Consider the following 288,358-nt stretch of genomic DNA (forward strand, 5'->3'; position numbering starts at 1 on the left):
TGTCACAAATGGCAAGATTTCATTTATTTTTATCTCTGAGTAATATTCCGTTATATATACATGAACACACACACATCATATCTTTATTTATTCACCTATTGATGGACATCAGGTTGGCTCCATATCTTTGTAATTGTAAATAACCCTGAAACAAACATAAGGGTGCATATATTTTTGTATTAGACATATAGATCAATAAAATAGACACATAGATCAATAGAATAGAGAATTTTCATTTTCTTTGGGTAAATACCCAGTAGTGTGATTACTGGATCATATGGCAGTTCTATTTTAATTTTTTAAGTAATGCCCATACTGTTTTCCATAGTAACTGCACAAATTTACATCCCTACCAACAGTGCCCAAGGGTTCCTTTTTCACCACATCCTAACAGACGCTTGTTATTTCTTGTCCTTTTGATTTTGGCCATTCTGACAGGTTTGTGGTGATATCTCATTGTAATTTTGATTTGCATTTTCCTGATGATTAGTGATATTGGGTGTTTTTGTTTTGTTGCCTATCTGTATGTCCTCTTTGGAAAAAGTTTATTCAGGTCCTCTGCACATTTTTAATCAGATTATTATTATCATTGGGGGGTGTTAGGTTGTATAAGTTCTTTATATATTTTGGATATTAATCTTTTATTGCCTATATCATTTGCACATATATTCTTCCAATTAATAGGTTGCTTTTTTGTTTCATTGATGGTTTCCTTTGCTGTGCAAAAGCTTTTTTTTTTAAATTTTGATAGCATTCCAATAGTTTATTTTTTGTTGTTGTTTCCCTTGCCTTGAGGAGACAAATTTATAAACATGTTTCTAAGGCTAATGTCCAAGAGATTGTTGCCTGTTTTGTTTTGCTTTTTAAGAGTTTTGTGGTTGGAGGTTTCACATTTAGGTATCTCAATCCATTTTGAATTTTTGTATATGGCATAAAAATGTTACAGTTTCATTCTTTTGAATGTAGCTATCCCGTTTTTTCAACAGCATTTATTGAAAAGACTTTCTTTCCCTCATAGGATATTCTTGTCTCCTTTATCACAGATTAATTGACCATATAAGCATGGATTATTTCTGGGCTCTCTATACCATTTATCTCTGTGTCTATTTTATTTTTTAATTAATTTTTTTTTTTAATTTTTGTGTTTGTGCAGTACCAGTCTTTTTTTATTTCCACAGCTTTGTAGTATATCTTGAAGTCTGGAATTGTGATGCCTCCAATTTTGTTGTTTCTCAAGATTGTTCTGGCTATTTGAGGTCCTTTGTGATTTCATACAAATTTGAGGATTATTTGTTGTAGGTATGTGAAAAATGCAATTACTATTTTGATACTGTATTGAATCTGTATATTGCATTGAATCTGTAGATTGAATTGAATTTGCATTGAATCTGTAGATTGCTTAGTAATTCTTCCAATCTATGAGCATGGCAAATCTTTCCATTTATTGGTATCATCTCTTAATTTTTTAATGTTTATTTATTTTTTATTTTTTGAGAGAGTGAGAGAAAAAGAGAACACATGCAGTGAAATGGCAGAGAGAGAGAGACACAGAATTCAAAGCAGGCTCTAGGCTCTGAGCTGTCAGCACAGAGCCCAGTGCAGGGCTCAAACCCACAAACCACAAGATCATGGACTGAGCCAAAGTCAGACACTGAACAGACTGAGCCCCCCAGGTGCCTGAATTGTTGCTATCATCATCAATTTTTTCATCAATGTCTTAGAGTTTTTAAAATACAAGTTTTTCCTTCCTTGGTTAATTTTAGTCCTAGGCATTTTATTATTTTTGGTGCAATTGTAAATGGAATTGTTTTATTAATTTCTCTTCCTGCTGCTTTATTATTAGTATATAGAAACACAACAGATTTCTGTACATAAATCTTATGTCTTGCAACATCTTGCAATTTTCTGAATGTATTATCAGAAAACTCTTATAGTTTTATCATTGGAATCTTTAGGGTTTTCTATATACAGTAACATGTCATCTGCAAATAGTGACACTTTTATTCCTTCCTTAACAATCTGAATGCCTTTTATCTAATTGCTAATTTATTCTAATTCCAGTAATATGTTGAATGAAAGTGCTGAGAGTGGGCATCTTTGTCTTGTTCCTGACCTTAGGGAAGAGCTCTCTTTTTTTTTTCCAATTTGTTGGAATTCTTTGTCATGAACAAATGTTGTATTTTTCAAATGTTTTTTTTTTTTGCATCTCTTGATGATTTTTATTTTTCCTCATACTAAAGTTATGTATCACATTGATTTAAAATCATTTTTGATTGTACAAGAATAATGCCTTTTACTTTCATACTGCTTCTATATTTTCAAAGTTCTATAATATATGTCTTTTTCCAGAATTTCTAATATATATAAAAGACTATGACCTTTGTACATTTGTATATTTTAATATACCCATCATCAAAAGAAAGCAACAGATTTCTAAGCACTGAATATTGATTACCTTATTAATCTGATAATTTGCGTTTTAATACCTTGGCATATATATTTTAGAAAAGTGCACCTCCTTTGGATAATTTCTTAGAAATGGGAACAGGGGGATAAAATTCACCTTTTAGACTTAATATACATTTCCAAATATTTCTCTATAGATGTTGGAACAATTAGATTTACAAACATTGCATGGGAGTGTTTGTTTAACTAAAGTCGTGTTGGATCTCTATATTAACAACTGTTTACTCTTTACTAATCTGCTAAGTGTAAAAAGCATTTAAGTATAAGTTTAATTTGCATTTCTCTCATGATAAAAGAAGGTAAGTAACCTTTCATACATTTAACAATCACTGATATTTGCCCGTTTTTCTATTGTTTTTAAATTTGTTCTATTAATAGGTTAAAATAGTATTTGCTATATGAGTTGTAAATGTATCCCAGGTAGAATTTGGCTGTGTTAATTGTGATTCTTTTTTCTTATAATTTGTTTTGTAAGTTCTTAAATTTATAAAAAAACAAGTTTACAGTCATTTTACTTGCTTTCAAAATAAAAATAAAACCTCTCCATGACAATGTTATTATTTTAAAAATTATTCCATCTTTTTCTAGTACTTTAATGCCCTATTTTGTACAATTAAGTTCTTTATCTATTTCCTTTAAATACTAAATTTAAAATTAATGTTAAAAACTATTAGGTCTAATGCATAATAATTCTGTCATCTTTTCCCATGATATTTATAGAATTTCTTTGTTGATTATGGCTTTTTTATTTAACTATATGAACTTTATTTTTTTTTGAAAGAGAACTTTGTATTACCTTTATGTACAGAAAATGTGACAGCATACACTTGGCCCAGTTTGGTGGCCAGCTCTTTTAGCCCTTGTCTTTCCTAACTTGGCAATGCAAGCCACTGTCTTTGGACCCAGGATGCTGGCTCCCCAGTGACAGCAGATCTCATCATATTTGCCATTTAATTGGTCCTGAGAGCTTCTACCAGCTAGCCAGAGTCACTTTGTCTTCCGAGTTAAGTAGTGTAAAGGTGACTGTGGTGTAGGTCTTGTTGAGGACTAGGTGCCCCATCTTTCCTTGTCCTTGGTAATGCAGTAGGGAATCTCCATCTTACGACCTAGGGCAGACAGGAAGACAACCAGCTGAATGGAATCCACATTATGTGCAGTCCCTACCAGCTGAACCTCCTTGTTTTCCACCAAGGTGGTGACAGTATTAACTGCAGCTCAAAGGACAGGTGCCTTCTTGGTGGGGACATCCCTTTTGCAGGCAGCTTTCTTTTCAGCCCAGGTCCAACAGTCTCTGCTTCTCCTTTTGCTTTGTCTCTGGTCTGTATTTGTGGGCCAGCTTAAGCAGATGAGTAGCTGTTTGGTGGTCCAAGACCTGGGTGACCTGATTAATCACGGAAGACACTTACAAACACTTGAGACCTTTTTCGCTGCAGACGGATGTAGTGGGGCATTTGGCAAAGTGGGTGAGGTCCCTTTTAGGTTGAAGGTCCTCTACACTGCCAGAATTCTTGAACCTTTTCTCAAATAGGGGACTGACCACCTTCTTGGCCTCCTGTTTCTTGACAACAGCAGCGGCCGAGGCTACCCTCTTCCCTTTAATCTTCTTTCCTTTGGGCATCTTGGGTGGCTAGAGGAGAGAGAAAGCAGCCATATGAACTTCAGAATTAGCTTTTTCCCAGTTAAAAAAAAAAACATTTTATCATTTTCCTGTTATTGTAAATTGTCTGACTCTTTGTTATTTGTATATTGGAAGGGTATTCTCTTTACTAGATTACCTTTGTACCTGTTTACTTTATTGAAATCTGTTTTTATTTGAAATAATTTTTAGTTGAATCCTTTGGGTTGTGTGGATATAAAATAAAACTGAAAATAATTATAATTTCACAGATTTATATCCAGTGTTATGCCTTTTATTTTGTTCTCTTTTTAAATTGCATTAGTTTTCAGCCCCATAAAAATGTTAAGTAACAGTAGTGATAATAGACATCTTTTATCTTAAATGTGAATGTTTCCACTGTACTTCTGTGAGTGTCATCCTCATGCTAAGTTTTTAATATATTTCTTTACAAGTTCCTCCTTTGAAAAGTAAACTTTTCAAAAGATCTTTTTAATTTACTATTTATCTATTTGTCATTCTGGACTTCGAAAAAACTTTCAATCAAATCTACTTAGGGATCTTTATTGCAGTTCCATTAAATATGTTTATTTGTAATACCTTTCACTTTATGACAATAATACATTGAATTATAAAAATATAAAAACATAAAATATGATTATTTTACCATTTATTCAGGGATTACATCAAGCTACTCATTGAAACTGTGGTGTGTGTGTGTATAGATTGCTTTGTTTTTCATCTCTTCTTTTTCATAGTTGAGGTATCAGTTTGTATGAGACATTTTTCTTTTCATTTCCACTTCTGATTAGGTTAATATGTAGGACAAGTATAAACTTTGTCAACTTATCATGTTCTCAGGCATCTTACTGAATCATCTGTTAGTTCAAGCATCTTTTCATAGTTGCATGTAAACATTTTTATGTCTTCTTTCTCAGTATTGACACTTTTAGGCACTTACCGAAGTAATTGTAAATGATAAAGCATTGTTATTTTTTAAAATTTATTTAATGTTTTATTTATTTCTGAGAGACAGAGAGAGAGACAGCATGGGCAGGGGAGGGTCAGAGAGAGAAGGAGACACCGAATCTGAAACAGTCTCCAGGCTCTGAGCTGGCTGTCGGCACAGAGCCCAATGCAGGGCTCGAACCCTTGATCCCTGAGATCATGCCCTGAGCTGAAGTTGGACACTAAACCGACTGAGCCACCCAGGCGCCCCAAAGCATTGTTATTTTTGTAGTGATAACAGGCATCCTTAATTATGGATTTTAATAGAAGCAGATTTTGTCCATCACTGTGTGTTGGCTATTGTATTTTCTTTAAACATCTGTATTATGTTTAGAGAGTTTGCTTGTAGTCCTGTTTTGCTTCTTTTCTTTTTTTTCTTTCTGTTAAATAGCTGCTATGTTTGTGCAACGAATAAAACAAGTAACAATGTCTTGCCTTATGAACTTTATATTCCAAAAGCAGAGCATGCAGGTAATGACAATGATGGTGATGATGATACTAAAATAACAACCACAAAACAATTACAGCAGCAGCAGCAAGAAAACTAATTATGTAATGTACTATATATATAATATGCATGCATGTGAAATATGTAATAATTTTTGTTTGAAGATGTATTGTTGGATTAAGTAAGGCCTTCAATGAAAAAGTGATCTCTGTGCTAAGAACTTAGGGAAAAGAAAAAACGAGTAATGCAGCTATCAAGAACAGTCAATGCCAAAGAGTAAATCCTAAGGTTCTGAAACTAGAAGAAACTTGGCATATTTAAGGAATAGCATGGGAAAATAGTATGGCTAGAGAAGAGTAAATGAGAGTTGAAAAAAGAATGAAATCAGAAACATAGATTTGGGGGAAAGATTATGTACATCCTGAATGGAATGACATCAAGACAGGATGAATGAGAGGAGAGAAATTGTTGACAAAAATTCAAATCTCTATTTTGTGGATCTCTGCCATAATAGGGGAGTGAAAGAGAGAAAAAATGGTAGCTGGGAAAAAATGGAGTAAAGAGAAATTATTTTTTAAGGTGAGGAAATAGTGGTACATGTATATGTCATTGGGAAAGATCCTGTGAAGGCTGTGATTATTTAATAATAAAGGCAAGAGTTGGAAGTCGTGCTGGAGCAATGTCTATAAGCAGACCAGAAGTTTGGGGTTCTAGTGCACAATGGAAAAGTTGTACTCTACCAGTGATAGGTAGTTCAAGCACAATAATGCCAAGAAAAGGTTAACTATGTGAATACAGACAGGTAGGTGAGTAGATCTAGTGGTGGAAATTTACTTCTCATTGCATAGGAAGCTGAGACCGAGGATAGGAAGTGAAGGAATAGAGGCTTGAGACAGAAGAGTATCAAATAGAAATCTAAGATAGTATATCTCAAATTATCTGTGGTGAAGGACCAGATTCTTTTGTTTGTTTTGATTCCTGATGCCTGGTGGGATACATTTGAAATTGTAACAATTTTTTTTCAAAAAGTTAAAATATAAACAGACATAAAATATAAATTCAATTTTTTGAAACATATTTATCAGACATAAAATTACTATGTCAAATTGTAACTGAACCAGTGTAAGTTCACTTCTTGTGAAGTCAGACATTGCACTAAATTGAGTTATCACACAAAACTTTATTTGCAGCGAATAAGGAGATCACGGAAATGGTTTCCAAATCTGGCTCACTGAGCAAAGGAGCCCTTTTATTTAGGGGTAGGGTGAATATTTAGACAGTGAAGCCTTGCCATTGTACGAAGAGACAGGCATAAGCTCACATGTACCTAAAGGAAACATGTCTATATATATATGTATATGTGTATATGTATATATATGTGTATATATATGTATATGTGTGTGTATATATATGTATATATATGTATAGTATGTTATGTAAATGAAGCTGGTGCTACTCTTTGGGTAGAGATTTTAGTATTATAAGGCGGTACAGGTAGCCATTCCTGAGGTCACTCCATGGTCCATCTCCACAGGCTGCATTCATGGATTGACCTCAAACTGTTCTGGGTGATCTGGGAGGTCTGGGCAGGCTGGAGGTCTTGTCAGGGCAGTCACTATCACTGGAGGTTTGGTTTCACTTTCCATCTGCCTGAGTTAAGAGATAAATTACAGGGGCACCTGGGTGGCTCAGTCAGTTGAGTGTCCAACTTCGGCTCAGGTCATGATCTCACAGTTTGTGGGTTTGAGTCCCATGTCGGGCTCTGTGCTGACAGCTCAGAGCCGTCAGGACAGAGCCTGGAGCCTGTTTCGGATTCTGTATCTCCCTCCCACTCTGACCCTCCCCTGCTCACACTGTCTGTCTGTCTGTCTGTCTGTCTGTCTCTCTCAGAAATGAATAAAGCATTATTTAAAAAAAAAGAGAGAGAGAGATAAACTAGAGGGGTGCCTAGGTGGCTCAGTTGGTCAAGCAGCTGACTTCAGCTCAGGTCACATGATCTCACAGTTTGTGGGTTGGAGACCCACATTGGGCTCCATGCTGACAGCTCTGAGCCTACTTCAGATTCTTTGTGTCTCTCACTCTGCCCCTCCTCTGATCATGCTCTGTCTCTCAAAAATAAAATAAAATATTAAAACACGTTAAAAAAAGAGAGAGAGATAAACTAGGAAAACAGGCACAAAGGTCAGTGAGTACAAGCAGGTAAGCAGTAAATATCAGGTCTTGTGTCTAGCTGATGACAAAATTGCTACAAAATATCCCAAATGCTTTCTTTTAACTCCACTACATATCTTGCAGGTTGATAGCAAATATTTCACAGACTGTCTATAGGCCAGGGACTATATTTTGAATACCACTGATCCACAAGAGTAAAAGAGAATAAACTAGAGAAATACAGTGTAATTTCTTTGATTACTGAGATTATGATCATAATTGTAAAATAAGACTATTAGGAAGGAAAAAATATTTTCCTTCTACCCTTCCAGATTTTTGCCTGGGGCTCTGTGACAAAAGACAGATTAATAAGAGAAAAACAGAAGTTTATTAACATGTGGATCTTATATCAATATGAGAGAAACTCAGGGATGAGTGACTGAGGGTTGGCTAAAAGTTGAGTTTATACTTTCCCCAAAGAGGACATCCAGATGGCCAAACAGACACATGAAACGATGCTCAGCATCCCTCCTCATCAGGGAAATACAAATCAAAACCACACTGAGATACCTCCTCACGCCAGTCAGAGTGGCTAAAATGAACAAATCAGGAGACTCTAGATGCTGGTGAGGATGTGGAGAAATGGGCACCCTCCTACACTGTTGGTGGGAATGTCAACTGGTACAGCCCCTCTGGAAAACAGTGTGGAGGTTCCTCAGGAAACTAACAATAGAACTCCCCTAGGACCCAGCAATAGCACTGCTAGGAATTTACCCAAGGGATACAGAAATGCTGAGGCATAGGAGCACATGCACCCCAATGTTCATAGCAGCACTCTCCACAATAGCTAAAACATGGAAAGAGCCTAAGTGTCCATCAACAGATGAATGGATCAAGAAGATGTGGTTTATCTATACCATGGAATACTACATGGCAATGAGAAACAATGAAATCTGGCCATGTGTAGCAACATGGATGGACCTTGAGGGTGTTATGCTGAGCGAAATAAGTCAGGCAGAGAAGGACAAATATCATATGTTTGCACGTATAGGAGGATTAGGAGGAACTTGACGGAGGAACAAGGGGGAGAAGAAGGGCGGAAATGGTGGGGGAAAGGGAGAGAGGCAAACCATGAGAGACTCTTGAATGCTGACAAAAACTGAGGACTGATGGATGTGGGGGGCGGGGGGGATGGGCATGGAGGAGGACACTTGTGGGGATGAGCACTGGGTGTTATGTGGAAACTAATTTGACAATAAACTATTTGTAAAAAAAAAAAAGTTGAGTTTATAATATTTTAGCAATCAAACAATACATTTTTAGAAAAGAGATAAGACAAAAGGAAAAATGCTTTGAGTTTTCGAGGTAGCATGTTGTGGGAAGGCAAATAATGGAAACTAATGCAAGAAAAGGGCTAGTTAGTAAAGATTGTTGTGTAGAAACCTCTGGTGCTGTCTCTCAGGCTGATAAGGTCCTAAAGTCTCCTGTGATTAAATTTTGTGTGTCTTCCTTGAGAAGGGAAGACAGAGGAAGGAAGACACCTTTGTAAACCTATCTCCTGGTTTTGTTTAAATAGAAGGAAATCAGAGAACTTTCCTTGTATCTACTTCTTAATAGCCTTCAAGTCAAAATAATCCTTCTGCCAAAGTGGTATATTTTGGAGTGGCACATTTTGCTAGCTTATACTATTTAGTGTGATTTGGGAAGTTTTGGTTTTTGGTTTTTGGTTTTTTTCCGAACCATATACACTTGTGTGAGTACAGGTAGAGTTGCATAATTGAAGCACAAACAGACATATGGAAGTTGAGGGTGTATAAATGATTGGGCGTAGGATTTAAACTGGTTAGAAAAGGAAGTAAGGGCATAGGGGAAATAAAAGCAGAACAATTGAAAATGGATTAATGTGGGGCGCCTGGATGGCTCAGTAGGTTATGTGTTGGACTTTGGCTCAGGTCATAATCTAACAGTCCATGAGTTCGAGCCCCACTTCGGGCTTTGTGCTGACAGCTTGGAGCCTGGAGACTGCTTCAGATTCTGTCTCTTCTCTCTGCTCTTCCCCCACTCGCACTCTGTCGGTCTCTCTCTCTTTCTCTCTGTATCTCAAAAATAAGTAGACTTTAAGAAATTAAAAAGAAAATGGATTAATGATCTAATGGTTGAAAGCTTATGGAGGTGAGGTACTAAATTAACTAAGCTGAAGGAATGGAAGTCTGTGTCCATAAAATGGGATACTGGAAATTAAAATTTCAGAGATTACATATCTTGGTAATGACAGGTTTAGACTATAATCATGAGAATGGCTGATTGAGATATGGGGGAGAACATGATCATTAGAGGAGAAAAGGTCAAAGGTCCAAGAGACTAGTGTATTGGAAAAATTATCTTTATATGTATTGAAATCATTGGAGAACTGGTAAAGGAAAGAATAAGAAATTTCAAGGACATTTCTGACCTGAGTCAGGAAAGAACTGCAACAAAGATAATGGATAACGTCATCAGAGGACTGATCAAAGTGCACGTACCTTTTAGGGATGGAGAAGGGGAAATTATCTGGCATTTGCAGTAAGCTTCAAAATTGCCAGACTCAAATAGTAAGGGAGAGAAGAAGGATGTGGATAGAAAAAGCCTCTCAGTTGAAAAAGCTCAGGGGAGCCAGTGTCCTCAAGGGAGAATCAGGTTTCAGGAAGAATAAAAATACTGAAATAAATCTTAGGAGGTTAAAAATACATAGAAGGTTATTGATGATAAGCATTGCATTTTAAAGACTCAGTAGAGGGTTTTTTCTGGGTTCAAATCAGAGACAGAAAAATGGAATGGGCAGAATATTATAGGCTGAGAGCCTAGGTTTGTGAAATTTGAGTTTCTTGTAGATAGTTGACCTAAATAGTAATGAAGTGCCTAGTGAACAGGTCTATATATGCATCAGTATTAAACCAGCTCCACTTTTCTCTTTTTCCTCCACGTTTGTGGAATGAGGTTGTTTTATTCGGTGGGTATATCCTATCTGCTAGCTACAATATCAGTGCAGGACACAATATCCCTGGGTTGTTACACTGAAGTCAGTTTATAGTTAGAACTTATCAAGGAAGATAGTATGTCCCTCCATTGTGCAAGGAGAAATCAGTGGAGGAGTAAATAGATATATTAAAGGATCATTATGGCTCCAGACTAAACGAATATCCACAGGGGCGCTTGAGTGGCTCAATTGGTTAAGCATCTGACTCCAGCTCAGGTCATGATCTCACAGTCCATGGGTTTGAGTCCCGCATCAGGCTCTGTGCTGACAGCTCAGAGCCTGGAGCCTGCTTCGGATTCTGTGTCTTCCTCTCTCTCTGCCCCTCCCCTACTCACTTTCTGTCTCTGTCTCGCAAAATAAAATAAAGACATCATTAGAAAAATAAGTAAATGAATGAATATCCACAAAATAGAAGATAGCAAGAACAAAAGAATGACTAGCAATATAAGCCATGAACCTTGAAATACAGTTTCTTTCTTCCATGTTCTTTCCATCTTAGAATATTTCAACATTCTACAATAACCTGGCCAAGCAGAGGCTCACTTTTCTTTGTTAAAGGAAAATGCACTGTGTACATCACACTGCTGTAAGTGTGCCTATGTCTTACCCTTAATACATAACATTTTCAAGGAAGAGGAAGGAGTAAAATGAGCCATGGCTCTTTTAAGCTCTTGACAGGTGCTGCTAGCATCCTGCTAGTATGAAGGGGTCAACACAGCAAATTTGTTTATAACACAATTGTGCAGGTATTTTCACTCCTGTTCTTAACTTTAAGCTAATTATTTCCATTTTCTCCAAAGAAGATTGTTGTCCTGGGCATTCATTCATAAGTTTGTCATGCTCTCTCATTCTCTAGCTACTTTGATTTAAACTTTATTCCTTCACCACTATTTAATTCCTTGGAAAATAATTTTCCTTTTTTCTTTTCCATATCCTTAATTTTATTATTTTCTCAAGCACCTAGGTGGTGATTGTAACAAATATATTTTGATTTTCTGGCTCACTAGACTTACAGCCTAGAAAAGGGAATCTGAAAAATTAGTGATTCAGACAGATATTGGTGATTTTGTAATCTTACCATATATATGTATACAATCCATTACTCCCACCTTTCTGAAGATAGGTATAGCAATAAAAATAGAAACAACATGGCTCCTTTCCTTACATACTAAATTAGCAAAGCTAATTTTAAATGTCCTGTAAAATATGGAAAAGAATGGGTCAATATAAGGTTGAATGGGATCATTTTGTGCCTTTTCATTGGTTCTCTCAAGGTGTCTGTTCCTGCCTTTTTCATTTGCCCCTTCACCTCTCCAGTCATGTAACAGGGTTTCTTGACCCTAGTCTAAACAATACCAAAAAAAAAAAAAAAAAAAAAAAAAAAAAAAAAAAAAAAAAAAAANAAAAAAAAAAAAAAAAAAAAAAAAAAAAAAAAAAAAAAAAAAAAAAAAAAAAAAAGTTAGGGAGGCTAGGGACATTCTCTAACCTGAAAAGGGACAGAAATAGGGGAATGATATCACAAAGTAAGGTTTTCATGCAATGAAAAAGGATGATCTTGGAACTATAAAACTGGGTATAAAAATAAGATGAAGCTGGACTATGATAGAACAACTCCATGAAGAGAAACAGGGCTAGATACCTCAAAGGACTGAGAAATACTGTATTCTGTCTTTATTTGTTTGAGTTTCATAAAATCATTCTATTATACCTTTGGTGAGCAATACATCATTTTGGAATCTACAAATCACAAAATATACAAAGAAGCTGAGTGAGATAATGTGGTGCTTACTGGTTACCTGTTAGACTTTGTAGAATTGTACTGGAATTTCATATACCTGAAGGGAGAGAAGGAAGAGAAACTTCCAGCTATTATAATTTTCTCAGGTAAGGAGGGAGAAAGAAGGGAGGAGAGAAGAAATAAGCAAAAGAGACATTTGTAAACTCATATCAGTGACCTTAGGAATCAAACTTACATAAACAGTGAATACATATTCCTAAATTTGGTGAGATTAGCAAGCTGCGTTTTGTTTTATTGACCTTTCTAGGCTTTTTTTTTTTTGGTGACCACTTCTATTTATGCTTTCATTTCATATTTTAGGAAAATTTTGTTTTGTTTCTATACAGTCAGACTTAAAATGGATAAAGAAATAAATAAATGTGTTTCATTTTCTCTGTTTCTCTGTCCATCTGTCCCTGTGTTCCTTTGTCTTTCCCTCCCTCTCCACCTCTCTCTCATTCTCATTTTCTCTCCTCCAGTTATTTTCTATTGAAAAAAAAAAAAAAGATATACTTGCCTTTATTTTCTGGAAAGAGCTAATAATTTATTCTATTACTTTTAGAGTAATCCCAGGGCACCTTGGTGGCTCAGTCAGTTGAGCGTCTGTCTTCGGCTCAGGTCATGATCTCGTGATTCGTGGGTTCGAGCCCCGCATTGGGCTCTGTGCTGACAGCTAGCCCAGAACCTGGAGCCTGTCTTCAGATTCTGTGTCTCCATCTCTCTCTGACCCTCCCCTGCTCACACGGTCTCTATCTCTCTCTCAAAAATAAATAAAAAAATTTAAAAAAGAATAATCCCAACTGACATGCCACATCAAGCTTGCCAGATCTCTAGGAAATGTGTCTATCTCCTATTCAAAGTTTTTCTCTTCCATTATTTCCAATAGGAAAATGGAGGGACCCAGGGTAGGCTGCCCCTAAATATGCCATTTTGGCATGAAGACTATTTCCAGTTAAAATTAACAAAAATCCAGGAGATTCAGGACAGGCTCTTTGCCTTTCCCATAACTATGTAAATTTACCCTGGAAAGGAGAGCCTGACACAGGAAGAGAAATATTAACAGTAATTCCCTTTACTGAAGGAATTCATCTCTATAATAGAACAATCTTGTTTTTTCAAACATCTTTTTCCCTCTTCTTGCTAATAAACTTTCTCCCCTGCGTATCTTCAGGCCCTCACCCATTTCCTTAGCTCCTATAAGCTTCATGTTGCCTCATTGTCTTTGGAATTACATGTCTGTGTGAATTCCCCCAACCCCCCATCTCCCCACCTCCCTGTGCATACTACTATTAAATTTGATTTTCTCTTAATCTGTTTTCAGTCAATTTGATTCACAGTCCAGCTAGAGGGACCATGGGACAGAGAAAGGTCTTCTTCCTTGGCAAAAGCATTAAGAAGGGACTAGAGAAGAACAAACAGCAGTTTAAGTGAAGCTAGAGAATTGTGAGGAAAAGTATTTAAGGTGCCTCTCTCCAAAATATATAACAATTTGAAGTATGCGACTAAACTATTGGTTTGCTGTCACAGAGCATGAGTCTGGAGTTCTCTCTTGTCCAGCAAGAGAACAGATGTAGAATTGAATATTATACAGGATAAGGTCCAGAAAGAAACAAGAGCACCAAACAGGCATTTTGTCTCCATATTTATTGAGATTTCAAGATCTTACACACATGAGGAATGTGAAGAAAATAAGATCTTGCACATGTGGTGAACCTGAAGAAAACAATCAGATAGTAATTGTTAACTTGTGTGTAAGCAAGAGGTTGGGGGTTGGGGGTGGGGGTGGTAATTGGAGTTTCTGATCAAGGTATATTGCCCCCAGATGGAAAGTAATTTCCTGCAGGTGATATAAATAGTTACTCGTGATCCCATTGCAGTATCTCACACATAACATCAGGGGCTTTCACCCCATGGCCGCATCTTTCTGTCCTAAGTTTTTTTCTAACCCTTGTATGTAAGTAGAATCTATTTCCCTATAATTCTTCCTTTTTTTGTTTTTCTTCATCTTAAGTTTACATGTGAGAACTGTCACGACAAGCTTCTGATCCTTTTTTCATTTTTTTTTGTTTGTTCGCTTGTTTGTTTTGTTTTTCTCTTTGCTGTTGGGTAGTTTGGAGGGTGATTTTGTAAAAGTCATAAAAGAGGCACAGTAGAAATATCCCACTTCCCAGAGTTATCCAGAATTTGAGATGGGCATTAGCCAATAGAAGGTTAAAATCTTTCCAAAAGGACCAGGAGTCAGCCCATTCATGTCTTAGCTCTTTGGAGTATTGTAGTTGTTGGTATAATGTTACATCTACAATTTCTATCACAAATTGAGAATGGAGGATTTGACCATAAATTAAGTTCATGTGCAGTTTGATAGTGCGCTGAAGACTAATTTCAGCAATGGTAGCAGAGTGTCTTATGCTTACTGCAGCTAGGATCCCCGTGATTAAGAAGCCTATGATTTATCTTTGCCTGGTTAATGAATACCAGTGATGGAGATCCTGACCATCAGATGCAAATCAGGGCTATATGCAATACCATTGTGTTGTAAGAGTAATACCGGCCTGGTTAGACAGACATTTAAGGCTTCCCCATGTTATATCAGGGGCAAGGACTTGCATTTGGAGAGTGGCTTCAGAATGCATAGTCCATGAAGAGACTTATTCCATCTTGAAAATGGGAGTGGTGGTTGCTCATTCAGAGTCATTCTCTGGAAGTCCTGGTTGATTGGAAGATATTCTTGCGGTCTCCACCATGCCATGATACGGCTTCACCAATCGAGAGGGAATCCAAAGAGGTCCAGAATCTGAAAGAACACAGCATATGTTCGACCCCAGGTAAGAATTTTGAGCTAGTACCACAGGGTGAGAGGGTTTATCTCATTTAGAAGAAGGTAGCTCAGCTGTGATTAGTCCTTGATGGTCAAAATTTAAAAACTTAAGAGTGATCACAGTGCAATTGAGGAGACGTGGAGGTTTTAATATGGGTAATTCCCCCTTTTTTTTTGTTTTTTTTTTTAACATATTTTTAAGTTTATTATGTGCTTCGTTCTACAGTTGCTTGGCCTTGTGAATTATAAGGAAATTTAATTTTATCTGCCATTTCCTTCTGCCTTTGTTTCTCACATCATTCCCTCCTGAACAATTTTGACCCTTAAAATATTTAAGGTTGCTGAGGGTGGATAGTCTTCTCTTCTGTAACTTCTTCCTGCTGAATAAGGGTATAAAGACGTCCCTACTTATGGGTCAACATTGCTGAGTTGGGGTAGATCTAGGGGATTTACAAAAGGGAAAGACACTTCGGGGGGAAATGAAGCCTCCTTGAGTAGAAAGGATCCTCTGTCTACTGGAAGTTATAGCTGTGAAGAAATTTTCCAACAAGAGTCACAAAACTATGACAAAAAGACTCATGAATGAACATGATTAAAAGAACTAATGCAATTGACAAGGAAATTCAGTTTTTTCTGTGGCACATAACATTTCAATAATCATAATCTCAAGTGATGACCTTATACCAAAAATATTAAAACTAGAAATTGCATATAATCTCTAGAATAGTTATAGCATTTACTCAAATGTAACCAAAGATTATTTTTTTGACAGTGCTTCCAGAGGAACTTAACATACCAAAGAAGCCTTAGTGGTCAAAAAGACTTCAATTACAATTTAAATTTTGGGAAATTTGTTTTAAAAAAAACTCAGAAGTTATAAAGCACAAAGCATGATTACCATCAGACCCAAATATCCTTAGTTTCTCTGCAGTAAGAAGCCAAAAGCAGATAAGCCTTGTATTGTAATCAGTACTTAGCATCCCATCCTATTTAGAAAAGGCCTAGATGTCCTAGGGATTCAATCCCAATTTATCATACAAGCAATTTTTTTAGATTACTAAAGCCTTTGAAAGCTATTTTAATTACCCATGAAAACTATGATACAAAGTTAACCATTACTTTAAGTCAAAACATGAGCTTATTTGACCTTTGATAAACATCCATTTCAAACCAACAAACTTATCTTTGGGTCCACCTAATACAGTTTGCTCTCCATGGTTAATTTTTACTTGGAACACTGGTGCAGAAATCTGAAGTGGGTGGTCCTTACTCCTTGACTCCTCGGAGCCAATGTTTAAGGGTTGGGGAAAGGTTTCTATAGCTAATAATATGACTTACAGTTCTGAATGTTGGGTAGAGCCAAGTCCAGTATATGTTCCCAGTTTTTTCCAGTTTTCTAAAGACCAGAAACATTGTGAGTTCCCCCACCCCTACCCCTAGGACACCTATAAACACTGTAAGGGCATTCTTAATAAGTTGTTGTATCCGCATAAAGATGTCGTCAGAGGGAATCTTTTGTTCCTTTAGAAGATTAGAGTTTTCCCAGTGACAAAGAGGAGGAGCCAGCATTCTCTGGATTTGGGGTGCCAAAGGGGTGACTGACATTAAGGAGGCTTAGGTTCTTTCAAATAAAAATTTTGTTTACTTTGGGTGGATTTATATCTTCATAAACATGATCTGAACTCGGGGAGAATAGTCATATGAACAACAGACCATGTAATAATGACCTCAGGCAGAACATTGGTAACTTCCCTGTGGTGTGCCTTTAGTATTTTACATATTCATTCCCAAAAGTCTAGGTCGAAGGTTCCTTGCTCGGAAAGCCAAGGACAGTGTTGCTGGATAATAGTTAATAATTTAAGGAGTGTTATATGAATGTATTGTTTGTGTTCTAGGGATAGGGAATCTCCCATAGTGATTCTCTCAAATGTTCCATGGAGGCAAATCCTAACATAGTTTCGCTTTTCTCTTATCTCGTCAAGAGAGATTGTAATCCTCTGCACGTTTCTATTTTAGAGCTCTAGTCATTCTGCAGTTCTTGTGTTACATCGGCTTTTTGGCCATGTAGGCTTCTATCATGTTGAGGTCACATTTTGATTCAGCCTTATGAGTCTGGACTTCTCTTTTGCCCAGCAGGAAAGCAGATGCAGAATTCAATATGAAAGAGACTAATGTCCAGGAGGAGACAAGAGCTCTGAACAGGGGTTTTGTCCCTGTATTTATTGAATGCTCAATATATTACACGTGTGGTGAATGTAAAGGCGGCAAGATCTTACACATGTTAGGTTCTTTCTAATGTAAAGTGGTGAATGTGAAGAAAACAATCGTACAGTAATCATTAACTTGTGTGTAAACAAAGGATCTAGCAGCAAGTGGAGTTTGTGATTGTTGCGGACGAAATGACACAGAGGACAAGACACACACAAAAGACAGACACAGACACAACTCCGGCCGGAGGAACAATTCTACGCAAGCCCCTCTTGCGGTTTATTTTATACCCCGGTAACTGGATACAAACTGAAATCTACAAGATGCATTCCTTTACCAATTAAGGGCAAGTAGCCAAACACATTTCAAGGACAGGGGGGAGCAAAGGGAGGAAGCGACCACAACATGTTTACTAAGAGGCCTGCTCACAATTCCAGCCTTCTCCGTACTTCTAAGGAGGGCATGTTCCCTCGTTTGCAAGCAGACCATTCAACTTGGATATTGTGTGCAGGCCTCCTGGCAGAGCATCCTGTTTGCAGGCATGCCTTTCTCAGGCAGGGAGCCCCGTGTGCAGGCACATCCCCACGTCCCTAACCATGCTTTCCTGTGGTCACTGTCGGGCTCCCACAGTGATCTAGGTACATTGGCACCAGATGGAAAGTAATCTCCCGCAAGTGATATAACAAGTTATTTGTCATCCCATTAAACTATCTTTCTACCTAACCTTGGAGGCTTTCACCCTGTGGTGGCAGTTTTCCACCCTAAGCTTTTTTCTAAACCATTTATGTAAGTAGAGTCTATTTCCCCAAAGTCTGCAATTTGTTTTAATTGGCAAATGAATCCATTATTATTATTATTATTATTATTATTTTTTGGAACGAAGGAAGTTTTAAGGGTTAATTATAGTATTTGGGCAAAAATACACAAATTCAATACCTCACAAACAGAAAATTACTCAAAATTTGATCATTATATGTTATAATTGTATATATCAGGGAGCTTATGTAGACAGAGTAAGAGTTAAAAATTATTATAGAGCATAGTTTTTAAAAGTGTATGTGTGTGTATATATACACACCCTAAAATAAATATGTGAAAATAATATTTTCCTTGCTTGGCCACCAGATGGTGATTTAAAGTGTTAGTTTTGGGGTGTCTGGGTGGCACAGTTGGCTAAGCCTTTGACTCTTGATTTCAGCTCAGGTCATGATCTCACTATTCATGGGTTCGAATCCCACACTGGGTTCTGTGTTGTCAGCACAGTACCTGGGTCTCCCTCTCTCTCTTACCCTGCCTGCTCATACAATGCTCTCTATGTGTGTCTCTCAAAAATAAACAGACATTTAAGTAACAGTAAACCTTGGTTTGTGAGCATAATTCGTTCCAGAAATATGCTTGTAATCCAAAACACTTGTATATCAAAGCAAATCTCCCTGTAAGAAATAATGAAAACTCATATGATTTCTTCCACAATCCAAAAATATTCATATAAAACTGATTATAATACTGTAATATAATACAAAACAATAAGGAAAATATAAAAAAAAATAAACACTTACCTTTGAAAACCTTCATGGCTGGTGTGAGGGAGACAAAACAGAGGAGGATTATTGTGTTGGATGACTTTCACTATCACTAACGGAATCACTGCTATGTATTGGTTTAATGGATTTTTTTTTTTCTTTTTGTGCAACTTCAGTAAGGAACCAGAGCACCTGGGTGACTCAGTGGTTTAAATATCTAACTTCAGGCTGTGATCTCACAGTTCATGGGTTGGAGCCCTGTGTCAGGCTCTGCGCTGACAGCTCAGATTCTGGAGCCTGCTTTGGATTATGTGTCTCCCTCCCCCTCTGACCTTCCTCCACTCGTTCTCATTCTCGCTTGCTCTCTCTCTGCATCTCGCTCGCTCTCTCTGCATCTCGCTCGCTCTCTCTGCATCTCGCTCGCTCTCTCTGCATCTCGCTCGCTCTCTCACTATCTCGCTCGCTCTCTCACTATCTCGCTCGCTCTCTCACTATCTCGCTCGCTCTCTCACTATCTCGCTCGCTCTCTCACTATCTCGCTCTCTCTCTCACTATCTCGCTCTCTCTCTCACTATCTCGCTCTCTCTCGCTATCTCTCACAGTCACTGTCTCACTCACTCACTCCTCTCTCACTCTCACTCTCTCAAACATTATTTTTTTTTAAAGGAACCTATCCATTGACACTTGCTTTGGCCTCCTTTTGAGTATTTCACAGAAATGTGACATTGCTTTGACAATTACCTACAATTTCACACTGAGAAACAGAATAATCATTGGCTCAGTTGTGATCATGTGATATTCCATACTGCAAGGCATTGCTCATTTACCAAGTTAAAATGTATTAGAAATGTTTGCTCATCTTGCGGAGGACTCGTAGAGCAAGTTAATTGCAATCCAAGGTTTTACTGTATTTACTTTCTTTGACTGTATTCCTTTTTTTTAAATATTTTTTATTTATTTCTAGGAGAGAGAGAGAGAGAGCGTGAGCAGGGGAGGGTCAGAGAGAGAGGGAGATACAGACTCCGAAATAGGCTCCAGGCTCTGAGCTGGCAGTCAGCACAGAGCCCGACGCGGGGCACCAACCCACAAACCGCGAGATCATGACCTAAGCGAAAGTCGGACGCTTGACTGTATTCTTAATGATAAATCATCAAGTGATAATAATCCTTTCTAAGGCAGAGGTTTAGATCGGATGATGTTATGAGTCCTCAAATATGGTCTACCATGGTATCTCTGAAATTCCAATTTATAATAGGATTATAGATGCTGTTAAACAAGGCATAGTTTAACACTCAACATGGATGACTGCTTTTTAATCTGAAAATAAATCTGTAAAGTTTTACCCTTCATTCTACCATTTCACAGATGAAGAACTGAGGCTTACAGTGATTTAATACCTTGCCAATATCTCATAGCAGATAAACGCTTTTTTGGATTTGATTCTAAACCAACTCTGTCTTTTTCAAGGGCTTGTGTTCTCTAAAACATATGAATTGCTTAACTTAGAACTAACCCCTAAAAAGTCCCAATAAAGCAATTAACATTATGTTTTCCTTTTTGTCAAAAGCTATTAGGTCAAAATTCCAGTGTATAATTATGGTAGACTCTGTAATGTGAAATTAATTGAAGGGCATCTTAATTAATATCTGATGTTTTCTAACTATAACTACTTGTTCTGAAGCCCTGTCAGGATTCTCAAAGCTTAGCCTAGACTAATGAAGCAGAAGGAGTAAAGTAAAATAAAACAATTACTATCTGTCTGAAGAAGGAGTTGCCTTTCATATCAGGTCCAAGAGCAAAATGATGAGCCCACTTTGAATCATAAAATTACAAAACTTTAGAGTTAAAAGTAAAAATACCAGAAACTTTCTAGATACTATGACAATTTATGCTTGTTTTATCTCATTACCTAATTTATACCAGACAGCTATACAGTTTACAAAATATGTCACAAAAGATTTACCATTTGATAAAATCAAATCAAATACCGCCCTTTGTGTAGATTAAAAATGGTCAAATATGGTCAATTTTGTTTAAATATTATAGCCATCTTAGAGATGAGTGAACCTATCCTTAAAGAAAAGAAAGAAAAAGAAAAGAAAGAGATTTGTATAGCCATTAAATTCACTTTGAAGAAGAATAGACCAAAAGTCATATCTGCCAAGGCTTTTCCATTGATTAGATTTTCAGTAGACAAAAATGAAGCAAAATCTACTTCCTTCATTGAGGGTTTGATTACATTATAAGAAGCCAGAATTGGGTATAAGGTAAACTGCTTTAATCCATGTATTGATTTAAATTGCAGAATCTACTGTTCTTCAGTGGGTTAAATACTTGTTTTTCTAGAATGTCTATTACTTTATGGAGAGCTGTAATAAGTGAAAAGACTCAGTATTGCAGAATACTTCTAGGAAATTGAGAATTTCCTTCCTGTTTTTGTTGTTTTAAATAAGTAACCATTCCCCCTTACAAAATCATGAAAAGTAATTTTTGGTGATCATTTTCCGTAACACAAAGTTATGATTATTATGGATCTTCAACTTCTAGATATCCATTTGCTTTTTGAAAGTGATAAGTAAGACCTTCCTTGGTCCAGGACTATACTGTATTCATCTCAGTAAGCCCTGCTCTGTAAGCACAGTTCTTTACAGATAGTGGACACTTAATGGCTTTCTGGTATTAAATTGCTTAGAAGAAATAATGAAAGGTCTCTTGGGTTTAACATTGAAAGGTGTTCTTGGTCTTTAATATCTTAACAGGATATGCATAAATTACTTTCTGATTTATGGCTTTAGATTTCTCTAGGACAGTGTACTTTTCCTTTGCAATTAAAGTACTTTGATTCAGTAATCATAAGACTATGATGGAGTATATTCATGGATATGGCATACTTGACTCAGTTCTTTGGGAAGAGGATACACTAATCTAATTTCCCAAGTGTCAGTGTGAGCTACACTCTGCTCTCTCCCTTTATAAAGAGAGTATGTCTGCCATCTTATTTTTGATTGAAAACTCCTAGAATATCTAGTGTTTTCAAAGATTATGCCTAGCGACCTCTAAATAAAATGTATAGAAAGACTCTGTAGGGGGAGAGTCTGTGGTTTTGGAAAAGCCGTTGGGCCTACTTTTTTTTTTCTTTTTCAATGTAAAGAACCTGGTTTCTGTCTTAGAACAAATGAGTGAAAGAACTTTCAGATGATTTTAACAGTTCGCAAATGTGTTGCCTGGTTTTGACAAGGGCATCTGTAATATCTCAAAACTATGTTAAAGATGGAGCATTTAGCAACCCTGGAAGACAATGACTATAAAACACAAAATTAACTCATCAAGTTACTGTAATTTTCTTTCCCTTTGTCTCCAGCTGATTAGTGCAAATTAACTGCCTGAGTGGTTAGCATGCAATATGGAAATCTTTGATATCTGCTGAGAAGGCAGGCTTTTTTCCCCTGCCTTTAGATACATCTATGCAAAATTCCAGAATTCCCTATAGACATTGCTCTACTGTGATCGTTAATACTTTTTTGAACTTTAAGGGGATGTTTGTTTTGAAAATTTCTGATCTTAATTTATTAAAAATAGATTTATAATCTTTATAATTCCTATATAGGAATTCCAAAGGAAAAAAGAGAAGAAAAAAAACTGAGATACTTAGGTATCCCATCTTTTACATGGAGATAATAAATATCTCACTGGATTGTTGTGAGAATGAAAATTCAATGATGTATATTTTAGGAATTTAGAACATAGTCTGATCCACACTGTATAACATTTAGTGTGCATCTTAAAATTATTTTCATTAAGCATATAGAATTTGATCAATGAAATATGCTACTTATTTCAATCTCTTCACTCTCAGAAAAGGAGATATTTAGGTAATTTCTATTGATTACATTGCATGTAATCTGAGAGAAAGCTTAACAAACATGTGAATTGCTATACAAAAAATGAACTCTTGACTAGCTATTGAAAAAGAGTGACAAATTATGTTAAAAAGAGGTTAAAAAGGGCATCAGTCATGGAAAGGAAACAAGTCATGTACTTGGTGAGAAGTCAACTGATTTTGGGGGTCATGCATCTGGAAGAGATAATAGTTATTCAGTAGTGGTATATGATTATCAGAACTATCTAAAACTAAATCACCCCCTTTATCTATTGAATATTTGGAAACTATTTCAAGGAGAAAAATATTTAATATAAACTGTGCATTCAGTATATTCAAATTTTCAAATCCTTATTTTTTATTTCTGAACCATGAAAATATTCCCATTTATAGAACAGTTTCTCTACATAGTAATTAATGGATTCATTCAGCAGGAAAAATGTTTATCTTTATTTATTTTGAGAGAAAGCATTAGCAGGGAATGTGCAGAAAGAGAGGGAGAGAGAGAATCCTAAGCAGGTTACATGCTGTCAGTGCAGAGCCCAACGTAGGACTCAGACTCACAAACTGTAAGTTCATGACCTAAGCTAAAATCAAGAGTTGGCTGCTTAATTGCCTGAGCCACCCAGGCAACCTATTTAGTAGAAAGTTTTGATCAGGGGTCACCAGGTTCTAGACTTTTGTGTGAGGAGTTGAGCAGTGAACAAGGACAGTCTAGTTTCTGTATTCAGGGAACTTAATTCAGAGAGGAAGGCCTACAAAAGGATGAATTTTATGAACGATACATTCAAGAAAACTCTGCACTTATTTTTGTGATTCAAACCAGAACATTACTTTTACTTTAAAATGTAGTAACACCCAAGTTCTGATTTAGAAACAAACAACGTATCTCAAGAACATGTCCCTATGCCAGAAACTGACCCAGTGTTTCTCCTACTTCTTTGATGTGATGTAGGGAACTTGATTAAAAATGATACTATTGTGGTACTATTCAAGCTTGTTGGCTGAATCTCTTCAGAGATGGCCTAGGAATCCATATGTTGAACAAGAACCAAGGTATTTCTTTTTAAATTCATTAATTCAAGAAACACTAGTACATTTCAGAAACTAGTCGTTTGTTTGGCTCTTTAGCTTTTTGTCTCTTTCTTTGGAGTTACATAGAAAATTAATTCAATTTAATTAATCTTGAGAACCAACAGCTTGAATTTCTAAGATATCTACAGAAATCCATTACTTCCTGTCACTTGGAATAAGCCTATGTCATCCTTATTTAGAACCATAGTATGGCATGTTCTTCAATTTTATCTCTTTGAACTAATTTTTTCTCCTAATACTCTGATGTTTTAAATGTGTTCACATGTTCAATGCTTCTTAACCTTAAAGTTATGAATCACTATTATTGAAGAGAGAAAGCAGTGAGGTAGTCTAATATGTTAGTCTCGTGATAAAATCAAACCATGATATTTTTAAGTCTTTCAATTTTTGTGTTTTGTTTTGTTTTTCCTTTCTCATTCTCTTTCCTTTTCTTCACTTTCTATTAAATTGCTTGGACTTAAAACTACTTACCATCTGTCCGTTAGTATCTGATATGATTTGATTTAAAAATGTTTTTAAGGGATGCCTGGGTGGCTTAGTCGGGTAAGCGTCTGACTTTCGCTTAGGTCATGATCTCATGGTTTGTGGGTTCGAGCCCCGCGTCATGCTCTGTGCTGACTGCCAGCTCAGAGCCTGGAGCCTGTTTCAGACTCTATGACTCCCTCTCTTTCTGACCCTCCCCTGCTCGCTGTCTCTCTCTCTCTCTCTCCTAAAAATAAAACATTTTAAAAAATTTAAAAAAATGTTTTTAAAAGATCACATTATAAGTGCTTTAAAACGCACTCCACTAAAAGTAACACAAAACACAAAGAACTATCTCCAACAGTAGTAGCATTTAAATTCAAATGCATCTAAAAAATGTTTCTTTTGAGATAATAAAAAAAGTGAAATTACCAAATATGTAATTTTTATCCTACAGGGACCATATTATCTTTCTATTCATAAAATAGATGAAATTAGTTATATTGATTTGGAGATAGGAAGGGATAGCTGAAAAAAGTCAACAATAAATGAAAATGTACTTCAGTCATTTCTAGGTTGTCATATATATTTATAATTCAGAAAAAACATTAAATACAATTTTAATAAAATCTATTAAATATATGAAATTGAGAGATATAAACATGAATGGGCAGCTTAATGTCATGTACAAGCCAACAAGGTTATGTAAGTGATTTACAAATAGCAAAATGAGCTGCAATGTTGAAAATGGACCACCTCATAAAATATGCAATCAGAGGAAAATCAGGATGGGCAGTCAGTGTATGGAAAGAATGTGGAAATAGCAGAGTTCATATGTAGTATAAAATTGACATTCTTCATTGGACAAAGTGATGTTTGTCAAGGTGGGACATTAGAAAAGGCACTGAATTTATGATTAAAAATCATCACTGTCATGGTTCTAGTTCTGTCCCTCCCTCTGCTACCTTGAGAAAATCATATAAACATTCCAGGCCTCAATTTACTCTACTGTAAAGATGAAGATGATACTGGTTTATATGCTACTTTCTAGAGAGCCCTGGGACTTGTTAGAAGTTCTTCAGGATCTGTCAAGTATATGGTGGGCCTACAGAATTATTAATTAAAATTGGAGTCCTAGGGGGCGCCTGGGTGGCTTAGTCGGTTAAGCGTCCAACTTTCGCTTAGGTCATGATCTCGCGGTTCGTGGGTTCGAGCCCCGCGTCGGGCTCTGTGCTGACTGCCAGCTCAGAGCCTGGAGCCTGTTTCAGTCTGTGACTCCCTCTCTCTCTGACCCTCCCCTGCTCACGCTGTCTCTCTCTCTCTCCTAGAAATAAATTAAAAAAATTTAAAAAAAAAAAATTGGAGTCCTAGGTATATAATCTACAACTGGAAAAATATTTTTTAATATTTGTTTATTTTTGAGACCCAGAGACAGACAGCATGAGCAGGGGAAAGGCAGAGAGAGAAGGAGACAGAGAATCCCAAGCAGGCTCCATATCATCAGCACAGAGACTGATGTGGGCCTCAAAATCATGAACTTTAAGATCATGACCTAAGCCAAAATCAAGAGGCAGACTCTTAACCTACTGAGCCACTCTAACTGTAAATATCTTATCTAAAGTTTAAGCAAAAGATGAAAATTATACTCCAATGAGGAGCTTAAGAACAATTATCTAGATAATTCAATTTCTATATCAAATTTACCAAATTGCCTAGAAATGTTAACAGAAATGATTTTTTTAAAAAGAGGAAAAACACTTATTAGCGTCAATTCTTTGTGAAAATAAAGAACTCATTTTAATTCAATTTCCATAATTTAATGTGATAAATTTATATAATCTATATATAAATTTATGTAATATATTTTGAATGAAATATAAATCTGGTGTTTATATTTAAATCATATATAATGAAAATGATTTTTCTCTAAAATTGTTAGTTTTTAATACACTAATGATGGATCACTATAATAGGACAAAATTCTATAAATGTGACACAATTATTTTGCTTTGGAAATAAAGAAATGATCATATTTGCCATCAGAGTGTTAAAGTAAACATACTGTTATTTACAGAACTGGCTCTTAAACTTATGTTTCATAGGAAAAAAATAAAATTCTCCTTTATTTTCACTTAGAATAAAATTGAATGTTTGATGCCATGATCAGAATTATTAGTCTTAGTACCCAAGTACAGGAATACAAGCAAACCATGGAAAATATGTATAGATTCTACTTAATCATTTGCTTTTGGAATATTGTCTATGTTATTTCAGAATGTAGGGGAGTTATTGATCAATGTATTTAGTTAGGTTTTATTAAAGCCTCACAAAAATTCTCTGTTTGTCTGGCTCCCAAAGATCTTAACTAAAGTAATGTCCTCCCAAATGACCTATAGGCCTCCAGTTTTCTTCTTTCTGAACCCATTCCCAGTCTGTCGTTCATACTTTTGCTAGAGGTCATTTTAGAACCCATTAAAGGAGGTAAATCTCCTTATTAAAATCTTCAGTTGCCATTCCATTGCTTAGATAAAATAATAATGACTAATATGGTTATTTCCTGCTTTTCACAGGCTGCATTTAACCTTATTGCTTTGTGTGCTCCCTCAAAATTCATAGATTGAAGCTTAATCCCCACCGTGATGATATTTGGAGGGGAGACTTGGGAAGTAACTAGATTTAGATGAGCTCATAGGGGTGGAGTTCCCTGGTATCAGTGCCCTTATAAGGGTATAGACAGCCCAGAGCTTTTTTTATTTTTCTCCTTTGCCCACTATGTTGGGACACAGTGAAAAGATGGTCATCTATGAACCAGGAAGTGGGTTCTCATCAGACACTGAATGTGCTGACACCTTGATCTTAGGCTTTCCAGTCAAAGGTAAATATTTGGTGGGATAAATAAACGTTTGGTGTGTAACCCACATAGTCTATTTTTGTTATTACAGCCCAAACTGATGAAGACCTATGTTTTCTAGATTTTCTCCTGCCACTCATCTGTCAGAACTTTATTCCTACTATCTCTGGAACTGGATGTAGAATGAACCCTTCATGTACTCACATGTGGAACATCCATTAGCCTTCTGCCACACCCTCTATCTGCCTTTAAGCATTCTATTTATTATGCAAGTCCAACTACTGTATGTCCAACTAGTCTGTGGAACCGTTCTTCTTTGTATTCTTGGAGTAGAATATGCCTCTATTAACAGTATTTTTCATAGCTAAGCATTTCTATGTAATACCTTGAAACAATAGTCAAGAGATGATGAATAATTGAGGGCTGTTACCTATTTTTTTGTGGTTATCCCCAAAGTTCACCTCAGTCCTTAGCCCAATCATTCCCTTATTTGCTTCATCATATTAGTAGTTTATACTTGTATTTGTGCTTCTTTCTTTTCATAAACTAAACACATTGATGGTAGAAAGGTCAGTATAATACTCCCACTATGTTTATCTCACCACTCATCATTTATCTATTGCATCTATTAATTGAGGATGATAGGACTGAAAGTATAGGTTCATCTCCTGAGTTTCACAAATCTTTTCACCACACTTTAGGGTCCAACCTGTGACGCATGCTATCTATTTTGAGTATCTCTTGTTTCTTGGTTTTTGTTCTTCTGTTTCTCACCCAGTATCCTGTTAAAATGTATGTTAGATCATGGTACTTCTTTTCTGTGAACTTGCTAAGGCTTCACATATCCCTCAAAGCAAAAGCCAAAAGTCTTCTCAATAGCAAAAGTTCTTATATAATCCTACCTTTACCTCTCTGACCTGATGACCCATACATAGCTCTTACTTTCTTCATACCACTCCATAGCTCCCATAGCCATTTTGCTGCCCCTGAATATGAAGTGTACATATTTACTTAAGGGGGCTGAGGTAATATAGGGCCAGGATGCTTTTTCCTCAGATGTTACATGGGACTCTGCCCTACCTCTGAGTAGTAGTCATCTCTTAGTAAGGTCTTCATTGACTGCAATTCAAAAGTGAATCCCTTTCCTACCATTCTTCAATTCCTTTCCTTCTATACATATTTCTTCATTGCATTATCAGCACAAAAGATTCTAAATATCTTATTTATTTTATGATTCCATCCAATCCTCTAAAATTTAAGCACTAAAGGAATAGAGGTTTTTTTGCATGTTGTAATCAGAGTTGAATGTTTAGCTCCTAGGACAGTACCTGCTGCTATCAGTAGCTATTAAAAAAAAAATGTCTTTGGTGAAAAACCTGAATGTCTGATTTTAACATTATGGCAGGATTAATTGATAGACTACATTAATTCACTTGCTGAAAATAGATGTTCAAATAAATGTAAAAAAAAAAAAACAAAATGTTTTAGGTGTCAAGAGACAGAAGTACAGCATCATTAAGGAGATTGAAATAGTTGATATAATTGAATAGGCTATTTTTGTTGCAAATCCCTGACTTACATGCAAAGGCTACTCATATTTATAACCTTAATCATAAGGCATAAATATAGAAGTGCCTTGTAAAAGATAGCCTTTAGTGTATACAAAATGGCACCCTGCCTGGAATGAAAAAAAAATTAATTAAAATAAAAAGCAAAACAATTAGAATATAACATATTGTTAATGGAGCTATCAGTGGTTTCTTTATTAATGAAAGAAAAATTTCTAGCCCTTTGTATAACAGTCTGGTACTTGGAAATAGAGGTGTGAAGATGTGTAGCTTCTAGGTTGTGTTGCCTGCCTTTAAGAGGCATTGTCTAGTAGAAGACAAAGACTTAAAAACAGTAGCAATTAGGGGCGCCTTGGTGGCTTAGTCGGTTAAGCGTCGACTTTCGCTTGGGTCATGATCTCACGGTTCGTGGGTTCGAGCCCTGCGTCGGGCTCTGTGCTGACTGCCAGCTCAGAGCCTGGAGCCTGTTTCAGTCTGTGACTCCCTCTCTCTCTGACCCTCCTCTGCTCACACTCTCTCTCTCTCTCTCTCTCTCTCCTAGAAATAAATAAAAAATATTAAAAAAAAAAAAAAAACAGTAGCAATTAAATAAGAGTTTTAGGAGAGATGGGCCTAACAATGTCTTAGAAGTAAGTCCTACTTCCTAAAAGCAGTAATCTGATCTGAGTCTTGAATAATAAGTAGGGGCTGGAAAGGAAGACAAAGGAAGGGGAAATATTTTAGGAAAAAAAAAGAATATGAGTTATTATAGAAGACAGAACAGTAATTCAGAGAATTGAAGTAGATTGGTTTTACCACAATCTTGGATGTGGGCTAGTGATTAGGGTAAAAAAAATAATCTAGACAGATCTTTAGGAAGGTCATATTTCAACAAGGAATAAGTAGGCTTTTAGATAAATTGTAGTGGAGGGAAATGTTTCCCTTGACTTTTTTAGGGTTCCTGACTGGGTCTGAAAATTAAACTGATGAAGACAAATTAACAGGAAAGAAAACCCAAACAGATTTAATTTTATTTTAACATGTCCATGGGAGCCTTCAAAAGAAAATGAAGACTCAAATGACCTGAACAAAAGGCTTTTTATACCTTTTGCAGGAAGAATCAAATCATTTGTTGAGAAACTGACAAAACAGCAGTATTTAGGCTTGGGGCAATGAATGGTAAAGAAGAAACTATGAATATAATGGTTAGTTTAACAAGGTTTGCTTACAGATTTCTTAGCCCCAAATTACCCATCTGTGATAATTACAATATTGTCCTTCCTCCTGGTAAATGGATGGTACCTTTCTTGTGGGAGTTTTATGACCTGTTTCAAGAGAGAGAGGTGAAGGGGCTGTTAAATAACAAAAATTCAACTGAGAAAATTTGAAGATCTAGTTGCATTTATCCAGTGATTTATGAAGTAGTCACAATCTCCTCTAGCAGTTGAAGGAGCTCTAAAGAGCTACAGAAAGGACAAGGAAGTCATAGCACAAAAGGATTATTTGGGGCAAATTCATCTCCCTTTGATGGACAAAAATGTTTTTAATAGGTAGATTACCTTACCACTGCTGACCAGGAAATTCCAGGCCTAGTGGTTAAGGTTATGTTCCTTGAGGAAGATTGAAACTGTGGTTAGATTAGCTATTAAACTCTGGTTTGAGGATCTGGGATTAGCACACATGACTCCATTTGGGGCCTGTGTTTTGTTATTGTTATCAGAATGATCTTTCTGCTTCTACTGTTTTTTGTGTGTGCGTTTTTTTTAATGCCTTTAGCTTAAGATATTCAAGTATGCCAAGATGCCATATTTGACCCCCATTAATATCATTTATCTGAATTTTTTTCCTTTTCATCTTACATTTATCAAACTCTAAATCTGGTTTGGTCTTGGGTCACATCCTTACACACAGAAAACAGTTCTTATACATAGAAAATCTCTTAAAGATTATATGAGAAAAATGATAACTGGTTATCTCTAGGAAGGAAAACTAAAAGCTAAAAAATATCCATAGTCTTTGTTTGGAGAAAATGTGTCCTATGATGATTTAAGTATTTGAAAGAGAAGATTTCTTATAAGTACTTCTAATGCTAATAAATGAGTCATTATCTTCATTAGATTGTCAATTCTGAATCTTATCTTGTGAGGTCTGAGATTGACAGAGAAACCAGCCACCTGGGCAAGAGAGATTAAGTGACCAACCTACAACCTAAGGAATTTAGTAGCAACAGAGCCTAGATTGTGATCTGTTTTTGCTTTTTTTTTTTTTTTTTTTTTTTTTAATTTTAGTACATCTCTGTGATACATGAGTGCCAAGCCAATGTGTACTTAATCTTTATTCTACTCTTGGACTGTACAGTAAAAACAGTCTGGGATATGGAAAAACTAGGTAGAATCACAAGGCAAACATTTAAAAATTGGCTTCAATATGGGGCGCCTGGGTGGCTTAGTCGATTAAGCGTCCAACTTTAGCTTAGGTCATGATCTCACAGTTTGTGGGTTCGAGCCCCGCGTCGGGCTCTGTACTGACTGCCAGCTCAGAGCCTGGAGCCTGTTTCAGAGTCTGTGACTCCCTCTCTCTCTGACCCTCCCCTGCTCACACTGTCTCTCTCTCTCCTAGAAATAAATAAAACATTAAAAAATAATTAAAAATTGGCTTCAATAAATGTAATGTTCACAAGTCCATGTAATTTTGTGAGAAAAATATGAAGAATAAAGAATTTTGGTATTGGCCATGAATAGCATAATTTTTTTTTCAAAATCTGTGAAGGTCTATAAAATTTGCAGTTTTACTTTATTCGTTTTACTCTCCATTGTGTTTGTAATACAAGTTCGAGAAGTAATATGCAGTACTACAAATAAGTTAACGGAATAAAGCATAGTTGTAGGATACAACTTTATTTAAAAATAAAGCATTTCCTTGGCATTAATATGCTTGTCTTCTTGGAATGTGTGTGCACATGCACATGTACACACATATTCAGTTAACTTTGAGTATTCTTTGATAATTTAGTGCCTTTTTTCTTATTTAATTTTTCTTTAATGTTTCATGATAGCTCTATGGAACCATAATTAATAACCACTTTTTAAGATTTCAGGGAATAGTGTTGCTTTAAAATAGAAAGTATTTTCTGGGGCACCTGGGTGGCCCAATTGGTTAAGTATTTGACTTCAGTTCAGATTATGATCTAACTTCCTGAGTTCCAGCTCCCTCCCTCTCTGCCCCTCCCCTGCTTACACATTGTCTCTTTCTCTCTCTCAAAAATAAACATTAAATAATAGCATGTATTTTCTAAACTTATACTAGATGCATTTATATTACTATCTTTAGCATCTGAATATCACATTAGTGACTGCTATCAATTTATAGCATATGTGTGTGAGAAAAGAGGTATGACAACATAAATATCCTGGATACTTCTATTGGTGTATTCTAATAGCTTCTTACATATAAAATTAGTATAAATTTACATTAAAACATAAAATAATTTTGTCTGCCATGAATTCAAGTGTAAAACATTTATATTTTAAACATCATATTTCCTAGCATCCCAGCATCTATCCCCAGGGGTGAAGCATCAGTGTTGGTATTCCTTGGTAGGAAGGAACTTTTTCTAAAGCAGTACTTTAATAATAATAATAATATAATAATAATAATAAATTTAAAAATATTTAAAAAGGAAGAGAGGGAGAAAAGGTGAAAAGAAGATAACAAAGCTGAAACCTTGAAATGTACACTCTCTACAAAATGAAATGCTGAATAGTTGAGATTTGACCAGCCATTCAAACTAAGAAAAGGAGCTGAAAATATTCTTAAGAGGACCAAACTAATCAATTGTTATTCAAAAGACTCTTTATTCAGCATTGTTTTAGCCAAACACTTCATGAGAATTAAGTCACCTTCATTTTTGTCAATTGTGTGTTCACAAAGTTTATTAGTGGATCTTTGTTTGAGGAACATCCATGATTATTTTCCTGTCTTCTTCCTTCCCTCCTTCCCTCCCCCCCTTCCTTCCTCACCCCTCCCTCTCTCCCTCTCCCCTCCTTCCTTCCCTCCTTCTCTCTCTTTCTTTCTTTTCTTTCTTTCTCTTTAGTTCATTATTCTTTTTAAAAGAGATTTTTTTTCCTTGACACCAATTTCCTCTTTTCTCTTTCTAAAAAGACCAGTGATGTGTTTCCACTTAAATGTTGGTTTGAAAAAATTAGAAATTTAATGGTGTATGTCTGTCTTTTTTAAGAATAACACCAAGTAACAATATTATAGAGAAAATTTTGTCCACAGATTTAGTGATTTACATAGTACCAGTACCAATTCCTAAAGAATTATAGGGTCAATAAGTATGAACAAGTTTAAGGCTGTTTATGAATATTGTCATTTTACTTTTCCAAAAGCAATGTCAAAATGTATTTCTGTTACACACTTGATTTATCAATCCTCTTCTCTACAGTGATGCACTTTTTTTTTTTTAGATCTTTCTAAATCTGACAGGTTAAAATCTTAATATTATTTGATTTGGCTTTCTCTGAATAGTAACCAGAATTTTCATTTTTCAAATGCAGTTGTTTTCCATCATTCTTTCAGTTACATTCTGTAAAGTTTCAGTGAACTTTACATGAATGAATTAGTCAATATTAAACCATTGTTCCTAGGGAAAATACAAGGTTATGTTCTTCAGAGCCTCTGGTTACAACATTTTCATCAACCAATCAATATATAACCTTATATTATGTTTCTGTTTAAAGAGACCTTATTAAACATAAGTTGATTCATTACCATTGAACTCACAGCCAGTAGCACTATAATTCATGCCTAAACAAAGCTTATCAATGCTCTTTTTTTTTTCTTTCTTTTCATAAAGCACATCACAGCACTTTTGAGCTTAGAAATACTAGACAACACTTCAGCACTGTAGTTGGGGGCCATTTTAAAAATAAAAATCACAGGGGCACCTGGGTGGCTCAGTTGGTTAAGCGTCTGACTTCGGCTCAGGTCATGATCTCATGATTTGTGGGTTCGAGCCCCGTGTCAGGCTTTGTGTTGACAGCTAGCTCAGAGCCTGGAGCCTACTTCAGATTCTGTTTCTACACTCTCTCTCTGACCCTCCCCTGCTCACACTGTCTCCCTCTCTCTCTCTCAGAAATAAATAAAAAATTAAAAAATTAAATAAAAATCACAGAAGTTGCTGGTTGGCTCATTTGGTTAAGTGTCCAGTTTCAGCTCAGGTCATGATCTCACAATTTGCAAGTTTGAGCCACACATTGGGCTCTTTGCTGACAGCTTAGATCCTGGATCCTACTTGAAATTCTGTGTCTCCCTCTCTCTGCCCTGCCTGTTCATGTTCTATCTCTCTCTCAAAAATAAACACTAAAGAAATAAAAATCTCAGCAACAAAAGTAGAAAAATGAGGAAAAAAATGTACTAAAAGGCCATGAAAAGAGATGATTTGTATGCAGTATGAGAATGGAAAGAACAAAGTAGAGCCTTGCCTCTTTTGACCTCAGCTGAGAAAGCTTGTTTCAGGGAGCTCAAACTTTTTGCTTACAAAAAACACTGAGTATTGATTTTGTGTTAGAAATATATTTTAGCAAGTAGGCAAATTCACAAATATGCAATCTGCAAATAAAGAGCACTAATGACACTTGGTTTTTGCATTTCCTTTTCTATTTTCCTTTGTGTTTCTATTGCGGTTTTAGAGTTACTATTGTTGGGGTCCCTGACTGGCTCAGTTGGTAGAGCATTTGACTTTTGATCTTGGGGTCATGAATTTGAGCCCCACATTAGGGGTAGAGATTACACAAAATAAATTTTTAAACGTCAAATCTTAATTATACAAGAATTAACTCTGTTAATTGTCATTTTGTTGAATGTTTATTTGCCTTCTAAATTTTCATATTAAAAAATTTTACATGTTATATAAATTGCTTGGATTTTAGTTTCATTGTATTGTGGTCAGACAGTGAAATCCTTAATATAAGTGTCTTTTTGCTGTGACCTCTATTACCTAGTTATTAGGATGAAATTAACCTTGTTTCACTGGATGACTGTCCCTTCTCCTAACTATAATTATGTTTAGTGAAGTTGCTTATCTTTGACCTAACAAACTATTTGTTGTTATTATGAAAAATCTCTAAATGTGGCTATATATTTAATGAGTTGGCCCACTTGAAACTCCAGAGTACATATGAAAATTATTTTAAGCTGAAACCATCTAAGATTCAATAGATGAAGAAAGAAGCCTTCTCGGAACTTCACTTATCTAACTAAATCAGAAACTTCTGGGAAATGAGGCTGCCATAAATCCTCTCTTTGGGGTAGCTTCACTCCCAGTAAAGAGACCAAGAGTAAAACCATCATAAATAAATTCCCTCCCAGAAAAGACTACTGAACCTGCATAAACAAACACTATCTTAGATTTTCTCCTCTTTTTTTTTTTTCCTGCAAAAACAATTTGTCTTTCCTAAAACCCATTTGTTCTTACCATAAAGCCTTTTCTCCTCTCTCTCTCTTTTCCCTATTACATTAAGTATATAAGCTTCTAACTTTAGCTATTTAATAAGCCACTTCTTTTGTGAGCTTCCATATGCATATGAATAAAGTTTTACTTTCTTCTGTTAATCTGTCTTTTGTCAATTTAACTTCTGGTTCCCCAGGAAGAAACTTAAAAGGGGAAAGGATTTTTTTTTTCTCCCCAAAGTTTTATGAGAATTTTTTTTGTATTACTTATGACTTAATAAAATATTTTTGGAACATTCCATGGTGATTTGAAATAAATTACAAAGATTAAAAAAATAATTTATATCCTGTGGTTTCACATGTAGACATGTAGACACACCCAGACTAAATCCTCATGTCTTTACACTCTTGTATATTTGGTATATATACCAAACAGAGTTTTGTAATTTTACTGTACGTATCTACTATTTTATTTTATGTCTTTGCTATTTTACATGTGTTTGCCATTTTGTTCAGAAAGTTTCAAGAATGTTATATTTTCATGTAGGTAGTTTCCCCTGTTCTTCAATTCCTCTCTGGAACTTTCCTTTCCATATCATCACCGTAGCTCTTCTTTCATTTTGGGCTTCTCCGGGCTATTGAGATGTCCACTCAGGATACCTTTAATCATCCTACCCAAATAGACTTGAGCACTATGCAGTCAACTGTTGATGGAAGGCCGATAGGTGCTACCAAAGGCAATTGGATTGGTTTGCATTTTTAATGTGACTCTAAATGCTCCCTTTATAGACAACACAAGGACAGTCTTTGGTTAGCTTTCTTAGTTCCTTGCCTTGACTGCTTATTAGGGTTTCTTGAGATCAAGTCATCTTTTTGTTCCTTTTTGATACTTTGGCTCCCACTTAGGTCTGATGTTTTATTTTATCACTCTGATGTTTTTGCGGAAAGTTGTAATCCCTTTCTCTGCCCTGCTCACAACTGACGGTCATCACCTCCCAGAGGCAGGAGGGTGCTGGGTCTTCCATCTTTCTTTATAAAGTGTCAGTGCTTTGTTATGGCATGTTTGAGTTTTCCTTTTGAGTTATCTCCAGGAATTTTAATTTTTAATTCCCATTTGGAAGTCAAATAACTGGAGATGAGCCTTTTCTTACTTTAGCAATTTTGATAGAACAATCTGATTTTTCCTTGATTCCTTGGAGGTTCTTTGCAAGATTGCAAGATGGTATAGAAATGCAGAATGTAAGGAAAACGCTTAATATTACATGGTTTTATCTGTCTACATCCCTTTAAAGGAATCTACTGCACTCTTTTAAATTTATTTTTGACATGTAATTCTTCTTTACCCAAAAGTAACACAACTATAGCTAATTTCTTTATTTGGTAAACTTGTGTGTGTGTGTATGTATATTTTTTAAACCTCATTTGTCGTTATATATTGAGTTCATCTCTTATAAAATTCTGTGAGATTTTCATTTTTTTAGAAGCTATTTTTAATTAATGCTTTTACTTTTATCATTGTGTTATGACCAGATCGCCATCTCCCCAAAAGCCCAAGACCACCAAGGAGTCCGAGTCACGTATGCAAAAGCAAAGGGTGTTTATTCGGGCTTAAGCTCGGGCTCCCAGACCTCACCAACACAGTGGATCCGTGCTGAGAGCCCAGAACAAAGGCAGAGTAGGGTTTTTATGGAGTTTGTGATGGGGGAGTTACAGAAATTGTGGCATGGGAACAGTGATCCAATCATAATTATTCAACATCATTGACAGCAGGTTTAACCATACACATTGTCTAGAGTATTCGTTACTTTTGGCGGGATCCGATTACAACATTTAGAGTACCTTTAAATTCAACCAATCACAGAGCGAGCCTAGGGTCTTGTTCAGCGACTAACGGGTTAACTTTAACATTGGGTAACAGTGTCCTATCTATAGTTTCTATCTCCAGGCCTCGCCCTTAGTAATGTGGAGGGTGGTCGCTGGCCTTTCCTGATTGGGTGTTGCAAGGGTGGTTTCTCCTGCCTTGGGCAATGTGTAACTGCCTGATAGTTTCGGGGAAGCTGAAACTTAGGCCTTCTAGTTTAGAGGGGAAACTTAAAGCCTGTCATGGAGTCAGTTTGGTTTAGACCTTTAGACTTGAGTCCTTACAATTATTTATAGTTTTAGGATTTTTGTTTGCTTATTAAAATTTCTTTTGTGTTTTATCTGTTACTATGTGAACCCTGTTTTATTTAGTTTTTCAGTGTTTATAAAAGTATATTTTCTGTTTTTTCATTTGATAATTTAAATGTTTCAAATTATTAAATTTTAAATTTCTAATTATTAAAATAAAAATACAAAATTAACAATGTTTATATGCCAGATTTATTATTATTATTTAGATTCATCTCTCTTATTAACATTTTCCTACAGTTTCTATTTAAATTTTCCATTCCAGAATTCTTAATCTGATTCATCACTTGTTTAAGTGCTATATTTATCCAAAGATGTTTTTTAATAGTTGCATGTAGTGGTATGTTTTCAAAAAATTTTTTGTATCCAATAATGTGCTTCCGATACCTTCACATGTGAAGGACCTCTTGTCAGGATATAAAATTCTTGAGCCACAGATATCTATCTTCACACTTGGTAGTATTCTATTTAGTCATGAAAAAAGTCTGAGACTGAATCAAGGCTTATCACTTATAACATCTTAGCTGGATAATTCAAATATCATTGATATTAAATTTCTACCTTGTACTTCAGTCTGTAATTTACTTAATGACCTTTTGTACTTAATGGAGGTTCTTTCCCCTTCCTGCCTCCACCATATTTATAGTTTTGATATAAGTTCTTTTTTTTTCTTTTTAATGTTTATTTCTTTAGAGGGAGAGGCAGACAGTGTGACCGAGAGAGAGGAAGAGAGAGGGGCAGAGAGAGGGAGACACAGAATCTGAAACAGGCTGCAGGCTCTGAGCTATCCGCACAGAGTCCCACACGGGGCTCAAACAAAATAACTGTGAGATCATGACCTGGGCCAAAGTAGGACACTTAATGGACTGAACCATCCAGATGCCCCTGATATTAGCTCTAAAAGAGGCACATTTAGTGTCATGAATTTCATGGGAGAAAAATAAATTGTGATTCCATTTTCAGTGGTTACTTAAATATCAATGCTAGCTTGCTCAGGGATAGTCGGAAAATCCAGTACTTCCTGATAATATCTTAATTGATCATTTTTGTATTTAAGTAAAATAAAATGAACATTTGTCACTTTTCAAGCTGATATAATAAGTGCTTGGTAGCAGTATATTTTTCTTCCAACTGTGTTTTGAAAATGTGTCATTTTCCAAGTCGCGAAAGCAAACTTCACTCAGTTATGTAAGGAAAATAATAATATTTTATGATTCTAATGATAACAATTGTTTAATAGAATTAGGATCATTTAAGCAATCACAAGCATAAGCAAAGATCATACAATTTTTACCAATATCTTTATTTGGTAAAAATGCATCTTTTATGTAAAAAAGTCATGAAACTCTAATGTCCTCTGATCAAAAGAAACTTATATATTATCTTTCAAAGTTGTAAATTTTAATTGACTTTTAAAGATGGATAACAACATTTTCTATGCTTAAAAATCACTGTAGAAACATAACTACTGACTTATTTTCATTTCCATATTTTGAAGCATCACATGAAAAACTGTCAGTGATATATTATCTACTAAATTTTCCAAGCTACAAATAGAAACCTTTGCTATTTTCCCTATTCTTTCATTTTTGTTATGAATACCTTAAGGATAAATATCAAGAAATATAATTTTCTCAGATATCCTACCACAATGCTTGAATACAATTTTAGAAAATATTGGAATTAGTGAAAGCATCTATTGTCTAAGAATATAGTATTATAATATTAAAGGAAAATAGTGGTCTTACCTTGCAAAAATCACAATTCAAAAAATTCTAGGTTTTAAAAGTGACAGAATTACTTTTATAAATATTCTTCCTTCTGAGGTAAATGTATGAAGCTTTTATTCTTTTTAAATCTGCATTTCAATGTTTATGTGATAAAAAGGTTTTTTTTAAATATTATTTAAAAATATCTAGTCTTGGGGTGCCTGGGTGGCTCAGTTGGTTGAGATTTTGACTTCGACTCAGGTCATGACCTCAGGGTTCATGGATTGGATCCCAGCATCAGACTGTGCTGACAGCTCAGAGCCTGGAGCCTGCCTCAGAGAGAGAGAGAGAGAGAGAGAGAGAGAGAGACTCTTTCTCTGCTCCTTGCCTGCTTGTGCTCTGTTTCATTATGTCTCTCAAAGAAAAAAATAAATAAATGTTAAAAAAATGTTTTTAATATCTAGTCTTAAAAACCTAGGTATTTTTCTTAGCTCACTAGTCCTTGCAGGCACCTTGGAAATGCAAAACTAAAATGGATCCTTCTCTCTTACTGCTTTTCTTCTATTAACTAACATGTTTAGGATACAAGAAAAAGTCTCAAAAAAATATTTAACTTTCAGAAAATTTGTTTAGAAGATAATAAGGCCTTGAAATTTTGTCAGATTACAAATATGAGAATGAAACCGTTTTAAGTAAAGCAAGATGAAGGATCAAATCATGAGCTTTATTTAAGAAATAAAGTAGTGAAATACCAACTTATAGAAGCCAACTTAGTGTTCAAACAACTTTCAGTTTTGGACTTTTTTACTTTTTCAGTTTTTACTTTTGCTGCCCTCAGGGTCACCAGCTTTATTTTACAGGGAAGAGTGTGGTTCCTCTGGAGATCCTCTTGTGAGCTGTTACATTTCCTCATAGTTATGCATAGATGTCAGTGAAACAACCACTACAACGTGACTCAAAAAAAATGAATTTAAAAACCACTTTAATTCCAGTGCAAATTTTATGAAAGTCCTAAAGTTTAAAATGTGAGTATATTCCTAGAAAACCCATGTCATCACTTCATTTATCACCTAATAGGATTCTCTAAATGATCATTTTAAAGAACAAGGGCCCAGTGACTTTCTGTAAGTGCTTATTTCAACAAATTCAGTAAAAGTCACTTTACTATAGAAACCAGAGCAAAATATTTTAATTTTCTTCCTTTTCTTTTTCAGCAGTATTGACACATTTCAAGTTAAACCTTTTCTTTTCTTATACAGTAACATAACTAGGGATTTATGGACTAAGATTTAAAGTGTTACATTACTTTGAGATATATAGCCTAGAAAATAATTTCATTAAAAGTCAGAGAATACGTGGAAAGCAATAATAAAAGTAAAAACAACCTTCAAATATAAAAGCAGTTGTATTTTTAGGGGAAAATATATAGATTTAAAAAACAAAAGCATTTTAAGTGCTGCATGTGTTTTCCAAAGCATCAAAACTTTTATGTCTAAATTGATTCAAATCAAGCATTACCTGGATATATAAAATGCAGATTATCTAAAAAGTTCTGTTGTTTCTTCCCACATTATGACAGGCCACAGGGTTATAAATTATCTACAATAACTAATGATCATTTTTATCTCAGCTGTGGGAATAATGATACTATTCTGCTATGATTGTTAATAATAATATTAATATATTATCTACTGAATATTACTACAGTCAGACACCCTGCTATGTAATTTTATTCATTTTTTATTTATTCACCATAATGTTCGTGTAAAGTACTATTATTACTATTTACCCACTTTATAGATGAGGGTACTGACATTTAGAGAGATTCACATCCATGGTTTTATTTAATAAATTGATCTCTTAATAATGCATCTTATTGCTAAGAGAGAGGTCAGAAGCTAAAAATCCTAAAATCCAGCAAATGTGGTTAAGAAGTAAAGTAAATAAGCTGCAGGATAATCTAGAAAGGAAAAACAAATATGTGGAAGCTAGATAGTGCCATTCTTATCCAAAGTGGAGATATCCAGGAACTCAATTCCAGCTGATTGTTGTTTTATTTTATTTTTTTTAATGTTTTATTTATTTCTAGGAGAGAGAGAGAGAGAGAGAGACAGCATGAGCAGGGGAGGGTCAGAGAGAGAGGGAGTCACAGACTCTGAAACAGGCTCCAGGCTCTGAGCTGGCAGTCAGCATAGAGCCCGACGCGGGGCTCGAACCCACGAACCGCGAGATCATGACCTAAGCGAAAGTCGGACGCTTAACTGACTAAGCCACCCAGGTGCCCCTGATTGTTGTTTTAGAAATAATGCACATCCTTGATTTTAAGAAATTTTAAAGGCAAAACATGAGTTTAGATGTGTATACTGTTCAAGTGTTTTAAATTTAACAACCAATTAAAATTAACTATAGATCAAATAAAACCTTATCTGCAGGCTCAATCCAGCAGATAGTAGGTGGCATAATGATATTTTTTTTAATTTTTTAATGTTTTATTTATTTCTGAGAGAGAGACAGTGTGAGCAGGGGAGGGTCAGAGAGAGAGGGAGATGCAGAATCCGAAGCAGGCTCCAGGCTCTGAGCTAGCTCTCAGCACAGAGCCCAATGCGGGGCTCGAATCACGAATCGTGAATTCATGACCTGAGCTGAAGTCGGACACTTAACCAACTAAGCCACCCAGGCACCCCAATGACATAATAAATTTGATTATACTATAATTTTCATTTTAAATGATTCAGCTGAAATCAAGTCATTTTTAAAACTTGGCATTTTAGGAGCAAAGTGACAGCTTGATGACCCTCTTTTTTTTTTTTCTTTTTTAAAATGAACTATAATTGGCATACAATATGCTATTAGTTTTAAGCATGCATCATAATGATTCAGTATTTTATGCATTATGAAATAGTCCTCACAATATGTCTACTTGCCATTTGTCACCATAGAAAGTTATTACAATATTAGTAACTATAGTCTCTATGCTATATGCTACATCCCCCATCTGAATTATTTTATGATTGGAAATTTGTATCTCTTAATCCCCTTCATCTATTTTATTTGATCCTCTACACCCTCCCTGGTCTTGTAACCAACAGTTTGTTTCTTATATCTGTGAGTCTGTTTCTGTTTTGTTTGCTCATTTGTTTTTTAGATTCCACATACAAGTGAGATCATAAATTATTTGTCTTTGTTGCTCTGACTTATTTCACTTACCATGACACCTTCTAGATCCATTCATGCTGTCTCAAAAGGCAAGATTTTATTTTTATGGACGAGCTAATACTCCATTGTATGTATATACCACATCTATTTTAATCCATTCATGTATCGATGGATGCTTGGGTTGGCTCCATATCTTGGCTATTGTAAGTAATGCTGCAAAAAAACACAGGGGTGTGTTTATCTCTTTGAATTGGTGTTCTTGTTTTCTTCAGACAAACACCACGAAGTGAAATTTCTGGATTGTATGGTAGTTCTATTTTCAATTTTATTTTTAAAGAAACTCATGCTGTTTTCCATAGTGGCTGCACCAATTTATATTTCTACCAACTGCATACTAGGGTTTCTTTTCTTCCCCACCACTTTTTATTTTTTGTCTTTTGGTAAGAGTCACTCTGGCAAGTGTGAGGTGATAGGTCATTGTGGGTTTTTTGTTTGTTTAAAGTTTATTTATTTATTTTGAGAGAAAAAGCATGTGAGTGTGGGAGAGGCAGAGGGAGAGAGAATCCCAAGCGGCTCTGCACTGTCAGCACAAAGCCTTATGCAAACGCCCAAACTGTGAGATCATGACCCAAACTGCAGTCAAGAGGTGGACATTTAACCAACTGAAGTGTCCCTATCTTGTGGTTTTGATTTGCATTTCTGTGATAATTAGTAATGTTGAGCATCATTTAATATGCTATTTTTAATTGGGTTGTTTGTTTCCTTGATATTAAGTTGTTAGTAAGTTCTTTATACATTTTGGATATTAACTGCTTATTTGGATATAGGATTTGTAAATATCTTCTCCAATTCAGTAGGTTGCCTTTTCATTTTGCTTTGTTTTGTTTTTTCATTGTGCAAAAACTTTTTAGTTTGATTTAATCCCATTGGTTTAGTATAGCTTTTGTCACCTTTCCCTGAGTAGACTGGTCCAAAAAAAAAATTGCTAAGACTAATGTTCAAGAGCTTACTATCTATGATTTCTTCTAGGAATTTCATGTTTCAGGTTTTACATGTAAGCCTTTAATTTATTTTGAATTTATTTTCATGTATGGTATAAGATAGTAGGCCAGTTACATTTTTTGCTTATAGCTGTCCAGTTTCACCAACACCATTTATTGAAGAGACTGTCTTTTCTCCATTGTGTATTCTTGCCTCCTTTGTCATAGATTAATTGATCATCTATGTATGGCCTTATTGCTGGTCTTTCTATTCTATTCTATTGATCTTAGTGTCTGTTTCTGTGACAATACCATACTGTTTTGATTACTATAGGTTTGTACTCTGATGTCTTCTTTCTTACATTGAGTTGCACAAGTCACCAGTCATATAGTGCCTTCTTTTCCTAAGAAGTTCAAATTCCATTTTGTGAGTGTAGGTTGGTCTTATTTGAATCCTCTTATATGAAACCAGTCCATCCCACCACCAATTTGGCTTTTGCCAAAGATCACAACAGATTGAGAGGCCATTTACTACATTAACCTTCTTTAAAAACCAGTGTTAATTGGCTATTAACCTGGCAGATTCTGACGATGTCAACAATTAATGATTGGTTTACTGAATCTTTTCTGTGTATGTGTGTGTGTATGTGTTTCTCAGTTTTGTCATGAAAAAGAGTACCAATTAAGAAGCCAACTAGTTAAAAATAGGTTTAGGAGCTAACATTTCTGATATTCCAGGATGAAAGAGTGCTGTCATCTAAGCTTAAACAATGTATTAAGCATTACAATTTTTAAACTACTGCAAGATACTAAGGAGACAACAAATATGCTGATAACAACAACCAAACATGAAGGAATTGTTCTCAATGGAATTGACAGTCTCAATGTCAATGCTAAATGTCCTTGATACAAAATGATTTGCTTATCAAAGTACCCTCTTGAAGAAATATTTGCTACAAAGGAAAAGGGGAAACCAATGCATTTTGTGCAGTTTAAAAATAGTGTTTATGAAATAACTATCATACATTGCTTATTTGGATCAGTTCTATTAGTATATATGTTTATTTAAAAAAAGTTTTCTCCTAAAGAAAAGCTTCCAATTATCTTTCTTTCACAATTGTATTGTCAAGAATTGAATACACTTACCCCTTAAAATGCTGTATTTTGGTAAAAGGAGCATAATTATTAGTAAAGAAGTAAACATGTACGGAAAATCTCCACTTCTCTATATCTCTGCTTGAACTCTCAGAAAGAGAACAATTGAAAGAGAGTGAGCATGTGTGTATAATGGTCCTGCTTCCTAGAGCACACTTATATCCCAGTTTAATTAGTTGATTTGTGAATGAAGCCAAGATTACACTCTGTTCTTGCCATAAGTGAAACAAGCCAATCTGATGAACCCACACTGAGTGAGCAGCCAAGAAATGACATTGCATGAAACAAACCTTTAAATAATCCCTCTCTTATCAACAGCAAACCAATTATGTTTATTACTTTTAGTTTAATGATTATGGTAAAGAAAAAGAGGCTTTCTTGTTGTTAGATTGCAACTCTACTCTGTATAATTTTCAAAGAACTTACAGTTTCTTTAAAATTTTCAAGTCCTATAACTTATATTTGTGCATAATGTAATATAATTCTTTTAAAAAAGATATTTGAAGTTGCATTTTCTGCATGAGATGGATGAGGCAGCCTTTCAAATATCAGCTATTGCTAACATTTACTTCAGTATAGATCATAAAAATCCAAGGTTAAAAAATATTTATAAAATTTGGTTTTAATAAAGGTTGAAATTAAATGATAAAAATAATGTTGCCTCTAGTTTGCTTTTTCATAAGATAAGCATGATAATATAAAATTAACAATAATAGATCAGAATATGGTTAACATTTAAAACCCATGCTTATTAAGAAGAAAAACATTCCACCCTTGGTGTAACTACTAGTTCATAGGAAAAGCTGTGTGTGTGTGTGTGTGTGTGTGTGTGTGTGTGTGTGTGTGTTTAATGTTATCAATGGTTGCAAGTAATCCTTAAGACAAGTTAAACTGGGTAGCTGTAACCATTTAAATGGCTAAGTATACAAAATATTAATTCCATATCTACTTGGTAGAACTCATTTATGACCTACCAACAAAAAAGCATTCTTGGATAAACAGATGTTTTGTAACATAGTCATGCCTTTCCTTCCATTTTCCTAGACTATGGAAACCTTAATTCTTTTAGCTTTTTTCATGCTTTTTCAACAAAGAGCTATCTGCCACATATAATTCCTTCCACTTGGCCATATTTTCAACAGTTTTGGGCAACATGTAGAAGCCAAGGACAATAGAATTTCAGAGCTCACCATATGCTATTATGGTAGCCAGAAAGTTATGAAGACAACTGTGTTTTTAGTTGAGGTAGTCCTTTTAATGTCTAGTTTGCTCTGTCCTCAATGGTTGTGCAATTTAGTGTTGATCTCCAATAAATCTTTTAGTATCAAAGTCATTATATGACCTGTGTAATATAAACTCAAGAGTATAAATAGAAGTTTATTTAAGAAATGTGTCTTCTCTGTTGCTCCATGGCTATGTTCATAGATATATGGGATTTGCAGACCTAACTAATAATACCTATCCTGCGTTCACTAATTTGTAAGATTCTACTTCCACTAAGATGGCAAGGAGGAAGAATACAGACCTGCTTGGGACCTTAGAATTTAATTAAACCTCTTTGAAATTTCATCTTCTATACCTTTAAAAATGGATCAAATTTCTACATACATTCTTTTCTCATAAATTTTATGATACTGGATTATAAAAACATTAAGTAAGTTGCATAGCTTTGTGATTTTAATTCATCCTTAGTTAGAGCTATTGTGTATGTATCTAATAAAATTTAGTGAAATGCATTTTAAGTCATGACCAGAGAATCTTTTAGCCTTATGAAACTATTTCTATGTGCACTATCACATTTACCATGGGAAAGTATCATTCTCCTTATTATAGAGATGCTAAGGCACATAATTATTCTTACACATCATTGATACCAGGATCCCACTTTGGGGATTACAACCCTTTGGAGAACCTGGGATAAATTTAAAAAAACTCAGTCTGCTTAAGAGAATAGAAGAGCATTTATGAATGCAATAAGGCTCACAGAACACTACTAACTAGCATACTTTTGCTTCATAGGAACTTCTAAAATGGAAATCCTGAAAAAGGTTAATATAAGAAAAAATGCTGGCCCCTGTGTTGCCATTTAGTTATTCATGGATTTGTTAATTCATATCTCATTCCTTCATTCAAATACATAATCAGTTTATTGAGCAGTCTTACTCAACGGGGGATATAAATAAGTTTTATTATTTTCTCATCCTCGTCCTAAATACAAAATAAATTCTGATCATTGAATTCAAACATGCCCTGTCAAGTAGACCCTTTCATTCTCTTACTAATATCTTAAGAAGTTTGCCTGTTTTTTTTTTTTTGTTACCTAACATTATTAAAAGTCTAGCCCTATTCAAAATTACAATTTCACATCAGATTTAAACCTCTTCTTCCTCTCCCCTTTCCCCAGCATGTGTCAGTCATGTGGCTATAATGAGCTCATGTAAAGATGGGCATAGTTCATAAGTTTATTTTCTTTTCTTGATCAGCACATTATAAAGGAAGTAGTGGTTTGTTTTGGGATCTTTCTCCTAGCCATTTTTTTCTGGATTGTGGTATTGGGTGGGAGGACAAGGAAGGCAGGAATATTATATAACTGGTCATCTCTTGGTGTAGCATCTTTCCTGTTTTTTCTATTTGTCTAATTTCATTTTCTGCTATTGCCTCTGACAATATGATTGCTTCTACAGAGTAGATTCATTTTGCACTTTGCTGTGGTCCTCAAAGTCAGTGAGGGCTCCTTTAGAGAGGAGTAATAGCATACATGGCATCTCCAAAGCTTATTTCTATCCCTGTTACTTCCAAACCTCTCCACAAAGAGTCATAGGGACTAGTGAAGACTCTTACATACTCTCAACAATGCTTCATAAAAATTACATGTAGAGGGAGTGGTTTACCATATTCATTTTCACAGGCACACTATCCATGGAAATCTCAGTAAGCCTCTATTGTCCATGTATATTCCAAACTCCAGGGGCACAGCTTCAAGTGCTGTGACACCTCTTGCACTGTGCTCTACCTTGTGAGAAGAAGCCCCATGTGGACCCATAGGGTTTTAGTTCAATAGGCATTCAGTCAAGGGTTAAGAGGCCAGGTATCCTTCTAGGTACTCCTGATCTTACAAGTAATTCTGTTGTGTTACCTCTTTCTCATATTTGTCTTGGAAAGAGAGGAACACACACATATATTCTCCCCTATGGGGTCAGAGAGAGTAGCTTCTAACACCAACATGAGGATTTCTGTGATTTCTGTTGACTCCTTCTTACCCCTTTCCAGTCTTTGTATTTAGGACGAGGATGAGGGAAAATGTGTTAGTGGGAAATGACGTTTGTTTGGAAACCTCTTATGAGGACTTCAATTAGACATCTACCCCAGATGTTTCAGAATTTGCTTATACCTTAGTTTCTAACTGTTGGTTTAAGAAAAAGTTCTATTCATTATTCTGTTACCTCTGATTATTGAACCACTTACTCTATGTGATGCACTGTGTGTATCTCTGCAATATTTACTCTTCTTAACTCAGCAGTGTTGGTTGGTCCTACAAGGTTCCTTTCCATTTCTCCTTATGAGCTTATAGAGTCTGGTAATATTTGGTTTTACTACGTTGGGCTTCCTTCTGGGAAGTTCAGTATTAAGAGATATATAATCCAGGATAAAGGATCATGAGACTAGATTCCAGAGTACATGTCTTATCCTAGAAAATATAGGAAAAATAGTGATTATTAGAGAAAACCATGTAAATGGGAGTTAGTATGTCGTTTCGGTAAAATAGAATACAATGTTATCCACCCAGTGTTGAAAGTGTGACAATTACATAGGCAATCTATGCAATATTTAAATTTCAAAAAAGTGTTAACTGCAACCATTGAAAGCTTCAGAAAATATAAGTGAAACTTACTCTCCATTCAACATGAGTTACTAACATACTTTACATTTCACTATCTTCTTGCTCATACCATGTAGGCTCACAGTTCTAAATCATTCCTTTCTTAAGGGATGTATCTACATACTAAGTTACAATTATGCAGACTTCTTCAACATGTAGTGAATGTTTCTTAGTGTCTTGTACATTTATTTCAAACAATAACAGTCATTTGAGATCTGGTATATGTGGAAGAGGTCCCAAACTCAAAATATGGATTTCAGATAGATGGTTCTTAATATTTTGCTTTTTATTTGCTAGTAATGTAACATTCAAGCAAGTTCACTGATCTTGGAAAATCACAACTTACATGTAAAACAGTGGCTATTGATCCCAATTCTCTAGTTTTGTTGTTGTTGCTTTTGTTACTGTTTTTAGGAGATTAAATGCACACAGAGATGTATACTCACTCACTAAACCCAGCATTTGGCTTGTTGAAATATTCACAAAGGAGTGACTCCTGTTAGTAGTAGCACGACAATCTGGTACTTGTTATATAAATGCAATCACTAGTCTTCTGTTTTCTGTTCCTGTAAATTACTTGATCTAGTACTTTCTCCATGTTTTCTTTCATCTAGTATGTCTATATTTTTAGAATATCTGAACTTAAAATTCTGATGGCATTGAGTGTACCAGATTTTTTACATCAGGTGTAGTGCCTTCTGCATTGACACATGGGGAATAGTTTCCATGGGACTACTTGGTTGCAAAGATCTCAGTTTTCATTTGTTATTGGAATCTTACTAGTAACAGCTAATATAACTTCCTCCTGACCAGAAGAGTTGTGTGAGTGTTTGTGTGTACATGTGTGTGACATGTATGTGATTTTTAATTTTTTTAATGTTTGTTTATTTTTGAGGCAGAGATGAATGCCGGGGCCGGGGAGGGGGGGTGCAGAGAGCTAGAGGGAAACACAGAATCCAAACAGGCTCCAAGCTGTCAGCACAGAGCCCAATGTGGAGCTCCAACTCAGGAGCTTTGAGATCAGTAGTTGGATGCTCAACCAACTGAGCCACCTCGGTGTCCCTGTATGTGTGATATTTAGGTGTGTGCCCCTGTGTATGAATGTGCACATCCAAATGTGTGTGTCTGCACGCACGCGCACACTCGTGTGCAGGTTTCCTACAGAAGGGTATGAAGTCTTTCCCCTCTGCTGCTGCTTTTTTTTTTTGTTTTTAATATTTTTATTTATTTCTAGGAGAGAGAGAGAGACAGCATGAGTAGGGGAGGGTCAGAGAGAGAGGGAGTCACAGACTGAAACAGGCTCCAGGCTCTGAGCTGGCAGTCAGCACAGAGCCCGATGCGGCGCTCGAACCCATGAACCGCGAGATCATGACCCAAGCGAAAGTCGGACGTTTAACCGACTGAGCCACCCAGGCGCCCTTCCCCTCTGCTTCTTAAGAGCCAGAACATAACAGATGACCAGTCTTCATGTGCATTTGGAGTTGAACTATTAGAGGAAGTCCTGCCCTCTTGCTGTATCTGCATTAAACAGATTTCTCCAGTGCAATTAAAATGCTATTTATCACGTTTTAAACAAAAGATTAAAGAAGATTTCGCTGGAAAGAAATTAATGTGCTGGTGTAAATTGCTTGATCTATTTGTGCTTTACCTGCATTTTAAAGAGCTGTTCCTATAAGGAAAACAAGATCTATTAAGAGCTCTTTCAGTCAAAGAATAAATTACAAATATTTATTGAGAGCCGATTATGGGTGAGACACTGTGTTAAGTGCTACATTCAGTCAAATCCCTGGGCACTAAATTTTTTAAACTGGGTTTTAGAATATTAATATTTTTTACAATCATAATGTAGTTGGAGAGATTACTGTTTTCTGTGTCCCCTGGACTTATGTTTTTACCTGAAATCAAATTATCCTTAATTTTTTTTAAATGACCTTTGAACATCTAGAAACCAAGCAGCTAAATAAGCTCTTAATGAGACATATTTTAATGGCTCTTGAAAATATCAATTACTAGTCTTATTAAATTCATAGGTGAGGAGAATATCATATTATACATGTTAGATTTTTCCCCCTTAATTATCATGGTGCACTGAGGTCTGAGGTCCTCATATTAGCTAAGATGCTATTTCATTACAGAGTTGGAGTTAATAGCCTGAAGAAAAACAGTTGAGAAGACTGAGCATCAGTTATGGGTGAACAGCAGTTCTGAAAGTACTCTAGAATATATTTAATGTTTCTGGTACCATATGTTATTTTTAATAATGCCTGAAATAAAAATAAAAAATAGTACCACTTGATACTGTACAATAATTATCTAAGTAGAAATTCACATTAGCTGATTTCAAAGAAGCACTTTAACATTTACAGGGATGAATGGAGGGCATAATTGAATACTCTATAGATACTCAGATAATAATAAATAATTGTTTTTCTTGTTTGAATCCATGTATTTTATTTTCCTGTCATACCAAAATATTGTTGCAAGCAGTTTTAAAGATACAAAATAGTATAAATTAGCAATCTAAGAAGTGGAAATGCATTTTAATTTCTGATCCCCCAGTACACTTTAATATGGATTTATAATTCTCAAAAGGCTTTCATGTTTATCTCATTTGATCTTTATAAGAATCATATGAAGTGTGAAGCATGTTTTTATTATGACCATTTCAAGGATGAGAAAAAGAAGGCTAACAGACATTATATTGTCTGCTCAAGGCTGTGCAATTAACTCTCACATTATCCCCCATGGATTTTAAGTTTAAAATATTTAGCAGAGGACAACTATCATTCAGTGACAATTTATTATTTAACAAACATAGTTCTAGGCTCATTTAATTCGTTAATTAGTAATCACAATATCTCTCACAAAGAGATTTTATATCTGTCTTTTTTTATAAATTAAAACAAAACAAAAAAAACTAGTTTAAGAGCCACAGCAATTTGTTCTCATATGTACCAGCCTATGCATAACATGGAAACATTAAAAATACTCTTTTTATTGTCAGTATTTCTCAGGAAAAATATATCATTTGGCATTTCAGCTTATAATTTCAGCACAGAGACATGGAGAAAAAAATCATCTTAAAAATAATTTGGAATTTTATTATACAAAGGCAAATTGTTTCCACCATTTTAAATTTAAGTTGTTAGAAGGTGGGCAAAATAAATGAAATATTACTACATGACATTTCTAAAATTAACTGTATGCCACCTGCCAATTTAGTTTAACTTTTTTTTTTCTTTTTTTTCCTTTTCCTTTCCTCTCCTGGTTGTATTTCTCTTTCTCCTATTCCTCTTTTCTCTGCTCTTTTTTGAACCAACATCAATGGACAGATATTTACTTAATAGAGGCCTTGATAGATACTTGGTAAAGAAAATAAGACGTGTTGGAGAAACTCAACTTCAGAATTGGGAAATTATTATTTGCCAGTGCAGTTTTTGTTTAAAAATTTTGTGAAGGTACACAGTCTTCTGATTATGAATAAATCCATACAGATTGATTCTCCATGTTCTGTTGAAAGATTATCTTTGAATAGAGTTCAGTGGTTAACTCTGTAATCATGGAATGAGATTAGAAGGTTAAGAAATATGCACTGCTTAAAAAACTGACAGCTTTTCATTTTCTTGCAAATACTGAGAGCCCACTGTGTGTCAGCTGCTATGTTAGGAAGTGCAGGATTTTAATAATGTACCAAAGTACCTATCATCAAGAATTGACTAGTGTGCGATGGCTTGCCCCCTCAGGAATATATATTCAATGAGGCCTTCTGTTGGACTGTTCTCAGTGAAAGGTCAACTTTAATTTGTCAATTCACATGAACTGTCATTTCCTACAAACTATCCAAAGACCTCCAGAAGTATATTTCTTTCTATAGAAATATATATGTGTGTGTGTGTGTGTGTGTGTATACACATACATACATACATATATATATATACACACATTTCTTTCTTATTTCACAAGACAAAGTATAAGCCAGAATTACTTAACTCAGAATGTATGTCAGCATTGACTCAAGGCTATGTTTTCAAAAACAAAGTCTAAGTTTTCTGTATTTAAAATGCTACTTGATTATATAGTTAATCTCACTTCTGAGGATTTTCTCTTTAAGAGAGGTGCTTTGGGAAAAAAATATAGCACACCTTGTTTTGTATGGGTATTATATTTAGAAACTCTCTGCTGGTTGGAATGCCTTTGCTCTCATAAGATGTCCAATAACTACCATCTGAACCTAATTGGAGTTAGCATATTTGATATGGGCATGTTTAATAGGAAAGAGATGTTTATTCAAGGTCCAAGTCTAAATTAAACTCTCAGCTTTAAATGGCACAGAAAATACTCAGCAGATAAATTACTAGCAGTTACCAACACCTAAAAATAAATCATGAAAAATGAGAATACAGTAATAGAATGGGTAGGAGAATGTAGCAGGGTAGAATTGGTTCTTATCTCTTCTTGACCACATGATTCTCCTCAATCTGGGAAGAGTACCCTCATGACCTTTCAGGCTTTTTGTGAACACTGCAGAAAGAACTGACTGGGGGAGAGAACCTAGTGAAAGTATACCACAGGCAGAGTTCCTCACGGTCTCATTAGGAAAATAAAAAAAATAATAATCTTAAGAAACTAGTCTGTGTTACATATTTTACCTATAATTTCAAATATGACACTATTTGTCTTCATTATAAACTTAATTTCAGTTAGTTCATTGGGCAAAAGCTTGTTTTTAGTAGCCAACATTGTTCCTCTAGTGAGCACTTACCATCTGCCCTTACATTTGGGACTAATAGCCTAACATACTTCAGCTCTCATAGATTATTCCTCATAATCTGCTCAAAGCTTTCCTTTGAAATACTTCCTCATTTTGATAGTGGTTATCAGTGATTCCTTCTTTTTTAATTTTTTAAAGTTTATTTTGATAGAGACATAGTGTGAGCAGGGGAGGGACAGAGAGAGAGGGAGACAGAGAATCTTAAGCAGGCTCCAAGAGGTCAACACAGAGCCCCACACAGGGCTCAAAATGATGAAACCATAAAATCATGACCTGAGCAGAAATGAAAAGTCAGACACTCAACCCACTGAGCAACCCAGACGCCCTATCAGTGATTCTTTACTACAGCTAGTTTGCAATTGTCCACAACCTAACTGAATCACTAGAGGCCAAACATACTTTCATCCTTGGAGTGTGCCTCTGTCTTTTCCAATTTAAAATCCTTGCTTGAGTTCCTAGACAACAGTCACATGTCCTGGCCCTATAATAATGAATGTCTTTCTCAAAAGAGTCCAGAACAACTGGGTGTTATGTGTAATCTAGCAATTTCACATCTTCGGGGAGAATACTTGTTAAGTAAAAAGATCAGTTGAGAAGTTCTAATTGTTTTAGTTATTTTGTTGTTATGAACATAGATGAGTAACTCCTACGGAAGATCTAGTCTCTGGTCTGCCTGTGTAGCTTTAATTATGTCCTTTGACTTCATTTGTGTCCTACTTCATCTCAAAAATCTGCAAGCCAATGAGAATGAGTTTCATCTCCAAGATCTTTTTAGACACTAAAATTAGGTGATTTAAGACATTTTGTCCCATAAGCATAGTTTTTAGGTATGATATTATAGTTATAAGGCTTGGGTAATATCATTCTGTTTTAAAATTAATGTTAACATTAAAAAATAGTTAAATATAGGGGGGCCCTGGGTGGCTTAGTCAGTTAAATGTCTGACTTCAGCTCAGGTTATGCATGGGTTTGAGCCCCGCATCAGGCTCTGGGCTAAGAGCTCAGAGCCTGAAGCCTGCTTCAGATTCTGTGTCTCCCTCTCTCTTTGTCCTACCCTGCTCACTCTCCTTCTCTCAGAAATAAATAAATATTTTAAAACTTAAAAGAAAAATAAAAAAAAATAAAACACGATTAAGTCTTTGGACCTGTCCTACAAGTACCAGAATGTGTGTAAATTATTTTGAACCTTTATAATGTATTTTAATGCCCTCTCTTTGTAACTAAACCAACATGAGTTTGCTTCTTGTAAGTTTGAAACTACACCAAATTGAGTTGCCTCACAAAGAAAACTTATTTGAAGCAAATAAGGAGATTATGGGGATGGCTTCCAAAGTTGTGACTCCCTGAGAGAAGGTGAATGGGTTCCTTTTGTTTACCATTTCCATGCATTATATGTTGTGTAAATGAAGCTGAGGCTCTTCCTTGGGTAGAGATTTGTTGTATTAAAATGAGGTCAAAGTAATTGCAGGTTATTCCAGAGTTCACTACATGGTCCATCTGTGTAGGCGTGAGTCAGGTTTAGCTCAAAAGTTTTGGGTGGTCTGGACTGTGGGAAGGTCTTGTCAGGGCAGTCACCATTACTTGGGGATGGTTTGGGGGTTCGTGTGCCTGAGTCAGGAGGAAAGCCAGACAGAAGAGCTTGGTGAAAAATGTAGGACAAAGGTTAGGAAGTATAAACAAATGGGCAGTAAGGGCCATGTCTTGAGGTCTAGTTGTTGACATCTTCATGCCTCCCACCTTTGGAGGTATTGTTAAATTCAGTTCTTGCTGTCTGTATGATTTGCTCTGAAAAGGACATCACAATGAAACTTTTCAAATATTAATAATAAATTGATTTTCAAGTCACAAGTTAATCCATCTTACTTGTACCTTCAACTCTCTTGTTCATCTCTTCATTTATTTCATTCTCTTGACCAGACAACAAACTTGGTTAAATTCAATTCTCCACATCTCTACACTTGCACCTAGGCACAACAGAAAAACAGTAAACAAAGCACAAGTAACAATAATGTTCATTGCTCTCATTTTAAATTCTTAACACTATTGCCTGAGTGGATGATGTTATAGCACAGAAATTTTGTTATGTATTTTCTTCCACTGTATTATCACACTGTGCCTTCTTTTTTCATTCTTCTACCTTCTCCCCAATTTTTTATTCTCCTCTGAATGATTTTTCCTCTTATTTTAGTGAGAAAATATGTGCCTCACAAGAGAACTTCCATGTGCAACTACCTCCCATCAACCATCTCTATTGTATGTAAATTGCCCTGCTTTCCTTCTTGTTACTTTGAGACCACTGTCTATCCTCCTGTCTAAAGCCAGCTTCTTTCCTTCTTAACTAGTTTTCTAACTTTCTTGGCTCCTTAAAAACATTATTCCCTTTTTTATTGCACTGTATTTAGTCTTTTCTCTGCCATCCTAATAGATTAGCACGACTATTTTTTTTTCCTAATGTGCTAACCACTACCCCCCCCCAAAGGATCCTGATTCCAGTTACTCTTTTCTCCTTAATTTCATCGAAAAACACATTGCAAGAGTTGTTTCTACTCAGTACCACTTCCTCTCATTCCAGTTCTTTCTTAAACCACTTCAGTCATGATTACTCCCTTACTTCTTCACTGAAAGTACTCTTACCAAGGTCAACAATCAGCTGAATAGGTCTAAATTAAAAGATCAATTTTCATTTCACATTTTACGTGAACTCTCATCAGTGTTGGTCCCAGTTGATTGCTGTCTGTCCTCTTTGAAATATTTACTTTCTTTGATTTCAGGAACCTCACTTGGTCTTGGTTCTGCTTCTGCCTCACTGGCTGCATTTTCACAGCCTCCTGTGTGTTCTTATATTCCTGACTCACAAGCCTTGGAGTGCCCCAGGCTCATCCTTTATTCACACTTCTCTGCCTATAGTTACTCCTTAGGTGAACTCATCTATTCATTGGCTTTCAACAACACTTATGCACTATTCACTCCCAAACTGTATATCTTACCTGGACCTGTTTCTTGAACTTCAGCCTTACATATCCAACGACCTAGACAACATTTTCTCTTGGGTATCTTACAGGCATAAAAAACAATGAATCCAAATTTGGACTTCCTTGCTCAAATATAGTACTCAATTTGTCATGATGTTTCAGTCAAAGTTCTTGATTTCCCTTTTCCTTTCATACTCTGACTGTAATAAAACAATAAATTATGCCAGCAAGAACTTTAAATTATTAAAAATCTAACTTTTTACCACCACTACCTATAACTCTTTAGTCAAAACCATCATTATCTTCTTGCCTGCATCATGCTTTATTAAACTAGTCTCCTAAACCTCACCCTTAACCTGTTTGTTTTGTTTTGTTTTGTTTTGTTTTACATCAACGTAGTCAGACTGATCATTTTTAAACATGAGGAGACCACTTATGTTTAGGTATCGCTTCTCTGCTAAGAACTTTCCAGTAGCTTTCCATTATGTTCAGAGAAAAAGCCAGAGTTCTTCAAGTGGCCTACAAATCTCTGCATTATCTGGTTCTGATCATTCTCCCTCTCTGTGTTTATCTGAGCTTATTTCATACTTTTCCATTCTACCTTAATTATGTAGGAGACACAAATTGAGATTCTTGATTGGAGAAGAAAATGATTATTGACTAAACCTCACTTACCCAGCAGCTCTAGCGTATCTACTGTCCTCCAAACAAAATTGGCTTAACTTAGTTTTTCTTTTCTACTAAAACTTAGCATATTCAGAAACTAGAAATATAATCAAAGGACCTAGATTTGCAATCTTCCATCATTTTCTTCTATTCATCGTCAATATTTGCAGTCAAATCTCTTTGTTTATTCAGCAAAAGCCATGTTGTTTGTATGTCTAATATTTATCACGACAGGATGAATAAATCAGTCTAATCTACCCCCACTCTCACCAAACGAAGGTACACATTCAGATTGAATCAATGTTTTAAAAAAGTGACTGAAAGACTGCTTCCAAATATTTCATGTATTCTTTAGTAAAGTGTTAATTTCCTTAGTGGATTCAATTATTTCTCATGCAGGTAAACTACTTTGCCTTTATTGATTTCTAACCTGGAATAAAACCAACTGTTTCGAATTTAGATGTGAATCTACTTTTGTGCCAGGATTCATCAAATCTATAAAATCCACATAAAAGAAGTCTAGAATACAGAAACCATTGGAGAAAGACTTCTGACATTTCTATAGTAAAGATTTTTTTAAAAACCTAGTGTTTGTCACAATTCTACCTAGTTGGTAATAGTAAATAATGAAATTTAGAGCAAGAAAAAGTTCACTGCCTATATATTTTGTAATTAGTTCAATTTTATATATTCATAAACTTTTAATTTGCTTATGGACGAAGTTTCTCAACATAACAAAAGGTAGAAATTTCCTAATTTGTTCAGTTTTATCTTTTAGCCAGTATCTATAGCTTTTTTAGGTAGATATAGCAATTTTCTTGCTTCTGTTTTCAGTATTTTTTTTATCACCACTAACCTGATGGATTATTCTTTTCAATAAATAAGGATTGGCAGATTTTCTAAACAAGGAATGGGAGGTACATAGCAGATGCATTGCCACTAAGTCCTGTGGGGCTCATGACCAAAATCTCCAATTAGGTATGTTTGCTGAACAGGCATGAGGGCTTTGGAGTCTCCTTTACATAGGCCTCCAGCACCAGGAAGGGTACTATCAATTGACTTCTCTTGGCACTTAATTTGTATTCTTGTACTGAATTATTCCTTAGGATATCTCTATTACAAGAATTTAATCTCCTTTACTGTCATATTATTGCAGATACAGTAGGGGTCCCACACATGTCCCTTTGCTGTTATCACTTTGGTGAACAGTGGCCCAATGTTCAGCTGCCAGCACCTGCACTTCTTTGCCTGTGGGCTTTCTTTCACAGCTGTGACTCCTTTGCAGCCCTGTGATTGGCCACACATGGCAGAGAATTAACCTTAAGAGCTCCCCTCAACTGCAATGGATGGGAGGGGATGGGTACTGTATATATATCCCTTGCCCTATGAGATAACACTGAGGTAAGGTTTTACCCTGTTCCCAAAGTTTGTCTGGTGGAATTGAACTCTGGTCACACACAGTGGGACCTGGCTTCATGGCACACACGTCCATGGATGCTTTCCTTTCCTCCCAACTTTTCGACTGGGGAGTCGAAGAGTTACCCTACTCCTAACTTCTGTTCTAACCTTTGCATCTGCATTTGCTTCTGAGGAAACCCCAAATAAGAATACAAGAAAAGATGCTAACCCTATGCACAACTTAGAGCATAAAACCAACAATAGTTGGAAGATGGGGAGCCTATATGTTTTCTGTCAAATATAATCTCATGCTTTTATTTTCCGGATTTGGAATGATTTACATGAACAGCTTTATGTATTTATCTTCGAATATTATGTAGAATAGCATATTAAGTTTATATTTTTGTGTGTTTATTTTCACACAGTGAAATTCTTTCTTACAAAAGAAATATTTACTAGGTATTGGGACTGAGATATTTAGAATTGATTCTAACATATATACTAATTTTAGCCAGGTAGAAAACGAATGGAATTTGTTAGTGAAATGAGAGAGACTCACACACTGAGAAAGACATTCAGAGGTATTCAAATTATAGAAAACAATACTCACCATTTAGCCTCCAGAAATAACAGCCCACTGTGCCTGAAGGTTTGCTGTGAATATTGTTGCTGCTATTAGCCTTCCGTTCAAACTGTAATGGATTTTGGACTATATATGACTGCATAACATTCTAAGGATATCCAGATGTTGAGAGAATACTGCCAAGTAGCCACTTAAAGTGTTAGATGTCTTTCACGGCACTCCATTTTCTCTGAGACTGTCTATAAAAGTCGGGGGGGGAAAAGCTTTATAAGACTGCTAAAGATATAACATGTATGACATTTTTTTTATTTTCTTAAGATCTAGACAAATCCCTTTTATGTGGTCTCAGAGGGCTATGCATCAAGCTGGCTACGGCCCTTGGGTGTTGTCTTCTAGCATAAGTTGCAAAGGGAAAGCATGATATCCCTAGCCATTTTGACATTGATTTGAAATGCCCAATACATTTATTTTTCCATTTGGAGCACCCTAGTGCCTGCCGTTTTCTCTTTCTGCCGGTACCTGAAACAAGGGCAGAGGCCACATCTTCTATTTACCTTGCATTTTCCAGCAACACCTATTATAGTACTCTCCAAAGAGTAGGCACTCAATAAATGTACCTATCGACAAAGGCAAAATGACATTAGTCATCCCCTGGCCTATGACCTTGTGAAGGGAATGTAAGTCCCTCTGATCCCCCATAATAAAAAGCTGAGTGTGGCCACTAATGGATGAAAAGTTTTTAGCAGCTACATTTCAAGTATTTTTCTGGTAATTTCCAGGTCTTGGGTCTTCATTTTCACGCACAACTTTTTAAAAAGGTGGCCTTAGAAAAATATAGTTTCTTTAAAATTTTGTCATCCTTTAGAATATAAAGGGGTTCAAAAAACTTCTCTGTGGAAGTAAGAGCCCCTTTGATGCTATTTATTAAATTACATAATGATTTTTATTGGCACATACCTAGAACAGTCTACCCAATGGCAAATTTCCCTCTATGTAGATTAAGCATGTGATAAGAAAATGCTTTCTCACCTTCTTCCTCCATAGGAAGGTAATTTGTTGGACTAGAATGATAATTGGGTTTAGAATCAGAAAAACTATAGTTTAAGTCTACCTCTATTTTAATTACACAATTCTGGACAAAATATTTAATTTCCTTGAAGATCAGTTTCCTTAAGAATTATAACGTCTGACATCAAAGTGTGTTGCAAGGATTAAAAATGAGGCATATAGGAGAACATCTCCAGTATCTCATCTCTGATAGTAACTCTGTAAATAGAATTGATGTCTGAAGTTGCACATGCTTAGCCATTTTCTGGACTTTGCATGCACCTCCAATACATCTCAAATCAATCTGGCAAACTCTCACTTTTCCTTTAGGTCTCCATTCAGGCTTCACTCTCTAAAGTTTTCCTTAATTCCTCCTGGCAGATGAGGGCATTGCCACCACTTTAGAGTCATGTTCATCTCAAGTACTAATTGTTTGTTTGCATAAATAATTCCTATTGCTCTCTGAGCTCCTGAGTGGCAGGAACTGTCTCTTCTTATCTAACTCTGGTTCATTGTACCTTGTTGTTTGCTAGTATGCACTATAGGAATTTCTGGTAACTGAACGGACATCACACAGGTGAATATACCTCAATCTGGATAAAAATGTTTATAAACTGTACACTAAAATACCAAAACTCAGCATTCTATAGGCAGAATACATGCGTTTTGGGAATTCTAATCCAAATGGAGAGATTTTACCTTTTCATTTTTTTTTTAACATTTATTCATTTTTGAGAGACAGAGTGTGAGATGGGGAGGAGCAGAGAGAGAGAGGGGGCAGAATCTGAAGCAGGCTCTAGGCTCTGAGCTCTCAGCATAGAACCCTATGCAGGGCTCAAACTCATGAACTGTGGGCTCATGACCTGTGCCAAAGTCGGATGCCCAGATGACTGAGCCATCCAGGTGCCCTGAGATTTTCCATTTTTATAGAAACTCTTGGTAAAATGTCCAAGTAGTCCTTTCCTTGCTTCATTTTGGTGTCTGATAGGAAGATTGATTGTGTCTATACTACCAAAGCAATCTACTCATTCAGTGCAATCCATATCAGAATAACACAAGCATTTTTCACAGACCCAGAACAAACACTTCTAAAATTTGTATGGAACCAGAAAAGACCCCAAGTAGCCAAAGCAATGTTGAAAAAGAAAACCAAACCAGGAGGAATCACAATTCAAGACTTCAAGCTATATTACACAACTATAATCATCAAGACAGTATGCTACTGGCACAAAAACAAATACATAGAACAACAGAACAGAATAGAAAGCCCAGAAATGGAGCCAAAATATATGGCCAACTAATCTTTGACAAAGCAGGAAAGAATATCTGGGGGGGGGGGGGGGAAGACCATATTTTCAGCACATGGTGTTGGCAAAACTGGACAGTGACCTGCAGAAAAATGAAACTGGGCAACTTTCTTAAACCATACACAAAATGGTGTTAATTCAAAATGGATGAAAGATCTACATGTAAGACAGGAAACCTTCAAAACCCTAGAGGAGAAAACAGGCAAAAACCTCTTTGACCTTGGCCGCAGCAACTTGTTACTAGATATATATCCAGAGGCAGCAGAAACAAAAGCAAAAATGAACTATTGGAACCTCATCTAGATAAAAAGTTTCTGCACATCAAAGGAAACAATCAACAAAACTAAAAGACAACTGATGGAATGGAGAAGATATTTACAAATGACATATTGGATAAAGGGTTAGTATCCCAATTCTATAAAGAACATATCGAACTTAACACCCAAAAAGCAAATAATCCAGGGAAGAAATTGGCATAAGACATGAACAGACACTTTTCTAAGAAGCCATCGAGATGACTAAGATATATGAAAAAATGCTCAACATCACTCATCATCATGGAAATAAAAATCAAAACTACAGTGACATACCATGTCACACCTGTCAGGATGGCTAAAGTTAACAATTCAGGATACAACAGATGTTGGTGAGGATGTGAAGAAAAGGGAACCCTTTTGCACTGTTGATGGGAATGCAAACTGGTGCAGTTACCGTGAAAAACAGTATGGAAGTTATTCAAAAATTTAAAAATAAAACTACCCTATGACTCAACAATTGTACTACTAGGTATTTACCCAGAAGGGGAAATACTGCTGATTCAAAGGGACATGTGAACCCCAGTGTTCATAGCAGTGCTATCAGCAATAACCAAATTATGGAAAGAGCCCAAATGTCCATTGACTGATGAATGGATAAAGAAGATGGAATATTACTTGACAATCAAATAGAATGAAACCTTGCCATTTACAGCAATGTGGGTGGAACTAAAACGTATTATGCTAAGCAGAATAAATCATCCAGAGAAAGACAAATACATGATTTCACTCATATGTGGAATTTAAGAAACAAAATAGATGGACATAGGTAAAGAGAAGAAAAACCAAGATAAAATCAGAGAGGGAGACAAACCATAGAGGCTTTTAAATACAGAGGACAAACTGAGGGTTGCTGGAGAGGAGGTAACTAGGAGGATGAGCTAAGTAGGTGATGGGCCTTAAGGAGATCACTTCTGATGAGAACTGGGTGTTACATGTAAATATTGAATCACTAAATTCTCCTAAAACCAATACTACACTACAATTTATAACTATATGTTATAAATTGGATTTAAATTAAAAAAAAAAAAAAGACAAAAGGTAGAAATGGTTTTCTTATCAGGATACTCTTCCCTGTTCCTCCCACTACTAACAATTGTAGACTCCCTGGTTCACAATCTCAAGAGAAATAATTTGATTAATTTGGGTCATTAGTTTACACTTAAGGCATTCTTCGTTACTCTTAGGTCAAATTACTATCCCTGATTGGTACCTATGATTGAGTATGGTGATTGGGGAGGATTAGTATGGGGTCATATAACATAAAGTATGGCCATCTTGGCATACTACTTATTGAAAAAATTATAAGAAGAGTCACAATGGACTGTGACTGGCAGAGCCTTTCAAAACTCTGTTTTTTATAGATTTTGTCCTTTTCTATCAGAAATGCAATCATTTTATTCCTTTTCTATGAGGATGGCTCACCTGCCTATCCCAATACTGCCTCTACCCTACCACTATCACCACATCTGATTATGGATTACATTAAAAGCTTCACTAAGGATTTTTACAGCTTTCTAGAAGCACTGCAACTAGAACTAAACACACAATTCTACTTAAAATTTTCCATGATACAAGTTAATATGAGCAGTATAATATTTTTCATTTTGTTTCTAATAGTCTTCTTGATTATCCCTGCCTATTTTGGCCACTGCAGTACACTGGGTCAATGTCTGCAGAATATCATCTATCCTGACATTAGCCTCAACAAACCATTTGGAATAAAGTGAGTGAAATGAGTTCACCTGTGTGGACCAGTTGAATAAGTAATAAGAACATCACCCAGCCTCCTACCCAAATAATGTTTAATATATTTTTTCTCTAATGCATTACCTTAAGCTTACTCATTTGATCCTCATGTCATTTTTCTACCAAGCTATAGCCTCTGAAGATTTTCCTATAGTTTATGCACATTGACTTGGCATTCCACTACTCTTTTTGTAAAAGCTTGGTGTGATTTGCTAACTTGGAGATTTTAGTATGCTGTTTCACCAATTATTTGTATCAAATGTTAAATAAGAATGCCATGAAATGGATCTATAGAGGGTTTTTTTTTTATGTTTCATTTAGAGAAGTGTTCATTTATCTTTTTATTTTCCTTTGTCATTACTGAATCAGGTTTTTATTCAGACAAATAGGTAAGTAATGTTAAATACAGGAATTTACAAAAGTCTTTATGAATATCTTAACAGTATTATAGCTATTGATGAATTTTATTTGAATAAATCATTTGTATTTGCCCAAAAAGCTCTCAAAATACCCAATTTATAGTTAGTTTCTAGTGAATCTGTGAGAGTATATGAGAACCTAGATGGCAGACGAATGGCTCTTTCTTCAACTTTTATCATCAGTACCTCACACTTTGCATGTTACTAGAGTTCAGCAAGTGTCTGTTCCACTGAAATTGGACTGTGCCTTTTAGCGGCATCTCCCATTTTCTTCTGTAGCCTAAAATTTTCAACCAATATGGAGTCCATTAGCTTATGTAGTATGAAAGTGAGGCCCACCAAGTACATCTTATACCACCCTTAACCCTACCAAAGTCAGACCTTTTGGGAAGCATTTATTCCTCCAGGAAACTGACATTTATAACTTTGAACTCTATAAAATTACCTCTATTTCTAGTCACCATCCCAGACTCTCTGCTGAAAAGAAACAGAACATCATATGAAATAAGAAGCATGGGACAGAGGAAGGAGGGAAACATTCATGTTGAGTATCTTCCATAAACTAACCATCTCATTTCATCTCATTTAACTCAAAAATATGTCCTTAGGCATTAATTTTCTAACTTCCCTGATAAAGACGAAGTTGGGGCTTGGAAATTAAATAGCTTGCTTAGCATCAAATAGTTACTTGGAATCAGATCAAACTGTGTCTTTGTATGTATCATCCAATATCAAGCCTGACAATAACACAAGCTTGACAGTGTCTGACAAAATGGATGTTCATTCAATAAATATTTGTTGAATGAAAGTATAAATGAATAATTGTCTCTTAAGTTTGTACTGCTTCTGCATATACTACCACCTTAGTACAAAGGATTGTTCTATATTACAACATCAAAGCTAGTCAGAATCAGCCCACCATTCTACTATCAGTCTACCACTTCTAGGACAGGATAGTCATGTTATAAAACCAAAATCATGATAAGAGCCAGAGGCAGGTCATGAGTTGAAATCAAAACTATGCAATTAAGGATCTGGAGAGGCAGAGAAGGACAAATATCATATGTTTGCACGTATAGGAGGATTAGGAGGAACTTAACTGAGGACCCTGGGGGAGAAGAAGGGGGGAAATGGTGGGGGAAAAGGAGAGAGGCAAACCATGAGAGACTCTTGAATGCTGACAAAAACTGAGGACTGATGGATGTGGGGGGGAGGGGGGAGATGGGCATGGAGGAGGGCACTTGTGGGGATGAGCACTGGGTGTTATATGGAAACCAATTTGACAATAAACTATTTGTAAAATAAACAAACAAACTATGCAATTAAGGATCTGGAGAGAATAACAACATCCATTAAGAAACAAAATCAGGAAGATTTTACCTATCCAGTGGTAGGAACACCAGACAGTAGACTTTGGACTTTAAGAGGAAACACCAAAGCATAACCTCAATAGCACAACACATCAAGGTCAAGACATGAGAGACAAATGCCTAGCAGGGAAAGATATGCCTGAAATTCTCAAAGTCCTGGTCTCACCCCCTCTATTGTTGACTTGATTAATTTCTATGTGTCCCGCCATTTTGCTTTCCAATGGAATTTTATACCCCAAATATGAGCTGACCGTGATTTCTAAAGTGTGAATTCTGTTTAGCATTTAAGATATATCAAAGTAATCTGTTTTGGTCAGGCTACTTGCTTTTGATACTTGACAATGATTGGTTGGATATTTTGGGATGAAAACACAGACTTAATGATATTGGATGGGTACCTAAAAATTTGAGGTGATTCATATCTAGCTGACTTTAAGATTATCCATGAAGATTATGGTTCTTGATTACAAATTCCTTAGAATCTAATGCTGGATTCCAAACTATTTAAGTGGTATACCTCATGTTAAGTGAGATCACCTTCCGTGCAGTTTTATGAACTCTTCGTAGAAATAATTTACCTGAATTCTGTGTTCTAACTTTAACCGGTTAATTTTAACTTTAATGATCATACTCAAATTAACATTTATGTGGTTACTGATGTAGGTTCTAACATAAATGGAGAAATCTGTCTTCAAAATGTTGCTTATAACTAAAAGAGAAAGGAAGAAACTAAAAGAGGAGGAGGAAGGGAAACAAACTTGGATTATAGGCTTTTAGACCATTGTTATTTGCATTGTTATATAGTGTATGAAAAAGCTTGAGTCTGTTGTGCTTGCTTTGAGTTAGAATTTTGAAGCACTTTATCTATGAGCATTATCATCTCTCTATGTATTTACATAAATAGAAAAAGTGATGAATAATGCACACACATCAATTAGCCCTTTGCAGAATCTCAGCACATTATAGCTTTACCTATAGTTACTTCAACAGTCCAAATACTTCAGAAAAAACTCAAATGTTCAGTGTTGTTATTGCTATCATTTGTTTATCAGACATAGAAAATATTTCATATACTATAGACAAAACTGACTCCTTTTTCAAAACGCTTATTGTCTAATTGAAAAAACTAATAGGAAATCTGAATACTATTTTGATATTTATAAACGATAGTTAAAATTCAATATAATTAGAACTATAAGTATGTGTGGTTTTATAAACCTATAACACTATATGGGAGAAGAGGGAAATATTGGGAGGAAATTGAGCACAGCACATTTCTATGAATGAAAAGACCTGGAGTTTTAAACCAAACCCTCTAATTACTTTTTCCTGTATGATCCTGGGCAAAGCAATTTATCTCTCTAGGTCTCTATTATAACTTAATAATCCTACTGTCTGAGGTGGGGAAAAGATAATTTCACCATGGTAGTACAGAGGTAAGCATTAGATCAAATCCGTTTTCATTTGGTATATTTATTGTTTTTATTGATAGTATCACTTGAAGTAAATCTTTATTATTCCTAAATTCTGGTTAGCAAACCCACTACTTAACATAACAGTTTAAAAGGAGCATTAACACATTCCCTGTGAGAAGTTACACATTCCCTGTGAGAAGTTTAAGGTCATATGTGAGCAAAGAGAGAATACTTCTTTCTTTATGGTTGCTTCAATTTCCTCCTCTCCCCTCACCTCTAACCTCTCTCCTCTCTAGCTCCTCCTCCTCTCTTTTTCTTTCCTTGCACCCCCTTTCTGTCTCATTCTCATTTTTATCTCTATCATCTCTATTTCTGTCTATCTTCCCCTCTCCTGACAGGCTTTTCCTGTTGCACTACTACATGGTTCATGTAGTAGAACTACATGGTTCAAACACAGCTAAACAAACCCCTGACATTGTAAGTCTATTCCAACCAAAAGTAACTAAGAGGTTTCCATGTCATAATTTTAAAAATCTAAGTCAGAGAACCTGATTAACACAGTGCAACCAATTTATTGGATGCTGCATGGCTAGTTGTCCACTGCTGGCCCAATAATCTAGGAGAAAGGGGACACGAGTGGGAGATACTGCAATGCAAGGCCTAATGTGCTAAATCCTGTAGAGGAAGAGCTGCTTCCTGGAAAACAGACAAACAAACAAAACCAGATAATGAACCAGACAGATATTTCAATCTGAATTTCCTAAATATGCATTCTGTATTTTACGAAGAATTTCAATGTCAGAGACAGCTCATTAGGTTCATAGTGGTTAGTACAATTTATTTAGAATACCTTGGTCACCAGCCATTTGGACATTAGGCCATGAAGGCTTAGCCTACTAGGTCATTCTTGTTTTCACTCAACTAAACAATTTTTCTTTCTTTTATAAATAGTTAGAAACATGTTTGCCTCACAATTTAACTTCAGAAGAGGTAAAATCCTATTAAACTGAATATCTGAAACTAGTTATTTGGATAATTTATGAAAGATATATATTCAAATATATGTATACATATATCTGTATATGTATTTATACATATTTATATATGTATATATATATTTACATACACGTATATATATTTGGAACAGGTTGACTGACAGATAAAAACATTCGAAATATATAGAATTTCTTATTCTTTTGTGAACGTTGTTCTTTTACTTTTGCTATTTCCTGTGACAAGCAAAGTAAAGATTGGAAGCATTTATTGAGGAAATTATGGATATTGTTTTTCTAGACTTCTGAATTTTCTGAGATATTGATCAAATCATTGATTACTCAAATAACTTTACATGAAAAATAAATTACCTTATAGTAGTTCATATTTGTCTTTTAAATTGCTGATTTTCATAAGCAATATTTAATCAATACATTTGTTGTCAGGAGACCATTTGACTTATATTTGTTTCTGTGGTGATGATAGATATTCCAGTAACCATTTGTCTTAACCATGGATCTTTATCACATAAGAATTTTCTAGTTGCAAATGTTAGAAAACTCCATTGATGTCAGTTTAAGCAAAAAGATATTTAATACTTCAAATTACTAAATTAAATAAGCAGTACTGATTTGGGCATGGCTGGAATTTGGGCTTCAAATAGGTCCCTAGGACCTGGGACCTGTGTTTTCTCCATTTGGCTTGCTTCACAAATCTGGTTCACTATTATGCTAATTACCAGTTACCTGAACTGTCAAATATCTGTTTTATTTTTTTATTGATTTATTTTTTATTGGTAAAATAAGTGACTTTTATTTTTAAAGTTAACAAAGGCATGCCATGAAGTGAGTCCTGTACATTCCATGGGGGCTCAAGTTGGGCCTGAGTCTACCATGAGACAGGGATAGGAAATATAAAAGGAAAAAGAAAGTTTGTTTTGTTTTGTTTTGTTTTTTAGGGGGAATGAAGCTCTTACAACCTCTGAACCAACAGTTAGAAGGAACACAGTGGCAAATGGCCATAGGTAGATGGGAGTGGTAGATGGGACACTCTTTCTTAAAACGCTTAATTTTTTTTTTCTTAAATACTTTATTGTCAAGTTGGTTTACATATAACACCCAGTGCTCATCCCAACAAGTGTCCTTCCCCATGCCCATCACCCCCATTCACCTCTTCCCCACCCCCATCAGCCCTCAGTTTGTTCTCGGCATTCAAGAGTCTCTCATGGTTTGGCTCCTCCCTATCCCCCATTATTTTTCCCCTTCTTCTCCCCCACGATCCTCCATTAAGTCCCTCCTAATCCATCCTATATGTGCAAACATATGGCATCCGTCCTTCTCTGCCTGACTTATTTTGCTCAGCATAACACCCTCTAGTTCCATCCATGCTGCTACAAATGGCCAGATTTCATTCTTCTCATTGCCATGTAGTGTTCCATTGTATAAATATACCATATCTTCTTGATCCATTCATCAGTTGTTGGACACTTAGGTCCTTTCCATGTTTTGGCTATTGTTGAGAGTGCTGCTGTGAATATTGGGGTACATGTGCCCCTAGGCATCAGCACTCCTGTATCCCTTGGGTAAATTCCTAGCAGTGCTACTGTTGTGTCATAGGAGAGTTCTAGTGTTGATTTTTTGAGAAACCTCCATACTGTTTTCCAGAGGGGTTGCACCAGCTGACATTCCCACCAACAGGCTAGGAGGGTGCCCATTTCTCCACATCCTCGCCAGCATCTAGAGTCTCCTGATTTGTTCATGTTAGCCACTCTGACTGGCGTGAGGTAGTATCTCATGTGGTTTTGATTTGTATTTCCTGGATGATGAGGGATGCTGAGCATCGTTTCATGTGTCTGTTGGCCATTTGGAGGTCCTCTTTGGAAAAGTGTCTGTTCCTGTCTTCTGCCCATTTCTTCACTGGATTATTTGTTTTTCAGGTGTGGAGTTTGGTGAGTTCCTTATAGATTTTGGATGCTAGCCATTTATCTGATATGTCATTTGCAACTATCTTTTCCCATTCCATCAGTTGCCCATTAGTTTTGTTGATTGTTTCCTTTGCTGTGCAGAAGCTTTTAATCTTGATGAGGTCCCAGTAGTTGATTTTTGCTCTTGATTCCCTTGCCTTTGGGGATGTGTCAAGTAAGAAATTGCTATGGTTGAGGTCAAGGAGGTTGTTTCCTGCTTTCTCCTCTAGGGTTTTGATGGTTTCCTGTCTCACATTCAGGTCCTTGATCCATTTTGAGTTTATTTTTGTGTATGGTGTGAGAAAATGATCTACTTTTATTCTTCTGCATGTAGCTGTCCAGTTCTCCCAGCACCATCTGTTAAAGAGGCTGTCTTTTTTTCCATTGGATACTCTTTCCCACTTTGTCAAAGATTAGTTGGCCATACATCAAATACCTGTTTTGAATTCTTATTAAATGGAGAGGCATCTTCTTCTTCTTCTTCATTTTATTAAATGTTTATAATTTTTAAGAAACAGTGCAAGCATGGTAGGGACAGAGAGAAAAGGAGACAAGGAATCTGAAGCAGGGGGTGCCTAGGTGGTTCAGTCGATTAAGCATCTGACTTCAGCTCAGGTCATGATCTCACGGTTCGTGGGTATGAGCCCCGCATCAGGGTCTGTGCTGACAACTAGCTCAGAGCCTAGAGCCTGCTTCTGATTCTGTGTCTCACTCTCTCTGACCCTCCCCTGCTCACACTGCCTGCCTCTCTCTCTCAGAAATAAATAAAACATTAAAAAAATAAAACAAATAAATTTAAAAAAATAGAAAAGAATCTGAAGCAGGCTCCAAGCTGCCAACACAGACACTGATGTGGGACTTGTACCCATGAACCATGGGATCATGACCGAGCTGCAATCGGACATTTAACCAACTGATCCACACAGGCAGTGCAGAGGGGGGCATTCATCTAAATAAGCTTTGGGCATTGTATCTTTCCGAGTTCCACCAGAAAAAATAGAACCCATGAGATTCACAAATATGTACAGATTTCTTGAAAGAATTGATTGATATGTGGTTGAGGAAGCTAGCTAATTAAGTGAAAATACTTAGGGCAGACAGGCTGAAAATCTTGGACAGGAGCTGATGGTGCTCTCCACTAGTAGAATTTCTTCTTCCTCATGGAAACTGGTTTTTCTATGAAATTATTTAGCTGACTACTATAAACCTACCCAGCTTATGGAGAAGAATCTCCTTTATTAAAGTTAGCTGATTATACATGTTAGTCACATATAGACAGCATCTTTACAGTAACATCTTGGTTACCATTAAATTGAATCACTAAGAGACTATACCTTGTTAAACTGACATGTAAAGCTGAATATTATAGGCACTGATATTAGAAAGAAAAAGACATGGAGACTGAGCAGCAAATAGTAACTTAAGACCTTTCTGAGAAAAATCCTAATATAAGTGTGATTCAAACAATCTGCTCTCTGAAAAATTAATTGGGCTTCATGTAAGAAATTGCTAAGATTAGAACAAGATTACCATCACTAAATAGTCTATTGTTTGTAATTCTTTGACCGTGACACGAAGAAGAGCTTGTTGGAAGATACTGCTTCTCTCAATTAACAATCAGCAGAGGTACCCTACCACCATTTCCTGAGTATTCATAAATTGTAAAGCACATTTATCTCCAATGATCTTGCTTCCTATTCCCTCCAGAGGCATAGGCTATATGCCTTAGAATTCCCTGTTGTATTCCTAGAACGTTGAGCACAGTAAATGCTAAATGAATATTTCTGAGGAAAAAAAATAAAAAGAATGGATAGGGAAGGAAAGGGGAGAACTAGATACAAAAATATTTTCCATATTTTTGAATTCCATAAGATGATTCTGCATTTCTGCTTAAAACTAAACCAAGGCGGGTACCTGGGTGGCTCACTCGGTTAGGCATCTGGCTCTTGGTTTCTGGTCAGGTCTTGATCTCACAGTTCATTAGTTCAAGCCCCACTTGGGGCTTGGCGATGCCAGCATGGAGAGCTTGTTTGGGATTCTCTCTTTCTGCCCCTACCAAGCTGACTTTCTTTGTCATTCTCTCTCTCAAAATAAAGTTAAAAAAGAAAAAAATTAAACCAAGAAATTTGGGTAACATCACTTACGAAGAAATTATTGATTTACAGAACTTTTATCTTAGTTTTTTCTAAGTACATCTGCCCTTCACAGCTAAGAAAGTGAATATCAGGCAAAGAAATCTTTATCTTTTCACACTGTCATGTTTTCTGTGTAACCATACGATTTTGTCATCATTGCAATATTACTGGACAGTATTCAAACAGCAAACTGAGGTGTGCACACAAGTATAAACAATAAATAATACACAAGAAAACTGTGAGGTAGAGTTTCATTTTTCTACATGCTGTTTTTCTCCATTTAGTAAAAAAATAGAAATTGACAGTTCAGCTAACTGGCAATTAGCATAGCAGTGAACCAGATTTGTTCAGCAGTCCACAACTTCATGGATACTTACCTTACTCACTTCTGAGACAGCCATCTGTGTTATTTTAGCTCAGAAAAATGCTTCCATAAACCAAAAGGACTTCCTTAAGTGTGGAAATTAGGTTATACATCTCTGCGTATCGCAAAGAGCAACTTTTTGACATCTAATATATTACTGCCAATATTCTACCGTTCCACATGAATCAAGTATATTGAGCATGAGCCTTTGAGTATTGACATCCCGCGAACTGACCCTTGAAGGACTCCTAAGAGAGCAATGCCCTTGGTCATGAAGGTAATATACTTAGACTGTAAAATCATTCTTTGTGTTAAATGGAGAGATTCCTTGAGATCTTATAAGACAGGTAGACTTTCTGAGGAAAAATCTGAAGACAAAATATATTCAAGAAATATTTTTATGAAAGTTAGTATACTAGAATTCTATACTCATCCTTGTTCCTAGTCAAGTAATTAAATATTAAGTCCTATCAACTAGGACCCCAAATATTTCTAATCTGTCGTTTTTTTTTTTCTTCCAGTTTCAGCCCCTCTACTTAGTGCATAACTACCAAACTAATATCCTCTTATCTAGACCCCTATTACTTTCAAACTATCCTACTCCTAGGTGACAGTATCCTTAAAATTTATGTTGATTATATTAATATCCTACTTTAAGGCTACAAAGAAGCAAGCTTTTGCTGGATACTAGATGTAGGTAGTCTGACCCCCTTAGGAATACAGCAAAGTGTTGTTATATATATGTTATAACTATAGTTATAATTAACTATAGTTAATTAGTAAGAAATGTTGAGGACATGCCACTAAAAATGAAAATTGGCCAGGCACAGGAAAACCAAATCTTACCATGAATCAGTCACTTTTCCCTACAAATTCTTGAAAGGGAACTATATGCAAAAGGGACAGTGCAATAAAACTAAAGCAAAACAATTATTTCTTAATAGCTAAAGATGTGGGTCCAAAGTATAGTTCCGATTAACTGTGCTGGATAGTTTGGAAAATTAATTTATTTTCCTATGGTAGAATTTTTTTTTCCATATTTTTTCCCCTTGAACCTAATTTAAAGTCTGATTTAGATTTTATTATCCAATATTAGGAAGTCAGTACAGAGGCTTCATGTGTGTGGAAAGAAAGAAGAAGAAAGAGAGAAAACAGAAAGGGAAGGGAAAGGGAGAGAGAAGAGAAGGGAACTGGAAAGAAAATGAATGAATGGGCAAACACATGGCTAGGTCCTGAGCATGCAATACTAAAAAAGCAGATATATTCTCTTATGTCCTCTTGGAGGTCATAGTCTACGTAATAAACAGATCTTAAGCACATCATGTATTTACGTCTGTCTGTATATTTTATGCAAGTAAAATAAAGAAGAGTATTATAAAAAATACAGAATGACAGGAGATTATATCAAGAGAGTTAACTGCTATTGGAAAAGCAGGAAAGATTTGTCACAGGACCTGGCATTTATGTTGAAAACTAAAGCCAAGATTGAGATACCATGACAGAAATTACTTTTCAGATTGGGGGACAGATAGATGAAGAGCAAGAACAGAAGAAATCACATGTGTTGTTTAAGGAATTGAAAAATGGCCAAAGTATAGAAGGATACCACTAGATGGCCAAGGTATTAGAAGTGGGGAAGTATACCAGTAGATGAAGCTGGAGAGATAGGCAAAGGCTAAATCATGCTTACCATTGTTGGCAATGTTGGCTATTAGCAGCTGTAGGAAACTTTTATAATACACTTTTCATTTTAATGAGATCCCTTTGGCAAATATGAGCAGAGTAGTTTTAAAAGGAACAAGAAAAAGAGATAAAAGTCCCCAGGCAAAAGTTGATGGTGACTTGGTTTAGGAAAGAGAGAGAAGGAAATAAATATATGAATTTGAGACATACTTTGAAGCTAGAAGTGGCAGGATATGGTAATGAATTAGATGTAAAGGATATAAGGTAGAAGTTATAGAGGATGTGTGCCTGGTTTCTGGAATGAGTCACTGGGTAGAAAGTGACACTATTTCCCAAAGTGGAGAAAAATGAAGGGATAAATTTGGCAAAAAAGAACAATTTAGTACTAGATATATTATATTTGAAATGCCTAAGACAATTTAAACACAAATATCAAAAATGCAACTATATTTGTGAGTTATAATCTCAGAAGGCAGGTTAGAATGAATAGAAGAAAATTATTGTAGGGGTGCCTGGCTGGCTCAGTCGGTTAAGTATTCAGCCTCAGCTCAGGTCATGACCCACAGTTCGTGAGTTGGAGCCCCATGTCAGGTTCTGTGCTGACAGCTCGGACCCTGGAACCTGCTTCGGATTCTATGTCTCCCTCTGTCTCTGCCTCTTCCCTGTCCTCTCTCTCTCTCTTTCTCTCAAAATAAATAAACATCATTTTTTTTAAATAAGAAAGTTATTGTATTAATGAAAGTCATGAAAATTTTAAAGATTTTTCTATGAGAAAATTTAGAGATTCTATGTTTCACCCTGGGAAACTCCAGTTTTAGAATCCTGGGCATGATACAGAAGGAGGACTTGGAAAAGATAACTGAGAAAAAGCTGCCAGTAGGAAGAATACCAAAAGAGTGCTAAGAGAAAGAAAATAATAATCAACAGGAAGGAAGGGATTAACTTGGTCTGATGCTACAAAGAGTTTAGTAAAATGAGGACTGAGAAAGGTTTAGCCTCATGTAAGTAATTGCCAACCTCTGTAAGTTAGAAAAAAAAAAAAAGTGGAATGGTGGAGGGCAGAGGATTTATCAGTTTGGTATAAATAGTGATTGAGGGGAAAAAATAAAGTCAGCTTGTATGAACAAATTCTTTGGGGAATATTGGATACAAATAAAGCATGGAGAGAAAGGGCTGGAAATAGGGTTTTGAGGTTAAAATATTTGTTTCAGGATGACAAATAGTAGAGCAAGTTCATATATTGAAGGTAAGATTTAGAAAAGGAGAGGTTAAAATGCAGAAAGAAGTAGGAATTATTGAAGACAAGTTACAGAGGAGATGGGATGCGTTTGAAGTTTTGCTTTGCATTGCTCTAAAAGATGGGAGAAAACTTCCTCCTGCATTACAAAACGAGAGGTGGGGAAGAATTGATGTAGATGTAGGTGGGTTTTACCTGGGGCTGTAATAAAGTAAATGGGTTGCTTTTGATGTGCTCTCCCTTCTGTGTTCAGTAAGAGGCAAGATCATTCTTTGGGAGTGGAGTGGGGTGGAATGAAGTGAATTACAAGGGGAGTAGACACTGGAGAATAAGAAAAATAAAAGTTGAAGGTTGGTTGATGGACAGAAAATGGAGAGGGTCTGTGGGAACAAGGTCTCAATGGAGTCAAAAAGGTACTGCAATGAGATCACTTTAGCAGTACAGATAGTAAACATAGAGTCAGGTGGAAGAATAAGATGTTCTTATGTGTGTGTATGGGGAGGGGGGAGTATCTTTTTTGGTAGAAGTATAATTTCTGGTGATGTTTGTCATGATGGAAATTTGGGGTTGAAGTGTACTGGAAATATAAAGCCATATACAGAAAGGTCAAGAACACACAGGAGAAAGCTGTGGATCCATTGTCCTGCAGATGTTGGAGTTACTGACTTCCGAGTTTGGAGAGGTCAGAGAGAAAGCTAGATGCTGAATCTTAAATAAAAATAATGATATAAGAAAATGGAAGGTTGGCAGATGATTCTTTGAAGATGGATGCTATTCGTGAGATCCTCAAAAATGCAGGAGATGCGGGGCACCTGGGTGGCTTAGTCGGTTAAGCGGCCGACTTTCGCTTAGGTCATGATCTCGCGGTTCGTGGGTTCGAGCCCCGCGTCGGGCTCTGTGCTGACTGCCAGCTCAGAGACTGGAGCCTGTTTCAGTCTGTGACTCCCTCTCTCTCTGACCCTCCCCTGCTCATGCTGTCTCTCTCCCTCTCCTAGAAATAAGTAAAAAATATAAAAAAAAAAAAAAGCAGGAGATGTTATAAGAGGAAAGTAATAAACTAGAATGAATATTGAGGAGGGCACTGATTTTTATATCTACCCTGAGGTTCCTGTAAGGAGCCCACGTTCTCAGTGACTGCTGGAAAAAGATGACCTCAGGAGATGCCAAGTTGCAGAAAAAGTAAAAAGTTGGAACGAACTTTAGGAGGATAATCTTAGAATATTGGGGAGTTTATGGTCATGGAGTAGAAGTTTCAGGTCAGAAAGGTTTCGGTAAGAAGAAAGACGTTTGTATCAGTGGACAGAAAGTTATACTGTACTGCACTTTAAGTAGAAGTCTGCATAAACAAGGTAACAATGTTGAAAGATTTTATCTTAAAGATGAGTTTATAAGGGTTCCAACTACAGTCTGAGAATAAGGGCTGTCAGCTAGTCAAATTGTGAAGCCAAGTGTGTCATTATCTTTCATGCAGTTATATTTGGTATTTGCAATTAAGTGGAGCCAAGGGTAGGAGGAATGAGAACGTGAACATAAACCAAGTGGTTCTATTTATCGGAGAATAGAGGAAGTGATGGATCATAAGCAAGTCAAGTTGGATCAGCCTTTCTTTGGCTGATAGGCCAATATTTCCCCCTCAGGCACTAACAATCTAGAGAAAGATGCTTAGTTATTTTCCCCCCATTGGTGTCCCATCTATGTTAAACAGTGATGAAATATCTATATGACAAAGATAAAAAAAATAATATGCAAATCCTTGTATTTCTCTACCTTTTTAAAATCACTCTCCTTTTACAATGGCAGATTTATTACTTGGTGAATTGAATCCTGACTCTCAGAATATGGAAAATGGAAAACAAATAGAATAAAAGCCTAAAAAACTATGACTTATTGTTTTTTTTTAATTATTTGGTTAACATAATAAAAAGATTAAGGGCGCCTGGGTGGCTTAGTCGGTTAAGCGTCCGACTTTCTCTTGGGTCATGATCTCGCGGTTCATGGGTTCGAACCCCGTGTCAGGCTCTGTGCTGACTGCCAGCTCAGAGCCTGGAGCCTATTTCAGAGTCTGTGTCTCCCTCTCTCTCTGACCCTCCCCTGCTCATGCTGTCTCTCTCTCTCCTAGAAATAAATAAAAATATTTTTAAAAAAAGATAATAAAAAGATTAGTTCAAGGCAGTATTGGGGTGAGGTGCAGATTGAGGTAGGCTGTATTTGAGTTGTGAGAAACTTTAGCCAGCTGGAATTAGGAAAGGACATCGGGAAATCTGTAACGTTAACAGTATATTCAGTTGTAAAAAATTGAAAGATAATTTTTTTTTAAAGCTGCTCATTACTAGTATCTTTCTTTGTCTTTTCACTGGAGGTTGCAAGAAAGATTTCAGATACTTTCTATTTATGCAAGATTGATCTATTTTTTAATATTATTCAGTGCCAAGATGGGAGTTATTTGAGGATTACATATGAAAAGTATAAAATGATTGCTTTCTTTATGTGTTTGTAATTAACATGCAATGTTATATTAGTTTCAGGTGTGCAACATAGTGCTTCACCAATTCTATGCATTATGGAATAATTGTGCCAAAATAGGTATAGTCACCATCTGTTACTATACAAGACATATTATTGAGCATATTTCCTGTGCTACACGTTTTATCTCAGTGACTTATTTATTTCCTAGGTGGAAGTTTCTACCTCTTAATCCCTTTCTTTTATTTCACTCATCCCCCATCTTCCTCCCCTCCTGCAACCATCATTTTTTTTCTGAGTATTTGTTTTTGTTTTAGATTCCATATGTGAGTGAAATTGCATGGTATTTGTCTTTCTCTGACTTATTTCACCTATCATAATACTCTCCAAGACATCCCTGTTGAAAGAAGTGGCAAGATCTCATCTTTTTTGAGGCTGAGTAATATTCCTGTGTTTGTGTGTGTGTGTGTGTGTCTGTGTATAACACATCTTCATTCATCTATTGATGGACACTTGGGTTGCTTTCATATCTTCACTATTGTAAGTAATGCCGCAATAAATGTATGGGTGCATATGTCTTCTCAAATATCCAATAGTGGAGTTCCTGGATCATAAGGCATTCTTATTTTCAAGTTTCTGAGGAATTTCCATGCTGTTTTCTATCATGTTTACACCAATTTACATTCCTACCAACAGTACACCAGCATTTCCTTTTCTCCACATTCGCTCCAACACCTGTTATTTCTTATCTTTTTAATTTTAGTCATTCAAATTGGTGTGAAGTGACATCTCATTGTAGTTTTAATTTGTATTTCCTTGACGATTAATGATGTTGAGCATCGTTTCTTGTGTCTGTTGGCCATCTATATGTCCTTTTTGGAAAAATGTCTATTGAGGTTCTCCATTTTTTATCAGACTATTTATTTTCGTGTTGAGTGTATAAGTTCTATATATTTTGAATTAACCCCTTATGAGTTATGTCACTTGCCAACATCTCCTCTCATTGTTTTATTTAGAGTTAACATTTCAACGTAAAATATCTTCTAAAGTGGTATGATTTTTGTTTGTTCAGTTACTTCAGAACAAGAATTATCTGGATCTTAAAATAGAATATTAAACAATGTAGTGGTTTCTCATGGCATTTTAGCTTCCAAGTATAGAAACCCACTGAAGCTAGCTCAAATGTATAAAGATTTTCTGAGACAATATGGAAAGTCTTATGTGTTTACACAACTAAGGAGAAGACGTAAAAATGGTCTGTATGGGGACTGGCAAATTCTTCATTCAAGAATTGCATGGCTCCTTTCAGCCCAGTTCTGTGTCTCATCTCTCACTCACTTCTGTGAATGTGTTCCAGTATTTCTTCTCTTGCATTGTCCCCAGTCTTGCCCCCTCCTCTTCCTCATATCCTTGTTAGCACAGCTTCCCCCTAAAGTTTGGTTTAGAATATAGAGAGAAGGTATTTTGGTGATTCAGCTGACCCTATTATTTGTTTTCATTTGTATCATATGTTCCACATTGGTCTAATTGTTTGTAAATAGGAAAGAGAAAGATGCTATTGGCACATAAGTCTGCTCCTCTCAGGAACACTAACTGGGTGGAGCAGGTTTAGGTGAATAAGGATGTTGAATGGGTCAGCCATTGACTGACATATCTAATATATGTGCACTTCTGGGGGAATCATTAGTGGGAATGTTTCCAGAATACAGAGTAGGCAGTTCAGAGCAGGAGTCTATATGTCAAGTTTAATTTCTGTCTGTTTATGTATGAACTGAAAACCAAGTTTGAGAGAGATTTTTCAAACAATGAAAGCAAAAACCTCAACAAGTAAAAATCAATAAATAACTGTCTTGGACAGTCTTGGCTAGGCAGAGAAAATAGTTTGTTTATCATCCATATCCCTTAAGAAGCAGGAGCTAATAGAATTTGAATTTAAACCTCTTACTCCAAAGACTCATTACTCTTTGAGATTTACGATTGCATTTTAGAATTGCAATGCTAAATATTTAATATTCCTACTTTAGTTCTGAATGTACTTTAATTACTCTATATAATGTGGAAAATTGCTTTCTTGTTCAATTTTTGTATACACAATGGAAGAAAAAAGTTGTATTACTATTGATGCTATTTGAGTAACACTTATTTTAAAAACAAGGCTGAAAAATGAAGTTCCTAATGTAATCCTTGCCAAATACACGATTTTTCTAAAATGTAAAGAAATGCAGTTACCTACTTTAACACATGATTCTTAAATGTGGATGCTTTGCTAGGCCCTAATCATAACAATGATTATATTTTAATCTGGTAATATATGGTCCACTACATTTATGTCTTGCTCCCTCTCATCTATTCTCTAACCCAAATCTTGCCATGTAACCTTATATTTAAGCAGTTGAAATGAATAGTAGGTAATTTCATTGCGAGAACTCTGAAAATTTCTAAATTCTGTCATTAAGCTATAACCAAATGTTAGGGGTAAGAATGTGACACAAAAGCAAGGCTGACCATGCAGTTAAAAGACTTGGATAGGGGGAGCCTGGGTGACTCAGTCGGTTAAGCGTCTGACTTCGGCTCAGGCCGTGATCTCACTGTTCATGGGTTCGAGCCCTACGTCCGACTCTGTGCTGACAGCCAGCTCAGAGCTTGTAGTCTGTTTCTGATTCTGTGTCTCCCTCTCTCTCTCATACGCCCCTGCTCATGCTGTCTCTGTCTCTGTCTCTCTCTCTCTCAGAAATAAAGAAAACATTTTTAAAAAAAGATTTCGATAGGACTCTAAAATATTTAAATTCCCCTTTGTCGGTTTGGATACAGTACAAAACTACAGAGGCGTCATTTAACATGTATATCACTGGCAAAAGCAAGGCTTACTTTTATCAGCTAAAGTAAATAAAATACATGTTTTAAGATGCCAGTACCTGTAACAATTGCTTTGCTTTAGAGTGTAGGGATGATTGGAGCCATAACTCTGTAAGCACAGCACTCTATCACTGTCTGTGAGGGCTCCCTTTGCGACTTTTGATTTATGTCAGGCAACTTTGCCAACAATACTCAAAGTTTCTTACTATCTCCAATTGTATAAAACTTATATATCTACAGTAAAACAGGGCTACTCATATAATCAACTAAGATGTTAGTTAAAATCAGTTTCCCATATCTGATGAGATAAAGAAGCCAAAATGAAAAACTCCTATTTACTACAGATGCTGAATCATAAGAATAATGAACTGGATGATGAATTGAAAAGGTGAAAGAAATGTTTCTGTCATTTATGAATTAATAGCTAAACATGGCAAAGAAATACAGACATAGTAGGAGTATTGTTTTACTTTAATTTAAATATTTGTTAGTAGGAATCAATTAGACTGCCATTCAAAAAAGAAGTGAAGAACAAAAGAATAGCAATCTCAGTTGCTATTGAAAATGTCAGAGAATAAAAAACAATTGATGTCACAGGATTGAACAGAGAGAGAAGAAACGTCAATATTGTAACCTTGAGGAAATTGGGTATAGGACAGATATTGGAATGGTCCCTAGTATCCACCACGAGTTCAATAGACATAACACTACTCTGGGAGCTCTGCTGTAGTTGAAGCAGCAGAAGATACTTGGTTCCTGGTAGGAGAAGTTATTGAAAGGGGAACTGAGGGGCGCCTGGGTGGCTTAGTCGGTTAAGCGTCCGACTTTCACTTAGGTCATGATCTCGCGGTTCGTGGGTTCGAGCCCCGCATCGGGCTCTGTGCTGACTGCCAGCTCAGAGCCTGGAGCCTGTTTCAGTCTGTGACTCCCTCTCTCTCTGACCCTCCCCTGCTCACGCTGTCTGTCTCTCTCTCTCTCTCATAGAAATAAATAAAAAAAATATAAAAAAAAAAAAAAAAAAAAAGGGAACTGAGATCCCTGGAAGTTAAAGAGAGTTAAGTGTTCAGAAAATACCGAATGATGGTGGGTTAGATCCTAACCAGAATAAAGGAAATTTTACTATCTAGAATGTTGTTAGTCAAAAGGCAAAACTTGAATAAGAACTGTATGTTTTATCAGTGTTAAAAGTATTGATTTTGATAGGTGAACTATAAGCAAAAGGATGTCTTTGTGCCTAGGAGGTACAGGTTGAACTATTTAGGTGTAATGGGTCACCATGTTTGCAATTTACTGTCAGATGGTACTAGACAGTACTAACAATAGCCAGAGGGACAAAGGTGAACTAATGAATGCAAGTGAAGGATATAGGTGTTCATACTACGATTCTTATACTTATTCTGTAAGTTTGAAGTTATTTCAAAATAATGAGTTAAAAACTAAAGGCATGATAAGCATTCATGTTAAGGCTCTGATAGTGAATACTTATGTGGACTTTGAGCCTGTTTACTCTGTAATATAATCTGCCCTTTCCATCTCACAGGTAATTTATAAAGATCAGTGAGATAATGGAGCTCACAAAGCACTATTTAGTTTTTCTAAGATTTGGACAGATATTTCATACGTTAAGAAAAGAGTGATTTTTCAACCCAGCTACACTTATGTAACAAATAAATTTAGATAGTTTTAGATACAGACTTCAGATTTGGCTTATCAATTATAATATAACTTCGCTTCAATTAAGGAATTCCCTGAGAATGAAGCTTTTCTCTGTAACAGTAGTAGATTTTAAACTAAAGTTAAACATTAATAAACAAAAAACATGTATATAATCCCGTGACTGTGGGTACTTAATGCTTGCAATTTTGTGATGTTAGTGCTATTATCTTCTATTATCTTTGAGAACTCTTCCATTTCTTATATTTCACTTAGAAATAAACAGAGTCTATCATAGTGTTCTGAAGTCTGAAAAGGTTCCATTTAGAAACATCTTTTATGTTTTCATTTGGTACTCGTTTTTCGGGGTTTTTTTGCTTGTTTGTTTGCTTATTTACTCTGTGTTGGGGATAGAAGGCAAATCCTTTACTATTTCTTCTGGCGCTTATTTACCAATTCTTTCACATACCTTAAGTCCCCCTGTCCTTTTGATTTTACTCCATTAAAACAGTGAATTTTTGATAATCATATATTTTCCTCCATATTTTGGCTGAAACTTAGTTACCTCAGCCATTTTTATTACGACCTGGAATTATGACATTCACTTGCATCATTCCTGCCATAACTGGTCAATATCACTGAAAATCTTCCTGGAAAAACAAGTTCTATTTTCCTGACCTCTGTCATCATCAGCTGGTTCACTCTTTCCCCATAACTAAACTTCTCAAGCAGAATTATCACAAAATTACTAGTATTTTAACAAATACCAAATTCCTGACATTTTCTTAACCTATATTATTATTTGTTTTGGTTTTTTTGCTTGTTTGTTTTTGTGATTGACCTAGCCAGCCACTGCAATCCTTTATCCTGGAACTTTTCTCCTTTAGACTTCTATGAAAGTCTGTGTGATCTCTTTGACCAGAGCTCTGATCTCTCTCTCTCTCTCTCTCTCTCTGATGGCATGCATCCACAGTTCTGGTTGTGCCATACTTTTCTCTTTTCTCTTTTGGGATCGCATATAATTTAAGCCATCACAAGATGACTTCCAAGAAGTCTCTAACTCCAGATTTATTTTTTCTCTTCAACACCATGTAGTTGGTACAGTCTCCTACTTTATATCACCATCGATGCATAGCCTATCCATTTCATATCATCCATAGTGTGCCAGAGCCTCCAACTCTCTGTGCACAGAGCTAATCTACCTGCACATGAGCGTCTCTTCTGCTCCATGAAATGGACCCATCAGAACAGGAAACTGAAAGAGGAGGCATTTTTTTATGAGAGGAAAAAGAGAGCTTCATATATATATAACAGGAATAGTGGGCAATGTTCTACAGTAAGAAATAGGAAAGCTATGTACTCATTATGGCAGTTTAACTCGGTATAGCTATGAACCAATTGACAAATTGACTTAAAGAGAAGAAAGAGGAGATGAAAGATGGAAGCAGGAGGGAGAGAGAGAGAGAGAGAGAGAGAGAGAGGAGAGAGAGCGAGCGAGCATACGAGTGGAAGTGTGAGCATTCAATATGATAATAATATATAGGATTATATGCCCTTTTATTTATTCTTTACTAGAATAGAAAAGCTTTTCACCTGAATAGAATGTCACCTGAAAAGTAATTTTTAACTTAGTGTGATAAATCAATTTTTAAGAACATTTGGGAAATATATACTACTAATAAAATCTGGCTTACACTATTACAGAACAGTATGCATTAATGTTTAAAAATTAGTTAAAACCTCCTGCAGGAGAAAGAGCTAAATTAAACCTTAAATAATACTTTTTAGCTTGAAATATATCCCATACTGTTAGATAATGCAAGTATGTTGAGAAAAGTAACTAAAAACTAACTGACCAAGTTGATAAAATCAAATATTCTGTACTCTAGGTATTCTTAATATTGCTCAGTCACTGTAAATCAGATTATTCTTGAGATTGTATTTAAGTCAAGGCAAGATTGTCTTCTATTTACAAATGTAATTTAGTCTCCTGAGTAGGTAATCTTGTTAAAATATTGTCAGGTTAACTGAAATTGATTTGTGTTTACTAAACATAGTGAATACTAATCAAATATTAGACACTGAAATATTGGAGGTACTTAAACCTTTGAAAAGGCAGTGTTTCATGGAAGGATTATTATTATTATTATTAATTTATCTTGGAGATCAACATTGCTTTTTAGACTCTTCTTTAAATAAAGAGAAAATGAGGAAAAATGACCTGTATTCACTTTATGAAATTTTGTGATTTGGGAATATTTGGGAGAATTTGGGATTGCTTATTTTCGAGGGGGTTAATTTATGTTTTATTTCCATTGCTACAAACACCACATTTGTTTTTCCATCTGCTTAATTCCATTCCAGGTTTGCTATTCTCTACCACTCATAGAATCATTGAGTTCCACATAACAGCTTTTATGGGAGACAGACATTACTAGGCAATTTGAAAAGCAGGTTGAAGATAAAGCCTGATAGCTCACGTGCCCTGGCCTGGTGACTTGGCTCACTTCTGAAGCTTATGGCAAACAGGCTGCATGCTTTCCTGTGGTTTCTGTGTTATCAGCTCTATGAGGCTTAAAGAAACATTTCCCCTAATACAAAAATAAACCCACCATAATCATTCATTTTGGGGAAATTTTACAGTTGTTAGTTAACCTGCTCCCTTATGCCCTGCAATATTCATTAGCAGATTTCTCTGTTTATGAGTGATATTATATGGAAATGGTTATGGGAGGCTAACAGATGTAACCACTGAAATAAATTAGAAGGAAAAGTTCTGTTTTTTACAGATGGTTCTATTGAATATGCTTCACCCCCCCTCCACTTTAACATTTAGTTTTCTTTCAACAGAAAACTTTTCTTTACTGACTACGGGAATGTGGCCAAAGTGGAGCGATGTGACATGGATGGGCTGAACAGAACAAGGATAATTGATTCAAAGACAGAACAGCCAGCTGCACTGGCACTAGACTTAGTCAACAAATTGGTTTACTGGGTAGATCTTTACTTGGACTATGTGGAAGTAGTGGATTATCAAGGAAAAAACAGACATACTATCATTCAAGGCAGACAAGTAAGTACAATTCTGTTAGAAAATGCAGCTAAGGTAATGAAATGAATGGTATCATACTAGGAAGAAGACCCAAAATTTGAATTGCAGTGTTGGAAATTTCTTATAAAGTCAAGTTGCAAAGGGCCATAAAAATTGTGATGTATCTCTTCTATGGGAGACTGTTCTGCCCCCGCCCCCCCCACCCCGCTCTATTAAAAACAAAGCACACCAAAACAAAAACCAACAAAAAAAGAACAAAAACAAAAGTGCCCTGCTAGTAAGAAAGGAATTAGAATAGGACAGATATTTTGACCTATTAAAATTAAAACTTACTAAAATCTAATTTAAGCAGTTTATTCAGAAAGAGCTAGTCTATCATGTATCCCATGTGGCCCTGGAGATATTTTGCTAACAAAAGCAAATGCCTATTCACAAAAGTATTTTTATTAATTTAATAGGCTGGACTAAATTTTGCCTTCTGATGTTTTCAAGTACTTCCTAGAATGAGAATTCCATGAATGTCATTGAGGTCAAGCTCTTTCCCATCTGTATAGGTTCTCCATTGTTGAATTATAAAGTTTTGCAGATAACACTCAGTAAACACCTAAAGGAGATCTCTAAGTAGAAATAAGCCTTATTCACTAGTGTACTCTCTGAAATTAAATTTTACCTCAGTGATTGCACTAATTTCATGCAAGATTCTTATTCTTGGGAGCTGAAATACATGAATCTCTTCTTTCTTTTGTAATCTGAGACACAAATATTCTATAATTATCCCTCAAGGGTACTTTTTCCTTTCTAATCAGTCTTTAACAATGAAATTATTTTTCCTTCCTTGACAGACAGGCAAATGCACTAATCTGGGAAATTAAAAAAGATGTCCAATATTAGAGATGAGGCCAGTTGTTTCATTCTTACTTTAACCTGTCCTAAAACCCCTAATTTCTTGGAAGGCCTTAGTTAGGACTTTTAGAGGACCTAATTTCTAAAATGACTATGATGGATCTTCTTTTCAATATGTCATTCCAATGTTAAATCTTGAAACAATGATGAGAAATTAAAATGATTTTCCTCATGACTACTTTTACAAAGTTTTTAATTATTCATTTTTTCCCGTTTCTATCACCTGAGTTTTTTTTTTTTTCTGATTCCCTAAACATATTCTAACTCTGCCACTAAGTAATCAAACATAGATAAATTTTTCTAAGTATTCAGGCTATTGGCAGAATGGTCTATCCACCGTTCTCAGCTTCTCCCACATCTGTCAGAGGTAGCAGAGCAAGCAATGGTGTACTTACTTTACGGGAAACAGGTTCTTCTGAAGGAGGACACGGGGACAGGGAGTACAATTGATCTTTACCATGTGACTATATTTTCTACCTGCCCAACTTCCCCTTCTATGGCTATGCTTTCTCTCCAGCATGTGGAAGAGCAGTAAAAGTATGCCACAACCACACCTCCCAGAAGAATGGCTCTAAACTTTGGGCAAAACATGCATGATATTATTGTTGATGGAAGAATTCCATTCACTTGGAATTTTTATAGGAAAAAGTATTGCTCAAGTCAAAATTGGACCATAGATTTATCTAGTGAACATGATGTCAGCTTATGTGGATATGATATTAGTAAATAAACACACGACATCCCCGCCCCTTCTCTTTGGCATGTGTGTGCGTGCAGACGCAGTCACAGGCACACACACATTAGGGAATAACTCTTACACAGAAAAATATTATTTGGGCTTTAGCATGGAATGATTATCCTTATTAATTCCTATCTTTCATTTCTGGCCTGGACATGAAGAAATGCGATATGATCACCACCACCCCCCAAAACAAAGCATGCAACAACCAGTCTTCTTGTAATTACAATTCATATGACAGGACAAGCGATAGTAATAATGAGTCGTGTAGGTTGGAGAGAATGAATCAAATGCTTTTGCTTAAAGTACAAAATTTATAAAATATCCTGCTTAAAATAAAAAATTGGGGGCACCTGGGTGGTGCACCTGTGGGTTGAGCATCTGACTTTGGCTCAGGTTATGATCTCATGCCTTATGGGTTCAAGTTCCAAGTTCAGCTCTGTGCTGACATCTCAGAGCCTGGAACTGTTTCAGATTTTGCACCTCCCTCTCTTGCTTCCCTTTCCCCATTCGTGCTCTGTCTTTCTCACTCTCAAAAAGAAACATTCAAAAAATTATAAAAAAAATAATTTAAAGAACTTATAATTTTGTTCTATAAAATACCTTACAATCAAACCATCATTTTTTCAAATTCTCTTAACTACAATCTGTGCTAAAAGTTCACTAAAAGTGCAATATAATGCCAGAGAATTGTGACAGATTGCTTTCAACAAAATCTCTAAAGCAAATTAAATGATAGCCCCACCCTACCCTGAGGCAGAAGCATTGTAAATCAAACCTAATATAAGGAATACCCAAAGGCATTGTGCACAGCCTACAGGCATTTGTATGGGAAAATCAGTAAACCCATTCTTTCTGTGCTATAGTAGCAGCTTTCTGCAAATGTAAATTGTCCATACCCATGTTCAATCCCCAGGACCTCTGCTAAGCAGAGTTAGCGTGTTAAAGTGTCATGGATAGCAAACGGCTCCATTTCTGTTATGAATAGCCTTTACGTTAAAAAAAAAAAATGTAATTTCTGAGTGAATTTTGTTTTTACAATTATTTAAATATTTGGTTTCATTATTTATTGTTTTTCTTGCTGGAGCAAGTATTCATCTAAGTGTAACATGTGACTTAAAATTTTTAATGAAAAGGGGGCACTTGCATGGCTCAGACAGTTAAGCGACTGACTTCAGCTCAGGTCATGATCTCAGGGTCCCACAAGTTTGAGCCCGGCTCAGGCTTTGTGCCAACATCTCAGAGCCTGGAGCCTGCTTCAGATCCTGTGTCTCCCTTTCTATGCCCCTCCCCGACTCACACCTCACACTCTGTTTCCTTCTCTCAGAAATACAATAAAAACATTAAAATAAAGTTTAAAAAAATGAATTAAAATGGGATTTTGAACTTATTATAAAATAAATTTTCAAAGGTGTTTTCTCATGAGTCCACACAGCCAGAGCTGCACTGTTTTAGATTCTGTATCTCCTAATTATACGAACAAACAGCCCATAAAATCATCTCAAATTTTATATAACAGTGTCTTAAGCATACAATTGAATATGCTTGGAAGTTAGGTTCTTACTAGCCTTTGAAAAGTAGCTACTAAACATGTTTTCTTAATCATGAATAAAATTTTCCATATACTTGGAACTGCTTTATCTACCACTGCGTAATGTTTTCTTCTCAGAGAAAAAGAAATAAATTAGTGAAATGTTGAATTCTTGAAGAGAAAATAAATGATAATATGTATGTGACTCTTCTATGGAGATTTTCCACAGTAGTAAATAGCAATCAGTTTTCCTTTCAAGTTAAAAGCAACATAATTAAAAATCATAGTTATTTTTGCCCCTCTATATAGATCAGACATCTTTATGGTATAACTGTGTTTGAAGATTATTTGTATGCAACCAATTCTGATAACTTCAGTATCATAAGGATAAACCGATTTAATGGCACTGATACTCAATCATTAATTAAAATGGAAAACGCTCGAGGAATCCGAATTTATCAAAAAAGAACTCAACCAACAGGTAAGACACAAGACTTCTACATTGCTTTTATAATGGTGGGGTTGAATGGGGAGATGGTCCTTGTGCTCTATATGGAGTTAAAGTGGGTGAGTCGAAAATTCTGTTTGATAGCAAAAGGGTACATGTCTGCCTGATAAAATGGAAGAGTGCTCCCTGCACAAGTTTCAATGACACATTCTTCAGTTCCTAGTGAATTGTTTCTACAACCATAGTATTGAAATGATGGCTAGATTTAGATTCAGGAAAGAGCTTTCAGTCATGATGTGTTTAGACAGAAAACCCAGATACTAAGATGCTAAGGATGATTTTTGGTATCATTCTGGGAGAATAATTTCAAATCAACTACCATCCTTCAGTATCTGTTCAATTTTTACTCTAGTAATTTGGGTCTCTTAACTTATCCCAATTATTTAATACAAGGTAATTAAAAAATAACTTGTAATGAGAAGGCTATAATGTTTCCAATTATTTCTAAAAACACAAACTAGTTATTTTTGCATAGTAGTTTAGTGATACTTGTTTATCAGTACAATTTATATCTGGTCATATATAGAATAATGTAACATGCAAGAATGACCACTCCAAATTTTCATCATTTTCTGTGTTTCAAAATGAAACTAATTTAGAATTATCTAAACATTAGCATAGATTTTGTCGGGGCAATGTATTGTCACAAATCGGTTTATAGTCAATTTAAATTTGGAATTCTGTACATAACCTTATTAGAGTGTGATGTTAGGATATATTCATTTGCCAATTATTCTCTGAACATCTACTATATATGAGGAACTATTGTATATACACTGGGATTACAGCAGTGTATAAAACAGACAAAAATTCTTGCCTTTATGGTATTTGCATTCTAGTAGAGAAGACATAATACTAAAGTGATCAAGTATATTAGAAGATAGTAAGTGCTATAGAGAAAAATAAAGCAGATGGGATGTCTCCGGGATGGGGGTACTTTGCAATTTTGTATTGAATGGTTAGAGGAAGTCCAGTGAACAAGTGAAATTAAACGAAAACTTGAAGCAATTGAAGAGTGAGGCACAAACATGGCAGATAGAAAGATGAGCAGGCACAAAGACCATAAGGAAGAGCACATTTAGAGTTTTCAAGAAACAGCAAGGAGACCTATGTGTCTCAAGCTGAGCAAAAAAGGTAAAGAGAAGTAGAAGGGGAGAGGTTGGGGAAATGAAGGAGGACCATAGCAAGTAGGGTCCTCTAGACAATTGTAAAATCTTTTTCTTACAGAGATGGGGAGTCCTTAGGAAGCATTACACAGAGGAGTCTCATGATATGACTTACTTTTTAAATCAGTCAATATGGCTGCTGTGTTGACAAAAGGTTGTTAGGGACAAAGGTAGGAGGTAGGGGTATTTTCATGTAGAAAATCAGGAATGCAAAATGAACATGGCAGAATTTTTAAAGCATGACCATTTTATTATTAAAAGAAATTGCCATGTTATGAGAAAGAATGAAAGCTGGCCATGTGTAGCAACATGGATGGACCTTGAGGGTGTTATGCTGAGCGAAATAAGTCAGGCAGAGAAGGACAAATAACATATGTTTGCAAGTATAGGAGGATTAGGAGGAACTTAAAGGAAGAACAAGGGGGAGAAGAAGGGAAGAAATGGTGGGGGAAAGGGAGAGAGGCAAACCATGAGAGACTCTTGAATGCTGATAAAAACTGAGGACTGATGGATGGGGGAGGGGGTGATGGGCATGGAGGAGGGCACTTGTGGGGATGAGCACTGGGTGTTATATGGAAACCAATTTGACAATAAACTATTTGTAAAAAAAAAAAAAAAAAGAAATTGCCATGTTATTTGTCACAATCTCAGGTAAGTGTGATCAAAAAGAAATATAACCACAATAGTATGTAATATCTTACTGACGTTATACCTGCCACACTGTTTATTTTCTTTGACCCATCTTTTTCACATTCTCTTCATATGTCATATGGTGCTTTTATATTTTTCCCCCTTTTGTAACTTCTACACTCATGAAATATTCTTCTGTTCCTCAGTCTCTACATTCAAAGTAACCTCCTCCTTTTGGAAATTACAGTGTCTCTCTCTCTCTCTCTCTTTCTCTCTCTCACACACACACACACACACACACACACACACACACACTCACTTTGTGGTAGGGTTCTCAAAATCGCAGTGGACTCGGAAAAAAAAAAAAAAAGTTGTCTCAGCACTTCTCAATAAAGATAGTTCCTGAATCACATTTCTTCCAGATTAAGTGCCTATGTAATGGATTTCAAAATAAATCCTTTCTCTGCTTAATTACCTAACCTGGCATATTTTTATAGTATCTTTTTCTATTTGTAAGAAATGTGTTTTTAAAAATAACAAGCATGCATCAGACATATGTTACATATTGTGCCTACATGTAAACGGTTTAAATAAATATAAAAGCAGAGTTGTTTTCTTTTTAAAATTACCTTAGGAGGACTTTGACAAATTCCTCTCTCTTCTTTGATGAAGTTTAATCTAGGTTGGTTTTTTTTTTTTTCCCATTGATGATGGTAATAAATCATTGGGATTAAAGATTTGGGGGAGGATTCCCTCTCCATGCACTGTAAAAGTTTCGACATACTGATGCACATAATTATCTTGTCTTTGGAAATGTTCAAGTGTGCTATTTTTTATTTGTTGTAGTCAGAAGCCATGCATGTGAAGTGGATCCATATGGAATGCCAGGGGGATGCTCACACATCTGTCTGCTCAGCAGCAGTTACAAAACACGGACCTGTCGCTGCAGGACGGGCTTCAACTTGGGAAGTGATGGCAGGTCGTGCAAAAGTATGTTGTTAAAATCAAACACTTTGCCAGCAGCTACTGCTTCAGAATAGGTTTCTTTAGTATTAATTAGCAATGTCAACATCAGCAATAACATAAGACTCAACAGGTGGAATTTGCCTGCAAAATGTACCAGCTGTTTTTCCTCCGTATTTAGGGGTTTTGTTTTTGTTTGTTTGTTTTGCTTTGTTTTGTTTTTGTGATAATGTAAATGATAATCTGAATCAGGCTATAGAGTCACTAAATTTATGAATCCCTGGGAAATATACTTCAGGGAAGATTTTTAGGAAGATCCTTTCTTTAATTCCCTAAAGAAGGTTTTTGGTCTGATGAGCCCGAATCATTGGTTCACCATATTTTCTCTTATCTGAACTAAGAAGCTGCTCCTAGTTACAGGTGTTTTGTTTAGTCCAATAAAATCCACATAAAGCAATGTTTCACCTTATCCAGCATCACTGGGGAGTGAAATTCATTTCATTATTTAATTTTCCAGGTAACTGGAGCTATACTAATTAAATATCAATCTCTTTAACAATTTTATTGAAAAGCTTTCTAACATTTAGACTTTGTTTTATTCTTGAAATATGCTGAATAACATAATCGTTCTTTATTTAAATAGATAATGAATAATTTGATGCGTGACTTTTGCAAATTTAGATTTTTGCCCCCAAATTAATTAAAGTCTTTACTTGGGGTCTTCATAAGCAAATATAGTAGAACGGCCTTTGTGGGAATGGTGTTCATGTGGAGACTGTTCTCTGTTAAATGTCTCCCAAATACCATAATTTTTTAAGTTATGATGACTGCTTTTTACAGTGTCTGTTGTGTCTCCATTTTGTTATAGCAATGGCTTTTTATTTCTGTCAGGATTCCCTCTCTGGTCACTGTTCTGTCATGTCTTTGACTTTCTTGTCATGTGCTTACTAAAGACTATGAAACTGGATCACTAAATTTGTTATAAGTCTAAATGGTTTGAATTATTAGAACGAACATTTTTAATCGGCAATCCAGGAGGCTCAACTGTGATAAAATATATGTCTTAGTAGTTTGTTTATATTTCTAACTTTGTATTGAATGGTGGGTTTTATGTTCAGGAGATCCTCTGGATAATGGAAAGTCAGGAGCCTCAAGATAAGCAGAGGTGTGCGTGTGTGCATGGGTGTGTGTGTGTGTCCCCAACTTTTAAACTAGTGTGATTACCACTAGTGATGGCATGTCGTGCAAAAATACAATCATACATATACATACATACATATGTGCATGCATACAGAAATGCATACATATGTTTGGAGAAAAACATGGGATCACAGTTGCATAAACTTCAATCACCCCTAGTGTAGTGTATCAATCAAGGAGCATTTATATAACAAAGATAGTTCTAGCTATTTTAAGGAGAAAATAATAGGTGCTAACACAATCATTGAAAAGCCTGAAGCAATAGCTTCTAGATTCAGTCTTCAGAACATCCCTCAAAACCACCGTCAACTACCCTGGCTTACAACTGGAGACCTGTCACACTCAGAATCTAGGGTATCAGGAGGCCACAAATGGTAGGTCCAAAAGCACACCATTTGGGCTGAGACCCAGGATCTCTACAACTTGCACCGCAACTATTAGCTCCAGATATATATCACAGCTGGTGGTTCTCTACTGGCAAACAAAACAAAACCCGCTTCCTTGCCTCTTGATATACACAAAGGAAGAGCACTAATGTGGAAAAATTCAGTTTCTCCTTTAGATGAATAATAACAGGAGCAGAAAAAGACAACTTCATTTCTATATTCTAAGCTTCAGCTAGTACACCTGATTGCAGGTACTTAAAATCAGGCCCATTTCTATAGGAGTGTCTCTGAAATGTAGTTTGTAGTTTCAGTTGTCTTCCTTATAGTATCTTGACAGTGTCAAGTGTCAAGACACTAAAGGAAATTTTAAAGTAGGTATTGAATGACTAAAATAAGTGGCTTTAGTAAACAATGGGGAAAATGATGACTCTTATTTAAAGTGCGTGCCCACACACACACACACACACACACACACACGTACACAAACATTAAACCAATGAAGTATCAGGTTTACCAATTCCCATTTAAAACATCAATTAAAAATAAATGTTAGCAAAATCTGGTATGATGAAAACAGTGTTCTTACGCATTGCTAATAGAAAGTGAAAATTTATGTCACTGTTGGAAAGACATTTGACAAAACATACAAAAGACATAAAACTGATAGTATCCTGTAAGAAATTATCCCTCTTTTGACTGTAACAATTCATTGTAAAAGTGTTTATAATAACAAAGACTCAGAAACTATCTAAGGACCCAGCAATAGGTAAGCTGACTTACCATACTGCCTCTCCAGCAGGGAATATGTTGCTGCCATTGAAAGTAATGTTTTGAAGAGTTTTTAATGACACAATAAAATATCATTAATTTAAAAATGAGGTGCTAAAGTAATTATATAAGATCCATATTTTATTTTGTTATTTTATTTTTTAATATTCCTATTTTAAAAAACAAAAGTATCAGTGCATATAAAATTTGGAGGACATGCCACTTTTCAAATAAATAGTCACTACTTTTAAATAATACGCAATATTATTTTAAAAAGACATAATAGGGGCACCTGGGGGGCTCAGTCAGTTGAGCATCATACTCTTGACTTTGGTTCAGGTCATGATCTCACGGTATGTGAGACTGAGCCCTGTGTCAGGCTACATACTGAGGGCGGGGAGGCTGCTTGGGATTCTCTCTCTCCTCTTCTCTCTGTCTTCCACTCTACCACCAGCACTTGCTTTCTCTCTCAAAATAAATAAGCAGAAAATTTTTTTAAAAAGATACTTTTGAAAATAGATGGACAGCGAGACTGTGAGGGCAATGAGGAACAAGGATGTCATATTCTTTACCAGTAATTCCATTTCTAGAAATGTATACTTAGAGATCATCTTTAAAAATGTGTAAAATGCTAGGTTAAAAAAAACATGGCTATCTCAGTATCATAATAATGAAAAGATAAAACCAACCCCGGGGGATAGTTTGACAAATTATCATATAGTATACTGATCATAGTGAAAGAACATGAGGCTTAAATAATGGATCAACATGAACCATAATTTAGATACTAATCTTGAATGATGAAAGCATAATATAAAATTGAATGTCCTCTTATATATAATTGTGCATTAGAAAAATTAATTTTTAAACAGTCACATAAAGGAGTATAATACAACAGTGGAAATAAATGATGTCTATAACAACCATTGATGAATATCACAACTATAATAAGAATAAAGTTAACTCACAGAAGAATTCACACATGAATTTCAAACATGAAAAACCAATCTACTGTTAGGAAATACATACCACATATGGACTAAAACTTGAAAAAAATATATGATAAATAAATTAGGCATTGGACGTCTCTGGGATGAAAGTGGAATAGGAAAAAGGGAGGAAGGAATGTTTAGGGCACATGAATCCCTTCCAGTGTTCCGGAAGTATTTTTAAGATCTGTGCAAGGTACATGCAATTTGTTTTATTTTTCTTTTTTAATTAAATGCAACAAGTATTTGTTTATATACATTTAATATTCAATAACACTAACTTTTAAAGAAAACAGGAGAAAAATATATATAAACTGATAATATAATTTCTTTTGAGAGTGTTGAGTTTATGCGTAATACCCATTGTTTTCTGTTTTCTCCAAATTTTCTATAGTTTATTTTACTTTGCTAAGAATCTCACTTATGGTACTGGCATCCTATGATAACTGAGTCTTTTGTATCTTCAGTTTTATTAATAACATTCAATGTGTTTTTCCTTTTATATAAAAGTATTTTCTTCAAATTATGTAGACTAAGTCGATTGCTCTGGCAATTGGAAAGCCTGGCATGTATTTCCATATGAAAGTCTGAAGGAGTCAATTCACACTATAGAAAAAGCTACACTGATTTTGGCATTTTTAACCTGGGGAATTGTTTTTTGTTTGGGGTTTTTGTTTTTGTTTTGTTTTGTTGTGATAAGGGCTGTGTTGTACATCAGAGTTACTGGCAGATAACATCAGTCTCTAACATTCTTATTAAGGTGTAAAGAAAAAAGTGATGCTGTAACTGGCATTTTATTTCATTTCTTAAAAAAAAATAAATCATTTGTTTAGACATCTGTAATATATTCACATACAAGTATGTGATACTGTGTGATTCTATTTGTTTGCCTCTGACAGCCTTTCATGCAGACTCTGGGGAAGGGTGTTTTAAATATTCTAAAGTTTGTACCATTGTCAGACATAATGAATGCTACAGTTTGTATCTACAGAATGTGTTAGATGGATTGTAATGAATTGTAAAATTAAATGTGTTGGATGTTTTAATAAATGTCCATTTTACTGTTACCAGTTATCCAATGATCTGTCATGTTTTTGCTATACAGACAGTTACAGACAAAAGAATAATTAACTAAATATAACCCATTCATGGAAGTAATTTCTGTTTTAATTAAAGTAATGCAATTAGCTGGCCTTCTTGCATTGAGATACATTTGGCATATTTTAGAGTTTAATTTTTGGTATTGAATTTAAAAAAAGCTAATTGTGCCAGTTAATTAAACAGTGGCATTATGCAGTGTAAAGAAGATTAGGCAGCATCAGTTGTTTATGTTTGTAATCTTTCTTCTGCAGGACCGAAGAATGAGTTGTTCCTCTTTTATGGGAAAGGACGCCCAGGAATTGTTAGAGGAATGGACTTGAATACCAAGATAGCTGATGAATACATGATCCCCATAGAGAACCTGGTAAACCCTCGTGCTTTAGATTTCCATGCAGAAACCAATTATATCTACTTTGCTGACACCACCAGTTTCCTAATTGGCCGGCAGAAGATAGATGGCACCGAGCGAGAAACCATCCTGAAAGATGGTAAGTGACAATATGTAATATTAACATCACTGCTCACACATAAAGCACTGTGAAAGGTTAGATCCAGCATACATAGAACTCACTTTAACCAGAACCTAAGTTGCTATTGATTTTAAAATATCTGTTCATTTAATTTTCTTCAGTAACATTATCTCCACATGTTTTCCACGTACTAGTGTATTAAAACCATTATAAAATGGATCTTGGAGATCTCCACTACATTTTAAGCATTATAGGAATTAAATTAAGCTATTGATTCACCTTCGTAGAAAATGTAGATTTACAGTTACATGTCTGTAGTGCTCCATGGCAGAACATAAGATTTAGCAGGACGTTAGAGACGTATATTTGATTCTTATAAGCATATTGTTCATGTCATTCAAAATGCATTAAAGCTATCAATGTCCCGATTGTCATTGCATTTCTTGCATATTGTTTCTTTATAAATCATAAAAATTGAGTTCTCTAGAGATGCCCTTGAAATATCTGTATTCCCAGAGAAACTCTGTACCTAGTTTTACTTACAGATACTTATATGCAGTCACATAGTTGCACACATATATGTACATACTTTGTTTTTAAAACGTTATATTTTATAAATTTCATGGCTTATAAATAATCAATCAAGTAATTAAATAATATAACTTTGGTGTAAGTAGAAAATAGCTTTAATAACCAAGCAAACCGTGTGGTGCCTGGGTGGTTCAGTCACTTAACTCTCTGAAATTCAGTTTGGGTCATGATCTCATGGTTCCTGAGTTCAAGTCCCATGTGAGACTTGGGATTTCTCTCTCCCCACTCCCACTTGTGTGCGCACGCACGTGCTCTCTCTCTCTCTCTCTCTCTCTCTCTCTCTCCAGATAAATAAACTATAAAAAAAATGATCAAGCAAACCAAATCTTGGATTCCTGGAAACCTTGAAACATGTTTACTAATGATTCGGGAATCATGTTTCTTCACACATAGACTCTACTTACTTCTCAAATATGTTAAAAGTCTTTGATTTAGGGAGCTTTAATGATATCCTTATTATTTGAAGAACAATGTGCTAGCTATCTTGGAAGATAAAAAGAATTTTAAAAAGTGACCACTGCCTTCAAGGAGTTTATAATCTACCTTTGTAGAGGATATAAACACATAAAAATTGTAAATGCCTTGCAGCATTTAATTTAATTAATAAGTTCAAAGCTGGCCCAAAGAAATATATGATTAATGGAGAATGTGTATGTGGTGGGAATCCACAGGGAGGAAAGATGTCATTGTGTGAGTATTCTTAGAGAGCTTTCTGTGCAGGAGGTGGGGTTTGTGCTAGATCTTAAAGAAAGAATGTTATAATGGAGGAAAGGATATTTCACAACCAAGAACTCCATTGAAAAGAAAAAAAAAAATCATGTACTCCAGAAAGAGAATGAGATGAACTTAAGTGGATCACTAAAGATTTTAGTCAAAGGGAAGAGGGTCAGAGGAGAGGTGGAAAGTGGAAGGTGATCAAATGAAAGACCTGGAATGTGAGGTGAAGGGGCTTGGATGAAATTCTGAAGGGCTAAAAGGTAGGATAGGCTTTTGAGCCAAAGAATAACGTGAATGAAAATATGTTTTAGAAGAATCAATCTGGAGGTGCAATGCAGAACGAATCAGAAAGGAAGGAGAGAAAATAAGAGGAGAGACAGATTAAAATTATTTACAGCGTGAGTGGTAATGAGTGGTGGTCTCTCCTGGCTTTTAGTGGGAACAGAGCAGCATAAGGAGATTATTCATTCAACTCAGGTTCACTTTAAATCAAACCCTGAATGATAAAATGTACACTTTCTATGAGTGATAAATGAATTGTTAAAATGAAAAATCTCCCTTTTTTTTTCTTTTATAGTTTACTGATTAAGGCAATATAAAGCAACCATAGCTTTTTAGAGTGACTAATTAGAGTTAAGATTTTTATCTTATATTGGACACGGCAGAGGCTGTCTGCCTACATTTCTTTGTAATGTGATTTCAGATGATAGAGAATTGACAATTTTAGGAGGACAATAGACTTGCACATTCTGTGTAAGTAGATGCATTTGGATTGCTCTGATTTTGACCTAGAAATTTTCAAGCAGGACTGAAATGTAACATAGAAGGGTCTTGGTTTCCTTTCAAAGAGTGTCAGTTCCTGTGCTGTGACTGAATGTTTCAGCTAATAATTCAACATTGATAACAATATCTTATCAGTGACATTGGTGGGGCTTTGCATTTTACCACAGCAACAGAAACCAGCTCTAATAGCCACTTGACTCCAGGCACATCTGTACAGTGTTGTTTTGGCAATATGAAAGTTATGAGAACATGTTGTAGATTTCACACCTGAAATATGCTTTTAACATTTTGATATTGCTATGCAAGGACTGTTTTGTACTTTTTTACTAATTTTTTTCTTACCATTAAAGAGAATATTAACAAACATTATGATATAAGATTAAGATACTGAAACAGAACTTACCTTTGGCAAATGGCAATTCATCATTCTTAGAATTGGAAAAAATTAAATTCTATGTGTTTTCACTAATTTAGCCAGACTATCCACCATCCAACCTGAAGACTGAGAGGTAATGCTTGGTTTGACAAATTATTTTGTAACCTTGGTAGAAGTTCTGAATCTTAGATATATTTGTGTAGTTTGAAGTACAAATATATTTGTACTTTTCTTGCTGTTTGTAAATAAAACATTAATATCTTGAACATCCTTCATGTAAGCTCAGATCCTTTCTATAAAGAAAGAAAACCACAGCAGCGTTTCAAAAAAAAAAAAAAAAAAACAAACAAACAAAAAAAACCCATCTCTATTCATTCCTTGATTTTTTTATTTCCCTCTCAGAGGTTTATGGAAAACTTCCTAAATGTGGTGTATCCTATCGTCTGTAAAATTTTGTGGGCCCAAACAGTAGCTGAATACAAGATAAAGTAGGGGTGCCTGGGTGGCTCAGTCAGTTAAGTATCTGACTTCAGCTCAGGTCATAATCTCACGGTCCGTAAGTTTGAGCCCCAAATTGGGCTCTGTGCTGACAGCTTAGAGCCTGGAGCCTGCTTTGAATTTTGTGTGTGTGTCTCTCTGCCTTTCCCTTGCTCATGATCTGTCTCTCTCTGCCTCTCAAAAATAAATAAATGTTAAAAAATATTTTTAAAAAGATAAAGAAAAATTATCCCTTTGAGATACTTATATTTGCCTCTATAAGTACTGAAAGTATCTATGAAATAAAGACATATTAATGATTTATTTAAACATAGACTTCCATAAAGACAAATCTGTACCATTCTGTGAGTTTTTTATTCTCTAGAATTCTTGCCATAATTTGTATAAAATTCATACTATTTATTTTAATTAATTAATTGATGTGTTTATTCATCCAGTCAATAAATACCCAGCAAGTGCCATCTCTGGGCCAGTTACTGTTGTAGATGATGAGGATTCTGCAGTAAACAGGACAAAGCTTTATATTTAGTTTGTATCTAAATAGTGGGAGGCAGATAATAAACAAACACATAAAAGAACAAGATAATAATACATGCTATAAAAAATAAAATAGGGTAGTGTGATAAAAAGTAAAAAGAGATATCAACGGGAGGCAAAATTAGACTAAGTGGTTAGGGAATTTAAATTACCCATTCTTACCAGGTATAATTGTTATCCCATGTAAAAGAACATGATGGATATTCTTTATAAGATCAAATTCACTTTTATCTTCTTGGGTGTCTTGTCCAAGATCCATTTTTCATTGCAAGATGAATTATAATTCTCAGCAGAAAGGAAAAAATATATAAAAATGATAGCTTACTATTCAATTTATTATTGTATGCATTCTGTTAATGCAGTACTTGTTTCTAAACTGTATAAATTAATCCTACTGGGATATGTATATCCAAATAGAAGGCATGTTAAAACAATCTTTCATATTGTTCCATATCTTTAAAGTACTAAAAACAAAACACTCAAGGCATTTTTCTTGAGTTTGAATGTTATTAATGCCTGCAGCTATAACACAAAAACTGTACTTTCAATAGCTCCCATAATTAAACTGGAGATTTGTGGTCACCAAGTTTGTGGCAATTTGTTACAATAGCCATAGGAACTAACAGAAAGCCTCTGCTCTTAGCCACTTTATACATTGACTATATATGTATATATAGATACATACATATATGTGTATGTATATATATATATATATATATATATATTTATATATTATGGTGGGTTCTATTCAATTGAGATCTGGAGTAGGTACATCTTTCCACACCTCAGACTCTTCCTTTAACTGAAGGTATTTACAGGAGCCATGAAATAAGAGAATAATGAATAGCTTTGGACAGGATTGCAACATGGGATCTCTTTTCTGATATTGTGAAGACAAGTGTAGCCAGGAGGAAGGAGAAGGAGTCTTTCTGTGCTGAACATATTTTCCAAATGACATGTTTGAAGATAATCCATTGACTACCAAAGGGTAGTATCTTATTTGTGAGTTTGCATGTCTAGCATCTGAAGGATCTTCAGCTCAACTCTATCCCTGGCAGCTCCATAGTCCCTCCATGAATTTTAGTATCAGTTCCAGTTTGTTAGTTTGAAATACATGGTATTACCCGGAGCATGAATTATTATTCATCATTGTAAATCTTAAACCCCTTACTACCCCCCCACCCACACACCCACAAACTCACAACCTACCTTCTAGTCCTCTAGCCCTGCACCCCCCCCATATAAATTCCCACCAACTTCAGACCCACTTCAGAACACCAGAAACATTTCCAGCCTCTCCTGTAACTGGTACTGGGGCAGCTACTTACAACAGATTGCGGGACATGATCTGTTGCCAAATGAAACCAACCTTAGTGTAAGATTATGATTTTCTAGAGATCACCATTTGTTCTTGAATGTCAATGAACTTCATTGTATAACTCTAAGAATTTCTAATGTGTCATCAAGATCCAGACTTTGTATGTGTGCATGGATATATTTTACTTTATTTTTATTCCATGTACGTAACATACAGTGTTATGTTAGTTTCAGGTATACAATTATAGTGATTTAACATTCTCATATATTCCCCAAGAGAGGTGTACTCTTAATCTTCACCTATTTCACCCATTCTCCTATCTACCTCTCCTCTCATAACTCTCTGCTGTTTTCTATAGTTAAGAGTCTGTTTCTTTGTTTGTCTCTATGTTTTCCTTTGGTTTTTTGTTTTTGTTTTTGTTTTACTTTTTTCCCTAAGTTCCACATATGAGTGAAATCATATGGTATTTATATTTCTCTGACTGCCTTATTTCACTTAGCATTATATTCTCTAGTTCTATTCCTGTCATTGCAAATACTAACATTTCATTATTTTTTATGTTTGAATAATACTGCATTGTGTGTGTGTGTTTGCACGTGCACACACACACACACACACACACACACACATACACACCCATCCCATCTTCTTTATCCATTTATCTATCGATGGAAACAGACTGCTTTCATAATCTGTCTATTGCAAATGGTGCAATAAACATAGGAGTGCCTATATCCCTGAAAATTGTTGTTGTTTTTTTTCCCCCTTTGGGTAAATACAAGTAGCACAATTATCGGATCATAAGGTAGTCTTATTTTGTTTTCATTTTTTGAGTTACCTCCATACTGTCTTCCACAGTGGCTGCAGCAGTTTGCATCCCAACCAACAGTACATGAGCTTTCCGTTTTCTCTGTATCCTTGCCAGTACTTGTTTCTGAGCTTTTCATTTTAGCCATTCTGACAAGATTGCAGTAATATCTCATTCTAGTTTTGATGTACATTTCCCTGATGATGAGTAATGTTGAGCATCGTGTCATGTGTCTCTTGGCCATCTGTCTTCTTTGGAAAAATGCTTGTTCATGTCTTCTGTCCATTTTTTTAAATTGGATTATTTATTTGGGGAGGGGTTGAGCTATATAAGCTCTTTATATATTTTGGATACTAACCCTTTATTGGATATGTCATTTGCAAATATCTTCTCCCAATCAGTAGGTTTCCTTTCACTTTTGTTTGTTTGTTACCATAATGTTTTGAGTATTTCTGCTTTGTAATATAACTTGAAGTCTGGAATTGTGATACCTCCTGTTTTGTTTTTCTTTTTCAAGGTTGCTTTGGCTATTTAGGATATTTTGTGGTTCTATACTCATTTTAGGATTGTTCATTCTAGCTCTATAAAAAATGCTGTTGATATTTTGATAGAGATTGCATTAAATCTGTAGATTGCTTTGGGTAGTGTAAATGTTTTAACAATACTTGTTCTTTTAATCCACGAGCATGGAATATCTTTCCATTTGTGTCATCTTGAATTTCTTTCATGAATGGTTTATGGTTTTCAGAGTATAGGTCTTTCACCCCTTTGGTTAAGTTTATTCCTAGGTTAATTATTTTTGGTCCAGTTGTAAATGGGATTGTCTTCTTAATCTCTCTTTCTGCTGCTTCATTATTAGTGTATAGAATGTAATGGATTTCTGTACATTCATTTTATATCCTGTAATCTTACTGAATTTATTTATCAGTTCTAATGGTTTTCTGGTGGAGTCTTTAGGGTTTTCTGTATATAGTATCGTGCTATCTGCAAATAGTGAGTTTTACTTTTCCTTACCAACTTGGATGCCTTTTATTTTGTTTTCTTGTCTGATTGCTGTGACTAGAACTTCAGTACTATGTTGAATGAAAGTAGTGAGAGTGAATATCTTTGTCTTGTTCCTGATCTAAGGGAAAAGCCCACCATTTGTTTTTGAATGTCAGTGAACCTCAGCATTGTATATATAACTCTCTAGGAATTTCTAGTGTGTCTGATGATCTAGTTTTACAATGATGAAACTAACATGTTGAGACACCACTAGTGAGTTATGTTAGAATGTGTCCATGAACTTTAAGGAGTGAGTACACCTTGCAAAACATTTTAAAACTAGAACAATCTTTTACTCTCCATTATTAGATTAAAGGTACATATCAGTTTCATTTTTTTAACATTAACTCTGAGCTTTCTCATAAAGGAAAGCTCTAAGATTCTGAAGGATGTAGATTCTGACCAAACATTAAAGAAAATAATATATACATTTGTCAGCCATTAGACATTTCCTAATTAAAAATGTTAAGAAGAGATTTGTGACCATTTGCAACTCTTGAGATTCTAATGGATGTTGTCCCACTGAGTAGCCAGGTTATAGCCTGTTTGCACATACTAACTCCCACTGACTGACAATAAGATGGGTGTTTTTTTCCAGACTTCACTGGAGATTTGAGTCCCAAAATATAGACTCAGTTTCATAGTTAATAGGCAAATATATATTTCTCATATTTTTTATGTTTCTCATGAAGTATATATGATATTCGAAAAAACCCGTAAGCAAATATATGTGTCTTGTCTGAAAAGTTGATATGAATAGGAGAAGCTTGAAATCTAGATTCCAAAGTATATTGTCATTAAGAAAATGGAATTGGCCATGTGGCTAATGAATTTTGGGAAACATAAAGATATCTTTCCCCTTATTTATTTCCACACAACATAGGCATATATACTCAGGCATAAGCATGGACAAATGTATGCTACCTGTACTACAAATTCATGCATACAGTGTACTACAAATACATGTATATACACATTAGCTGAGATAGTTCTAGAAGCTTACATAAAGAAGTCTCTTGTCTTGTAAATGCTAAATTTCTAGTAAGGACAAAAGAGAGAATGTGAAAACACTTGGTAATCTTCAACGTATATTAGAGTATTTTTACAAATATAGCCATTATATTTGTAAAATATAGATATTCTAATCAATATAATTTTTTGCACATTTAAATAAATTTCCAGTTGTCAGTATAAATTAAAATTTTAAAAATGTATTCTATCCAGTTGCTTAATTATTCTTAGCATTATGTGATTTTTATTTGTTACTTAAGAAATCACTTGAGAATCATTTATTAACCTATGGCTACTATTGTGAACGTTGACTATAATTGTATTGTTGTTTAGATTAATACAGATTTCTTAGTAAAATACAAGTTTGACTATAATTGTATTGTTGTTTAGATTAATACAGATTTCTTAGTAAAATACAAGTTTGATAAATCATTCTTGGTTGACATGACTGTGAGGGTCTTAGACTAGGAAATGCTAGCTCAAATTGCAGAGCCAGTTAATATCCATGATGCAAGCTGAACAAGTTCCTATGACACTCACCATTTTGAGTGGATTTTAGGGGAATGGTAATAGCAATTGTCTGTGTAACAAATACATCAAAATGTGGCTTTGACCTATCTAAGCCATAACTTTATTTTTGTCTCCCATTTAGTCTTACTATTTAGACTATCTAGAAAATTTATTTTGTAGAGTAAACTCTCCTATTGGCAAAACTTTTGACAGCAAAACCTGATCAAACCCCAATCCTTTCTGCTCACAACTAGGCAATTGACATACCTCTCAGTCACTTTAAACCAGAAATACAGCCTCAATTTGGTAATTAGAATGCTCAGTCTACTGTATGTAGATGTATATCATAATTCAAAATTCAATATACCATCAAATCTTCCCTGCTTATCACTTGTGTTGTCTTCTGGCTAGGAGCCTGGAAAAGGAAAGGAAGACATACTTGGTTCCTTGTCTTTCTCTGCCCTGCAATTATTTTCCCTGCTATCCTTCCCAACTTGCCAATTACCAGCGCCGACTCACTTCTCAGTATTAGTGGGAACTGGTGAGAGGAAATGAGTGATAAGGAGATAGCAAGGGTCCTATTTGAATTAGTTCTTTGTAAACTGTCCTCTCTATAAGCATGATAAATCTTTAAAGTTTACTCTCTTGAGGAGATTAGATATGTGTGTCTGTATGTCTGTGTGTATGTATGTGCAGGTTTGGGGGAGTTTTCTGTTAGATAGCTCTATTTCATTTCCCTTGACCAAAGTGTGTGACTGGACACAAGACATTTTTATGGCATCATTCTCTCCTGTGTGTTCTACGCAATAATTTGCAAACCTTCTGCCCCAGTAAACTCTGGGAGTACAGATACAGTGCAAATCAATCACCACTACTCTGCCACTAGAGTTCTTAGCTTTTTCAGATGTGAGACATTTTTAGGCATGAGTTATGTGCATTGGGAAAAACAGCTGTTGAGAATTCAAAGGTCTCTCAGGGGTGCCTGGGTGGCTCAGCTGGTTGAGTGTATGACTCTTGATTTCGATTCAGGTGATGGTCTCATAGTTCATGAGATTAAGCCTCAAATCAGGCTCCGCACAGGGTGTGGAGCTTGCTTGGGATTCTCTCTCTCCCTCTCTCTCTGCCTGTCCCCTGCTCACTCATTCATTCATTCTCTCTCCCTCTCAAAAAATGGATAATAATAAATAAATACCCTTAAAAAAGAAGTCCCATGGAAGCTCCATCTTTAGAGTAGAGGTGAAAGGCATTCCTTTAATCTCTCTTTCCTATCACCTTGGGAGATTGAAGAGCAGGGACTAGAGACTCCTAGAATAGCAACATCTCCAAAGTTCTCTTCCCTTTACAGTATTTTCCCTTCACACCATTGATCTTGTTGTGGCATCCAAGAGTTGTGGAAACAATTCTGATCTAGTTCATTGTACAATATGAAAACTATTTTTTTTCTCAAACATGTCTTGATTTGTTTTCATCATTTTGGCTCATAATCCAAGCTTTGATTTTAACATCCCATTACAAATGTCCCAGAGAGTTGCTATTGCTCCTAATTCTGCAACCAAATTGCCGATGTTCTAATAGCTATTAGGCATTTCTCCAAATGACACCTGGGGAATAAAAAAACAGCAGTAAGACTATTTTGAAAATTCATTTAAACATATAGGTGGTAATTAATATTTTCACTCACCTTTATGATCATAGTTCTTTTTTTCCCATTATCTGTTTTCAATATCACTTGGATTCTTAATTTTTATTTTAAACACTTGAGGACTTTGCAAGACTTAGAACTGAGTCTTTTGAAATTAAAAAAGTGTTTACAAATAAGAATAAAAGCCCACTCTGAATCTCTCAAGAGGTTCCAACACAGCACTACTCCTAGACATGAGGTGCAAGAGCACATCTTCACCTCTCTTCATTTTACTCCAATTGTAACAACTCAAATGTCACTTTTGCTTATCATTTATATGTTTTAAGTGTAAGGAGTACTAAGTGTGGCATGTTTTCTAAATGTTGTATTTCTGGCCATTGAACAACATCATCTGAGTTAATTTTCTGTCTGGATTCTCCAGAATCACAAAATACATAAACATTAAAATTATTACCAGTCCCAGGCAAGCACTGGCAAAAAAAATAACTGAAAAAAAAAAAAAAAAAAAAAAAAATGCTTATTCACTGTGCATCGCATGTCACAGAACTGTTGCTATTAATTAATTTCCATTGTATATGCTATTTTACTGTATGCCCAAGAGAAAACTATGTGACTTTTGGATACCACAGTCCTGATTTGTGAATTGAACAAAACTAGAGCACCTAGCCATGAGTATATACATTCTATACCTTCTTTACCACAGAGTAGTTTGACAATGAGCTTTACCAGATATTTTTAACTATATTTAGAGTCAAAAAATGTGGGATTAAATGTGAATCACATTAGCTATTTGGTATCTTATAGACAAACATCTTTAGGTAATGGATCTTTTTCTTTCTCTTTCTTTTTTTCCTAACAAAAATGGCTGAATTAAGAGATATTCTTTTGTTCTATCTCCAAATGGCTACAAATTTTATTCTGAATATCTGTATTTTGCTTCTGATAAACTCTAGCCCTTTATATAATTTTATTTTTAAAAATCAGGTTTGTTGTATCAATTTACATATAGTAAAATTCACCTTTTTTAAGGGAACACTTCAATGTATCCAGATGAAAAATTAACACCACAATCCGGTTAGAATACTTCCATCTCCCCAGAATGTTCTCTCACATTCCTAGAAATTAATAGTCTAATTTCTGTTCTGCTCTGTTTTCTTCTATAGTTTTACCTTTTCTGAAGTGTCAGAAAAATTTAATCATATAGTGAATAGCTATTGAGTTTGACTTGCTTCTCTTAGATAATGCATTTGAGATTCCTCAATGTTGTTGAATATATCTACTAATATTTTTGTGTGTTAGGTTATATTATACTGGATGGACATATCCCAAGTTTTTTATTCATTTACCACTTGATGTTCATTTGGGTTGTTTCTAGGTTAGTCAGTTATGAAGAAAGCTGTTATAAACACTTGTATCTAGTACACTATATGTGTTTTCATTTTTAAGAGTGGATTGCCTGGTAATATGGTAAGATCATGTATAACTTTATAATAAAAGAAACTGCCAAACTGTTCAGTCTCTCCAAACTGTTTTTCAAAGTGGCTGGGTCATTTTGCTTTCCCCACATCATGTGTGAGAGTTCTAGTTATTCTGCCTTTTCACCAATGCACAGTATTCTCAATCTTTTCATTTGAGCTATTGAGGTAGATATTGATATCTCATTGTTTTAATTTGAAGGTTTACATATCAAGGTTACCTTAGGGTCAGATTCTATTGATAGCTGTACCTCTTATGTTGGTCATTCTATCTCAGTGAATTGTCTCTTTTGTTTTTTGTATATCTCATAATTATTTATTAAATATTGAACAGTATATTTTTAAAAAAAGACTTATAGATTCATGTGGCACCTGGGTGGCTCAATTGGTTGAGTGTCCGACTTCTGACTTCGGCTCCGGTCATGATCTCATGGTTCGTGGGTTTCAGCCCCGCATCTGGCTATGTGCTAACAGCTCAGAGCCTGAAGCCTGATTCTGATTCTGTGTCTCCCTTTCACTCTCTGCCCTTTGTCTGCTTGTGCTCTGTCTGTCTCTCTCTCAAAAAAAAAAAAATAAATAAAAATGTTTAATTTTTTTTAATTTAAAAAAATAAAAAAGCTTAGCGATTCAAATTAATAAAATGTATGCCCAAAGAATAATCATATTCCTTTTTTGTCAGTTATCAGTGTGGAAATTTTGATCAGTCAATTCAGTAATTGGATTAGGTTTGGATTTTGTTTTTTATTATATATTTTGGTAAATTAAAGCTTTCAGATTCCTCCAGTAATGGACTGATATCACCTTGTGCTTGATGTGGAGATTTGAGTATGCCTGTTCATTCCTCAGCTTTAAATAGTCCATTCATAGCTGCCTTAATGCCCTTCTCTACACTCTTACCTTTCCTCCAGTGTGATTATTGTGATATGTTACTAAGTGAGAAACTCCAGGGGGTGCAAAAGGAGGTCTCTATTTTCTTGGTTCAGTCTTGGTCTTAGGTATCTGGGATTGTGAGGTAGGTCTTCCTGTGCCTCTTCTTCCTTAGTAGCAAATGTCCACCATGTTCTGTGGGAACTCTTTCCTGCAGATAATCTTCTACTATAGCCCCAGAGTAGCAAATATCTGTTTTTGTTTGTTTGTTTGTTTGTTTATTGATTTATTTGGTTGTTGTTTTGTTTTGTTTTTATATCCATGATTATGGATTCAAGCAGATTTACTGTCTCCCTTTCACGGGCAAATAGCTTTGTTTCTCCTATTCCCTCAGCATCAGTGTACCTTTGCTTTGGACCAATGGCCAGAGTTTCTTCCCTTTCTCCGAGACTAATGTTACTTGTTGTGAGTAGCAAACTTAATGATAGGATCAAGGGTGTTTCATACTCTTCCTTCAGGGTCCCATGGCTTTGGGTTCTACTCCTCCCTCAAGGGCAGCTAATCCTTATACCTCACTTTACCTTTGAGGAAGCAACTGTTTCCTGCCCATTTTCTAGTGGCAGGTGATTTTTATTTCTATAGCCCCATCACAGTCAGTGGATCTTTGTCCTGCTTCTAGGGGTGGAAAAGTCTCCTTCCCCATACCCAGTGGTTTAAGGAATTTCTTTTGTAGGAGAGAATAATCTAGGGGATAGGGTGGGTTTCATGTCTGCGAGACACTTAAGAATTTCTCTCAGGTTTCCTGCTATGCCTTCAATATTTCTCATGAATTCAGTGAAAGAAGTTTCTTGTGCCAGTTTGTACCAGGGATTCTAAATTTTCACAGTAAGCCAAACTTAGTTTTAACAATTCTTTACCATTATGGCTTTCTTAAAAATCTATTTTTATGCCAGTTTCCTTTTCCTTCTATGCTCTGCTAATGGTACAGCACTTCATTGGTTTCATTTTTTCCTGGAAGAGACCTGTCACTTTGGATTTTTCATCTTGTTGTCTTGGGATCTCAACCTTTATTTGGACTCAAGGAAAGTTAGGATATTATAGATTATTGGACTTTCACTCATTGTTGTGTGTTTCAAAATTCTTTTGCAGCTTTCTTCATCCTAAACAAAGCCCAACTCTATGTGTCTATAATTCATTATTGCAAATGGGAATTTTAAGAACAAGATTTTATGGGGCGTCTGGGTGGCTTAGTCGGTTAAGCGTCCGACTTTCGCTTAGGTCATGATGTCGCGGTTCGTGGGTTCGAGCCCCGCGTCGGGCTCTGTGCTGACTGCCAGCTCAGAGCCTGGAGCCTGCTTCAGTCTGTGACTCCTTCTCTCTCTGACCCTCCCCTGCTCACGCTGTCTCTCTCTCTCTCTCTCCTAGAAATAAATAAAACATTAAAAAAAAAAAAACAAGATTGAAATATTTTTAAACTATTTTGTCTCTCTTTAGCACTAGAAGCAATTCTTAAAAATACTGAGTACTACTTAGGAATACATGTGAATCCCTTGTGATACTTTTAAACATCCACAGTTTACAGATAAAAAAAAAAATCACTTGATGCAAAAAGATTTGTGTTTGCTGCTTTGAGTAAGCTCTTTTTGTATTTCCTTTTCACCAAAAAAAAAAAAATATATATATATATATATATATATATATATATATATATATATATATATATATATATAATAGTAGTGATGGGATTTTTCACTTGGCAAAAAGAAATACCTTAAAACATTATGTTATCAGGAAGAAATATATTTTGGGGTCCCTGGGTGGTTCTGCCAGCTAAGCAACCAACTCTTGATTTTGGCTAAGGTCATGATCTCATGGTTGTAGGATCGAGCCCCACATCAGGCCCCACATCAGCTTGGGATTCTCTTTCCCTCTCTCTCTGCCCTTCCCCCACATTCATGTGTGTGTGCTCTCTTGCTCTGTCTCAAATAAATAAATTTAAAACAAACTGTTACTATTTTAAAAAATGGTACAGGATGATACATTCAAAGGCTATTTTAAAATCTGATTCTTATTTATTGCCAAGATTCCCATTCATTTATCTACATAAAACATGATTTAATTATCAAAGATCTCCCAGATAGCAGGCGAGGAGTTCATCTAGAATTATTAAATTTGTTCTCAGAGAATTTGCATTCAAGTTGAATACATCTGTCAGATTACAAATGAGTGAAAGGACTAAATATAAGACCAAGCAGACAACTAAGCTAGATATTACCCTCCATATTAAAAATCAATAAAAAATATTAACAAAATGATAACAGCACTGAAAAATTGAAAAGTGCTTATAAGTGATTAGAAATAATGAGAAATTTCTAGCCAGAATGCAAATTGGGTCATATTGACCAGAGAGCAAGAAACCATAGCCTAAAACATCACAGGTATTAACTTCAAATATAAGAGTTTAAAAGGAGAAACCCTATGGTGTTAAAAATTAAAAGAGATGAAAAAAGGCCTTATGTCAATTTTTAAAGCAATTTAGTAATTATGTGAATTAAAAACAGTGGTTTTAGTTCAATCCATCCCCCCTGCGATTAATTATACCCTTAAAAAACACACATAAAGAAGGATTTGGGATGTGTCTATTCATTTGTGAGGGGAGAAAAAAAGATAAAGTTAGAGTTCTACCTCCAAAGCATACAAAAATAAAGCTTTAAGAGTACAAAAAATTTTTAAATTTAAGAAGAAAACATATTTTATGGTATTGAGACACGGAATATTTTTTTTAAGACACAAAACCCAGAAACTATTAAATAAATATATAAAATATATATAAGTATAATATTTAAATCAATTTATTAAATTAATTTAATATATAAGGTTATATATATACATATATATAAGCTGTGTAAAAATATTTTATTTATTATGAAAAGAGACATCATAAGCAATACAGAAAATAAACTAAGCAAAAGCCTTTACAGCATACATAACAGAAAAAAAGTGATTATTTTACAGAATAAAGACAAACAAGATCAGAAAAAAAATTAAAGAGTATATGTCAAGGTAAATCACAGAAGAATACAAATTTTCTAATTAGGCACATAAAGAGATGTCCAACGTTATACGAATCATGAAAATCTAAATTAGCACAATAAAATATGACTTTTCCACTTCTATCAGTTTAAAAAGTAAAAGATTGATACTAGGTGATATTAGTGACATAATAAGAAAATGATATATTTTAAATATTGGGGAAAATGTAAATTGTTACAGTGGTCTGAAGCATTATTTGGTAATATTTATTAAATTAGCGTACATATAATATTCAGCCCAATAATTCCATTATCAGTTATCTAACCAATTAATGTGTACATTTGTTTAAAAAGCCACATTCCTTGTAATAACAAAAAATTGGAAATAACATAATTGTCCATCAAAAGACATATGATCTATTTTTGCTATGAATGATACTAGCAGTTAAAATGCATGAGGTAGAGCTACACACTTATAATGAACAAACTCTAAGATAAACCCATAAGTAAGCAAAGTGAGTTGAAAATATTTTTCCAGGCAGAATGATCCTATTCATGTTAGTATATTAAGTTTTTAAGAAAGTTGAAAAAACTTTATAGTGATTATCTTTAAGGAGGGACATGTGAATTATTTTACTCACATCTGACTGTCCTTTTAAAGTATGTACAACATAAGATCCATTCATATCTTCCCTTTTTGGAAAAATAATGTCTAAAAAGTAAATGCTACATGAGGTTCCTGGGGGAGCTCAGTTGATTAAGGATCAGACTCTTGATTTCAGCTCAGGTCATGATCTCAAGGTTACTGGGTTCTAGCCCTGAATTGAACTTTGTACTGACACTGTGGAGTCTGCTTGGGATTCTCTCTTTCTCTCCCTCCTCTCTTTCCCTCCCCTATACCTTCTCTCTCAAAATAAATAAATAAACTTATGAAAAACATTATGTTTGACATATAAAAACTCATTTTAGGGGCGCCTGGGTGGCTCAGTCGGGTAAGCGTCCAACTTCGGCTCAGGTCATGATCTCATATCGTGAGTTCGAGCCCGGTGTAGGGCTCTGTGCTGACAGCCAGCTCAGAGCCTGGAGCCTGCTTCAGATTTTCTCTCTCGATCTCTCTCTCGATCTCTCTCTCTCTCTCAGATATAAGTAAAACATTAAAAAAAAACACCTCATTTTATTTTTGTACTAATTAAATATTGATTTTATATATGAGAGAGAAAAAAGAGAGCAAGTAGGGAGGTGCAGACAGAGAAGGGGGAGAGAGAATATGAAGGGGGCTCTGTGCTGACAGCCGAGAACCCTATGCGGGGATTGAACTTGCAAACTGTGAGATTATAATGCGAGCCAAAGTCAGAGACTTAACCAACTAAGCCACTCAGATGCCCCCAAAAGGTCATTTTAAAAACACTGTTCTGGGATACCTGAATGGCTCCATCGGTTAAGCGTCCAACTAACTCTTCTTTTCAGCTTAGGTCATGATCTCAGGGTTTCATGAATTCCAGCTTCAACAGGCTGTCCTCTGCCAGTGTGGAGCCTACTTGGGATTCTCTCTCCCTGTCTCTCTCCCTGTTCCTAGCTCATGCTGTCCCTGTCTCTTTCAAAATAAATAAGTAAACTTAGAAATTTAAAAATTCTGTTTTGAATGTGTCTCACTGCCTGAGACATTTTTAAGTGTTCACAATTCCATAAAACCAGAGGTAATTTGTTCTTGTACAAAAAAGCAAAGCACATTCCTGCTGCTTGGAGAGAGGGATTTTCATACCCTCTGTCTCCCTGTCACACTGTATTTCCCAGCCTGGGACAGAGTGTGCTTGAACATGGTCAGACTGCCTGCCTTCAATGGGGTCCACACACCCACATCTAGGTCTCTTGCTGGCACCAGACCAACTTTTCTATTGTAAAAGAAAGCAACAATTATAAAATAAAGAAATGCAGTTATAAGTGCATGTGTTTAAAAAAAGAGAAGAGTTTCAATACAACTAGTGAAACTATGATTACTTTTGTTCACAGTAATATAAGTTGGTTTCTTCAAACATGTATAAAAACAAACAAAAATATCCCTATATGTCCATCTTACCTCTTAGGTGGGTTTTGTTCTAGTTTAGTTTGTTCTTTGCCTACTAAGCCCTTTCCCCAAATCTCAAACCATTAAATTTCTTCCTTTTATATTACATGAAGGAGTTTTCTCTAACCAAAGGTGTGTCGTTTAGTTACCTAGTTGTGCTACAATCTTTGCTTCTTATATCTTCATAAACATCCATCTACTTTTAGTTATGACTTAATCAGTTATTTAAAACATAGATTCAAAACTAATTTCTTAACCTACACATAACATATTTATTGTGTAGGCAAGTCCTATCTAGTATTTCACATTGAGACTACTTCTAGGATTGTACAGTTAAAATGAGACAGAAGGAAATTTTGTCTCATAAGTACCTTTTAAAATGTTTAAAGATAGAATGCTGAATAAAACATTTAAAATAGTAAGTAGAAAATTAAAATGGTCAAAATTCTCAATCTTAGATAGCAAAGCAGTGGTCTTCAATTATTAAATTTGATAAAGATTTTATAATTTTTATTACTTCGTAGGGTACATATATACATACATATATATAAGTATATATAGCTCTTCCTAGTTAGTAATGATTATTTTGATAAAGTTCATAGTTAGGTACTTAAAATAATATTTTAAACCAATTTAAATGTGATCTGATTGGGAAAATATTTATTGTTATACAATAATAGCATTTCTTAAACTCCTAATATGTACTGGACATTTCATTATAAATTATTCTCAATCTTTAAACTTACCTTTGAAAGTAGGAGATTTTGTGGGGTTTTTTTTCATGAATTAGGAAGCTGGGTCTTAGGAGTTGAGGAATATTCTCTTATAACTCAATTGGTTACATAATATGTTACGGTTTGAACCTCTTTGATCACAGAACTCCCAACTACCATACTTTTTCTAACATGCCATAATACCTCCCTTCATTATGCTGTTCTTAAATTCATTTAGTTTGGAGATAATTACAATAGTTATAGAAATTTGGAAATGAACATGTCCTTAAAAGATCATGATAACACACTGTAGACATTAAATGAGCATGTGCTGGAGTAGAGTCAAAGTACCTGAGTTTGAATTCTGCTCCATACCTTGTTAACTGTGTAACCTAGGACAAATTACGTAACCCTGCCAGAGTTGTGTCAACTACATATGTAAGGTGGGAATAATAATTGTTCTCATTTACTCTGAGAATCAGGAGCCATCATGTTTGTAAGGTACTTTGTACATGATAGGTATACACACACACACACACACACGATTCTCTAATTTTACATAGGAAGATTAGATTCAGAAAGGATGTGTCCTTTGCCCAATGTCTAATGGATAGTTAGAAACAGAATTTTAATTAATATCCCCAAGTGTGAATTTATATTCTTAGAATCTTTCCACTATGTATGTTGGACAGAGTATGAATTATGCATTATTTAATATAATTTGCCTATCCTTAGGTTACTGATATTTCAAATTTCCTAACACATTCAACATTAGGGTGACAAAGAAGGAAAATAGTTTGGTTTACTTTTTATATTGCATAATACTTTTGAAGTCATAAAAATTTTCATCATCTAGCATATTTATTTATATTAAAACTTTCTAAAATTTGCTTTTGATGCCTCTGAGAGTAGTGATGGTATATGTCAAACAGTGGAGTGGTTGACAGTTTGGCAGTCAAACAGTGATTAAGTAATATGTCTCCACGTGAAAATCTGGGTATACATGTGTGTGTGATTTCTTTTTCCCTCTGATTCGTTTGATTCGTAGGTGGTATCTATAAAAAGTGTTTTCTATGATCCAAATAAGAGTATTTTTTAGGATCTAGTAGTTAAACTAAGGATTTGATATTTCTTCTAGGTATTTGACACTGTATGAAAATATCGGAATGATATCACATTAGAAAAATGGGAGAGTACTCTCAGTAGAATTCTGGAGTGAATAGTGTAGCGACACATCTCCAATTCTGTATTTTTCTTTCCTTTACTGAGATATATAGTACTTACATTCATTATTTTTTTTAATTTTACAAATATTTAGTACACCTTTATTACTGATTTCTACTAGGGGTTTTAAACACAAATTATGTTTTTACCTGCCCTAATATTCCACAGATACAATTGGAGAAGTTGGCATGTCCATATTTCAGTAAATTTAATAATACAGGAGGTGATAAGTGTCAGGAATGAGATGCAGATACAGTACTAAAGGAGTTCAGAGGACAGATGAATTTTATAGGGAGAACAAGAAAACACTTGTGTAACAAATAGAATATTCTTTTGGCCTTGCAAGAGGGGAAGGAATTAGAAATTAGAAAGTTGGAAAAGACAGGAAATGGAAAATAAATTGGCACAGAGATAGGAAAGTAAAATAATGTATATAAGAGTAGGGAAATGACCTAACATTGCTAACGATTATTAAAGCCTGTTGTTCATAGGGACCTTATGTGTTATTTTATTTGATCTTCTCAATAACCCAATAAAGAGAAGTCATACAAATTCTTATAAAGGCTAAAATGAAAGGTACCTGGAAAGTAAAGATGCCCCTTTTTTTCCTCTGATATCAAAGTCAATTTTCCCCCCAAAACAGCACATCAGTTAGCTAAATGGAGTATAATCGAGCACAGACGCTTGTATCACAGGGCCTATAAAGGAGGTTAGTGACAGATAATTATGGAAGGTATTGTATATCAGTGAAAGGAAAAATTGGAATTATTCCTGAGGTGGTGGTGAGCCATTCATTTATATATTCACCCAGACAACCATTTCTGGAGACCATGTTTTAGATAGGCGATGCTGAGCCCTGGAGATATACCAGTGACCAGACAATGTCTTGGAAACAATATATTGGAAAATATCTTGAAAACAGAGTTTTCATATATAACTAAAAGGAGGAAAAAATTAACCATAAGCTCTTCTAAATATTGTTGAACAGAAGTTACATTTATTTCCTATATTTACAGTGATGAATGAGCATATGGTATTTCTTTATCCCAGGCCATATTTTTACTAGACTCACAAACTAGACTAGGAAAATATGTCACATGCTTTTTGCCTGCTCCTCTTCCTCCAAAAAGAAAAAAAGAAACAGGAATGATGACTACCTCATACCTTCCTTAAATATCTACCAACTCTTTTCTCTGTATCCATTAACTTATTTTTTCTTCAGTATTCCTATACAAATAGAAAGAATCAAAGTTTTCATCAAAATATGCATTTCAGCCCTAAATTTTTTAGATATCAAACAATTAATTAGCTGTCCCCTAGTGTATTGTGCAATATTTAGATAACTTGCATAAATATATTGTCATATTAGCATATTTAATGTGTGGGGACAGTCTGATAGCTATATGAAATATAATGCACATCTGTTTTCTTCTTTGGTTCATACACATCTGCATCCCAAGGATCTCAGTGTGTTCCTGGAGCCAGAATTAGTACTTTCATCTGTTAGCAGAATGAGTTTTCATAAGCCTTTATTGAACATCAAAGAAGAATGTGCATATTTTGAGTCAGAAATAGGTACCTCGATGTTTTAGCTACTAGGGTGTTCGTAATTTGCCCCAGAAAGAGTAATTTACAATTGTAAACTAAAGCTACTATTTCAGGTTTAAAAAGAACCCTTTTTAGAGATGGAAAAGATATCTAGAGGTATACATGGGAAATACAGCATTCTGAGACAAACATTTTCAAATATTTGGCACGAGGATTAACCATGAACCATTTATCATTTCTTTTTTTAAAGTATTTTATATATATGGAGTTCCAATGAAATGTAAGCCAGTCTGAGACTACATATTGAAAAAAGTATAGCAGTTTATATTTACTATAAGCTAGTTGTACAGCTGTACTCTACTAGGTGTAGATACCTAATTTAGTATTCTTATTCAATTTTGCCTAAAAAATTACAAAGAACTCTTTGTTTAATGACAGGATTTTCATATTTAGATAAATTAAAATGGATTAGAAAGAGTTTGAGAAATAAAACTCACTTTAAAGGTAGAACTTCAACCTGTAGAACAAGTGTAATTATGTCTTCCACAGGACATTTGGCAATATCTGGAATCATTGTTGGTTGTCATAACTGGGAAGGGAGGTGCTACTGGAATTGGTAGTAGAGAGACTGGTCTTCTAAACATTATGTGATGCGGACGACAGTCCCTCATGACAAAGAATTATGTCCAGATTGTCATTGGTTCCAATTTGAGAAACCCTGTCGTGGAGGATGACAGGGAGTCAAGCTGGCACCACTGTATAGGTGTCTAAGGTAGAAATTTTAAAAAATGAGACTTCAGATAGTTTATCACTCACAGCATAGCATACACCATGATTGTAAGCATAGTGGCACTGGTTCCTGTCCCCAGGTCTCGCAGGGTGATGAGATGACCCCACATAGGTGCTGAGCAAGCAGGGACTTGTCCTACAGCTAAGAAGCCCATGGCCTAGGGATCAGTACCTTTAGAGCAAAGAGCCAATTCTGTACCAAACACAAAGTTCTCAAGTTCCTCTGACTCATGGAGTAGACAGTTACACAGTTGTCACCATGTACTTTCCTTGATTTAGTTGTCTATGTGACTAGCTTTAGGAATTGTTCAGTGTGAGATAACAGAGAAGTCTTAAATTTAGCACACTGAGCAAGAAAGTTCAGGAACACCCAAGATCCCTTGAGACCTGCCTCTCCTAATACCCGCAAATAAGACCCTGGAAATAAGCCCAAGTCATAACAAGGGCTCACTTATCTCTACTGTCCATGAGCCTTTCACATATAACCACCTCAAGAATATTCCACATAAGGATTTTTAAATTGATAGAGAAAATACTGGCCACTTAAGTTGTTTTTCTGCTATGTGACCCATAATATACCTATGATTCCTTTCTAATATTCTCCTTGTCATCCCCTGAACACCTTGGGTGTGATCCCATCTCTGGGCACTTACATACATAGTTACTTGTGTCTAGAATACTGTTCCACTAGATGTCCCCATACCTCTTAGAGGTCTCTCTTTAGAGATTACCTCCTCAATTAACCAATCCTGGCCACCCTACCTAAAATCATGTATCTATGCATATTCCTGACCCAATGGAATTCCTTTATTCCTTTTCTCAGGTTACTTTCACTCTTTAGTATTTATCCTCTATATATTTTGCTTGAGTGGTGTCTTGCTGAAACAACATAAGCTTCAAGATGTCAGAGGTTTGGGTCAGCTGAGTGGGTCAGTTGGTTAAGGATCTTGATTTTGGCTCATGTCATGATCTCACATTTGTGGGATCAAACCCACAGGCTTTGAGCTGTGTCAGGCTTTGAGCTGACAGTGCAGAACCTGCTTGGGATTTTCTCTCTCCTTTCTTTCTGCCCATCCCCTGCTCAGGCACTTGCCTTCTCTCTCTCAAAATAAATAAATAAACATTAAAAAATAAGATGTCAGAGGTTTTAGTTTCACTCATTGATAGATCCTTAGAGCCTGGAAATGAAAGCTGTACAACAAACATTCACTGAATGGGTTCTTGACTTTGGCAGACATTACTTTTAAAATAGTAACTGAAGTGATTAAACAGAATTATAGATGATTGAAGAATGATTCTTTTTTATCCTAAAATGAGGAACAACAGGGGTGCCTGGGTGGCTCAGTTGGTTAAGCATCAGACTTTGGCTCAGGTCATGATCTCACAGTTCATAGGTTCGAGCCCCGTGTTGGGCTCTTTGCTGACAGCTCAGAGCCTGGAGCCTTCTTCAGATTCTGTGTGTCCCTCTCTCTCTGCCCCTCCCCAGTGCTCTCGTTCTCTCTCGTTCTCTCTCTCTCTCTCTCTCAACAATATATATATTTTTTTAATGAGGAACAACATGGGGGCCCCTGGGTGGCTTAGTTAGTTAAGTGACCGGCTCTTGGTTTCAGTTCAGGTCATGACCTCAGTTTGAGCACCACATAGGGCTCTGTGTTGACAGTGCAGAGCTTGCTTGGGATTGTCTCACTCTCCCTCTTTGTCCACACCTCCCACTGTCTCGCTCTCAAAATAAATAAACTTAAAAATTAAAATATCACTTTAAAAAAATAAAATGAGGAAAAATAAGATCCATCATTTTTTTTTTCCATTAGTATTACCTGAAGTTATTTTGGTATTTACTGAAATCGTTTTTGTAATAAGTTTCCCTGATGATTCTTTAGGAATCTTGTAAAATTATACATATTCTCATGCTTGATTTGAACTTCAGCAACATTCTTACTGAAAAAATTAATTATAATTTTTATTGAATACACGTGAAAGAAACATCTTCATCATACCACACTTTCTCTGGCTCTCTGAAACAGATCTCATTTTTCTGCACAGCTTTATTATTATTTATTATTATTATTTTACATAGTTACATATCTACCATGAATGGTTTCATACTTATGTATATAAAGTTTCTTTTCTTTTTTTTTTTTTTTAAATATTTTTATTTATTTCTAGGAGAGAGAGAGAGAGAGAGACAGCGTGAGCAGGGGAGGGTCAGAGAGAGAGGGAGACACAGACTCTGAAATAGGCTCCAGGCTCTGAGCTGGCAGTTAGCACAGAGCCCGACGCGGGGCTCGAACCCACGAACCGCGGGATCATGACCTAAGCCAAAGTCGGACGCTTAACCCACTAAGCCACCCAGGCGCCCCTGTATATAAAGTTTCTGAAAAAATTTCCTTTATGATTTTGTTGCAGAATTGTAAGGATTCATTTAACTTACTGCATCCAAGTTATTACACAACACAGCATAATATCATTTTTAACTATCTCCCTTTTTGTTCTACACATTATGCTACATCTAGCCTTTGACATCTACTGGATAGCAGCACTGAGGCATTTCTAAAGCAATTCATTCATGTATTTTATTACATTATAAAACTACTTTAAAAAGCAATTAATGGAATGCTCTCATTTAGTTTGCTAGAAAAATTGCAAAATAGTGCTGTTTTCATATGTTCCCCATACTTTCCCCTAAATCTAATCTCTTACATAACAATACCAAACTTACCAAAATCAGAAAATTAATTCTGATACAACGCCATTAATTAAAGACCTTCCCCCAATTCTAACAATTTTCTGCAATGTATATTGTATATAGCACTTACATCTTCTCACTCTCTTATATCCCATAACAGGGCCTCAATTTCCTTTTATTTTAATATTTGACTTCCCTTAATATATAAATTTGTTGAATATCTACATTGTCAGCCATCAAATATAATTTGCTAAGAAAATAAAGCTATAGCTTATTGTGAATAATGACTTTAACTGGAAAGTTCGTAAACCATCCTTTGCCTCAGTGAGTTTAATTTGTCCTCATTCCCTTCTTCATGTCCCAGGGTTGTTTTTTTTTGTTTGTTTTTGTTTTTCTCCTCAGGAATCCTTGCTGATATTAACTGTCTTTAACTCTTGCTTTGATTTATGAATTTTTTCCTTTGACAATTCTGGGGATCAAACTTGAACATGAAGTCGATGCAATGACTACCAACTGAATTGGGACCCTGAATGGGGTCCTTGTGAATCAGTCTACTCTTGTGCTTTGTTTCATTATTTATAGAATGTAGACATTGGACTCTATGATTTTTTAGCTCCCTTTAATCTCTTAAATACTGACTTTATACATAGGTTCCTGCCTAATTTTATTCTTACATTTTTACCTGACTCACTGCTTCAGTTTTGGAAAGCTGCCAGTGGACCAGTGAGTGTTGTTACTATGTGTCTTTTGTTAAGATATTTATAGAAGGGTTTCTGCAAGATAAAATTTAACCTCCTTTTTCTCTTTTACCGATTACTCAATCATGTATTTTGCCCATCTTGTTTTCCCTCTGGGTATTAATACGGGTCTGACATAAGTATACTTTTGTGTAATTTAGGATAATAAGGTAAGTTCCAGGAGCTTGTCTCATGTCTGTTTTTTGTCATGGTAACTATAAATATAATGAAGATTTACAACCTCTAGCTTTTAAGCTCATCTTGGAATTTAATGGTGGGTATCTTCCCCTAAACCCTAAGCAAAGTGTGTGTTACCTTGTGTCTTTTAAAAGTTCAGTGAAAAATATCAGTTAAAGTGGCACAACTGTTTGAATGTTTAAATGACCAAATGCAAAACTATGAAACATATTAGAAAATATGGATAATAAAAAATCACTTTCTGTGAAATTAACTTGTTTAGGCAACTTCTAATAGACTTGTCTTTTCATCTACTATGAAAGAAACTGAGGAAAAGAGTATTAATGCAATGAGTTCCAAAGTGTTTTATTTTGATAAATTATAACTTACTTCATGGGACTAAAAGGAATATTCAAAAATAGCTATATTATTTTGTGTTCTGAAGTTAAAGCAATTTTTGCTCTGTTCTGTCTTGGTAAATAGGCAGAATTGGGTAGTAAAAGGGCATTAATGGAAATTACTTTCTCTTTCCTCATTCACAATGAGGATACATATTTTGTATTCTTTCATGAGATGGTTCGTCAGGTGCAGCCACAACAGGAGACAGAGGAGAATCAGGAGAACAAAGTTGATTATATTCACAGGCCTGAGAGACAGAAGGCACAACACAACATACACAGCCACATAGGAAAGACAGCAGGGTGGTGAAGAGGTCAAAAATAGGAATGAAGGGAAAGCATTAGCTAACATCCTTTATTGGTATTTCTGTGGGAAAAGCAAAGCAGGTAAGATAAACACTTTAGAACTGGCTTGTGTGAATATTTCCATTGGATTTTAAATGATAGTGGTGATAGTTGCCTGGTACCTGGTCCTGGGATGATTTTAAGGCAGAGGAATATTGCCTCCTGGGCTGTGGACCAGATAGAGGAGTTATTGCTTTGGACTAGTTAAGTTTTTTGTTTGCTTGTTTCATTTGGTTTTCCCTGAAGTATAATTAATGTACAATGTTACACTAATTTTAGGGGTACAGCATAGTGATTGGGGAATTCTATATATTGTGCTATGTTCACCATAAGTATAGCTACCAACTGTCATCTGTCATCAAACAACACTATTATTGATCATATTCCCTATTTTGTATCTTTCATCCCTGTAATTTATTCATTCAATAACTGCAAGTCTGTATCTCCCACTCTCTTTCACCCATTTTGCCCATCTGCTACCCACCTCCCCTGTGGCAAACATCAGTTTGTTCTCCGTATTAATGGGTCTGTTTCTGCTTTTGTTTCCTCCTTTCTTCATTTTCTTTTTATTATTATTCTTTTTTTAATTTTTAGACTACCCATGTAAGCGACATCATATGGTACATGTTTTTCTCCAATTTATCACTTAGCATAATACCCACTGGGTCGATTCATGTTGTTGCAATGGCAATATCTCATTCCATTTTATGACTGAGTAATATTCCTCTGTAATGTGTATGTGTGTGTATCTCATCTTTTTCACCATTCATCAATTAATGTACACTTGAGTTGAGTCCATATGTTTTCTATTGCAAATAATGTTGCAATAAACATAGGGGTGCATATAACTTTTTGAATGTGTTTTGTCTTCTTTGGATAAATACTGAGTAATAGAACTGCTGACTAATATGGTATTTCTATTTTTTATTTTTTTGAACGACCTCCATACTGTTTTTCACAGTGACTGCAACAGTTTGCATTCCCACCAACAGTGTAAGAGGGTTCCTTTTTCATCACATCCTCCCAACACTTGTTCTTTCTCGTCTTTTTGATTCTAGCTATTCTGACATGTGTAAAGTGATAATTCATTGTGGTTTTGATTTGTATTTCCCTGATGCTTAGTGATATTAGGCATCTTTTCATGTGTCTGTTAGCTGTATCTACTATGTATATCTTCTTTGGAAAAATGCCTATTCAGGTCCTCTGCCCATGTTTTAATCAGATTATTTGGGGATATTTTTTTTGGTGTTGAGTTGTAAAAGTTCTTTTATGTTTTGAATGTGAACCCCTTATCAGATATGTCATTTATGAATATATTATCCCACTCAGTAAATTGTCATTTTCTTTTGTTGATGGTTTTCTTTGCTGTGTAAAACCTTTTTATTTTAGGCTAGCCCAATGGTTTAGTTTTGTATTTGATTCTTCTGCATAAGGAGACATATCTAGAAAAATATTGCTAAAGCTGGTCTCAAAGAAATTACTGATTTTGTCTTACTCTAGGAGTTTTATGGTTTCATGCCTCATATTTAGGTCATTAATCCAATTTGAATTTGTTTTTATGTATTATATAAGAAAGTGGTCCAGTTTAATTCTTTTGCATGTAGCAATGTCCAATGTCCAGTATTTCCTACAATATTTATTGAAAAGACTTTTTCCCCCATTATATATTCTTGCCTCCTTTTATATAGATAAATCATATAAATGTGGGTTTATTTTTGAGCTTTTTATTCTGTTCCATTTATTTATGTGTCTGTTTTTGTGCTAGTACAATATTTTGTACAACTTTGTAACAGGAATGTGATACCTCCAAGTTTCACTATCTCAGGATGGCTTTGGCTATTTGGGGGTCTTTGGTGATTCTATACAAGTTTAGTTTTATTCGTTCTGTTAAGTGAAAAATGCTGTTGGTATTCTGATAAGAATTGCATTGAATCTGTAGATTGCTTTGGGAAGTATGAACATTTTAACAATATCAGTTCTTCCAAATGGGTTGGTTAGTTTTCATATCAAAAATATATTCCTGGCTTGGACCTTTGCTGTCTCTAAGAATTGGCTATCCCTAGAAGAGGCAGTCTCTTAGCTGAAAAGATTCTTTTAAAAATGTCAAAACATCATAATTTACAAAAAATAAAAATATTTAAAATATTTAGAACACAACTCTGATATTATTTTAAAATTTTAGTGCAGTGTATATAAAAATGAGCTATATACCCATTGCTGATCTGTAGGGGGATTCTTAAAATGAAAGCATCTCTGCCCTCCAATAGCGTGTGAAACTTTCCAGTTTCATCTGAAAGGAATGAATGTGAACAGTGTCTGTCTTCTGCATAGAATTCAGCAAAATCATTTCCAGATTACTGGCACGGTGATTGTATATTAAGGTTCTTCAGAGAAAAGGAACCAATAGGATGTGTACATAGAGAGAAATATAATTTAAATAACTGGCTTGCATGAATGTGGTAGACGGCAAGTCAAAAATCTGCAAGATGGTCAGACAGGTTGTAGACCCAGGGAAGTCTGATGATAATTGATAAACTTAATTTCCTCTTCCTCAGGGGACTTCATTCTTTTATTTTTTCTTAAAGCCATCTGATTGGATGAGACCAACTCACAAATATGAAGGGTAATCTGCTTTACTGGAAGTGTATGGATTAAAATGTTAATCACCTAAAAAATTTCCTTCACAGCAATATCCAGACTTATGTTTAACCAGATATCTGTATATCTTGCCCTAGTCTAATTGACTCATAGAATTAATCATCACACATGGCTGGCTGAACAAAATACTTTAGATGTGGTAGTATAAATCAATAAATAATTCCCATAAGGGCAATAATAGCCCAGAACTCCAAAATGATTATTATTGGCAGTCATTTTCATGCTAACTTGTTTGCTCATCTGTCTACATTTATTAAAGACTACCAATTTATGACTTCTGTGACTTTCCTTGGGAGATCATTCTCCATGAATCACTTACATTTCTGCACGTCTGAGAGTGAGGCAATTACTGTTTTTATTTAGAAATAAACTTTCAAGGACATTTGTATAGAAAAGAGCTTTGGAAGGAGAGTTAGTTTACCCGTACAGTATAAAGGGCAGCCCTGTTTATTGTGCTTTATAAATGACTTGGGTTTCCTCACTGCAGAATTATTTTCCTGTAATACAACTCACTGTTTGTGAACACATCTATGTGGGCCCAACCCATTCATTCCCATGGGACTTCGTAGTAAAAGAAATATATCAGTCTGCTAATGACCATGGTACTTGGTATGCCAGGAGTGATAAAGTCCCTTTCTTTGACTTACAAGTCTTATGTCTTCTAGTATCATCCATGAAACAGTACTGGGCTAAGTTGTAGGCTTAAAAGTTAAGGGGAAAAACTTAGTTCTTAACAATTCTTAAAAATCTAACATTTGATTATAATTTAGATAGATTATCATTTATTAGTAACTGTGATGCATACTGTGGTGCTTTCTTTACTCCTCTCTATGCTCATCACTGCATCTAAGGTGAAATATCTGAATGTCATAGACAGGCAGTGTGTCACTTTCCTCCCAAGTTGAAACCGACAATATGCTTTTGATAATGAAAAAGGAAACTGCTATGTTTTAATATATTCTTTTCACCTTAAAATAAGGCCCTATATGTACTTTATATATCTCTTTGAATACAACAGCAAAGTATTTTGTTCTGATTGAGAGTAGCTTGTGAATTTATCCTTTCTGACCCATAAACTGACCTAAGGAAGGACCTGGAATGAAAATGAGGATAAGAACATCAACCTCAGCTGGCCATGGGGGACAGATGGTAAAGAGAACCTCAATCGGGCCAAAGATTCCTGCATCTTCAGGAGATAGGGAATTCAGCAGGCAAAATTTACTGCCATGCTATTAATTAAATCAACTTCATTCACTCATGTCAGAACATATAAGTTGTGATGCCTCAGGCCACATTGAAATACACAAAGAGGATGTTGATTAATTGAACTACATGAATGGGAGGCAGGAGAATTTTCCAAGTGCTGACTGAGGCAAGGTGAGGCATCTTCAGCCCTAGGCAGGTCTACATGGCATGCTGCAGTTATTTAAGGCACTTGATCATCCTCTGCACTCACACAAACACTCTTGTAATACTTGATTCCAACCCAAAAAAATAATGCTCACATTAGGGATAGAAAATCTTGCTTATATTGGGAAAATATAGGCACTGTCTTTTATAATGGCAATTGTGGTATATAATTCTCAATTCCTTATTACATTAATCTGATTCTCTTGTAAAGCATCGAGATTTATGGATTATTCTGGAGATCCTGTGTATGTACCTTAACAAAATTAACACCATTGCCCACATCCTTTGCCCTTCTTTAAAAAAAAAAAATGGGCCCAATTTTAAAAGTAAACAATTTCATTTATTTATTTATTTATTTATTTATTTTTATTTTTGAAAAAGAATTTAAACATTTTATTTATTTCTGAGAGAGAGAGAGACAGACAGCATGAGCAGGGGAGGGTCAGAGAGAGAGGGAGATACAGAATCTGAAACAGGCTCCAGGCTCTGAGCTAGCTGTCAGTACAGAGCCCAATGTGAGGCACGAACTCACAAAACTGTGAGATCATGACCTCAGCTTAAGTCGGATGCTTAACCGACTGAGCCACCCAGGCGCCCCAACAATTTTATTTTAAGTATATAAAACTTGAATCCTCTTCTGTTCCATAAGTGTAAAGTATCTAAAAATCAAGCCTGCAATGATGTTTTAGTTTTAAAAGTATGATTTTCTCTAGTCTTTTAAAACTGTTTATTTTATCTAATTCTAGGTTAAATTAATTTACATAACTTTTCTAATTATTTCTTTTAAATCTACCTAATTATTTTCTTTAATTTACATAAATTGTATTATCCTTTATTCATCCTCATTATCTTAGAGGTGGATATCACCTACAGGAAATCTTCAAGGATTTTTCACTTAAGTCAAAAGTCTAGCTTTTGATAAGATATGGGTGTGTGTTTTTAGCAGACTACTCATATGTTATACCCATTATTAAAAATTACTCTTAAAATACCAGAACAAAGTTTCCAAAGAAAAAATAATAGAAAGCTGAATAATTTGAACTAAAACAATATGTTACTCTTAAGTATTTGCAGAGTATATTAAAAACTCCATTTTTAATCTGAAGTATATGGGTAAATGTCTCAATTCTTCACTTAGAATAGAACATGTATTCATGTTAATAAAAAAATTATAAGAAAACATCATCTGGAATCTTTTTTGAAGGAGTAGCATGTTGAGAGTCCTTCCTTACTGATGAATGAAAGTGAGCATTTTGTTAAACTTTTAAGGCCAATTTTGCCAGATTAAAAAAATGCTTATGTAATCTTTGATATTAGTTATGTAATAATATAATAATAACAACAACATAGTAGCAAATGTTGATTTTAGAATGTAGGATATTTGAATTCTATCCAAAAATAGGCAATCAAGGCAATCTACTCCAGCAAGTTTTACCAACTTTACCCAACACCTTTCTTACATTTGAAAAGACATGTGTTTCCTCAAGCTGGTAATTCATATCTCTGTAGTCATCTACGTTTGTTTGAAATTACGTGACATCAATCTTCGTATGTCCTGATCACCTAGTTGAAAGATTTTGGTCATAGAGTCCTTAACAGTCCATCTCAGGATCCAACCAACACTTGAAATAAAAAATGTACATCAGCCCAATGTTCCAGGTCTTAGTGTTCCACCAGTCTTAGGTTAATTAAAGGCAGATACCATATGATCTGGAGTCAGAGCACTTTCTTTATCAATGTATATTTGTTGAGAAAGGGATTCACTCTGAGGCTTTATCTTACAAAAGAATTCCCTTCGTACATATTCTGTTAAAGATAGGCTAAAAAGATCTCCAGTTTGCACATAGAGTCTTAGGAGTTTCTTTATTTTAAAATTTGTATTCAGCCACATTCTCACCCACATGGAAAAAACAAACAAAACACACACAAACATGTTTAAAAAACATTAAGCTAATTGTTTCCTTGCTATCTTAATAGACTAGGGAGTTAGCTAAAGGGATGGGTATAGTGATAATTATGCTATTAGTAATATATTAATAACAGTATATAACATTTACTATGTGCCAACCATTACTTTAAGCATTTTACATATATTAATTCACTTAGTGTTAAAACTATCCTATGAGTTAAACACTGTCATTACACCTATTTTAAAGATTAGGAAATTGAAGAGTAGCAAGGTTAAGTAAGTTAGAAATACTATGAGTGGCAGAGCCTAAGCCCTGTAATTCCAGAACTTGTGATTTTAATCACTACTTTATGCTGTTCAAGCATTTAATTTTCCAAAGAAAAAGCAAACAATACAATTAGGGACTGGATCCTCTCAAGTCTGAAATTCAATTCCACTTCACTCTCACTATATATTCACAACTGACTCTACATATACTATTTCTAGTTAAAGTTGGCCACTGGCGAAAATATTACTAAGTAATTATTTTAAGAGAGAAAAACATAATGTACATTTCTATCGAGTAACACTCATAAGGAAAAGATCCAGGACATATAAAGAATATTTTTATCCTGCTGAATGAATAGAAACTAACATACACTGAGAATTTACAATATTGCAGGCAGTATGCTAAGTGCTTTACATGCAGTAGCTAGGTTACCCCTTGTTATCACCCTCTGGTGTAGGTGCTATTATCTTCACTTATTGAGCGTAGAAATAAAGATCAGAGTGACTGAGTTGCTTACCCAAGTGTCAGAAACAAAATTTCAAGCCAGATAGTACTGCAACTGCTTCCTATGAAAAATGAATAAAAAGTGTCAAGTTAGATGTCAAAAGGAAAAGTTCTAAAAATAAGAGGGCTATTGAAGATGGAAATGTCCATGCTGGAGTAGATTTCAAATGTAATACAATTTTTGAAAACCAACTAACAAGATAAAAATGCACCACAAACTATGATAGATAAAAAGGAAAGAATAAACAGCTATTATTTTCCCATTATTCCCGAACAGGAAAGTGCTCAGGAAAATTAAGTGTCAATACGGTAAAGGCAAAATTAAACTTTTTTTTTTTCTAAGCACAGACACAATTAACCTGTGAAAATGACTCATACTGGATGGTAATGAAGCAGATAGCTTAGTGAAATTGAGAGAACATATCTGATTCACTATAATAGGATTTTCAGTTAGATCAAATCACACATTGTATTAGTCATCCTCAGTCAGGGCATACGCTGATGAGCAAAAAGGGTCACATAAGAAAATCTTATTTTCCTCCAAGGCCAGAGGGTCATGATTAAAAATTATGATAATAGTAAATATTTATGTCATGTGCAAATGAGGGAATGGCATGTAGATGTGCCAGCAGTGTGTGAAGGCATAGTTCTGTGTCTAGTGTGCTACTATGTACTGCTTTGTCCAGTTAGTTTCGGTTCTCTCCCTCATACCAGGGAGGAAAAAGGGACAAAGGCGTCCTCTGTTTCAAGAGAAGAAAAAGAGTCCCCATAATTTCTCATGCATTAGGAGATGAACTACCCTTAGAATGCCGTGGACAGTCCGGAAGGTGGTTCATAAAATGACAAAAAGCAAGGGCACGACTCACCACAGGAATTACAGGTCTCACAGTTTTAAAGATCTCTACACTGAGGATCACTGACTTGGATTTTTATTCTAATTCTCACCTCTCGTGTGATAATAGACAATAAGCTTTCACTTTATTTTTTTTAATGTTTTATTTATTTCTAGGAGAGAGAGAGACAGCGTGAGCAGGGGAGGGTCAGAGAGAGAGGGAGACACAGACTCTGAAACAGGCTCCAGGCTCTGAGCCGGCAGTCAGCACAGAGCCCGACGCGGGGCTCGAACCCACGAACCGCGAGATCATGACCTAAGCGAAAGTCGGACGCTCAACCGACTCAGCCACCCAGGCGCCCCAATAAGCTTTCACTTTAAAGTGTTGGCATTTCCCTTTCTGTAAAGCGTTTGAATTAGTTAAAATCATATGAGATTATATATTTATAATATTCCTTTGAATTATCACTGCCTGATTCTTACAGAAGGCTGTTATCCTATCCTTATAAGTGTATGGTACAGAGAACGATTTCGGTGTTTCTTTGAGATTTACCATTCCTCTAGCTCCACGAATAAAGCCTGTTCTGAGCTTTCACAGCTGTGCTTCTGCTGGACCTACTCGTCTCTTGGCAAAAGGGCATTCCCATTATTTTATTTCTTATAAATGACTTTTAAAAGTTTATCTACTTGAAAAATGTCAACATTTGTTTGTTTTTGAGAGAGAGAGAAAGACCGAGTGCGAGTGGGGGAGGGGCAGAGAGAGGTGGGGACAGAATCTGAATCAGGCTCCAGGCTCTGAGCTGTCAGCACAGAGCCCAGTGCAGGGCTTCAACCCACAAACTGCGAGATCATGACCTGAGCCCAAGTCAGAAGCTCAACCAACTGAGCCACCCGGGTGCTCCCAAAATTTATCCATTTTAGACACAGAGAGAGAGAGAGAGAGAGAGAGAGAATGCATGCATGCGTGTGCACATGAGTAGGGGAGAAGCAGAGAGAGAGGCAGAGAATCCCAAGCAGTCTCCTGTCAGCACAGGGCCCGAGGTGGGGCTTGATCTCATGAAACTGTGAGATCCTGACCTAACAAAATCAAGAGTGGGATACTCATTTGACTGACCCCCCCAGGCACCTCCTTCTTATTATTTTGATAACTCGGGGTGCATACTGCAAGTCTGAATATGCTTACTTTTTCAACATGGTCCTTGTTCATTATACTAGGGTTTTTTTTTCCCCCCTAAACAGTCTGTATCTATGTTCTCACTCTGTGTTCTGAAAATTTTTACCCTTGTGTGCTCTCATCACTTATATTTCTCTGGTTTTCTCCAGATCACTATTTCAAATAAAATATGTTGAGAGAGGGCCTGCCCTACCATTCACATACAATGAACTTCAAAGCAAAATTGAAAACTATCATATGGAATATAATAACACTGTAAGGAATCCAAGAATAAGAATCCACTGTATGTTTAAATTAAACATTTTATGAAACAGAACATAAGTAGTGGACACTATTGTAAAATGTGTCACCCTCTCGTTTTTGCTTTTACAGATCTAGATAATGTGGAAGGAATTGCTGTAGACTGGATTGGAAATAACCTTTACTGGACAAATGATGGCCATAGGAAGACCATTAATGTGGCCAGGCTGGAAAAAGCTTCTCAGAGTCGGAAGACTATTTTAGAGGGAGAAATGTCCCATCCCAGAGGGATTGTGGTGGATCCTGTTAATGGGTATGTAATATTTGATCAGCCTAAGATGAGAAAAGTATTACTATTTTTTTCTTTTTACTTAGTAGTAGCAACTTAGATTTAAATTCACACATGAACGGCCTGATTGGGAAAGTTAGTCATTTACTGATTTTCTCTTGTAGAAAATATTCTAAATAAATGTGTCAAAATGTATTTAACTGAAATAAACAGGTTATTTGTATAAAGGATATGTCTACTTGATTAACTCAGACAAGGACCATACTTCTCCATTTTAGACTGCCTGACACCAAGATAAATAATCAATTGAGAGAAGCAATCAATTTAATTTTAAAGGGTATTAAAATTTAATGTATTCAGAACATAGCAAGGATTTTTATTTTTATTTTTTTGGTATATTTACTGTGAGCCAGGCATTGTATTAGACAGGTTCACTATACTCATTTTCTGTAACCCTCACAATTATCTTTTGAATTAGTTGCAATTTTCATCCTTGTTTTATAAAGAAGAAATGGGTAATTGATTTGCAAAAGATCATTTCATTATTAAGTGACCAACTAGATATTTAAACCCAAGCAGTATCTCTCCAAGAATTTACTCATCGCCACTATACTTTACCAGTTTTTACTAGTCTAGGTTAATAGTCGCATAATTTTAGACATAACCATAGTTTTCCTGTAGTGAAGTCATTTTGAAGTATGTACTACTTGTTTCAGGATGGAATAATTTGTGCAATTCTCAGGAATATCTATTTCCTTTTATTTGTATTCAGAGCTATTACCTGAACACAAACAACACTGTGCACACAGAAATACTGAAAAACTGTGAACATTCCTACCAGAATGTCAGAATTAAGTGAATAGATTACATATTTTAAATGTGCAGTTGTTATATGTGACATTTATCACCCCATGTCTTATATTTTAATGTTTCAAAATGACATCACATCACTAAATGAATATTTCTTATATTTTACTACACACATAACAAAAGTACTCCATTGAGTAGGAAGCATGTGGCTTCCTTATAAACTGAGATCACCAGATTGTAGTTCATAGAATTGTTTGTGTTGAGAATAGCTCCAAACACAATTAGGGTGCTTCCTCCTCAGCTGACATTTAAACAGTGGCTGAACTCATTGTATGTGTTTTTATAAGACATAATTGTAAAGTAATTTCAGTGATTTTATGTGTGAATTCTATAATTATCTGTCCTATTCCTGGACTTTTAAACTAAATCATCTATCTGACCTTTAAATCAAGGCAATCTGAATTTTAAGAGAAACTATTTATTACACATCCTCCAAATCTACTTGAAGCAAGATATCTTAAAACAGCATCTTTGTTCTCAGTATTCTGTTAGAGAAATACTTTGTGGTGGTTAAAGAGCCATTGCGGTGCTCACATGACACAAATATGGAGATCATAGAATCATATTATTTAGAAGGAAATATAGAGGCCACTAGTCCCATCTCTCAATTTCTACTCAGAAATCCTCTCCAGTATTTCTCTAATAGATGGCCATCCAACTTAGATCTGAAACCTATAGCATCTACATATTTTATAGTATTGGGGGGCAATTCTAATTGACTTATTAAAGAAATATCTGCATCTCTGTAATATCTACTAACTGACCCTATATTTGCCTCTACTGCTACAAAGAATGACTTTTATACCTCTTCCATCAGACATTTTCTAATAGAATATTGTTATTATGCCCCAACCTGAAACCACATATATTTGTACACACACACACACACACACACACACACACATTTTTCCCCCAACAACATACTACACTCAGATTTCTGCACTAGGTATACAGTGGTTAATAAAACAGGCATAACCTTAATCCTTATAAAGCATCTTCTGTTCTCTGCAAGGTAAGGGGTAGGTAGATAGAATACGAAATAACTGCCAAATGAGCAACTAATGTAATTTCAACAGACCAAAATGGAGGAGGAAAACTAATGGGATGACATGATGGAGACTAATAGGTAGAAACCAGTTTCAGTAGGCTTGCTGAAAGGCATAAGAAGGCATCATTTAAACCAAGATTTAATTGTAGAGAAGGACTCGGCAATGGAGAGTGAGAGAAAGAGTATTTCAGATCAAGAAAATGGTACATTTGAAGATCTTAGGTTTGGTAAAAGCTGGCGTGTCCGAGGAATGGCAATGAGGACAGTGGAGATGCACTGATGATAGCAAGGAGAGAAATGATGGAGATGCACTTGGAAAGGAAGCGGGACCTTGTCCACCGGGATGACAGCTTTGTACTTTCTCTTCAGTGCAAGTAAAATAGGGAACTGAGAATCAGATGTATATTTTAAAAAATTGAATCTGACTTTCCTGTGAAGAATGGATTAGAAATTAGAAGTAGTAGTGGGGTTGTGTGAATTTAATTGTCCCAATAATTGCTTGACCATAATATATTTTTTGAAGAAGAAGTGACTTTAGTTTGGAAAAGTCAAATTGAAATAGCACAGCATATCTTTAAGCAGAACATTACAAAATAAGAAACATAATTTATTAACACTTTTTTCTGCCATAATACCCATTTACAGCTATACACAGAAGGAGAGAATTACAGGTTTTCTTTACCATAATAGCCTATTAACAAAATTACTCATTCTAGAGATCTACTTTATACAGAGCTTTATAAACAATTACAGAATCATTAATGAATTTGTTGATTTAATTCTTTATGAAAATATACCACTAATTGCCATATAGGAAATCTAGTATGCTTGGAGTAAACACACACACACACACACACATACACACTACCTATATTATAAAAGAGAATGAAATAATGTTCTTCAGAAAATCATTGAGGTTTTTAATTCAGACTTGAGCTTTAGAGGATGAGTAGGATATCCAAAAAAGTAGATTTGGTCTCAGGGTCTTAGAATAGGCAGTCATAAGGTTAGTCACTGTCCTCTGAAAGGACTATGCAAGTACTTGTTTAGAGGCAGGGAAGTTAATGGCCGTTTGAGATGAGATGAATTCATTAAGCCTGGAGCAGAGGGCATGTGAAGGAACACAGTGAGAGACAAAACTAGAAATATGCAGAAACCTTCAATGTTGGGATTAAAAGATGGGATATTTATTTCTGACAACAGAATTATTGAAGGGTTGTGAGAATAAAAGTCACATTTTTTAATTCATGACCTAGGAAGACAAGTAATACCAATATGACAGGCATATGGGACCAACCTGTTAGGAGTTCCCATTGAAAGGGATAAGAAAGAGACTGTGGCATTTGTAATAGGAACAGACAAGAGACACTGAACAGGTGGAATTGGCAGACCTCAACAATTCTATCAATATTGAAACGGGGATGATAAAGCTGGAGAAGGCATCGGTTATAATGGCATGTTTCTCAAGCTGATAGCTACAGGTGAATTCCCTCCTTTCCAATAATTTCACACTTCATAATATTTATCAATAACTTAGGAACCTGCGTATTCAGTTCTGCCTTCTCAAAATGTAATCTGTAGTAAATATGTCCAAAGCTGAGTGCATATTCCCCCTCAAACATGATATCCAGTATCTCTATCTCAATTAATAGTACCACATTCTCTGGTTAACTGATAGCTATTATGTCAGCACTAAACTGGGTTTTTTAACTGTGAAATTTTTGGCAGAGAAATGCTTAAGGATTTAAATATTTCTAGGATTCACCCACCACATAATACAATTTAATTGGGATACATGATTAACATCAAAAGTCCAAGCTTAGTGCTATAAGAGCAAGCTTATTCTTATGAATAAGAAATAATCCCTGACTTTAATTATTTTAATTTTGAATTGAAACCATAAGACATGTGACATGTCAAATATAATACAGGGCATAAGTGCAATAAAAACTATAAAATAACTAAAAAATGTTACTAGGAAACAACAGAAAGGTCTTATTTTGACAGAAAGGCTAGAGATAGACTTCATCAAATAATAGAAAAATAGTGGTGCAATTTCCCTTGCCATATTAGCAGAAGACTCACTTAACCTAATAATTACTTAATTATTACCCATCTCACATATAAAAAGATTTATATTAGTTTCTGCTTACTGGAGTTCCTATTTTCTGTGTTTAGGAATCATCACATTTCATATTGATTATAAGGCTTCCACAACATAACTTTTCATTGCATAATGAAACCGGTGGATAATAATCACATACCTACCTTTTGTTATACTGGCACCCTTGTTTAAATATTTTTCTTATACTTTATTTGAATAAAGATAATCTTAGATAATGGTTCAGATCACAAACAACAATTTCTTCAAATAGGAAAATAATATAAAATATGCTTAGGTTATCCAGAATTACCCCTCATGTATGTGTGTCTGCCTGGATGTGCAATTTGGGTTGGAGAATCAAAAGAAAAACTAGAGAATCAAAAGAAAAACCACAAAGTTTTTCTTTGTGGTCAAAAGAAAAACTAGAGGCGAAGATAATTGCAATCTTAACAAGCTGTAAATTAGCAACAACAACAAAATTGCATTGACTAACCGTATTTAATATTTCAAGAGAGTATTAATAGAGATTTAAAAAGCTGTATATTGCTCATTCACATAGTCCATTTATGCAGTTGTAGTCAGCCACTTATACTAAACTAGTATAGGACTATAGCAAATAGAATGACTCTTTCCTTTGTTCCAATTGTCCCAATAATGAGACCACTTGAAGAACTTGCTGGATGCAAGATAAACATATTTCCATGTTTATTTCTAGTATTAGAATGTCTTTTGACTTCATAAAATTCACCATCTCAATATATTTCCAGGTCTAAAAGGACATAGCAGCGTAATTGTAAACTGTCAAAGGAACTTTAAGAAGTTTAACTGGCACAAAATAATGGATAGTGTGTTACATCCTCACTTGTCCCAAATCTTCCTGTTTAGATCTCAGAAGGATTTTTTGTCATGGATACAGATTTTTCCCAAATGACCTCTGGAATTATTTAGGGTCCACAAATGTGGGAGGCAGAGGATCTACTACGGGCATTTCTAAGGTCAGCAGCTTAGAAAAGGTTTAGAACTTTAGGAAGTTGAATGTGAGGCAACTGAATTAAAACCTACACTTTAATTAATAACTCCAGAACTTTCACATGACCCTAGAACAACACATGTGGAGGGTTTTAACCTCATTCATGAAGGAATTGGAACTTTCGCTCAAGGCCCTCTCTCCCAGTATTATAGCTTACACAAAAGACTTGTTTTTAAAGGCAGAAGCTTTTGTTTGAGATAGAAATTAAAGCTCAAAATCTCAAGGTCAGTCAACCTGATGTTATTAAACTCATGTGCAGCTAAATCATCTTCTGTGGGTTTCGAGGTAATAATAAGCAGCAATAAAAGCATAGATAATTTGCATCAGGAAGACAAATTAGACTTGGCCAGATAAACCCAGTATGACCATACCCTTTAGCACAAAGACAATCCAATTGCCTGTCTTACAAAAATAATAATTCATCTGAGATTAAATAAAGCCTAGAGTAGATCATTAACAGCACCATGCGTTCTCATGTCAGTCAGTCTCTCCTTTCAATCACACAATTGATTGCATGTTTTATGAAGTAGACAACATTCAAAAATACTAATTTCTCAAAGATTATTTTTCAAACTTGGTATCGACACCAAAGAGGATCAATATTTGGCACTTACTGTTAGATTAAATGATGAATAAGACCAGTAAGTATGGTAGTGGTGGTAGTGGTTTTCCCTAATGTGTCTAAATGGACTGGCCTCACTGAACACATCTTTACTTCCCTGAGTACTTCACAGATGTTGCTTCCCTTTGGCAGATTTGAGCATTTCAATAGGAGAATAAATCAGAATGTATTTAGATTTTATGGAAATGCCCAATCTGAAGAAGTGTCCCTCTATAAGGTAGCTTATGCGTGCACTCTTGTTTGTAATGTCTTAGTTGGATGTATTGGACAGACTGGGAGGAAGATGAAATAGATGACAGCGTGGGAAGGATCGAGAAGGCCTGGATGGATGGCTTCAATCGGCAGATTTTTGTGACTTCAAAGATGCTGTGGCCAAATGGTTTAACTCTGGACTTTCACACCAACACATTATACTGGTGTGACGCCTATTATGATCATATTGAAAAAGTGTTTTTGAATGGAACTCACAGGAAGGTAAAAGACAAATGCTGCTGTTTTTTGTTTTTTGGTTTTTTTTTTAACTTGCAGGCTTCTTCACAGAGCCTTGTTGTGTTGTGTTAAAAATACTTTTAAGTTTATTTTTACCCCTCTGAAGTGGCTGCCAGTAGTCTCTGTGGGGTGGCTAAAGGAGGCTAAGCATTAAGTAGTGCAGCTGGCACTTGCCTCCGGGAGACCACGACCAGCTCACTGTGGTATGCCAGGATTTGTGGGACTGTTAAAAGAAGCTCTCAGGATATCAGAGCTGTTTTAAAATGCAGTTTTTCTACATTATTGATGAGTTTGCTATGACCAAGCAACCAACTCTATTCAAATATCTTTTAATATTTGCAGCTGAAATTTAACCTATATATTATGAAAAGGTAATTATAGTACATTTATTTGAATAAAGAACTTCGTGACATTGGAACTGAAACTGAACTGAACTTCAGGGCTATTGCTATGAATTACATCAACTTTCTTTTGCCTCTTTTGGTAGGACCATTGCAAAATGATTTTTAAATTCTTGGATAAATCGAAGATGGAGTTGACTGTGTGACAGAGGCAGTGTTGACAAAACATCACCTCCTCATTTCGTCTTATAGTAACCTAAGTGTACATACATTATGAACTGACTTCAGTTGTTTACTTAAATAACAGAAAATGGAATGTTAGAAATTATCAAAATGCTTCCATTGATATTATAATAATAGCATAATACTATACTTCATTCCTTTTTTGGAAGGAGAGACTGTGCGATTGGCCAAGCCTACTCATTATGCATTCTGTTTAACAATAAATAGTACGTTACTCAGTTAATGCTATTTCAATCATTGGTTGACTCTAACTGTGCTTTTAATATTTTTCACCCAATAGTAAAATTGATTGGCATTTAACCAAATGCCACATACTTTAAGAAGTGCCAAATAAATATTTATGATTCCTTTGAAGGTATTGATATATACACCATGTAGATAACATTTTAATGACTAGCATACTTTAGTATTCATGGATGTTACAAAATAAAAGTAAGAATCTGTCTTGATTATTCAACATATGAAAATTGTGATATGAAGAATTCAGATAAAAGGAGCAAAAATTGAATTTCTAACTTCACATTATTTAGATAACTTCTTCAATTCTTTAATATTAGATGGAGTAAAAAATTATTTTTCATGTCATATATAATATTATCAGAGGTGTTATTCGTTATTCCTCTTCTACAACCCTACATGTGAAAACAGCACTTATCACATGATTGCTCCAGTTAAACAACAACAAAATGCAACTAGAATGTAAAGAATATACTAAAAAAATCAGAAATGAAGTTACCCAGTGAATCTTATTTATCTACTTTCTACTAATAAATGTTTCTATATTCAAAATTAAAATATTTACCTCCCTCTCTGTTATCTCCTAGATTTATTCAGTTTGCATTAGCCCAGTTAAGTAGGAAAATCCCTTTCACTCCCAATGTTGTAAAACCCTGTTTTATCCCTTGGCTGTTGGATAAACAATATCACAATATGCATAATGACACCAATTACTCAGATCAGTTTCTGTTCCAGGTTATGGTACTAGAATATCATAAAGCATAGAGACAGGGAAGAGTGTCAGGCAAAGTCATTTTAATGTTTGCACTTCTAGACCATGTGAGTAATGTTGTATATGAGAGAATTTATGGATGAAATACAAATGGGGTCTCCTTAAAATAACATGTCCTAAAAACAGGAAAATATGCTCACATTGCGAAATCTATTTTTCAAATATACTAAAAGAAAATATGAGTAAAGATATTAGTTACATCATTATCTGTTATACTTATTTGAATGTCATTTTCTCTAGTTATATTTCTAAAGGTCAGTTCAGATTTTTCACAACGTGTTTATGTTTTGCAGATTGTTTACAGTGGGAAAGAGTTGAACCATCCTTTTGGACTGTCACATCATGGGAATTATGTGTTCTGGACTGATTATATGAATGGTTCCATTTTTCAACTAGATTTGGTAACGAATGAGGTGACATTACTGAGACACGAAAGACCACCCCTATTTGGGCTTCAGATTTATGATCCACAGAAGCAACAAGGTATTAAAAACCATATAAACTTGCTTCTGAGTTTTACATAAAATAATACTTCATTGTATTTGCAGAAGCTTTTATTTTCACCGTGTTGCTGAAGTTTTATGATACAAGGTGTCTAGTCACTCCAAAATCAATCAAATCTTAGACTTTGTTACCATAAACATTTATTATTTAGTTTTCAAAATAGCCTAAGCAAGTAACTGGGAATTCTTTTTGAGTGAAGCTCAAAAAGCTGCAAATGGTTTCTTTTTCATGTCATCTTCACTGAAGAAGACTGGTATTTGATGGAAAAAAAATCCACTTAATGTTTCTAAAGAGTATTGTGAGAAGTGAGAAAAACTTGTATTGAGAATGGAATGTTATGTGAAAATATTTTAAAATACAGCATATATGAAAAGAGTTTTGTATAAAGTATCTTAGTGTATTTATCTGATTAGTTTCATATTCATTTAAGGAATGTTTAATTATTTTAAAGGGTATGAAAGTGAAATAATCTACCATGATATTTACATCTCATTGAAATAAGGTAATATCACTGTATGTTTTATGAGCATGAGTTATTAATATTTATTAGGCCATCTGCAAATTGCATGAATCAGAATTTAGGTATTAAAGAATAAAGCCTAGTAAACCATGTAGTAGACTTTTTGTTATGAATCTAAATAGAATCTAAAAGGAATCACTTCTCCTTTTATTTAGACATATTCTTGTGAAAATTAACTGAACATATATTTTAAAAAATTTATGCAACATGTGAGGTAAGAAATACCTGGCTTACTGTAAAATGGACTTGGGCTTAAATCCAGGTCCCACCACTATTTCCTCTGAAACTTTAGACCTATCATGAAAGGTTTGACAAAGAATTGTTTTCTTCATAAAATCCCTGTAAGAATTAAATCACTATTGTGATTACTTAGAACAGTGTCTCCCACACATTTTAAATTATTTTTCCTTTATCATTTCTTAAAAGAGGCATATTTTAATGTTTCCTTCCATATAAGAATGTTAAATAAATATTCAAAGCAGTAATGTGTCACAATTATACTCAAAAGAACACATGCCTCTGATAAAAATATATGGAACCTATTACTGTATTTCATGAGGAACTATGCCTGGTGTTCTAGACGATGCCACTGACATAGAATTTTTGAGAGCTGTCTCTCAGTTAGACAAAGCTTTTTCAAAGTGCTTTATAAAAATTTTTGAATTTTTATAAATTCAAAATGGAAATCTAACCCTAATGACTCACCTTTTTATGCAAGCTTTATTGTAGAAACCATTATGTTCTGTCTTACTGAGACCACGTGTTTGGGCAAATTGATTGATCATTTTTCATAAACTTAGGTGAAATAATTATTCCTAGTTTTCTACCCAGTCTTCGATAGTTAGCCGGATCTTCTGAATAAGTAATAGAGTATGGATAGGATGCCTGGACAACATTTTTTTCGTTTAGTCAGTAGACATTGAATTGGATAAACTACTTAGCATCTAAATTAATCAAAGTAAGCAAAACACACTCAGATGTTCAAATGCAGACATGTTACCATGTTATAAAATTTTTTCTCTCAGTGAAAATTATGCGTGAGAATGGTATTTCTCTTTATAATTTGTGAACATTAGATATTAATAAGTATTTGAAACACAAAGTTTGTGGCACACAAACTTGGTTATATACTGTCTTGTTAGACTGTTTTTCTAAGAATAAAATGGCTGTAGCTGAATAGAAAATCAATTTCTTCCATAGGTACAGATCACTATTTTTCATGGAATGGGATAAACAAGTATTATATAGCCTTGTATTTTCTCTCTCTAACAGATTGTGGTATATGACTATATAACTTATTTAAGTTTATATGTAATATTTATACATGTATCTGTGAAAATATATTACACACATATATATGATATGATAGATAATATCACATATACACACCACCTTGCAGGAATACCATGAGAAACATCCAGGAATGTCATTAATGTACCATCTAAACTCTTTTAGACTTGGTGTCAAAAAATTAGTCAGCTAATTTGACCTCTCCAGATCAGAAGAGACTCTTATCAAATTATTTTTTAATGTAGCAGCTAATTTCAGGAAGGTAGACATATAATCATACTAAACAGAAAGCTACCACTAGAAATGAATTCCTAAGTAATGCATAGGGATTTAGGGCCAAAACCTTTCTTTTTTTCTCATATGCTACTGTTGTTTCTTCTGATTTAATTAATAAACTTTCCTTCGTTTTCATTTATATTAGATATCTACAAAAATTGTTAAAATACTCTTCAGAAACTCCTCATATAAAGTATAGCAATTATATAACACATACTTTTACCTGTTTATTCTCTAGGTTCAGAAGCACACTTTTCTTTTTCCCACATGTTTTAGAGTATGAGATCATCAAAACTAAGTGTAGTATCTAAAACAGGTTTATGACTAGTTTCTTATATAGAATTAAAAATAATAGATTAGCTTCTATCTTAAATATATAAACTGTAATTCTCACTACCAGAAGATGGGCTAAACCTTCTTTTTTTTTAAAAAATACAGTTTATTGTAAAGTTGGTTTCCATATAACACCCAGTGCTCATCCCAACAAGTGCCCTCCTCCATGCTCATCACCCATTTTCCTCCTCCCCTACCCTTCATCAATCCTCAGTTTGTTCTCAAAATTTAAGACTTTCTTAAGGTTTGCCTCCCTCCCTCTACTTAAATACAACCCCCTTCCTCTCCCCTGTGCTCCTTGTTAAGTTTCTCCTGTTCCACATATGAGTGAAAACATACGAGATCTGTCTTTCTCTGCCTGACTTGTTTCACTAAGCATGATACCCTCGAGTTCCATCCACATTGCTACAAATGGCAAGATTTCATTCTTTCTCATCACCATGTAGTATTCCATTGTATATATAAACCACATTCGTCAGCTGATGGACATTTAGGCTCTTTCCATGAATTGGCTGTTGTTAAAAGTGCTTCTATGGGGCGCCTGGGTGGCTTAGTCGGCTAAGCGTCCAACTTTCGCTTAAGTCATGGTCTCGTGGTTCGTGGGTTCGAGCCCCGCGTCGGGCTCTGTGCTGACTGCCAGGTCAGAGCCTGGAGCCTGTTTCAGAGTCTGTGACTCCCTCTCTCTCTGACCCTCCCCTGCTCATGCTGTCTCTCTCTCTCTCTCCTAGAAATTAAAAAAAAAAAAAAAAGTGGTGCTATGAACATTGGGGTACATGTGCCCCTATGCATCAGCACTCCTGTATTCCTTGAGTAAATTCCTAGCAGTGCTATTGCTGGGTCATAGGAGAGTTCTATTGTTAATTTTTTGAGGAATCTCCACAGTTTTCCAGAGTGGCTGCACCAGTTTGCATTCCCACCAACAGTGTAAGAGAGTACCTCTTTCTACACATCCTCACCAGCATCTGTAGTCTCCTGATTTGTTCATTGTAGCCACTCTGACTGGTGTGAGATGGTATCTCAATGTGGTTTTGATTTGTATTTTCCTGATGATGAGGGACGCTGAGCATCGTTTCATGTGTCTGTTGGCCATCTGGATGTCCTCTTTGGAGAAGTTTGTGTTCATGTATTCTGCCCATTTCTTCACAGGATTGTTTGTTTTTTGGGTGTGGAGTCTGCTGAGTTCCTTATAGATTTTGGATACTACCCCTTTATCTGATATGTCATCTTTTACCATTTTGTTGGCTGCCTCTTAGTTTTGTTGATTGTTTCCTTTGCCATGCAGAAGCTTTTTATCTTGATGAGGTCCCAATAGTTCATTTTTGCTCTTGATTCCCTTGCCTTTGAAAATGTGTCGAGTAAGAAATTGCTGTGGCTGAGGTCGAGGAGGTTGTTTCCTGCTTTCTCCTCTAGGGTTTTGATGGTTTCCTGTCTCATATTCAGGTCCTTTATCCATTTTGAGTTTATTTTTGTGTATAGTGTGAGAAAATGATCTAGTTTCATTCTTCTGCATGTTGTTGTCCATTTCTCCCAGCACCATCTGTTAAAGAGGCTGTCTTTTTTCCATTGGATACTCTTTCCCTGCTTGTCAAAGATTAGTTGGCCATACATTTGTGGGTCCAGTTCTGGACCTATTCCATTGGCCTATGTGTCTGTTTTTGTGCCAATACCATACTGTCTTGATGATGACAGCTTTGTAGTAGAGGCTAAAGTGTGGGATGGTGATGCCTCCTGTTTTGGTTTTCTTCTTCAATATTACTGTGGCTATTTAGGGTCTTTTGTGGTTCCATATCAATTTTAAGATACTTTGTTCTAGTTTTGAGAAGAATGCTGGTGCAATTTTGATTGGGACTGCATTGAACGTGTAGATTGCTTTGGGCAGTATTGACATTTTAACAATATATATTTTTCCAACCCATGAGCATGGAATGTTTTTTCATTTCTTTGTGTCTTCTTCAATTTCCTTCATAAGTTTTGTATAGTTTTCAGCATACAGATCTCTTATATCTTTGGTTAGCCTTATTCCTAGGTATTTTATGTTTTTTTGTGCAATTGTGAATGGGTTCAGTTTCTTGATTTCTCTTCCTATTGCTTCATTATTGCTATATAAAAAATGCAGCCAATTTCTCTACATTGATTTTGTGCCCTGCAACTTTGCTGAATTCATAGATCAGTTATAGCAGACTTTTAGTGGAGTTTGTTGGGTTTTCCATATAGAGTATCATGTAATCTGTGAAAAGTGAAAGTTTGACTTCATCTTTGCCAATTCCGATGCCTTTGATTTCCTTTTGTTGTCTGATGGCTGACGCTAGGACTTCCAACACTGTGTTAAACAACAGTGGTGAGAGTGGACATCTTGATCTCAGGGGGAAAGCTCTCAGTTTTTCCCCAACTGAGGATGATATCAGCTCTGGGATTTTTATAAATGGGTTTTGTGATGTTTAAGTAAGTTCCTTCTATCCTGACTTTCTCTCCAGGGTTTTTATTAAGAAAGGATGCTTAATTTTGTCAAATACTTTTTCTGCATCAAGGACTAAAAATTCTTATTTAAATCTCACAAAAGATGTTTAATATATATACTATTGAGTCCTATTTGCATATGAACATCCCTAGGATCAGGCACATGTAGCCCTTTGCCCTCAGGAAACAATAATCTGGGAGGCAAACTGAGATTCAAACTCGGGGTTTTCTGACCACAAAGTATTTTTATGTGATGGATATGTACCCAACTTTATGAAAATTATATAACTACTATACATGCAGTTTGTTTATTTTTGAGAGAGAGACAGAGAGACAGAGACAAAGAGGCAGAGAGAGAGGGAGACAGAGAATTCTAAGCAGGCTCTGCGCTGTCAGTGCAGAGCCCAATGAGGGATTCTAATTCAGGAACAGTGAGATCATGACCTGAACTGAAATCAAGAGTTAGACAGTTGACTGACTGAAACACCCAGGCACTTTATATAACTACTATACTTTTAAATAGAAGGAAACAAGTATATCTTTTCTGCAGTCATGGTAGTTTTATCTTTGATAAATGTATGCAAAACTTTTTTTTTTTTTAATATAAAGTTCTTGACTACCTTCTACAACCCAGGATTCAGAGATCTTATGTTACAACGAACTAGTATAAAGACACAGTAATCTTTATTGAATGCATGACGTGGTCATTAACTACATTATCGTGTAGGTGTAGTAAGATTTATATTTTTTTAATTTTTTTTTTAAAATTTTTGAGAGAGAGAGAGTGAGCAAGCAGGAGAGGGCAGAGAGAAAGAGAGAGACACAATCTAAAGCAGGCTCCAGGCTCTGAGCTGTCCACACAGAACTGGACATGGGGCTCAAACTCACAAACCATGAGATCATGATATCAACTGAAGTCTGACACTTAACCAACTGCACCACACAGGCACCCCAAGATTTATATTTAGTGGTAGGGCCATCATCACAAAATTTGTCTTTCCAAAGTTTCCATTTTGGAAATAATCACTATCAAAGGATAACCCAGAAGGCTAATTAGGCTCTCAATAGAGCTTACACGCGTGTTGCACATGCACACACATGCATGTGCCCCCCACACAAAGTAACTTCAAAGCAAGCCAGATTTTCAGTGAGCATATAACTCTACAAGAAAGAAAAGACACATGTTATCCTTTCCTCAAATTGATTGAAATTATTCAAAGTTGATTCTTCTGAAATTATCCTAGATGAAATCAGGATCTGGACTTAGTATCCCACTTTACTAGTTTATATCCAACTTTTAGAATGAATGTGAAATCTAATTTCTCTTCCAAATTGTAAATCTGACTGTCTTCTTATCAAATGGGATAAAGAAAATCCCCATTATTCTATGTTTCATATTAGCTATAAAGATTTCTAACTTCACATACGATAAAACTTTGAGAAGTGAAGAGTCCAAGAAGCATGTAGAAAAGGGCATTTCTTCCTTCCCATCCTTCTGATGAAAATTTAGATAAAATGGATCAGTAGCATTCCTTTGTGGATGATTTATGTATTTTGTCATTTGCTAGAAATAAAAGATACTTTATTAACAAAAGTTAAATTATTAAGGTCTATAAACACTGATATTTTTAATTTTATTTGAGTATAGCTGACAAAGTTACATTAGTTTCAGGTGTACATCTTCATGATTTGACAAGTTCATATACATTATGCTATGTTCGCCACAAGTATAGCTGTCATCTGTCCCACTACATTGCTATTAAAATATCATTTACTGTACTCCTTATGCTCTACTTCTTATTCATGTGACTTACCCATTCCATAATGGGAGGTCTGTACCTCCCTTTCTCCTTCACCCATTGTGCCCCAAACCCTAACCCCCTTCCATCTGGCAACCATCAGTTTGTTCTCCATATTTGTAGTTCTGATTCTGCTTTTTGTTTATTCAACTTTTAAAGACTCCATTTTGAGTGGAACCATATGGTATTTGTTTTTCTCAGTCTTATTTATTTCACTTAGCATAATATCCTTCAGTCCATCCATGCTGTTTCAAATGGCAAAATCTCATCCTTTTAATGGTCATGCAATCCTGTGTGTGTGTGTGTGTGTGTGTGTGTGTATCACATATCCCTGATCCATTTTTCTGTTGATGGACATTTAGGTTGCCTCCATGTCTTGGCTATTATAAATAATGTTGTAATAAACATATGGGTGCATATACCCTTTCAAGTAAGTAAACACTAATATTAATATAAGTTTGTGAAATGCTTTCATATATCATTTACATCTTTATTACTGTTCTTTGACAGTTGTAATATGTCTTTAAATAGTCTACCTTGAAATGCAATGTATGTAGACAGAGCATATGTGTACATACATGCAAATGAGAAAAGCCCCTTTGTTTTCTTAAACTAGACTTATATATATTAACATACAGGTACCTTGTGTCTGCGTACCCAAATGATTGTTTCTGTCATACTGCTAACTAAAATTTATTCACTCATCCTTTCATTCATTCATCAAGTCATGTTTATCAAACAGTCTTCTGTGCTAGACTCTATAAGGGGTGGAGTAATCAAATTTGTCTTAACTAACATACCAGGGGGCGTGGGAAGGCAAAGATTTTGGCCCTGACAGCCATTATCTTCAATTCTATTTTAAAAGCTGCCCCTCATTTGTTTTCTTCCAATCTGGATTTTTAAAAAAGTATTTACTTCCACAGTAACTTAATCTAGGATTTCATTATGTTGTTTTCACTGTGTTATTTTTCTTCCCTTTATTGATTTAATTTTATTTTGTCATATATAAAGAAGTTAAGAGTATAAGAGCATAAGTTTTAGTTAAGAAAATTCCTTGTTTTTAATTATTAAGAAATAATGATTATAATAATAATCCTTATTCTAGTTTATTTATCTTTAATAAGGACTATTTATTTCTAGATATTAGAAAAGCCTATCTCTTCAGTAGTCACATCTGCATATGAGGTAAACCCACCTAAATAGTTTATTACAAAAATTGAATTAAATATATATGGTATAAACAACAAATAAATAAAAAAGGTAACAATCCCTGGCATTGATGCACTATGAATTTTCAATAATGATAACTGTCTATTGTTAATAGGCACTCATTCATTAATATTGGTGTATACATTTTTTTTATTTTAATTTTTTTAATGTTTATTTTTGGGAGAGAGAGAAAGCATGAGTGAGGGAAGGGCAGAGAGAGAGGGAGACACAGAATCTGAGGCAGGCACCAAGCTCTGAGCTGTCAGCACAGAGCTTGATGTGGGGCTCAAACCCACAAACCACTAAGCCAAAGTTAGATGTTTAACAAACTGAGCCACCCAGGCGCCCCTTTGTATAAAATTTTTAATGCTGTTTGTCATTCAATCATATTATTGAGAGAATATTTTTACATGAAAAGTTTTGCAATCCACTAGAAATTCAGTAAAAACTGCCACATGAGCTGTATCTGAAATATGTTGGTGATAAATTCAAATTCAAATATGTGTGTGTGTGTGTATGTATGTATGTATAAACATCTAGACAATTCTCATGGGAGATATGAAATTATACAAATTAATTTATATTTTGGATTTCTATCATGACATTACAAATATCACTTCCTCTTTCTTAATATATAGCTTTCACAGAAAGGGAATATATTTAAAAGTTTGAATAATGGTAATTTATTTTTAAATACTTAAATTTCATATTTACTGAGAATGCTAAGCATGAGTCATGCTATTGAAAATAATTATGTAATATATAGCATACATTTTCAAGATGAAAATGTGTCATAACATACTGCTTTTAGTACTTTCTTTTTACTGTTTTAAATTATTCATACATTTCTCAAAACATTTTGATTCAATCAAATGTCAATAATCTGAATGTTACTAAAATAATGAATATACAATTTGATCTGTACTAATGTTCATAAAATATTCAGAACACCTAAGTGTCCAATGAAATATTACATTTTTATTTTTAATCCATGGCTATGGAATAAACATGGCTATATCTGGAAAGTACTTAAAAATTTGCTACATGCCTGCTTGCCTGGGTGGCTCAGTACATTAAGCAACCAACTCTTGATTTTGGCTCAGTTTATGATCTCAGGGTCATGAGATCAAGCCCGGCATTGGGCTCTGTGCTAAGTGTGGGGTCTGCTTGGGATTCTCTCTCTCTCTCTCTCTCTCTCTCTCTGCCTCTGCCCACCCCCCACAAAAGTTTATATAAATAAACTTCAAAAGAAAAATTTCCACAGCCCTTATTGGAAAAAGTATGAACTAAGCTTCACTATCCTCTGAGTTCAGAAATTGATAGTAAAACTTGAATTATTGGGGTGCCCTGGTGGCTCAGTTGGTTAAGTGTCCAACTTCAGCTCAGGTCATAATCTCATGGCTTATGAGTTGGAGATCCACATTGGTCTCTGTGTTGACAGCTTGGAGCCTGGAGCCTGCTTCGGATTCTGTGTCTCCCTCTCTCTCTGACCCACCTCCACTTGTTCTCTCTCTCTCTCACTCTCTCTCAAAAATAAACATTAAAAAAAAAAAACCCTTGAATTATTAGTTTCCTTAGCTTTCAAGTATATTTTTACCTTTTGTTAAACATAACAAATTTAATTTACTTCTCAGAATAATGAAAAAAAGTGAATATATACTTCAGGTTGTTTCTTGTGATCTGTGGACACACAAAATAATCTATGGGAATAAGTTAAATATAGCGTATAGCACTGTTTTGATTTTTTTTTAACTCATTCCTTAATATTCTCTACATAGCACACTTAACCCAGTATGATAGCCTCATCTGTCACACCAGTCACATTTTTTGGTGCTGTTTAACTGCCAATACAACCTTAAGGATTATATTATCTTAGTGTATTCATTCCAAATAATTAAAAACTATTTAATGTTTGAGTCAGATTTTCTGATATATTCAAAATGTTATTTATTGATACCTTGAAAACTGCAACATGATATAGAATGACCTGGACATTTACTCTGCCAATTGGATTGCTAGTGTTATAGACTTCTTTGTAACATTCTGCACATATGTATCTAAGTAAATACACTTTCTTTCTTGCCTTTCCATCTTCTAGGAATAAATGTCATGAAAATGGTGATTACCTCGATTGTATAGAATCTCCAGCCTTTTCTAAAATTTATGTCCATTTTATCTTAGTTTCCAAGAGTGTCTGACAGATGTTCATGGATAATACCTTTGTGAATCTCCTCTGCTTTATTGATGTCTATTGCCTGTCTCATTGGTGCCTCTGCTGGTTAGGTCTACTGGGATGGTCCGCTGGGACAACACTTCTACCCTTGTGCGTTGTACATTCTACCAGCATTACAAGGCTGCTCATTTTTAAGGTTTCACAGATAACCTATGTTTCTTGGACTCATCAATGCACTAACATGTTAATGTACTCCTGGAACAAGAAGGAAACACATTCCACTCCTTTCATTTGTGTTCATTTGCCTTCTGTTCACTTAATATTCAATGTCACATTCTACTGTTAGTGATCTCCTTTAGAAGGAAATCAGATTTTAATATACCCAGCCTCATCTGCTATCCTGAACAGACATCATCATGTCCTGTGACCTTCCTCTCTCCTGGTACTTATCTGTACACATACCTCTATTTCTTCTAACATGCAAATTCCTTTTATCTTCCAGTGCATCATAGATTTTTAAATGTTTCTGAATTTTACTTAGGGTTCAGAAGATATCCTGACTACATTAATGAATATGTAATATACATATGCTTATCTATGTATGGATTCTTATGTCTACACACATCTCTTAGAAACAATGTGGACCTGAACAGGCCTAACTTTGGATGGAATCACAGTTCTCTGACACATCTGCTTCCCTCCCCTTACAGGTGACAACATGTGCCGAGTAAATAATGGGGGCTGTAGTACACTGTGCTTGGCCATTCCAGGAGGCCGAGTATGTGCATGTGCAGACAATCAACTTTTAGATGAAAATGGGACAACTTGCACATGTGAGTTTGTCTGTGTTTTTGTATTTGTTACACTTATTATTTATACATGTCTTTTTGAAGAACAGCAGCATATGAAACCAAAGGAAAAATACAAACTTTGAATGACAAATTTAGATAATCATTTAGGTAAAATTCTTTTTAGACTACAAGTAATTAACTGAATTAATTTATTTATAAAAGATGAATAATAATGAAGTTTTCCAGAGTATTTGTCACTGCTGCATAATAGTTTGGTAAAATATATATGATACAGAAGAAAATATTTCATAAAATAGTTAGGGACCTCACCATTAGGAGTTAGACAAATGTGTAGTTGTTGGTTATATAGGTGACAGTTGATGCACACTGTAGACCTTAAACCTTAAATAGTTAATAAACTCAGTTATCTATCTTTGTTGTGAAGAGAAAATAAGGAGGCAAAAAAGAGACTTAGGGAAATCCTAGACTTTAGCAAAATAGTGAATTAATTGGATTGATTGACCTTGATTAAAGGCACTTTATTAACTTTTACTCGCCGTCCTCAGTTTATCACATCTTGTTATTCTAACGTGGCCCTTTTGAAATTTGTTCTCTCTATACATAGCAAGTCCCTTACCGCAATAATAGGAGCACTGCTGTATATGCATTGGGTACTATATCAATGTTTCTGGAATGATTTGATCTTGTTGCATGTCACTCGTGATTCCAGAGAACCAGTAGGATGTATGTATATAGAAAGAGACTTATTATGTGGAATTGGCTCATGCAGTTATGGAGATTGACAATTCCCAATATCTGCAGTCAGCAACTCGGAAACTGAGGAGCACCAGTGCTGTAGTTCCAGTCCAAATGCTGCTAGGCCGAAGACCCAAGAAGAGCCAGTGTTTCATTTGGAGTCTGAAGGCAGGAAAAAAGTCAGTGTCCCAATTTGAGGCAGTCAGGCAGGAAGAATCCCTCTTATGTGCAAGAAGGTAGGCCTTTTCATTCAATTCAGGCCTTCAACTGATTGGATGAGAACCACCCACATCTGAGAGGGTGATCTGCTTAATACAGTATACAGATTCCAATGTTAATCTCATCTAAAACACTCTGACAGACACGCCCAAAATGATATTTGATCAATGTCTGAGCATTTTATGGCCTACTCAAATTGACACATAAAATTAACTGTCTCAAATTGTTAAATAATACACAAGTAAATGGATTTTCCCATTAGTGATAATGATGGTCTCTGGGGAGGCAGAAGAATTAAGTATAATAAAGAAGACTTCAGCTTACCTAAAAGATTTTATTTCTTATGAAGAAGAGATAATGTGAATAGAGGATGTTTTAAGTTTTTATTAATTGATTTTGAGAGATAGAGGGCACAGGCATGAGTTGGGAGAGGCAGAGGGAGAGGGAGACAGAGAATCCAAGCAGACTCAGCTCTGAGCTCCATGAGGGGCTCGGTATCACAAACCGTGAGATCATGACCTGAGCTGAAATCAAGAGTCAGATGCTCAACCAACTGAGTCACCCAGGTGCCCCAAGGAATTTTTTTTAATGATTTAATATGTAGTAACATTTGAGAAATATATAGAAAAACTTACATGAAAAATCTATCCATAATGCCACTATTCAGCAATAAACTACTAAGACATTTTGATGTTGTTCCTTATATATCTCTGGAGGTTATTATTTTTTACTACTACTAAGAATAATTACAGGCAAAATTTATTGAATTCTTATAGAGGATGTGGCATTTTATAATAAATTTTCATGATTCACATTAGCTCTTACAATAATCATATAAGGAAGATACTTTTCCTACCTCATTTTTTTATTCAGAATGAGGACTTGAGAGTTAATAACTTTTCAAAATTCACATAATTAGTAAGCAGGACATTTGGAATTTACACCCCAAATTATTTTATTTTGGAGACGAAATTCTTAATTATGTTGCAGTGGTACAAATTTTGGATCATACCACAGTATAATTTATCTTGTGCTTTATTTTTACTTAATCAGAGCCTAAGTGTCTTATCATGTGACTACATATTCTTTGCTGACATTTTTTTTAAAGCTTTTATCCTCATTTTTCTACTTGTTGTTTGGTGTTACTTCTGATCTATTGTTATAGATTATTTGTGTGTTTCCTTACTGTTGATGATACCTTCTGTATTTTACCATATAATCCATGGTCAATTTGTTGCATCTTCTTTAGATCCTTTTTAAGCATTTGGAATAATAACACCAGCTTTAAATTCTTTTCTTTTGAATTTTAACTATTTGAGATGAGGACTTTTGCTTTCTTACTACTATTTTCTTTATCTTCCTCAATTTCATTTCTTATTATAATTTAGGATTTCTGATAAGACATATTATTTTGAATCATCAATCAGTAAGTCCTTTTGTAATAGGTTTTGACATTGACAGCTAGTTTATTGATAAATTTCATAATATTTTCTTTTTGACCTGAATCAGTGCTTCACTAGTTGTATTACTTAGTATTCAAACTTCAGCCCCTCATTGTTTAATTATTGATTTTCACTGATACGTAGGAGAAAGTATTTCATAGCTGCTTCTTTGAGTACAAAGATTGTATACTGTGGAGTTCTTGTGTTTTCTAAATGGGCCTCCTTTGCATTTATATTTGATTAACAATTCTGAGTATTAATTCTTGACCAGACAAAAATTTTCTTCAAAATTCTAGAAATATTATTTAATTTAATTTAATAGGTACTATTTAATTTATTCTGGGATAATATAGTTAAGAGCACAGATATGAATTTTACTTCTCTGGGTAAGCTTTTTTCATTATTTGTGGGATTTTTAAATTGCCTATAAGACAATGTCTGTAGAACATAATTATTTGAAGTATACTTTATTTGAATCATCAGGTAGTTTTCTTTCCTCTGTTCTGTGGTATTATTTTGTAAGTCATGTTTTGTTGTTATTTATTTATCATCAGAAAAGATCTATCGAGACCCATAGTTTGTCAACAGACAGGGATTAAGCATTCGTTTGAACAACATAAAGTCTGTCTAGTTGTCCACTAGGCTAAATCATATCTTAGTTATTGAGAGAATAGGTATAATTTATATGCAGATTTCTCAGTTCAATTTTTAGTGTCGACCACAGGTCATCTAAAATTATTTTTCTTGTATAAAATGAGATATTTTGCTACCTCAGCTGAATAAATCTGACACTTTGAACAGATGAAATATGTGTGTACACGCGTGCGCGCGCGCGCACACACACACACACACACACACAGTAACCTTTATGGACCTCTACCAAGTCTCATTCTGCCCTTGGTCTGTGCCCAGATTTTCTCTCAAGGATGGAAGGTAACAGTGCAAATATCTCCTGCTTTGATAAGCACAGACTTCACAATCAGGACTGCAGGAACAAATGGCTCTCTCTTTATCTAAAGATAGGCTTGGGGTACCTGGGTGGCTCAGTCGGTTAAGCCTCTGACTCATGGTTTCAGCTCAAGTCATGATCTTACAGTTTGTGAGATGGAGCTCTGTGTTGGGCTTGGCGCACACAGTGCAGAGAGTGCTTGGGGTTCTCTCTCTCTCTCTCTCTCTCTCTCTCTCTCTGTATCTCTCTCTGCCCCTTCTTCCACTCTCAAAATAAATAAACATTTTAAAAAGACAGGTTTATTCCATTTTTAGTGAAATGCATTAGAGAAGCTTTTGGCTAAATATTTAAATCCACTCCTATTGGTCTTGCAAAAAATTCAAAATTCCCTTAAGATAGTGTCAGTCAAACTATCAAGAGACTGAGTTTTCAGGGATCCTGAGTTTTTATCCTTCATCTTAACTTTAATAGTGCAAAGTTGGACAGAGGGTGTATATATCAGATACTAATATCTAGATGGCTTTTTAAGCTTGAAATGTTCTAATTAGTTCTTTAATTTTAATTGTGTGAATCATAATTATCTGGGTCATTGGCTTCCAAATTATCTTTTCTATTTTTTTTTTCATTCTATGCCCCACTAAAAACTTAGGGCTTCCTTTTGAGTTGGCACATCTATACCTATATCATTATTGAAATGGAAAAAGTACTAACCCTTGGAAATCTCTGTGTAAGTAAAAATTGTGGGACTTTGGCTTGTAAGGAAACACTATACACAATATTGGTCACACAATTATGTTAGGAAATTTGTTATCATGACTGGACATATGTGATTACACATAAGATGAAAGATAGGAACATTTCTGTGACTATTGGTGTCTCTCTAATCTCTACAATTCAGGGGCACCTGGATGACTCGGTCAGTTAAGCATCTGACTTCGGCTCAAGTCATGATCTCATGGTTCGTGGGTTTGAGCCCTGCGAGGGCTCTGTGCTGACAGCTAGCGGAGAGCCTGGAGCCTGCTTCAGATTCTGTATTTCCCTCTCGCTCTGACCCTCCCCAGCTCATGCTCTCTCTCTCTCTCTGTCTCAGAAATAAATAAAAAACATTAAAAAAATTTAATCTCTATAATTCATTGATGATATAACTCCACTGTAATAAAAGGGTATAAGAAAGAAGATTATTTTATCTATACTTGTTAGACTAAATATTAAATCAACAAAACCATGCAAGTTGCTCTTTGGCAATTTGTTGTCGCATTTGACTGTTTAAAACTCTACTATGTCTCTAATGTGGCATGCAACTTGCCTAGATTTCTTTAAATGTATTAGGAAATAAATCCTACAATAACCCATTTCTCACACAGAACTCAGTGTGTTTATATAAATTATTCCAGTTCTCATTCATTTAGTGGCCAAAGTTTTTAAAGGATATACTGGCCTTAGTTTTCAGATGAGGAAATTCAAGTGCAAAAGAAGTACAAATAGAGTTCATGGTTGCAGAGCATGGTATAAAACAATCTGAGTGTGTGACTAACGTCCTCTGAGCTTCTAATCTATATCAGGCTAGATTACAGTTTTGTGAACTGATCTCAACTGGATTAACTCTGTAATCTGAGTTAACAAAATACATATTGCAGCCATTGAGATATGATTGTTCTGGTTCCAGTCATCCTCATTGAATTGACATCAAATGAACAAAAGCCCATTGGCACTCGGTCAGGCCAGAATTAAACACCAATGGGTGTTTCTCAGTGAATTTGGAGCATAAGCCTATGCCTGCCAGAAGAGGCATTCACCCAGCAGAAAACTATTGGCATGCTACATGATTGATTAAGGATGAATTCTAATACCATGCCTGGAAAGAATCACGAATGAGAGTAGGCTGGACTCTTTGTGAATCTTGTGTGGCATGGGCAAATCCTATCACAGTTAGAAATAATGCCTGGTGCAGCATAGAAACCTGGACCCGACGGCCCTGAAGAAACATAAGTAAAGCCAGTTGATCAGTTATCAAGTGAGGTGTTTGTTTTTTTTTTTTTAATTTATTTGATGCCTTTGTGGGGGAAAAACCACTACATACAAACTTAATAAATGAGAACATGAATAAGCCCAAGAAAGTAAGCTCCTGGAAAAAAAAAAAAAAAGATAGTAAATATTTTTTTTTTCCGATAGCAGGATATTTTTGCCTAGAGTAATAAGACAGAAATTCTTTCAATTTTTCTTTAGTGGCCTGAAAGAAAATACAGAATTTTCCAGTGTGCTTTACTCCTAAGAGAGCAACTTTAACATATTGATCATCCAAGGGTAGCATCGCACAATTATATGTCGATGGTACTCTGTGACCTTCTTTACCTTGTGGAACACCAGATATATTCCTCTGTCAAAAACAGTGCTCCACTATGGCTAAGCCATTTATCTGTTCAGCTGTGACAAGCCTTATGTTCTAGGATATATGCAATCTAATGTGTAGTAAAAAGTTTAAGGCAGTAAAAAGTTTAGAAGCCCCATCCAGATGAATATTTATGGCCTTCTGTGCATAGGAACTCACAGAAGATTATGTACCACTTAGGTTGGCTGCTCAGAAGACCACTCTATCTAATGAAAGGTCATCCTGCTATGATCTAAAGGAGAAAATTCAAAACCCATAGCAGCATTATTTGCACTGCCTTCGTATATAGGCAAGCTTATATAAAGGCATCAAAAACACTACAACTTCAAGTTTTCTCTTAGGTTCTTTTGTCTCCCTTCTCATATAAAGGGATAGTTAGAAATTCTCTCAAAATACAAAAGCAAATTGTTAAATAAATATGTTGTATTGTGAGATATATAGGGACAATAGGAAAACTTTATTCTTTGTAATGGGACTCGTGCTTTTATGACTAAGTTATTATAATTTTGATACAGTTAACAACAAAACATTAGTTGACAGAAAAGACAATATTACCTTAGATATATTGTCAGACTGGGATTGGAAAGAAGAAAAATGAAGTTAGAAACATAGATACTTATTCACTAAACCAAGGTTAGGAGCATATATATTAAGTTCAACTGCTGAGCTGAAATGATTCCAAATTAATATAAAATAAACCAGTTTATTAGTAGGGTGTCTCTCTTTACTTCCTTATACTCTGGACATTTATTCCAGCCATCCCCAGGTTTTACTGGGGAGTACTTCTAGAGTGCATATTTTCCTTTGTACTGTATGGAAGGGTCATGCAGAGAGCTTCTAATTTCAGTGTTCTAACAGTAGATATCATAGGATGTATGAGATCTTTTAGTTTCTTGCCAGGAATGTTATGATTTGGGTAATTTTAATTTTAATCCTCGTTAAATTAAAGGATTATTTATTCACATGTCAGTTTTCTGGTGAGCTCTTGCAGTAATATTTTTGTAAGAAGTGACCCTAGGGGTAGAATTACAGATTTTGCATCAATTTTCAAATTTACGTTGCAAAGCACAGCTCTAAAGCAAAGCTTGCATTTCTAGCTCATGTTAATATGCTGAAAATAATGCATGTTTCTGCCCACACACAAGCGCTATATAGGTTCAGTCACATTAAACATCAGAAAAGGGTGACATTCATAGCGATTTTCCTATATCCTCACTGTTTTTTTGGGGGTGTGGGGAGCTTTATTACTCCCTCTTTCTGTTTATCTACATATAGATCTTTTTCTCTTCAATTACATTCACTTCATCCATGATCTTGAGTGATGGTAGAAGATTATTAGCTTTTTGGAGCCACTTGAAGGGAAATTGTTTTCCTGAAGTATTTTTACAATCCCCAGAGATAGAATTTCTCTTTATAATAAGGCTGTGACATAGGATCATCAGTCTCTGCTAATTCCAGTAACTTAGACAGCAAGTATTTTTTTTAACATCTACTGTATGCCTGGTTTTATTCTAGGTTAATACCTCTGTTCTGTATGTGACATGGTTCTTCCTACACTCAAGAATTTCAAATGGAAACATTAGATGTATAAAAATTAATTATAAAATGGCTTCTTTATAGAGGTTTTTGCAAGGTTACAGACTACTAATCTTATTTTTTCTCGATGCTCTTGGCTCTCTCATGTGATGCCAAATGCACTTGTTTCATCGTCTCATTGATTCTCACAAAAGTAGTTGGATTGTGTAGCCATCAGTTGGAGTGCTATGATATATGACTTTGCCACCCAATTCCACAGAGTTAGGTCAATGCTGGGAAAAAAAGATCATGATTTTGAATGTCTAAGCTGCCATCTTATCCAGATTATCACCTGTCACATTAAATGTTTTTCTTTTTTTTAATTTTTTAAAAGTTTATGTTTGTGAAAGAGCAAGTGAGAGAGGAAGGGGGGGGGAGAGATCGTGAGTGGGAGAGGGACAGAGAAAGAGACACACACAGAATCTGAAACACGCTGCAGGCTCTGAGCTGTCAGCACAGAGCCCAACAAGGGCTTGAACTACAAGCAGTGAGATCATGACCTGAGCCGAAGTCATTCACTCAACCAACTGAGCCACCCAGGCACCTTTAAATGTGGTTTTTTTTTGTTTTTGTTTTTGTTTTTTAATATTTTTATCTATTTCTAGGATAGAGAGAGACAGCGTGAACAGGGGAGGGTCAGAGAGAGAGGGAGTCACAGACTGAAACAGGCTCCAGGCTCTGAGCTGGCAGTCAGCACAGAGCCCGACGCGGGGCTCGAACCCACAAACCGCGAGATCATGACCTAAGCGAAAGTCAGACTCTCAACCGACTAAGCCACCCAGGCGCCCCACCTTTAAATGTTTTCTTGATGGTGGGCATTGTTAGCTAAAAAAATAACCTGTGTTCTATCATTACAAATCTTACCATACCCAATCGATAGCATTCATAACATGATTTCTGTGTGACAAAGAAACTACTGGCCTGTAACTACTGGTTACATCTGGAAGACTTCGGTTAGGACTAGAAAAAACTAATGTCACATCCAGAATTTTTTTTTTTAATATTTACTATTATGTCATCAATTCTGTAGGCTCTGAGATTTTCACCCTTGGCAAGCTAACATGTGAACCTGTCAAAGCTTCGTAGATTCTGACAGAAGGCCCACAACTCCTGGATCAGACAGAGAAGATTCTATTAGTCCTGTCACAGCAGGCAGCATGAGTTTCCTGTTCGTATTCTTCTCCTTGTCCCGTCCACTCTCAAACCATTCGGGAGCAGTGCAAAGGCAGGTCTATGCGGAGGCTACACACAATGTGAATTTGTATCCACACTGAAGAACCCTAAACTTGACTCCGCTAAAAAAAAATCTGCCCAAACTCTGCCCCTAAGAGAGATACTATCTTTACTATTTTGGCCAAGAAAAAAACATGTTCTCTGCTCTAGAAGGTGGCATTATCTCTGCCTTCCAAGGCTGTTAGCTATATAAACATCTTTGAAAAAAATCCAGAATAAAAGCTGACACGAGAAGTCCAGAAATGCCATGGAGAAATGCCTCTCATTCAACAAATGATAGGGCCTGCAAGAGGACTTGCAGATACACTTTAAAATGTCAAGGATATGTGTGTATATTTCATTATATCTGTTCTTCTAGTTATAAGCAATGCCTAACTGCTATTACAAAAGATAATGATATACAGTAATGATATTGATGTAGAGCAATAATAGCAGTAAATATAAAAAGATGAAATTATCTCAGGAGGTTGGCTCTATTGGTTTTCAAATAGTTGTTCTCAACCTCTCATGAAAAATGGAAATAAAACTTTGGTCATTGTCATCATGTATTTTTGAAAAGTGTCTCCTTTTTATTTACAAATATCCTTTAAAAATAGCCAGGTACCAACCACACATATTTGAAACCATGTTTAAAATAAGTTTGGAAATTTTGCCTATTTTCATTCATTCCACAATGATTTACATATCACTTGAAAAACATTTGAACTCTAACCAGGCTTAAAGACCTTATCTCTAAATTGATTATGTTAAAGAATATTTAGTTTAAAAATAGTAATTTGGGGGAGGGTAGTTTGTCTTTCCCTAGACATCTTGCTCTTCTTTAATATAGATGTAATTGTATAGAAGCAGCTATAATTTAACCTGTCTATAGGGATATCCTTGGTCATTTCTTAAAACTCTCAGTTGTGTTTGTTTGATCGAATAACCATGTGAAAGCCCAAATTATTAAATTGGTGTGATTTTATTATAAAAATGAAGGTTTCTGGGGTTTTCTAGTCTTCAAGCTATGAAAAAAAAAATTGATGTGATATATCAGAGAAGCCAACTATAGAGAAATTACAGAAAATCTTAAAGCTGAACTTAAGTTTGGGATGAAGCTGATTGCATCCCAAATGAGATTTCTTGTTTGACTGGATTTTTTTTAACTGAGAGATTGTTGACCAGGCTTAATCATTATAGAATAGATTTTAATCAAACTACTCTTCATTAAATGCCCAGTTCTAAGCTAGGCTTAGATGTAGTCAAAGAAAAACAATATGCTACCCTCAAAGATCTCAGGGTCATTTGAGCAAACTTGAGACTCAAAATAAGGAAAATTTGCATGTTATCATTGATTGATTCTAGAGACTTTGAGAGGAGAGTTCTACTGCAGAAAAGGCCAGACATCCCAATGCACTTCCACTTTGCCTTGGTTACTTACTACCCTCACAACCAGGTGCTGCTCTAACAAGGCTTCCTGGGGTTCAATGGGAGAACAAGTGATTTGCACTCTTTGATTTTATATTGTTGTCATTTCCTATTTGGAACTTGTTCTGTATAGATGACAACTTACTTTTTTTTTTTTTCTTTCAAGTGACTTTATAGAAATGACCTCATTAGAGAAATTCCTGCTTCGGCATTTTGTTATTGAAAAGGATCAGAATTAAAAAGGGAGATAAAATTACTCTCAGTCCCTGCATACAGTGTCTGCTTGTCTGAGTGGGGATAGAAGAAACACTGGTTTAACTTTGTTGGAATTGAATATTTCATTCACTGTACTGATTAGATTTCACACTTAAGGCCTTGACCAGAAATTTAATGGGCAGTTTTTCTTTTCCAGCCACAGGAAACTTCATGCCTTGTGCCTCACTGCATAACTCTCTGAAGCAGATTCTCCACAGTTAAGGTTCAAGAGTCATATTCCCTCTTCCATTCCTTAGAGTAGGGAAAATGCAAGGATTAAGGGAGTACTAACACCAAATGTTCTGGAAATGCCATATATGTTTTCCCAACATCCCATAGTATTGGCATGTATTAGGTTTCGTGACCATTCATCAGTTCAAATGAGTTGTCCAAAGTAAAGTTTAAAGCCATCAGATGGAAAGATTGGCTTTTATTTCCTAGCAATAATCCAGCTTTTGATAATTAAAATCCTTTTTAGGTCCATGAAACATAAACTGTTTAACCATTTGCTACATATTCCTGTCGCTTTGTAGACTCTATTGAATCCATTCAAAGAGAACAATAACAATAACAATAATAATAATAATAATAATAACACTTTTTGTTAATTTTTTTTAATGTTTGTGTTTGGAAGAGAAATGTGATGGGGGGAAGGCGAGGAGGAGAGACAGAGAGAGAGGGAGACTCAGAATCCAAAGCAGGCTCCGGGCTCTGAGCTGTCAGTATAGAACCCGACACCGGGCTCTAACCCACAGTGATATGCTGACCTGAGCCAAAATCTGACACCCAACCGACTGAATCACCCAGGCTCCCCTAACACTTAGAACTTGTGAATAAATCCCAATTAACTGAATTCCTAACATTTGATTAGAGAACATGGAGTATATAGAGAAAATACTGCTTTGAATCTGCATGTATAGTGAGATAATTTTGATTAACTTAATACTTCCGTGAACATCTAACCAGACCTGAGTTTTTCCAATCACTTCCATGCCACCGAATAAGTTTGATGATCACTGCTGTGCTATTGCCTTGTCTTTTCACTTTGATTAATTTGGGGGCACTTGTCTGTAAAATTAACATAGTAAAACTTTTTGCCGCACCTACCCTATCAAGGGTCGTGATGATAATTGAGATTATGAATGAATCCCCTTTAAAAAGTAAAACTACAAACTAAACATGAGTATGAGGTGGTATTATGTTATTATTGTTGTTATTTATTGGTGACAGTTGCTTAAAATAATTCCTTAAAATTCTTAGTAATTATTTTGTGGAAAATTCATTTTTTCTCATTTCTAGAGATGATTGTCATTGCAATGTTAAGATGTCTATATTTTCAATAAAATAAAATGACTCAATATTGTTAAAATGAAGTTTATATTGTAATGAACTGAACAGAGCTAGTATTGTTCATTAGCCTTTGATCTTTTTTTTTTTTTTTAACTCTAGTTAATCCTGGAGAAGTACTGCCTCACATATGCAAAGCTGGAGAGTTCCGCTGTAAAAACAGACACTGTATCCAAGCTCGCTGGAAATGTGATGGTGATGATGACTGTCTAGACGGAAGTGATGAAGATTCAGTAAATTGCTGTATGTTCTCCTTCAAGTAATATTTATTACATTTTCCTGAGTCTTTGAGCACGTGAACTATCAAAGCAGTTTGTGAAAAATCTAAAAATATCTTTGATAAAAAATTGAACTCAGGTTTTTGTTTTGTTTTGTTTTTTCCCCTAGTCATCCTTTTGTACAGCGTAGACTTTAGATCTGTCTTCTTACATGGTTTTACAGCACTGTTTTTCTCAACCTTTTCCATCTTTAATGTTGTAATTTTAACCAAAAAGGACTCCAGAAGTCCTTTCTTTCCCTGTTTTGTACTGCCAGTGCCACCACACCATTGTTAGAAGGTTGCTTTAGGAGATCCTTTTGGATCTCTGAATTCAAAGATGTGGAAAATCAATTTAAACTCCCTCAAGTCAGAATTACTCATGCAGAAGGTCACGATCCACTCCATTGCCCTTTGGCATCGGAGCCTTGAAGAAGATCCAAGGACACAGACATGGTTTTGGAACGTGTCATTACCTAACTTCACTGGCTCAGTACATAGTAGGAGACACATATGGGGCACTCAGATAGAAATTCAAGATCTGATTTTCTCCCCTTTGGCTCCTATTTAGCTGCTTATCATTTCCCACAGTAGGAATAATTTCATGTTTCCAGTTAGGATAAGGAATTGTCCCACCTATGTGGAAAGAAAACACTTCAAGAAACACGTTAAATAATGTTTTGACAGTATATTTGATTAGAGTCCTACTGGAGTGGCTCTGAGATTTATAAAATCTTTTTACAGGGAGAAAGGTATGTGATGGGTATATGTATCTTTAGTCTTTTAATTCGACCTAGATAAATTATTTTAAAAAGAAAATTATTTTCCTTTTTAATCCTTTTAATATCACCTGATGATATTTTCCAGGGTAAAATGGCTGAACTAATTGAACTAATAGTCCATTTGCTTTTCTTTCTTTTTCCTCTGTTTTTCTAATCAAGACTGTAAAAATAAATTTTTAAAGATCCTTTGTTAAGAATTGACAGAATTGCTCCCTCTCTCTCTGACCCTCCCCTGCTCATGCTGTCTCTCTCTCTCTCTCTCTCTCTCTCTCTCTCCTAGAAATAAATAAAACATTTTAAAAAAGGGTGTGTGTGTGTGTGCCTGGGTGGCTTAGTGGGTTAAGCGTCTGACTTTCGCTTAGGCTATGATCTCGAGGTTCGTGGGTTCGAGCCCCGTGTCCGGCTCTGTGCTGACTGCCAGCTCAGAGCCTGGAGCCTGTTTCAGTCTGTGACTCCCTCTCTCTCTGACCCTCCCCTGCTCTTGCTGTCTGTCTCTCTCTCTCTCTCTCTCCTAGAAATAAATAAAACATTAAAAAAAAAAAAGAATTGACAGAATTGGTCTGGACATCTATATAATGAAACTATCTGCATTTGGGGACAAACTCCAAGAATATGAGCTTTTAAAAAATATTTCCAGTTATGTGCAAATACATAATACAGAAATTGTAATTAATACATGAATGCTACTTTTCCTTAATTTTCGAACATGGACTCTGATTTCAACATTATGTGCTTTATATTTTCAACCTTATGAATATCTATATTATAATGTGTGAATCCATAAATAACATATTACATACTAAATTGATACAAGTATATAAAAACTTCAAAGTGGGAGGAGCATTTCATCTAAGGAGAAAGTGTTTTTTCTCTACTTTTAGACACAAATGATGTAGTATTTATTGATTAAATTGATTGCCTCATTCCTTCTGACTCACAGTGTTTATTCATGGCTTTAGTGAATGTTCCCTGTGTATCAGCTTCCAGTGTAGTCAGAAAGCACCTGTACAGAGCACAAGTATTTCATCACGATATTCACGAGGTAGTCCTTTAGTTTCATGCTTCCCTCTGCATGACCGTTCTTTTCACCAAATCACAAAGAAACTCATTTCCTTTATGAGCATATGGGGCATTGCATTTGTACTCTTAATTGTAGTGTTAAAATTCCTGGTCAGGATTTTTTCCTTGATTATTTTCATAACCTTACAAACCACTACCCAAGCCTACAATATGGGCTTTTTCTGCAGTGATTTATTTCACATATAGTCCATATTTAAGTAATTGTTTTTTCATCTTTAACACCTGTCAATCCTCACTGGATAATAGGCTCCTATCCTCGATTAACTCAGCAAGTGCCCTGATATTATTCCTACCACCCTTGCTCCCTTAATTAAAGCCTGCTTTCCATACTGCTTCCTGAGTTACCAGTATCTGTAGAATGAAAGCTAATCTCATTATTTCAGTAAATCCATAACCAACAAAAAGTCCACTGAGTCACATATAAAGTGCTTCATGTTATGACTCATGTTTACATTTTCAGCCTTACATGCCTATCATGAATACACTTACCTTCTTTGTTATTATCAAGGTGGACTACAAGGAGATCTCTTAAAAAATGTCCTTCTGTTTCTCTCCTCTCTTCTGCAATCCATGGTAAATCACCATAGTTTACCATTACCTTTATAGGGAAGTCTTTTGTGAACATCAAAAAATCTTCTTTATGTAGCCCAGGTGGAGTTAAACATTTCATGTGTATTTCTTTATCATGATAGGTACCAAAATGTATTGCAATTATATGCTTATTTATCTTGGTGCATCTAAGAGGTGAATATCTTTATGAGGAGATGCATTATGTGGTAGCATCTCTGTAATCTCAGAGTCTAACACAGCACCTCGCACATGGAGAATGGTCTCTAAACAAATGGGGCAATGGAGAACTACACATCTCTGGCCATCTTCCAGTGAGATGGTATCTTTTCTAAACGTGCAGCAATTCAGACCAGCAGTATGATCCTGAGATTCCATGGTTAATATTCCAGCACTGTGTAATTCATTTCAGAGGATTTATATTTTAAATACTCCTAAAGTTTGACTTTGAATTCTGTTGTCAATCCACTTTCTATCATTTAGTTTCTCAATTCCAAATCACAGGGCTATGAGTTGTATGTATGCCTCCTTTTTGAACTCTGATTTATATCATTGATGAAACCTACAAAAGTCCTTGATCAAGCTTCACTGGAGAATTTTTGCATAATCTTGGTACTTTAAAATGTTGACCCTCTAACATACTGAATGACTTTCATTCTCATGAGCCCCTATTCTTGCTCAACTCCCTGAAGTGAGTAGAATATGTTAATATGCCAGGAAACATAAGGCTTTTCCCCCTATTTTTTTCACTATGCATGAATAAAAACTTTCTAAAAAAGTGATAAAACACTTTCTCACCTAAGCTACTTTAAAGAAACAGTGTTTTGTAGAAACTGGCTGGAAAGGCGTACATTTGCTATGCAACAGCATGATAAAATCGCTGTTTTTCAAATCCTAAGTAAAACTAATACCAAAATTTATTTTTATCATACAGAAGTGCAACTATTGGGCACAAGGAAAATTACTTCAAAAAGAATGTGAAGTGGTGAAACAAATACTGAGGAGCATGCAATTCGGTTAGGAGTTCAGCCTCCAGGATGCAGGAAAAAGAATCACAGAAGGTTAACTTTAAGATGGCCTCCTGCTGTGCTTAGATATTGGAAGTTTAATCCTTAGCTGTGCACAGCTTCCCATATGAGGATTGGCCTTGTCTTCAGTATATTTTGCAGATGCATGTTTATATTTTGTACTACGGATAAAAACTCATGATGGTCATTTTTGTTATTAAAATTATGCAGGATCTCATATTTAGTGTCAACTTCAAGTCACAAGTGATGCATTTTTTTTCCTTCCAGTCCTAAGAAACATTGAACAAAACATAACAAACTTAGGCTTAGTTAATATTTCAAAAAGTACTGAATGGGTGTGTGGCTTAAGAAAATGTATGTTTAATATATAATTGAATTATTTGATACATATTTGTTATGTTTCCTGTTAAAATTTGAGGTATTTTAAATGTTCTTGGTAAAAATTCTGAAATTGAGCCACTTGTGATAAGGGATGGGAAACAAAGTTAGTGATATAGTTGATTTTAGTGAAGACATGAAAAAATTAATATATTTCCTTTTATGTAAATTAATATATTTCCTTTTATGTGAGATTTAATTTGGTGTCTTCTATAAAAGTATTCTATTTTAACAGAGCCAAGAATATTAATACTTTGTATAAACTATGAAACAATGAAATAAAGAACCTATGGCATTTATTATACTATAATTACTGTGACTTTTCTGTAACTATAACATAAAGTATCATAATTTTATCCAACTTGAAATCATTAAACTTGCTTATTCTCTTCCTCCATCCTTCCCACCCTTTCCAGTCAATCATAGCTGTCCTGATGATCAGTTTAAATGTAAAAATAATCGCTGTATCCCCAAGAGATGGCTCTGTGATGGAGCTAATGACTGTGGAAGCAACGAAGATGAATCCAATCAAACCTGTGCAGGTAAAAGTTTACTTGAATATATACACAGATGCCTTCCAATGTTAGTCTCCATAAAAATGCAGGGCAATGCTTTGAACCAAGCTGAACCTTCCTAGGGCTGATAATCTGATCATTGTGGTAGTAAATGAATTCAGAGTTGGATACTAGAATACAAATTAACTTTTCCTTAATTCTTGGGCATGACTCTGCTTTCCAAAGTAATTTGGCACTTTATCCATATGGGTTGACTCTCAATACACTACTTAGACAAGATTGTCTCTACTAAATCTTAATTGGCATTGGAGGTTGAGGTTTGTTAGCATGCTGTGATGTAGGCCATCTCACAAGGAGAACTTGTGTGTGTGTGTGTGTGCATGCGTGTGTGTGCGTGTTTTGTTTTGGTTTGCTTTACATTGAAAAAATAATCTATGTATTTTGCTTATTCTGCTGTAGAATACCTTTATAAATAGTTTTCTGTTCCTGGCACATTGTTTATGTGGGGGTAGGTTGTTTTATTTATTTATAAAGTCCCAAGATCATGAAGCTTACTTACATTTTCATAAATTTATCCCATTGTAATAAATCTGTGAATCCCTAATCAGATTCTCTTTGAATGAGAATGTATAGCTAGTGGTACAGGTTACAACATACTGCCAGAAAGGTCATGATTAGTCAGATAAGTGTTGAAAAGTAATATTGACTAGCAGCAGCCTAGAGCCACTTTCTAAATAATAAAAAGTACTGTATTTTGTGACTCATACTGATCTGACTGGTAAAATATTTTTTCAAATATTACATACTGTAATGTCAAAATGTATCAACCCTTCCCCTTCTCTCTTTGCCAAAATAAGTCTCACTAAATAAAAAATATGATAACCTATTAGTGAAAACTGTAGAGTCGTCATGTAGAGAAAAGACCCAGAGCTCTAAACGCCTGGTTTGTACTCTCGGTTGGGTACTGGTTTTCTCTTGGAAAGGCTTGTAGTTCGGTGCACTGCAATTTCCCTGTATACTTCTTGTCTCCAAGAGTATGAACTAACTAAAAAACATTTCCTTAACAGATTTTCATTATTTACTAAACAACAATGAAAAGGCAAGACCGTTATCATTCCATAATCGTAACCTGCATCTTATATTCAGTTCCTTCCCCATAGTTACGTACTGCTGTGGACCCTTGGGCTATTCTCTTGTCCCTATTGTCTCTGGTCCAGTATTTTAAGGTAACTGATTATTTTCAAGATAGGCTGTGGTCATGTAAGGCTGTGTTACAAAGGACTACCTAATCAAAAGGAACTTCTAGACACTGTCTAGTCCTTTTCTCTCCCTTTGAGCCCATTCATTTCATAGCCAAGGCATGGGAGAAAGGACTTGTCATAACTCACATCAATGATAAGACTTTAGGGGAAACTCAATGTATGATTTATTGTCCAAGCCCAATATCTTGTTACCAAACTATATTATCCTGAGTATCAGTTCAAATTTTAGGTATGGTTAACTTAATTTTGCCCAGGTTGTTCTTACAATTATAACTATAATTTACAATGAAGAGTCTTTTTAGGCTGGTGCAATTTTATTATTTTTTTAAGGTTAAGGTTTAATTCTGAGACCATGTTTTATTACATCCTAAAGAGATAGGTCTATTTTCACCTTAGAAAAAGAGGTGTTGATGATTCAGTTCATAATACCATGTCTTTTTCATTTCTATTAGACTTTTAAAATCTAGTTTCCACATGATTTTCAAAGGCACATTTGGGATTAACTAGCTACTTTTAATAGTAAAAGTAGAAATGCTATGTACAGGAACAAATCAATGTTAATTAATCTTAATTATTAAGGTTTCTAAGGTACCCCATACTTATAGTCCACTAGGAAATAGGGCACAGTCTACTTGTACCTAATGTGCAATTTTTAGTGATGCCAGCTGAAGTCTGCCAGTCAGTACTAGGTCTCCTTATCAGTATATTTATAATAGATATTATGATCACTGTATGCCTTAAGAAATTGAATAAAAAGAATGAAAAGAAAAACAAATGTACCTTTTAGCTTTGAAAATTATGTATGTTGTCATGTTATAATATTTTTTGTTTTGTTTGACCAAAATAAATACATAGGTCACATAGTTCATCAACTGAAAAAAATATGTCAAATTCATAGATAATTTCCCCGTGTGGTCCATTAGTATATATAGGTACATACATGGACAAGTATCATAAATAAAGGATTTTCCAAAGGGGTATTATTTTATAATTGATTCCACTATCCTGTTCCTTTTATGATTGTGAGCCCTGTATATGTAAAAGAAAACCCTGTCCCACAAGAATCTAATTTCCTATTTTGTTACTTTGGTATCTTTCCTCCATGAATCTACTAATTCAGTAAATATCTGCCATGACATTTGATATAAAATAAGGAAAAAATACACTATATCTATCCTTAAAGCTGAATTAAGATGGTAAGAAAAGCATGTAATCAGGTCATTCTAATGCAACATTCAAAATGAACTACTAATAGAAGCACAAGAAAGCTAATTTAGTCTTTGTCTATTTAGCATCACTTCCTGAGGGAGGTGATATCCAAGCTAAGCTTTAGAAAGAAGGAAAGAAAGAAAGAAAGAGAGAGAGAGAGAGAGAGAGAGAGAAAGGAAGAAGAAGAGAAAGAGAAACAGAAAAAGAAAGAGGAAGAGCAAGAGAAAGAAAAAGAGAAAGAAATGTGAATAATAGTTCAAGTCATTTAATTAGGGAAAATAATCTGATAAAATTAATAATTGGCAAGCTTGTGAAATAAAAGGGACCCTTATATACTCTAGGTGGGTATATAAATTGGTTTTCCGTGTTGAAAAGCATTTGGTCAAATCCAATCAGTGCAGACATGTACCTACCTTCAGGTCTATAATTCCATTTCTAGATTTATACTCTTAATACCTATGCACAAAGAGATGTAATTAAGAATTTCATTGTCCTAATGCCAGTAATATTGAGAAATTAGAAAGGACTCAAATGCCCATTATCAGAAAAAATATATATCCACTATAATTAAAACCATATATATATAACTATATGAAACTGTATATGTAACACCAAATATATGTATGTTCACATACATAACACCATATAGTGTTATATTCACATAATAGAATGCTCTTCACACTTAAAAAGAATGAACAAATATCAACAGAAATTAATTTCAAAAGCAACATTAACCAAAAGTTACAGATTATAAATGATTTATTACCACTTGTATGAAATATAAAAATATAAAACAAGTCTATGTGTTCTTATTGATTTATAAATGTGTAAGAATGGGTTATAATGTGGAAATAAAAATAATAAATTAAGGATAGTTATGTCTAAAAAGAAGGAGAGAGATATATATGGAAAAAAGTACATAGGAGATTTTAAATATAATACATTTTTCTGAAAAAAAACCCTAAAATAATCTATAGTAAACATAGGAAAAAAGGATTTGATAGAGCTATATGATAGTAGACAAGTGTGAATAGTATTATTTCTTATACTTTTCTAGGTGATAGAAATAATGGTGGGGAAAAAAGGAATGATTGGTTGGCATAGTTCCTGAGGGTGAGGTCAAGTCCATAGAAGATAGTAGGGGCTTGGAGGGTATGTGTGGAAGAGGAAACAGCATATATACAGCAGACAGAAAAGAGCTGACAGTCAGGAGCTATATATATATATATATATATATGTTTCTCTACTTATGAGAGATCCAGAGGCCAAAGATGAGAAGTAGTTTCAAGTCTTTTTCCTCATAGCTGGCAATGATGATACATGGATGCAAGCCTAGTCAATTTCAGATGAAAATTATCCACAGAATGGAACTTAATTAGATTCCATAATACTTATTTTTCTCATATCCTCCACAAATTTTGAGTAAACTCAAACTAGATAGATATAGTTGAATTAAGAAAACCTGATATATTAAAAGTGAAACTTCTTTACAAAATTGAAAAGCATGTTTTGATACGACATGTTTTTAAGTATAATGCTTTGGTTAAAATACAGCAAAGGTAAAGTTTAGGAATAACGTATGAAGCTCTCTTATCTTCTTCCTCCTTAGTGTTCGAGTGTATTGTGGAATTTCTCACTGCTACAGGATGGCAGGAAACATATAATTAGTGAAGGGTAGGAAAAATTCACGTTGTGACAGTAGATTTCTCACTCACTGCTAGATAAACAATTCCATGGAGAAAGTGTAAATTTCCTCTTCATTAGAGCAGTATTAGCTACAGAATTAGAGTGCTCTAGGGTCTCTCTGCTCATCTCACCTCCAAACTAATTTAGATCGGATGGTGACAAGAACTGAAGAAGTAAAAGTTGTGTTTTTTTGACATAAATCTAGTGAATAGAAAGCAATGATTTAGTCATTTTGATTATATCATATGGACAGACAATACTTATAGATTTATAGAATGAAGCATTTTTTTTCTTATCTGAAATTACTTAAATTTCCTTTAAATTTCCTAAGCAGAGGATTTGTCCATGATTAGAATGGACAATGAATTCATATATTCTCAGGACATATGATTCCTCAATAAGAGGAGTATATAAACCAGTAAATACTCTTTGGAGTAATAGGCCATAACAGTTTCTTAAGCTTCTGAGTTAGTGAGGTGACACACACATTCCCACACCACACAATGTGTAACAGGTCCTTAGGGGTTGATCTCATTCTCTTTTATAATCATTTTGCCAATCCTCATGAAAGAAAGCGATCTAAGAAAACTTTGCTAGAATTAAGCCTGAATGACAAGGAGGGACTACTGTGACATTAAAAAATATATATCAGATAAAAGAATGTTGGAATATTATATTGGGATATTTAATATATTCTTATTATAGGTCAATTAGAATTTAATAGAAATGAAATGAAAACATGTGATGATATATCCTTCTTTAAAGCAAAAACACAATAGAGACTGAAGGAATGAAATAAGTAGGGAATGAGGGAAGAGAGTAGAGATGTAAGGAAGAATGAAAAGTAGAGAAAAGAGAAGAGGAAGAGAGAGATAAAAAGGAAAGAAAGAACGGAGAATGGAAGGAGGGAAAGAATGAGGGGGCATGGGAAGAAGGAATGGAGAAAAAATTGAAAAAAAAAAAAAAACTTTCTTATTACATTTCTCCTAAATCTCAAAAGGTAAAAAGTATTTACTGCAATCAGTGAAACAGTACAAAGATATGTAAGAAAAAACATGAATTTTCCTCATGACTCTATGCTCTCTCCTTCCCACCAAGTAAACTAAATGCTAACATCTTCACCCTTCTCTAGGCTAATGCTGTGTATGTGTATGTGTACACACACACACACACACACACTATATATATATATATATATATATATATATATTCCAAGTAGATATAGTTCTATTGAAGTTACCTAGAAACTTTCTTGATTTGGTCTAAATGTTAGAATAATTTCACGGAAAATCCATACAGTTAGCCAAGTGAGACAACAGATATTTAATCCTGCTTAAAATTTCAACATTGAAAACTTCAGAAGTATACATGTTTGTTGAAATACTTAAAATCTAATAATGTAAAATACTCTACTTGTAAAATGGGAAAACCAAATATTATATAAAATGTTTTAGGTTCAGAACCTTTATCCATATAAACAAAGCAGAATACATAGTGTAATAATTTTCTGGAATTTCTAACTTATAGACCCTGAGGATAGAAACGGTGCATTAAATCTAATATGCCCAATCCAACCAGTAATTTTTCATTTGTTTTTCTCAAGTGATCATTTCAGTGTTCACCTATATAATAGATACACATTTTTACATAGCAAGTACACTTTGCTTAGAAGGAAATAAGTAGCATATAACTTTTAAGAAATTACTTTAAATGACCTATGAAACTCTGATTTATGGAGACCCATTATAGTGTGTTTGGATGACTTGTCTTTGAAACACTCTCAGTTTTATACCAACTGTTAGTTCACTGGGCATTTTGATGAAACAGAAACACATCCTTATGATTCTCAAGCCGAAAAGAGACGGAAGTCTATACACTAGGTAATGTTCTCTTATCATAGCTATGGAAATTCTGACTCTAAGTGCTCTTCATTTGTCCAATCCTCATCTAACCCATATATTAATAGGTGTAAGAATCCCCCACTTATAATGTCCCACTCTTTTCTCAGATCCAATAAAAAGAAAGGGTGGTAGGAAACTGATACTCAAGGAAACAAATCTGTACCTCAGACAGACAAAAGAAAAGAGAATCAAACACTTAAAAAATACCTAATTATAAAAGTATGTAAGTAATGCCTGGGAGAAGAATTAGGGTGGCTATCTAGGATTTCACGCTTTCAGAAGTTGACCTGACTGTAATAGAAAATGGTAATCAAATTCCTTGTAGAACAATAACCCCTTCACTGAATAATAAAAGCCACTGCCTTTGGCTAACATAGAAAGTTTCTATGTGTGTGTTCATTGAAACCCTTGAGAAAGGTCAAAGCAAAGCTTATTAATATACTTTGATTAAAAAGTTATATATTTTCTTTACATAAGTGATGAATCACTAAATTCTACTCCCGAAACCAATATTACACTTTATGTTAACTAACTAGAATTTAAATAAACACTTGAAGAAAAATGTTAAACATTTTTATATAACTATGCTGATAAGTGAATTTTAAAAATCCATCATAAGGCTAAATGTATGTTTTAGAAAATATTTTCTGCATTCTTGTTTCATATATCGGATCATTTAGAAATGAAGAAATAAATGCATTGAAATGTAGAGGACAAGAACAATTCTGACCCCATGATTAGAAACTAGATACCCTAATACAGTTTCCAAATCCTTCCTACTACAGTACAGCAAGTTTTCTTGGTTTATCGAAAAATACTCTGCAAAATTCTTTTTTGTTAATTAAAAGTTGAATGAAATTTACTTCAACCATATATTCATAAGCATGTGCCAGGCAAAAATTGTAAAATAATGAATCCATAGCTTCCTTTGTGGAAACGTGTGAGGATTACTGAATATCTTCTCATTTAGCACTGCCTTCAACTGAAGGGCAAAGCGTGTGAACTGTAAAGAAGATGAGCAAGTTGGCAGTATCAAAAAATTAATAAAAAATTACTTTAAAATATTTTATCTAATAAAGTAATAGAATGTTATTGCAAAAGAGTTATTTCATCATTTATTTTATATGAATGTTGTTCAAAAGGCCTTATTTGTACCTTAATGGATTATCTTAGCCAGAACATGCCAGGTGGACCACTTTTCTTGTGGAAATGGGCGCTGCATTCCCAGAGCATGGGTGTGTGACAGGGAAGATGACTGTGGTGACCAGACAGACGAAATGGCATCTTGTGGTAAGTTGTATGTGAAATATCCTGTTAGCAGAGACTGTGTCAAAGAGAAAATTGTGTCACTATTATCTCTCTTAAGAGGCTATTTATTTCCTTATAAATCCCAGTTAACAAGGCAAATGATCTGTTAGCATTTTATCACTGCGTTTTAGGTCCAAGTGTGTATTTTAATGATAACTTTGGATTATATCCATTCCATGAGTGAGTAACCATATTCTCAGTTAAAATAAATGGATCCAAACATTGAATATTATATTACAAAAGTTATCGTAAGCCTAATATGGCATTCTCAAATGTTCCTTATTATTAGCCTTATGTCCGTAATGATTCTTTTTTTCAAATAGAGTAGCTCATTGAGTAGCATTTGGACTAAATTATGAGTACATGTTTCTCGTTGGCATGCTTATGATATATCTTGGAGCAATAATCAATACAGGCTGAGATTACATAGTTGGTAAACCATTTGTTTCATTTGCATTAAGTCATAGAATTCTGTTATTAATTTGAGGTATTTTTGTTAATAGCAAAATTTCGAGTCACTTTCAACTCATCCTCCTACTTTTGGAAGCAATATTTATTGTTACATAAATTTCAAATTTAATTAGTCTCATTTGTACCCATGTATCAATAGATTTTATTATCACTTATCTCAATAATATATAGCAAAACATAGTAAGGGATTGAACCAGGTTTTTAAGAACTTGTGCTGTTAGGCATGGCTATAATTTTTGAAATTACTAATGGGGAAACATATATTAGATATACACAGCACATTAATTAAAACTATAATGCAATTGAGTATATATTTTTTAAATAATGTAACTAAATGTCACAATTTATTATGTGGGGAAATTGAAAACAAGACGACTTTGTTTTAACCCCTCAATTTAAAAAGCTCTATGTAGGGGTTCCATTCCATTATCTAAAATTGTATTTAAAAAATTTTCCAATACTAGACTATTAAGTCCCAGTAGATATTAAAATTTGTAACCTTTGAAAAAAGTATAGATAAATAAGTTGTATGGATCGACACTGTAAAGAAGACAATAGCAGTGTTGAAGAAGAAAGTAATGAGACAGTTACACAGTAACTGTCAGTTTTACATTTCACATGTAGAATTTCCAAAGCCTGGCCAGTTCAGGGATTCAAACAGCGTATCCTTTTCCTTTCCGTTTGTCAGACTATTCATGTGGCTGGGTCTGCATCTAGGCATTTCTATTATTTAGGAAAACTTGATTTCTTTCCTGTTCTCAGAATCTCCTTCCAGAATATGCCAGAAGGGTAATGAACAACCTGAAAACAGTAAAGATAAGAAAGTCCATAACATTACAGAATAGGAAAATAAATAATGAGTTTATTAGATAACTTCAATTAGGTCTTTGATCTGACTTGTACTTTCCATAAGATGAGGGAAAGAAGGGTTGGAGGAACTTCAGACACATATTTCTTAGTGAATATCTGCAATAAATCTATGAGAAGCATACTATTGTCCAGATATTACATATAGGGGAATCAAAAGTTAGAGACATTTAACAACTTCCTTGAGATCACAAGACTAATTAAGTAGAAGGACCAGGCTATAAATCCAGCTACACTTGAAACTAAAACTCAGACATTTCAGGTTGACTTTGTATGGGAGTCATGGATTGGGTGCAAATTGGGAGTAGAACATGCCATTATACATATCCATATCCAAGACTCTCTTATTTAAATGTGCATATACCTGTGAGTTCTGTTCATTGTTGGGTTGGTAAATTTTTTTTAATAATTTTTTTTAATTTTTATATTTATTTATTGTTGAGACAGAGAGAAACAGAGCATGAGTGTGGGAGGGGCAGAGAGAGAGGGAGACACAGAATCTGAACGAGGCTCCAAGCTGTCAGCACAGAGCCCGACATGGGGCTCGAACCCACAGACCGTGAGATCATGACCTGAGCCGAAGTCAGACGCTTAACTGACTGAGCCACTCAGGCACCCCTGGGTTGGTAAATTTTTTAAGATCTCCTGGTGCAGGAGAGCCATGATCTAATGTTTACCTAATTTTTGTAGTGTAAATACTCCTGTCATGGCCAGTATCAGGTTGCCCACGTGACTTTTTGCATTGGATTTCAGAAAAGATGTTCACTAATATATAGTATTTCCATAATACAGATGTAATAGACATAACTAACTTCAAGAGCAAAATAGAAGTCATATAGTTTAAGTAATGGATGTATGCTTAACAGTTAATTCTTAGAATCTTTGAAAATTTAAAAATTGGTTCTTGCAAGCTAGTACAAGATGCCTCCAGTATACCACTTGATATGAACAACTGTGAAATGTAGTTGTTAGTTTGCTTCTGAAATAGAGCAAAATTTTATGGAGTGTCAGTCAGCCACATGGGTTAGTCAGTCTCAGGACCATTCCCCCTTTATAAGAAACATGCCTCTCTCCAAACTTGTTCCTCTCTGTACTAACATACATTTATCTTTCAGATTGTCATTATAAATAAAAATTTATGTCAGTAAGAGAAGCTGATAGTAAAGCTCTGGTAGACACAGTATCACTTTTAAAGTTGTAGGAGAAGCGCACCTGCATGACTCAGTCAGTTAAACATCCAACTTTGTCTAAGGTCATGATCTCGTGGTTCATGGGTTCAAACCTTGTGTTGGGCTCTTTGCTGACAATTCAGAGCCTTGGAGCCTGCTTCTGATCCTCTGCCTCCCTCTCTCTGCTCCTTCCCTGCTTGCTCACACTCTCTCTGTCTGGCTGGCTCTCTCTCAAAATGTAAATAAACACTAAAAAATTTTAAGGAAATGTAAAGTTCTAAGAGAGAATAGCATGGATTACTCTCATAACAGAAATTATCCATGCATTGGGGCAACTGGGTGGCTCAGCTGGTTAAGCGTCAGCCTTCAGCATAGGTCATGATCTCATCCTTTGTGGATTCTGTGCTGACAGCTCAGAGCCTGGAGCCGGCTTTGTATTCTTTGTCTCCCTCTCTCTCTCTGCCCCTCCCCCATTCACACTCTATCTTTCTCTCTCTCAAATATAAATAAACATTAAAAAAGTTTTTAAATGATCTGTGCACTAAATGCAAAATGACAAAAATATTATAAATTGTTTAATTTACTGCATTAAAAAAATCACTCTCCTTGGCAGTAATCTAGAAGTGAATATAGGTTCAACTAATTCCCAGTTTTATTAAGCATAATTATAACATTTGGACTGATCATATTTTAATTTTCCCATTGGAATTGCCCAAGTTGCCATAGGTTTAATCCTACTGGAAGACTGCAATCACTCCGTTTTTTTGTTGTTGTTTGGTTGGGTTTTTTTATTTTTATTATTTTTTTTACACTTTTCATTCCACGGACAGCTTCTGTTTTGTTTCATAACTACTATTTTTCACTGAAATTAGTACCAAGATTTGGATTTTAAAACATGAGAATGAGAATTTCCAATATTTAGAAATGCTTCTGGCCAGGGGCACCTGGGTGGCTCAGTTAATTAAGCATCCAACTCTTGGTTTCAGCTGAGGTCATGATCTCACAGTTCAGGAGATTGAGTCCTTGCTGGCAGCATGGAGCCTGCCTGGGATTTTTTTTCTCTCCTTCTCTGTCTCTTCCCCTCCTCCCGCTTGTACTGGCTTGCTCTCTCTCTCTCACAAAATAAACAGACTTTAAAAAAAGGAATGCTTCTTATTATACTTTGGAGAAGAAAGTACTACAACTGAGGGTCAAAATTTAGTGGAATTCATTAGCACCTGTTTACAAATCTAATTCATTTTACTTGCATTTGTCTTTATAACAAGGTAACTGCATATTTTAGGTTGAGATTATATGTGGGCAAACACATAATTAGAAAGGCCCTTGAAGGTTCTCCCTTCATCTTTAGGGAGTCTTTTAACTTTTTCTGGTAGTCTTCATGTATGAAAAGGAGAGTCGTAAATTGATTCCGCAAATAAGAATAGATATGGGAAAATAATGAAGCCTGAGTTAGAAGTGGACTGTGTGTCAAGGAACTAAACGGTCACTCATTTCAAAGCTGTTAGAGTCGGTTCTCAACATTAGCTGTCAGTGAAAGAGTCGCCTGGGGAGAGTCAGCATCCCCTGACCACGCCTCACCCTGGACTAATTAAATAAAAGGGTCTCTGGGGGTCAGACCCAAGAATCAGTATTGTTAATGCTCTCCAAGTGGTATGAAAGGTGCCCTCAAGTCTGAGAACTGTCAACTTAAGGCCAAGGTTCTCAAACTTGAACATGCATCAGAATCCCCTAGAGGATTTGTTAAAAAAGCAAAAGCAAAAACAAAAACCAGAAAGTGGGGCCTGATTCTGAGTCTATGATCCAGTAGGTCTTAGGTGGTCCATGATTTGTATTTATATTTATACTTCTAACAGTTGATTCTGATCCTACGTGGTCAAAGGACCACACTTTGGGAGGCACCGTTCAGGTTTGATTATGTCTTATATGTACTTAATGACATGATTATGTTTATATATGCAAAACAAATTTAAGGAAGCAATTAACCAAATTTTCTTCCCATCTCCAAGTTACAGCTTTGAATATAAGGATATTTCATGATTAAATGTAAGAATATTTCAGAAAAACTTTTACTTTGCCCCTTGGAAAATTTATTGTCAAAAGCAGTACATCTGTTTATTTTAAACTGTAGTTTAACTATTTTGGGGGTGTTCTGCCTTCCAAGTATTTCAACACAGCTTATATTTGTTACTGTTTTATAAACACATTTTAATGTGAGTTGTTACCTTCTGATTTGTTCAAAGTGTTTAATTTCAAATAATATTAAACATTTTTTTAAATTTATTAACAGATTGAAAGACAGCGCAATGGAGTATAAATAAAACTCCACTAAAATTTGTAAAGTTAACTTCATTTTATGAGTGTTGATCTTTTAAATCTATGAAAATAGTAAAATTCTGCATCTCATGTACTTGTAATCTTACTTGTAAAGCTACTTGTAATTTTACTCCACATAATTAAGGAACAAAGAATCAGAAAGAAAATTGGTAAGTATCAGGCACAAAAAGAAGAGACAGAGCTGTCAAAAAGAAATAATTTCCCAGTTAAATCAGTGTATGCTTTATATCAGAGTATGTTCAACTAGTTATCAGATAAAGCAAAGTTCACAGTTAACTATAACATTTTTTAAGTTTAGTTTAAAAAATGCATATTTGTGTAACATGATAATGAGAATCATTAACTCAATGAAGCACTGGCAAAATATGAGTAGTGCCAAGCACTGCTTTCACTTTTTCTGCCATTCTTTTTTTTTTTTTTTTTTTCCTGCCATTCCTTAATAACATCTTGGTAGACAGAATGATTCTGGTAACTTTTAATTTCTAGAACTTGATTCAATCCATTTTGAAACTTCAGTATTATATCTTAGTCAAAGATTTCTTCTGTCCCACTGCTGGATAGACTTGAAGTTCTAGGAACTTCTATGAGAGGGGACTGTGTTCTATTTTTCCTCCCGACATGTTCCCCCCCTACCTTCTAGCCTTGGCTCCTCAGTCAGATGGGACAGATGGAGAAATAGGTAGCATCTTTTTAAGTGGGTGTAGTAGTAACCTTCTCTGCTTCTCTGAAGTTCATGGCCCTTTGACATATGTGCATTGCGCTCTTCATAGTTCCCCGAACTCTATCTTTCATATGTTTCCTCTTCTATCCCCCATTTCTAGATTTCTTTTATCCCCACCCCCCATTGTTCCTACCACGGATGTCATAGCTCTTAGTCTTATGAGTCTCTTTTGTTTGGTGGGCACCCTCTTGGTTGCATTACTGATATTACCAAAAGAAAACAATGTTTTGGGGTCCCTGGGTAGCTCTGTGGGTTGAGTGTCTTAATCTTGATTTCAGCTCAGATCATGATCTTGTGGTTGTGAGATCAAGCCCTGCATTGTGCTCTGCACTGCACTTGGAGCCTGCTTAAGATTCTCTCTCTACCTTTCTCTTTCTCCTCCTCTGCCCCTCTCCCCAACTTGAGCTCTCTCAAAAAAAAAAAAAAAAAAAAAAAGTTTTGTTCTTTTTCGTGAGTCTACTTTTCCCCCTGCTCTCCCAATTGTGACCAGGGTAGTCTTTTAATGACCCATTTCTTGAACCTGTCACTACTCTTCAAGTCTTTCTTCTTCTCTAGATGCAGGGTAAAATGGCCAGTCTACCTCCTGAGCAGCATGCATTCATTTCTCATGCACTCACAAAATTTCTTACATGAGTAACATGGAGTCTCTCCTTCCCTCGAATGGACTTGTCTTCACACAAAATTGTCGTGTGGGCTACTCTTCTTTTAGAAGGAATAGCTTCAACTACTGGGATTTGTGTATAGAATGCAAGAATATTTAATAGTCTCCTTGTTCTTAGTATTGGATCTAAGTGGGCCATTGCCATGTCAAAAGGAAAGCTGCCACCATTACTTATATTTATTTATCATTCATTTTCTTTCTCCTTCTTGCTCTCCTTTTCTCCCTTCATATTTTGCTGTTAAAGCAGGGAGGCACTTGCTGACCAATGCGGACAAATTATGCACAATATGCGCAATGCACATTTATTCAATGCATGGAAATTTAGAAAGAATGAGAAAACCATCTTGCATGCATGATACTTTCATTTATCATGAGAAAATTTCTTAAACATTACCAAAAATATGAGAATACTCTGTTTATGGCATTTTCATGATATATACTTATCTAAAAATTGTATCAGCAAATAAACGAATCTCATTCGGCATGACTTGTTTTTATTTTATTCTTGAGCAAAGTGTCTCTTTGAAAATGTTGACAAAATAGTGTTTTAGCAAGTTCATCCTAGTACTATTGTCAGGGATATATATAAACTTCACCTTTCTATTGTTTGCAAATTTTCACTCATTTTTGAAATTGGGACAATATTATTTACCATTTTCCAGTTTTCACTCATCTTTCCTATCTTCCATTTATTTCAAAATCACTGTCAATATTCTGAGATCAAAAATATTTGTTTCACTACTTGTTGATAAATTGCTTCAATGTGGAGATAAATTCATATTTAGTAAGTAGGTGTTATACATATTTTTTTATCTTTTCTTTGATTTGGAACTTTACCTTCCTATCAAACCTGGTTGTTCTTCACTCTCTAATCTGGCAATAATTACTTGTAGTAAAGTGATAAAAAAAACAAAGAAATTAAGTTCTTTTTCCTGTCTGTGTCCTGCAGATTTATGCTGCGTATTCCAGATGGTACTGTTCTATTTTTTTTCATGTTCTATACATTTATATTTAAACTTTTTAAAATTATTTTTGTTTAGAAGTGGTATGCAAACTTCTGTTAGGTTGTCTTTTATGTTCTTCTTATAGGTATGTGACATGCTTTCTCATCGTCTTTAGTTACAGTTCCCTCTTTTACACACATTTGATTAATAAGGCTCTGTATGCAGGATAGTGGGAAGTTAGGAAGACCCTGGTGAGTATATTGAAAGCCACAGACAGAAATTATTAAAAACAGCTTTTGGTTCCTTGACCTAACTCAGCATTTCCCCAGCCTCTTGCTTAAGGGTATGAATCACCTATGGTGCTTGGTACTAATAAAGATCCCCAGGCCACTACCACCATCACCCAAAATTTCATTCAGTAGGTGTCACTTAGAGTCCAGGAATACATATTTTGGAAAAAACACCTCCTGTGATTCTTAGAGCAATTCCAAAACATTTAAACTCTGTGATGTCAAAATTCTCTATAAATTAGAATTTTTTAAGGCTACTACGGTCACTACAAACATGATGGCTTAAAACAACAGAAGTCCATTTTCACAGTTTTGGAGGCCAGAAGTCCAAAATCAGCAGGGCTCCACAAGAGAATCCTCTGCCTCTTCTAGTTTCTGTGGACTCCTGCTTCACCTGAGCTCCAATCTCTTGTCTCCATCTTCCCATGGACTTCCCTGTGTCACTGTCACATCTTATAAGGACAGAAGTCCTTAGATATTTAGGGCTGTCCCATAATCGAGAATGATAAAATCTTGAGATCCTTAACTGCATAGGCAAAGACCCTATTTCTAAATAATACATTCACAGGTACCAGGCTTTAGAATGGGACATGTCTTTTTCACACACACATTTCAACCCACAACACCTGAGAAAATTTATTATGTCCTGTTCTACCAACTGAAGATTAATAAATCTTTTATTAAAGATTTAAAATCTTTTAAAGCATTACATATAATTCTAATGTGCATCCAGGTTTGTGAAACACTCTTGCAATACCAATTATTTAGTCCTTGCCTCCTGGCTAACTTCTTATCCAATCTCTATTACATACCTTCAATCCTCAGGTTTTCTTTCTTTCATTGTATCTGGAGATCTGCACTACCAAAAGCCACTGGGCAATAATAATTCTAAGTACCTCTTGGTCCTGACAAAAATGCAGCCCCTTAAATTTCTGTCAAGAATCGGGGTGCCTAGGTGGCTCAGTTGATTTAGCGACTGACTTCAGCTCAGGTTATAATCTCACAGTTTGTGTAGTTGAGCTCCAAATCAAGCTCTGTGCTGACAGCTCAGAGCCTGGAGCCTGCTTCGGATTCTGTGTCTCCCTCTCTTTCTGCGCCACTCCCCAAACTGTACACTGTCTCTCTCTCTCACAAATAAATAAACATTAAAACAGTAAATAAATTTCTGTCAAGAATAAACATGAATTCTTCTCACATTTCAGCATTGATTTTACACCACACACACACACACACACACACACACGCACGCACACAATCAGAATCAAATGAGATAGAATGTGTAAAATCTAGGTAGTGATTGGTACCTATTAGTCATCAATAAAAGATGGGCTGTAGATTTTTCTTCTTTTTTTTTTCCCTTCCAAGTAATTTTCTTATCTCAAATAGAAACACACATAGGCACACTATTTTTCAAACTAGAGTTGGGATTGGGCCAATTGACATTATTGGAGAAAATAGAAACATTTCCACATTTTTAATAATAAATTTAATGTTTTGAAAGATGTCAGATTGAAGTCTCATACTGATCCAGGAAACAAATCCCTTCTATGATGCTGAGTTGGCATTTAGAAAGCAGAAAGCTGTGTACATGTGTGTTTGAGCCATTTGTTGCTGCTCATTTCTAAGATAAGATATTTTCTAGAGTTTGACAGAACTGAGGTGACTGAAGTTGGGGTTCTATCCCAGGGTATGTTGCCAAAGTTGGTCAGGATGTAACCTCTGTGAGTTAAAGTGTATAAGCAATTTGATAAAAATTGCTCTTATTAATAATGTGCTAAATTTTTAATGGTAAAAAATCAAACAGAAAAAAGCATCCTAGGCAACCTGACTACTATTTTGTGGCACTGAAGAATTTATTCCTTTGCCTGCACAGTGCTAAAATTACTAATCCTAGAGTACGAATTAGAATAAGAAAAATATGATAGAATATCATGTAAGTACAGTTTTAAAAATTTCTGTACTTTTGGGGTGCCTGTTTGGCTCAGTCTGTTAAGCATCTGACTTTGGCTCAGGTCATGATCTCAAAGTTCTGTGAGTTTGAGCCCTGCATCAGGCTCTGTGCTGACAGCTCAGAGCCTGGATCCTTGTTCAGATTCTACATCTCCCCATCTCCCTCTCTCTGTACCCCTCTCCCACTCGCACTCTACCTCTCTTTACCAAAAATGAATAAACATTAAAAAAAGAATTTCATTAAAATTTCTGAATTTTAAAAAGATTGATGTTTCAAATTTTTTTTCTTCTGGAAGATATGATATATGCACATACACACACACACCAAAATTTCTTAAAATACAGTCTTAAAATAAGTACAGACCAAAGTTTATTTATTTGAGGTCCTCACTTTTATATATTCTGAGTTTTGATAGAAATTACAGATCAGGGGTGCCTGGGTGGCTCTGTCGGTTAAGTGTCCGACTTCGGCTCAGGTCACGATCTCACGGTTCGTGTGTTCGAGCCCCACGTCAGGCTCTGTGCTGACAGCTCAGAGCCAGGAGACTGTTTCATATTCTGTATCTCCCTCTCTCTCTCTCTGACCCTCCCCTGCTCACATTGTCTGTCTGTCTCTCTCTCTCAGAAATGAATAAAACATTAAAAAAAATTTAGAAAAAAAGTATATATCAGTTAATTGTTTATTTCATCTAGTACATTACTTTGGAGGTGGGAGGTTTTTTGTTTTTGTTTTTTTTAAGTTATTTATTTTGAAAGAGAGTACTAGTGGGGAAGGGGCAGAGGGAGAGAGAGAGAGAAAGAGAATCCTAGGCAGGCTCTGTACCACCAGTGCAGAGCCCCATGCAGGCTTCAGTCATGAACTGCAAGATCATGACCTGAGCAGAAGTCAAATGCTTAACCGACGGAGCCACCAAGGTGCCCCTCATCCCATTTCATTGGGAATTTCCAATTTACTAAAGCTATTACTTTTTTAATCATTTCTTGAGATGAAAAAAACAAACTAAACCAAATTCATTGTTTAATTATTAACTTTAGGATTGAATTAAATTGAGACTTATTTTAGTACTAATTATTTTAATTGCCAGGGACACCTATCACTGTTTGATATAAATTTGTTCTTTGAAACTTTTCCGCTCCCCTAAAATGTGTAAAAACAAAAAACATAATTTTTTTCTAATGTTTGTTTATTTTTGAGAGAGAAAGACCACAACCAGGGTAGGGAGGGAAAGGGAAGACAGAGAGGGAGACACAGAATCAGAAGCAGGGTCCAGGCTCTGAGCTGTCACCAGAGCTTGATACAGGGCTCGAACTCATAAACCATGAGATGATGACCTGAGCAGAAGTCAGCCTCTTAACTGACCGAGCCACTCAAGTGCCCCAATAATGTAATTTTTATGTCTCCTGTATTTTTAGTCTCATGCACTAGTTTCTTCCCATCAATGCTTATGTATGTTCAACTTTCACCTTTCTTTAAGAAGATTAGCACCAACATAACTACCTGTTTTTGATCCTATATATCTCATCAGCTATCACATTGATTCTTACTTTCCTCACAGTGAAATGTCTTGGAAAAGTCGCATAAATTTTATGTATCCACGTCCACTCAGTCTGCAAATAGATGGCAAACTGTTTCTCCTCCTCAGATCATTCCACTAAATCTGTCTTGGCCAAGCTCAACAACAACAACAAAATAATGCATTTCAGTTTGCATCTAATGTTATCTGAACAGACCATCACTGTGGTTACTTAATCTAAAGTCACATCTTTCATAAATTCTGGGAAATTATGAGAAATTATCTTTTTTATCATTGCCTATCCCCATTTTCTCTCTTTCATGTTTTTAGACTACTAATTTAATGTTTAATCATTTTAATCTATTCTCCATGATTCTCAATTTTTTTCTAAATTATTTTTTAACTTTAAACTGCAACTTTGGATATTTCTTCAGATATGTCTTCTAGTTTAATAATTCTTCAAACGTACCAATTTGTCATTTAATCAGTCCTTATATTTTATAATTTCAACACTGGTTTTGATTTCTAAATGCCCTATTTGGTTTCCTTTCAAGGCTGTGTGTGTGTGTGTGTGAGAGAGAGAGAGACACTTTTTGTTTTTTTCCCCATTCACAATCCAGGCTGAGACATCACTTTGTACTTGGAAGAGATGTTATCTCCTCCACCCTTCCACTGAGGCTTTAGCCTCTGAGGGTCCTGGGTCTATGCTCAGAATCACACCTTATGTGCAACTAAGAAATTGTCACCTGTTCAGTGATGGCATTAAAGCCCGAGTGTCTAGGTGACTGATCTAGCATTCTTCTGTTGCTTTTGCAGGCAAAATCTCGCTCTCTCTCTCTCTCTCTCTCTCTCTCTCTCTCTCTCTCTCTCTCACACACACACACACACACACACACACACAGAGCTATGGAAATTCACTAACCTAGTTTTTAGTACTCTTCATTTCTCGACACTGAATGTTTGTATTATTTTCTCGCACATGCATTTTGTATTAGAATGTTTGGTTATTAGTTTAACTAGCATTTCTTATTTGCCCTCCTCATTACCAGAACTATTCTATATATTTTTCTAGCTATTCTATTGGTTTCATTCTGCATACATTTCCTGGATGGATGTTCCTTTTGATTTCTAAGGGTCTGTTATATCAATAGTGATCATTTCCAACTCCATCACTCAAGCCTATTTCTAGCTCCTAAAATTTCACTACCTCTAGCTTGTATTCTATTGCAGCCACTTTGAAATTTTTAGTTTTTTAAACATTTTATATACTCTGGTTCCTGGGCCTTTAGGAATGCTATCTTTCTAGAATATTTTAAAAGCACCCCTTCCCCTCCTGTTCTTCTGATTTAACCTGAATATATCATTCATAGTGGCTTCTATATAACTTTCTCTGGTGTGCAATAGCTAAGAGTAGTTTTAATGCTTCTGTTCTGGGTTGCAATAACATTTTATGTTGCTTATATCACAGCATTTATCAGAGATTGGCTGAAGTTACTTGTTTAATTATAAATATTTTCTCACTAGATAGTAAGCACTCTGAGAAATAAAAATGGTGAACTTGTATTACCAGTTTTTAGCACTATTTTACTCATTCGCTTATTCATTCATTCTAGATGGTGTATGACTAAGACCTAGATCTCTATATGGTATAAAGCTCTCACTATTTTGAGTGACTAAAACATTTGAAGGAGTTTTCTACTGTTTTGCAGAGGATAAACTTGAGACCAGAGATGTTAAGTAACTATCCCCAGTCATATATTAATTAGTAACACAATCAGGATTTTAACCCAGTTTGTCTGCCTACAAACTATGTTCTTTATATATGACTTATGAGATGTATAAAATGAGGTTTTATGTAACAACAATGAAAGAGAAGCAAAACGAAGACGATTTGTGGTACACTCTTTTCTTATGGTTTTCTCCAAAGTATATTTACTTTATTGGATCTCTTAAAGTCTGCCCTAAGTAAGTACCAATGATCAGAAGCCACAGATAGTGTCATTATTAAGAAATGTTACACATTTTCTCAGAAGACATAGTCTTCTTTTTTTTTTTTTAACAAATAGTTTATTGTCAAATTAGTTTCCACATAACACCCAGTGCTCATCCCCATGAGTGCCCTCCTCCATGCCCATCCCCCCTCCCCCCTACATCCATCAGTTCTCAGTTTTTGTCAGCATTCAAGAGTCTCTCATGGTTTGCCTCTCTCCCACTCCCCCACCATTTCCCCCCTTCTTCTCCCGGTTGGTCTTCTGTTAAGTTCCTCCTAGTCCTCCTATACGTGCACACATATGATATTTGTCCTTCTCTGCCTGACTTATTTCGCTCAGCATAACACCCTCAAGGTCCATCCAGGTTGCTACACATGGCCAGATTTCATTGTTTCTCATTGCCAAGAAGACATAGTCTTCTAATCTATATAATTTTAAAAAGCACTTTTTCCATAACCACATTTAATTATGTACCTTAGAGTAGATAATAATCAGAATTAAAATGTAAATAAAAGGCATAAACCACAGAAAGAAGAATTAAATTTTATATCCTTCCCAAAATTTTGCTATGCTATAATTTTTTAAATGGTATTGGTATGATCAGCATGGTATAGGAGAAAAATAATATATTTCAGAATCAGTCAGACTAGTATTCAGATTTTACTTTGACACTTGCTTGTTATGCAGTGTATCCTCAGGCAAGTTTTGCTGTTTTCTTTTACAAATCAGGATTAGCTATAACAATTGCAGGGCAGTTATGAAGAGCATAGGCAATGTATATACTTAGCTAGCCTCATATCTCATACTTAATAGATAATAATATGTGATATGAGTAATATCATCTCCTTCAAGTTTAGATAACACTTTCTTAACCCTGGTCTTCTATAATATTCTTACCTTGTCATTTATTTTACCTTGAATCCTTTATGCATTTTCCACATGAAGGTCAAATTTATACAAATATAAGATGGGGACTACATACTCTCAAACAAACTTATGATAGCTTTATTTTGAAAGTTCAGTAAGTTACTTAGAAATATTCATTTTGAGAAATAAGTAGGAAAATTCCTAGAGACAGGAAAGAAACAAATTGAATCTGAAAACTACCTCTAAGCTTTGTATACTGGATAAAAATAAGTGCCATATCAGCGATGATTACCCTTGAGAGAGAGAAAATTGTTGTCATTTACATAATAGCATACATATAACTTGGCAATAAATTTTAAGTGAAACGTATAATAGATAAATTGAGCATACCACCTGCAACAATAGATTTTTTTAACAGTCCATTACTTCATGTTAAATATTCTATGAGGTTGAAGTAACTATAGAAATAAAATATAGTTTACTTTACTGTAATTTTAATACAATAAACTATAAGCCACTTTCATTTATATTTATATCTTTGTCAGGGTTAATCAGGTAATCTTTCCAAGTGTCTTGCAATCTATGCCTCATGGAGGATCCAAAGTCAAAGGCTATTTATACAAAGTCAAGAAAGAAAAATTATGTTTAACATTTAAGTCTTTGTCAAATAGAAGCATTCATGCTAGCATTTTAAAAAGAACAAGTACCTAGAAACAGACTGAAATATCCAGATACTCTTTTTAACTTATAAATTAGTACTAATATGGAAGAACAGAGAAAATGTTAAATTTAAGTAACTTGTTTTAGGAGAAAATATATATTGTTGTTGGACCTCATTTATCTATCACTATTGGATACAGGTAACATGATTCTAAGAAATTATGGATACAGTATTTTCCAACATTAGTGAAAAACAAAGTGCCCTATATTATACTTTATTTTTTTATGGAACTCCTAAAATGTGCACATTTGACTGCATTATTAAGTGGATAAATCCAAGATAATTTAGTGTTTTAAATGCATTCTTTTTTTCTGAAATTCAGTTATTATTTTTTATTGGAATACTGTATTAATCCCAGGAGATATTTGGGAGATAAACCCTATTTTTTTGCTGATTAAATGCTTTCAGGGATTGTGGGTTTGCAGATGATATTTCTTTTGACTTCTTGACCTTTAGCTCTTAAAGGACCTAGGAGATCAAGTTGCAAACCCTCTATCACCATAGAGGCTATGTGATTTGTTCAAGGTCACAGTGCCTTATTAGGGAAACAGAAATGAAACATTAGTAATTTCCCTCTCTTATACATGTCCCTTCAATTAACCCCTTTGTTCTTTTTAGCGGTTTGCCCTATGCTTTCTTCTATTCCTAATTTTTTTGATTCTATATAATTTGCCTCTTGTCCTATTAGCTAAATCAGACAATGAGTTACCAAGAGAAATAATGTAACTAAGTATTATATAAAAAATAAATCAAATGAGATACAACTATTAAAGTACATATATACATTATATGCATATATGTATGTTATATTCACTGTGGGCAGGTATATGACTTATTTTCTTAGAGGAAAGGTACACTGAGTTTTAGATTATTTTATTTATTTTGAAAATTTTTACCCTTTGGAAACTAACGTCCAGATTTGGGGCGCGGCAGGGGATGATGATGTCTCTCATTTTGGTTTTATTCTTCAAAATTTTGGCTATTTGGGGTCTTTTGTGGTTACATACAAATTTTAGGAGAGTTTGTTCTAGTTTTAAGAAGAATGCTGGTGCAATTTTGATTGGGATTGCATTGAATGTGAAGGTTGCTTTGGGTAGTAATGACATTTTAACTATATTTATTCTTCCAATCTATGAGCATGGAATGTTTTTCCATTTCTTGGTGTCTTCTTCAGTTTTCTTCATAAGTTTTCTATAGTTTTCATGATACAGATCTCTTGTATCTTTGGTTAGATTTATTCCTAGGTATTTTATGGTTTTTTTGTGCAATTGTGAATGGGATCAGTTTCTTGATTTCTCTTTCTGTTGCTTCATTATTGGTGTATAAAAATGCAACTGATTGCTGTATGTTGATTTTGTACCCTGCAACTGTCCTGAACTCATAGATCAGTTCTAGTAGGCTTCTGATGGAGTCTGCCGGGTTTTCTATGTAGAGAATCATGTCATCTGTGAAAAATGAAAGTTTGACTTCTTCTTTGCCAATTCTGATGCCTTTAATTTCCTTTTGTTGCCTGATAGCTGATGCTAGGACTTCCAGCAGTATGTTAAACAGCAGTGGTGAGAGTGGACATCCCTGTCGTGTTCCTGATTTCAGGGAGAAAGCTCTCAGTTTTTCCCCATTGAGGATGATGTTAGCTGAGGGCTTCTCATAGATGGCTTTTATGATGTTTAAGTAAGTTCATTCTATCCCAACTTTCTCGAGGGTCTTTATTAAGAAGGGATGCTGTATCTTGTCAAATGCATTTTCTGCATCTATCGACAGGATCATATGGGATTTATCTTTTCTTTTGTTGATTAATGCATCGCATTGATTGATTTGTGGATATTGAACCAGCCCTGTAACCCAGGAATGAATCCACTTGATCTTGTTGGATAATTCTTTTTATGTGTTGTTGAATTCAATTTGCAAGTATCTTCTTGAGGATTTTTGCATCTGTATTCATTAGGGATATTGGCCTGTAGTTCTCTTTTTTTGCAGGATCTCTGGCTTGGGAATCAAAGTGATGCTGGCTTTATAAAATGAGTCTGGAAGTTTTCCTTCCATTTCTATTTTTTTGGAATGGCTTGAGAAGAATGGATATTAATTCTGTTTTAAATGTCTGGTAGAATTCCCCAGGGAAGCCATCTGGGCCAGGGATCTTATTTGTTGGGAGATTTTTGATAACTGATTCAATTTCCTCACTAGTTATGGATCTGTTCAGGTTTTCTATCTCTTCCCATGTGAATTTTGGTAGTGAGTGTATGTTTAGGAATTTGTCCTTTTCTTCTAAGTTGTTCAGTTTTTTGGCATATAATTTTTCATTGTATTCCCTGACAATTGCTTGTATTTCTGAGGGGTTGGTTGTAATCAGTCCATTTTCATTCATGATTTTGTCTTTTTGAGTGCTCTCTCTCTTCTTTTTGAGAAGCCTGGCTAGAAGTTTGTCAATTTTTTTTTTTTTTTCAAAAAATTAACTCTTGGTTTCATTGATCTGTTCAACTGTTTCTTTGGTTTCTATGTTGTTGATTTCTGCTCTGATTTTTGTTATTTTGCTTCTCCTACTGGGTTTGGGGTGCTCTTGTTGCTCTGCCTCTAGTTCCTTTAGGTGAGCTGTTAGATTTTGCACTTGCGCTTTTTCTAATGTCTTGAAATAGGCCTGGAGAGCAATGTACTTTCCTCTTAGGACTGCCTTTGCTGCATCCCACAGAGTTTGGATTGTTGTATTTTCATTTTCATTTGTTTCCATATACTTTTAAAATTTCATCTCTAATTGCCTGATTGGCTCATTCGTTCTTTAGTAGGGTGTTCTTTAACCTCCATGTTTTTGGAGGTTTTCCAGACTTCTTCCTGTGGCTGATTTCAAGTTTCATAGCATTGTAATTGGAAAGTGTGCATGGTATGATCTCAACTCTTTTATATCTATTGAGGGTTGCTTTATGTCCCAGTATGTGATCTGTCTGTGATCTGTCTTGGAGAATGTGCCATACACACTTGAGAAGAAAGTGAATTCCATGGCCTCAGGATGTAGAGTTCTAAATATATCTGTTAGATCCATCTGGTCCAATGTTTCACTCAAATTCATTGTTTCTTTAGTGATTTTCTGTCGAATTGACCTATCCATTGCTCTAGGTGGAGTATTAAAGTCCCCTGCTATTAGCACATTCTTATCTATAAGATTGTTTCTGCTTGTGATTAATTGTTTTAAATATTTAGGTGCTTCCATATTCGGTGCGTAAATGTTTAAAATTGTTAGTTCTTCCTGATGGGTAGACCCTGTAATTATTATATAATGCCCTTTTTCATCCCTTGTTACTGTCTTTAATTTAAAGTTCAGTTTGTCTGATATAAGTATAGCTACTCCAGCTTTCTTTTGACTTCCAGTAGCATGATATATATTTCTCCATCCACTTACTCTTAATCTGAAGATGTCCTCCTATCTAAAATGTGCTTCTTGTAGACAGCAAATAGATGGATTTTGTTTTTTTAATCCATTCTGCTATCCTATGTCTTTTGATTGAAGCATTCAGCCCATTTACATTCAGTGTTATTATTGAAATATATGGGTTTAGAGTCATTGTGTCCTTTCTGGGATTCATACTTGTGGTGGTGTCTCTGGTATCTTGCATTTCTTGCAAATTTTGCTCAGAGAATCCCTCAGGATTTCTTGTAGGGCTGGTTTAGTGGTGACAAATTCTTTCAATTTTTGTTTATTTGGAAAGACCTTTATCTCTCCTTCTATCTGGAATGAAAGGCTTGCTGGATAGAGGATTCTTGGCTGCATATTTTTTCTGTTCATCACATTGAAGATATCCTGCCATTCCTTTCTGGCCTGCCAAGTTTCATTGGATAGGTCTGTCACCACTCTGATAGGTTTCCCTTTGTATGTTAGGGCCCTTTCTCCCTAGCTGCTTTCAAAATTCTCTTTTTGTCCTTATATTTTGCCAGTTTCACTATGATATGTCGTGCATAGATCGATTCAAGTTACGTCTCAGGGGAGTTCTCTGTGCCTGTTGTATTTCAACGTTTACTTCCCTCCCCAGGTTGGGGAAGTTCTCTGCAATAATTTGTTCCAGGACTCCTTCAGCACCTTTCCCTCTCTCTTCCTCTTCTGGGATTCCTATGATATGGATATTGTTCCATTTGATTGTATCCCTGAGCTCTCAAACTCTGTTTTCATGTTCCTGGATCAGTTTATCTCTCTTTTTTTTTTTTCTCAGCTTCTTCGTTTTCTATAATTGTGTCTTCTAAATCACTTTTTCTCCTTTCTGCCTCTTCAGTCCATTCATTGAACACCTCCATTTTATTATATATCTGATTTATGGCATTTTTAAATTCACCATAACTATTTTTGAGCTCCATAGTGTTTGTAGCAGTAGTTTCTTTGATGTCTGCCATGCTTTTATCAAGCCCAGCGATTAATTTTATGACTATTGTTCTAAATTCTTGTTCAGTTATGTTGCTTATATCTATTTTGATCAGTTCTATAGCTGTCAGTTATTTCTGGAATTTCTTTGGAGGAGAGTTCTTCCATTTCGTCATTTTGGTTAGGTTGTTTTTTTTTAATCTGTTATTAATTTTAAAAGCTTGTTGTACACTCTGCCCCTGCGAGTTCTGCTGTATTAAAGAGGGCTCTTTGACTGTTCAGGGCTTGTCTTTTCAGAAAGTATTCTTTGGGGGCGCCTGGGTGGCTTAGTCGGTTAAGCGTCCGACTTTCGCTTAGGTCATGATCTCGCGGTTCGTGGGTTCAGGCCCCGCGTCAGACTCTGTGCTGACTGCCAGCTCAGAGCCTGGAGCCTGTTTCAGTCTGTGACTCCCTCTCTCTCTGACCCTCCCCCGCTCACGCTGTCTCTCTCTCTCTCCTAGAAATAAATAAAACATTAAAAAAAAAAAAAAAAGAAAGTATTCTTTGAATGGTGTCTCTTGGTTTCTCTTGTTCGAGTTTGGTTATTTTGTTTCCCTACTAGTAGCGGTATTTGGGACTCTCCACCATGTGTACTTTGGCTTGTTTCTTGAGGTAGCCCTGGAAAATGAAAACAAACGACCACAGAGGGAACAAAGGTACACAAAAGCACAGACAAAACCAGTAAACAGGCAAACCCAGGCTCAGGTGAAAACAACAAAACAGCTCTCTAGCAGGGATGGGAGTGGTTCGGTGTAGGCAGGTCTTGCCTCCACTGGGTCCCTGGCCCCTCTCTGAGGCCCTGCCTTGGTGGTTTTGGGGAGAAAAATGGCATCACCCCAGTCCCTTCTCAACCAAGTGCTGCAAATCACTCCTTTGGGTCTGATCTCCCTGTGCCAAGGTGGGCTGAGTTCTATGCCCCATGACCCACCTCGTTTCCAGGTCCCATTCCATGGGCTTTATTTATACTGCCCGAAACAGTACCCAAAACAGTCCCACAGGTCACTGCTTCCCTGCTGCTGCGGGTTGAGTGGGGGTGGGGGTGGGGGAAGTGTCGCAGCCTCAGATCCGTCAGAGTCAAGCAGCGATACAACCTGAGACCTGAGGCCTCTGTGCCCCGAAAGCGAGGAACTTAGCAGCTTCAGGGCAGCCTCTGATGCTGCAGCTTGCCTTCCTGTTGATTCTTAAAACATAAACACATAAGTTTTTGTTATCTTGTCAGGTAACAAAAGAAAAGTCTCTTAGAAGTATTGATTAAAGTATGCCTTGGGATTTTCACTTCTTTTGAGTGCTTCCCCTTATATGTCAGAGAATTTGTTGAGTTGCTTCATGGATAGCTTTGGATGCAATCTTTTATCTCTTCATATCAGTGATTGCCTCCTTTTTACTGCTGTCTTTGAATCATATTCAGGCTCCCCTTACGTTTTATGGTTTTAAAAAGTTCAATTTATTCTCCAGTTTATATCTTGAGGCATGCCTTTGGTAGTCATAAAATTTAATTAAGATTTTTTCAGTTTTAGAATAATTTTCATTCATATTCCAATACCTCAGATGGATATACTCAAATGTAACCACACACAAAGAAATCGCTTTTTAAGAAGTGAAAAGCAGGTAATCAATGCCATATCTACTAAACTGGTATGAACCCACCACATTCCTTACACGTTATATATGAAATCATATCAATTTATATTGTCATTTGATTAAATTAGGAGTACTAAGGATGGCTATCACTTGTAATCTGCTCACTGGATATTACTGCTGGTCAGCCTACCTGACTGTCTTTTCCCAGCTCTGCTACATGCTAGAGAGAGTTCTCACAGGCTCCCACGATGACATACTGTTTCACCCTTTTAAGAGTTAGGATGAATATTTTAGCCTCCAATTTAAATTGAAACATTTTGAAAATAATACACAAGATATGTCTTTGACACTACCATGCAACATTAATTTGTTCACATTTTACTATTCTAGCTAGTTATGACATGCTAAAAACTATACATTAATATAGACTTTTAACTTAAAATTTTCATAATTTTTAAGGAAAAAATTACAAGTCATTCTATAAAAGTTATAGCTGTGCCATTCAAAATTCTAATTTTCTGAAGATATCATTTACCCATGTGATTCACTGGTTAAAATGCTAAGAAAGTGCTCAGTAGCATAATTTTGAGTATGCTATAAAGTCCTAACTCTTAAAAAGGGATGGTCCAGAACAGCCGTAAAGGTGACCCTTGGGAAACATAGCTGTTAGACAGACCCAAGTACCATAATAAGAGCAGGTCCAATAAGAGATCTGATTGTAACTGCCATTCAAATTTTCTTATCAGTGGTGCAGTGCAAAGAACTTCTGTCCCCAGGAAGAGAGCATGATGGATGAGAGCATCCTTGTCTGATAGTCCAGAGGGTCTAAAGATGGAGGGCAGGTGCAGGGAGCAAACTGCCCATGTGTGATCCCCATGACTCAACCCTCAGGCTACATGGGATTGGTACTTAAAAACTTAAGAGAAAATTTTTCCTTCCAAGATTTTATTTAAAATCAAGTTAGTAGTATAATTTACTGATTCATCACCTACATAAAAAAAAATCTAGTTTTCATTACAAGTGCCCTCCTTAATGCCCATCATCCATTTTAAAAGAAAAATGAAGGATAAACCTAAGATGCATGACTAAAATCATTAGGTTACATGATCTGCTCTATTAAAAAATCATTTAAAAATTGATAGTGTTATAGAATTTAAAGTTAAAAAACTTTATTTTTTAAATTGTTTTTAAAGTGTATTTATTATTAAAAGAGAGAGAGCACAAGCCGGGGAGAGGCAGAGAGAGAGAGGGAGACACAGAATCCAAAGCAGGCTCCAGGTTCTGAGCTGTCAGCACAGAGCCTGATGTGAGGTTCGAACCCACAGACTGTGAAATCATGACTTGAGGCTAAGGCAAACACTTAACTGACTGAGCCACCCAGATGTCCCCAAAGTTAAAAAAAAAATCCTTTAAATCATGGCTAACAGACACATGAAGAGATGTTCAGCATCACTCATCATCAGGGAAATACAAATCCAGAGTATGATGAGATATCACCCCATACCTGTCAGACTAATTCAAATTAACAACGCAGGAAACAACAGATGGTGCCGAGGATACAGAGAAAGAGGAACCCTCTTACACTGTTGGTGGGAATGCAAACTGGTGCAGCCACTCTGGAAAACAATATGGAGGCTTCTCAAACATATAAATAGAACTACCTTAAGGCCCAGCAATTACACTACTAGGTATTTACCCAAAGGATACAAAAATACAGGTTCCAAAGGGTATATGCACCTGTATGTTTATAGCAGCATTATCCATAATGCAAAATTATGGAAAGAGCCCAAATGTCTATTTACCGATGAATGGATAAAGAAGTTGTGGTATATATACACAAAAAATATTACTCAGATATAAAAAAGAATGAAATCTTGCCATTTACAATGCCATGGATGGAGCTAGAGTGTATTATACTAAGCTAAATAAGTTAGAGAAAGATAAATATTATATGATTTCATTAGTATGTGGAATTTAAGAAACAAAACAGATAAACACAGGGAAAGGAAAAAAAAGAGAAAGGGATGCAAACCATAAGAGACACTGAACTATATAGAACAAACTGAATTGTTTGGGGGGGGGCGGGAGGAGGGAGAGGGGCAAGGAATTGGTTAAAAGGGTGATGGATAATCAGGAGAGCACTTGCTATAATGAGCATTGGGTGTTACATGTAAGTGATGAATTACTAAATTCTACTCTTGAAACAAATATTACACTATATGTTAACTAGAATTTAAATAACTTGACCATAAAAATGATAGTGTTATAGAATTTAAAGATAAAAAATCTTTAAATGATTGAAATCTCCAACATTATAAAATTATGCAGTGGTGACTGGTATGGAAACCAAATGCTAAAATAGTGGAAGCATTTAGAGACACGTTTCTGGTAAATACAAGGAAGTTCTACCATACATAATGAAGCAATTTATGAGAAATATTTAAACTTCAAGTTTAATACATCTATATACTAGAAATATAGGTATAGTAAAAACAACATCTTAAGTACATTCATGGATAGTAAATGAAAATAATATAGGAAATTGGTGATAGAAAGAGGAATGGATGGAGAGCTTGATGAACTATACTCTAAAGACCTGGTTTTTTTCTTATTCTTTCTTTCTTTCTTTTTTTTTTTTCATTAAGGAGATAATGGCCAGTTTTAGGCAAGACTACCTTTTCAGAGTTTATTTCCTTAGGACTAAAATGATTGGATACAGTTAGTGTTTTGTTTTGTTTTAAGCTAGGAAATACATTGTCATCATTCATATATTTTATCTAAAATAGTACTCAAAACTTAAAAAAAAACCTATAGATAGAATTTGTATAGATAAATAAGAGGTGAGTAATTTGGCTGAAGAGGTTTGGACAGCCAAACACCAGCTCAGCCACGTTGGTAGCCTTGAGACAGAAGCCTGCAGAATACAAGTTGAAAATATTATGGTCTCCCTTCCATCAAATATAGACTATGATTTCTAAGTCTTTTGTTTTAAAGAGAGGAGCAAACATTTGCTACAAAATATCTTTGTCTCCAGCTTTCAGAAGAACAACATAAAAGAATATGGGCCACAGGTCTATCTCCTTGTGTCAATTTCTTTTCTTTATCTCAGGGAACTGATGGAGGGTTTTATTTTTTTCTTCTTTTATTATTTTTTGACGTCTGTTAAATGAGCTCTTGTGTGTGATGTTTTATATTTCCATGAATATTGTTCTGAAAGCTAAAATACCTGGTATTAAGTACATCATGTAAACTCTTTGTGAATTGCTTTCACCATAAATGAAAGCCTTTTTCCTGGCAATTACATTTTTCTTTGATTACTACTACGTTTTGTCTTCTTTTTTCTTTTTGCAATTAGTCTTGTTTATCTGATCTTATTATAGTAATGTTTGCTGAATTGACTACTCGTTTGAATTAGCTAGTTACCTCTTTTTAGAATCTTTTTCTATGCTAATTCTAGGTTTGTCTATGTTTAATGTTTTTGTTGTTACAGTTATTTAAGGGTTAGGTAAAGAGATCTTTGTATTTAATTGAGTAAATTTCATTTTGAAATCCTAATCTTTACCGTTGTTGATTTTCAGAGAATGTTTGTGTTTTGTGTGTGTGTGTGTGTGTGTGTGTGTGTGTGTGTGTTTAGCTTAGAATTCACTCCTCAAAACATTTATAATTGTATGATACCCATGAACTGGTTTTATTGAGCTGTTTTGTTTGTTTATTTTTACCTTCGATTTGTGATGTTGATATCTCTAAAAGGCAAAGTTAGATCTAAATTTCCTACTTGGTTCTCTGTATTCAGAAAAGGTCTTTCTCTTTTAAAGTATATGCCCATTACTTTGCGTATAATGAATACAACAGTCTTTCACCAAATGATTTTTCTTGGGTTTCAGTCACTGTAAATTACTCATTTAAAAACTATTGAAAGTATGGGGGGTCCTGTGTCCTCAAGAAGTTTATGTCACTGTATTTTTATACTGCTTTCTCTGTGCCTTTTGTGGAAGATGGGTGGAATTCTGGTCCCATTAGCAAATGAGATACAAATTAAGTCAAGCACAGTCAGTAACATCTTTCCTATTGAATGTTTTTATATCTTTCATAGAATTTCCAACTTGTGAGCCACTAACTCAATTTATATGCAAAAGTGGAAGATGCATTAGCAGCAAATGGCACTGTGACTCTGGCAAGTACCAAATGTTTACTGTATTGTACTGATTTGATTGGTGGCCTGGCTGTCAGTAAGATGTAGTCCATAAGAGAAGCTTGCAGAGCCAACAAAATGGCCAAGACAAGTGGTGAGAGGGCACCTGGCACATCACTGGGGATTAGCATTACGAATAATGGAGCTCAGTATCTGTCCCACGGGGCAATGAAGAGATTTGTGTTCACATATTATGCTGGACATAGTCTAAGTCTACAGATGTGAAGTAAAGGGGACAATTGAGGAAATGACCTGGACAATTTGGATTCCCCAAAGCATTTATGTAAAGTGCTCTGTATTCTCAGGATGGAGGAGTTTATAAATTATTATGGAATTAACCAAATGTCTCAATTCTGCCACCTTGCTATTTACGTACAAATGTTATTTTTTTCTCATACTCAATTGTATCCCTATGCTAAATTATGCCAAATACAGGTAAATGAATTATGTATAAATCATACATTCTCAGCCACTGATTTCGATTTAATCTATTTTCACTTCACATTTCTCTTACCTCCTTCCTGCAACGGTTGTTAATAAAGAATATAAATTACTGCTAATGATAGTGACAATTTCCCAGTATAAGTGCACACTTATCAGTAAGTAGGGGTAGGGGGGTGCATAATCACTCTTTGTGTTGGAGAATGGAGAAGAAAGATCTGAATTAAAGACATGGCTATAGACTCTGGGGCATAGAGAGATTGTGGGGGTCTGAACAGTTTTCTACAATAGTTATATCACCAGCTATATCATTTCATGAAATTCCTGCAGTCATCATTGTCCTTTTTATAATTATTTCATGCTGCATAGATTTGTTCAGTCAATGGTTAGTCATTTCTGAGTGACATAGAAATTAAGTTTTAAAATCCAAGCCCAGGATTTCTTCTTCCCTCTGTGGCTAGCAGTAGATGTTAAAGCACAAGGGAAGTAATGCCAAAATAAAAAGAATTCCCTGACTCTTCATGAGAAATGTTGATCGCTGATTTATCATTCCTTTATGAAAAACAAAAAGATGCTCTATATACGAAAAAGAAATGTTACAGATTTTGTAAGAAAAAGTTTCTTCCTGGGTCAGTTTTCACTCCCTTGATGTTGATGATCCTTTCCAGATGATGACTGTGGGGACGGCAGTGACGAAGTTGGCTGCGTTCACTCTTGCTCTGATAATCAGTTCAGGTGTTCCAGTGGCAGATGTATCCCAGGCCACTGGGCCTGTGATGGTGACAATGACTGTGGAGACTTCAGTGATGAAGCCCAAACCAATTGTACCAGAGAAGGTCAGTAATTTTGTGACTCTATGAACTATCATTTTAAATTGATATATAATATTCGAACACTTCAGAATGGATATTATATAAAAATAATATACTCAGCAGTTAAAAATATATATATTTAGGAAAGTATAAAAATAATTTACTGATCACTTTCACTCTTTTATTTCTCTTGTTTCTCATCTTACTACCTCCTTATACTTTCTGTGGATTTTGCTTCCTACATTCAATAGATGCTTTAGTTGCTACAACTTTAATCCTCTCCAACTTCTAAATTGCCAAACCCCAAACCCATCCCCAAAGGAAAACAAGCAAACAAAACAAAGAAACAAGAAAGGCATAATTTTTTATTTTATTTGATCGCCAAATTTGTTTCCTTAAGACTTGAAATAACCTCCTATTAACTGGTGATTCATTCCAACTGAATAACTTCTGGAATGCAAGCTAAAAGGGGGAAACTGTGATGAGGGGTCTCAGCATGTCCATGAGCAAGCCTGACCCTGTCATCTGCATGCATTACTTTCCAAAATTTGATCATCCATAGGGCATGATAACAAATTAGAAATCATCCTGGAAATACCATGGGAAAAATCATTAGACTGCCATTCATACAATCAATTTTTTTTAATAGAGGTTTTCTTTCTGCTTAAGAAATTGGAAGAATTTGTTATTCACTCTTTCATTTATTCTACTAATAATCATAGAAGAGTTTTTGTGTGTTAAGCACTGTACTTGGACAAAAAGGTAGATAAAAGGATAAAGAAATTGGTCCCCATTCACTGTTTAAAATCTAGCAGGCAAATAGACAGACAATAAAGTGATTTATTTAATGAATTGGATACTGGAGTGGGAGGCATATATTGTGTGGTCAGAAGAAAGGAATCATCTTCAAAGTGTTTCCCAGGGTATATATTTGTCTTGTGCAAGCATTTAATAAGTTAGAAAATTCCTCAATTTTTGTTCCTCTGATCTGATTTCTTTTGTCTTTTTTTTGTTTCCTCTCTGTCCCTGCCTTCCTCTCCTCTTCCCCTTCCTTTTTCTCTTTCTCCTTCTCTTTTTCATTTCTCTCTCTCCCACCCCTCTCTCTATCTCTATCTCATTCTTGTGTCCTTTTCTCTATTATTTTTTGCTCCACTAATATATATGAACTAGAGCTTTTTGCTTATCATCAACCTTTCATTGAAAAAGAAAAGGTGCACAAAAATACTTTTTTCCCTTTTTATCTTTCTATATTAGAAGCATTCATCTGGGGTGAAGTTGATATGTCATTACTAAGTTACACTATGAATATAAACTGCATTTCACCCCACCTCACAGATGTCATTTTAGGCTCCTCACGAGGTGTACATCTGTGGCCTTCTGGCACTGCCCCTAATATGCTGTGAAAGACAAATTTCCCCAGAGTTATCTTACTTTCATCTCAGAAGTGAGATCTTATCCCGCTTTTCTATGTTTATTTGTCCCTAAATTAAAATACTTATTGCACATTAAGAAGTTTTTGGAGAGATTGCTTTAGCTTCATGAGTATCCAGAATAAGTGTTATACCCCTTGTACCTCACTAGATAGTTTTTCGGATTTGGATTATGATTATAATAGAATCGGTGACTATTTAATGTTAATGACCTTCACTTTTAAAGCACCTCACTTTCACTTATATATTACTCTAAAGGATATACTGTCAGTGTGAACATCATGGATTTATTATATGATTATGGTAATACACTAAGGAAATGATCCAGATAATCGACATGATTCTTGGACATGTTTCAAGCAAAGAATGAGGAGAACATCCTGAACTAATTTATATTTATCATATTATAAATTCCCTAATCAAATACTCCACTTAGCGGATACAAGTTGCAGAAATTGAAGAAAGGGAGCAGTCTAGGATGACTTTGCTATAAGACAATTCAAAGTATTTCAGAGGACATTTACATATTTTTATCCGTCATTATTTTAAATATTCTGATACAGAAGTTGTAAAATAATCACGACACATAGAATTGTTAAAGCTGATCAGGAAAGAAAGTCATTTTGCACATGCAGGTTTTGTGAGACCATTGCCAAGGTAAAGTAGAAATGTGATGCAATTAGTCATATAATTTAGTCTCCAAACCTGCTGTGGAAGAAAGAGCAGGGAATTCTGGCCTGAGTTTCAAGACTGGCTGTCAAAACTGATCAATTCCACTATATAATTGCTCAGCACTTTGCTGTACAGTGCCTGGGTTAAAAGAGCATATGGCGTAGTTTCTCTCAACTTAAATTGTATTCAAAAGGATAAAAGTACTCTTGAATTCACTTTTTATCGTAAAGGAGCAGAAGAAACCAGGAAATGGAACATTCCATATATAACCCCCATTTTTAGAAAATTCCTGAATTTAAATTCATTCATATTCTCTCTGAAACCATTTTCAAAAAAGAATATCTATAGTGATCATTTTTTTCATCATTAGTATGATTTAATGTATGGGGAAAATATTAATTGCTAGTCCCTTTCTAGATTAATTCATACTTCTCTCCTTCCCCCTAATGTTGTGATGGTCTTCCCTCTCACTTCCAAGCTCACATACTAGGTAAACAAGGTGCAATATCTTTGGAACGCACTGTACCCACACACATACACACACACAGTCTACAACCAGTAGTAGAATAGAGAGTCCACAGCACACTCATTCTTTCCTTTGTCTCATTTTCTGTTATCATTAATTTAGCTCTGAAAACTTTGATTTGTGCATATTTCTTTAGTGACTCATTAGTAAAACTACTGGATAAATAGTTTTTTTCCAAGTAGAAGAATAAGTGGATGAATAGTTTTTTGTTTGTTTGTTTGTTTGTTTGTTTTTCCCAAGTGGAAGATTTTGGTAGGAAGGAATTCTCTCTAGAGCCTTAGGCTTGGCCATTTAGTAAGTATTAAAAGGTTTTGTAAAAAGATGTTTTTAACCTATAAAAACATCAAGAGTAATGTTAAAATGAGACTTCAGTCTTTTCTTACAAATATTTAACTGTCTGAACACATGCATCTATAAAATACCAAATATATGCAATTAATCTTATCTCATTGTTGACAGTTTAATTCATTTGAATTATGTATGCTTTCATTCTTCTACTCTTTTGGGGGAATAGTCACAACCATATTTCTCCCAAGGAATAAAACATTTCTGAAGTAAACATATGTATTATTTTAGTATCTTTAGAGAGCTATTCCCCAGGTCAATTTACATTCAGGAATTGTGTAAAAATTTATACCGAATAATTTCAGCATGGATTTGATGGATAATGGAATAGGTTTCTCTAGAATTGATTTTACCTAATGTTTGCAATTTCTCCTAAATGCAACTAAAATATCCCTCAAATATTTGGATTTTTCTTTACTTTTCAAAGTAAAGAAATCATTTGACCATAATTTATTGTCATTGTCCTTTAATACCTTCTATTTGTCTACCTAAAAAGGGAATATTTACAGCCAGCTGTACTAAGTGAATGAACTGGTGATGCTAGAACATAGGTGATCTCTTATTTACATTGCAAATACAAATGAAATGCCAATTTAAAATTAAGCATATATGACCTTCAGTTTTGATTTATTATGAATAATCTTTAACAAGTTCTCAAATCCATTAGGCAATTAAATGTATAACATTATTAATATGTATTTCTACACATGGTCATATTCTTCTGTTTTAACTGTTTAACTTTGCTCCTTCTTTGGAAACTTTCACATTTCTTTTGCGCTTTGTATTCATTCATTCATTCATTCATTCATTCATTCATTTTACTTACTACTTCCCTGTTCATAGATTTAAGAAGGAAGCTAGAATAATTTCTTTTTATCTATGTAATTACATATTCAAGTACAATATTTGATATACAGTGAATGCTCAATAAATAATTATTGAGTGAAAGAGCTTATTTCTTGACCACAAAATTTGATGTTAGCCTAGGAATCCAACCCTTATTTGTTTTGTATTATATATCTAATAACTTTTTTCTGCTTGTTTGCCAGATCCTGGAGTTTATGTGCACGGTGATGCGCAAGAAAGACTAGGTGTACTGATCTATTCATGTACATTTCCTTAATAAAGTGTAATCATTTTCAAGTGATTCAAATACCAAAATATTGGCATTTTCAACCCAAGATTCAATAAAATAAAACAGGACATCTCCCTTATCTTTTATTCTTGTTTATTTATTTTTATTTTCTGTCCAAAAAATAGTAAGTTTGAGAAAGATAGGAAGAGTTTGTTTGTTTGTTTGTTTGTTTGTTTGTATCTATTATTTAATAGTAAATGCCAGTGAAGAGATTCCATTAGTAATAATTTAGGGAGGCAGCAGCAGGGAGAAGTTAGTATATGTTAACAACCCACTAATTGCCAGGCACTTTACATTTGTTATTCTCTTTAATCCTCACAATAAGGATTACTCAGAGAGGTTAAAATGCTTGCCTAGGATTACCCAGCTGAAGTTTCAAGCAAAGGTTTCTGTTCCTTTTTCTTTCATCCAGCTCCCTGCTTCTGCAGCTTTGGAATATAATCTAACCCCTCCCTTTTTTTCTAACTCTTTATGCATTATCATTGATATGATCTCCCAATAATTACAATCGTTTTCTCAATTGCATTCTCTCTCTCTCTCTCTCTCTCTCTCTCTTTTTACCTTTAAGAGAAAAGAAAGAACTTTCTACTTGTTACATGTCATTGTAATGAAGTATTCCAAAGGTCACTAGAAGGAACTTGGACCATTATATTAAATAACCACAGTAAATCTGTCTCTTTTGTTTGTTTGCTTCTGTTCTTTCACTCCCACAATTCACACTGATAAAGTGGATTCTGAAGTTTTGTCATTAGAATAGCTGTGGACCTTCCCACAAAGACAATTTCCTCAGTCGCCCAAAAAATATGTTAGTCTGTCATAAAAATTTCACCTTGTAGACTTGGAAAATATTTAAAACTAGAAGAAAATGAAAAGATCATTAGTTCAGTTATTTTATAGTGCAGATGATGAAAAGGGCTCATCTCCTTAAAATTATTCTTACGCATATATAACAATAAGAAAACCGTGCTGCTTCCTAGAAGGAGCTGATAATGTTCTATGTTAGAGATTTGAGACTGAGAACTTTGTTCCATAAAGACATTTTAAAAAGAGGTTTTGGATTCAAGTGATTATGCTAAACTCTTTGTGGAAAATCCAGAAAGGTCAGGCTTTAGAGCCAACCAAAAAGAGAGAGTATCCTCCACAGAGACATTGAATCCACTCTAATCAGTGCAGGTATCAAAGCTCGATTTGTGACTGAAGATTGAGGTTACGTATTTATGCAGGGAGAGAATAGAAATTAAAATCAATATCTCCTTAATTCCAGTCTATATCATATCCATCTCAGCTGAACCTATCATCATGTTTTTAGCAGTACAGTTTCCTAAACCACATAGAAAACAAGATACCAGGATGCCTCAGTCTGTTAAGTGACCAAACTGTGATTTCGGCTCAGGTCATGATTTCAGTTTGTGAGATCTGGACCTGTGTCGAGCTCTGTGTGGATAGTGTAGAGCCTGCTTGGGGTCCTTTCTGTCCCTCTTTGTGCACACCCTTCCCCGCTTGTGCACACTCATTCGCTCTCTCTCAAAATAAATAAATAAACATAAAAAAAAAACCAAGGTTCCAATAAATACTATACACAGTCAGATTCAATCATCTGTTTGATTTTTTCTCTTATAAAGATATTCTGAAGATATTTTCAATTAATTTTTACTGAAACACACTATCAAGAAAATGCTATTATTTCTCAGTCACTGAATTTTATTGAAATAAAATATTGTCATTGAATTTGAGGAAATTAGCAAGTTATGTACTCAGCAAAAACATAATCCTTTCTTCTAATGGTTTTTTAATTATTCTCCTTTAATGAAAACATGGATGGTTTTCTGATAAAATATAATTAAAAACAAATTTAAATGTTATCTATTTTTAGAGAGGTATAATATCTATTTTCAATAAGATACAAATAGTCCGGCTAACTTTATTCTCTCACAAATTGATTTATTTTCCTTGGGAAATGTTAATAGTGAGATCTCAAAACAATGTTAATTATTAATGGATTTTATCCATAGGAACTTCTTTTTGTTTTCTGGGACAAAATAGCTCTTTAAAGGTCAATGTAACCTCAATACTATAAACAACTTTTACATCAATAGCAAAGAAGACCCAAGGCTTTTGAATCAATTAATAACAAAGCCTGTTTTGAGAATCCATGTGTTGGGCAATGTGATTACCAGGACAATTAAAAAGAATCAGATAAGTATAATTTTAAAAATAAAATATTTAAAAAATGGTACATAAAAATAGGAAGAAGTAAATTATCTTCATCTTCACTGTACAGAAATTAATAGTAGACTCACTCTTCTTAGATAAATTTAGCTCTTGTATTAAAACAATAATTATGCACTAAACAGAGTAGTATCTCTTGTTTTTTTAAAGATATAATTAATAACAAAAGTCAATAGGTAAAAAAAGACTTAATTTTAATGAAGAACCTCAGCTTGTTTCCTTCTCCTTTCGTAGAACCAAAAAATAAGGGCAAAAGAGAATTAATTTCCATAGTCTAAATTCTCCCTTATTCTTGGGTTGTGGTTAATGATCTGTGAAATGGTAGGACTTCAGGCATTCAGCAGAAAATAGACAAATTAAAAAAAGAGAGAGAGACAAAGGGCATGGATAATCTACAAATAATTAATTCACCTCTCAGTAATTGAGTAGTGCCATGCTTTTGTGAGAGTAAAGAAATTAGCAGTAGTATAGAACTTTGCCTTTTCTTGTAGAAATAGTTGGTAGTTAGCTTCTTTCAGAACCTAACTGAACTATCAACCTTTGATCCTTTATTTATATGAAGCATCACCTGAATTTGCACTTAGATATTACATCCCTGCAATGTGATGACCAGATTTATTCACTTTTTGTTGGAGAATTTATTTTGTTTTTAGGTTGGTATTCATGTATACATTGATTTCCCAGAGATAATTAATTGGCATTATTTGAATCAAAAACGTTCCCACAAATAACTTTGGTATATAAGAGCATCCGCTTACACTACCATGACCTTTCTGGCACAGAATAGTCACTGGTATCAGAATCTTTTAGCACAGCGTGTTATTATTGTTAATACTTAGGCACTTAAATGAGATGTTCTATGAATCATAACCAGAATTTATACCATTTAGAATAGAAGTTGGCAAATATTTTCTGTACATGTCAGAGAGTAAATGTTTTCGATTTTGCCTATTGCAACTACCCAACTCCACTGTTTTGGCACAAAAGAAGCCATAGAGTATATATCTACAAACGATTCTGGGTTCCAATAAAACGTTATTTACAAAAACAGGTAGTGGACTAGAAGTGGTCTACAGGTCATAGCTTGCTGACCCCTCGTTTAAAAAACATACAGTAAGGTGCCTGGGTGACTTAGTTGGTTGAGTGTCTGACTTTGGCTCAGGTCCTGATCTCACATTTTGTGAGTTCGGGCCCCGCATCAGCTCTGTGCTGTCAGCTTGGAGCCTGGAGTCCTCTTCAGATTCTGTGTCTCCCCCTCTGCCCCTTCCCTGCCCATTCTCTGTGTCTGTCTCGAAAATAAATAAATATTTTATTTTTTTTAAAAACATACAGTAAAGGAGCTATAATCTTAAATAATCCTTTATGTGCATGTTTCATAGAATTAATCTTATGAGACAAAGGGAGAGATAATGGGGAGGAAAAAAAGGCCGAAGTAAGAAAAAACATTAATTTCTAAATAATATTCTCTGGCCTTTCCTCAAGCTTATATCTTATATGCATATGCTCATACACATTATTTCTATATAAGAATGTTCCACATTATTTTAAAATATTAAAACAAATAATGTAATCTCTTTTTAAATTTTTCACCAGTAAATATTTGACACCTGTTGGGAGCTAAGCTTATTGCTTATCCAAGAAGTAAATTCCAAATGTAAAATATCTGTATTGCAACCCGTTTTAGTTAATAGTATCTAACATATTTATTAAGGTGATTGGCTAATTTGAATAGTAAATGGAAAAACAGATTTCTCAATTGCATTGCCAGTTCAAAAGATTAATACATTTTGTAGACTAATATTTAGATAATGTAGAAGTTTATCATTCCCATGATATTAAATTCTGAGTGGAAGAGATTCATGGTGGAGTTTCAAATATCAAAACTTAATTTTAATGAACGAAAAACAATGTTTTATTTGCTTTACATCAATTTCACTTCTATGCTTTAACTTACTAGGAGATATTTAGTATACAGTTTTTCTTCGACACTTTTTTGTGTCTATAGGTCTATGTGTTTTTAACACTAAAAGCATTTTAATATTACATAATTGAATTTGTGCTTAAGTATCCACACATTCTCTTCAATTGCCTTTTCTTCAGCATTTCTAACTGGCCCAGACAGTAAACATTAAAGATTCAAAATACAGTCTCTTCTTTATTATTAAAATTTCCATTAAAACCCATGTACAAATAAATGATTTTCATTGTCCCATCCAACTTCTTATCAGGACAGTCTCCAGTGGAGGCTACATATAGGGTTAGAAAGAGTTTGTTAGGATTGAAAGTAAAACACAAAAACCATGCCCTGGAAGTGTGTTGAGGTGGGAGGAAGGGAGGGAGGGAGGGAGGGAGGGGCGGTCATATTAAAAACCAAATGATATAGCATCTGTAACCCAGATAACATGGAGGTCATCTTCAAGATCCACTACGATAAGGACAAATTGAAGAAGAAGGCCCCGGGCTTGACTTCCATTATTCGTTCACAGCAGAGATTACAGTGCCATCAGTCAGGGAGCAACCCCTAGGGAATTCATCCCACATGACACAGAGAAGGTCAGAGCAGTGTATCCCACCAACCCCAACACAGCTTCCACATAGGTTGGGAGGTAGGTTTTAAGAAGCAACCCTTCCCTAAGGGTCTATAGAAACCAAGCACAGCCTAACCTACTAACGGGATGTTAAGGGTCTGGTGAGGCAAAAGCGGGCCAAGGTTATGTCTGTACCTGGTTGGAAAATGAAATGAAACTATTTGTATGCTGCCAAACCAATTCTCAGTACTTTCAGGGGCAAGTGAAGATTATCTAGGAATATGCAGCAAACAGCTGCCTTAGGTACAGGAATTATTAATACATAGTTATTCAAGCTAGGAACTGAACGGGGACTGACACATGGTAATTATAGGTAATCCAGGAAGCTGTGTGCACATGCAATGCACAGCACTTTTTACTTTTCAAAGCATTTTACAGTGAATGACAAGTTAATGTATAAACTCCATTAAAACAATAAAAAGGTGATTTTTTCTCCCTAGATTGGTCTCACAATTTAAATAATTCATTATATTTGCAACACCATTATTAGCTATTTTCTCGGGGGGAGGGGGCTTTAATATTCCTTAAAAAAGAAAAGTATATTTTTTTCACCCCTGTTTTTCATTTCTTTTTAACTTTAGGTTGGAAAATTTCCTTTCTGTCTCTCTACAGTTGCTAGTCTTCTAACTGCAAGTATTTAGTCACAGTGAATTCATTTAAATATTGGGATAAATTCCACCATCAGTTGCCACATTTCCTTCAGGGCTCTGCATTTATTTATTTATTAGATTCCCCAAATTGTATGCTTGGTTTAAATAGCTTCGGGGCAAAAATACAATAAAATTGCATTAGTTAAAAATATAACCAGCATCAGCAACATGAAAACATAACAGTAAAACAGCATGAGCATGTACATATAAACATAGTCATCATTTTAACACTCCACTGGGACAAGCCATATTACAAAGATAGATTGTGTGCCAAGCCCTGAAGCTTAAACAACTGCAGCTCTGGGGAACCACGCAGGCCTGGAACTCAGGTTGGAATGGTCATCACAGGCTCCTCAGAGGAATGCAGCACTCCATCCAGGGGAAAATCAACAACTGTTAACAGAAGCAAATTTTATTTGGCAGGAAGGTTAGGAGGAAATAAAACTCCACAATTTTTTTCTGGGTTTTTTTTTGTTTTGTTTTGTTTTGTTTTGGCAGAGGATAGCATTTCTAAACATCCACAACCAAACATAACAGACATTAAAAGATAGGTTTGAGGTATTTTTAATTTATGTGAGGGAAATTGGATGAGACATGGAAAGGATGGAAAATAAAACTGTGTGTATATATGTGTGTGTAATAGTCTACTTGATTTTAGTATAAACTTTGAGCTAATGAAATTATATATTGCATTATTGTATTATACATAATTGTACATATATATATATCCACCCCCTTGTAAATTTAAGCAATCCTAGAATATTTTTCTTTTTCTATTTATTGTCTAAATGCTTCCCCAAGTGATCTATAAATAATACTGTGTATCTGAGCATATCAGAATCTAGCTGGAGGTCTTTCTGTGATTCCCAGTAGCCTTCAAACTTAAATCCAAACCATTCAGCAAAGCCTACAGGGCCAAAGGCTCATTTTCTGTTTCTCCCCTCCTCCATGAAACACTACACAGAATTGTATGAATGACGCTGCTTTTGTTCAGAATATGTTTCGTCTCAGTCTCCTTCTCCCCCTACCCCTACCTGACTCTAAATCATGAACAGAGATCTTTTCTTTTCTTTTCCTCTAATTCTTCATCTGAAGTCCCCAAGTCCAAGATAGTTTTCTCCTCTGCATTCTCTCATGGTGCTCTCTCCTACTTAGGCACTCATGACATTGCTTTGTAACTGCATGTGTTACCTTCTTCCTTATATGCCGGTACTTCTATGATCTCCTCAAAGGCAGCAACAGTATCTTTCATTTTGTCACCTGAACTCCAGCAAGAGCCAGTTATCTGGTTTCCCTATTTCTACTATAAGCCTCATAGTATCTTTTGTTGTTGTTGTTGTTGTTGCTTTCCACACAGCATTTTATATTTTAATAATGTAGATTACATCACATCATCACCACTCCTCTGTTGTATAATCTCCAATAGATAGATACATAGTGAACTGATCTTGTTGTGGGTGTTAATGAATCCCTGAAAGATCTCACCCCTGCTTATTTCAGCCACCCCTGTTCACTTCTCTTTCTGTAAAACACAAAGTTTGTTTCCTGCTTTGTAATCTTTGCGTTTGTTATTTCCTCTAACTATGCTCTTTACCCTAACTTCCCCTTGATTTTGGTCTCTTCTCAAATATCATCTTCTCAGAGAGACTTCCTAAACACCCCTGTAAAGATGTTCCCTATACCCAAGTCACTTCCTACAGAAGTCATCAAAGATATTTACTATATTTCGGTGTCTTCCTTTCTCCTGGGCACACAGTAAGAATGTACTCTTGGAAACTTTGTGGCTGGTTGGAACCAACGTGATGTGCCCCACCCAATGTGACTAGCTGTGGCCAATGAATTATGAATCAGAAGTGATGTATATTCCTTCCTCTATAGCATTCCTTCATTTTCTTCGTAACATTTACTACTTTCTGGCGTAATCTAATTTATGTATTTATATAACTATTAAATGCCTATGCTCTTCTTTCCTCATGTAAGCTCTGTGAGAACAGTAAAGTGTCTCTCTTACAGATTGCTCTATCTTACTACTTGGAAAAAAACCTGGTATGTTGCGATAAATGTGTTGAAAGAGCAAATTAAGGAGTGACTAAGGCCTGTATTCTCATTTTAAAAATTATGAAATCAATTTGGTAGATCTCTGTCACTAAGCTGTGTGATCATGGCTTATAATACTCAGAGTTTTTGATTCCTTGTATGTTTCTTTTCTTTCCTGTTTGGCAACCAATTGAAAAAGCAATTCTAAGAAGGCTAGACTGCATCATGAAACTTGTTATTTATTGATAGTTTCATAAAAGATAAAATTTTACCATGATCTTGCAACATAATAAGATAAATGTTATATTTTATTAGAAAAGAAGTAGGCTGAACAAGTGTTTTAAATACAAAAAGTAAATGAGCTTATAGGCACTTCATGATTTTTAATTTTTTTTTAACTTTTTATTTATTTCTGAGAGAGAGAGAGAGCGTGAGAAGGCAGGAGTCAGAGGGAGAGGGAGACAAGGAACCTGAAACTGGCTCCAAGCTCTGACCAAACTGTCAGCACAGAGCCCGATGCAGGGCTGGAACCCAGGAACCGTGAGATCATGACCAAACCGAAGTCAGCGGCCCAACCAACTGAGCCACCCAGGCGCCCCTCTTCATGATTATTGTATGGGCTAATTATTTCTTTTTTTCCCCCTCCATTCTTAAACTTTACATGAGAAAGGATTTGTTACAATGTAGTAATGGTACAGTGACAGAGAAGGCTCTAAAGTTGAGTTCTTGGATTCAAATCTTTGCTGTTCATCTGTATAACTTTAAACATATTAATTTGTGGTTTTTGTTTCTGTGAAATGAGATGCTCTCAAAGCAGTTTTGTTTATTTTTAATCAAAATCCAAAGAACAACTGAATGATCCTTTTTTCACCAGGTTTTAATCCACTCTAATATGATTGTTTTAAAGCATAAGCAAAATCAAAAACCATATAAACTACTATTTACGTGCAAGGTGTTTGGAATAGGAATTAAAAATAAAACAGAAAAGTGTGAAATTAGTCTTAGTGTTCCCCTTGGAGTTTGCTACAAGTCAGGAAAAGCTCTGAATCCATTCCACAGGGGAAAACATCATGTATAATTTCTGAGATCTTATGAATCCCTAAAGGTTATCCATGGATTTCCTGAATCTTTAGACACCAGAATAAGAGACCCAGTCATAGATAGCATTTGTTTTTAATTGAGTCTTAAAGAAAATTATGGACTTTAATAGATGAAGTATGAACAGGAAGGTAGCCCAGGCTGGGGGAGAATGATATGATCAGGACCAGGAGGTATACATTAGTGACAGTTACAGGGATAATTGTTTCACCATTTGTTTATAATGGTGTATTGTTCCTCCTTCTCCCAACTCTTCTTTCATTTTAAACTTAATACGATAAGGTGGTTTCTGGAGCCTCTTAATAGACTATACACTCTCCCATAGAGGTTTAGACATGGATAGTTTAGGAAGCAAAAAAAAAAAAAAAAAAAAAAAGAGCCTCAGGGATATATCACATTTGTATTTAGATTTATGAGATAAATGTTTATTTAGAAGAAGAAAACAAATGAGTGGATTCACTTATGAAGTACACGTAGATAAACCAAACGATACCAAGCAAAGCAAAGACAATGCAAATGAAATAAAAAACAAAACCTCAGACAATCAGCAGCACACTGTCTCCCTTTCATAGATTGCACTTTGATCTTTGTAAGCACAACTTATTTCCAGCTCTAAATGACATTGAGTTAAAAGGCTGTGATTCTATATGTAAAGTTCCCATGCTGTTGGATCACAAATAACCTCTTCTCCCAAAGCAACTATTTGCTTTTTGCAAGTCTCCTTTTTGTAGGTTAATATATCTACATTTCTTAGTTTACATAAATCTTGAGCATTTCCCTTAGCTCACTGAGTTAATAATGGCTTAACCAGACTTTAAAGAACTATATCTTTGAAACCAAATCTGAAAGATGTTTAAAAGAGTCAAAGCATTACTTTCACAATAATTAGTTAAACACAGAATTCCATTCATTATTATTGACATTTTTGAGGCAATATAGTATGTGAAGAAATACAAGGTAGGAAGAGGAATAGAAATATGGTATAGAATTTGATATATACCATTTAATTTTACTTAAGCTATATGCAGTGTTTCCTCAGTTAGATACTTTTAAATGTAAACTGTTATTCTCAGAATGCCCTCCTAGTTCACTCTTCTGTTCTCTATTTACTTAGCCCACTATTTCCAGAAATAATCTAAAGGATAACCTGGAAAGATGAAAGGTTATGAGGACAAAAAACTTTTTAAAAAAGCAGAAAAAGGATTAGCAATGTAAATAAATATGAGGTTGAAGTTGATCCAAATAAATTCATATATGAAAAATGTTTCATAAATCTGGCTCTAAATGTGATGTAGCTATTGCAAAGAGAGAAACGTGATGAGTTTCAGGATCATTCATCAGTATCCATAAAAAGGACTTACAAAGAAGGGAAACTAATTTGCACAAGAGAATAAAATAGGTACTAATACTGAAGCAAAAGTGAAATAAGATTTCCCCTACAGGTTCCACAAGTAGATTCAAAATCAAAAGAAAATATAATTTGCAGTTGCCCTACTGTCCACTACCTGCACCAAAGAGAAAAGTCCACTAGGCAAAATACAATGCATTATAATAGGAAGCTGTTAATACATGTAACGTTGACATTATGCATGCATGTACCTATGTTAATACATGTAATGTATTATTAAGCCCCACATAAAGCAGGTAGCTGTTATATTACAACGATGCTAGCCCAAGAATCTTACTTTTGAAGGAACTGGAAAACCAAGCCTTTTTTTTATAGGAAATCTTCAGATTTTTAAAAGGTCAATAGTATGTTTGCCAAATTAAACATACTGAGGGACAGATTCAATATATGAGCTGCCAGTCTTCAACTCTTATTTTAGAGAATATAGAAAAATCAATAGACTATACCTTCCATTATTAAGTATCTGGAATCATTGCGTGACAATTACTTGAAATACAACTTTTATATGTTATTGGCTGAGCTCATGCTACAGGTTATAAAATTCAGCTGAGCCAAAGTTTTGTTGTTGTTGTTGTTTCGTTTTCAAATAAGCTTAAGTCGTAAGTAAAAGAACCAAAGGCCGTTTCACTGCTGCATAGAAGTTGGCCTCTTCACCATAGAATCACTTAAAGAGCTGAATAGGTCTTGGAACTCCATTTGATTTGTCTCCCTTGCTCTTCTTAAATACTGAAATCACATAGGATTCTCAAGTGACCTCTAAAAAGACCTCAGGTTTGAACACTTCACAATATCTTGTTTATGAGACCTGTCCCAGCATTCTTTACCAATATAGTAGTTAAGCCATACCAGTAAATGTGCACTCCGCAGATATCAAATTAAGTATGGTGGGAGTTTACTGTATCATATTCTATATATACCTTCCAAAAGTGCAGAGACTCTACCATCTTTATTGTGTGTATGCAAGCAAGCATTTTGTTTAATCATGAAGACAGATTATCTGGGAACTACTGAATTATTAATTGATAAGTCGAACTTGAATGCATAGTGCCTCATTAAGTTCTTGTGTGTGTCTGTTCTAATTCTAGAAGTGAAATCCTCTGTCCTAAAGACTATGTTTATTATTGGGAGTTTTCTGTATGTTTTATCAAAATTTTAGATGTTATTCTTCAAAGATACTATTAGAAAATACTTATTTTTTGGTTATTTACTGTCTACTGGTCTGAAAGAAGTTGTCTAAAGAAATGTCAAAAGAGCAACCAAAGTCTTAACATATAGTATAGACTGTGAAATATTTTCCTTTATATGCCATAGAGAAAAACCCTTTCAAGATTTCATTCTTGTATTTCTAATAAAAATCACAACAGAATATCTACATATTATCTCACTTGTTCTTCCTTTTTTCTAACCTATGTGGCACTTTCAGGAATTCTGTGTGAGGCAATAAACATCATTTCCTCTAATTATTAACATTCCTAAAATGAATTTGAAAATATCAGAGAGTATTACCACTATTAAACAACTAAAGTGAAAATATTTTCTCTCTGGTATTGTAATAATGCCTGAAAAGAAAAAAAATGAAAAAAAAATTATCATCAAGCAGAATAATAATTTCTTTCCTCTCTTTTCCCTGTTGCCTTTCTCTCCCTCATTTCAATTTAAGAGATTCGTTCTCCTGCTGGTTGTAATAGGAATGAATTTCAGTGCCAACCTGATGGAAATTGCATCCCTGATCTGTGGCGCTGCGATGGGGAAAAAGATTGTGAAGATGGTAGTGACGAAAAAGGCTGCAATGGTACTTTACGATTGTGTGATCACAAAACCAAGTTTTCCTGTCGGAGTACAGGTAAGCAGAACATTGATTCAGCTTGTACCTTGGGCTTCCTGGAGATAGAATCCTTTTGGCCTATCCTCAATGTATATCTTACCTTCATAAAAAGTGTTCTTGTGTTTCCAGTAAGTTTGGTCACATTCTACATGTAATAATAATAATAATAATAATAATAATGGCTAACATTTACTGAGAATTATCTGTGGGCCTAGCACAGCTGTAAAAAATGTGTTCTCCGTGAACGATTTCATCATCCCAATTCACAGTGAAAAAACTGAAGCCCAGAAAAGTTTTTAACATGCTCAAGTTGAAAGAAAAAAGAAAGAAAAGCAAGCAAGTAAGCAAGCAAGCAAGCAAGCATCAAAAGAGTTAGTATAGCAGAATTGGGATTTGAAACCAAGCAACGTGGATTCGGAATCTGGAGTTTCAGACTCCTGAAGGAGACATGTGTTCTAAACCCGCAGACAGAATTCCTCTTTTTACAGATAAATTCTCTTCATAAAATTTAGTGAAGATAAATAGATAGAAAGGCAAAATTATATACATTTATTTTCAACTATAGCAGATTCCTAAATTTAATTGTACCATTACTAAATTTCAGTAAGACGAAGGTAATGACTTCTGTTCAAATCTTTGATTTGTTTTGGAAGTCACTGAAACTTTTATTATTTTTATGATGTTATTTTATTATTATGACTATTCCATTTAGTTTTCCTATATATAGTAGATTTACCTGACACAATATACTAACTTATTTATTTTCCTCTTTATACCAGATGATGAGTTGAAATTTAGAGAAAAGTATATTACAATTAACTGTTGTGGTATAATTTATTAAATGGGTTATATCATCAACAAAATAATCCTTAGAAAAATTCCACATTATGGAAGATGCGTATGTCTGTGTGTGTGTATGTATATGTGTGCACACATATATACACGTGCATCATCTCTAGGACGATGCAAAATTGATTTTTGAATTGCCTAAACTCTGGATGATTAATTTTGCTCCCTATTATGTATTTCAACCAAAAGGTAAAAATGAAAAGTTATCATAGCTATGGGTAAGCAAACACTCTAGAAACTGCATGACTATGGGCATTTAAAGATTTAAAAAGATATGGTGTTTCTTTTTTTGGGCACACCTCATGGTTACAGGTAAGCATTCAAATAAGAAATAAAGAGATAAGTATAAGCTAACATGGTCATAGAGAAATAAATACTCCCGAGGCTCATTTTTAATGAGGGAGTTGTGTTTTCAAAATGGTTACATAGTTCTAACAGTATTTTTCACAATTATGTGATTCTTTTCACTTGTTACAGGAAGTGTCTTAGTTTTGTGTTTGTTGGTTAAAAACTGGGACTTTAAGTTTAGAAATTATCTTTTTGAAATACAATATATTGATTGAAAATTAATAGATGAATAACTTGTTAAATAATAATGTTGGGAGGAAAAACCTTTTCCTATGCCCATATTCAATTCATTGGCTCAGGCCCTTTCAATTAGACTGTCAAAAGATTAATAATAAAACCAGAATAAGTTTATTTACACATATATCACCCATGCACTTGGGAAAACTCAGTGATGAGAGACTCCAAGGAGTGGTTATAACTTGGGCTTACATAGAATCTTAGCAAATAACAGTAAACTTGTAGAAAGATGACAAAATAAAGGAAAAGGATTTTGAGTTTATAGGGATGGCAAATTGTAGGCAGGTAAGTATGTGGGAGAATTAACAAGATAAGGGCTAGTTAGTAAAGTATGTGCAGGTCCATCTTGGCACTAATTTTTCTATTTTCTTCATGGCCATAAACTTCCCTAGAAAAGAATTTATGGCAGTCCTCATTCCTCAGAAGTTTGTGCTTATAATCAGATAAGGGAAGCTTTAGGAATGCTTCTTTCCATCTGTTGAATCTCAAATGCCTCCACTCAAAATAACCCTTCTGTTAAAATGGCATATTTTGGGGATAGTATATTTTGCTCCCATACACTGGATATCTTTGGAGAATAGAATTCTGAGAGATAATTTTATGTATGTTGACTTGGGATTTGGATTATCCATTTAATAATGGTTTTAATGAAACATCAACGTATGTATCAAATAGTTATCTTATAAACCAAAATTTAATGTAAAAAAGTAGAACTGAAATAAAATTTATGTTGAATTATCGAAGCGAAATATAGTATAACATGGCAACTATAGTTGATAATACTTTATTGTATAACTGAAATTTGTTAAAAGAGTAGAACTTAAGTATTCTCAAACACACACCCACTCACACAAATAATAATTTAAAAAATTAAAGCAAAATGTGAAGATAATTTAAAGTTAATCTGTTTCTAATTTAATCTATGGCTTAAACATAGCAAACAAAATTTGTCAAATTATTTGATGAGTCATAACACAATTATATTTGCATATTTATGAATATTGCATATATTAAAGAGATCCATAAACATAATCTTTGGATTAAAAATATATACATGCCCATAATCTTTTTATATTTTTTAAATTTTCATTAATTAAATTATTAGCTTTACAAGCTAAAGACCTTTAAACTACCTAAGACACTGAATTCAGGGTTCATATTTATTTTTCAAAGACTTCTAAATGCTAGTGTAAACATTTAAAAGTTTTCAGGGTAATCAATTAACGTTTGGTGCTTACATAAATTGCCATCTATTAAAGTAAAAATGTAGGCACATTAATAAGTTACTTTATTCTGGCAAAGGAGAGTATGTGAGCTAAATTAAAAGCACAATACAATCATTAATATTGAAGAGCTTCTAACTTCAAAGGACCTATCTCGGACTAAGAACTACACTCTTCCATAACTGGTCACTCATACCCAGACCAATAAATTGCAGTTATATTGTACTTGACCAATCTGGTGGGGGAAATTCCATGTCTACCTCTTATGGAAAAGAAACTCAGAAATGCATTTTTCATACTGGAAAAAAGAAAATAAATATTTGATATTATTCAATGATGGCATAGTTATGGGGAAAAGAGGCCCTTCGGTGGCTGGTAAATTTAACCCAAACTTTTTGCTTCTAGAAATTCATGTAAGGAACAGAAGTGTATAAAGATAAATACAAAAAGACTCTCAATTCAACATTTTGTTTTAATAGCTCCCAAACTAGAAATAATGCATTGCCCATCATTAGGGGCACTACCTAATAGTTATAGTGCCTTCACACAATGAACTACTCTAATGTCATTAAGAAGACATAAGACAAAACTTCATAAGAATGGAATTTTAAGTTCACACTTCGAATCCTTTCTCTGCTGTTAAAAACACATAAAGATCATGATAAAATATAATAGGAGAAAATGAGAGATATTTGGTCTTACTAACACACAAAACATGTCTCTGATGAACTGAAATAAAATATAATGGCAAATGGTGAAGCTGGATGCCTGATTGGATTGGATATGGAGACCAGTAGAGACGAACAGGTGTTCAGAGGTTAGGTTTAACAGGAAATGAAGTTATACCACATGAAGTTGGGGACTGGAGCTAGGCTCACTGCTGAAAATCAAGAATTGGAATAGGACTCCTTTGCTTTTGAAAGAAAGGGAAAAAATATGATGGTTGCTTCCTAGGATGGTTACTTAAATGAAGCTGTGTGCCTAGAGACATGGAGGCAATCAAGTCAACCCTCTGGCTAGCTTAGAGACTGGAAGTGATAAAAAAGACAAATACAGGATGTATTTGTGAACTGAGAGCAGGGGTGGCGATGGGGTGGGCTGAAGTAGAAGCAGCAATACTGGTACCTAGTGATAAGTAAACACATAAAGTCAGAGAGAAAATTGAAAAATCCATCCAAGGTGAGATTGAGAAAAAATTCTAAAATCCATGAAGAAAACCATCCCTAATAAAACCAGCCATCAAAAGTCAATCATGAAATGAGTTTACTCAAGATTAAATGAAAATGAGATGTCTAAATGACATATCTTAAAAAAAGAGTTTAAAATAAGTATGTTTGTTGTTATGTGGAAACTAATTTGACAATAAACTATTTGTAAAAATAAATAAATAAATAAAATAAAATAAAATATGTTTGAGATCACCAAAGAGAAATAAATGGAAAAGAATATCCCTAAAGCAAGCAAGAATATACCTATATTTGCTTATACATAGGTGTGTGATATATTGAAATAGATATGATGATCAGAATAACTATAACAAAAAAAAGGTGGCAATGATACCTATTAGATTTTAAAACGAAATCTATCAACATGGAAATTAAAAAAAAAAAATTCTAGGCTGGACACGAAGGAAACAAATTGAAAAATAATAATTTACAGTGTACCCAGAAAGCATCACAGAAAAAGAGAAAATAAATAAGAAAGAGCAGTTAAGGTATATGTTGAAAGGCTACAACAGGGCGCTTGGGTGGCTCAGTCAGTTAAACGTCTGTCTTCAGCTCAGGTCATGGTCTCACAGGCTCATGAGTTTGAGCCCCGTGTCAGGCTCTGTGCTGACAGCCCTGAGCTGTAGCGTGCTTCAGATTCTGTCTTCCTCTCTCTCTATCCCTCCTCTCCTCTCAAAAATAAATAAACATTAAAAAAATTGAAAAGAGGGGCGCCTGGGAGGCTTAGTCAATTAAGCGTCCGACTTTCGCTTAGGTCATGATCTCGCGGTTCGTGGGTTCGAGCCCCGCGTCGGGCTCTGTGCTGACTGCCAGCTCAGAGCCTGGAGCCTGTTTCAGTCTGTGACTCCCTCTCTCTCTGACCCTCCCTTGCTCACGCTGTCTCTCTCTCTCCTGGAAATAAATAAAACATTTAAAAATATATATTTTAAAAAAGTTAAAAAGAAAGGCTACAACATATACTTCAAGAAATTCCTTGAGACAAGGTAAAAGAAACAAACACACACATATGCAAACAGAGTAACTAAGTTTTCCATAAATTGAAGAACTTGATTCCTCATAAGGAATTACATTCAGGCTTCTGAGTAAAATTAATGAAATTAACCCAAACTTCTAGAAGTCATTTTGAAATCACAGATCATCAGATACTGAAACTACCAGAAAGAATATTAAATTACCTAAGAAGATATTAAGAAATGCCACAAGAAAATAGAGTAATAAGAAGCTGAGGAAAACACACTTTCAAACTAATATTCTATACCCAGGTAAAATATTATTACAGATATTTTAAATATACAAAGTATACAGCATTTTTCCACATTTTTCCTCACTAAGAAAATTATTAAGGCAATAAGAATATAGGAATTAGTGAGAAAGTTAAAGAGATAAGTTTAGAGATCAGAATAAAATATTGATGAGACTAACCACAGCAATAACTAAAAACCTCAAAAAGAAAACAAAAAAATTAATGATAAAAATACAATCTTTAATAAATATTTTGAAATATAAGTGTCTTATAGCAAATAATACACTATCAACTTTTACATGGCAAAAATTACAGAATCCACAATGAGAAATCCATATTAAGAGAATAAAATAGAGAAACCATATTAGAATTCATTTATTCTGACCCATAAAAAATCAAATGGAAGAAAAATAAGCAAGAATGTAGATCTAGGAATGCTTAGAGCAAATTAATAAAAATATAACACTTTTCTTAGAAGTCAAAAAATACACTTTCTTTTACAAGGCTCATGAAAGATTTTTGAAATGAGCACTTTGTGTCACAAACAACTTCGGTAAATTCCAAACAATAGAAATTATGCAGCCAGAATTTCCTAATCATAGTATAATAAATCTAGTAATTATGAAGAGTAAACTACCCTTCCATTTGGAAATTTAATAATAAAATAAAATGCTTTTTAATCTTAATTCTAGAGGGACTCAAACTGAAATTGTAGAAGTTTTAGAAAATAATGATTCGTACATATCAGAACATATGGAATATAAATAAAGCATTGCTCAGAGGAAAAATTTATAACTTCATACATTTACATCAAGTGTCCCAAAACTCAGTGAATTTATAGCTTTTAACAACTTCAGAAGTACAAATGCTATATAATCATCAAAGACATCATCTGAAACTTTGTTTTTAACATATCGCTAATTTTGTGAATCTTGAATAATGAATGTAGTAGTTTGCCATAACTACAGGAACTGACCCTCCCCTGCTCACGCTGTCTCTCTCTCTCTCCTAGAAATAAATAAAAAAAAAAACCATTAAAAAAAATTTAAATAAATAAATAAATAAATTATGGATCTAAAGAGCAAACATGCAGACTTTAGTTTGTTACTGTAGCAGGCTCATCCTGACTAATGCAATAAGTAACTCAAGAAGTTAGGCTATAACAGGGGTGCCTGGGTGGCTTAGTCGATTAAGCGTCCGACTTTCGCTTAGGTCATGATCTCGCGGTTCGTGGGTTTGAGCCCCGCGTCGGGCTCTGTGCTGACTGCCAGCTCAGAGCCTGGAGCCTGTTTCAGTCTGTGACTCCCTCTCTCTCTGACCCTCCCCTGCTCATGCTGTCTCTCTCTCTCTCTCCTAGAAATAAAAATATTAAAAAGAAAAATAGTTAGGATATAACAACAAAACAAACCAAAGGAAAACAGAAAAACAGATTGAATTTAAATTTAGAAAAGAGAAGGAAAAAACAGCATAATTTGAAAGTTCAAGCACTAAGTTTTTGAAAGAATAACCAAAGTTCCTAATCCATTAACTGACCCAAAAAGAAAACACACTGAAAATGTAGTCCATAAATGAGAATGGGAAAATAATAAGAAATGCTGAAAAATCATACCAATTAAAGAACCTATGCAGTGTCCTAGAAATGAATTTGAAAACTTATAATTAACAAATTGTGTATTCAGAAAATACACATTTCCAAAATTTTCTCTAAAAAGGAAAATAGGTAATTTATAACAGTGGGAAAAATAATCCAGATCTGTCCCCTCTCATTATTTCTCAAAAGCTCCAAGTCCAGTTGAAAAGTTTTACCAGATATTTCAAGGGACATTTTTCCAATGCCGTTTCATCTCCTGCAGAACATTTTAAAGGAATAAAACCTTTTAAGTTATTTTTTTAAGCAATGTAGTATTGGTTTTATAACTCCCCAAAGTTATAAAAAGTACCTCCCTAGACACAAAAATTACAAACCATTACTACCACCATTCTAGACAAAGCATGAGCAAATCCAACAATATTTTAAGTGAATAATTGTCCACATGCAAACACACACAAATCTTCCTCTCTTTAAAAGTAAAAACGGTCCAAAGTGACGAAGGCAGTTAATACAGAATAAACAGGGGAAATATTTGAAACACAGATCATAACTAATTATATACCCTGATACATAAAAGCTCTTTGGCATCATTTTTCAAAAGACCAACTACTATAGAAGTTGGAAAAATTCACAGAAAAAGAAATATAAAAGGCTCTTAAACAAGTGAAAAGACGATCATGCTCAACCATCAGAGAGTCAGATTTATAGTGGGATTGGATTTTTTTAAAAATCAGATTGGTGATTATTAACAAAACCAATAATATCATATTTTGGTAAGAGTAGATGAAGCAGACACTGACGTCATTTAATATTGATGAACCTCTTGGAAAGCCATTTGCCAATATGTATCTAGGTTTTAAAATGTGAATACATTTTCACTCACAGTGTCACCTCTAAGACTTAACCTACAATACAGTTAATGCATTGGAGGAGTGACATGTACAAAGATATTCATTTAAATGCTATTTTTTAAAGATTTAATAAGGTGTTTAATAATCTTAAGTCAGTAAGTATAGAGATACCCTTCCCTGTATACCAAATAATTGACAGTCTACAGAACATATTCTCCATACACAAAAGTCAAATTAGAAATCAGCATCAAAAAGACTAGAAAGCCATGAATTTGAAAACTAAAATCCCACTTCAGAATAATCACCAGATTAATAAATATTAATATGTGTATTTAAATATTTAGAACTGAATGACATGGAATGTACTGCACAATTAAATTTCTGTGAAAACTTTTTTAACTAGACTTAAGTTTTAAAAAAAGTTTTATGTTCACAGGAAAAGTGAAAGGAAAGAACATATACTCCATGTTATACGTACGACCTGTTATATGTACCCTATATACCGTTACTCCTACACATACAGCTTCCTTTACTATAACAGCATCCAACAAGAGCATGGCTTATGACAGTTGATGAACCTGCATTCCTACACTGACACATTATTATCACCCAAAGTCCATGATTTACATTAGGACTTGCTCATGGTGTTGTAAAAACTGTAGATTTGGATAAATGTATAATGATGTGCCATGTGCCCCCAAAGTATCATACAGAATGGTTTCACTGCCCTAAAAATCCTGTGTTCTGCCTGTTCACACTCCCTTTACCCCAACCCCTGGCAACCACTGATGTTTTTACTGTCTCTGTAGTCGTGCTGTTTCCAAATATGATATAGTTGGAATCATTGGTATGTAACCTTTTCAGACTAGCTTTTCCTTCTTTCACTAAGTAACATGCATTAATTTCCATCCATGTCTTTTCATGGGTTAAGAGTTCATTTGTTTTTAGCAATGAATAATATTCCATTGTCTGGATGCACCACACCTTTTTAAAAAATCCATTCATCTACTGAAAGATGGCTTGATTGCTTCCAAGTTTTGGCAATTATGATATAAACATATGCATATAGGTTTTTGTGTAGACACAAATTTTCAGCTCATTTAGGTAAGTACCATGGAGCATGATCGCTGAATCATCAGCGATAAAAGTGGGTTTAGTTTTGTAAGAAACTGCCATACTGTCTTCCAAAGTGGCTGTACAATTTTGCATTCCCACCAGTAATGAATGAGGAGTTCCTGTGGCTCCATAATCTCGCCACCATTTGATGTATCCATGTTTTGGATTTTCACCATTCTAATTGTAGCAGCATTCTCACACAGAGTCATGACACAGAGATTTTCTTTCCAAGAAGCAACTTTATTTGTGCCAGCACAGGTTCATACCCAAAGAACTGAGCCCCGAACACCAAGTGGCATAGTTTTTTATATAATTTTTACTTCTTTATCTCCCATATATGATGCAGTCTGATTAAATGGCATCCTATTACAGTCTGATTAAGTGGCTTTATGTTACAAGACCATGAGGGATGTTGTCACGTACGCATATACCCAGGCTGCCTTGAGGGGTTTTTTTTTTCTTTCCTTAGGGAGAGGACCCTACCACATAATAGATGTGTGTTAATACCTCACTGCTGTTTTAATTTGTATTTTCCTAATGACATATGATTTTGAGCATCTTTTATATTGCTATTTATCACTAAATTGTTTTTAATAACTGGTACACACAACCTAAATAGGCCAAAATAGGGCACTAGATGCAAACATTATGGTATATCCATGCAGTAGAGTACCTTACAGCAACTTCAAAGATGGGAAATCACTGTAATATACGAACATGGAAGTTTTCGTGATTTAAGTGTTGAGTAAAAAGTAAAGGAAAACAATAGGGGGCATAGTATGTAATATTTGTTTTTTTAATAAAAAAGTATATTTTTAATAATAAAACATTTCTAGAAGAATTCATAAGAACTTATTATCAATATTTGTCTCAGGGAGAATGGATGACTAGGGAAAATGAGTGAGACGGTGTCACACTTGTACAGTCTCCTCTTACTATTGACTACCTTTAAATTTGGGGCTGACCCATATAACTTTTACTCTAGATTCCGTTGGAAAAAGCAACAAACATTTTCAAGTCAAGCCCCAGGGCAGGGTTAAGAGTTGAGGATTAAATGCTCTTTAGCAAAAGAATGTAACAAAACTCACTGGCACACATGGGGATTTAACTCTGACATTGGCTTCATAAACAGCTTCCTCTGCTGATCCTCTGTGTAATGGAAATGCTCTGCGGACTTCTGTGAATGTCAAAGTGTTACTCTTTTCCATGATTACATTGTTTTCTTTTCCTTCCCCATTGTTGTATCAGTAAATACAAGGTGAAATGGTGAATTTAATCATTATTTAAAAGCAGTCTGAATAATTAGGAGCAAACATTTCCTACAATAGAAGAGTGATTTTATTGAAATTATATGATAAATTGTATAGGAAGAATTTCTAAATTCAGCAGTTTGATCTCTACCCCCCACCTATAAGCAACCTATAAAATAATTTTATATTATTTTTGATGAAAATAATGTGGTGTGCTCTCACTGTCTGTGTTGTATAGCTAGCACAAATACTTAGCATATTGCTTCTTATGAAACTTAATTTCTCTTTTGATTCTCCGAGTGTTGCTTGCTATGTGGATCTTTTTTCTCTTCAATCCTGTATGTGAAGAAAAAAATATTTTTGCCCAAAGGACTTTTCTTTAATATCAGTTTTTATTTCTCTCTGTAAAACACCTAGTCCAATAACCTGAAAAACATTTCTTTGATTTTATTAAATGTTCCTATCTTCCTTCTTCCCTTCATCAAACAATCTTGCATAGTGTACCTGAACGTCTTATCTCTCATTCATCCATTCTTTCACCTTTTGCAATCTAACACCCTATCTCTACCTTGGATGGAAATTGCTGTTTTGGTGGTCACCAGGGGTGATTTCACAGTCCATACTCTTCTCTGTCTTGAATCCTGCTCTCCCATTCAGTAACTACTTGAGTTCAGATAAATTACCAAACCTCTATGTTTCAGTTTTCTAATCTGTAAAATGATGATGTTGATAATGATATAATAAATAATAATAATAATAATAAATAGAACATGTAGTAAGTGCCTATTACACAACATGATCTTTATGAATGATACTTTTGTTATTATTTTTTAAGATTGTTTTAATTTTTTTTTAAGTATTCTCTACACCCACTGTGGGGCTCAAACCCTCAACCTGGAGATCAAGAGTCACCTGCTTCACTGACTGAGCCAGTCAGGCACCCCAACCTTTGACTAATACTGTGCTTTGACTTCTTTCTCTGTAATATTTAACCTTTTTCTGCAAGGTCAGAATGTCCTGTCCTTGAAACCTTTTCTTATGAACTCTCATATTGGAATGTCCTCTATTCACTTACCATTTGCATTCTTTTTTTAATTTTTAGTTTACTTTCTCTTGCCTGCCCTTACATTGAAGCTAAAAAATACTTGTGGAATGCATAGTATGTTTCAGAAATTGTGGAGATTTTCTCTTAATTTCTTTGTTTTGCTCTGTCTCATCTTTTTTTGCAAGTAAGGTATTCGTAGCAATTTCTTCTATTCCCAATTTTAACCATCACTTCCATATAAATGTCTCCCAAATTTCCATCACTGGAATTCACCCCATGCTTCAAACTTGTTGTTTTCCAATATTATCAAGCACATCCCACTTTTTCTCTGAAACCAGAAAATTTTCCACATTTCCCTTTTTTTGTTAGAAATATCTTCAGAGCCCCTGTGGCTCAGTCAGTTAAGTGTCAACTCTTGACTTTGGCTCAGGTCATGATCTCACAGTTCATGAGTTCGAGCCTCACATTGGGCTCTGTGCTAATAGAGTGAGGAGTGAGGCCTGCCTGAGATTCATTCTCTCTCTCTCCCCATCTCTCTCTCTCTCTCTCTCTCCTTCTCCTTTCCTCTCCCCCTCCCTCCCTTTCTCTTTCTCTTTTCCTCCCCCATTTGTGCTAAATAAATAAATAATAAATAAATAAAAACTTTCAATAAAGTATATATATATATACATACATAAAGAAACATCTTCAATTTCCTAAACATTTGGATTCAAAGCATAATCGTTCTAACTTATAATCGTTTTTTTTTCAGGTCCTACTGATGCTACTTCTACAATTTCTCTACTCTCACTCATTCCACTCTTTCCACTCACATATCAAAGCGTACGATAAGCCTGTAATATCTGTTACTTAGACCACTTCATGGCCTACTGCATCTTTCCTGATAATAATTAGCTTCATTCCATTCTATACACAGCTTTGACTCCCTTTTACCTCATAAATTGTGACCTGAACACATACTTTCTCAAAATCTTTCAATGGTTCTCCATTTTTATAAGATTAAGAGGCCCTTCATGAATTAACAATCAACATTTCACAAACTGTGACTTCAAACTATCTTATTATTGCTTCTGCAGCAAGTCCTGTCTTTTTTTAATTTTATGAATTTACATAGGAATTACATGTTATATGTGGATTAGATTCAGCAGATAAAGCTAAAACACCATGTATTTCAAAATGGCCATTGAAAATCATCTATTATACTCAGTATATCATTCTATACTATATAGAGTTGTATATAGTTCTGATAAAAATCTATACATATACTGTGCTATTAAGAAAATAACTTTTAGCACAAAGTAAAGAATACATATGCAAAATAGAAGTTTACAGTGTTTTCACTCAGAAAGGGAGAGACCTAATTAAGGAAGAGTTGATTTATTCCCACTCTCTATGCCCTGACATATTCCTGTTGAGTGGCAAGAGTAATCAGCAGCCTATTAAATTATCTCTCTTTTTCTATTTTACTTGCTTTTTGTTTTGCAGAGGGTATATATTTGAATATTAAAACTGTATACTTGGGGAGTCAGCCATCTATATGAATTATTTTCCTGTTTTCATATGTAATATTCACTTCCACACTTCAAAACCACTTCCCAAATAACATCTTAGTAAATCTTTTTCTCAAACCAGTCATATATATTTTCTATTTTTGAAATTCCATGGCACTCTCTGATCGCTTTATAGCTTTTATCTTATTATTATTTTATATATTAAATAGTAGAACATTTATCAATACTAGACTTATCACTCCACAAGAGCAGGAATTTGTCTTTCCTATCTTTCCACATTGGTCAGTAGCTAGACAAACACATTATACTAAAAAATAATTACTGAATTGAATTGAAGCCAAACATTGTTAGAGAAATAAATAAATATGTATGTAGTATTCAAGGTTAGTAGTAAAATTTTCTTTTAAGATTGCAATTCAAAGGCCACTTTTCAAAATGACATTATGTTATTGAGCAAATCACTTGAATTTTCTCAAAGATTCATTGCTCTTCATGATCATATTCTTAATACTAACTGCCAATCATCCCAGGATAGAAATTATCCTGTTATAACATATAATGTCTTTTATTAAGATAAAAATGTGTCAAGCAGTTTACAAAATCATAAATCTACTTTTTTAATGGCCAAAACAATTTAACAGAGGAAGTGAAACTCTAGGATTGGTCATATAAATTTATTTTGGAAAAACATCACACTTTCTAATGATTCCAGAAATTCTAAATTTCCCTGTATGTGTTGACTTTGTACTGGCCTTTATCCTAAACTATAAATTTAAGGATACCACAAATAAAAGTCCTTATAATATCCAGAGTATGTGTGTGTGTTTACACATGTGTGTGATTTCTCTAATTTTCATGATCCCAAGATGCTGATTGTTACTTCTGTTTATGTTGCTGCTTTGTTACTTATCTATTGTTATTCTCTTTGCTCAGAGGGTAAAACTACAATTTCCATAACATTTGTGTACACATAGTAATAGGTTGAAAATGTCATTATAAACAGATCAGAAAAGATTATGTAAAACTGAACTTAATAATAAACACCTAATATTATTTTTAGCATGTCATGTTATTTTTAAAGTATAATAATTGACTTAGTTATTTGAACTTAAGTATAAACATTTAAAAATTATTGTTAAAGATTTGTGGTTTTTACATATTGGAAATTTATAATTTCTATAACACATTTGAATATTACTAATCTGTATTTCATACAAATTTGCCCTAAGTCTCAAGTTTCTTATATATAAAGGAGGAACCTTTAATGAGGAAATCTGTAATATTTCTTTATTCAAAATATTACACCCAATGATGACTATGTAAGGATTTGTCTTAATTTGAATCAAGTAAAAATCAACATTCTTTAAGCATACTTACTAAGATCATTTGCTATCAGGTTTTACCCAATTAATGGTCATAAATTGGACATTTAAACTTCTAACCTTGTATACCCTCATACCTACGTTTTTTATAAGAATTAAAACCAAACAAATAAAGAGAGAAGCAATTACATTTCAAACATCCCCTATAAAATTGGAGAGAGGAGAGAGCTATTTAAACTTGTAAATTTTATCTCAAAAATGTACCCATATGTATATATGTATCTGGTAGCATAATCTGAGTTAAAATGAATACTCATTTGAATACGATTTTTTTCTTTACCTTTTCGAGGCACCTTTTAGGTCAGGGATAGCAAATAGATTTTACTGCTGTTCTGACTCTAAAAGATTGATAATGGTTTATAGACAGATTTGTTGAAACAATTCTAAGGTTATGCTGGAGTCAGTGGTTAAGAATATCATGATGGATTAGTGATGGCTGGGGGAAAAAAAAAGTTGCATCTTGATTTACCAAACCAGGAATAGAATGACTTTACCAAACCAGAAATAGAATGACTCCTTTCATTCTATTATACTTTCAGATGACCCCCTACAATTTTATACTTAAGACAGAATGCCATAATTTAGAGTAAAATTATATGCTATGCATTGACTTTGTCTTCCTAACTAGATTATAAATTCTTTACTGGCAGGGAAAGAGTCTTAGGACTTTCTCGTACTTCCTAAAATTGCAAGGGAAGTGTAAGTCACAGAAAATTATAGAATTTTCATAAAATACATTCATAGAAACTATCAAATTATATGGCACATGTATATACATTTTATCACCATCATTTTTTAAATGAGCTAGGTTTTTGTTTTTGTTTTTGTTTTTGGAAAAGTTATGCAGAAATATGATAGAAGGAAAATAAATAGCACAAAAGGATTCATTGAAAAATCCTGCTCTCCCACTCTACATTTCCAGTATGTCAAGTCTTCCTCACCAAAGACAATGACTGTACGCTATTATGTAGCATAGAGACAAAACTGTCCTGATATTTATACTGATATGTGTATGGAAATATAGTCCTAATTAAATACATTTTACCATAGCTTGTTTTTGTGCCTTTTTTATTGATAAGTTTGGGAAATTGTTTTATATTAACATTCTTTTTCACTCGTGTATAACTTCAATGTGTAGATACATTGTAAGTGATATCACCAGTCTTGTGATTTTGATTTAAATTGTTGTCAGTCTTTTGCTAATATATAGAAAGCAGCAACACATGCTTCTGTATCTCACCTTTGGGCAAATCTATTGATAAAAAAATTTATTCTAAAATTAAAAATACTGCTGTGAAGAGTTGCTGCATTTTTTATCTACTGGAATGTATAACATTTCCCTACAGGTTGTTCCCGTTTAGAAAACTCAAACATTGGAGATGTTACACCTTTGACAAATCTATCCTTATATTTTCCAATTTTTTAATCTAAGTCAATTTAGTAAAGAAAAAATGGTATCAAATTGCTTTTTTAGTTTTATTTTGATTGAAAGGTATTTTTCATCATCTTATGTTTCTAAGTCATTATCCATTAGGAATCTTGCAGTTGTATTGGTATATTGATCTTTATCTGTAAGAGACCTTTTGTATTTTAAAGAAAAATGTCCTTTTTTCTAAATAAAATATTTTTCTGGTTTACCACTTGTTGAATTTGTGTATGGATTATAATGTTGCAAAGTGGAATCAAAAATCTTTATGAAATTGAGTTTATCAGTTTGTCCTTTATGTTTTCTGGGTTTGTGTAATGAACATTTCAAGATTTTGTTGTTTTATATCTATTTCATTCTAGAACATGTGTGTATTTATTATTGTTATTATGAAATGCTTACTATTCAATCTACTTAGAATATATTTTAGTGTAAGGATCAAGATTCAGCTTTATTTCTTTTCCTCCAGATGGCTAAGCAATCTTCCTAACATCACCAAATTTGGATTTCCATTATCTCTACTATTTGAACAGCCAATTTTATATATTAAAACCATATACTATGCATATTATTATGTGACCTCTCTATCCTATTGAATTATTGATATGCTGAATGATATTCTGTTAAAAATATTTTGACTACTGCTATTTTAAAATAGTTCTAAATACTTGGCATTAACCTTTCCTACTCATCAATTATCCTTTCTTTTTTTGAGGACTCCAAATGATATTTGCAATTTTATTTTCTTAAATTTAGGATATACTTACAGGTTTGTAATAATATTGTTTCTATTTTATTGAGATTATATCAATTATTACTAATTAATGAATCTTCTTTAAGACCAAACTATATCCAAGACTTCTTTTGGGTTTCTTTGAATACTCTTAAATTTTCTTCATATAAATTCTATAGAAATCTTATGCAGCTTAGCCTAAATACTGTGTTTTATGTTGAATTTTTAAATCCATCTTTCCTTTTTACTATAGTCTCTTTTTAGGTATGAAATCTATGGATTTTTTTGTATAATATGTGAAACTATCAAATTTTTTGAATTCTTAGTTTCTTACAGTTCTTAATTAGTTTTTATTGATTTTAAAATTATATGATTATATTAACTGCATGTAATGATGCTTTTCTAATTTTATACCTCATTTATTTTTGTTATCTAATTATATTAGATAGTCTTTACAAAACAAAATAAATACTAACATCATTAGTTTTATTGATGATGTTAAGGCAAAAATATGTAATGTATCTCCATTTATATTAAATTGATCCATAGAACATCTATCATTTCCTATATTAAGAATGTTTTCATCTATAATGAATATTGATTATGAAATGCATTTATATTAACTATGGAACTGTGGAATATAATTTGTATTCTTTCTTATTTGACTTAATAGTATAGAAGCTTATTTATCTATTTCTGCAAATGAAAAATCCTCTCACCAATAGTTTAATTATTTTAAAATTTAGGTTGTAGCAAACTTCTGAATATATAAAGACTCTTTGACATATACAGTCTAATATTTTTCATTTCCTTTTCATTTGCCCAACTCATTTTATGAGTTGTGGGTATATAGTCAGCTAAGAATTAGTATTTATTTTCAGATATGTTTTTAATTTACATTATACCTTAACATTATATAATCCAGAAAAGATAAATTAATTAGCAGAAAAATGTAAACATCCTGGAAAGGAGGAATAATTTACATTTTAAAAAAAGTTTACATAGACATGACCATTGCTTTCTTTGTATTTCATATTATTAATTTTAAAAAGGCTGGCTAAACAACAATCATTTTTTCTTTCAAAATCAATAAAGAAAACCATATTTCCATAAAATCTGCCTGCATTTAGTACAGCTACTAAAAAGTTTAAAAGCATTTATATTCTTTTATGAGAGGGAATATACATGTCTAGTTATGAGGAGAAGTTGAGGTCTTAAGGTTATAAATGTAAACAAAAGGACATTTTCTCCTGTGAAATAAAACATTTGCTTAAATTTAGGTTAAGAAAGATACTGATAACATTTACCTGAGTTTAGGACTCTGAAGGGACTTCTATACAAACATTTGTTTAAAGTTTGTTTTTAAAAGTATTATAATTAAACTTTCAATTAGTCACAGACTATGTTTTAATAGGGTCAGACTAATAACTTGAAATCAAGGAAAATATTAAGAGTTTAATGCTAAGATCACTTTAACAAATAGGGCAAGAGCTGTTCAAATGCCTTCGGGAAAATAAACTGTCAAACTATCAGCAAATACATTTCTTGCTAATAGCAAGTAGTTCTACCTCTGACTAAAGGCAGCATTGACTCCTCATTATTACAGTGACTTAATTACAACAATTTAATGGATGATATTTCTGTTTCCTTAAGGGAGATGCATCAACAAAGCATGGATATGTGATGGAGATATTGATTGTGAAGATCAGTCAGATGAAGATGACTGTGACAGTTTTTTATGTGGACCACCCAAATACCCTTGTGCTAATGACACTTCAGCCTGCCTGCAGCCAGAGAAACTCTGCAATGGGAGAAGAGATTGTCCTGATGGGTCTGACGAAGGCGATCTCTGCGGTAATGCATATTTCACTGATGTGCTTCTCTCTGGAGACTAGAAATGTTTAGTACACTTGCTGATATTTATTATAGTAGCATATGTTCTTTCCATTTCTTTCCTTTAGATATAACTTTTAGCGTTGAACCCTGTCTTGTATTTTAATAGACTACTAGTCTATTAAAAGATTTTGAAGTATGATCATAAATTTCTAAAATTAAAGCAGAAAAAGTTGGCTTATATCCAACCAACTTAAATGTATAGTTGCGCTCTTCATTGGATCTCTGAATGTTAGTGCTGTTTCCACAATTAAACTGATTATTTTTTGTCAGTGAGTCATTCAAAACAAGAGAGCCTTCTTATTACCAACCTGTGGGATGGCGTTTACTACCACCCAATGGATTTTATCACACCTCCTAATTATTACAATAGAAATATTTCTTTTTTAAAAAAAGAGGAAAGGAAGAGATTAAATAACAAAATCAATTGAATGTTATTCAAGTTTATATAATTTTTTCTAAAGTTTTTAGTCCTCTTGCAGTAGCTTTTTTGGTATGCTTTATCTAGTTAAAATGATTATTTCAATCTGATAGCTTTTGAGCTTTGAAATTACTTTTGACTAGTTGTCTTTTTATGCCGACTAGAACATATAAAGAAAATTACATTTCCTTCTCTGTGGGGAGATCAGACATTTAGCAAGGAGATTTTCAAAAAATGTTTTCTAGATAATACTGAAGGTGACATCAATAGAGTAATAAAGAAGAGTTTACAGAATGATAAGAACAATAATGAGATGACTGGGGACTCTGAGAAAATGACTTTAGGAAATGATGAAGCTACCTAATTGAAAGTAGAAAAGACAACTACGTTTAAGCCTAAAGTTATTATCATATTTTGATCTGAATTAAGCATTAGTAGAATACTGAGTGATAGAAAAAATACTCACTTTGTTTTAAATTTATGTGATAAATGTCATTTCTTCCAAAAACTCTGTGATTCTGTAAAATAACCTTGAAACAATAAATGCAGCAGTCTTCATCCAGTGTTGCTAAATTTCAATAAGATGTTTCAATCCCCACCCACATTCCCCTCCCCCCAAAAAACCCACTGAAATTAAATAACAAATACAAGGTGACAGACAGATTTAGTTCATCTGTAGTTCTTCTCCCAGCTTATTCTCCTTTATGGAGGAAATTGGTGATGAAAATATCTCTTGCATTACAATATGTGAGGATTGCTCATGAAGGGTGGTAAGAGGAATTCTGAAAGAAGGAGACTATCAATACTTTTAAAACTAAGAATATGTAAATATAGAAAAAGAGAGAATTTGGCAGAATTAAATTCTATTCTTCAGTTACTTCGATTAAATCACGTAGGAAGATAACTTAATTTCTGGAAATGTCAGATTGTTCATAACAAAAATGAGATGATATTTATCGGGAAATGATATTAATAATGCCAGGTGCACTAAAGATATTGAAAGAATTTAGTGCTTTTCCACATTTCCTCACCCTTCAGATTAAATGAAGTAAATAAAAGATGAGGAAAAGCAAATATAGTCATTAAGAAAAATGAAAAGAATGTTATGAAAACACAGCCTTATTTTCCTATCCTTTGCTCTCTAAATTAGTCTTATAAAAGAGCAACAGAGATTTCTTCTGAATTTATTTCTTTGTCTACTTGAAGACTGAACTGCCTTACATGGTCCTCCTTTTCCAGGTACCTTCATACTGTAGCTTGGTATATGTATCCTTATAGGCAATATTGGTATCTGTAGAGAAATGAACCTTGGTGTCTTATTTTCAAGGCCTATGCCTATCAGTCATAGGTTAGATCCTGTCTAGCTGGATAGGATTATTGGTTTATGAGTTCTATGTCATAATGGGCATAATAGACATTTACCCAGTGGACATGAAAAAATATACCCAGTGATTTAATTTTAAATAATTGGCATGGGTTGATGAGTAGCTAGGAAATTTTTTTTTTTTTGAGAGAGAAATACCCAAAGCTGAAAGAAGTTTTTTTTTTCCTCTCTTAAACCATTTGCTATAGATGATGAAAAGTAGGTTTTGTCACTTCACGTCCATTCCTTATGAATAGTTGTATTCAAAAAGCTATTTTTTGTTTGTTTTTTTATTCAAGTTTATTTATTTATTTTTGAGAGAGAGAGAGAGAGAGCATGGGAAGGGCAGAAAGAGAGGGAGAGAGAGAGAGATCCTAGAAGGGGTTGAACTCACAAACAGTGAGATCATGACCTGAGCTGAAATCAGAGTCAGACGCTTAACTGACTGAGCCACTCAGGTGCCCTTCAAAAAACCTGTTTTTTGGTTTTTTTTTTAAATCCTCCCATACCCTGTCTATTAAAGAAGAAATAGGAAGTGATTCATGTCCTGTTCCTCAGTACATGTAAAAAATATCTTACATGAAAATCATTTGCAATCTATAGATTTAATACTTGGGTGATGTCTTGAGATGGAAAAATCCTACCCTTTGGGTAGCAAGGTATTTTTTGTTTTGTTTCCTCTAAATAAATCTGATTTATAAATCAAAACAAATGATAACATAAACAAAAAGGTGAAAAGGAGCACTCAGTAAAATATGTTTTCTAATCCTAGGGAAGAGATTATTTTCTCAGGGAGATTTTCAACTGATTTCAAGGAGAAAGGGATATGCATTTAAGAAACAAATGAGAAAAATCTTGAATCATTCAAGAATAAAGTTAACTGTTGATCCTTGCTCTAAGGATATGTCAAAGATTAACAAAGCTGGACACTAGTTAAAGTGATAAGGTTTGATTTTTATTCAGTATTAATTATTGCAAGAATTGAATAGAATATTCAGCATGAACTGAAATCAACATCACTGAAACAAAAGACTGGAACTATTTTGAAGCCTGGAGTATGCTAAGGGAAAAGCACATAGGAAGGGTAGGGGGGCTGGTCCTTGTGACTGGGCCATCTGGGTTTGTTAACTGGTGCTTATCCCAGAGGAGAAATACGTTTTTCAGATCTTTGACTTGAGACAGTCATACAAGTCAGAACAAGGTACGCATAACTGGGAACAAGAGTGAGAGAGTTATCTGGTTGAATGTTTGCAGTTCAAAGATATTTCTCAAGTCCTTAAGAAGATGGTTCCGGGTGGTTGAAGATTTACATCTTAAAGGTGAAGAAAAAGTTATACTCACAAGCTTTCTAAAGTAATTGTTCTAAAATGGGGTGCAGGGGCCTGTCTGCCTATCACCAGGTTTAGGCTGGAACAAAAAGCACACTTCCCTGGCAACATAGAGCTTTCCCAACCCAGCACTTGAAGCAGGGCTAGAGTCATGCTAGGGAGGCTGTCCTGAGCTTTTTGAAACTATGCTAGTGTTTTTTGGTCAGAGCAGTATGGTTGAGGAAGAAAGTGGAATTGAAATTATTGAAATTATTTGTACTCAGGGTATACAGTTTTTATAAACTATTTTTGAAGACCAGTTGAACAGAGGGCTCTGAGGAGGCTGACTAGAGTTAGGTCAATGAGAAATTATTTTTTAGGTAATAAAAAAATGTGAAAGAAAGTTGTAGGATTTGATGACAGGTTTAGGGCAAAGGAGGAATTAATAAGTGACTAGCCAAACAAATATTGGCATTAAAGTTATATATTCAATTTTAGATTTCAATGTAAATTTTATTTTATTAAATCAATGACTTAATTCCACAGACAATGTCAGAAAGAGACACTTCAATACTATGAGAATGGTTATATTGGAAATAAACTAAAAGAACTGTAACAATTGTTTCTCACCTGCTGGGTATGATGACATTTCTTTACCGTAATTCTCTTGAAAAAGAATGTCAATTGAACTAAAATGGGCCAAATACTTTAAAATGACCATTGTTTTGAAATGATTACAATTATGGGTGAACAAACATATTTGGAGGAGCTAAATGACTCTATTTTTTTCTTCTAAAATAATACCAAACTTGAATTCTGAGAGAAAAGTTAATGTAATCATCTTCCTTTTCTTATTACTGTAACTTCTTTTATGGTGACAAATAATATGAAGAAGAGTTGGCCCATATAGAACTTTAAAAAATGTAGATAATAAAAGTGTTATATTTAAGCTCAATTTTTGAACTATATACATTTTCATAGGCAGCTGGAAACATTGAGGTTTAAAAGTAAATGTTACTGCAATTTGCCAATCATTGAACAACATTCTCTTTCAGCATATCTCAAAAAACAACTAATTAAATGGGCTTTGAAAACTAGTTAAAATATGTTTAGAGCAAATGAAGGGAAGGCTTCTTTTAGCCTCATTTCTATGCACATAATACACAGGGATAGGTAATAGTGTGGTTGAGAAAACAGGTATGTGCTCTTGTCATCAAGGGCATAAGTATGTCATCTTGAAATTTTCCCAACTGGACAAGAACTGGCTCAATGCTGTGTGCTGGCAGCTGTGTGCTGCCTCATTGTTTTAAATAATTAAACAAATATTGTTACTTCAGCCATTATTTGCCCTAGGCACTATGCCAGCTATTAGATACACACTGCTAAACAGAACAGATATTTTGTATACCTTCATGGAGCTTACCATTTCATAATGTAATAGAACTGAAATAAATTTATCTAATGCAATTCTCAATTATATGCACCATGAAAGAAAAGGTCTTTTTCTTTATAAACCAATTGTATTATCCATGCAATAAATACTAGTTTCTCATTGTTTTAGTTAAAATACCAAGTCAACTTTTTGTGTGTGTGTGTGTATGTACATTATTTACTATGCTTTCATGGCTTCATTGAATTAATAATACCCCATATATAGGGCAGAATGTGTAATTTACCTAACTTAAAAATAAATGGCTCTAGCCAGTAAAGAGCAAACTAACCCATCCTGCATTATCATTATAAATCAGACTATAGATAGAAACATGTGTAATTATTATACATATATGTATATGCCTGTTTATTTATAAACACTGAGATAAGTCAGGTTTTCAGATCATCAATGCATGTCCTTTGAGGAGGCCTTAGCAACTGATCTTGCATAACTGCTGAAAGGCTCAGCATAATCTTTCCAGTAATAATAGAAAGAAACATTGAACACACTTTACATTATGGGGCAATGCAAAGTGTACTCTCTGGTTCTAGAGAAATGAAAAGTTTCCATTCCCAGTTTCTATCATATAGGATTTGGTTATTCGATGAATTACTTTATCATGCTTACCCCAATCCCTGGGGGAAAAAAAATCCAGACAGCTTTTCTGTATTCATTTATAATATCCTTGCTATAATTCCAGCCTTAGAGAATGGAGTTCAATGATTAGTATTTAATTGAGCAAAACAATTGATAATGCTCTGTAATCTGTTCCCCTCCTTTTATAGATGAATGTTCACTGAACAATGGAGGCTGTAGCAATCATTGTTCTGTTGTTCCTGGAAGAGGAATTGTCTGTTCCTGCCCTGAAGGACTTCAACTAAGCAAAGACAATAAAACGTGTGAAATTATAGATTACTGTAGCCATCATCTGAAGTGCAGTCAAGTGTGTGAGCAGCACAAGCACACAGTCAAGTGCTCATGCTATGAGGGGTGGAAGCTGGACGTGGACGGTGAAAGTTGCACAAGTGTCGGTAAGTAGATGTGTGTTTCATTAGATTGAAGAATAGCAAGTGCTTTTCTGATCTTTGTGTGTTGTGTATCTTGCTATCTTTAAGAATAGATCTTGAGAGGGGCGCCTGGGTGGCTCAGTTGGTTCAGCGTCTGACTTAGGCTCAGGTCGTGATCTCAGGGTTCATGGGTTGGAGCCCCGTGTCAGGCTCTGTGCTGACAGCTCAGAGCCTGGAACCTGCTTCAGATTCTGTATCTCCCTCTCTCTCTGACCCTCACCTGCTCACGCTCAGTCTCTGTCTCTCTCTCAGAAATAAAAATACATTTTTAAAAAAAGGATAGGTCTTGAGAAACTAATCCAAAAACACCTTTAGTGAATTAATAAAAGGATTCAACTAATTTTAAATAAGGCATTTTAGTACAATAATATGTCATTTTAGACCTACTCCAAAAATCTGGACAGAGTATATTACCGTAGTCCTTGTAATTACGGTCCATCAGATGATTTTCTTCCTTCCTGAAATGCTACTTCCATCATCATCCTCCCTAAAGGCTTGTTTTGTACTCTCCAAAATATTTACTTTATTTCTCTTTGCAAGATTTTAGAACCCTCCAAAAGTCTGGTCCTGGCCCATACTTCCATTTATATGTCCTCTACTCTTGAAATCAACTCTGTCCTCTGGCTGTGTTCATTCCTAACTGCCCATTTAGAACATTCGTTGATCTCTAGGTCTGATTCCACAGTGAGAAAAACAAGCAGGGACTATGGAACCTGATTTCTGAACTTTAGTCCTGCAATTGGCTATCATTATGTATGTGACCCCGGGCAGTTACATAATATTGCATGAGCCTCAGTTTTCTCATCTTTCAAATATCCGTGGCCATTGTAATAATATCTCCATTATAGCATGGTGCAATAAGAACCTGAAGTACTTGCCACTGTGCCCCACCACCCGTTAGGTACTTAATGAATGATAGCTTTCCATTATCTTCTCCAGAGACTTAGCTGAGTCTGTGGGACATTTAGATTCCATGGAGAGAATTGAAGGGGTCCATGAATGTTGTTGGAGAAAATGTTACACCTTTATTTTCTTTTAATACTCACTGAAAGTTAATACTAATTATTAGTGGCAACTATGTGTCTCCAACTGAAATAACAGGCATTCACATCATTAATGTTGTTGCTGATATCTCAAAATGTCATATATGTTCAGGCTTTGGAAACCACTATTACTTTAATAATGAGAGTCACCAGACCTACTGCTTAGTATGTTACCAAATACATTAATTAAAAAGTATGTATATTACTACAGCCAAAAGTGGGGTTTTGTTGTTGTTGTTTAATATTAATAACCACATTTCAGTATACAGTATTTGATTCCTGTATCTATGTATACTTTTTTCTTACAGTTTTGGTGCTTGTTAAACTTTCTGATAAGTGGTACACAGGCTTCATCAGACTGCTAAGAAACTATGCATCATAATTTTATTTTCACTTTGTTCCTTCCACTTAGATTGTATTTCCCCCTCTTTATCACTAAAATTCATGGATATTCTTTTTTTAATTTTTTTAATGTTTGTTTATTTTTAATAGATAGAGAGACAGAATGTGAATGGGGGAGGGTCAGAGAGAGAGAGGGAGACACAGAATCCAAAGTAGGCTACAGGGGTTCGAACTTTCAAATTGCAAGATCGTGACCAGAGCTGAAGTTGGATGCTTAACTGACTGAGCGATCCAGCCACCCCAAATTCCTGGATATTCTGTAAGACCTGTAAGTTCTAACCTTTCTTCTTTAAGGTAATATTCTTTCAAATAATATTTTCTCTGCTTCTCCTGTCTATGTCCATCAAAATATGTCCACATTTTTAATTTGCTATTTTATATTTCCATCTATCTGCTTTCTTTATTCATTATTTCTCTGATGAAATAATAAGCACCTTGAAGTAAAAAATCAAGTTGTCGATTTTTCCCTTGTGTTTTACATGATATTCAGTCAAGTTCTAAAAAAATAATATACAATCAAAAGCATTATATTTTTTCAGAGAATATTAGGGTACTTCATTCTTATATTTCAAATGCTGTTTTGTGGTTGTTTCTTCTGGCTGTTAAAATATGCCTAGAGGCATAAGTTTAGCAGACATTTATGCGACTCTTTCTCCTCTAAGAATCTTGTACAGAGTAATTGGCATGAGAGGCTAAAAAGTAATAATAATAACAATTTTTTTGTAATGATCTGTATTAGGGAAACAGTAGATCCAATTTTTATCTCAGACATATTTATAATTATATTTTACATGAGAATTGCTCCATGACTGGTTTTTGGATACAGATGACAAGATTGTTGACTTATTAGATTGCTTTTGTGCTCTATGAAATCAATAACAACTCATGTTCAATATTAAAATAATTCAACATTTGAAAATAAGTGGCCAGGTACAAAGTAATTCTTCTAATGTAATTGGCCCTCTCTGTTCTCAGTTCAGATAGAGATGCTAACGGTACTGGATCAGTTCTCACTGCTAAGATTGCTATATTTCACACCTGCTTTGTTTATTATTTAAGCAGAAAACAAAGGTATATTTTACTTTGTAAAAATAATATGGAGCTTTCTTACATGAAAAATTTAACCTTGTAATTTATATCTTCCTGAAACATATAGTATACCAAATATCATTGTCAGCATTTATATTATTACAGATAATACAGGTTTTGTTACCTATTGAAGATTATTTTTTACTTAAAACAATTTTCATGTATGTAAAAGGAGTTATTCCATATTTTATTCACTTCCTTTCTTTTTTGAAAACCTTTAGTAGATTCAGAGTTCAATAAAAATGAATTAACCATTAACTATTGGACTTTGAAATAAAATTTTTCTTTTCTTGCTCTTCTTTTGTTACTTTCCCCCATCATTTTTAAGTTGAGTCCCTGCTTTTAAAATATGTCCTTTCTATTGAATGCAGTGTGTGTGCTTATTCTTCTTGACATTTTAAAAGTAAAGAATCATAGTACTCTTTACGCTTCAAATTAGAGCCATGACTCCCCAACTTTTTTCTCTTGAATCTTAGATAGTTTTTTAATATTTTCTGGTATATCTCAACTCCTTTCTTCCTAAATTCTTTACAGTCTGGCTTTTGCTCTGTTGCTGAACTGATTCTATTTTCTGTAAGTTCATTCCTAACACCTTGTTAGTTAAATATAAAGATTTCCATAAATACTATTTTTATGATCCTCATTTTTTATTTAATTTATCTGTAAACCTGATTTTTCTTGGATATTTAAGTACTTTATTTTACCAGTTCCTTACATGTTTCTTTTTAAATATGCAATGTATTAATCACTTTTCTTATCAAGTATTGGTTTCTTTATACTATGGATACCCAGAATATTGCTGCTGATTGCATTTTTTTTTAAATTTTTAGTTTCTTTTCTGTTAAGTAGACAACTTACTTGCAAATTTGCAGCATATTTCTGGTTACATTAGAAAGAATATCAAAGTATTCCTTCTTATTTTCTCTTAGCCTAAAATAGGTTAGATTTCCCCATCAAATTTTTCTTGTTCTTATTCTCTTATATTTCCATTCTTAGATTTTAAAAATTAAGTTTAATGCAGAGACCAGTTACAAAGTTTTTGAGGCAAAAGATGATTGGTAACCTTCACTAAGAAAGAAAACAACAGCTTCAAGGTGTATTTTTTTATTTTTAATTTTTTTTAGGTTTATTTATTTTGAGAAAAAGAGAAAGAGAAATAGGACACAAGCAGGGGAGAGATCGAGAGAGAGGGAGAGAGAACCCCAGGCTCCACGCTGTCAGCATGAGCCCAGAGTGAGGCTCAGACTCATAAACCATGAGATTACGACCTGAGCGGAAATCAGGTATCATGGACACTTGACTAACTGAGCTACCCAGGTGCCCCTTCAAGATATATTTTAGAGGAGAGATTGTCAGGTACTGAACAAAAATAAGAAAAAAATACTTTTCCCAATATATATGGCCTTGGGTGTAATCATTAGTTTTGTATGCTTATCTTCTCTCATCCACCTAATTATTAGCTGTTCAGAATAGGGTATGTTTTTATATTTGCTATATATTTTCCTTAAATTTATAAGAACAAGAACAAGAGAGATTTTTAATAAACATGTGTTTTCTCGTTGGTTTTTTATTAACCAAACCACAAAATATTTTGTGGAAATTATATCAGATGCCAGAATAAAATATTGTGGCTTCTTTAAAAATATATATTCACTTTTCAATTCAATTTACATCATTTTTTAAAGAAAGAGATTCTGGATGTAATCCACAATGTTACAAACACAAAGCTGCATAAATGTAGTGATCGCCTGTTGGTGCACTGTACGCACTACTCAAACCTTAATTCTCATCGACCCCTAAATGATCTCTTGGAGATCTTCCTTTATCACCTCAGATCTGATAACTGTGGCATTTATATTTCCAGCTACTGTCTTTCCTACTATCCAGGTCTGTTTCATCAGATATCACCAAGTCACTTCAAAATGATTTGGTTGAAATGTAGCTTTCTCTTATCTCTCAATTATCCATTGTCCTATGAGTGGCTCAGTCTTCTGACATTCAGGGCTCATACTCTGAACTTAACAGTCAACTTCCCAGGTTTTTGCTTCCCCCTCTACTCATGTGCTAATTATTTCTCCACAATATCTTCTGGACATAGTCCTCTTTTTCCCATTGGGAGCATCTGTACCACAGTCCCAGCCAGGAGTTACAGATGTAATGATGGCAGTCCTCTCTCTGGCCTCTTTGTTATAATTGTCTGTTTCTTTAGTTTTTAAGAAGAATATTGAAACTTGAAGGGATGTGATATTTTTCTTGAAAGGAGAGAGGGAAATCTAAATCTAGAAGATGAGAATTAATGGAAAGAGGTCAGAAGTATAGTGAAGAATAAAAAGTGAAAGAAAAAAGAATAAAGTCATGATAAGTAGATGGGCTATATTGTGGAATAATGGTAAATAAAGGTGAAGAGATCAGAGGAATAAAGCTGTGAGGGCTTTATCATTTGGCGATCCACTTCTTTATTTTAGTAAAATGCACTTCTCCCTATCAGTCTCTATTCATGATTTTAAGTAATTCTCAATTATTTATGGAATGAACATTCAGTTCTTCAGTCTACTTTTTAGGGCCTTCTTCATTTTCACTTTTCTCTCTCAAACCTAATCATTCATTGTGTTCCACTGTAGGTTTCCATTCCAGGCACACTCTTACTGTTTTCATCATTAGTAATGGTAGTAAATAAAGAATGACCAAGAATGTATAAAGTATTTTCACATGTATAACTTTATTTTGTCATCTCTGCTCATTATCATCTGTGACCTTTCAGGATGACAAATTCTTCTTCATGATTTCCTGCTAGTTTATGAAACTCCATAGTGGATTATTCACTACAGGTTTTTTTTTTAATTTTCTGAAAAAGGAAATAATAATTTAATAAACTAACAGAAATCTTAAAAGTGGAGGCACTTGGAGAAGTTATCAAGAACAGAGTTCAAACAGAAATAACTTGAATATTTACACTTTGATTTTTTTTGAAAACTGGTTTATTATAGTCAAGTGTAATCAAGTGTAAATATTTATCAACTATATTCTCAACAGAAAATGACTATATTAAATACAAGATTTTGAAAAGCCTTTGAAAATTTTTAATAAAATAGTCAAGGTAACAGTCACTGTTCAGAGTAAGCAAAAAATGTTTTTGGGGTACCTGGCTGGCTCAGTCAGTGGAGTATGCAGCTCTTGATCTCAGGATCGTGACCCAATTTGGGTGTAGAGATTACTTAAAACTAAATATTTGAAAAACTTAAAAAGAAAAAATGTATATTTTCAATCACCTTTCATTTTATGAAATCTTTCAAACATATTGGAGAATAATGTATTCACAGCTAATATTTTAGGATACTGATTTTTTGTTTCAAAATTTTCAGGTTTTTCATGATATAAATCATTTTGTAAAGTTGACGAAACATCAAATAACTCTGAAGCCCTCTGTTTATCCATTCTTCCATCTCTCCCAAAAAACTACTTTTATGAAATTGGGGTACCTATTCTGTCATAGTTTGTGTTCTTAACCAACATGTAATATATTTTTTTTGTTTTTAAATTTATGAATTCATATATGTTTTATATCTGTTGCAGCTAGTTGGATTTTTTAGTCAGAAGTATGATTTTAGGTGTATCCACAGTATTTTATAAAGTGCTGTTTATTCATTTTAAATACTGTGTAGCATTCTACTGTATAAAAAGATTATAGTTTTGTTAATTCTCTTATTCATTGTCATTGACATTGTTTCCCATGTTTTGCTACACTGAACTATGTAATAAAATTTTTGTAATAAAATCTCTTATATGTACTTGTGGAAATGTGCACAAGTTGAACCCCATGTTCAAGAGTTAACAGCTAAATACCCTAATCAACTGGCTTCAATCTACTTCTCCCGCCGCCTAGAAAAAAAAGTATATGCATATTCAGTTACACATGCCTATCTCTAGCATTGCCAATTATACATCTAAAACAGTGTACACATACACACTACCATCAGCAGTATAAGAGTTTCTGAGTCTCCAAGTTATTGTTTTTTATTTATTTATTTATTTATTTATTTATTTATTTATTTTCCAGTATTATATTCTTTTTTTTTTTTTACAAACAGTTTATTGTCAAATTAGTTTCCACATAACACTCAGTGCTCATCCCCACAAGTGTCCACCTCCATACCCATCCCCCCCTCGCCCCCCCCATCCATCAGTCCTCAGTTTTTGTCAGCATTCAAGAGTCTCTCATGGTTTGCCTCTCTCCCTTTCCCCCACCATTTCCGCCCCTCTTCTCCGCCTTGTTCCTCCGTCAAGTTCCTCCTAATCCTCCTATACGTGCAAACATATGATATTTGTCCTTCTCTGCCTGACTTATTTCGCTCAGCATAACACCCTCAAGGGCCATCCATGTTGCAACACATGGCCAGATTTCATTGTTTCTCATTGCCATGTAGTATTCCATGGTATAGATAAACCACATCTTCTTGATCCATTCATCTGTTGATGGACACTTAGGCTCTTTCCATGTTTTAGCTATTGTGGAGAGTGCTGCTATGAACATTGGGGTACATGTGCTCCTATGCCTCAGCATTTCTGTATCCCTTGGGTAAATTCCTAGCAGTGCTATTGCTGGGTCATAAGGGAGTTCTATTGTTAGTTTCCTGAGGAACCTCCACACTGTTTTCCAGAGGGGCTGTACCAGTTTACATTCCCACCAACAGTGTAGGAGGGTGCCCGTTTCTCCACATCCTCGCCAGCATCTAGAGTTCTCTGATTTGCTCATTTTAGCCACTCTGACTGGCGTGAGGTGGTATCTCAGTGTGGTTTTGATTTGTATTTCCCTGATGAGGAGGGATGCTGAGCATCGTTTCATGTGTCTGTTGGCCATCTGGATGTCCTCTTTGGAGAAGTGTCTGTTCATGTCTTCTGCCCATTTCTTCACTGGGTTGTTTGTTTTTCGGGCGTGTAGTTTGGTGAGTTCCTTATAGATTCTGGATATTAACCCTTTATCTGATATGTCATTTGCAACTATCTTTTCCCATTCCGTTGGTTGCCTATTAATTTTCTGGGTTGTTTCCTTGGCTGTGCAGAAGCTTTTAATCTTGATGAGGTCCCAACAGTTTATTTTTGCTCTTGATTCCCTTGCTTTTGGGGATGTGTCAAGTAAGAAGTTGCTGCGGTGGAGGTCAAGGAGGTTGTTTCCTGCTTTCTCCTCTAGGGTGTTGATAGTTTCCTGTCTCACGTTCAGGTCCTTTATCCATTTTGAGTTGATTTTTGTGCATGGTGTGAGAAAATGATCTAGTTTCATTCTTCTGCATGTTGCTGTCCAGTTCTCCCAACACCATCTGTTAAAAAGGCTGTCTTTTTTCCATTGGATATTCTTTCCTGCTTTGTCAAAGATCAGTTGGCTGTATACTTTTGGGTCCACTTCTGAGTTCTCAATTCTGTTCCATTGGTCTATGTGTCTGTTTTTGTGCCAATACCATACTGTCTTGAGGATGACAGCTTTGTAGTAGAGGCTGAAGTCTGGGATGGTGATACCTCCCGTTTTGGTTTTATTTTTCAGTATTACTTTGGCTATTCGGGGTCTTTTGTGGTTCCATACAAATTTTTGGATAGTTTGTTCTAGTTTTGAGAAGTATGCTGGTGCAATTTTGATTGGAATTGCATTGAATGTGTAGAGTGCTTTAGGTAGTAATGACATCTTAACTATATTTATTCTTCCTATCCATGAGCATGGAATGTTTTTCCATTTCTTTGTGTCTTCTTCAATTTCCTTCATAAGTTTTCTATAGTTTTCATCATACAGATCTCTTGTATCCTTGGTTAGGTTTATTCCGAGGTATTTTATGGTTTTTTGTGCAATTGTGAATGGGATCAGTTTCTTGATTTCTCTTTCTGTTGCTTCATTATTGGTGTATAAAAATGCAACCGATTTCTGTACGTTGATTTTGTACCCTGCAACTTGGCTGAATTCTTGGATCAGTTCTAGTAGGCTTCTGGTGGAGTCTGTCGGGTTTTCTATGTAGAGTATCATGTCATCTGCGAAGAGTGAAAGTTTGACTTCCTCTTTGCCAATTCTGATGCCTTTGATTTCCTTTTGTTGTCTGATGGCTGATGCTAGGACTTCCAGCACTATGTTAAACAACAGTGGTGAGAGTGGACATCCCTGTCGTGTTCCTGATCTCAGGGGGAAAGCTCTCAGTTTTTCCCCGTTGAGGATGATGTTAGCTGAAGGCTTCTCATAGATGGCTTTGATGATGTTTAAGTAGGTTCCTTCTATCCCAACTTTCTCGAGAGTCTTTATTAAGAAGGGATGCTGTATTTTGTCAAATGCTTTTTCTGCATCTATTGACAGGATCATATGGTTTTTATCTTTTCTTTTATTGATATGATGGATCACATTGATTGATTTGCGAATGTTGAACCAGCCCTGTAACCCAGGAATGAATCCCACTTGATCTTGGTGGATGATTCTTTTGATATGCTGCTGGATTCGATTTGCAAGGATCTTGTTGAGAATTTTTGCATCCGTATTCATCAAGGATATTGGCCTATAGTTCTCTTTTTTTGCTGGATCTCTGTCTGGCTTGGGAATCAGAGTGATGCTGGCTTCATAAAATGAGTCCGGGAGTTTTCCTTCGACTTCTATTTTTTGGAATAGCTTGAGAAGAATTGGGATTAATTCTGTTTTAAATGTCTGGTAGAATTCCCCAGGGAAACCATCAGGTCCAGGGCTCTTATTTGTTGGGAGATTTTTGATCACTGATTCGATTTCTTCACTCGTTATGGGTCTGTTCAGGTTTTCTATTTCTTCCCGTGTGAATTTTGGTAGTGAGTGTGTGTTTAGGAATTTGTCCATTTCTTCTAAGTTGTCCAATTTGTTGGCATATAATTTTTCATAGTATTCCCTGATAATTGCTTGTATTTCTGAGGGGTTGGTTGTAATAAGTCCATTTTCATTCATAATTTTGTCTATTTGGGTGCTCTCTCTTTTCTTTTTGATAAGCCTGGCTAGAGGTTTGTCAATTTTGTTTACTTTTTCAAAAAACCAACTCTTGGTTTCATTGATCTGTTCAATTGTTTCTTTGGTCTCTATGTTGTTTATTTCTGCTCTAATTTTTACTATTTCTCTTCTTCTACTGGGTTTAGGGCGTTCTTGTTGCTCTGCCTCTAGCTCCTTTAGGTGAGCTGTTAGATTTTGGACTTGTGCTTTTTCTAATCTCTTGAAATAGGCCTGGAGAGCAATGTACTTTCCTCTTAGGACTGCCTTGGCCGCATCCCATAGATTTTGAATTGTTGTGTTTTCATTTTCATTTGTTTCCATATATTTTTTAATTTCCTCTCTAATTGCCTGATTGGCCCATTCATTCTTTAGAAGGGTGTTCTTTAACCTCCATGTTTTTGGCGGTTTTCCAGACTTCTTCCTGTAATTGATTTCAAGTTTCAAAGCATTGTGATCTGACAGTGTGCATGGTATGATCTCTATTCTTTTATATTTATTGAGGGCTGCTTTATGTCCCAGTATGTGATCTATCTTGGAGAATGTGCCATGCGCACTTGAGAAGAAAGTAAATTCCCTGGCCTCAGGATGTAAAGTTCTAAATATATCCGTCAGATCCATCTGGTCCAATGTGTCTTTCAAGTCCATTATTTCTTTAGTGATTTTCTGTCTGGTTGACCTATCCATTGCTGTAAGCGGAGTATTAAAGTCCCCTGCTATTAGCACATTCTTATCTATAAGCTTGTTTCTGTTTGTGATTAATTGTTTTAGATATTTAGGTGCTCCCATATTCGGTGCGTAGACATTTATGATTGTTAGTTCTTCCTGATGGATGGACCCTGTAATTATTATGTAGTGCCCTTCTTCATCTCTTGTGATTGTCTTTAATTTAAAGTCCAGTTTGTCTGATATAAGTATCGCTACTCCGGCTTTCTTTTGATTTCCTGTAGCATGATATATATTTCTCCATCCCCTTACTTTTAATCTGAAGGTATCTTCCCGTCTAAAATGAGTTTCTTGTAGACAGCATATTGATGGATTTTGTTTTTTAATCCATTCTGCTACCCTATGTCTTTTGATTGGAGCATTCAGCCCATTTACATTCAGTGTTATTATTGAAATATGTGGGTTTAGAGTCTTTGTATCTTTTGTAGGGTTCATGTTTGTGGTGGTGTCTCTGGTATCTTTGTTCCTTGCAACCTTTCCTTCAGAGCATCCCCCTCAGGATTTCTTGTAGGGCTGGCTTCGTGGTGACAAATTCTTTCAATTTCTGTTTATTTGGAAAGGTTTTTATCTCTCCTTCTATTTTGAATGACAGGCTTGCTGGATAGAGGATTCTTGGCTGCATATTTTTACTGTTCATCACATTGAAGATTTCCTGCCATTCCTTTCTAGCCTGCCAAGTTTCAGTAGATAGGTCTGTCACCACTCTGATAGGTTTCCCTTTGTATGTTAGGGCCCTTTTCTCCCTAGCTGCTTTCAAAATTCTCTCTTTGTCCTTGTATTTGGCCATTTTCACTATGATATGTCGTGCAGAAGATCGATTCAGGTTACGTCTGAGGGGAGTCCTCTGAGCCTCTTGTACTTCCACATTTACTTCCTTCCCCAGGTCGGGGAAGTTCTCTGCTATAATTTGTTCCAGGACTCCTTCAGCACCTTTCCCTCTCTCTTCCTCTTCTGGGATTCCTATGATACGGATATTGTTGCATTTGACCATATCACTGAGCTCTCGAATTCTTCTTTCCTGTTCCTGGATCAGTTTGTCTCTTTTTTTGTCAGCTTCTTGTTTTTCTATAATGGTGTCTTCTAAATCACTTATTCTCCTTTCTGCCTCTTCAATCCGTGCATTGGAGGCCTCTAATTTATTATGTATCTCATTTATCGCAATTTTTAATTCTTCATGCCTATTTTTATTTTCCATTCTGTCTGCCAAGCTATTGTTAACACTAGACAGAATAATGGATTATATCCATGTTTCTCCACTTATTAGCTGTGTAACTGTGTCATATTAGTTATGTAACTTCTCTGTGTCTCTGTTTCTTCCTGTGTGAAATGGGGGTGACAATATCACCCACTTCATAGGACTTTGTGAGGATTGTATAAATTGGAACCTATAAACTATTTAAGAATAATTCTATATAAGAAGGTCTCTTTAAGTGTTTGCTGTTCTAGTAATGTTCAGAGTTTTAAATAGTTTCCCACTATGATGGTTGTGGTGTTGCTATTTTAATTGACATAACATTTTCTTGACGCTCTTAGTTTCTGCAATTATCTCATTATGGACTAGTAACAATTTGTAGGCTGGCACCAGTCTAGAGACATACCTTTGAATAGCACTTCTCTATATCACTCAGCAATTTGTGGGGTTTATTTTTTTCTCTTCTGTAGCTGGTTAGAGGGCATAAATTTTACTACTCAATTTTTACAATGATTATAGATCTGTTTAGATTTTAGTTTTTTTTTAAGTCAATTTTGATAACATATTTCCCTAGAAAATGGTGTACTTTACCTATTTTCAGATTTATTATTAAAATGTGTCACTCTTATTTTTCCAATTTTCTGTCAAATAGGCAACTAGGAAATGAAGTATGAAATATATTGAATAATATGAATACCTTTCATAATTAATTCCTTGTTTTCATTCATCCTTTAGTCTCTGTAAATACATGCATATATGAACATGTATATGTATTGATCCTGCCATAGGTCTATTCATGTTTTATTAGTCTTTCAAACAAATGGCTTTTGATTTTCTTGAAAATCTCTTTTTCTTACTTTATCAATTTCTATAGTTATATTTATTTTATAATTCCTAATTTATTGGATTTTTTTAATTTTCTGAGTTCTTGAGTTTATATATTATTTTATTATTTTTAAAAGGTGAATTTTCCATTTTAACTACCACAAATATACAGAAAAGAAAAATAATTAAATTGTCAGTGTGATGTGTTTTTTTCCTTGTATAGATGGAAAAGTTCTTAGAGCTGAGTATAGCTATACAGATTAATCTGAATGAAATTAAAATAATGTTTCAGGGTAACAATAAATTAAGAGTTGCGTTTGTATAGTTCTTTTTCTCTCCACATTTCCACACTCATTTCTGTATATCTTTTTTTAATAAAAGATGGATTGAAATATAATTTATATACCATAAAATTAATTCTTTCAGAGTGCACAATTCTGCGGTTGGTAGTATATTCACACAGTAGTGCAACCATTACCAGTATCTAATTTACAATAAAATATTCTAAATATTTTAATCCCTCCTTTATACAAACCCCATACGTATTTAAAATCACTCTCCATCAAACCCTACTTCACCTCTGGCAACCTCTAAATCTATTTTCTGTCTCTATAGATGTGCCTAGTCTGGACATTTTATAAAAATGGACACCACATGGTCTTTTGTGCCTGGCTTCTTTCACATGGCATAATGTTCTCAAGGTTCATTCATGTTTTACCATAAACAGTATTTAAGTTGTTTTTATTGCCGAATAATATATTTGTGGTATTGATATACCATTTTGTTTATCCATTCATCAGTTGATGGGCATTTGAATTGTTTTTATTCTTGGTTATATGAATAATGTGTTGAATATTCATAGTTTTTGTGTGGACATGCATTTTCATTTCTCGTGTGTATAGAACTAAGAGTAGAATTCCTAGGCCATACGGTAGGTCAACGTTGAACATTTTGAGGAACTGCCAAAGTGTTTTCCAAAATGGCTGCGTCATTTGAAAACACTGCCAGCAAAGCATGAGGGCTCCGATTTCTACACCCTCTTGCCATCAGTTGATATTGTCTATCTTTTTATTACAGTCATTATTCTAGGAGGTGTGGAGTGGTATTTTGCTGTGCTTGTTTGTATTTCCCTGATGACTAATGATGTTGAGCATCTTTTCATGTGCCTTTTTGTCATTTTTATAGGCTTTTGAGTGAAAAGTCTCTTCAGAGTCTTTGCCTAATCTAAGATCACTAAGTATCCTTCTATTAGTTATACAAATTTAGATCTTATATCTCGGTCTATGATACATTTTAATTTTTATAAATGGGGTTCCAGCTTCATTCTTTGGACAGTGGAAATCTGGTTCCCCCAGCACATCTTCTTGAAAGGGCCATTCTTCCATTGAACAGTTCTCTGGAGATTGGGCTTTTGGGGGAACTTCAAACCCATCTGTCCCCTCTGGGAACTTTTAAATCTACTATGAAACTAAGGAAAGGGGGATAGGATTGGCACATGTTAAAACACCACATAGTTTGCATTTCCTACTGATACTCAGCAGGGTTTTTTTGTTGTTGTTGTTTGTTTGTTTGTTTTTTAATGTTTATCTATTAAAGAGAGAGAAAGAGACAGAATGTGAGTGGGTGAGGGGGAAGAGGGGACACAGAATCCAAGGCAGGCTCCAGGCTCTGAGCTGTCAGCACAGAGCCCGATGTGGGACTCGAATTTACAAACCATGAGATCATGAGCAAAGTTGGATGCCTAACTGACAGAGCCACCCAGGTGCCCCAGCAGTTTTTCTTAAGTACTCACTGGATTCTTTTTAGACTTTTTTTAATTTCTAGCAGTTTTTCTTAAATACTCACTGGATTCTTTTTAGACTTTTTTTAATTTCTAGGTTTCAGAAAAAGATGATTTTGGCCACTATTTCAGTGTTTTTCAGTTTTTATGAAGAAGGAGATTTGGGGATCCTTTACCATTCAGGAACTGATTCTGTATTTCATTAACTTTAATTGTTAATGCTTTTCAATCTATGCATTTATTGCCATAGTATCTCTCTTTATTTCAGAATTCTTTATTGAGTTCCTGTTGGCCAGAAATTTGTTTAGCAATTATTTTTGGTGTTAAGACATATGAAGAGCTTCACAGTATTTATAATTGCTTTTTAATTTACTTTGCTCAGAGTAGGTTTCCATTATTAAGTTGATTGTTTGCTGTCTCGTGAGACGTACTTTGTAGACTAGTATATGGCCATTTTGTTACATATTCCATATGTGCTTAAAATACGTCTTCTGTTTTGATGTACAGCTTTCTATATATTTCCGGTAGATTATGCTTTTTGTTTAGTTTGTTTTAATCATCTTTGTTATTATTTTTTATATCAGTTTTGTGTAGGAGTTGTGGTTAAATATCTCATAATATGATTATGAACTTATAAATTTCTCCATTTAATTGTAAGATTTTGCTTTATATATATTTCAGTCTATATTATTAAGGCACACACCATTTTAAGACTTTTATTTTATCTGTTATTTTTCTTACCATAAAATAGAGAACTTTTTATTTCTACAAAAGCTATTTCCTTCAAGTCTTCTTTGGTTAATACTAATACTGCTTCATTAATAATGCAATTAATAATTCAAGACTCTTTACACATGAAACTTTAGTTCATGTACCACCAAAAGTAGTATTTTATTTGAAAAATCAAGACAACAAAGGGAGCCTGGGTGGCTCAGTTAGTTAAGCGTCTGATCCTTGATTTTGGCTCATGCCATGATTTCATGGTTTGTGAGTTCAAGCCCGTTGTCAGGTTCTATGCTGGTGCATGGAGCCTGCTTAGGATTCTCACTCTCCCTCCCTCTCTCTGTCTCTCCTCTGCTCATGTGCTTTAGTGTTTTTCTTTATTTCTAGTAGAGACAAGAGTAGAATCCAGGTCTTCTGTTGTAGCAATCCCTTTCTGCATTCAGTTTTAACAAATCAGTCCGTAATTTTTGGTTCTGGAGGATGTATTTTTTCAAATAGAGCATGAAATTAAGAGCAGTAAATGATCTCGTAAATATCGCTATCATGGAAATATCATTTCTCCTGAAGGGGAAAAAAAACACATTTTACGCTATTTGTCATACTGAAATACCTTGCTCAAGGTACATGTCATGGCCAAACAATTTTTATTTTATTTCTGAGTGTTTCTGAAAAGCAGGGAATGATAATTCCTTCTATTAATGCCTTGAATTTTTATTCTTAAAAATCTTAGTAGAAGGTACACGTAAGTGCTAAAAATTTATATGAAAACAGAATAAAGTGAAAGTTTTCTCTCCACTTCTGAACCCCAGTCTCCAGTTCCATGGCGGAGGTAACAGTATTCCCTCCTTAAGCTAGCAAGACATATTCTCTGCAGGTCTAGAAAAAGTATTTTTTTAATTTAAATTGTAGCATCAGTTTTGCTTTGTTTATATCTTGCTGTTTTTGACTTACAAAATATTTGGATTCTTCAGTATCTGTACTTCTGTATCAATCACATTAATTTATGTGGCCCCATTATCTTATAATATATGACTGTACCATAAGTTATTTCTCTAGCTATCCATTGGTAAACATTTCTGTTGTTTCTGATATTTTGCTACTACAAATAATATTGGAGAGCATTTCCTTCGCCATCTGCCATTTTTAAGTAGGTAAAACTATATTTTTAGAGTAATTCCTTACAGATGGACTTATTTGGTCAAGGTGTGTGTGTGTGTGTATACATACATAAAGATATATATCTTGTGATGGCTATTGCCTAGCGGCTCTCATATAGGTTATAACAATTTATACTTCCATTAGTAATACGTCACAGTGTCTTTTGCCTACGTTTTAATCAATATAGAGTCTTGGCCAACATTTTGAATACCTAAAATCCGTTTATTATTTTATGAGAGAAATTGAGTACTTTAAAAATTTAAAGTTTTCACATTTTCTATTCTTTGAATTATCTGTTTAATACATTTTTGCCTCTTATTTATTTGAGTATTTTCTCTTGTCATTTTATAAGAGCTCATATATCTTAAAAAATTTAGTCATTTATCATATTATAAATGTTCATTGAAGTTTGTCATTTGTCTTTTGACTTTTTTATGTTATTTTTTCTCCTACAATTTTTTAATGTATATTTAACTTCATTGTTTTCTTTAGGTCTTCTATGATTTTTGCCAGATGCACAAAGGCTTGTTTCATTCTAGAGTTCTATATTTACTTCCAAGACTTTCATAGTGCCATTTATTATTACATCAAAATTACTAAGCTATCTAGAAATTATGTTTTGTATTTAATCAGAAAACTTCCAACGTAATTTCTTGTTTCTTCTACCATATTTCTCATCTCTAAAGTTAGATATGAGTCCGTACCAAAATACTTATATTGATTTAATAATATAGTTTATTATTTACTGAAGTTAATCAGTATCATATATCTACCCTAGAATTTTCCTGGTGAGTCATACTTTTTTAATGTAAATTTTAGAATCACCTAGTATTCTAGTATTATTTTTAAAGAAAGGTATTTGTCATTTTTTTTTCTTTTTCCAACATATGAAATATATAAACTAATTCAGGCAGAAGCAAGATCTTTGGGACATTGTTTTTGTTTTGTTTTGTTGTTGTTTCTGTCTAATAATACTGTATGCCTTTACATTTGTTGAAGTCTTTATTCCTCTCATTAGTGTTTTAAAATTTCTTCATATAATAGTTGTATATTTCTTAGCAATTCCATTCCTAGATTCGTTATTTTTTTAAATGTTCTTTAAGTTTATTCATTTTTTGAAAGAGAGAAACTGAGTGAGGGAGGAGCAGTGAGAGAGGGAGGGAGATATAAAATCTGAAGCAGGCTTTAGGCTCTGAGCTGTCAACACAGAGCCTGACAGGGGGCTCACAACCATGATCCGCAAGGTAATGACCTGAGCTGAAGTTAGACACTTAACTAATTGAGCCACCCAGGTGCCCCTCCTTATTTTTTTTCAGAATTGTTCCATTTATTGTGCATTTATTCTTTTTTTTCTCCATTTTGACTTCTCACTTGCTGTAGAAAGGTTAGCAATTTTTATCTAGCAATGGTAATCAAGTCCTCTCCCACCCCTTGCCTCTGCATTCTACTGTTCTGTTTCCTATCTCTATTGTTTCACCTTTTCCAAAATGTCATAGAAATGGAATCATATTGTCTGTAGACTTTTGAACCTGGTTTCTTTCATTTCATGTATCGCATCCCTGTTTGATTCTTCATTCAGACTTTCCTCATGAATCTTTATGGTGCCAATGGGCCCAGAGAAGTTTCTGAGACCAGGGTGTTATTCTCATTCCCTTTTTCCAAAAAGTGAATATGGAATCTGCCCCTTAGTTTTTGCTTACCTCCGTTGAGAATTTTTTTTTTTTTTTTTTTTTTTTTACTTCTTTCTTTTTCTGGTGTGATTTTCTAAGGAAGAGGCAGCACATCATCACTTTGCAATTTTGAAACTCCATGTCCTTTAACAGCTATTAAATAGAAATGTCTCTAGCAAGTGGATGCTGCACCTCTAATTTACTACTTGACTAAGGGCAAACCATAAGCCAAAGGATAGGGAAGCTCTTCAGAGCTGAAATGTCACTAGCTTTAGCACATGCTAAGAATAACCAACTTCTGTTTGGTGTATTATCATTCCAGCCTGTTTTCTTACACAATCTCTTTTGCTTATTCCTTTAACTAATCTTTGAAATTTAATATATATCTTAATAATTAAACATTTATTAAGATATTGAGTGTCTGCACTTTTATTTATCAAGTATCCTGATAACTCAGTATGTTATATATTTTATAAATTAAAAAGTATTGAGGATCTGAATGTATAAGTAAACTTATCAAACTTACACAGCTAGTCAGTAAAGAACTCTGTTTTCGGGGCGCCTGGGTGGCTTAGTCGGTTAAGCGTCCGACTTTCGCTTAGGTCATGGTCTCGCGGTTCGTGGGTTCGAGCCCCGCGTCGGGCTCTGTGCTGACTGCCAGCTCAGAGCCTGGAGCCTGTTTCAGTCTGTGACTCCCTCTCTCTCTGACCCTCCCCTGCTCACACACTCTCTCTCTCTATCTCTCCTAGAAATAAAAAAAAAAAAAAAAAAAAAAGAACTCTGTTTTCTACCCTTATTTTTTGACTCCAAATCTATTAAATTTTTTTTTACTCCTTCACAATTACCTCCACATTTGTATTTACTGTGATGATTATGAGCTTTTAAACAAATGTATATACATTATTTAATTGGATTCCAATAACAGTTTAAGTTAAATTGAAAGGAGGTTGTCATTTATCCATTCTATAGGTAAAGACAACTCCTGAAAAAAAAAAAAGAATTTTTCAAAGGCAGGTAGTTATTAAAAAGCTTTTATAGCCAGAGCAGATTCATACAAGGGATCTTGATTCAAAATTAGGTAGTCTCTTTTTTAAATAACTATACATCCAATAGAACCATTTTCTTTACTTAGTAATTCTAAATTCTGGATTTAAAATTTTATGAGCATTTGTTCTACGTAGCTAGTTGGCACTAGTTACTTAATACATGTTTACTATTTTATATAAGTTAGCTACTGTAACAGTAATGTTGCACATAAACACCATAATGCTGTGTAATAAATAACCACAGTACCTATAAGATCACAACAATATACGTCATTACTGCTTAACAAGTTCTCAGGCCTCCTGACTGGTTTTTGTGGTCTCGGTTGGACTTTCTTATATGATGCAGTCAGCTGCGGGTTAAGCGGGGCAGTCTCTCACGCCAGCTATCAGCTAGTTTCTTACAATGGAGTCGGTTCCACATTTATTCATTCAAAACACATTTATTTAATGTTCTAGGCAGAGATTACTAAAAAATAGATTCATGTTCAGTGGGGGAAAAAATGGCCAGTGATTTCCCTACGTCAAGGACAGCAAGCCTAGTTTAGCATTGTTCCAAATCTAAGACCTGGTATGTATCATGTCTTCCCTGGTGCGAGGTATTAGGGACATAATAATGAACAAGGCAAACAAGATCCTTGTTTTAATAAAGCGTTTAAATCAGTGAGGAAGGTAGATGACAAACAAATAAGTAGTGATTTTAACTATAATTCAAGGAGAATGAATAGGTTATGGAAATATTTAAATGATAAAAATGGCCTTTATTGGATGCCTGGATAGCCCAGTTGGTTAAGCTTCTGACTCTTGGTTTTCAGCTCAGGTCATGATCTCACGGTTTGTGAGTTTGAGCCGTACATCGGGCTCTGTGCTCACAGTGCAGAGCTTGCTGGGGATTCTCTCTCCTCTCTCTCTCTCTCTCTCTCTCTCTGCCCTTCTGCTACTCACTCTCTCTCAAACTAAATAAATAAATGTATTTTTTAATGGCCTTTATTAGGAAAATGATCAGGAAAGACCTCTCTGAGGAATGAAAATTAATAAGAACAGTAAACCTGGTTGCAATGGACAAAAACCCAGTCCGAACTAAGTGAATAGAGTGACCTGCATTGGCTTACATACCCAAAGCATGAGAAATATATAGGGAGTGTGAAGGAAGGAACTTGTAAGGGATAATTGCAACTGTGGACCTGAACATCCTTAGGACACTGTATCTCCCCAGGTCATTGGTGCTTTGTTCCTTTTTATGGCTCTTTTCTCTTTTAATACAATATCACGAGTATACTTAAGCAAACTACAATGGCATGGACACTGACAATTCTAGACTTAGGGATCTGTGACCTTGAAAGAAAAGATACTCTTTACCCTCAGCTTGAAATCTTCTCTATAAGTTTATAAACCCATTAACCTGATTTAGATCTCACATCCACCTCTTGAACCAGTCACTGTGGCAAGAGATGATTATAACAGCTCGCATTCAGAGTATGTGCCTAGACTTAAATTAGGAAAACAAATTACCCTAAAGGAAAGCCCAAAGAAATGGTACTAATGTGGAAATGGGGGCAAATCTTTGTAAGCCTGGGTCCCTCCAAGCCAAATTCATGTCTAACTCATATTAGTATGTCCAGCAATCATTGGTACAGGACTTGTTACATTTCCAAAATGATAATATAATTTTAGTAAATTTCAGACTGTGGAGAAAGCCATCATCTACCCTCTTATGGAGAGTACTCTGTCTATATAAGCCTGTAATTCTCTTTCAGTTTCCTCTTATATTGGATCTCTTTCCTTTGTGGATCTGTAGGCATGTGATGGGCTAAGAATAGCAGAACGAATTTTAGCCAACTCTTAGCACTTTCTATGTTGATATTTCTGAGGTTTGTATTGTCAACTGAAGCTGCATTAAAATGGAAAACCCCTATTTTGTCTTGGAGTTACAACAATTCTTCTATTCATTAATCAGAATCAGGTGTATGAAAATCCAAGACATAAAAACATATTTATACTTAATTTTAATGAATATGTATAAACCTAAATTTTTCAAGTTTCTTTTAAATGTTGGATTAAGAGAAATTGCTCCTTTAATAACAGAGAATTTTATAATAAAGTATGCTCTTAACTAATTGGATTTGACCTCAGGTGTTTTATTCTACTTATGAAAGCATATAAATAGTTTCATAAGTCTATTAAAAATACATTTATTTTCAGATCCTTTTGAAGCATTCATCATCTTTTCTATTCGTCATGAGATCAGAAGGATTGATCTTCATAAAAGAGACTATAGTCTACTTGTTCCTGGGTTGAGAAACACAATAGCACTTGATTTTCACTTCAATCAAAGTCTACTTTATTGGACAGATGTTGTAGAAGACAGAATATACCGGGGCAAGCTTTCTGAAAGTGGAGGTAATTTTTCACTGAGAATTCTAAAACAATATTCTGTAATTAGAAGGGACTTTGATTAATCGTTGTACTTTGGTTCTCTTATCTCCTCCCTTATATACGTAAAACCATAGATGTCAAGTACATGGCTGAAGATATGAAGGGAGGGAAATGAATGGCAAAAGCCTGTGCTATTCATACCATTTTCAAATGGTGAGATTTTCCATGGACATTTGGTGAAGAAATTTACTTATAAGAAATAACTGCTGCCTTCCACATACTAATACAGTTTGAGGGTTAAAATTTTGGTTTTTATTTCCTACTCTCTTTCAGCAAATTTTAAACAAACACTGAATTGTTACAACAACCACTAATATGAACTAAATGTTTATTGTCATAATTTGACAATTTTGACTAATCTAGGCTTTTCTTAAGTAGCAAGGCTATGAGATAAATATATGTAATAATCTTTTGGAAAATGTTGTATCTATGTAGCATTCCAAACCCCAGGTGTTTCTATCAAAATCTAAATTTCTCCTTAAGTCACCTTTACAATTTTGGAAAAATGATAATAACACAATAGAATTATGTGAATTTATGTCCTGTGTCATATTGCAAGAGACTGATTTCAGGGATTTAGATCCTTGGGCTTAGCCTGTTAAGTGCTAAAGAAAATTAAAATATCTAACAAAACACCAGCAATGTCATAAACTATGAAGTATTATCTTATAAGAAAAAAGTGTTTTTTTAAATTTAATTACAAAAGAAATTAAGAAATGAATAAATAGGAATATTGGTGGGCATTACCAAATTGCTTATTTTATTTAGAATTCACTACTGCCTACGTCTCGTATTTGTAAACATGTTATATATTGTAAGCCTTTTAGCCCAGGAAGGAGCAGGGAGTATGATTTGGGGCTTATCTTTGTTAAGAGTAAGTGCAGTAAAAACTCTTATCTATCCTGCTTCAGAAAAGGGTGGGTGCTGATGAGCTGTCTGTAATGTATATTGCCCCAGGATAGACTTGATCCTCTGTATTGTACCCCTGAGGATCAATGTTGAAACTAAATTGCACTGATATTAACTAGTGCATCATTATTCCCCAAACCCGTGTTCTATTTCAAAAGTCAGAAACAAGAAATAACTTTCTGAAACCTAAACATTGTTGTTAGCCTCAGAGTTGTTTAAAAATTCTATTTCACTGTTACTGAAAGGACTTTAGAAATTAAAATTTTCTGGTAGGAAAGTTCAGTAATTCTGAATTTGGAAACTTCTTAGTTTCCTTTGTGCACTGTACCACATTTGTGCTATATCTTTCAAACTCAATAAAATACTTAAAAACTCTGTATTGCTCATACATTGGCCTTTTCCCTTTTACTTAACATGTTCTTTGAATAAGTACAAAAGCTGGTTTCCTTTTTTATTTTTATTTTTTTCCCTGTAGGGGTCAGTGCAATAGAAGTAGTGGTGGAGCATGGCTTGGCCACCCCAGAAGGACTGACAGTCGACTGGATAGCAGGCAACATATACTGGATAGACAGCAATCTGGACCAAATTGAAGTGGCCAAACTAGATGGTTCCCTGAGAACTACACTAATAGCCGGAGCCATGGAGCACCCCAGAGCCATTGCTTTGGACCCAAGATACGGGTAAAGAAGTTTGCCTTTCACAGATTGACTTTGACATAAAAAATAATCTTTTAGGGGCGCCTGGGTGGCTTAGTCGGTTAAGCGTCCAACTTTCGCTTAGGTCATGATCTCGCGGTTCGTGGGTTCGAGCCCCGCGTCGGGCTCTGTGCTGACTGCCAGCTCAGAGCCTGGCGCCTGTTTCAGTCTGTGACTCCCTCTCTCTCTGACCCTCCCCTGCTCAGGCTGTCTCTCTCTCTCTCCTAGAAATAAATAAAACATTTAAAAAAATTAAAAAAATAATAATCTTTTAAATCAATATTGCATTCAATTATCACATAAATTATGAGTTAGATTGCTTATTTTATGTGGATATGTGTGTGTGTGTGTGTGTGTGTATATGTACATCACTTTAAGTTTTTTAGCATAAGTGTGGCTACAAGGTTACATAGGTACTTTTAGAGGATAGAAATATCTTTTTCCAAATATTAACATTAGACCCTATTGGAAGGTATTGCAACTCCGTTTTGAAGCAATAATTTAATGAATCTCTCTTTGCCCTACCAAGAGGTGCTGTCATAGTTTTTAATGGTTGCAGACCACAGGGCCAGTCTCTGGACCAAAGAGTCACAGATGTTAACCACATCACCTCTTATGTATTTTGTAAGTACTTGGAATCAGTTTAAAAGAACATTCATATAAGCTTGAAGGAGTCCAGTAATTGGGGTGTTTAAAAGACAAGGCACATGATTCTTGAAAACAAGGTCAAATGTTGAGTAACTCAGGTTATTGTCTCTAATGTTCACCTGTGTGTGCCTCTGTGAAAGACTGGAAGAGAGAGACACTAGATTTGGGGCCAGAAAATGAGGATTCCAGTTCTCGCTCAGTCACTTATTATCTGGGGAACCTACTCAACTCTATTATCTTCCCTTATGTTTCAGTTTTTTTTCTTTTTTAAATCAGGGAGAGTATCTTTATCATTTGGTTGTTTTTGAGTAGCTGATAAATTTGTGGAAGGTAGTATGTAACTGATATAGGTGAGAATACTACTTATTTATGATTTATTATTTAATAATTTATTTCCTTCATAATTATTTTGTAAATCCAAAACTATTTTCAAGACTAAAGGCTAGTATATTTAAGTCATACAAAGTCCAGACAGCAGTGAGGAAAGGGAGTCAGCCGGGGGGGGGGGGAGGGGGGAGTTTGATGAAATGTAGGGGAGAGAAAAGGGAGCCTATGTTAGAGTCAGCTTCCTGGCCACACTTTCTGGCTTGTGGTTTATGCCCAGGACTCAGAAATCAATAATTGGGAAATGTGTTCTCCTTTTCCTCAATTCACACACAGAAGTTAAAGGGGTAAAGCAGCTTGCCTAAAGCAGAGTTCCAAACTGGCAACCCTCACGGATATGTTCCCTTTACCTTCTACAGTAATTTAAATTTACTTGAATTGCTTGCCCAAATGTAAAACATTGATACATTTTGTATACAGTCCTAGATTCTGGCTTCTTTTGAGAGAACAGAGAGATCTGGCAAGGAGCAAAGCTGTAGCTGTATCTTTTAGCCTAGAGATGGGCTCTCTCATGTTTACCATTTACATTTTGCCTATTTCATTCATTGCTTCCTGTAATAACAGTTTACCAGGAAGAGGTATGTTATGCTTCATGAGAACTTACTTTTTTAACAGACTATACCTGAGATTGCAAGTAAATTGCGGATCCTGACCCTTTTCTTCCCATAAAAGTTCATCATCAACAATGGGTTTTACCCTCAATATAAGAACTACCAGTGTGGGGGCGCCTGGGTGGCTTAGTCGGCTGAGCGTCCGACTTTCGCTCGGGTCATGATCTCGCGGTTCGTGGGTTTGAGCCCCGCGTCGGGCTCTGTGCTGACTGCCAGCTCAGAGCCTGGAGCCTGTTTCAGAGACTGTGACTCCCTCTCTCTCTGACCCTCCCCTGCTCACGCTGTCTCTCTCTCTCTCTCTCTCCTAGAAATAAATAAAAATTAAAAAAAAAAAAAAAGAACTACCAGTGTGAAATTTTCACCTATTAGACCTATCTAAGTTGTACCAGCATCTTGTACACAGGAAAAACTTTCTGTGTACGGGAAAGTGATACTTTGGAGAAAGCTGTAGTTTTAGCTGCAGTTTCCAATATGATAGGAATACTATCTCATTTGAGTGCTCCCAAATTACAAATGGCACACAGAGAGAAACAAAACAAAAAGGACAAAACAGGTGTATCAAAGTTTTAAAAACAGTCTGACCAAACAAAGCAGTAGATCTGGGAGCTGAAACTTTCTTTTCTCTAGCTTTGAACTGGCAATGCTTAGAATAAAATTATTTATCTCACTTAGTTTGGGGAATATCCTGAGAGAAGGAAAAAAAAAAATAGAACACAGCACACCACCCACAAATACTATTTAAGTGAAAATGTATCCAGATACTATTCCAATGATAAAAGATCTTCAGAAGTTATATATCCTTTAAGAATTGAAAATACAGAAAGCTAACCTATGAATAGCAAAAACCGGATAATGCTCCTGAGAAAGTTGATGCCTTCCATTACTAAGTGCTACTATGAAATTGTAAGGCTGAATAAAATAGATACAGTAGTTATTGTTTCTTGAAACATGAGTGAAGAAATAATACTTACAAAACCATTTTTGGTATAAATAAAGTTCATGGGGCATCTGGGAGGCTCAGTCTTTTGAGAGTCTGACTTTGGCTCAGGTCATGACCTAATGACAGAGTTCAAACGCTGTATCAGGCTCTGTGCTGACAGCTCAGAGCCTGGAGCCTGCTTCGGATTCTGTGTCTCCCTATCTCTCTCTGCCCCTCCCCCATTCATGCTCTGCCTCAGTCTCTCAAAAATGAATAAATATTAAAAGAACTTTTTTTTTAAATAATTAAAGTTCAGATGGAAGTACTAATTTGCTCAACTCTAGGAAGAAATAGAAAGGTTGACAAGTTTGAGTATCATGATATAATGGGATTTTTATTGCTAAAATTATCTCAATGGATTGAAACAATTCAGATCTGAGGTTCCCATAAACACCTTTAAAGCCTGCAGTAGCAATTACAATGTTAAAATGCAGTGTACAAAATTAAAATACTTTTGGGTTTGGGATATTTTGGTAAAAATTTATAGTTATTTGTAAACATTAGACATTTCATAACATAGGCTGGAACATAGTAAAAGTACATGTGAGCATTTGTGCACACACACACACACACACACTGAACTGCAAAACTAAGTACATGAAAAGCAACACTGAAAAATAATTCGAAACTTGCCTTAGTGCTGTCTATTCGAATAGAAACATAAAATTTCTCCCTGTTTCTCAAATAATTTATGAAATACATAAAGAAGCCAGTAATCAAAATTGATAGGAGCTCCAAAGGCAATTAAGCTTTTTTTGAAAATTTTTATTTTAGGGTAAATCTACTGGATACTTTTTTTAGAAATCTGGTTTCTGTAAATACCACTACCGTTTCTACTGTATCATAAGCTCTTAATGGTAAGCAAAGTTGTTCCATGTCTATGAAATCCTTCACTGCTTTTGGTATATGTAATTGTGGTGAACAAATGCTTGCTAAATAAATTAATGCATGCAAATGCACAGACTTTTTGTTGACATGTAACTTACAAAACTCAAGGATACACCTTCAAGAGTGAATTATATAGGAAAAGACAGGTAATGGGCACTACTATAAAGTTTGTTTACATTAACAAATGAGTTAAAAGGCTTACAACCAGCCACTTTGCTCCCTCAGCAAAGCCGAGGTAATACAGAAGCAGCGATAACAACAAACAGGTTATAACATTGGCCCAATAAAACATGTTTACCTCATGTGAGTTTCCTTCTGCTGTGAAAGTCCTTTGTGACCTTTTTCTACAGATGCCAAAAAACAAATGTTTTTAATCAACTACTTTGAGTCCCCTGCCTAAAATCCACATGCCTTCATTTTACACCATAAAACATATCTACCATCAAGCCACATTCCTTTAATATTCTGGGTTTTGACCCAATATCCCAAGTGACAAGTTATTCCAAGATGGTAAATGGGAGTCTTAGGGAGGAGCCATTTTTCTCTCATTCCATTTTAAAGAGATACACTTATTGCTAAGGTGACCTGAAAGAGTACATGAATCTCCTCTAAACATCAAGCTTAGTATTAGGGAGTAAGAAGCACCAGGGAGTTCAGATTCTACAGGCATTTACTTCAGTTCTCAAACTTTCATTGCCTTTGTATTTATGCATCTGAATGGTGTCTTCCTGCTCCATTGCTGGCATTTAAATTTCATTTGTCGTGATAACTGGATGCTGTTATAACAATTGCGATTTGTAAAAGCAGATTTTAGTAATTATGAAGATTAGTGAAACATCTAAAGAAAATTTTAATTTCATCTGGGACTATTTCTAAATGAAACTAATAAAGACGCTACTTAAAAAAAAAAAAACTAAAGATTATAGATAAGTAACCTCTTTTTTTTTTTTTACCAAGATCATTTATTTTCACCTTCTGCAGCTTGACCTGATAGATGATAATGGCCCTTTCATGCCTGTAATGATACAAGTTGTTCATGGTCCATTGACCCAATTTAATCCTGATACAGACTAACACGTGAATGCAGGAACTGTAGAATCAGTAGACTGTAGTCTCTTTTAAAAGCAATTATGGGTGAATATTTCCATACATCCTATAAGAAGAGATATTCAGTCTTTGTATATTTCAAGAAATAATGCAATCATTGAAATGCTAATACATTTTAACCATAAAAAGAAAGTAATAAGGGGAAAATGATTCTTTTAAAATACCACATTGGAGAGTATACAAAATAGTGCCTAGAATTTATGAAACAATGATCCTTGAAATCAACTTTTTAAATTGATTGTAAACTGACTTACAGTAAAGTTAAAAACTCTTTTAGGGGAACTAATACTAGAACATGATATTTTATTAAAAAAAAAAACTGTTAGAAATTTCCCCACAGAATCAATGAAAGATTAGGACTATAATGAGTACTACAAAAGAAACAGTTTAATGCTGCTATGTTTAGTGAAGAAGCGAAGGAATCACTTATTTTATAATTCCTTATTTTATAAATTATCTCAAGCCATACTATTTTGGTCCAGTGGACCATATTTGAGACTTTACAGTGCTTACTTCTGGTAAAAGTACACATGTAGAGAGAATGCAGAATTGTAGGGTTACTGATAGGTGTGTTGGAATTTCCACAACCACATGAGACAGAACTAGATAGAAAGTTTCAAGGGAGACTCCAATTCTCCATTCGTTATTCAGGCAAAAGACAATGCTTCAGAATCCTTTGGGTCATCAATCCAGACTGTGAATTACAGCCTTGCCTAGACCTGGTGGTGGCATATCCAGAGATTATCAGACTAGTTAGGATTCTTAAAATCATTGTTTGTTTTCAGTGATTATTTTTCCTAATCTTTTTCAAACTTGAAAATCTTTCTTATCTACCTTATTTCTCAAGATACCACCATAAATTTGATAGATGCTATGTTGGTCTTGTTTCTATTTTAGATCTTCTTTTTTTAATCCTAAGTATAAAGAGAAGCTAACAAATAACCTGCTGTCAGTGAAAAGATGGGAGCATCTAAAATCAAATTTGTAGTAAGAGACATAGTTTATTTCATTCATTGTTTTAAAGACATTTAGCTACTTAACTGAGTAGCCTACCAGCATTATGTTAGTTAATCTTTGTTCCATTTGCTCTTTAGTGCAACATATTGTATATTAATTTAAGAGTAATATGTGTATATATGTTGATATTTCCATATAATAATAAAATAATCTAATCTTTAAAACTTAGTCTTTTCAGGGGCACCTGTGTTGCTCAGTTGGTTAAACATCTGACTCTTGGTTTCATCTCAGGTCATGATCTCGTGGTTTGTGAGTCTGACCCCTGTGTTGGGCTCTATGCTGACAGTGTGAACCTGCTTGGGATTCTCTGTCCCCTCTCACTCTCTGTCCCTCCCTCACTCATTCTCTCTATCTCTCTCAAAAAAATAAATAAATTAGCCTATTATTTTAATTAGTCTTTTCAGAAAAAAAAATTCTAGCTGTAAGATTTTATAAATTTCCTCTGGTATTTTTTGTATTAAAAAATACTTATTAATTTAATTTTGAGTACTTTACACTTAAAATTTTTTTGTGTTTATTTATTTTGAGAGAGAGAGAGACAGACAAACAGACAGAGAGAATGAGTTGCGGAAGAGCAGAGAGAGAGAGAATCCCAAGCAAGCTCCCCACTGTCATTGCAAAGCCTCACATGGGGCTCAATCTCACCAGCCATGAGACCATGACCTGAGCCTAAATCAAGAGTCAGACACTCAGCTGACTGATCCATCCAGTTGCCCTGTGTTCTTTCTAATAGAAATTTTCAAATACGTAAAATTGAAGGAATTATATAATAAAATTCCTCATATCCATTAAGCAGCTTCAACAAGTATCAATATACTGTCCCCAATATAGTATTTATATTTATTCTTTCTCAGCATTTTACTTATTTTACTTAAATATTGGTGGTTAAACAATGAATAATTTTGGTTTTGTTTCTGTGGATATAATCCCAGGGCCATGAAACTCCTAAAACTGCCAGTGAAACTAAAACTTTTTTTTTCTTTTTTATAACATAAACTCAGTTTTTGAGAAACATTCTTTGAGATTAACCCAATCCTATGACCTATTACTTTGAATCCTTTTCTGATGGCTTTGACTTATGCTTACTTCATAAAACTAATCTACCTTCACATTCATACTGGTATGACATTTAAACATTGACATTAGTATTAATTCTCGTTGTCTGTCTCTCTTTGTGTCTGTCTCCATTTTTTAACAATTTGGAAATCCTTTGGAATTTTTTCATTTAAAAAATCATCTCTATGACTATGTGTATGTGGCATGCTTTTACAAACACAAATCTTTTCTGAGTGCTAGCCATTCTGTGTGCTAAATTGTTTCCATCCATTACTTCATCAAATGCTCCTGACATGGTGTACAGTCATAGTTTTTATTTATAGATGAGAAAACAGAGTCTTGAGATTAAAGATGCTGGAGTAAGAGACAAATACCACTCTCAATCCCAAGTTTGTTTGAGACAAAAAAATATATTGACATAATTATTTAATAACATTTTGTGGATGCCCAGTGGTTAAGAGTTGAATGTGAACTGCTATTCTTATCAAGAATATCTACATCTTCCTTCTCTGTTCACCATAATTTTTTAACACATGTACTTACTAAATTTATTATATGTATTGAATCATCTTTTCATTTGATATTTGGAATTCCTCTGACCCAAACAGATTATATACTTTTCAAAAATTGAAGTCATGACAAATACTTTGCTTATATCGCTCCATATTTCCTTATATAAGCATAATATTTTAAAAAATATTTTAGGGTGAATTGGATTTTGAATTTTGTTCCAGAGAGTTATTTCATTTTCCTTGGTACTCTACCAAATTCATGTGCTTAAGGATCATTAGAAATATAGAAGAATAAAAAGTAGTAAAACTATATATAATTATAATGAAGAATAAAGGTATTTTTACCAGTAACTTTACAATTTTTCACCAAAATGTGTTATAGCTGATGATAGGAAAATTTACTAGATTGTCACTATTTCTCCAGTCCTTTGAGTCCACCCTTCCCAAATCACCATGCTATTCATTGGGTTCTACGACCGAAGTAGAGAAGGCATGATTAGCAACCATGCTACTACTCCTGTACCAGATGCTTCCCCTTTGTTATTGTATTTAGTGACATGACATTAAAGAGTTAGCTGGTAAAAGCATAAGAACAGAAATTAGACTGCCTAGTTTCCCATCTCCCATTGTCATTCACCAGCTGTATAACCCTTGTCAAGTAATTTAACTTCTCTAAGCTCATATCTCAAACATAGATAACATTAGCCATGCCTTCATGATTGATTAAAGGAGATCATCTATAAAGCACTGAAAATAGTATTTATCATATAGTAAGCACTTAAAAAATATAGTCAGTTGTAACAATTGCGGAATTATTGTGTAACTATATAGTATATACTGTACAAACCTGCATTAGCAGTTTAAACCACCATCAACTGAACATCTAATCACCTAGTAGACTCAGATATCAAATGTAAGACATAAGGCACATAATGTCCATTGTGGGGAAGAACTGTTAGTGTAGCATGAATTTGTAGAGTCTCAAATAGTATTTGGTTTTTTAAAAAGTAATGATTTTTTAATATATAAAGCGGATACTTTAACAATTGCTTTGTTTGTGTATATTAAAATATAGTGATTTTGTCTGCTTTCATCTGTTTCCTGTCATATGATCTTTATCTTTGCTGTGCATGTAAATGTTATCTCCACACTGATGACATCCAAGTTCATATCTCCAGCCCTGCCTTCTTCCCTGAACTTCACCGTGGCATAGCACAGTTTCCTGAACACCTCCTTGTTGATGTCTTGAAATCTTAAAATAAAAAATCCAAAAGTAAACTTTTGATTGCTCTTCACATCCATTCACACTCAATTCCCAGATCTTAGAATCTGTTCCTCTTCCATTTTCCCCTTTTCTCTTATGGATTCCCTGCACACCCTCTCCCTTACCCATGCTATGACTTTGCTGACACAGAAACACAGTCACTTATGATCCATTCTCTACTCCATTCCCTATATTCACTCATCAGCTAGTTCTGGAAATTCTACATCCAAAATATACCTTCAATCCATTCACTTCTTTTCCCTGCCACTACCAAACTCCAAACCACCATCATCTTTGCCTGGTCTTCGAATTAACCACCTGATATGCTCATACTCTTGCCTCACTAGCATTCACTTATTTATGATACCATGTTTCTGCCCTGCTTAAATGTGCTTCATATTCGCTTGAAATAAAATCCCAAATAAGTGCCTTAGCCTGCAAGACCCTTTAGGTCATCCTCTTCAAATCCATCTTCTCCCATTTTCCTCCTTACTCACCACATTGATCTTTTTCTGTTCCTCCTATCACCCACTTTCGTTTCCCTATTCAGGCTTTCATCTCTGCTATTTATTTTGCTTGTCATGCTCTTTATACTGTTCTTTATATCTTTTAGATTTAGTATAAATACAGCCTACTCAGAGTGTTGGGTATTTTTTTCCTGATCGCCTTCTCTAAGTAGATTACTTATCTTCTGTTCTCTTCCATAACAAAAGTTTACTTCAACATATTTCAGAAGCTGTAATTATATATTCATGTGTTTATTTAGTCTATCTTCTCTATAGGACTCTTAAGCCCCAAGTGGGTAGATAATTCATTAATTTCTTTTGAGACTGTTTACCTAATAAATGTCTAGCATATAGTAGGCACTCAGTAAATATTTGTGAAATGATTGGCTGAAACAATAGCATTATTTATTTTTCTTCAGAATTCTTTTCTGGACAGATTGGGATGCCAATTTTCCTCGCATCGAATCTGCTTCCATGAGTGGTGCTGGTAGAAAAACCATCTACAAAGACATGAAAACTGGAGCTTGGCCAAATGGACTAACTGTGGACCACTTTGAAAAAAGAATAGTTTGGACAGATGCCAGGTTTGAAAAAATGATCTTTTTCTGTATTTTCTGTTACCTTCCACAGATAATACTTATAAGCTCAAAAGATGTCCTAACATGCATGCATTATGTATACACACATTGAAATTAGTGGTAATATGTGTTTTCAATATGATGGTGGTAGTAATTTTTGTTTGTTTTTGTTAGGATGGGCTTTTTTTCTTTCTTTCTACAAATTAGACACCCCTACAATATTTTAATATTTTTATAAGAATATTTTAAATACTTTTTATAAAATATCTTCTATCTTATATTTTATTAAATATCTTATAAAATATTTTATGTATCTTTTATAAAATATTTTCTCTAGCATTTATCTAAGTACTCTGATAACATAACTGGGTTATCTGAGTAAGTTTTGATAAAATACTGATGTATTACCTTTCTGTAGGTCAGATGCTATTTATTCAGCCCTCTATGATGGAACAGCCATGATAGAAATCATCCGAGGTCATGAATACCTTTCCCATCCTTTTGCTGTGTCTCTATATGGGAGTGAGGTCTACTGGACGGACTGGAGGACCAACACATTGTCAAAAGCCAATAAGTGGACAGGGCAGAATGTCAGTGTGATTCAGAAAACCAGTGCCCAGCCATTTGACCTTCAGATATACCACCCCAGCCGTCAGCCCCAGGGTAAGTGCTAGTTGTGAAGTAACCACCCAGAAGGTATTTTCACCTTAATCATATAAGATCTGAAGTGTAAAATCACTTCCATAAGTTGTTATTAACATTTATGTATATTATATGATAGAAATAGTTCCAACCTTTGTTTGAATTAGTTCAGAATATTTTTTTCTTGGGGCGCCTGGGTGGTTCAGTTAGTTAAGCATCCGACTTTGGCTCAGGTCATGATCTCTCGGTTCGTGGGTTCCAGCCCCGCGTCAGGCTCTGTGCTGACAGCTAGCCCAGAGCCTGGAGCCAGATTCTGTATCTTCCTTCCTCTCTGACCCTCCCCTGCTTATGCTGTCTCCCTCTCTCTCTCTCAGAAGTAAAATAAAGTATTAAAAAATTTTAAGAATATTTTTCTTTCCCTTTTTATTTTTTTCCTATACAGTAAAGAAATTTTAGAAATTAAGGGTCTTAAACAAAGTCCCCACATTTTTAGTCACTGCTTGTATCAAAAAAAAAAAAAAAAAAAAAAAAACTGGGAAATTGTAAAAGGCCTTCAGATTTAGAATCTGTCACCAGACTAGGATCCAAAAATTAGGGGAGAACACCAAGGACACATTGATGTTTGCGTTCAAATGTTGCCTCAAGCATACTGGGAGGAGAAAGAATGGTGTATAAGAAAGAATGAAGCATCTGCTTGAGCTTTTCCATCGTGAGAGAATTGAGTTCACATGAGCCTGTGTGCCACCTCTCCCCATGCATTCCACATATTGGTTCAATAATAATCTCCATCTTGGTTTTGTGATTTCCTTTCTTCCACTCAATCCTTGTCAAATGTTCTTAATTTTAAGTCTGAACATTTTTCTTCCCTTTTTTTCTTTTTTTTTTTTTTTCTGGGATTCTATGGCCATTTTGTGTAACATCTGCTCATCCTTTTATACCTCTTGACTGAGTCTTCGTCTTTATAATATGTATCATAACCTATAAGAATCTCATTCCAAAGCAAACAAGATTTACTTATTATTAGCAGATTTTTACTTGAGAATATTATGCTCAAATGACAGCTCTTTCCTAGAGGATCCATTTTCTCCTTGTCTCCCTCTTTCAGTGTAGACAGATCTTCCACTTAGCATTTCCGGTCTTATGGACTTTATGTCAAGCCTTATTTTAAATTTGTGTTATATTATCTTCACCTGGTCGTGACTGAAGCTACTCACCACTCTGGTCCATAAATTCCATAGCTATCCTTTTTCTTTCTTCAATATTTGCCCTTCATTCTCTCTTGATACTATTTCTTCTACCAAAATTTCCTCCTCTGTAAAATTTTCTGTGCCCTCCCTATGACTTAATCTGATTGAATCTAGATTTGGTTCCGGACACTTTCAGTGTCTCAATTTCAATTTTCTTATTTAACAGATCCTTCTGTGTCATGTAGGAATTTCTATACTCCACATCTCCTATGTGAGCAGTCACATTAAACCTTTCTTACCACCCTCAAATCCTTTACTCTTTTCATCCTACAAACCTGCATGACTTGGGGGCTTTAAGTGGAGAAAATAGACCTTAGTCACTTTTGTGCTTAATAGACATTTTATTTAATTAAATTGAAATAAAGCAGGAAATCATCATTCTGACCAGCAATGTGATACTAGTACAATAAAAAAATTTTTCTTTTCTGAACACTTCCTTCAGAATGAAATAGCATCAAGTCATAAACACTGTATGTTGACGACAAATACAGGATTGGTTTTAATTTTTATAAAAGCAAAATATGTACTTTTATGTTTTTGTGACCCAGACTCTGGCATTTCTTTTAGGAACTGTAGTTTTTATGTTTAGAGTAATTTAAATGAATTGGGCCATGAAAAATGGCCTGGATTTATGTATTACCTCATTCCCCTCCTTAAAATAGGATCAATGAATTTCATTTACTAACTGTCTGATTTGCCCACATTGACATGGGCCATAGCAAATTTATAGAATAGAAAGGAAAATGATACTTTTAAGCTTTTCTGACATTTTTCATATATAGAGAAAGGAAGTGAGACAATATACAGTAGCCCCGATCCTGCACCCCACCATGGTGACCTATGGTCCAGAAGCAGAACATCCTCCTTCTAAACTATTATTAGAAGATCAACGACAGCCTAACACTATGTTACAATGCCTACATCATTCACCTCACTTCATCTATCACATAGGTGTTTTATCATTTTACATCATCACAAGCACAAGGGTGAGTACAATATGATATTTTGAGACAGAGAAATACCACATTCACATAAATTTTATGACAGTATGCTGCTATAATTTTTCTATCATTGTTAATCTATTGCTGTGTCTAATCGATAAATTATACTTTATCATAGATATGTGTCATAGGTATGTGCGTATAGGAAAAAACTGTTTTTTCAATGATTTCAGGCATCTGTTTGGGATGTATCCTTCCTGGTCCTGGATAGAGAGATTTCATTTGTTGGTGAGGGATTTTTTTTGACATCATTTTTTAAAATGTTTTTATTGATTTTTGAGAGAGACTGAGAGACAAAGGCAGAGTGCAAAGCAGGGGAGGGGCAGAGAGAGGGAGACACAGAATCCAAAACAGGCTCCAGACTCTGTGCAGTCAGCACAGAGCCCTATGCCGAGCTCAAACCCATGATCTGTGAGATCATGACCTAAACCAAAGTCTGGCGCTTAACTGACTGAACCGCCCAGGTGCCCTGACTTCATTTATACCATTTTTTAAATTTTGTTTTTGAGAGAGGGAGAGAGAGAGAGAGAGAGAGAATCTTAAGCAAAACTTGGGCAAAACTCAATCCCAAGACCTGGGATTATGATCTCAGCAGAAATCATGAGTCAGATGCTCAACTGACTGAGCCACCCAGGTACTCCATGACATCGTTACTTAACTGGAAAGATGATTTATATGATACTTCTCCAATTTGTATAAAATAAGGAAGTTTTTACTGTATGGATCTGATTTAACGTACAGAATTCAGGACAAATATTCTCGTCTTTATATACTTTTAGAGAATGTCACCTATAACGAGATCTTGCTATTTCCTACATGAAATTCAGTCAGTTTCCAATTTGAGAATGATCAGAGAACATTCTACTTTTCCCCATTTTAAGGATCACTGAGTATGTAACAATCATTATCCATCCTGTTTATCTGCTTCAGTGAAGTAACACTTACACTGCTATGGGAAAAAAAAAAAGATGCAGGAATGTATTGACTATTTTATTACCAAGGATAGAGTTGCAGTAAAAACGGTGACAAAGGTTCAGTGTTACCACAAGTAAGATAATAATAGCATCCTGTTTTCTGGTGAATAATTATGTGAGGTTCATAAAAAATAATAAATTTTAAAAATGCATGACATTCAGTGCTATAAAATTGAAATGTATCCTTCAAAAATTAAAGAAATAAAGATTACAAATATTCTTTGAAATTATCTAATCCTCCAAGTAGGAAATTAATGAATGTTTTAATATCAGTTATCATACATTCATCTTGTGCATAAATTTCCAAGTTGGTTATTGAACACATAAGCGAAACTTTTCAAAAAAAAAAAGAAAATGCATTTTAGAACATTTGGTTTCTGATGTTGTTGGTATATGGGATTAAGAAACAAATCAAAGCTTAAATGTATGCAATATAAAGGAGCGATAGTGGATATTTTAAATCTAATTTTTTTAATGTTTATTTTTGAGAGAGAGAGGAGAAAGAGAGAGAGCATGACAAGTGGGAGAGGGGCATAGAGCGAGGGAACAGAGGATCTTAAACCAAGTCTGCGTGCTGACAGCAGAGAACCCTATGCAGGTTTGAACTCACAAACTGCAAGATCATGACCTGAGCCGAAGTCAGAGGCTTAACTGACTGAGCCACTCAGATAGCCCTCTGTCATTGATAATTTTAATGCATGTTTCTATACATAAATATTTATCTGTAATTAATAACTTTGGGATTTGTTGTTGTTAGCAAGTCATATGATCTTTCAGTTGCCAGAAACTGATAGATGAACCTAAGCCCTTCCAAGAAGTATCACTAAATCCTAACGAAAATTAAGTCATAATCTTTCTTTTATGGTTTTTATTTTTTTAATCTACTCTCTTGGCAACTTTCAAATACTTAATAGAGTATTATTTTTTATAAAATATATTTTATTTATTTTGAAAAAGAGTGTGAGCAGGGTAGGGGCAGAGAAAGAAGTGAGAGAAAGAATCCCAACCAGACTCTGCACTATCTGTGCAGAGCCCAATGTGGGGCTCGAACTCATGAACTGTGAGATCATGACCCGAGCCAAAATTAAGAGTCTAACACTTAACTGACTGAGCCACCAAGACACCTCTTAATAGAATATTATTAACTTGAATCACCTGCACCGTACATTACATTCCCATGGCTTATTTATTTTACAACTAGAAGTTTGTACCTTTTGACTCCCTTCATCCATTTCATCCAACCCCCACCTCTTCCCGTTGGCAACCAGGAATTTGTTCTCTGTATTTTATAAGTTCAGTGTTTTGTTGCTGCTGTTGTTTTGTTTTTAAGATTTCACCTGTAAGTGAGATCATATGGCATTTGTATTTCTCTGTTAGACCTCTTTCTCTTAGCATAATGCCCTTAAAGGTCCATACATGTTGTTGCAAATGACAAGATTACCTTCCTTTTTTATGACTAAATATTTTGAGATATATAAATTTTCTTTATCCATTCATCCCTTGATAGACACCTAGACTGTTCCCATGTCTTGGCTATTGTAAAAAAGTGTCGCAATAAACATGAGAATGCCTATGACATCTCCTATGCCAAAAAAAGCAAAGCAAGAAAGTTTAAAGTAAGGACATAAAGTAGTAGTTTTATGCTGATAGCTACTGTAGGAACTGGGAACCAAAATTTGAAAATAAAATATTGGACAGTTTAGAATAAGAATTTTACATAACATATACTGTAGTTTCACACTGGCTAGGATACTCACATTTTATCCCTATATGCTTTTGGAAGACATATATGTATTCACTCTATTATATTGATTGGATTGATAACTAGACGCTTTAACCTAAGTTCTCTATTTTTTTTTTTTACAGTTTTATTTATTTATTTTTGAGAGAGAAAGAGGGAGAGAACACAAGTGTGGGAGGGGCAGGAGAGACACTGAGACACATAATCCTAAGCAAGCTCCAGGCTCTGCGCTGTCAGCACAGAGCCCAATGCAGGACCAGAAACTGAGAACTATGAGATCACGACCTAAGCTGAAGTTGGACGCTCAACCCACTGAGCCAGGCACCCCTAAATTCTCTATCTTCTGTATCTGTTGTGTATTGGCAATTTATACCATGTAGTTGATACTTACCATCCACCTACTGAATACATACGTGGGAGGATATTGTTTCCTTAGCATAGAGAGAACTCATATAAATAAATATATTTGCTAGTTTTATAATATTTGTTACACAAGAACACCAAAATCATAGATTTCCCTTTAAGGTGAAATGAATAATTAACATTTATGAAGCCATCTAATTTAAATACGTTTTTATCAGTAAAGCACAGCTATTAATTGAATAAATTTTGAGTGCACTAAAAACCAACAGTAACAACAAAATTTATGACAAACTATTTTTGAGAAATATGTTAGTTTTGTTTGGATAATGAGATCTGGGCTTGTATGATTAAGCATTAAATTAAAATTATATCATCATCCTGACTTTGTAATAATAAGGAAGGTATGCACTTATATTGTGTTTTTATTAGCCCTTTATGGGGATTATTTTCAATCTGCACAAAGATTTGCAAGAAGCATTCTCCTTCTAAAGGCTTCTCACTTCAAAGCCACATAACAATTATGAATCTTTACACAATTCAGCTTTTACCTCCTTCATGTTCATGCTTAACACCATAAGAACTCCTTAGCACTTAGAGCTTGTATGGTTATTTAATATTTACATAAAATATTTTATTTATAAATATTTGTCTGTTTTATTTACCCACTACATTATAAAATATTTGAGTAGGGGAATGCCATTTATTTGTGTCTACTATATAACTGTCTTATAATAATATTACTAATTATAATAATATTAGCACCTGACACTTGCTAATTTTCATTCCAATTCTATGAGGAAGGTATTAGCATCATAGTTTTATAGATAAGGAACCTAAGGAAGATAAATACTAAGTTATTTCCTCAAGGTCTATAGCCAGAGATTGATTGCCCAGTCTCTGAATTCAAGGAAAGTGACCTCAAAATTTTTGCCTTAACCACTGTGCTCTACAAGCAGAAATTTGAGATTCTCCTTGGAATTGTTATTTCATGTCACCAGATGGCAGTAGAGAGTCAAGTTTTATTGACATTAAAGTGGGACAAACTAATTCCTACCTTCTTGGAGTTTATAGTCTAAAAGGGGAACAAACTTAAATTAACAACTAGGATCAATAAAATAACTGTTATCATGGGTGGATTTTGAATATAAGAGTATAGTAAATATATTTTAAAAGGCAGTAGAGTGTGTTCCTACAAAGACCTTGGGTTAGTCTAAGTCAACCCATTCCTCTGTCACTCACTCACTAGTCTTGTCACCTGAAGCAAAATAATTCACTGGGATCTCACTTCCTCATTTGTAGGTTGAAGCAGCTAGAGGTAAGGAGGAAGTAAATGGGAAACAAGATTGGGCAGGGATCAGACCATGCTGGGATTGATATGGCCCTTTCAAGGTAGTCATTCAATTTGAGGTTAAAGACAAAAAAAGAGGAGATTTCCCAAGAATATTATAGAAAATGAGAAGAGGGCAAAGACAGAACGTTGAAGAAAGTGAACACTGGAAGGCAAGGTAGAATGCTGAGCAGGTGACCAAGAGGTTCCAGAAAAAAAGAGATTAAAAAAAAAAAACTAAGAAAAGTTTCAAGATGATGGAGCCACCTCTCATGGAGAAGTGAAGAAAGATAAAGACATTAAGTGTATTAAGTGGATTTGGCAATTTGGAGGACAGCAAGCGTTAATTTAATTTAGAACAATTTCAGTGGAGCTATTTGTGTGTGTTTTTAATAAACAGAAGTGTGTCTGAGGTTAGGTATTATTATATATTTTCAAGCTTTTTTACTTAAAAATATAATGTATTGAGCAAAAGAACTATGTTATTAAGTAGCACAATACAAATGCAAAAGAAAAAAAACCAACCTTCATAACAATTAGCTTAGAAGATGTAATTAAGAGGAAAACTCTAGAGCCAGACTGTTGGGTTCACAGTCTAATTTTGTCCTATCCTGACCGTATGACCATTATCCATACTACTTTTTTCATCTTAAAATGGAATCATTGAGTAGATTAAATGCATTACTTTCTTTTATTTTTACTTTTTTTTGAAAGAGAGAGAGAGAGAGCAAGTGGGGGAGAGGCAGAGAGAGAGGGAGACAGAATACCAAACAGGCTCTGCACCATCAGCAGAGAGTCAGATACAACGCTCAAACTCAATGTGAAATCATGACCTGAGTTGAAGAGTTGGACATTTATACAGCTGAGCCACCAAGTGCCAAGTGCCCCTGCATTAGTTTCTTTTTAAAGCTCTTAGAAGATAACTGACAAATAGTAAGCACTACATAAATGTTAAGTACATGGTAGGTAGGTAGGTAGGTAGGTAGGTAGGTAGATAATAGCTAGCTAGCCAGATAGATAGACAGACACACAAATTCCTTTACTTTGTTTTACCCATCACTGTCCCTCCACTCCCATTAAAAGGGAAGTTGTTTATAAACATGGAGAAAGTATAACTTTCTTCTTTTGTATGCAGACTTCTCCCATCCAGCAGGTTGGCCATCCTTCTGTGTCCTCAGCTCACAGGTGTTTCCTTAATCACAACTTCAGGTGTAATTTAATATCCAGCATAGTTCAGTTTTTTTCATGAATCAAGAAAGATTCCACCACTCTGATGTTGTTGTTGTTGTTGTGGTTGTGGTTGTGGTTGTTTTTATTTTTCTTCTATATTCCTTTACTTCGTGTGATTGTCATCTATTCCTGAAATAATTCCAAAATATGATTGTTACTTTAAATCTAGAATGTTGGAAGTACTTTATCTTTTAGACTGTCACCAATTACAAGATATTTTCCCATTTTTAAGAAACATTTCTCTTTCTGGAAAAATCTCAGTTCAGTGGGGACTTAATAAATATTTGTTGATATAAATAGTACTCTTTTGTAGGAACCATTTTATTTTACTTTCCAAGACAGGCTATTGGTTCAATTATCCCTTTCAATTTTGTTCTTGAAACCCATAGTGACTGTCAAATATGCAAACTATTTTGTATAATACATTAATGACAATATTTCTTAGGAAAATCAAAACCCACAGACAAAATGAATGAGACATGAGATTATTCAGTTACAAACAACAATTAGATTAAAATTATACTCCAAGGCAGTATCCGTCCCACATTGCTGCTTTGTAAAGCACCTATGAATTGTTAAGAGAAAGAATGAATCTAGGTGAATTGGTTCATTTAGAGAAGTAGAATGCATAATGGTTGGAGGCTCATATTCTAGAATCTGAAACTTATATCCCTCTTAAAGGTTCTGTGATTTTAAGTCTTTTTCCCTATTCAAAATTAAGTTTACTTTTCTATAAAATGGGGGTAATTCATTTTTATAAACAAAACTGGGTAATAAGAGGAATAAAGGAAATAATGCTTGCAAAGCACTTAGCACATTTTCTAGCATAATGTGATAAAAATAAATTATTCCACTTTGGAACCTTTTTATCTCACTTGCCTATTATGTTATATGGCAATATAAGAACAACTGTGGGCTCTTTCTCAAAGAGTAGTTTAGAACATTGAAATGATCTAAGTACCTACAATTGCTTCAATAAAATATACCTAGAGAAAATAAAAAATTTTATTTACAACATTGTAAGAAAATTAGCTGATCTTATTTTGAAAAAAGAAAGGTTCTGTATTCTCAGAATATTAGTAATATCATTGCTCCTTCAGGGGACAAAAATGTCACTTATGAAACTTAAAGAAGGAGGGACTCCATTTGGGGCTATAAGTATATTTAATCATCAACAACATTTATCATATTAATAAAAAGGTTTAAGAAAAAAGAAATACTCCTGAAACCATGTTACAACATAGAGGTGAATCTCAAATTTGCAAATTACTTAAATCATCTAGTTCCACATTTTATCTAACTACATGTCATAAAAGTCAAATGTTTCTTTCTCTATGTACCTCTATAGACATATACATATGTAGATGTATACATACATGTATGTATATTTGTTTGTGTGTATGTATACACTCCATCCTACATATTATTGACGGTGTTAAAAAACATATTATTTCTCCTGCTGTTTAATAGTATCTCTTATTTCAAATTTTTATGGGCTATCAGGAATTTATTTTATTTTGCATGAACCCTATTTTAAAATGCTAATATTTCAGGTGCCTGGGTGGCTCAGTTGGTTGAGAATCTGACTGTTGATTTGTCTAGCATCACAATTCCAGGATCATGGGATCGAGCCCCCCTTAGCTAGAGTCTGCTTAAGATTCTCTCTCTCTCTCCCTCTGTCCCTCTCCCCCACTTGTGCTTTCTCTTTCTCTCTCTTTAAAATAAAAAATAATCATGATAATAAATACAAATAAAATGCTAATATTTCTAAGAATGGTAAGCTTGTGTGAAATAGTTAAATCAAACTGCTACCACCTTTACTTGTATTTAATACCAGCTTTGAAGAGATAGGATTCTAACTGAGGTGAAGTGAAAGGCATGTGATGTGAAAGCAAGGAGGAACTTTTGAGATTTGAGTAAACCTGTGAGGCTTCCATAATGAGGAGCTTAGAACTTCATACAGTACTGAGATCCTCGCAGAAGAAAGAGAGTAAATGAACAAGAAAGAAGAAAAAAGGAGAGTTGAAACATGCCAAAGACATGTTGCCTCATTCTAACTATTGATATAAAAAGACACAATGGAACTCACTTTCTCCTCTTATATCTTCTTCCTATAATACATAGTCCTCAGCTGCCAGTACCAGTTATATAGATGAGCACACAATTTAGTTTCTTAATGAATCCTTCTGTGTTATCTTAAAACCATATTATGAATTAATGGATTTGGTTGGTTTATCTGAAAAACTAAATTACTATTTTTATCATTATTTTTGGCAAAATATAATAGAAATATCAAACTAAACTGCAAAAGAATTTATATGCAGGTAGTAAGTTTAGCTCTTTATCAATTACTATTTTTGAAACATGCAATATACCTTGCAGTAATAGAAAAGAATAGTAAAGGAATCATCAGAATTCTTTCTGTCTTGGTACACTGTTTGGTGTACTTGCCTAAGTCATGCAAACCTAAGTCAAGTGATTTAGAGCCCTCTATTCAAATCTACTAAATTTCTGAATTCATGGTTCTACTTCAAGATCAGGACTTTCCAGTCTCTACATGGTTCACATTGTCAACCAGATAATTCCGAGAGGAGGAAAGGGGGTTTCCCTTGCATTGCAGGAAGTTAATCAGCATTCCTAGCTACTAGTATGCCAGTACTATCTCTAATCAACCATAAATGTCTCCAAATATTCCCCAGTGAACCCTAAGGGTGGGGGGAGGGCAGGCAAAATCCCCACCAGTACCATCACCAACAGGTTGAAAACCATGTTTTAAGTAAGAAAGCTTTTTATAATTACAAAATCATTATAAAGCTAGAAACTTGATGCTTATTCTTTCAAATCATACAGCTAGTGCAATGAGTACAGCAAGCAAATTAAGATATCAGAAAGACACCTAAAGTCATTTCCTTTAGAATAACTAACTGAAAGTTCATTGATATTTTAAGATACATATTACCACTAAATATAACATGATATAACATGTATGTTTTCACCCTTTTACAAAGAACTATGCACAAATAAAAGGAAATAGTATTTTTGGCTTTTAGAATTTTTCCCATTGAAGTACAGATATTTAGAGAAGATCAGATATAATTTTTAAGACATTTTATTTACTTCATGAAAATCGAGTAGAGAATAAAATTAATCCATAAAATATTATATAAATTGATGAAAGTAGCCCCTCCATACGTAGTATTTCTGAGATCTGGTGAAACTAAAGCAATAAGAACATCTTTCACTGGTGCATATTTTATTATATGTGTTTTTTGAATAAGCAATTAATTCCAGTTCTTCAGCATAAAATCTTATAATTTGAAGGTATTTGTCAAAAGGAAAATAGAATTTGGGATTAGTGTTTAATTTTAAGATCCATTTGAAAATTCCTCTTTAAAAATATTAAATTAATTTCTAAAAGGAAAATTACATGGATAAATTATCTTATTATATTAGTAATTGTTTTGTACCAATTAAGTTTATTAGCAGGATGAATATTAGTTACTTTTTAAAAAATGACTACATAAGAGGAAAAAAAATCTTTCTCTTATCTAATAAATTATATTGTTCTGCTTTGAGCAGAGTTTTATTAAATAAATAAATATCATACATATTTTATATTGCACTAACATTTGCATATGTTTTATTTGAATTTAATGGATAAAATAATCACTTGGGCTTAAAGGGCTTATTTTTTGCTGGTGTGAAATAGACTGCAATTAAATATGGTTTGCATGAAATATGAAATTATCTTTAATGATATTGTTTTCTTCACAGAGCACACATCAGTCTTATGTGATTGCATAATTAACATTTGGTTCTTCTATAAAGTATTATGATCATGCATTATTTAGTCTCTTTACCTACAATTATGATATCCTTTAGAAGATTAATTCACTTTCCAAATATTTAGATTCCTGACTGTTTAGAACATATCCCACATACATTGATGAGTATGCATATGAATCCAAATGTCCTTAAGTCTAACACAGCAATAGATACCAGAGATATTTTACAAAAATACAATATGTATGGAAGTCATATATACAAACAATACGTTGTATATAAGTCATAGTTCTTGCCAGCATGACACTGATACTCAAAGCTCAGAGACTGACAAATTAAGGCCCTCAGACTAAATTCACCTTCCTGCCTCTTTTGTAAATAAAGTTTTATTTGAATACAACCATGCCTTTTGATTCACGTATTGTTTTATGGTTGCCTTTGTACTAGAGTAGCAAAGTAGAATAGTTACTATGAAGGGCATATGTCTTGCAAAAGTGAAAATATTTACTATTTGGCCTTTTACAGAAAAAACAGAAAGGAAGAAAGAAAGAAAGGATAGGGAAAAGAAAATGCCAGTCTCTGATTTACCAGTATTTATCAGTATATACAGACATAAAATGTATCAGTGTAGGTTACAGATAATTAGAAAATAGAGCAGTAAACAATAAATTGCTTAAGGCCTTGTAACTAAACTAATGTTGAGTGATGGAAGAAATCACCACTAGCTACTTTCATTGTAAACCATTCTGTGAAAGAAAAATGACTTAGGGTGATTCATGAGGAAAGTTTAAGATATTTGTGATGAAGTTCCATGGGAGAAGTACACCATGCGGAAGTGGCAAAGGACAAGATATAAATATTCAGACAACAATGAGGGATTGATTTGAGCATGTGCATGATATCTGTGCAGAAGGAAAGCAGTTGAAGACATTGGAAGATAGTGTGGTGTCTTAGAAAGAGAGATTGGTATGTTCTGGGCAGTACCACAGAGTACCAGTTACAAGGCCTCCACAGGGGTCGCACAAAGGCAACTAAGTAAAACTAACTTTATGTTGAAAGAGGAAAGGTAAAAATGGAAAGTAGGATTCACCTATTAGGGAAGTCAGATAATACTCAGTATGGTAATGAAAGAGAAGTGAAAAAAAATGCTTTGAAATTAAAATTTTATGAGTTTGGAAGGCTGATGACATCTTTAACAAAGATAAACAGAATGGATCAGGATAAAATAAAACAAACAAAAAACACCTGGAGGTTAGAGAGCTGAAGGTAAACTCTGGCCACTACCAAAAGTATCATGGAGGAAATGGTAGGAGGTAAGATTGAGACTTTGTGAGGAAGACAGTGGGGAACGATCCAATATTTTTTTAGCAAGACAGCTATATGATTAAGTCTTTGTTTTAGAAGACTAATGTATGCAATGGGGAGAAACTAGAAATCAAGAGGTTACTTAGAAAGTTAGTGTAGCAATCTAAGAGAAATGAAGAGAACCTAAAATGAGCCAGATACCATGGACTTGCAGGAAATGGTGTACATGGTTAGTTAGAGTACAGATTCTTAAACCCCTTATGGGGACTATGTCTTGTCTACTATTCAAACATTTTAAAAGTAAGTGGAATAACTAGGTGCTTCATAAACATTTATTCAATGAATAAATATAATATGAGTGTTTCATGTAGCTCTAAGGTTCTTTGGTTCAATCTGAGTTTAGATAATATGAAATTTCAGTACACTGCACAGCTATATTTGCATTGCATCTGTTAAGATTCCTTATAGCATTCCATTGACTGGTCAGCTTTTCCAGTCTCCTGGATGGAAATAAATGAGAGCGCCTTGGTCCTGTAGCAGTTTACAACCTCTGTATTGATATTGTATTCTGCATAGTATATCTTATAAAATAGCTAATTGCTTTATCTCAAATGTTGCCAAACCTTTTCTGTAAAGAGCCAGATAATTAATATTTTAGGGCTTTGCGGGCCATATGATCTCTGCTGAAACTGCTGAACTCTGCTGTTGTAGTGTGAAAGCAGCAATAGACAATGTGTAAGCTAGTGAGCATGACTATGTTATAATAAAATTTTACTTACAAAAACAAGCAGTAGATTATATTTAACTTTGGGGTCACCATTTGTTAATACCTGCTTTATATTAAAATATGAGTATTGTGAATCAAATTCCTTAATTTGGTAGTTTGGTATCTGTTTGATTGCATGGTTAGGAACTAAAAATGTTTCATACCATTATTTCAAAGTGAGAAGAGATTAAAAAATTGAAAGAAAAAGTCATTTGGATTTTGTATACTGTGAAGTCAGAAGATATTGTGAATATTACATTACGGTGTTATCATTAATACATATGGGCTACAAAGCCAATGTAATTTTTTACTTTATTGTGCATACAGAAGGAATTTAATTTTGCTTTTAAAAATATTTTATCACAGTTATAGGATGTTGAGAAGAGCTAATATGATTTTGGGCCAAAAATAGTAATATTCGAAGTGAAATCCGAATACCTATCTTTGAGCTGCCTTGGATTATGCTTTTAATTTCTTTGAGAGGAATAGCACTTCCTATGTCAATGTTTTTAAACAAAAATTTTCTCCTCCTTCCTCTTTCTACCTTTACTCCTCTTTATTATTTTCTTCTGGTTGTTTTTTTTTTTTTTTTTCTTTTTCTTTTTTCTCATCTTCTGTTCTTTGTCTTAAGTATTGACAACTTGGATTTTTCTCTCATTACTACAACCGGGTTACCCTGATGCCAGGTATTTAATGATTCTCAAACAGGGCCTCTTCATTCTGCCTCCTGTTCTGCAATACTTTTCTTCCTTAATAACCTTTACTTCTGCTCTTTGATTCTGTAATCTGTAATTCTTTAGGGAATCTAATCATAATACATAAATTTAAAAAAGAAGAAGACAAAATATGTGGCATTTATTCCACGTGACAGAGGGACTTGGACTTCTAGGGAATCTTTAGACATAGGCTTCCATGCTTTTCTAATAGGTTTTATTTTTTATTATTTTTTAATTGAGGTAAAATTAGTATATATTATATGAGTTTGAGCTGAATATTATACTTCCATATTTGTATACACTACAAAGCCATCACTACCATAAGTCTAGTTATCATTTGTCACATTACAATTGAGAACTAACACTCATTTTTCCTATCCCCTCAACCTCCATCCAGCTTCTGATAACCAGCATGTTCTCTGAGTTTGTTTTTGTTTTCATTGGGTAATTTGTTTTATTTTTACATATATAAGTGAAATCATATGATATTTGTCTTTCTCTATCTGACTTATTTCACTTAGCATAATACCCTAAAGGTCCATCCATATTGTCACAAATGGAGATTTCCTTTCCTACAGCTGAGTAGTATTCCCTCATATCTATATCTGTCTATATCTATGCATCTATATCTATCTATATACCACATCTTTTTCTCATTTCATCCATTGATTGACACTGAGATTATTTCCATATCCTGGTTATTATAAATAATGCTGCAGTGAACACAGGGTACATACATCTCTTCAAATTAGTGTTTTTGTTTTCTTTGGGTAAATACTCAGAAGTGGAATTGCTGAATACTATTAGTTGTGTTTTCAATTTTTTGAGGTATCTCCATTTGAGTTTCTGTAGTGGCTTCACCAACTTACATTGCCACCAAAAATGTCTGAATGTTCTCTTTTCTCCACATCCTCTTCAACAGATGTTATTTCTCGTCTCTTTGGCAAAGGCCATTTTAACAGGTCTGAGATGATATTCTCATTATGGCTTAAGATTTGCATTTCCCCAATAGCTAATGATGCTGAAAATCTTTTCTTTCATGTGCCTGTCAGCCATCTCTTCATCATCTTTGGAAAAATGTCTATTTACATCCTCTGTCCACTTTTTAATAAGGTTACTTCTCTTACTTTTGTTGAATTATTTGAATTCTTTATGTACTTTGGATATTAGCCCCTTATCAGATATGTGATGTGCACATATCTTCTTCAATTTAACACCTTGACTTTTGCTTTGTTGGTGATTTCCTTTGCTGTGTAGAAATTTTTACTCTTAATGTAGCCTCATTTGTTTATTTTTGCTTTTATTTCCATACCTTCAGAGTCAGATCAAAAACAAACAAACAAAAAATACTAAGACTAATGTCAAGGAGCTTACCATCTATGGTTTACTCTAGAAGTTTTATGGCTTCAGACTTTATATTCAAGTCTTTGGTCAATTTTGAGTTAATTTTTGTGTGTGGTGTAAGGTAGTGGTCCAGTTTCATTATTTGGCATATGGTCTTCCTCTTTTCCCAGTACCATTCATTACAAAGACTATCCTTTTCCTATTGTATATCTTCGACTCCTTTGTCATAAATTAAACTTACATGAGTATGTTTATTTCTGGGCCTTGTACTCTGTTCTGTATGTGTCTGTTTTTATGCCAATAATATATCGTTTTGCTTAATATAGTTTGAAATCAGAGAGCATGATACCTCCAGGTTTGTTCTCTCTCCAGATTACTATTCG

General features: G+C 34.7%; 1 protein-coding gene and 1 pseudogene across 1 annotated transcript; one reads left to right on the forward strand and one right to left on the reverse strand.

Moving 5' to 3' along the window:
* Positions 1-3,264: 3,264 nt before the first annotated feature.
* On the reverse strand, positions 3,265-4,084 carry LOC120221668 (annotated as a pseudogene).
* A 70,705-nt stretch (positions 4,085-74,789) lies between these two features.
* On the forward strand, positions 74,790-240,747 carry LOC120221669 (low-density lipoprotein receptor-related protein 1B-like). The gene is made up of 17 exons (XM_039219187.1): positions 74,790-74,933; positions 84,562-84,798; positions 88,260-88,431; positions 91,101-91,244; positions 95,913-96,149; positions 131,150-131,330; positions 137,235-137,454; positions 139,356-139,545; positions 150,334-150,456; positions 162,089-162,229; positions 166,494-166,619; positions 173,824-173,940; positions 199,722-199,889; positions 215,644-215,826; positions 233,493-233,693; positions 239,041-239,286; positions 240,674-240,747. The coding sequence occupies exons 1-17, from the start codon at positions 74,790-74,792 to the stop codon at positions 240,745-240,747; spliced, it is 2,904 nt and encodes a 967-aa protein (XP_039075118.1).
* Positions 240,748-288,358: the final 47,611 nt, after the last annotated feature.

The sequence above is a fragment of the Hyaena hyaena genome, unplaced genomic scaffold (assembly GCF_003009895.1).
Source record: "Hyaena hyaena isolate Hyena2069 unplaced genomic scaffold, ASM300989v1 scaffold_800, whole genome shotgun sequence".
NCBI classification, from domain to species: domain Eukaryota; kingdom Metazoa; phylum Chordata; class Mammalia; order Carnivora; family Hyaenidae; genus Hyaena; species Hyaena hyaena.

What these genes read in the sequence shown, in the direction of transcription:
- LOC120221669 (XM_039219187.1), top strand. Translation starts at nt 74,790, where the DNA reads ATGCAGAAAGAAGTAGGAATTATTGAAGACAAGTTACAGAGGAGATGG. An exon ending in AAAAAGAACTCAACCAACAG is followed by an intron (nt 88,432 to 91,100) that starts GTAAGACACAAG and finishes TATTTGTTGTAG; the next exon opens with TCAGAAGCCATGCATGTGAA. An exon ending in AGACGAAATGGCATCTTGTG is followed by an intron (nt 173,941 to 199,721) that starts GTAAGTTGTATG and finishes GATCCTTTCCAG; the next exon opens with ATGATGACTGTGGGGACGGC.